The following is a 273,704-nucleotide window of genomic DNA, read 5'->3' as shown; positions in this document are numbered from 1 at the left end:
ATCGAGGCTCTCCATCGGATGAGCGATGTGCGCCAGCAAGAGAAGTGCCAACGCAACTAAAGTTTGCTACGTAAAGTATCTTGATCTGGATATGTAGTGTTACTCTTGCTCACCAAATGCGGGGGAGTGTGTTCTCATAGTGATCAAATTATTCTTAGTAAATCAACTCACAGAACAGAAAGATGGAACCTAGAAGCCCGGGCGTGAAATTGCAATGAGTTCATTCGACACGCGTTTGAGTCGAAAATCCGCCTGAAAGACGACTAAAGTTCTTACTTCGCATTTGTACATAGAGCAAGAAGAAACCCACCAGGTTTCTTTCCAATTCAAAGTTATAGCTTTTGTATTATTTATTTTGAAAATACATGAAGGGACTTTGGGTGCGAGGCCAACGAGGCGGGCGCAGTGCAAATATTTAGGAAGCCACTTCGCCACCATTCCGTTGCCACAAAGACTTGATTCCCGCGATCGACGGCGCCACATGGAACTGCTCGTTAGCGGCTCCTGTTTGGCTCCGGGTGCACCATTGTGAGTGCGCAGCCGGGCTCGGCAAACAAAGCGCGGCCGGAATAGGGAGCGCAGATGCCCCACCGCCGCCCAGGGGCAACTAAAAGTGCAGCGGAGTAACAGCATCTGACAGATGTCAGCTGCCATGTTGGCTTTGCAGCTTGTGGCCGCTATTTCGCCAGCATTTGGGCCACCTTGCAACTCGACGCTTCTGCCTCTGCTGGTTTCCGAATCCGGATTCCATCCCAGTGATGGTGGTTTCCAGGGTTGGTGCTCCTTGTTATTCATTCAAATTTGAGTTTGAAATTAAGGCGAATCTTGAGTTTGCCAGTAAGATGCATTGTTCGTAGGAAGTAGGGCACTTAGTGGGATTCAGGCATAAAATTACTGATCAAAAGTAAAGTATTATATTAGTTAGTTGCGGCTACCTGCAGCTCTTTAGCATATATTTTTATTTTTCTTGAAGTTTCACCTTGCCGTAAGGATCCTAAGGATCCCTCGCCATCACTGCCTGTCGCATCTCGCATCCGAATTCAATTGTTTGCGGAGCCTTCATCTTGCATTCTGATTGCGTGGCTTAATTGCATAGCAGCCGCGAACTGGGCCAGATTTGGTTTTGGTTTTGGTTTTGTGTTTGGCCGAAAGGTGAAAGCGAAAGCTGAGTGCGCTTCTATGGAGCCACAGCCAGGACGAAATGAAATTACCGCCAGGCCACAAGGAAAACAGAGTCGAGCTGCGTGTGGCTTCCTTTTCGTCCTGCCAAAACAAAGCAGCGCGCCAAAACGGGGTGGGGAGGGGAAAATGGGAACAGAAAGAGCACGAGAACGGGAAAAGGACTCGGAACAAAGCGGGAAAACAATTTCCAAACAAATAAAACTCACACCTGCGACTTGGGAGCCCGCAAGTGTTCTGGTCATCTGGTTGGCTCTCACAGCGGTTGCCCCGGGCGAAAATGAATTGTTGTAAATCAATTTGTAGCCGACCAGCGGGGCAACAACACTGCGCAATTTCATGGGCATTTTTCAATCTGGGTGGGGGGAAGTGGGCCCTGCCCACTCCTGCCAATTTGTTTGCCCGGCCTACGATTTGCTTTCAGGCATTTCCCGTTAAAAGCGCGGTACAAGCACGTTGCATACTTTTCGGGGCTCTCGACCATGCCCCATTATTACCATCGCTCTATTGACTTGCAATGAAGTGCAAGAACTTCGATAAAAACTAGTTTTCAATGCAAATCATGTCGAGCAACACTGTTTACATAGAGGGAGGGGTTGTTCGTATGGCAGTAAATATCATCAGCAAAGTGCACGTACATACCCAATCGGCTATGATCAAGTATGGAACAAATAAAAATGATTATAATATATAAAAGAACCAATATACCCTGCCTCCCCAAATGCAGGGCATTCGGGCGACTGCATATCCACGCAGAAGTGCCACGAGATGAAAGCGAAAGTGCTGCAAAGGAAACGCCAGGGAATATGTACATGTACGAGTATACCAGTTAGATCCGCACTTCATCCCCCGGCAGGATACATCCCCGCACCCGCTGCAAACAAATCAAAGGGAAATTGTAAACGACAAGTTAATCTCGCTTGAAGTATAACCGGAAGCCATTTTATGACCCAATGGACAAGTGGTGGTCCCTGGAAAGCCTCCTGGGAGATGCACCATTTGCACCGACCTCCACACATTAAACACGACAATTTATTCTGCACATTTGGCTGGAAGTGCTGCAAATTGAATTAAAGTTCAATGAAAGGACGGGGCAAAAGGAGCAGTTTCCTTTGGCCTCGACTGCGGCTTGGAGGCATCTTTCTCAGCCGTTGGCCTTTGTTTCTTGGGAAAAGTCCTATTTCTTTCTGGGCTTTCCTCCTTTTTGTTGTTGCGGCAGCGTTTTTCATGATGTTTGCACATTCGCTCCTTGTACCGCCTCGATTTTGAGTTACAAAGCCAAAATCTCAGCAATCTGGGCCAGGCAACGAAAAAGCTGAAATACCTTTTGCATGCTTCATTGGCGTTGCCTTTCTGCTGAGTGAACATCAAATGGGATTTGTCTGCCGGTCTCCCAACCGCCGGACATATGTGTCTGTATTGGTGCCTGTGTATCTCTGTATCTGTGTATCTCTATCTCTATCTGTGTCTGTGTGCGACTTCCTGTTGCGTAACAGTTCAATGGTGTGTTAAGCACACACCCACATCCCCACATCGCCGCAATCCAATTGATAGATGGCTGTTTATGTGCCAACAGGCAGCACATCTACTTCATCCGAATCCATGACCCACAGTCCGCAAAAATACCCCAGAGAGCCATAGTAGGTGTCGATTCTACTTCGGCCTTCAGTGCAAATGCTGTTGCGGTGCAGCTGCCGCCTGCACTTAGGCAAATTAATCCCCTCAACGATATGATTGTTAACCGCAATCGTAAACGCAGCTCCAACAGCGGCCATTTGACTTCTGCCCCCGACAAAGAATCCTTTCAGCTCGACACACACGAACATCGGGCGATGTCGACGACACCCACAGGAATAATCAGCCTTGAATTGGGTCGAGACACCAACTCACCTGACAAACTAACTCGAACTAGCTCGAACTTCCAATAAAACTGTAGCAGCTGCGACCCAACTAACAAGCGTGATTTTAGCCACCTATCCTAATTTTAATTTCTAAACTGCATCCCAGAATGTCTAATTATAGACACTTTTCAGCTTCAATGTACCAATGTACCCAGTGTGGAGCAATTTGTAAAACTTTCACTTAGAATGCGCCTTAAATCAGCGCAGATCTGCGAGTTTCTAAATCTTCGACTTGGAGTTCGGCAATAAAACGCCTTATTTGCGAGATTGCGTGGGGAATCTGCATGTATATGAGGCATTTTAATCGCATCTCAGCAGCAGTTTCTCGCCGCTCCAGTGCCAATGTATCTCTGTATGCCCACATCTCGCTGTGCCCTGCCATTTATTCGTTTTTTATGTTTTCTGAGCGTCTGCCAGGCGCATAACTCAAAGTGCTCCTGCCTGAGCCCTCGCTGCCGTGCAGATAATGATGCTAAAAGTGTCGCATTCGACGGGGGAAGCAAAAGGCTGGGGCGGACCAGCTCAGGCTCAGGTTCAGGTTCAGGTTCAGGTAAACCCGAAACGCCACACGTGAAGCGGCAGGAATAACATATCGAAAAATAAATTTCATTGAGTGGTGGGAAGCTAAAAAAAAGAAAAGAAAAGAAAAGAGAAAAGAGCCTGGGGGCTGGGGGCTTGGGGCTGGGGAAAGTGAGCAAAGTCAGCGAAATCTGTTCCAATAGCTTTTGTCGAGGCTTCGGGACTTCAGAGCCCGTGGAATGGGTGGAAATGCCTGCCTAAGTCATAAAATCGCGAGAGCAGCTACAAAACATTAACAAGAAGGCAGAGGAGCCATAATGATGTAAAATATATCGCAAGATTTAGGCGACTTTCGGGGAGTCAAGGTCTGTGCGTGTGCTGATAAAAGCGAGATGGCGGGCGAAAATAAAGCCAGCTGGAACAGAATCGAATTGCGAAATGGGTAAAAGTGTTGAGCGCACTTCAAAGTCACAAACAAGTGCATAAAATATCAGCTCGATATTATTCAATTTGCTCTAATAGCCGCGCTTAACTCACCACCCAGCACACATGGCGTATGCGCAACGTTTGGCTGGAGGGGCTCAGGAAAAGATTTGGCCGCACTTAATGGCCAACAAAGAAGTGTATTGATGATGTCGAGCATTTCAACTTCAATGATGCGCGATTTTATGCTCAAGTCTTTTACATAAATTTCGCTCCCTCCCAAAAGCGTTTATGTGTGCACGAAAGGATTTGCCATCCTGCAGGGATATTTTGTCTTCGCGGTGCTTTTAAGTCACTTCTTGTTTTTTTTGGTTTTTTTTTTTTTATATAAAGGCATGGAAGTGCGTACAAACGTTAATACGCCTTTGATATGCGAATCGTATTTTGCCTTTGCCAGCTTTCCTGATTCACATTTATGACACTTACCCATACAATTTCGCTGAAATCCAGGCCTCGGGAATAAACTTTGCATTTATGCAGATCAAGGCGAATTTATTGAAATTTCGGAGTACTTGCCCAATTGATGTGTCATAAATTTGCTCAGATTTTGGCTGTAAATCAGGATTATTGTGAGATTCCAGGAAAATAAACTTGATTTTCGCCCAATAGCACTAAAAAGGTTTAAGACAAGAGCGAACACTTAATCTTAACTTTGGAGTTTCCTTTTAGCTCCCAAGATTATATGGACATACAAACATACGGACAGAAAGACATGGACAGATAAACTCAAACTAACGTGGTTACAAACAATGGCAAAATGTATTGAGACCAAACTCGAACCCTTGCATAAAATTTCAATTATCAAACTCATAACTTGAGCCTGGGTAACCCACAGGGCTGAGACATTTTCGGCAGGCCATAGTTCAGTCCACCCCAATTTGTACAGCTTCGATTTCAGCATTTCCAATTACCATTCGTGGGAAAACAGATAGAACACGTTAAGGCGGTTAACAGGGCCAAGGGTAATTTATTAAGTGATAAATTTTGGGGCATTGCGAAAAATGTCAGGGAAGGTCAATCGGAAAGGGAAAGCGTTCGGGATTTGGCAGGGGAAAGGTTGAAGATCCACGTCACACCCAAAAAACACACTCAATCAGAAGTCCGTCCGTTGTCAACGGAGCGAGAAAGGATGCCGCCTCCAAAAGTTGGCCAAAACGAATCGAAATGAAAATGGCGCACAAAACAAAAGCCGCTCAGAACAAATTACCAGAGTCGTCTTTTCAATGGCTTCGCCTTTCTTGCCTTGCCCAGGACCATTTGGCCATTTGGTCTGGTGTCGTCCATTCCCTTTGCAACTTTTCAGTCTGAACTGTTTGCCAATTGCACTTTTCAACTGGCCCCATTTCGAATGGGATTCCTTTTGGTGTGCTGAAGATGGCCAACGTCCAGTTTTAATGCCACCGTTAGTACTACATGTTGGGTTGCTCCCTGGAGGCGAATGTGTGTACAGCTGCGCCTCACATTCACTCAAGTGAAGGGACCCAATTGGGTTTCTTTGGGGGCGAAATGGCCAAGTAGGCAGTTTTTCAGGGGCCAAGCAGCCCGGCCCATTCGAGCATTTAAACATTCATGTAATGGGCTTGAAATTTCCATTTGGCAGCCGCAAAAACTGCACAGCTGTATGGCCACAATGGATCGTTAGAAGCCAGCCGGACACCTTGGAAGCTTGGCCCGCAATTGGAGTTGATTCCATCCCATATCCCATATTCTGTCCCAATCTGCAGCTGAAACAGCACACACGAATTAAAAATTTAGAGCAGTTTCAGCACAGCTTCCCTTCGCACAACCGCAATGAGTCTTAAGCAGGTAATCCGGACGACTGTGACCCACTACTCCTGGTTATTACTCAGTTAGAGATGAGCAGGCGGATCGGAGTGTCCTGCAGGACAAAGAAATCCCGCTGAGCTTGAGAGACTAAGGATTTAGGGCCAAGAGCCCCGAAATTGGGTCAAAAGAAAATGAGAATGAACAATAAGCAGGAAATGATGCCATTAGGTATTCAGGTACAATTTAAGCAATTATTTTTAGCTCCGCTGGTTTAAGTTGGAATATTCAGTACAAAGGTAGAAGATTCAATTTAATTATGGTGTTTAATATATAATTGCTTACTTAAGATTGAGATTTCTTTATAAGCCCATATTTATTTTTAGAAAATAGTTTGTTCGTTTATTCCCCTGATTAATGCTAAAAGAGGAGAAACTGAATTCGCACTCCTACACCGCCATAGAACTGCCTCATTGAAATTCTGAAAACTATAATATTAAATTGATTTCGTTATAACCTCAGCCGTCATTGGGCGGAGCTGCCATGAATATATTTTGAAAGGATTATGCCACGACCATTGGATTTCATGCTGCATCTCTGGCACCGAGCTCGCATTTCATTTAATTTCAGTATGCCAGTGGCACACACTTTCGGGCTTGCATTAATTTGAAATGCGACCTGGTCGCCACTGGAGAGTCCTTCTCCGACGGCCAGAACAAAAGTGCAAGATCTGACCAAGCTGGCCAGCTAACCAGCTGGCACGTAAGCTCGTTACGAATTTTAAATTGAAATACTTTGCTGCGGCGACAGAGTACTTGTGTTTTTAAAAACCCGAAATTAGGTTTGCATTCTGAAATGCGTCCAATGTTCCCCAAAAACGGGCGCAACTTTCATTATTAAAGCGCCTTTCGGGTTGGTTTGGGGCAAGGCCGAGCACAGCTGCAAGATGGGATGCTCTGGGGCATTGGGGCAGGAGTTGGCACTCGAGTTGGAGTTGCAGGCAACTCCCACGTCCGTTTTTTGCCTCTTACTTTTGTTCATTTTTAATATGACTTCTTTGCCTTCGGGCCATCGCCCCCTTCTCTTTCCCACTCTCTCTATCTTTCTTTCTCTCTTTTGGCCCAGTTGAGTCCGATGTCCTGCGATCTGAGTTCTGAGTCCTGTGAGTCTGTGAGTCTGCGTGCTTCAGCCAGAAAGTTGCGGTTTGCTTGCACTTAAATTATTGCATCGGAGAAAAGTCCTTGAGCCGCAAAGGCATTCGAAAAAGGCTTTTCAGAGGGCATGGCCAGATGGCAATTAAATAATTTGCGGTCTATGTGCTGGCGAGGCGTAAACTTTTCAAAATGCTTCAAGAAATAAATTAGCCAAGGGCCTGCCAACAGAAACACAAAGTGCAAGTGGCCTGGCGATTGAAAAACGCCAATTAGCCCGGCCCAAAAGAGGTCAGGCTTATCTGCAGATAGCACTTCCCAGCAAAAAAGGATGCCTACTCCGTTGGCTCACACAAAATGGCAGGCAATAAATCAATGGTCCTAGCCTAACCTCCCACCCTCCCACACAATCGGGGCCAACTATTTCAGGCCAGGCCAACAACTTGGCCAGAAGCGTTTGGTTCGCCTCGGCTTCACATGTTTATGCTGCACCAGCATTTTGAATTAGGAATAGGCAGCATTTCAGGCATCCTGGGGCTTCGATTCGAATGCTGTGGCTTTGAATGCTAGTAAAATGTGCAGAACAACATACTAATAATGGTATCTAATATATAGTTCAATCCCTTATGCAGCACCATGACCATTGTATATGTAAAATTTAAGAAATTCAAAAGAACGTAATGGTTTGAATTTAAAATTTAAATAACCGTTATCGCTCTAGGCACAGGGTGACTGTGGCAATTGATTTAAAATACTTCCCAACACAGTGGTGAATATACATATTGTAAGGCACACCAAGTTCTGTCCATAGCCCATAGATGGCGCACAACTATGTCCTTTAATCGTATTTAAGATACATCTACGTAGAATATGAGCTGGTGGCAGAATAGGGAACTAAAAAGTGCCCAAAAGTATGCAACGATATATTTGATTTGATAATTTGAATAAAGAATAAGGAAACAGATTAAAGGGCCAAATTTCGAACATACCATTTTATTTGTAAAGCAAGATTACTAAATTAAATAATAACTCTAGAGGCTTCCAGCGGCGCTTATTGAAAAAATCGAACTCCTGCTTTATTTTTATTGTTCACCCACGTTATAATTTCTTTATTCAAATTAGAAAAATTCTCCATAATGACTATGGCAATTGATTTAAAATACTTCATCACACAGTGGTGAATATACATCTTGCAAGGAACACCAAGTTCTGTCCATAGCCCATAGATGGCGAACAACTATGTCCTTTAATCGTATGTAAAATACATCTACGTAGAATATGAGCTGGTTGCAGAATAGGGAACTAAAAAGTGCCCAAAAGTATGCAACGATATATTTGAAATTCAACGAATGTTATTTAAAAAAAACTTGTATAATCCAATTCTAAAGTTGACTTTAAAACGCTATATCTGAAGAACATAAAAGCATATCAATGGATAATTTGAAATAAAGAATAAGGAAAATGATTAAGGGGCTAATTTTTGAAAATAACATTTTATTTGTAAAGCAAGATTACTAAATTAAATAATAACTCTAGAGGCTTCCAGCGGCGCTTATTGAAAAAATTGAAATCCTGCTCTATTTTTATTGTTCACCCACGTAATAATTTGTTTATTCAAATTAGAAAAATTCTCGATAATAATCCATTTTACATTTACAATTATTTACTTGACTTATGAAGATCATATTCGTTATCTGCATAGTGGAGCGGACCCAGCACTATTTACACATTATTGCATAATTATATACATGGATATATATATACGTAGATCCTATATATGCATGATTATGGGGCCAAGTGTATGCGCTTTACGATATAGTTAAGTATAAGTATGTGCAATTCATTTAAGTTAGTTTGTATGAACAGTTTACAATTAGGCCTTACAGCTATTTACTATAGAATTTGTATTTGCTTTTGCATTTGTTAACAAGGATCATTCCGTATTTCTTTCTTTGACTCTTCATCTGCTTGCATTTTGTATCTTCCATTCTTTCTAACTTTACACTGCACAAGTAACGCGAACGCATTCGGGGATGCCTAGGGTATTCAATAAATAAAAGGGCATTGAGGAGGTCTAGAAATTCAGATGGTGTGTGGCTCAGCCACATATTACATTTGGGAACTGAGAACTCAGAGCTGTGTATAACATTGCAACGGATTGGGGGCAGTCGACGTTTTATAAACAACAGTACAGTAGCAGTCAAGGCTCGTCCAACTATTGGTATTTACATTTAGGATCACCAGGTGGCATATTGGTATTGCAGGTGCTGCTGCTCCATCAGATGCTGCTGCTGCTGCTGATGCTGATGCTGCTGCGAACTGTTGTCCGAGAAGTAGCTCAGCTCGAAATTGTGACTCAGATCGCTGTAGGTCGTCTGCGAGGGCGAAGTCTCATTCACAATGGACGCATTTCCGGTGGACAACTGCCTTTCGCTCTCCGAACTGCTCGAGCAGCTATTCGAGTTGGCCGAGAATGGACGTATCATCGAGGTGGCCACATCCACCGTGGCATCGTAGTCGTAGTAGTAGTGATTGTTGTTATTGTAGTACAGGTTGCCGGTGGTCGTATCCGGATATTGCATCTCCGTCGAGTAAACGCCGGAGGACGAGGCCGACGCACTGGATCCGCCGCCCGCACTTGAGGCGGTGCCACCACCCACACTGCTGCTCGAGCTCACCACCAGGTCGTTCAAGGGCGGATAGAGCTGCGTATAGCTCAGGCTATCGTGGTCCATGCTCCCCGACTGCTGTTGCTGCTGCTGCTGCTGTTGCACGTGATGGTGGTGCCACACGCCGTTGTTGTTGTTGCTACTACTACTGTTGTTATTCGTTGGGGGCACGGGCGTAACGGCCGGCTGCAGCGGCAGCTCCGGCTCGAAATAGGGATCCAGCTTGGGACTGGAGCTGAGTGCCAGGCTAACTGGCGTTCCGGGACCCACCGGCAGACCCGTTGCTCCAGCGCACTGTGGCTGCACCACCACCGACTGCTGGGGCACCACCACCACCTGGGCCTGCACCGCTTGTGCCGCCTGTGCCGCTTGTGCCGCCTGTGCCGCTTGTGCCGCCTGGGCCGCTTGAGCCGCCTGAGCCGCCTGTGCCGCCTGTGCCGCTTGAGCCGCCGGTGATATGGGCTCCCGCTTCACAACGCCTGTCTGAATCTCGTTCAGCACCAAGTCTTTCACCTCTCGTTCGCTCAGCACGTAGTTCACGCTCACGATAAACACTTCTCGCGAGGATCGCGAGTTGTGCACCAGGGTCGCGTACGACTGCACCCACACCCAGCCGCCGCCTTTGGTGAGGAAGCGGTAGTACTTGGTGGTCACTTGTCCTTTGTACAGCACTGTTGAAAAACAAATTTGAATAAATGTTTATTACTTTCAGGGAAAACATTGCCGTTTGCACTCAGTGCACAAGGAGTTTACTTACGGATTTGATGGGAGCAGCGCATGGCCATGATGTCCGCGGCGTGGATGTACTGATACAGGGTCTTCTCGATGAGGTCCTGCGGCTCGTATCCGGTTAGCTGCGATACGCTGTGGACAAATAAACAGGCGAAAGGATGAGATTGAGGATGAGGATGAGGATAAGTTTCGAGGTCGAGGGCAGCAGTTTCGCTGGCTTATTTAAACAGTGAATGGTCATTGGTGTTGCCTTTGCTGCTGGCGTGTTTTATTCGGCCGGTTTACTTTCGCCGACTTCCATTCAATTATGCAGGAAAAACAAAAAGAGGCGGCGAAAAAGGGGCTGATTTCCGCTCACCACTTTGGGGTTGTTCGCTGGCAAAGTGCGAGGGCGCCAGAATAGGATGGCAATATGCTGTGGCATCATGAGGGTAATTGAGTGACAATAATGTCAGACAAAGTGGGCTGGTTTTTTGGCCCGCCAGGCACTTACACAGAGTCCTTTCCCCCTCGACACTCACACACACACACACACGCTTGCAGTGACAAAGGAAAATCAAGCTCAAGAGGGAAATGATTTGTTTTTCCTTTTGTCATGTCGCCACCGCCTTGCTTACATTTCCCTTTTCCTACTCAATTCTTTTTTGTTTTCTGCCACTTGGAAAACATTATCTTTTCGGGGGCGTCTGCTGGTACTTTTTATCGTGGTGTAAAAAACGAATTCTGCGGCCCGTTTAAATATTTGCCTAGTGTCGAATATACGGCAAACAGACAAAGGATACTTTCGAGGATTCTTCGAATGCAGTGAGAAAAATTATGTTGTGAAAGCTGCAGCCTACACACACAAAAAGTTGCTTTGATCGGGGGTTTGAAAGTTCGCATTTACTTAAATTTACTTAATTTATAAAAAGGATTGCCATGCCAAGTGATAAAACATATGTAACCCAAGAACCATCCATCTATTTGTGCTTAAGTCAATCGGAAATATTGACTTCGCTTACCGTGCATCGAAGAAGATGAGCTTCATGTCCAGCTTGGCCCGGAACATGAACATGTTCTGGTGCAGCTTGATTTCCGTGATGGCGGATGAAGGCAGCGAGTGACCGACGGCCACCAGGCCGAGATTCTGGATGAGGCTGCCCTGTCCATCGCCGCGATCGGGATAGATGCGAGCCTTCAGATAGCCCGAGCAGTGTATAACCTACAACCAAGTAATCAAATAGTACAAGGATAAGCAATCCGCTTGAAGGAATGGAATGAGTATAGAGTCCTTTACCTTAAATCCGGAGGTGGTGAGGCCCGCGTTCCTTTTGGCCAGGACGCACTTCATGCGCAGGAAGAAGGTCTTCTCGATCTCGATGGTGTGCGATCCGCGATCGTGGTCGTAGGCGGATGGGTGCTGGACGCCATTGGGACTGCCGATGGGCGTGTGCGTCTGGGCGAGCTGTAGGGAGTTGAGAAAGGCGGCCTGTGGCGTGAGTACAAGTCAGAGTAGGATGGATGCATGGCAACGAGAGATGGAGAGAGCGATGGAGAGAGAGAGAGAGAGAAAGAGAGAGCGCAAACATTCACAAATGTTTCAAAGGACCCTGTGGAGAATTCGGGATCTACTCACTGGATGCTGGTTGATGTGCGGATGCAGTGACAAGATGGCGTTCATCTCGTCCTGATCGTAGTTGTGTATGTACTCGAATATTGAGTTGCCCGTAAGCTCAACCTGGTGAAAAACAGAGCATTGGGTTTTTAAATATTAATATGATTTAAACAAAGCATTATGATAAATTATTATGATAAAAGCAAAGCATTCAAATGGTAAAAATTGTACATATTAGCATTATATTTTCATATTTGTTGCGCTTCAACTTTATTTTATCATATACCGAAACATTATACCGCAAATATTAAGTTTGCCAAGTTGATAATATAACTGGAGCTATGTAAGTCTTCTCCAGCAGCACTGAGTGCCAATTAGTTGGCAAATGCAAATGAATCGGCTTTTCCGAAGCCACCACACTTGGGTTTCCTGCACCCAAGCCCATTGACTTGCAAATGCAAGTGGTGGCCAGGATGCGAAAAGGCAAATTCAGGTGGCCCGGCAAATTATGCGCATAAATCAGGACAAGAGATCCAACGACACTCACCTGACTGAGGCCCAAGTGCACGGAGGCCGTTTCCGAGATGTACATGATTTTGCCATCCGGAGCCACCACGAAGATGAATCCGTCCAGCGTCTGCAGCAGATGGGAGCCCAGCTCCTTGATGGTGGCGCCGCGTTGCATGGCGGGCGAGGAGCCCCAGGCTTCGCCAAGACCTGGAAAACATGATTCAGATTTGTGACAGATGCTTGGCAGAAACGTACAAATAATATTTAATGCCTTCATTGAATCTATTAAAACATCGGATATGTTTTCACTAAACTGTTGTGTATAAAATATAGAGTATGAAACATTACAAATTGAGCAGCGCTTTAAATAGCTAATGTAATAAGATCTTGCTACTCAATAAATCTAATTATATATCGCTCCCGATTATGATTTAGTTTCATGTCAAGCTCCCGTTTCTATTGTCTTTTGTCCTGAATTAATTGCTTGTCATCCACTGGAAGTATCTTAATTCGCAGAATTCCCACCAGCGGTGGTTGTGGCATCAGCACACGCCCTACTTGCCACTGCTGACGTCTAAATATTATTCCCAATTAAAGTCATCGAGCGCCGTAGGTGGCCCATTCACAGCCCACCATTCCACCCACTGGCCCACCCCCGATTTTCCCTCAGTTCGCACCATACACACTCGTATATATACTACATACATTGTGAGGTATATAATAGCATTGGCACTTCCTTGGCCCGTCCGGATCTCGTTGTTTGTTGCCTATTATTAAAATAATTATTTCAATAAAGGCAGAAAAGAAAAGCACAAAACGGTGCGGCAACAATGGGAGCTACAACCAACCAACCGCCCACCCACCCACTTCTCGAGCAACCCTCTTTGTCAGCAGAAAATCTCAGTGGCGCACACTCACATGGGCGGTGGGGAAAAGTTGGGAAATTTTCTGGGGGTGGATGGGGGTCAGTTCGGTTTTCCAGTGCGGCTCTCGCTGCTCGTTCCTCGCTGCTCTTTGAGTGAAACAACAGCCGCCATTGTGTTTCGGCCAACCCCAACCAGTCGCCCACTTCATCCTGCCTGCTGTTTATTGTCTGCCCATTGTTGAGTGCTATTTCCCTGTTTCCCGTTTCCCTGTTTCCTTGTTTCCCTGGCCGATTGTCGCCAACATATGCTTTAAACAAACATAGCCGTTTAAACTTGAAAACTTCGCAGCGCGAAGTGGATTGAAATAAAATCATTGCAAGTACATTGGAGTTAAAGGGAAAACAAAGGAGCATGTCCTGCTGTGAGGATATGTCGAGCCTGGATTATAATGAGCGTGTCGGTCGCGTGGCTGTCAAACATTCCGCATCATTTACCATAGCCACAAGGCGCATTTCACACGAGATGAAAAGCCAACAGCGGCGACAAATTGAGCGCCAATCAAGTGAGTTTTCCTCAGCAGCACGGCGACGAATATAGGCGATTTTCCGTATCAACTTACCATCGGGAAAGACTTGGCGCATTTTCAAATACGATGTGGTCAGCCGGATGACGGAGGCCTTGTCCAGTTGCGAAGTAATCGCCGCTGGCAGCGGCAGTAATTTGGCCAATTCGCAGAATTCCGTGTTTTCCTTTTCACGTCGCGTGCGTGCCGCATTTTTGCTTTTCTCCTTCATGGCACACGTTTTGGCTATATCTGCAAAAGTCGAAATAACCAAAAAGCATATTCAGTAAAATAAGGCAAAGTTGGTAAAAAAAAAACTAAAGTCGTATATTCCGTTGCCAAAAACCACAACCGACCGTGTAATCTGCTCTCATAGCAATCCTTGCGCACTCGCCGATGGTTTGTCATGTTGAAAATAAAAATATCCTTCTCTATATATAAATATCCTGTTTTGAAACTGTTGCGAGCACTTCCTTAGCACTTGCTCATGTCCCTGCAATCACCTGTTTGCAACTGAGCCGCCTTCCACCAGGACGAGCAGTTTTAACAGTTTCCCAACCGATCCCGAAAAGGATCTGCTACCTGATCCTGGGAAAACAACCTGCCATTGGCTGCACTGCATTTTACCTGTTTATCCGGGGCAATTGACTTTTTGCAATGTTACTAATTTGCCCAGATCCTTTTTGCTGAATGGCGAAACGCAAATAGCTGCCATCTCACTCGAAGTGACTCCTGCATTCAACAGGTTGGCCTTTGCCGACCGCAGGAGTTTCACTTATATCTATATACACATATACATATATTCCGGTGTCTGTGTGAGCACATAGATAATACTCAAATGATGTCCCACGCACACTGCCACACAAACCGAGAGTTTAGGAGGTGGCGACATCTATGTGCACCATACACTCACACTCACATCCACTTCCACTTCCAGGATGTGGATGACCCACAGCCAGAATCCGACCATTGATAGTTTTCGAACGTGATTTTGGCGCAGTTTTGGCCAAATCTAAGCCATTGGGACTCCTGCTGCTTTATTTTCCATTGAGTTACTTTTCCTGACACTTTTAAAGAACTTGGCCATTTACCCAAATGTACCGAATGGCTGGAATTCGCACGTAGATACAAGTTTATTGACATAGGTCACGTATCTTAATGTTTTTAGGTTTGCCGCCAATTTGCCCTCAATTGCACTGCAAAAATGTTAGCTATGCAAGTCAATCCGACGCCTTTTAAGCTCATGTTGAAAAGTTGAAGGAGTCAATGCCACATAATAGTCAAAAGAGTGTAACATTAGTTTACAAATGAAATCAAAAACTGCAACAAAAGCTCTCCTTTGTATTGCTGGTGCTTGGCATCCATTCACCATCAAGAAATGAAACATTTGTCAAAAGTCAGAGATTGAGGGAATTGTCGACATCCGTTACGCATTCGCAGGAGCAACAGATTTGCCCAACGATCGTAATCCTAAAGAGTATTCCGCGCTAATCCGCAACGCAAATGTGCCAACATGCACGGCTGAAGTGAGGTTGCTTCCTTTCCTCTGCGGAAAAGTGGAAATGCCAGGGGAAATAGGGGAAAACAGACCCGTTCCCATTTAGGCCGCGATTGCCATAAATGACTCGACTCGCGGACAAAATGCGGACAGGAGTCGGCCAGAGGGTTGAGTATCATATGCCGGCAAATCCGTTTAATAGGATAGTTTACGAGCCGTAAGTGGGTCAAAATTATTCAGGATATAAGCTATAATTCCCCGCGAGCATTACAGCATTTCATATAGCCATAAATACAGGAATATGCCAATGATATATCATCGTTTGTTTCCATAATTTCAGTCCTGGATATGGGAATCAAAGAAAAACGATGCTGCTAAGTATGAAATGTAGACATCTTTAATTCTTTTGATCTTATGATCTGATGCTCCTAGTATTATAGATATTAAATGAAGTAAATATATTAATACCGAACTTTCTTTTAATAAATTAATTTGAAACAAGCCTAAAATAAATTCCCTTTCGAAAGTTTTTGTACAACTATACAAATAAATCCTCAGGCGAGGAAAGTTCCTCTTTCAAGCCACACAAATTCAATTTGCCAGCACTTTAACGATCTTTTCCCGGAAAGCGGATAAAAGTGCGACTCATGCCCCGAATGGCAACTCAATGAACCGGATCTCAAGCCGAGTCCCAGCCCGTTCAACCAACTTGACCTTAATCTGGTTACAGGCAAACAGCAGACTGACAACAAATGGCTAAAAGTTTAAAAATAAAGTCAACACAAATATTCACACTGAACTTGAACTAGAAAGTGCCGCATGGTGATGGCAGTGGGTGATGGATGGTGTGGCATGGGAACAGGTAGGATGTGGAAGATTCCCACGCAGCGGAAACTAGAGAGTCCATAAAGCAATTAACAGGACACTGGACGCTGGTCCGATGCTAATGTGGGTGTTGCGGGCGAGGCGCAACAGCGCCTGCATCCTATATCCTATGTCCTGCAACCGATGACCGATCCTGCTGCTCGCTTCCCATCAGGCCGATCCACAGGTATGGATATGCTAAAGACCCGATGCTCGCAGCCACGTTCTCACGCTAGCGCATCGCCAGGCGGGAATTTCCAATCGGCCAATTGATAACCAGTCGGGGAAAAACGGCCAAAAGAGCAGCACATGTCCTGGAAGTGTGAGAAACTTGCGAGCCGGCCAGTCTTACCTGCCACTCCTGCCGGCACCTCACCGAGATGGCCACACATTCCCGAGCTGTCCTATCAGGTGGGAAGCTGTGGCCGTGGCCGTGGCAAGCGGAAAATCGCCATACGCTGTAAATGTGCGTCACATATGCCGGGGCCACGACGATAAGAGCTCTGCTCCTGTTCACGCCAAAATGTTGCAGCACTCGAAAAATTATTCTAGTTGAATGTAAGGTAGGTTCAACCATAACCTTCTAGGACTTTGATTTGGTGAACACTTCATAGCAATTGGTTCAATGAACATCATGAACATCGCCATTAAGCAGAATATTCTTGATAGAATCTAAGAATCATGCTGTTTCATTTGGGAAATACAAAGTTTAATCAAATCATGACAAGTTTTCAATAGCTGAGAGAAGCTGAGCCACTGCATTCGGTATTTCCCAGACAAAATATTCCTCATGCTAAGACAATAAAATCAACTGAAATGGCACCGCATAAGGCACATTATATATGGAAATGGAATATTTTCAAATTACTTAAGTCCCATAACCTTTTTCTCAGTGCACCTTTTCCACCCACCACCCACATTTGCGGTCCCTTGCTCTTTTTCCCGAGTGTTTTCCCAACGCACATGAAGTTTTTATCTTGAAACAACAGTCGGCGGCGCGTCGCTGAAGGGGCAACCTCCCTCGGAATGGGTGGCAAATTTTAATGCTCAGCTCGCGCTTAATTTTCGGATTAAAACCCGTAAAGCAAACAGCGGCTAAGGACACCACCAGGCCAGACCAACTGGATGTGGATACGGACTCGCATCCGGACTGGTTGCCTCCGTATCCGTACATTAACCCAATTTCAATATGCTTTTTGATTTGTTTGCGCGGCACTTTAACATTATCAAACAAAAGTTTATGCAATCCGAGGGGTGTGTGTGTGAGTGTGTGTGGGGTGTTCCGAGGGTGTTGGGCGTGTGTTTTTAATTGCCTGCAATAACAAGTAACGACGGTCACAGCAACAACACCAGCCAAAATCTCGGAAACGAGGCAACAAAGCGTTGGCTTTGTTTTTGGTCGCCCAAATCCGCTAATTGCGCACAGTTGTCGCTGCTTTTGCCCCCGTTAAGTTGGCAATTGGCCCTTTTATGGCGCTCTAAATTATGCAAGGAACGGCCTATTGATTAGCATAATGGTTTATGAGCAAGGAATTAAGCAAAGATTGCGAGCGGATCCCCAGACTCGGCGAAATAATCGTCTTTTGTCGCTTGAGCATCAAAAGATATTTACAAGAACTCAAGCTTTAAATTGAGTTTAAGTCATTACTTTCGTGTCTTTCCACCCTTAAAAATGAATTTAATATTATTTTTAAAAATAGCATTTAAATAATATGAGAGAGTGGAGGAAAAATATTTATAATCAAGAGCTTAAATCAAATAAACTATAGAAACAGCTTTCGTTCAGGCAAAATCTGTGAATATTGCAGAACATCGAAAAGAAAAATGGTATAAAATAAATTAATTACAATCGAAATATCTGAAGCTTCCTAAAATGCCTAATTAAATAAATTGTGTATTTGTTCCCTTAAATCACTAGAAAAAACGTGCTATTTGCACAATTTAATTTTCAAATTATATAGGTGTAAATGAGTGCAGATTTTAAAATGGCGTGCAAAAACCAACAAAATAAATATTAGTCGAGCAAATGCTAGTTTAAACAGCAAATGCGAATGTTGTGCTTTTGTTTGTAAATCGAATATGCATTTTATTTAACATTAATCGGGCAAATTGTTTTGCATGAACTTAACCGTAAATCAGAAATAAAACACAACCAAGGCAAACAGTTGGGGAAATTGGGGAGCAGCGAAGTGAAAGCAAATAAAACGCAGCCAAATCGATCCGCCCGACCGAAGCCATAATCGTAATAATAATCAACCAGCACATCATAATCACTGCTTTCATTACACTATATTTTCAAAAATAATTATGCATGTATTTTATTCGTGTTTGTATTTGTATTTGCTCAACAAACATAAACGAGAGCTGCCGCCTCCAGTTTGGAATTATTTGGGGCTTTTTGGGGGGAAAAGTGAAGTGGATGGGGGCGTACAAATAGCCAGGGCAAATACGCAAAGCGATGAGGCGTTCAAAATGCGAAAGTAAACTTTCGAATGGAATACAAAAAAAATATATATACATATGTACAACAACAACAGAGGAGCAACAAATACGGCAGCAACGAAATGTGTACCAGGAGCAGCCAAGCTATAAATACGGAAAATCTCGGAAATATCACGTAAAATCGATCAACAATACAAACTTGCAACCAAATGGCCGATGGGCCCCATAGGCCATAGAACAATACGAAAACCAACAATCCCCCAGCTCTCGGAAAATCAAACAAGTCAAAATGTATTGCACAGCAGCACACTACCAACTTCCAAGGGTCAAATCGATAATCATAATTTGAGGCCCCGACTTTGTACACACCACATACGTGTATGTATGGCACAGTATGAGTATGGTGTGGTATACTCGTATGTACACATGTCTGACCTCACCTACGCGTAAATACCCAAACACCTCCATTATCACTTGCTCTCCAAGGTGCAGCCAGTCCAGTGGAGTCCACTCCATTCCCTCGGAATCGGAATCGGAATCAGAATCGAAGTCGCAGCTGGACTTCCAACCGAACCGCCGTCTGTTGTTGTCATTGTCGGTCGTCGGACGTACGTGATGTTCACCATAAATTTGAATTTGATTTCGAGTTTGCTCCAAAACACCAGCAGCAGTGGAACAACAATGAGTCCGGACGAACCTGGAAACCGGCTACCTTCGCTGATGGTGGACACTGAGCAAATATCGACGGTAGGTGTGTTTCCGGCAAATAGACCAACATGAAAGGAGTGTAAACACGGTACACACATAAGCCCACCAAGTGGAGCGGGGAATTCGGGTGACAAGTTGCGAGCAAATTGGCTTGAGAAATATTCAAGGCGAAAGGGTTAGGATACTACTTAACTACTAAACTGCTACTACCACTACCATCATTATCGCTTTAAACCCCCATTTTGGCCAAAGAATGCATGGCTCTTTTAATATTTAACATTACCTCAAGTGAATCAATCAAAATTCAATGAATTATAAAAATAAATAAGTAATAACATTTACACAAAAAAAGTAGCTTCCGTCACTTATAAACTTCTGGGAATTGTCGTTCCGCCATTGCGCTATTAATGACAGTAATAAAATCACATCGAAATGGTTCGGAAGCCAATCTACTGCGTATTCATTTAGCAGTTGACGATACCAATTTTCCGCTGCCATAAAAAATGCAAAAACAAAAAACGGCGGCAATAAAAAAGAACAACAACAAAAGCAACTACTGCTACAACTACAACAGAAACACTATGGTTCAGTCTTACGCTTTGGTGTAAAATGAAACAAAAGTATGGTTGGAGAAAAATCAATACAAAGTCACGTTTTAGAGAAAATCACGTTTCATTAGATACCTATGGGTATACACAAAAGCGACTGCATATATATAGCAATATATATACCGACAAGGCATTAACATTCCATTGTGGAATCGTTTTATGTAAGCAAAAAATATAGTTTACAATTAATTGAATTACTTCTAAAAACAATTTTTGAATTTCAAATGCGAATGTTAAGTGAAATGGAGCAAATTGAATGTCTCTATTAGGAAAATACATAAGCACCGTTATATACAGATTGCTTATGAGTACATACTTTTTATTTCCCAGCGGCAAGCTCACGTTGAAATTTACGACAGTTTAATATCAAGGCTAATGCCTAAAAATAGTTGAAGTAATGATATTTGAGGGATGATTGGCGGGAGAAACCGAGACTGCTCCCCCAAAATTAAGTCCCCAAAGAATAGTAGGTGCTAAAGACCTTCTAAGACCGGGTCTGCCCAAAAATAGTGTTGAAATGGGGGGATTTTTGTGTTTTCACCTAGGGCTTAAGTGACTTTATGAAGCGTTTCATTTTAGATGATAAACTGATGTTAAAGTAATTGGCCCATAAGTTAATCTTTTTGGTAAAAATATTTTGGTCACGAGATTACAAAGAGCTCAAGAATATTGAGATTTCTTATATCTTTTTATATATGGCATTCATTTAAATGTTTTGATAAAAAATAAATAAACTGTAAAAAAGATTTTTTTGTTCAAAAATTAATCTTTTGATCTTTATCTCTTGAGGAACATGAAATCGGAACAAAACCCTATTTCTCATTGTTAAACAAGTTCGAGTGCACTTTTCCTATATAGTGTTATAGAGTAACTATCTATTCCTAGCTCGTATTAGCATAAAGAGTTGCAGGAATCTTCACATTTGCTTTGCTTAAAAACGGTTACACTATCAAAGTTGACGTGTTCGTTTGTACAGCGCAGCAAAATTACAGCATTAAGCGGATTTCCTCACTAGAAGTCAAGCACGCACACACACACACAGGACGGCACCCACACTAACACCCAAGATAAACACTCACCGATGGCGAGGAGCAAGAAGAGGGAGCAGAACAAACACCCCCAGAGAAAAGACAAACCCACCAACGTGCAACATACACAGAACATTCATCAACAAAAAATGTACGAGACAAAAGAATTTAAAAAGCATAAAATCCTAGACGAGACCAGAAATACGACAAACGAGCACAGGAAACAATCCAAGGCACACGGCACTCACACTGGCAAACAAACACACTCATACACACATACACAAACGGGGGAAACAGCAATACAGCATTAAGAGCGCAAGAAAATGGTGTCTCAGTCCCATTCCCAATTCCATATCGACTCCCATTCCCCAGGTAGCATTTTAAAGGCATTAGAAGCGAAGCACAGTGGTGCAAGCGCTCTCGAACATGGCATCAAAATAGATGAGCCCAAAGGTCGCTGACACTTGAGCGGGTGGGGATTGTCTTCTGGTAGAGCATTATTTTCATGGGGATACAGTTCTCATAGATAAATAAATAAATAAAGCGCCCACTTATCAATTAATTTTTATCTTGATCATGTGGCTGCATTTTGGGAGTGTCATAATATGCCCAGAATAATTGTGGTCTTGAAAAGATAGGAAATGTTCTCTAAAGGGATTTATTCTAGTCTCTAAAAGAATTCAGAAAAAGGTATTTCACTTTAGTAGTGTTAGGGGTATTATATTGGGTCACCTCAGTTGAAAAGTATGCTACACAGAATATCTTCTAAAAAACACTAAGGATACATTACTGGATCTTCCTAATTACTTACTACTCTTAAATCAAGGTCAAAATGTAGTTGTATAAATTTATATAATATTAATAAGGAAATAACTTCAAAACGAACTGACAATATTTTTTTTCAACTAGTCGTGTACGCAAGATGGATATTCAGCACTAATTATGCATATAGCCTTTGTGCTCTTTGAACAGAAAACTTTCAGTTAAAGATTAACAATAACTGTGATAACTCGGACAATGATGGTGTTTTAGTGCAGTGTTGGAGATGTTTTACTATCTGTGTTGAAATACACAATACGCAGATCATTTCAAGCAAAAAAAACTCAGCAGATGGTTGAACGTCTGCGAACCAAGCCTTTATAGCCATCGAATTAAACAACTTTAAATATGTATATATTAGACAAATTAAATGACACTGTGCGTGGTTCATTCACCGACCACTGCAATACGGCTGCGCTGCTTTTGTGGCTGTTTCAAATGCTGTTGTTCAGTGTAACAGACCTTTAGGACCGAAAGAGGGGGAGCGGAAAACGGGTTCCACAACTTACACACACACACACTCGCGCACTGGAAACAACCACCCTCTGAGGCAAACAACAACAGTGCGCGCAAGCGAGAGCGGAAGAAGAAGAAGAGCGGCGAGCATTACACAAATACACGCAAACACACACAGAAACGCACGGGCAAACAAGCAGGCAACAACATTTTCTCATTGGCTGACTTGGCCTGGAAACTGGAACTGGCATTGGTGTGAGTGCGTGCGTAATACGTACGTTTACGCTGGTGTTTGTATTTCAGTTTGAGTTCGTATCGCGCCACCGCTCCGCCCACACACACAGTGGCACATAATTGTTGTGTTTGTGTTGTGTTTGTATTGTGTGTGCCTGTCTGGCAACGCCTTAATAATTGTTATTTGAGTTTCATTTTGTTTTCGATGCTTGTGTGGGTGTTTCCATCTGCGAGTGCGAGTGTGTGTGTGAGTGCGCGCTGTCTGTGTGTGGGCTGTTACACTCCATTAGCGAACATTTCTGGCATTCGAGTTTTAAGCTTTCTCCTTTTCATATTTCTTTCTTTTTTAAGCATTTTTGTTAGACCTTCCCTGTGCGCATCTACATGCGCATATTGGGCACTTCCGCTTGTCAAAATTCAATGTCAGTATTGTCACTTCCGGTTCTATTGGCGTTAGCTTCTCTGTGTGTGGGTAAGAGAGACAGAGAAGGAGAGAGAGAGATGCCCTTTACATGGACGCCATTTTTGTTCGCTTCTTTCCTAAACAACTCGTAAACATTTGAATTTACCCTTTGAAATGCTCAACATTTTTATGCTGCCATAAAAACGTAAAAGGAAATTAATTCTTTTATCTAAATCGGGATCCATAAATATGTACTTAACGAAACTAATTAAATGTGACAAACATATAAAATTGTAATGGCAACATAATTTGAAGTCTTAAATCACGCAGTGATTTCATTGTAGCCAAAAAAGATTTCATTTATTTTAACAAAGTTTTCTGTTTTTTTTTTTGTTGAAGGGTGCTCTTTTAAATTTAAGAAATGCATTTCCAATTATCTGTTTCAAAAATTTCAAAAAGATCTCTAGTTGCCTGTAGCCTCGCTGAAATTTAATATGTTGCAGTTGCGATTCCAAATGAACGTTGCCACAAAACGAGGCAGTTGCCCCAACAACAACGTCGCAACAACCTCCGCTGCCCCCTCATCACTCCTGTCGCCTGGGCAGACAAAACAAATCATTTTCGGTGGCTACCGTATGCAAACAAAAAAAAAACAAAAAATGGAAAAACAACAAAGTCAAAAAACAAGAATTCCGAGACGCAGTAAAAACAAACACAGTGCAGCTGCAGCGCACAATAAAAAATACTTTTCAAATGTTGAACCAACAAATTAGGTAAAATGGAATTTTTTAAAAGTCTTAAAGTTTTGTTCTTAGGAAGTTTTTGTTTAGTTAGTTTCTATGTTTCTTTTAAATCAAAATTGTGAAAATGATGGGAAAAGGTTTAAGTTGTAAAATATCCTTTAGCTAACTACTATTTCGTTTTAATTTGAACATCAAACTAACACTTCTTATGTAAATATTTAATTACTGAGAAACTAATTTAGTTATTTATTTAATAAGCACACAATAATAATATTTTTAGGCACTACTTAGTCCTTTGGCAAGATATATAAAAAATAGGTCGAGTAAAATTTCTTCGAGTGCAGCACGGTTTAATTCCTTTGGATAATGATTACTTTTTGGATCCATCTCATAAGCGGTCTGCCGGGAGTGCAGGCTGCATCGCTTGAGGGATTCGCTGGCCAAGATGAAGTTGCAAGGGTCCGCGAAATCGTAAATTATGCCACATAAACCGTCGCGCGCGACAATGGGCGGTCAAAAAAAAACAAGACGACACAACAACGACGACGACGACTTGGTCACTGGGTGCAGTGCGACTTGATCCAACACTAAGCTGACCGCAACTAAAACGCTCCAACCGTCGACGGTGACGCCGCTGCCCAGCGACCGCTCCGCTCAGCTTTTTGCAGCGGGCTTACTGGGTTGTGGGTTCTGGGTTCTAGCCGCTCCGCCGTAGATGGCTTTCGATCGGAGAGCTTGAGCCGGAGCTCTGGAGCGGAGCAGAGCGGAGCGGATCGGAGGTTCCAATGTCGCCTTCGCCGGGGACAATGTCACATGCTGGGTGAAAATAAACAAACAATAGCCAACAAGCGACCATGACTTGTGCGGCGTTAGCAAAAAGTGTTGCATTTCACCCGAATCGCTGTGACTTTACTTTCTTCGCGACTTTTGCTGAGCTCAGTTGAATCGGAGGGCGACGCCAGTTATGATAAATGTTATCCAAGCCCACATTTGACCCCTGAATCAGATATTACTGTGCATAAGCAGGGTCTGATCAGCACGACATTAACCCACTGCGAGCCAGATTCAGTCACTCGAATTTACTATTTACTATTTGTTATTAATATATTAAATCTTCTTTAACAACATATAGCTCTACATTTATAAGATAAAATGCTCCGAAATAAATTTAATAAGTAAGTTATAAAATTGTAAAGAATGTTCTAAACAATCCTAAAAGTTATAATCCTAGTGCCTCGTTCAGAGATTTGTTATTGTAAAAACAATCAAAAAATGTCCAAACAAATACTTTTTATAAAAGCGCAATATAATATTATTTAGATATACGATTAAGTCCAATCAGATCCGATATTAAAGGCAAGTTTGTCATAATTTGCTGTCATCGTATCGCATTTTGGACTTTACGCGATTCATTCATTGATCGATCACGAATAGTATGAGTATCTTTTGGCCACTTGTCAGCCGGCTACATGGCACGTGTTTCCGATTTGTTGTCGCTGCCGATAATGTTTTTTTGTCAGCTGCCACTGGCTTCATGTCTTACAATATTTCGACTCTTTTCGGACTTAGTTTTTTATTTGTTTGGCTGGCGTCGATGAGCTAATCGCAAATGACGTTTACAATTTCTTGCACGCGCAGCACAATTTTCGCCCTCAGCTGCATCAGTGTTGTTGCTGCGCTGTTGTTGCTGCGGTGCTGCTGCTGCGGTGCTGCTGCTTTAACTGCAACGTCTTCCACTATCTCGGCTCAACGTGCAAAAATTTTAAATATTCTTTTCATTTGTAGTCCCTCTCACCGCAGATAATTGAAAATAGTGAATCACTAGTTAGCGCCGCATATAATTCATTGAATTCGACATATTAATATGAAGAGAAAAATGCATCCCAGCATGATAATCAAGGCAAACACTGTGAGACGCAGTATTTCTATGCTCTAAGCCTAGGGGCTTCCGCCGATCAACCCTCAACTTGTCCATGCCAACATGCCCACAGATCTAGATGCATATCTCAAGACGTTCGATGATGGCATAATACTCGTATGCACACATGCCTGTGCACATTGGACACAGAGATTCCCATATTTTCGGCACAAAAATAAGAGTCCCGAACCCTTTCTAGCGGGAAGAGAACAAACTTACAAGTTTGAAGCGCCAAGGATTCGGATACATGAGGACAAAATGCGGGCTCTGTTATCCGATAGCGGGATGGCAAGGACTAAGATGAGCACAATGGATCCAGGATCTCAGCTATTCCACGACGCTGTTCACTTGGAAACAAAGTTGCCTCCGAGATCGAACCGATTCGATATCGGCGCGGGAACGTGATCCAAACAATGGACACAGGACATGTGGCCAGGACTATGCCGAAAACGCGGACAAAAGTATGTGCCACAGTGCAAAGGGTTCGTGTCCTCGCATAAATTATGCCATTAACCAATAGTTGTACAAATTAGAAAAATATTTCACCAGAGCCCTGTATAAATATAAATATGCATCAATTTTGGGTGTGAAAATTGCTTAACTGTTGCTCCAGCTGCAATTCACGCTTGGCCGCCACCCCTTCGATTTTGTTTTTACGGAAGCTGGGCGACCGGAAAACTCCGCACCGATCCCGGATTCATGGCAGAGCTGGGGCAACCAATTGGATTTGTGGCAGACATAGTGGCGGCAGTTGGACGACAACCTGGGATTGTTAAACACTTAAAGGAATCGGAACGGGGACGGCTGTGCGGCTCAATTACATTGGCGATTGAGCGTGAAATTGTGATGCATGATTTGATTTCACGTGACAAGGGGACATGGCATTGAAGACACCAGCGCATATGCATGGCCTAGGTGTACACTCAGCGAAAATAGTTGCCACTTCGTAGCAAGGATGAAATTTGAGTCCCTAAACAGACGCTTTGTGTGGTTTCCAATATCGTTTATACACATAAAAGTTAACAGAACATGAAGCTAATTGAAGTCTTCATTGATTGAAATAGTACTGAGATTGGGAAATTGTCCATCTATACTTATTAATTGTATTTAAATTTGTTAAAAATGCTTTAGAACTTGATAGACTGACTTAAGCAGCAGGAAAGCGGTAATTGAACTTCCTACCTAATATTGCCATCATCATCTTGCTCCCAAGATAATTATTATTATACTTTGTAAAATTGTCTTAGTAGCATTTGGTAGACTATATTATTACTGAAAGTTTCTTTTTGACATAATTTTCCATGTGTATTTTGCCAGGTGCTTAAGTAAGCATGTGAGTCTTAGGAGGACCAACATCCTCCTGAGTCCCAAGGCTCGTTGTCGAATTGGACACACCCGCTAATTTGCTTGGCGCGCGACACCTTTTTCAGTGGAGTTTAGTGGAGGAGTGGAGCGGAGTGGAGTGGAGTGGACCTGAGGAGTCGAGGAGCTGGAGCTGGCGACCCGTCATGGTCATTTCTGTTGGCCAGCGACTACAACCAATGCCCAATGTCCGAGCCGAATGCTGTTTTGTTTGCTCGCCGTGCTTTGCGCCCTGCGGTCGGCACTCTCTACATATTTTTTGCCTTCCTGGAAGTATTATAGTAAATTTCTCGCATATCTCTCGTGTGCCATTGTCGCCAGGTGCCCGTATCCGTATCCACTTCCATCTCCATTTCCATCTCCATATGTACAACTGCGCCTCGGCTTCCCCCCTCGGCCTCTGGGCCAGATTATTAGTTATTATTTTTGTCATAAATGCAAATTAGCCATGCGCAATTTGCATATTCTACATTAAACTTGAAACGCATACAACTCTCGTTGGTCATTTTGAAGACGCGTCTGAAGTCTGGTCAGTGGATATGTGGATACTTTTGTGGACCCCTGGGTTTGCTTTTGCCATTTCGATTGACAGAGCTGTCCTTTGGCTAGACATGTTTTGAAAGGAAGTTTGTATGCCCGACTTTCCTTTTCCACGTTTTCTCCACAAGGAAACCCTTCCATAGTGAAATCAGGCTATGTTCGAAAAGAAAGGTATTCTTCTAGCACCTAGAGACTTATAAAGCCCTATCGAACCTAAATGTTTCGAGTTTTATACAACAATCTTTATAAAAATATAATCCAACTTTTAGATAATAGTAACAAGGATATATTTATGCAGAAAAGTACGCCTACAGATCATAAAAGGAGTATATAGTGACGGAAAAAACTACCTAATAAACTATGATACACACTAATCAGAAATTTTGAACTGTGGAATATTCTCATTAAGGAATATCTCGACTTAAAAAGAAGTTACATTCCTGGTTATACCAAGAAACCTGCGTACTTCCCCTACTGAGTGTTCAATACACCTAAATAACTAAAAAAAGGGCTTTTGAAAAAACTCATATATAGTTTTACTTAGGATACCAATCAGCTTAATGAAAGCTCTATAATGCCCCCGATTCCTGGAGACGACCATTAAGAAAACAAAAGCAAACGCTTTGGTTTTATGGGTACTGCGGGGATTCTGTGGAAAACGTGGGGCTGATGACCACAGCGTCTGGGATTGGAATCCGGGATGGACTTGGAGTCTGAGAGGGGACATTTTTAAGTGCAATTCGATTTGCTGCTTTTCCCTTTTCATAATTATAGAGAGTCCCGAGTCTTGAGTCTTTCAGTTGTTTTCGTTTTGGGCCCTGCAAATTTGCATTTGGCAGTGGGGCGTTTCGGTTTATGGGTTTCCCATTTTTTCGGCACTATATTATTTCGTTTTATTGTTATTGTGGCTAAACAATTATTACTGATTCTTGGTCCCCGAATCCCGGGAGAACGGAGCTCGAAGTAACCTCCGCCGACGGCATCGTCGCCGTTGTGGGCGTCATATTGCAGACGACTGGGTGACATGCCCTCGATGGCGATGACGACTTTGACGACGACGACGATTCCAAGTTCTTTGTTTGCCCTGCATACACGTATGTGTTTTCTATTTCAAATGTCGCCTACAACAATTCGCATTGGATTTCACTTGTTCACAGTCCTCCTCGCGTCTTATTGTTATTAATGTTCAATGGTGTCAGAAGGGTTCCTTCGAAGGGCAATGAGTCATCTCACCTCTGGCAGCTATCCGTTTTGCCGCTGGTATTGTTGCAGTTTGGCCACCGTCGATAAATCCCAATTGGAAAGCTCCGTTTGGCGAGAGAAGCTAACTGAATGGGCGCCTTAACTGCTAGCACATTTTTCTTCAACTAAATGGTTTTCAAATAAATACACTCAAATGTGTTGCGGCCGAACGATTTTTGTGTTGTGTGCCGGAAAGGTTTTCCAAATGAGCCCGTTAACGGGTATTATGGGATTGCGTTTATGGCACTTGGGCAATTTGCTTGCTAGAATTCTTTACTTATTTTTAATGCACACAGATATATGTATATATGTATATATATTATTTAACACTTGTAGGCACAGCGAGAAAATTATCCAAACTGGGATATATAGGTTTATTTATATAAGGACAGACGGCGTGGACGCGCAGCTGAACCAGCGAGCGGGCGGCGAGCGAATGAGTGACTACTCAAATGGACCGAGCTCAGCCTGCAGTAACTGGGGGCAGCAGCAGAAGCAGCAGCAGAAGCAGTGGAAGCAGTGGAAGCAGTGGAAGCAGCAGCAGCAGCAACATCACATCCCAGCGGCAACACCAACACACAGGCAAGTGATGTGGAGGCGCGACGAGTGCGCACGCATACGCACACAGAGGCAGCACACACGGACACCAGTTCAATCCCTCGACTGGAAGTCGCTGGTGCTGCTCGTGGTGGTGGTGGCTGAACGTGCAACTTTCCAGCCTCCTTCCCGTTCGCTCGCCAGTGTGCGTGTATTAATGAATGAAACGCCAATGCCACCGCGCCACCCCCTCTCCGAGCACCCCACCCACTTGTGTTTCCCACACCCCATTTGCCCATGCATATGTGCTCACGTTTCTGCCGGATCCGAATGATGTGGACCATGTACGTGCCCGGCGACCGGTGCCGCAGGAACACGCTGCGCATGCGTGCGACGCGCCAAAAGGTATTAGCCAGGTGGATCGGCATTTGGCCAGGTTTTCATTACAATACCACTCAGTTCTGCGAATGAGAGTCCTTTTTAAAAATATATATATGATCATTTTTATTATTTTCATTTTCTGGACAGATCCTAAACAGATAATTCTTATATAATAAGAATTATATTATATTACTTGATTTACATACGAATATGTTTTTTGAAAAATAATTGAAAACACCAGAATTGTTTTACATATGTATAAGCAGTAAAAATATAATTACTTCCGTGCATTTACCTGCATTTTTCGAACTCATTTAAGTTAACAAAATCCTAAAACAGCTTATTGAATTCTAAGTGTGCACATGTCAAGAAAAGAAACCACTTTAAATTGTAAAACTCTGGAAATTAAGGCAAATACAATAAAGTTTAGATATTATAAAAACCAAACACTTGAACTGGTAAAAAACAATCAAATATATATTTATCCCAAAAGTATGCTAACAAATGTTGTGACAAGAAAACTAGCAAATCCAATTAGAACAGGAAAACCCTAAAAAAACCTTTTTTTTTTCCTTTTAATTTTTTATTAAATTAATGCGTGACTGGCGCAGCTTTGAAAGAGCGCATGAGGCGCACTTAAAACAGTTTTTTGTTTGCTACATTGTCAATTTTTGTTACGAGCAAACACACAAACGAGGAACTCGAGAAACATCTTGTTATCCGACAGTGTTAGCAGCATCTACCGCGGATGGGTTCGAGTGGATATTTACGAGGATAAGCGGGATACATGGTATCAAAGTTTCATGTACAATAAAATAGTCCACGGTGAGACAGTTCCTTCTCCAATACTTATATACAAATAACCGGAAGGCCTCAATGCATGCGTGTTAGGTCCTCGACAATCTTTATGACATCTTCCACATCCGCACTCTTTCGTTCGCCATTCAGTGTCAACTGGAAAGCAAATGTAAGACCATTATAACAAGCTCTTAGAAGCCTAATGCAATTACGCTCACCTCCAATCCCTGAACGGCATCGCGCATCTTCTCGCGACCCAAGTCCAAAAAGCTCTCAATTAGATCTCCATCGATGAATCCCTCGCTGGGCTCCACTTTGGTGTTGATTTGGAAATTGCGGTAGTACGTATGCTCAATCTTGCCCACCGACTTGATAATTTTCTTCAGCCGCTCCTCCAGGCCATGCAGGAAGTCGTAGAAGTCCTGCGGTATCTGGGTTACAATGCCGATGGCTCCGTTGCATGTTCCGTATAGAACACATCCATTGATCGGCGTAGTTCGCTCCCCGACGTTCTGCATCACCAGAGATCCGTGACGGAAAACGTTCACAGTGTCGCCCAAATGGAAACGCGCAAGCTCTGGTAGCAGCTGACGCTCCTCATCGGTTGTAGCAGCACTTAAAATATTTAAAATGAATTTGTGCCGTGACTTCCAAAAGTTTATTTTACTTACCTGTCCTTCTGGCATACGAACAGATTTCCATTTGTCTCGGAGCCTAGGAACGTATCATCGTCGAGGATCTCCACTGCTCGCATCCACTTGGGTTCGCAGTCGCGGGCGATCTCCACAAAGATTCCCTCCATCTGCTTGTGCTGCAGCAGCGTGATGGAACGCATTAGATCTCCGACCAATATAAAGTCGCCCTTTGCCTTCAGATACAAAGCAGCAATCATATTTTGAATGTTGCACTCCATGCGCAACTCCTTCTCATTGGTCCACTCGTATAGACGGACAAAACTACCGATTCCTGCCAGGACTTTGCCATTGAACTCAACCAGGGCATAGCAAGTTCCATCCACCTTGGTCTCGGCCACTTGGGTGAGCTTGTTTTCGTGGTAGTGGAAGATGATAATCCTTCCCACCTTCGGTTCCGGTTCTTCTGGAATTACCAATGATGTGGCTACCACATAGTACGTGTTGGGATCATCGCCCAGTTTGGCGGACATTAGCGAAGATATAGTTTCGGGGGACACGAATTGGTGGGCGTGCAGCACCTCGAACGTGTTTTGATCGATGACCAGTAGATTGTGTACATCAATCTCTTGGCCAACTTCTGCATTTGCAGCCGTGGAATTACCACCACCCGGTTTGGGTAAGAAATTCGAACTACACGTTATGTTTTGAGCCTGTGTAGAGGCACTGTTGCGCAGTGGCTTAGCTCCACCTCTACCATGGACATCAATACGTAGAGTGGACACAGCAAAAGTCTGCGACGCCTCTTGGTAAGCAATCCTTCGCGGTCCCTCACCCAGAGGTACTGTTCGAATATGCAGCTTCTGAATCTCATCAATAGTGCCCAAAATAACTGCGTTCTTGTTGGCCAGCGCCAAACTATCGGGATAGGCCTGAGCATTTAAGGAGCACATGTGGTTGACCTCCTTCAGATTTACATTGGAGAACACCAACTTGTGGTTCGACGAGTAAATCACCGTAGGACGATCAGAGCAGGCAAACACATTAGTGGTAGACAAGGATCGGAAGGTACGCAGGGTGGTTGGTTGTGTACCGAGAGTAACTTTTTTCTTATCCGTCAGTTGCCCAGTGGTTTGGTCCATAATAAAGTAATACATGGAACCGTCACCCAAAGCGCAAAGCAGATAATGTATTCCCTCGAAGGTGGTCATCAGAATGGAGCGGGGAATGATTTCTGCAAATATATATATATAGATTGATTTGAAGTTATATCTGCTGAACCAAGAGGTTCTGCTTAATCGCTCACCTCCGCTTAGTTTTTCGGTGTAAATGGTCTCAAGATCCGGCAGCGACATGATCACAGCAGATATATCTGTCCATAAGCCAACGGCCACCATATCCGACTTCTTTTGAGTCTCATCCAAAGGAGTGATGTCCAAGCAGGCTACCTCATATTCCAACGTCCTGCGAGACTGTTCGCGAAGGGTTCCATCTTCAATAACTATGTAGAATAAGTCGCATGCAGAGGCAACCACAATCTGGGTAGTGTTGCAGGACACAACACCGATGGAACGATCACCAGTAGGACGCCATTCGGCCACGAGAGCTTTAGTGGCACTACTAACCAAGCGAACGCTGTCCGAAGTAACTTGAATCAACTGAAGTATTAAGTAAAGAATTAATTCAAATGATTCTAGATAATAGAATTTGTCAGTCAACCCACCTGGTCATAATCCACATTTGAACATAAGAACGTCTGCAGATCGCTGGCAAATCCGGGAATCTCGGTCTCTTCCACCTCTTCGCCGGAGAGGGTGAGGATCCTTGTGTGTCCCACGAAGGCCAGTACCAAAGTGTTCTCATACGGACTCTCATCGACTCCCACCTTTAGAGACCACATGCCCTTAATGCCGGGGAGATCGATGCAGGCATGCTCCTGAATGCCAATGCCTATGCGAATTATGCGTAGAGATCCATCCTTAAAGCTTCCCGAGCATGTGATGATTTGGCCCTGTCCCTGGCGATCCAGATCCACCACAGCAATGTCCAGAATCGGAGCTAGATTGGTGAAATTCTCTACGGGCACGACATAGGACCCGTCGATGGCCTCCGAGTTCAAGCGCACCAACTGCGAGTCTCCATGACGAGCTCCAATATAGAGGAAACCATTGTCCAGGTATGTAATGCACTCTGGTATAGAAATTTCGCCTAATTGCTCCACTTTGATGTCTTTAACAGTCACTCCCTTGCTCGTTTCAGCGGTGCCAAGGAACAGCATATACAGTTGACCATCCATGTTGCCCAGCAGATAGCGCAATCCATTGCTACTCACACGGGCATAACAGTTAATGGTGCTTTGGCGGAAAGTAAGCGGCGCGACAGCGTGATAGTTGCTCCCGTCGTGATACACAATCGATTCCCGGCCGATGACGATCACACCACCGATGGGCGATGGCACTGGGATCAGCATGGTGGCCTCTGTTTCCACGTTGTCCTGCTTCCACGCGATTTTCATGAACTCCTTCTCCCGCAGATTAATCTCGTGCGACTTTACGTGTCTGCCATCATTGTCTTTGTGGATCACGATAACTGTGGGATTCATGCAGCCGTGCAAAAACTCCACATCGTACACGTTCAGCTCATCCATTCTAAAGGAAGAAGGAATACGTTAGCTACTTACGGCGATCAACTAAATTATAAATTTATAAACTATAAATTACTAGTTTCGACAGATTGTTTCTTTCACGGGTTTCCAGTTTTTTTTACATATACATTGTCTTCATTCTCAATCATATTGAGGTCCAAAACATTTCAAATCTTATATATTATTATATCTTATTTATTCACACTAAACTACTCTAAAACTACTATTGAAATATCCGAAATTACCTCAAATTTGTGGCTTTCAGCTCGCTAGCATCCTTATCCAACGGAATGATGGTGAACAGCCCCTGGTAAAGGCACATTCCGATGACCCTCGCCTTAGGATCGATGGCAGCAATAACTCCTCCTTCCGAGGGAACGCCCACCGAGTCGGAAACATTGCCGTTGGCCTTGGTCACCACTGTGATGGCGTCGTTTACCATGCGGGCCTCGAGAATCATAACGTTGTAGCGACGCGTCAGTATGAAGAGCAAGTCCTTGTTGCTGTCGGGCGGTCGGAAGTGGCGCATCACGGCAATGGTGCCATTGATGTTGATCTCTTTCAGGGGACGCAGTCCCTCCGGCGTGACCAGATCGATTTCCACCTGGTTGTTCCGGGCAATGATCAGATTGAGATCCGTGGGCGAGGTGAAGTTACCTGAGGAGCATAAAAGACAAGCCGGTGTTAGGCAAACATACTAATTGCACTGGCTTGTGTAATCCGGCGACCGGCAAACATGCTTGCTTTCTGTTTTCGCCGGGGAGACCGCATAGGGTGCCCCTCTATTCCTCACTCTTGTTCTTACCTGTTAAACAGGCAACAACCGCCGTCGGCTTCTGCGCCGTCACCACGTAGTGATGCGACATGTCTGTCCAGGATCAGGTTATCCTTGATTCGATATAGCTCTTCAACGGTGGACTAGTCAGCCGCCACGAGGATAACAATTGCTTTTTCGGTGACTTTTTAACGCGCTAAAATGTTTCCTGGCAATCAGTGTGACCGCGCAACAATCAAGAACTAATACCATCTGGCTCAGAAAAAAAACTTTTCATACCATTCATTCCATTTGTACATAAACCAGAAAAAATACTGAATACCGATATGTGTTGGGTTTTCGCATCTCTCTCGCTTGCCAAGAAAAATCGATATCGTTTTATTTTGCAGCCCTGGGACGCTTCAAATTGCGGTTAAGCTGAAAAAATTTGAAAATAGCTTTTGTAATCAGTGCCTTTATCACCACAATTACTTACTCATTACTATTAAATGACAGCTATATTTGTTTGCTAAGATATTTACCTATATCTTACTGTATTTTATTTATTTTATTAGAGAACTGAAATTGCTCACTTTTTTTGTATTTTTCTATACTAATTAAAATTAAAAATAATTAATCAAAGGAAAATTAATGTGGGAAATGAAAGAGAGCTTAATTTTAATTTTTAATTTTTAAGAAATTTTGAATCATTATCTCTGGGGGCGTTGTTTTTCGGTGTTTGACCTTACTTGTATTAGTTATAAGAAAGCCGGCCGAACCGGTTCTCTTTAGTAAACGCTTTAAGAGCTTATAAGAGAAAAGGTGTCTCTCAGAGAGCCGCAATATATAAAGATGCCCCTCGACATCGTTTGATATTCAGTTTGCCGCTGTTCCTCGACCGACAACAACCGCAAAGTAATGTCCGATAAAAGTAAGAAAAAAAAAAACTCGTATACGCATACTTTGTACTGCAAACACATGCCTTGAATCTTTGATAAAGACAATCCCGAGCCATTTTTGTAATTAATTTGTTTTTCTTAAGCCTGTTGCCGAGGACCGGGTTACGCAACCCCACTGGACGCCATGAGGAGTGGTACCCGCGAGAAGCTCCTCTACACGGTCGCCGTCCAGCCCAACTTGGATGAGCCCCACGGCGATTATCTGGCCACAGTCGACGTGGATCCCGAGAGCCCCACCTACTGTCAGGTAAATAAAGCAATTCTTGATCAAGTATCAACACTGCTTGATGAATAAATTCCATTATGTACATTATAATTAGCTCAATTGGATTTTAATCAGTAACTTTTCTATTCGCAATCATTTTGGAATAAGTGTGGATATATTTTGAATAATACTTAAGAATCGACCTGATAATTGGTAACATAGTTCTAATACGTACATACATCATTGTGTTACAGATTGTAACCTTTTTTACAACATTATTAATATAATTTTTAGATAGTGCACCGTACATTCACGAATCGTAAGGGTGATGAACTGCATCATTCTGGCTGGAACGCTTGCTCCAGTTGTTATTACGTCGATGAGAGCTCCAAGACGGTGCCAAAAAGAGATAGACTGGTATTGCCGTCCCTGAATTCCGACTTTATATATATACTCGATGTGGTTACGGATCCCCGAAAGCCAGAGATTATCAAGACCATTGACGGCGATGTGTTGAAGAGTCACAATGTGACGGCTCCACATACCACACACTGTTTGGCCAATGGGAACATCATGATATCCGTGATGGGCGATGCAGAGGGATATGCCAAGGGAGACTTTATTCTCTTCGATAAGGAGTTCAATTGCATCGGTACTTGGACCAAGGGCGACAAGAAGGCATTGTGCGGATACGATTTCTGGTATCAGCCGTATTTCGATGTGATGGTTTCATCGGAATGGGGAGCCCCCAATAAATGGCGACGGTTGGTAAAAATATAAGCACTAAATACTTACAATATAGAAATCATTTTTATGCCATTTATAGAGGCTGGAAGAATGGTGACCTGGAGGATATGTCTCAGTACGGCTGTCGTCTCAACTTCTACAAGTGGTCCACGCAGACTCTCTACCAAACCATCGACCTGGGATCGGACGGCATAACTCCCCTCGAGATTCGATTCCTGCACAATCCCAAAAAGGCCGAAGGATTCGTGGGGTGTGCCCTCAATGCCAAGGTGTTCTACTTCGCGAAGAAGTCAGACTCCGATGAGTTCGAGGCAAAGAAGGTAATAGACATACCCGGAAAACTAGTCGATACCGGCAGTGGAGTAGCTGAACATATGGGTGGCATGATTTCGGACATCATCATCTCCCTGGACGACCGATTTCTGTATGTCAACTGCTGGCGACATGGCGATCTGCGGCAATATGACATAACCGATCCCGAGAATCCTAAGCTGACTGGCCAGCTTTTCCTTGGCGGTGCCATATGCAGTGATTTGCCAAATGTGATTGTTAAGGAAGATAAGGAACTGAAGGTACACACTTGCGGTATGGCTATAATACTCGTACTTCTACCAGGCAATTACTTCATTTTCAGGAGAGACCTCCGGCTCGCTACGTGAACGGACGACGCTTGGAAGGAGGTCCCCAAATGATGCAGCTATCCCTGGATGGCAAGCGCTTGTACGTCTCGTCATCTCTGTATTCCCCATGGGATAAGCAGGTGAGTCCTTAACACGGAATATTCTTAGCATATAGGTATGGTTCTTAGCATATGTAGTGTATATATCATTTTAGTTCTATCCAAAAATGGTTTCACAAGGCGGTCATATTGTCCTGATTAATGTGGACACTGTGAATGGAGGAATGTCCCTCGATGAAGGCTTCTTGGTGGACTTCGCCAATGAACCCTATGGTCCCAGTTTGCCCCACGAAATGCGTTATCCTGGCGGTGATTGCACCTCCGACATTTGGCTGGCTACTGATGCGTAATCTACATATGACTATTGTAAAGATTTAATAAACTCATTCTTTCAAAAGTATATATTATTATTTTGTAGACATCGCCATTCCCAAATAGGAGAAATCTCTATCGTCTGTAGTCATTAGCTGATATGCTTGCCACAATCAAAACACGTTTATGATATGCTAACAATAATTTATGCGCGTCGTTTAAAGCGCCTTATGTAAGGCAAATGATTTGATGATAACATATTCTGAAAATGTTTACGATTTTTATATATTTATATCAATATATTTTGCTAGCAAGTTAAAACCAAAAGGATGTTTTAGGTGTTCTATCCACTGCTTTAAGTATCGCGTTTACATTGGGAAGACCGATGAGATCCAACAATCGTTGACCACTGCAAATAAATTTATAGAAGAGAATATATTTTCGTTATTTTTAAGGTATTTATAAGGTATACTAACTTCTTATCACATGTGCAGTCTATGAAACTCCGAGCTACCTCATTTAGCAGCCTTTGGTGGTAAAAGAAAATGTGCACCAGGTACGGCAAACTACAGGGTATCAGCAGTCTTGCCCAGGGAATCTTTCGCATGGCAGAAAGCGGAAAAAGCGGAGCCTTCTCATCTTTAGTATCGCACACTTGGCTCCAAATGACCTGGATGGCCGTTACAAAAGCGAAACACATGAAAGACAGGCGATTTGGTACGAGGGCAAACGAAGCCCCACTTATAAAGGAAGCCAGTGCGTTGGCTTGATTTGCATTCAATCTTTTCAACGAAAGTATTTGGACCACCTACAAAGTAAGGTGGAACGTTAGCTAGGAAGAATATATGTAGATTTGTACTTTGCAACGACTCACCTTGAACAAGCCTATATAGCCCGCCAGGAAACTTGTCATCTTTGGGCGCAAGAGCTTTATGTTTCGCCTCATCAAGGGATTGAGTAGATCCATTGCCAGTCCAATGCCCAGGTATGACCTCAACTCCCTGAGACCCTGCTGCACTTGCCCCAAGATCGTCCAGTCCTTGTTATCGTCGGGCAAAGAAGCTGGTCGGATGAACCAGAAGCCAGAATACTTCCGAGTCTGCTGATAGTGCAAGACTATCACTGAGCATATCATAAATATAAGAGTTTGAGCCATGGGTGAATGTACTAGTCCGAAGTGGAAATATCTCATTAGGCTTTCTAATGCCTGAAAAAGCGTTCGATTGTATAATATTCGTTGAGGAAAATGGGAATACTTACTGCTGGTGTTGTGCCAGTCACGAAGAAGTGAAGAACCTGAGGAGGCATCAACCAACTCAGCTGCGAGGCAATCCAGCAAGGCAGATATGGTATGAATATGAATACGAATCGACCATTAAGACGCCTTCCCACGCATATCAAGTAAAAGGTAATGGCATTTATCCAGGCCGCAAAACTGACGGATTGAACATAGTTCTTGACCACAGAAAGCAGCATGTTTTTAGACATCTTTCGCCAATTCATTAGCAATGGCAACTGTAAGAAAATGCATTAAAAATATATATGTTTTATATAGTTTAAATGACCCATATTTAAAGGTTCATATATTTCACTGCGAGCTTATTATCTAATAACAATTTACTACCAGACCAGCAACAAGGGTGAATAGTACTTGGCACTGGACACATGGTTGCGGTAGAGATTCCACAACAGGGCCTTCGTGCAACTCTGGCCCGGCAGGCTGTGCAGGATGGCGCAGTGCATCCGATTCAGAGGCGGCTCCAGGAGTTTGCTCGGCGCGACCATTACGCGGCGATATTCGGTTGATACTGATCGGAACCCATCCAGAGAACCCCACCGGCTGTTCAAAGCTAGCCCATGGGATCAAAGGGTTAATATGCAAATTGGAAACGTGTATTCAAATGGCACGCAAAACATTTAATCAATTCATTGCAGTCGAGCGTTTCGTTTGCTGTTTTCTTTGCGCTTTTTTGTCTAAAAAAGCATAACTTTTATTACCCGGAAAATCAGTTGCCCAAATGAAGCAGCAGGAAAGGACGCTAGTACCTCTAGTTAGACAGGATTTGCTCAATACAATGGATGAGAAATTGCAATTGGAACACGAAAAGGAAAGTATACTTTATTTTGGAAAATTACTGACTATCCACCTCCTCCACAGTGGGATGGGTACCCTTGCCCATCGATGGCTTGCCCTTGTTGCCGGCATGGAGTTTCGACATTATGGGACTGCAGATGCGCTGGCATTCGTTCAGATGACTCTCGAACTCCTCCTTCTCGGCCAGCGAGTTCTTGTCCAGCCAGGATGCCTCGGAGGAGCACTTGTCACGCACCTTGGAGCATTCGGACGCGGAAAGGACGCCGGATGGAGCATCGTCGACTGCCTGGCGACATGCGTAGATGTATCCCTCGAGGTTGTTCTTGGACAGAACCCGCTCACGCTGACGATCATCTTCCACCTTGTACTTCTCCGCCTCCGAGAGCATGCGATCGATCTCCGCTTTGGAAAGTCTGCCCTTGTCGTTGGTAATGGTGATCTTTTCGCTCCTCCCGGTGCTGCTGTCCTTTGCATTCACATTCAGGATGCCATCTGCATTCAGATCGAAGGCCACCTCGATCTGGGGAACTCCGCGAGGCGCCGGCGGAATGCCGGTGAGGTTAAAGGTGCCCAGCAGATTGTTGTCCTTGGTCATGGCCCGCTCGCCCTCGTACACCTGAATGGTCACCGCATTCTGATTGTCACTGTAGGTGGTGAAGATCTGCTGCTGCTTGCAGGGAATGCGTGCGTTGCGCTCCACCAACTTGGTCATCACGCCGCCAGCGGTCTCGATGCCCAGCGAAAGGGGAGCCACGTCCACGAGGAGAAGATCCTGGATCTGTGAGCTGCCCACGCCGGTGAGGATGGCAGCCTGTACGGCGGCACCATATGCCACCGCCTCGTCGGGATTGATGGAGAGATTCAACTGCTTGCCACCGAACAGATCTTGCAGGAGCTTCTGAATCTTGGGAATGCGCGTGGAGCCGCCCACCAGAACCACATCGTGAATGGCCTTCTTGTCCATCTTGGCATCGCTCAGTGCCCGGTCCACCGGTTGCATGGTGGATCGGAAGAGGTCCATGTTCAGCTCCTCGAACCGGGCCCGCGAAATCTTCGAGTAAAAGTCAATGCCCTCGTGCAGGGCATCAATCTCCAAGGATGCCTCCGTGCTGGAGGACAACGTCCGCTTGGCCCGTTCACAAGCCGTTCTCAGGCGTCGCAAGGCCCTGGCATTTCCCTTGATGTCCGACTTGTGCTTCCGCTTGAATTCCTCCGCAAAATGATTGACCAGCCGGTTGTCGAAGTCCTCGCCGCCCAAATGGGTGTCGCCGGCCGTGGCCTTCACCTCGAACAGGGAACCCTCATCGATGGTCAGGATGGAGACATCGAAAGTGCCGCCACCGAGGTCAAAAATCAGAACATTGCGCTCCCCCTTGAGGTTCTTATCCAGGCCGTAGGCCAGAGCTGCCGCAGTGGGCTCATTGATGATCCTCAGCACATTCAGTCCAGCAATGGAGCCCGCATCCTTGGTCGCCTGCCGCTGGCTATCATTGAAATAGGCCGGCACTGTGACCACCGCGTCCTTCACCTTGCCACCCAAATAGACCTCGGCGATCTCGCGCATCTTGGTCAGCACCATCGAACTGATCTCCTCGGGCGCAAATCGCTTCCGTTCACCCTTGAACTCCACCTCGATCTTGGGCTTGCCCTTCTCGTTGATGACCTTGAAGGGCCAGAGCTTTAGGTCCTCCTGGATTTTCTTGTCGTCGAATTTGCGCCCAATTAATCGCTTGGCATCGAATACCGTGTTCTTGGCGTTCATGGCCACCTGGGAAATGATGGCAATGTTATATATAATACATCAAAATCTTTAACAAATTGTAAAGGCTTCGAATTCATTTTTTAAAGAATTTTATTAATATCAATCTACTTTCACGGAAAGAAATGCATGATTTTCTCTTTAATAACGTTTTTGGATAAACTGACGTTTATTTAACTGTGGTTCTCATGCTTGAAAGTCCTAAAAAATTGAGATACCTTTTCAATTGAATGCATCACAAAGATTATTTATTTATCCATATAAGTTTGTATCCCACCCAAATTCCTCGGTTCTTACACTGAAATCCGCGTATTTGGACAATCGTGATGGAGACCCAGACTCACCTGGTTCTTGGCCGGATCGCCAATCAGGCGCTCCGTGTCGTTGAATGCCACATAGGAGGGCGTGGTGCGGTTTCCCTGGTCATTGGCAATGATCTCCACCTTGCTGTTCTGCCAAACTCCCACGCAGGAGTAGGTGGTGCCCAAGTCGATACCGATGGCCGGAGTTTTCACCATTTTTCCAGGGTACGAATCTCCGTGTACTGATTATCCACAATTTCCGATGCTGCGACTACTAATGCTGAATTTGAACTGAAAAAAGCCCGATTGTTGCAGCTATTTATATGGTGCCGATTTGGCGAGTTCTACGAAATAAATACAATTTTGGATTCCTATATTTTTCACACGCCGAAATCGAAAAGTGTGTTTGCTCTAGAAGCGTTAGCCACTGACATTTTACTTTGGGCAGGCTGCGTTTTTGGAATTGTTTGGTTTTGATCGATGATGTCTCGTTTTGGATTCATAAAAATAAATATGAGCACGTTGCTCTCGTTTTTCCAGGCCAAGGGGAAGTACGCCTTCGATTTCATTAGTTATTACTTTAAACTTAATTGGAGGAATATTTCTAAAAATAATTCAAATTATATTTCGCACTCTAGCGCTTTCCCTTCTTTTTCTTCTTTTGGCCATCTGGCCAAGCAAATCCCCTTGACTTAAGTACGTCCTAAAATAAAATATATTTTCTTGATTATTTTTTAATAACTCATACTAAATATTAACTTACCTGAACATTGTGGCACACATAGTAGGCGTTTTCCATGGCGGCGTCATTGAAAATGTCGCAACCAATGGACTTTCCCACGCCCCCTTTCTTCTTGCCGCCCTCTTTCTTCTTCTTCTCCTCGCCTTCACCACTTCCTGCGTTGCTGGATGTAGAATCCTTGCTATTGCGCTTCTTTTTGCTCTTCACGACCATTATTAATTTATTTGCATCTCAAGTCAAAATTATTGATTAAATAAACATTTACCGTACATTGCGGTGCCTAGTAACAATTGCATTTCATCCAACAACACGAAAAATTTCTAAACAAAGTACTTTTTTGCTGTGCTTTATTTTAAATTTGAGTATACATTTTTATACTCGTTACTCGTAGAGATTCGATTAAAAGTATGTAACAGGCAGAAGGAAGCGTTTCCGACCAAATAAGGTATATATGTGTATATTCTTGATCAGGATCAATAGCTGAGTCGAACTGGCCATGTCCGTCTGTCAGTATGAACGCCTCGATCTCAGGAACTACAAAAGCTAGAATTTTGAGATTAAGCATGCAGCTTTCGGAGACATGCACTATGTCTTTATAGTTTTTGCCACGCAAATGTTGCCCCGCCCACTCTAACGCTCACAAATCGCACAAAACTCTTACGCCCAAACTTTTAAAAAAATTTAAAGTTTTTTTTAAATTTTATTCCTTTATTCCCAATTTTTACCGATATTCCAGAAAATGTTAAAATTTCTCGTTTGCACTTCCACTAGCTGAGTAACGGGTATCTGATAGTCGGGGAACTCGACTATAGAATTGTATCTTGTTTTAACTTTCAATTGTAACATTTTACAGACAGTTTTCTATTGATTAGTAAATTCGCTATAATAATTAGGCCACACTATAGATGCTATCCAATCGATATAGGATGAAACGCGCGTATAAACACCTATGAGATAAGTGAATTTGTAAAAGTATTTTCCATTTTACATTTCAAAGGTGAGTTACCTGGGAGTTCACTGCGACAATAGGCTCCATAGGAAGTGATGCCCACAAGGTAGTAGCGGTAATGTTTTCGACTTCTGTGCCTTCGACGCCGCCGCTCCAGGTTCAGTTGAAGCGGTCCTCCAGAATCGCCCTATAAAATTATAATATACTCGTGTACTTAAACTTTTTAAGCATCAAACTTGTGCTTCTCACCTGGCAAGTATCGCGATTTCTCTCATAGTCATGGGCACAAATCTGACTTGTGAGCAAACCCTGGGGAGCACCTTCATCGGCGGGCAAACTGGAGTTGCACTGCTCGATGGGCACCACCGAAAGATCCAGTTCCGTGAGGATGTTCGTCTGCGGCTGGGCGAATCCCGTTGATCCATAGCCCATGGTGTGCAGCTTGCCGTAGGGGATGTCGTTTTTGGGCCACAGGCGAACGGGCTTCACAAACCAGGTGTATTCCACCGGCCGATTCAGCTGGATGAGCCCGATGTCATGGTAGTTGAGACTCTCATTGTAAAGTGGATGCAGATAAATCTGGGAAACACGTCGTATTTGGGGTGCCACGTTGTCCTCCCACTCCTTGAGTTTAATGTCTCCGATTTTCACGACGTCGGGAGAGGTTCTATAGAGAATTACTTGTTATATTATCAATTCTAATTAATTATTATTTTGATGAAATATTTTTGCTTGTTAAAATAAAAGTAATCCTTATTATGAAGGTTTGAAGGTATGAAGGTTATTTGGTATTTTTCTAAGTGTATCATAAGATCTCTTAAAGGTTGAGCAGCTATTATCTCTCTTAAATTCGGAATTCACTCAATTACGAAGAACAAACTCAATAAGTTCTTATCCATAAAAAGCTCACCCATGAGTAGTTAAGCAATGGGCAGCAGTGAGCACGAAGTTTTCGCTGATGAGGCTTCCCCCACATTTGTAGTCGATCTCGTGGTTCTCGTTCCGGAATCCCAGAGCGGCCTAAGATCGGGAAAGAGCGGATTAGTCGGACTCAATAACTGTTAACATATGTATATGATATGGGGGCTTCGATTTGGTTTTGGGTTCGGCTATTTAGTCGTGTTTGTGTTGTGAACGGCGGTACTTAGGCGTTTCCCCATTCCGGTTTCGTGTGGTTTTATTTATTTATTGCTTGGCTTTCGTCGATCTACGATTTTTGTCTGGGCTGCACCTTTAATTGCACATTTAATTAGTACTCACCATGTGCGGGTACTGTCCAGGTGCCACAATGGATCGTCCATTGAAGTCGTCGTGCAAATCCTCCATCTCCGCGGTTTTGTTGTAGTTCTCCTCATCCACTTTGCTTTCGATGCTTAGGAAGATGTTGTGGAAGTTGCGATGATGATTTGGTGGCGGACTACGTGGATGCCAATGCCTGGGGGCATTAGCCCAATGGCGATGTGGCGGCGGAGGTGGAGGAGGACCTCCTGGACCTCCTGGACCTCCTGGACCTCCTGGACCTCCGTGGCAACCGTGTGGAGGACCATGAGGAGGCGGCCCCGGGCGCGGCGGTCCAGGCGGTGGTCTTCCACATGGCGGCGGACGTGGTGGAGGTGGCGGTCTATAATAGCCGTAGTTATTAAAGTAGTCCGGCGCCCACTGACCGTTGTAACCGTAGCTATTATAGTCGTTGAAGCCCCACCTGCTTGGCTCCGGCACTGGATTCGGTTCCGGATACCGGACGGGAAACTCCCACTGCCCGCTCACCCGGAGTCCGCACAGCAGCACACAGAGTGCGATGCAACCCAAAGGTCTCTTCCAATCCGGCATCTGAATAGGTCTTGCTCGATTGACCAATTTAATCCGACTGGGATCTTCCAATCCACACTAAGCGAATCGAAAAGCAGCGGCGCTGGCAATAGGTTTTATTGAAATTCAGCCGAATTTATAATTGAGCGCCCGCCCGCATTAATTAATAAAAATACATTAAACAAAAAATTCACCAAGACAACCAAGGGTTTGTTTTGGATACAGTGGTGGCTCGTATATTGAAGCTAATTAGTTTTCTCTGGGCCCTGTCTTCTAATAAAAGTATTCTTGCCTACTTAAAAGTTTCTTACCCTTCATAAAAGTAAGCCACATTAATAGGGGTCCGTTTCTTACAAAATATTTATTATTAATTCGGAAAAGATATACAAAGCATTAAAGTATTATGACTTCACCGTTCTTATTAAAAGTACCGATTTTCTATATTATGACAGCTTTTCTTTGGAATGTGTGCGAGAAAATAAATAATGAAACCCCAGAACTTATAAATAGAATGATAGTGCTTTGGTCTCTAATCGTGCATCTTCAATTGACATGCTTGCTTTTAATCCTGCAGTCTCCAAATCTTGAGGGTAAGTGGTATCCTACATATGTATATATTACTGGTGCTCATATTTATTAATCCCACAGCTCTCGATGCCCTTGGAATAATCAACTACCAGACCACCAAGTACACAATTCCCGAAGTTTGGAAAGAGCATCAGGTGACCACCAATGGTGAGGAGGAAGACATCCAGGACGCCGAGGATGAGGAAAGCTATTTAAAGTTCGGCGACGATGTCGAGGCCAGGACGCCGATTTCGGATGGACTGCACGAGGGTGCCTTCTGCCGGCGGAGCTTCGATGGCCGGAGTGGGTACTGCATCCTGGCCTATCAGTGCCTTCACGTCATCCGCGAGTATCGGGTGCATGGCACCCGCATCGACATCTGCACCCATCGCAACAATGTCCCAGTCATCTGTTGTCCATTGGCGGACAAGCATGTGCTGGCCCAGCGAATAAGTGCCACCAGTAAGTACACTGCACAATCTTTATAATTTTTTATCCTAAAGATGCTCTTCATAATCCTTTTCAGAGTGCCAGGAGTACAATTCCGCCGCCAGAAGGCTCCACTTGGCGGACACCGGACGCATATTCTCCGGGAAGCAGTGCGTGCCCAGCGTTCCCCTAATAGTTGGTGGCACCCCCACTCGGCACGGACTCTTCCCGCACATGGCTGCCTTGGGATGGACGCAGGGCAGTGGCTCCAAGGACCTGGACATAAAGTGGGGCTGTGGAGGTGCCCTGGTTAGCGAGCTGTATGTCCTGACCGCTGCCCACTGTGCCACCTCGGGTAGGTAAGTTACAGGATCCTCGAAGACACAACTATATCCGTATTCTCTGCTCCATCAGCAAACCGCCGGACATGGTTCGCTTGGGTGCCCGCCAGTTGAACGAGACCAGCTCGGCCCAGCAGGATATTAAGATCCTCATCATTGTGCTGCATCCGAAGTACAGATCCTCGGCATATTACCACGATATTGCCTTGCTTAAGTTGACCAGAAGGGCCAGGTTGTCGGAGCAAGTGCGTCCCGCATGCCTGTGGCAACTGCCTGAGCTCCAAATACCCACTGTGGTGGCCGCCGGTTGGGGACGCACCGAGTTCCTGGGCGCAAAGTCGAATGTCCTGCGCCAGGTGGACCTGGACATAGTCCCTCAGATGACCTGCAAACAGATCTATCGCAAGGAGCGACGTCTGCCAAGGGGCATCATCGAGGGGCAGTTCTGTGCGGGATACTTGCCAGGCGGCAGGGACACCTGCCAGGGTGACTCCGGCGGTCCCATTCATGCCCTGCTGCCGGAATACAACTGCGTGGCCTTCGTGGTGGGCATCACCTCGTTCGGAAAATTCTGTGCGGCTCCCAATGCGCCAGGAGTTTACACCAGGCTATATAGCTACCTGGATTGGATTGAGAAGATTGCCTTCAAGCAGCACTAGCTTCATTTTATTTTATTTACTATATATGCTTTATAAAATATTCAATTTTTTTCACTTTTTCAACATGTGCTTTCAATGTAATAATTTATGAATGAGTATTTAAAATGTTGGAATTCCATGGAACCCATATACTTTCTTAGAAGAATCAAGGCCATACTTGTTGCTCTATCCACGGTATGTAGTGGGATATTCGAACATAGACTCCAGGTTGTCCGGATGCACAGGCTCCTCCAAAGGACGTTATTCCCACCGCATAGGGAATCGGATGGTGGTGGTGGCGCATCTGTTGGTGGAGCAGCAGGGGTCCTCCAGAATCGCCCTGATCAAAGGAGATCACAGGTAACCAGTTCATTAAAACTTATATTTCTAAAACTAATTTTCAAAGAAAGAAACTAGAATAACCTAATGGTTTGCTCACCTGGCAGGTGTCCATATTGCCGGAGTAGTCTCCCGCGCACATTTGTCCCGATCCCAGTCCATTGGCCAGTTTGTCATAGCTTTGCAAGTACCGCTGGCATTGTTGAAAATTCAGGTGGTAAAGCATTATCTGCAGCAGATACTTGGAGTGCGGGCCAGCTTGTATAATATATAATAAATGAATAAAATATACGATGAATCCAAAAAGAAGATGCAAGTGGCACTAACCGAACTTGGTTTGCCCATAGCCGAGGGCAGTGAGCGGTCTCTCGGGCAAGGATTCCTGGTTCCATAGGCAGGCCACTGGCATGTGGGATCTCCTGGCCAGCTTGACCACCGCCAGGTCATTGCTTAGGGTCTCCTCATCGAAGTGCGGATGCGTGGTGATCCGCTTGATTTCTATCAATTGCCCGCGCCCGCTGTTCAGCTCAACGCCACCAATCAACGCCACTGACGGGGGTTCCCTGTACGAATTGGTGATGTTTTTAACCCATTAGCATTTTGAGTGTGCGCTCTATCGTATTTTTCTTTTCATTTTTTGCTTACCCACCGACGCTGGCACAGTGGGCTGCCGTTATGGCGAACCGAGGCGCAATCATAACGCAGCCACAGTTGAACATGTATCTGCGCTTGCTGGAGCCGTGCTCATGAATCCATCTGTTCGTGCGGGACGGCCAACCGAGGGCGCACTGTAATCAAATCGAATATGTTAGACTACCAAAAGCTTTGTACAAATGGCTTACAATACTCGATTGCGAATTTGTTTTCCAAAAAATAAATAAGTTCAATAGGGTACTTGTATAACTTGATTGATAACTTGATATAAAGTAAATAGTATCATATTTTTCTTTCTTTCGCTTTGAGTGGCTAACTATTGAGCTATTTTCTCATTATTTTCCACTCACCATGTAGGGATGCTCGTTCTCCTGAGTGAGTCTGCCACCCACCAGCAAGTTCTGGCTCTGATTGCGCTTTTGTATAATTGGCTCAACTAGTTCCACTTGATCCAGGGTTTCAGGGTTTGTATTCCGACGGCGTCGACGGCGCTTATGAGGAACTCTTGGATACGCATTGGCACAGGCTGGCAAAAGATATAGACTCTGGATACCCAAACAATAGCAAGCCATACTCGCCATACGCACCTTGTTCGCTCTTCGAGATGCTGGGCGGCGGCATCAAGTATCCACCGTGTGGACAGCAAACCAGCTGATTCGGCCACGATGACGGACAGAGCAGTGGTGTCACCCGGGGAACTGCCTGCATGGCACTGATGCAGTCCACGTACCTCACACATTTTCCAATCAGTGGCCGATCGTGGGCTTGGCAGTTTCCGTAGACGTCAATCGATAGATACGATGGAGCCACTCCGTTCCAAGGAGCATTCTGTGCATATCTATGGTCAGAATGGTTGTAGTGAAAGCTACAATTGTTTGAAAGATACGAACGATGACGCCGAAATGAACAAGAGCTCTAGAAGCAAACTATATCCCGCATACAGCGTTCCCATCTCGGATGTCCGAGCTCTTCGACGTCAGATTGCCGAATGAGATGCTCGCGAAGATCTCGTCTCGCATAACCTGAGTCCCATATATAAAGCTTCTTTTGATTGAGCTTATATTTTCGGGTAGCAGACGCGTTGAAATAGCAATTCATATTTCAATTGATCGGAAAACTTTATTAATGTGCTTAAAATAACTAGTGACTAAGACTTTTCAATTGAAAATCAGAAACCATTAGCACTATATTAATTGAAGGTACAAAAAAATTAGTTTAAATTATTATTCTGTCCCCTCTGCATTTATTTATTTCTGTTTAAAAAAACCCATTATGTTTAAACAGCTGTCCAGTTTTGTTAATATACAAAAACAAAGCACTCCAATATTTTCAAAACATTTAATTCCCTATACATGTATGTATATAAACAAATTTACAAATAAAACCTTTATTTCAAATGCATAATCCATCAGCTACAAACAATAAAAACCATTTTAAGGCACAATGTTCCATGGCGTAAATGAACCCGGTTCGGGTATATCAAGCTATAAATATACAAATGTTAAATGCTTTAGTTTCATATTTACTTATGCTATGGATCGCTTACCAGTTCGGTGAATTTATCCTGACAAGCAATTCGAATGCGGGCCGAGGTGGAAGGCGCCTCCAGTGGGAAGTCGCCGCTCAAGCCCTGATCCTCTCGAGCAGCTGCAATGGCCTCCTTGATGGCGAAGAATGCAGAGGATCCTATGAAGAGAGGAGGCTCTCCTACCGCCTTGGAGGAGTAGACTGCCCGTGGATTGGGGGCACCGGTCAGTAGGCTGACATTGAACTCGCCGGGAATGTCGGCGAATCCTGGTAGCTTGTACATGCCCGGACCCCTGGAGTAGAGCATGCCTTGCGGGGAATACATTAGCTCTTCCAGAGTAAACAGTCCATAGCCCTGCATGAATGCACCCTCGATCTGACCAATGTCAATAGCCGGATTCAGGCTTGAGCCGATGTCCATGACGATGTCTGTGCTGAGCACCTGATGGTCGCCAGTCAAGCAATCGATCTCTACTACACTGACTCCCACGCCATTCGTGTAGTAGTTGTAGGTGCGGGCATTGGGATTCGTTTCCGGGTGATATCCGATACCGGGCATGGCGTAGAAACCGGTGGCCGAGAGACTGACCCGATCGAAGTACGCCTTATTAATCCACTCCTTCCAGGTGCCTCCAGGCATTGCCTCCTTGATGGGCGCAAGTCTTTTGTTCAACTTCTCACAAGCATCCAGCACGGCCATTCCGTTCAGATCGGATCCCACACTCGCCGCCGTGGGAGAAGTGTTGGGTACTTTATCCGTGGCCGTCTCCGAAATGTGAATCAGTTCGGGTGGAATACCCAGAGCCCTGGCGGCGCACTGAATCATCTTGGTATTCAGACCTTGTCCGATCTCAACTCCGCCGTGGGAAAGCAACACGGATCCATCACCATAGATGTTGATCAGCGAACCCGCTTGGTTCAAGTGCATCACACCAAATGCGATTCCATACTTGGTGGGCACCACCGCCATGCCACGCTTCCTCCAGCGATTCTCCCGATTAAATCGCGCGATCTCCAATCGCTTCTCGTTGTATCTCGCCTGCTTCAAGCAATCCTCCAGGCACCGCTCGATGGGGAAGTGCTCCAGCTGCTGGTGATAGTGTGTGTAGTCTCCGGTTTTGTAGAAGTTCAGCCGCATCACCTCCACCACATCACGGCCCACTATCCGGGCCACATCCCGAATGATGTGCTCTCCGGCGTACATGCCCTGTGGACCGCCAAAGCCACGGAAGGCCGTATTCGAGGGCAGGTTCGTCTTGCAGACCCATCCACCCACTCGCACGTTCGGTATCCTGTAGCAGTTCTCAAAGTGGTACATAGCGCGCTCCAGAACCTGAAAATTATATTTACATACAAGATCATTTTCAAGATCATTATGTATGGTCAAGCTAATCCTTGTACATGTTTTATTTTTTTGACTTATATATTCTTGGAAATTTAGAAGTGCTTACACTCATGATAAAACCTATCGGGGTTTTAGCAATTCCCACACAAAACATATGTTCCATGGTAAAAACACACATGGGTTTTAAAGCAAACATTGTATGCGTAAATAATCTTAGATGTGGTTTCTACCTAAAGGCTATTTACTTACCGAAAATGAGAGATCCATGGACCAGCCGGCATTGTTGTAGCACTCGATGTCACAGGCAGTAATTAGACCCTCCGTGGTGAAGCCCACTTTGTATTTGAAGAGGAAGGGATGCCGTGTGCCCGTGATGAGCATGTCCTCGTCGCGATCCAACATGCAGCGCACAGGACGACCCATTCGATAGGCGGCCAGGGCAACGGGAAGGGCCACGGAGATGCCTCTGGACTCCTTGCCACCGAAACCGCCACCTAATCGCTTGGCACGGCAGACCACACGGTGGGCAGGAAGTGCGGTGACATGGGCCACTAGTTTCTGCACCTCCGAGGGATGCTGCGTGGAGCAAAAGAGCTCCAGCTCATCGCTGTCGCGGGGAACTGCCAATGCGGCATGGGTCTCCAGGTAGAAGTGTTCCTGCCCGCCCATTCGACAGGTGCCCTCAAAAGTGTGATCCGCCTGGGACAAAGCCTCCTCCACATTGCCCTTGGTCACGAATCGTGGGTAGTCCGGGAAATAGGACCTGTGCTCGATGGCCTGCTCTATGGTCACGATGACCGGGCCCAGCTCCTCGTACTCCACTTTCACCAGACGTGCGGCTCTTTGCGCCAACGCCTTAGTATCGGCCGCTATGGCGCCCACAATCTGACCATAGCAATGAACCTCACCAGCGGCAAAGACGTGCTCATCGTGAAACACGGGACCCACTTCGTTCTCATGCTCAGTCAAGTCCTTGTGGCAAAAGAACTGATGCACTCCCTCCACGGCTAATGCTGCACTGGCATCCAGCTTAGTGATCTTGGCACGTGGCTTGGTACTGAGGACAAAGGCGAGATACACTTCCCCATCCATGCGGGGAATGTCATCGGTGTAGATAGCTTCTCCGGTGGCCTGTTTCAAAGCAGCTGCATGGACTTTGGGTCTTCCAATGGGATCACAGATGGGCTGATCGCTGCAGACGCGTTCGAAGAGCTGAGCACTTTTGAGGACGGATGTGTGGAATATCTCGGCACCACTTCGCTCCTCCGGAGGCAAGGCATCGGAGGACATGATCCCGGACTTGCTCAACTTCAGGGAGATGGCCAGATAGGCCTTGAAGAACAAGCTCACCACCAGAGCTCGACGATAGGCGATCATGCCACCGGGCGCAGAGGCAGCCAAAGGCAGCTCCGTGCACAAGCTCTCCGCCACGCGCTCCACTAGCTGGTGGCTCCACTCCTGACCAGCCATCAGCTGGGAAGTTCGAGGAGCTAGCACTGTGGTGGGTGCCATGCCACCGAAGGCCATCGAAATCTCCGCCACAATGTTGGATTTTTCTTCAAAGCGAACGTTTATGGCGGCATTTACGATGGCTATGTCATCATCTCTCCTCCTAGCCTGCTTGAAGGCAACGATATACTGATCCGGAGTGGTCTTCCGGAAATGGATGCCCAGCAGCACCTCGTGGGCTTCGATAACATTCCTGCGATAGCCAGTGAAGAAGCCAGTTCCCATGTGAACTGATCTCTTTCGGATCTTCCCATCCACGAAGCTGGCCACCTCCAATTGAGCTCCTGCTGCCGAGAGCACAGGATTCATATCGGAAATGGGACTACCAGTCATGATGTTGCCACCCAAGCAGGCGACATTGCGGATCTGCTTTCCGGCAAAGTAGTGAAGCATATCCACGGCGCACTGGAACAGCCTGGTCTCCGATTCCGGTAGCTGCTCGATTCTCTGCCGGAGAAGGGCATCGATCTCCATCAAACTGACAGCCGCACCAAAGTAAATGTCATCATGGCTCTCTTTGATCTCCAGCAGCTCCTTCACCTGGGTGGGATTAATGAGGTGCGGGTAGAGGAAGTGCTTGAACTTAACCTCAACGCCCACTTCCGTGTTGCCCACGACCAGCTTAGCAGCCGGATGCTTGGCCTTCAGCTGGAGGAGCTCCTCCAGATTGGTGGGCCGATACCAGGTCACCCTGTCCGAGCTGAATGTCAAGCTCTGCGCATCGAAGGCGTCACTCAGCTGAAGTTCCGGTGGAAAGATGGGTTCCTGGCTGGGATCCAAGGGCTGGAACTCGCTGCGCTCGAAGAGCTTGTCATCGGTCTCCGAATCGGTTCCGCACCCCTTTCCACTAACCTTGCAGCACTTCTCGCCCATTCCGCAGGCGAACTCCTTGGTGAAGGTTTTGTAGCCCTCGAGGATGGGTCGATAGCCAGTGCAGCGGCAAAGGTTACCCTGGAATGCCACCTCCAAGTCCCGCATAGACGGTTGCTCCGCGTTCCGGAGCAGTGCGTACATGGACATCACGATGCCCGGTGTGCAGAAGCCGCACTGCGATCCGTGTGCCTTGGCCAGTCGCTCCTGCACCGGATGCAGGCGGGTCTTGGTGCTCCCGATGCCCTCCACCGTGGTCACCGCACAGCCGTGCATGGCGCACACTGGCGTGAGGCAGGCGTTGACCGCCAGGTGACGAATCTTGTTGGCCCAGCGGTCCAGGCGGGACACCATCACGGTGCAGGCGCCGCAGCCACCCTCCGCACAGCCCAACTTCGTTCCGCACAGCCGCAGCTTTTCGCGCAGGAATGTGAGGAGCGTGCATTCCGGATCTGGAGCCACTTCGGTCACCTGGAATCAAGAATATTGATATATTTAGATGAAAATATGAAAGGAGTTCATAAATTTTACAAATTAATTCCCCAAAATTAGATATTGCCATTAATCTGTCATTTAATTGAAAGTTTTTAGGTTGTGTTTTATTTAAAAATGGTATTTAGGCACCTTACTGATTGAATATGTACTTCATAAAAACTATTTCAAATATTGAGCTCAGGAATCGCTTGTATCTTCTAGATCTGCGTTTGTGAAGCCCGGTGATCTATAATCGTAATTTTAATAGGCTTACAGCAATTGTTTGTGAAACCTGAGTGACTTTGTTTAAACTTAAAACAGCGAAAGTATTCTCTGCTCCACCAGCCCTGAGCAATCAAGCTCTGTTATCTATCACTATCAAATGCCGCGCGAGAAACAAGTTGTTTATTTATTATTCAGCACAAACTGTTACGAACTCTAATTACACTTCACCCACAGCAGATGCTAAATAGGGGTAGCTTTATCTGAATAATCCAGCCGAGCTTAATGGATTGTGCGCCACAGTGTAAACACTGCAAAGCCAGTCGGAATTTGCGGATTAGAGGGCCTGGCTATCTGGCAGAAGCACATGTCCACGACGATACCACCTCACCCAACCCGAGTAGCACTGTTCCCATGCGATTGGCAATGCATCATCTTGATCGGGTGATAAGGGGCCACCAGCAAACAACGAGGCTCCACATGGGGGTCAATTGTTATCAGCAAATACTATATATACACGGCACATTCAATTGATCAAGAAGGCGAATTCCATGGAATGCCAGTTAAACACAATTAGAGCAATAAAATAATAAAATGAAATCGATATGGGAGTGGGCTAACTTTAAATGTCACCCAAATGAAGACACGCACGGCATAAGACAACCGAGTATCTTTAAGTACCTTCTTTCCATTCACGAAAAACACCAAAATCGAGTTCGACATCGTGAAGTGCTGTATCTGTATCTCACAGTATCTCAGTACCAATGCCTATATAAGTAATAGCCTGCAATTACGATTCGTTTACATATATGGGGAGGTTGTTCTTTGAATGTAAAGCGAAAACAAGTTTTTTATTTCAAAATTAGAGAACCGACAACCTCATGCAGCCGCTGATTACAAAACACAACCGCCTCGCGCCGTTAACGAAAACGTAATGAATGTGCCAACAGCCGAGCAATCCATCCCAGCACCGACTTTTATTTTGTGAGATAAGACGAGTGCCCGACGAATCAGGATCGCCTACATGTGCGTGGAAGTAGCCATGTCTAAGCAGCAATTGCCCGATCTCTTATCTCGGATCAGAGCAGATACTCTTCCAAGATCGGTGTAGTCAGGTAGGAGAGATATCTGGCAGATACAACCTTACTGATCACTATTCAATATACATAAGAGCTGCAGCTTTCCTATTTTGAGAACTGTTATTACTTCTTTTGGCATTACAATTACTCTCATTTACCGCCTACGTTTCTTGAATGTCGATTAAAAATATAAAACAAAAATATTTATATTAGAGTATATACATATACCTATATCAATTTAAGGTTGCTTTAAGATACTTTGAACCACGAACCATTTACGAACAGCAGTCACATAAAGCTTAAAAGTACCTAACTTTTTTACCCTGACATTTTGATTTGTGAAACGACTCTCACTCAAGTAAAAAGTATACTAACTATATTTATAAATACTTATCGATGTTCTGTAAAACTGTGCATTAATAACACTTTTAAGCACCAAAACGTATTAAATATACAAATTTTAAACTGTCAATGATTGCCTTTATATAAATGTAAAAAACTATTGAAAATATAAAAGTCCATTAAAGATAAACTGAAGTTTAATCTAGGTTCAATGTTTTACAAAAGTAAACGACTAACACTGTTAGCTTAAATCAAATCGGAAGCACAGTAAAACCAAAATTATTTTAGGAACCATTATAAGCTTCCACTGCTCATTAAAATTATGGATAGATAGCCCAAACCAAAGATGCTGGCATAAATAATTCCTTACGAGTGTCCAATAATTTGGGGCATGAATTACTCCAAGGCAAGATTTCACTTACAATATATATATAATATATTGGCTACTATAAAGCTGTTTGGTAACAAAAGGTAGTTTACAACACAAGGGATTTAACAAAGCCAAAATTACTTGTTATCCCAGTAGGAAAAGAAACATCGAAGTGGTAATAAAGGATCCGACTAATGCTACGCCGACTTAAGATCTAAGTCCCTCTCGACTTGGGTGCCCTCATAAAGGGCCTGTCGTCTCATCGCCTCCCGAAGTTGCTGCTGCTCGAATCTCCTGGCGGACCACTGATACCTGCGGATTGAACATTGATAGCAGTTATAAAGGAGCCGCACGGATTAAACCGCGCCCCTTACCTGCAGGCCACCCAGTAGGCGATAGTGCCGCAGAAGAAGGAGCCGAATCCCACGTGGGTGGACAGGTGGGTTCGCGAGGTGCCCAGAAAAGTCAGCACGCCGATGCCGATTCCTCCGCTGATTCCGTAGAGAAAACTGTTACGAAAGCACGGGATCTGCGCCACATCGCGCCCGAAGATAACGAAGCTCTGTGGGGGATATCCATAGTTAGCGCCTTATCAAGTACTTGCTGTTCAATCGATTTATGTAATCCATACCTTGGCGGGTTCCTCGGGTTCTTCGGCCATGCTGCAATTGCAATTTTAAAAGCCGAGTTGCACAGCAAAACAAAACAAAAGTGTGACCCTAACTGGCCGGACAAAAATACCACGGGCATATTAGGGGCACTCCTAAAACTTATTTAAAATTAGTTATCACCTCTTATACTCAAAATAAAAAAAATGTACACTTCATGTACACATGTATGGTAAGACCCATATCTATTTTAACAATAAACTATGTTGAACAAAAAAAAAAATAAATAAGCATGTCTGCGTGTTGTATGCGTTTGACAATTTTACAAATAGTTAAGTCTTCAATAATTGGCGCCTTATCGCGATAGCCGTTAATCGAGCCCGAAATCGATTACTCTTATATCGTACAAGAGTCGCTCTTATAATTCCGTTTCAAGCATTAGGCAACACTGGTCGACGCTAGCAAGAAGAATTTAATCACAATTTAATTTCTTTAGTTTTTTGGGTTTTTATTTAAATTAACAGTACGCACCAAATCAGAAACGCAATCAGCGCCAACCGAATTGAGTTTTCAATCAGCAGATAGTCGTCAATTAAGGGTTTAACCAATGCGCCCCAAACATCCAGCAGTGCAACAACACCCACACTAAAAACAAATTTTCAGGTGAGTAAATTGGAAATCACGGAATACCCAGGTGATTTACAGAAATTCTGACACAAATATATGGAGCACAAATGTGTGTACGTAAGTGGCGCAGACTGAAAAGTCAGTCGAGAAAAACCGACTGAACAAAATCATCTGGCAATGTACGACACGTAGGCAGAAAAGTGATACAAATTTGCAGTTTGCAGAGAGTAAGGCAACGTATTATCTATATATATGCCTCTGATAATCGCTCTTCAACTCTTGGTACTTCGCAGTTCTTCGCCAGATGTTCAAACGTCGCCTCGCCAGCAACCGAGACCGAATTTCCACTCGCAACCGATTCTACCGGGCTTCCAACTGAACACGACCCCCGACCATGGACGTATCCGCCTCGACGTCGTTCGAATCCTCGCCGGACAAGAGAAACAGCACCTACGTGGGCGACAACACTTTGTACGACAGTGCCCTAGATCACCAGCTGTCCACCACGGCTTACAAATCGTGCAATGGTAAGCAGCCAATCCTATACAAAGCCCTCAAGATCCTGATTAACAAAGATCTGCAAACGGAGAGCCCGTTATCCTCGAAAGCAGAGAAGTTTCAGCAAGTAGACCTCGCTACATACGAGCAGGAAACGGATATGGACTACAAGTTAACCCAAATGGGTCACCACAACAGCGGTCCCTTCGCAGATCCCGAGAATATAGGAGATTCAAGCGAAGGGACCTTATCTTCGGGAGCTATTTACCTGCAAAGGGACCTCATAGATAAGCACGACCAACTGGATCGCAAGGTTGAGGCGCTCAAACTGAAGCTCGTTGCCCTACAAATCCAAACAAGCCATCAGAAGCAAACTATCGCGAAACTTAAGCTGCAGAGCACCCACAAGCTGAGCTTCAGTCGTAGTATAAAGAAAACACTTATGATCGCAGCCCGACAAAGTCTGCAATCCCAAGCGCCCGAGACGTTTCCACAAAATTTAATTTCGCAAATATTTGAGCCATTTGCGGAGGATGGGAAACTTAGAGATCATTTTAAAACGATGGACTATGAACTGAAGCAAATAGTGCAGAAAATGTGCATGCATGCCTACGAAAATCAGAAGCCTTACCTTAAAGACACTCTCAATGAGAAGGTTAAGAAGCTTAAGCAGAGGCTAATTCAAAAGTATGAGGACCAGTTGCTAAGACAAGAAGAAAGCCAACAGAGAAACGCTTTAGCCATGAAGCAAAAGTGCTTCGATCTGTTGAAGCAGTTCCTCTTAACCGACTGCCTAGATCAAAGTTGCGGCAAAGATTATCTCAAGAAGCTGGAAATTCTATATGAACAGAAAACTTTAAAAGAATAATTTATATTTTCGTGGTTATGTTTAGAACAAAACACCATCAATAATTTTAAGATACAACCTCTCGAATCATAATGATTATCTGAAGATTTCGACAATCGTTCAAGGACAAAATCGTTATACAATTTATATTTCTTATATATTTTATGTTGCATATTAAGTAAATTTGGTGTTTTACCCTGGACCAACTAATTTTTTTTTTTTATTTAAAAAACAATCCACAGAGAGCCTTATCAGCGAACTGAGCCAGAATCCACTGGGCCCCTCGAATTTGGTCAACAAGACAGCCAGTGCAGAATTTGGAAATGAATCGGCTGCATTCAAAGGCCTCGGATCCCCGGCAGCCTTTAACAATGCCACGCCAGCTCTCAATGCCAGCATGCTGCTGATTCAGTCGGAGAGCACGGACACAAATACCTCGCAGGAGGAGGTGGACCCCAAGTCACAACTGGCCAACAAGACAATATTTAAGACGGATAATCCCAACCTGTCAATTATAGAAATTAACGACAACTCGATTAAGGAGGAGGACCTCGAGAAGGTGTTGTTGGTGGAGGGCGACAGTGTGAAGAATCTTTTAAAGAAGTCGCCCAGCAAGGAGACATCGACAAACGCTGACAAGAGACGCCGCAAGGAATCGCTGCTGCACACGAGCAAACAAAAATTGGACATTTCCATCGCTGAAGCTTCGGCAGCCGCCGATGGCGATGGCGGGAAGCGGGATCTGGTGCCGGTCATCGATCAGCCGCAGACCAAGCGCGAAATCACAATCTACGATACCATTGAGGAGTTCGAACAGAATCTGCCGTCGACGGTGACGTTGTTGAACACGCCCTTCGGCAGCAAGGTATATCTTGTGGGCACAGCCCACTTCAGCGAGGAGTCGCAGGATGACGTATCTTATGTGAGTTGCTTACTTAATACTTAAGAACTGGGTTTAATGTTGTATGACTTCCTCAGGTCATTCGCAATGTCCGTCCAGATGTGGTAATGGTAGAGCTGTGCCCATCGCGCATACACATCCTGAAGCTCGATGAGAAGACGCTGTTGGAAGAAGCCAAAAGCATAAATATTCCCAAGGTAAGAATTAATATACTACAAATTGAACTGAGTAACTGAATATTTTTATAATCCCCATAGATTCGCGGAATCCTGCACACGCATGGCTACATCAATGGTATCTTTTTCATCCTACTGCTACAGATGAGCGCCCAGATCGCCAAGGACCTGGGAATGGCGCCCGGTGGAGAGTTTCGCCGTGCCTTTGAGGAGATTCACAAGCTTCCCGGCTGCATCTTACATTTGGGCGATCGTCCAATCCGCATCACACTTTACCGCGCACTGCGCGCTTTGTCCCTGTGGCAGACCATGAAGCTAGTGTGGCGTCTTACCTTCACGGACAGCATTAGCATTGAGGAGGTCGAGGAGTGCAAGCAAAGCGATCTGCTGGAGAAGCTGATGCAGGAGATGGCCGGCGAGTTTCCTGCCTTTTCGGATGTGTTTGTACGCGAGCGGGACCTTTTCCTGTGCCACTCTCTGCAACTGGCTGCGCTGCCGCAGGCGGCGCCAGGTGCCCAACAGATCCGTCCGGTACGTGTGGTCGGAGTGGTGGGCATCGGACACGCCAACGGCATTGCCAAGATGTGGGGCAACGTGGACCCGATGAAGATTCCGGCCATCCTCGAAATTCCGCCGGCCAGCCTGGGGCAACGTGTCTGCAAGTACACGCTGAAGTACGGCCTGATTGGCCTCGGATGCTACGGTGCCTTCCGTTTCTTCCGGCCCCGCCTGACTCGCTTCTTTTAGATGGATGGTGGACCAAGTATGAGGCGACTGTATACCCTGTGTCTGCTATGTTAATGATTTTGTTATTAGTGACTAACGAATCCCTGCGCTGATTTACCAATTTATTGTGCGCTGTTGAAACGAATTAATTTTATTTTACAATGATGTTTTGATAGACTCGTTTATATACGAAATACATGTATCCAAGGATGTATATATCTACAAACAGAGGTACTACCAAACAGAAAAGACCACAACACATAATCTTAGTTTTAAAGCACCCAACACCACTATCCAAGAAACCAACCGGATTTGAAGAATGTTCTTTTCGCTGATGGTTTTTATCAGTTTCGAAGAAATGTTCCCATTTATCAGTTCTGTGTTACTGAACAAAATTCAATTATTGATTCCAACTTAAAAACAAATAAGTAGTAGTCGTAGAAAACCTATTCATGGGTTTGATCACATTGTTATTGTCCACAGTTGACTCAAAAGAACCACATGTATATGAAAGCAAACTATGGATAGTTAAGGCATCGTATTCCATGTTGTGTGTACAAGGTTTCCTAGCAGGCCTGGCTTGTGTTAAGCTCGAGAATGCAATGTAAATTCCAAGAACTACTACATATAGAACCCGCCTCAGCAATCGCATTACTTTATCTTCCAGTTCTACTCATAGATGTTGTTCATTCCGTAGCGAAATCCAAATATTAGTATTTTTCGGAGCTGGGGCAGTACGTGTGTTATAAGTGCATAACTAATGCGAAATGATAATGCTAGAAAAGAGGAATTTTACAAAGCGAAAACCGAAACATACCAACCCTATAAGTACTTTATTACCTATACTATATATCTGAGCGTTGTAAACGTAAACATGTTTTAAAAGTGCGAAAAGCAAGCAAGCGAACTAAAATCAGTCTGTAAATGTATCTTGACGCATGATTAGTAGCTGCGTAGGCTTGCTAATCCGTACATGGTGTTATGTAGCATTTAGAATAGAACTTACCACCCGAAGCAAACGATCCTTTGTTTGCAACTGACTCAAATAAATGTACTATATGTATTCAAGTCGACAAAGTGTGTGTTAACTCCATTTAAATGCAGGTGTGTTCGCTTTTCTTTTGTTTTTCTTTTATTATGTACTTTAAACGTATCTTAGCACTAAACGTCTCTCTTGTGTTGCTTTTGTTTTGTTTCTAGTGTTTTTTGTTTGTATGCCATAATTGTGTTCGTTTTTCGTAATTAAAATTTTCCAACATTTGCATTTGTTTTTGCGCTTATATGTAGTAACATATTTTCACTTACAATTTGCTGCAATACAAATAAAAATCTTAAGTTGTAACTGTAAAATTCTAAATAGTTACAAATTAAACTCTAAATATGTAGTAAATTTTGAGGTGTGTGTGGGGATCATCATAATCATACTCTTCTCTTTTCTGCGTTCTTATAATGTTTTGTTTTATTTTGTTGTTTGTTTGTTGGTTTGTTTCGGGAGTTGGTAATGCAAATATGTATTGTATTTTAAATTAAAACATAGAAACTTGGAAAAATTCAAATCAAGCGCTGGCACAAGCGCGCAAGTAATCCGTTTTTCAAACCGGAACAAAAGAACAAACGGCACGGATAATAGGGGACTCCACACATTCGACTGATGACTACTGCTGCTGGGTTTTGTTTCTCGTTAAGTTTTATCCTTGGGGACCGAATTCCACGGGGTCTACTCCTCCTACTACTCCTTCCTCCGACTGCTCCGCTTCTCCTACTACGCCGCCTCCATTTTCTTTTGGCCAGTTGTTGTGCTGGACTCCATTGCGCCACTGCCCCGTTGTCATCGTCAAATCCAGCTCTCCAGCTCGGGCCAGTTGGACAGCAGATGCCTACGGCGCCTCCGTTGACTCGGCCTTCACCTCCGTTTTTATGCTCGATGACAGATGATTATTAGGGTCGGGCGCACTCAGGGGCTAAAAGCAAGAGGTGGTCAAGGATTAGCAACTCGGTACAGCGCGCTCGATGAGCAAAAGCCCTAGCCTATCCAACACTCAACTACGACTAACTAGCAACAAACATGGACTATAGAGCTGGGAGAACCACGCACACGACAACCACAACAACAGAGTGTATCTGATGAATCTCGCAACATGGCTAGCTAAATGGCATATGGTAGGTAGGTAAATGGCAAAAACTTTGGCAAACAACACACACAAACACAAGACAACAGAGGTACTTTTTGTTGGGAATTTGGATTTTTTTGGACTACCTACCGATTGGCTACTCACAATTCCAAGCGGCAATCCACCGACCTGAGGCGACAAGTGCGGCGGAACTGGCGATGGCAGGAGAGCGGCCACGGCTGCAGCGGCTGCAGCAGCAGCTTGAGCGACTGCCGTCGGACCGCCTGCTACGGTGCTGCCCAGGTTGGTTGTACTGTGGGGGCCATCGTGCGGTGTGGTGCTGTGTGCCCGGTGATGCAGTGCGCCTGTATAATAGCCGCCATTTAATCCTGGATTGTATTTCGATTTTGTTGGTATTGGTATTTGGTATTGGTAGTTGAAAGTTAGGTAAAGATTATGAAATGTTGCTGTTTGGTTGGTTGGTTGGTTGGTTGGTTGGTATTATGTGTTTATCGGTTCTGAGTTCTGAGTTGCCGAGTCTGTGTATTCAGGGGGGGCTAAACATGAGCGAAGTCTGGGGGATTGGTTTAAGTGATGCAATGATTCAGGAGAGGAACTGGCGCATTGCCCCTGCTGTATACGGTATACGAATAATACGGATGGATCAATCCGATCAATCAATATCGGGGCGGTGCGTTCTCCTTAGGGCTAGATACAAATTGGCTAAGGCTACAAGAATAATACGGCTACCGGCATTTCCATTCATTGCTGACTTTCGCCAGGCCTTAGTTTAAACTTAATGTGTGCTCTCTGCTCTGCTGCTTGCACTCAATAATGCCATCACATCATCCCAGGATTTTAAACAAATTGGCGGGGCAATATAACATTTCAAACAAACACTGCTACACAAAATAGGAAACGAGGACAACAATTTAACAGCTTCCAATTGGCAAGTTAAAACAATAATAGGTTCATTAAAGATTTTGTTTTATTTGTTTTAATCTTTTGTTTTTTTTTCGTGTTTTTTTCGGGAAAGGTTTTCTTGGTTTTTCATCAAATCAACTTTTCCGTCTCAACTTTTGTTTTGTTTCGGTTTTTGTTACTTCATATCGTCAATTGTTACGCTTTTAATTTTATTTAGCTTTCACAGTTATTAAAAATATCCTTTTATACATTACAAAATAACAGTATTTTATTCTTTTGTCTCATTACTTTTACGTTTAATCTTTTACTTTTACTTTTACGCTTATGCTTATTTATGCATTACTTTGCTCATTTGTTGTTGCAGCTTGCTATATAGGATCGCGAGTGTGTGCGTGGGTGTGTTTGATGTGTGAGTATACTGCTCTGTATGTGCATCTGTAACTGCATCTGCATCTGTAACTGTGTCTATGTTTTGTGTGTATGCGTGTATGCTTTGTGCTGGTAAATGGTTGAAATATTACAAAAATGTTTGTCCTTAAAAACCGATATAAAAGAAAGATATATATGAAGATATCAAAAGATATATATAAAACCAGAAGAAAAAAAACAGGAACATGTAAAAAGGAAAAATCTGATCGAATGGGGTATGTATCTTTTGAGCGTTATCAGATAGACTTTAAGATAAATAGGGCGAAGGAGAAGGAGTCCATCCAAACTGCTTGAAGCTTCTCGGTTTTAAACTTAAATTGCAAAATTGTACAAAATGATAGTCTTACAATTGTTGCGCACTTTCGTTTACATGTAAATATATATTCTCGTTAAATAAAATTACAATTTACACGCTAACAATGTTTAATGTGCCGCTCGCTGACGATTATATCCTTGTTATCATCGTGGTTCAGCTGCCTTTTATCGTTAAGGTAAATCTAGGTTCATTAATATTACATGTATTATCTTTTTTTGTTTTCTTTCTTTTAGCATTTTTGTAGTTCTTTCTGTTTCGCTTTAATATAATTTCTGTTATATTTTAAATGTACATAGACTATGCGTTAATTAAATTGTAGTTCTCTTCTTTCTATTTATAGATGTGGTTGAATTTAACGAGCCGAGTTGTCATCTATTTGATTTTATATATATATTTATATATATATGCTTTAGTTATTAACTTCCTTGCTGTTTGCCTGTTTGTTGTAGCCAATCGAAAATACAAGAATGTACGTAAGGCGAAAATAAACTTGAATGATGAGATCATTTTGTAAAATAGAGCAGAGCTTGAGCAAACAGAATAATAGTTTCATTTAAACACTGTGTCCTCTGGGATGTGTTCTTTCGTCTTATTCGAACCATTTAACAATTGAAAGTCAGCAATGAATGGAGCAAAATAAGGTAACCAATTTTATTCTTAAGCTTACAAAATGTGTTGACGTGGGGAGTAAGTGGTATTGGAATCGTTTGCTTGGTTTTTCGGTAATAATATTAGTTTGTAGATACATTGAATACATGGCTAAATACACAGAACATAATTTAATTACTTTACATACTTTTCACTGATTGTTTCTAGTTTCGGTTAGAGTAAAGCCAGATACTTTTGAGGGATTTTTGGGAGGGATGAAGGGAAGTCGCGAAACATCAACAACAATAATCCATCATATTGTTTACTTTCACCTTGTTTTCATGTGTAAATTATCTTGAAACTTATTTGTTTATCTGTATATTCACTATGTCACTATATATGCACGTAATTGTTGTAGACTAAGGAGAAGATAATTGGCCACATGTAAACGCTGAACTACAGTTGAAGAATTACTTAAAAGTTCGATTGCGACAAAGTTTGAAAACTCGATGAAAGCGCTCTAAACGTATCTCAGAGATGCCTTTGAATGCTTTCTCTGTTTTAGAAGGGCCAAAACAATGCATATACATACACAGATACATATTGAATAAACGTAACTTTTGGCCAACATCGGCTGCGTTCTAATCCTCTTCATCGACGTCAAACATTCTGATCTTGGTGCAGCGCTTAGCCACTATATATATATATATATAAATATATATATGTATATATATAGATCTATATATTTGTATAGCTTAAACTGTGTAACTTATATATCAACTCTTATAGCGTGTGTTCTTGAATCGTGCTTCAAATGTTATCTACTCTCTCTGGCGCGCTCCACTCCCGTCGTCTATATATATACTTTCGAATGAGTCAGAGAAAGAATAGAAGTATGTTTGGATGCTTGCTACATCTGTGTGCGTGTGCTTGTGTGGGTGTGGTATGGTATGGTGTGTATGTGTAAAGTATGTGTGTGTGTTTTTTTAACGATTTCTGGTATTGTATTTTTGCTTGGATTTTGTTGGTTGATTTCTTATGTTCTTTTCATATTTGTTGTTTTGTTTTGTTTCGATTTGTTTTTTATTTTACTTGTAATAACGTTCCCTTGCTCGCCTGTCTCTGTCTCTCTACTTTTCTTGATTTGATATCATTTGTAGTTTACCTTCGGGATAAACAGCCGCCGCCACGCCCCCGGCGGCAGCGGCAGGCGGCGTGCGCATGAAGTACTCCTTGTTGACGCAATTCCTCAGCACGTCTGGAATATTGCCGACGATCGCCCGCCGGATCTCAGTGGCTGCCATTTCGCGCAGCTCCGTTGCGGACGCGTCGCTGAAGAAGGCGGCGTGCGGTGTGCAAATCAGATTGGGGGCATCCTTCAGTGCTCCCTGTAAGCCAAAAGAACGATGGTTAGTTGCGATCACATTCGACGTGGGTGCGGCGCCAACTCAGATTGCGTAAAATGTCTCGTTTTACAACAATCTCTTACTTGAAATACATTGTAAGGTTCGTTTTCGTGAACGTCCAGGGCGGCAGCTCTTATCCTTCCCTGCTTCAGCGCCAACGCCAGGGTCTCGTCATCGACCAGACCGCCGCGTGCGGTGTTCACCAGAAATGCACCAGGTCGCATCTACAGCAAAATAATATTATCAGTCAATGGCAATGGATACATTTGTGAAAAGCACGACATTGTTATCAGAATCCAGCTCACCTGTTTAATTGTGAATTCATTGATTAAATGATGGTTGTGCTCATTGAGCGTGCAATGCAGTGAGACGCAGTCGGACTGGAAAAGCAGGTCCTGCAGCGTGTAGACGCGAGTTAGGCCCAGCGACTTGTCGATGCCGTCGGGCAGGTAGGGATCGTAGAAGATGACGTTGAAGCCGAACGCCTTAGCCCGCAGGGCCACGGCGCTTCCAATGCGACCCAGTCCCACCAGACCCAAGGTGTCGCCGCGGATGCGTGCACAGCCCTGCGTCGAGAAAACAAACAGATGGTGTTCCAGTTAGATGCATTCGAAGGTGTACTTGATATCGATTAAATATTAATGCTGCTTATATTCACGTTGCAGCTAGCTGAATAGGCTTGCTTATATGCAAATCCCGGGTTTCAACACGCAAATTGCATTTGGATTGGATGAAGTAATTTGAATACGCTTTTCTATTTTCTATATACAAATGTCATGGTGACTTGTTTTTATCAATACAGTCTGCAATCGCTCAATTCAAATCTTTTCTCTTTTATCAACATATCAACGTGACTAGCTTGTTTCTAAAATTTTCCTCCTATCTTCGCGAGAAGCCTAACAATTACTGAGATATGAAAACCCATTGCTAACAATACAATAGCTTTGTACACTATTGATTCTACATATCGTTTTTGAGTAAGGACTTACATGCGCTGCCTCCCGCACTTGCTCGGGTCCGGTGAACTTCTTGCCCTCGCGCACCATGTTCGCTAGCCAGTATGTCCGCCGGTAGAGGTTGAGGATGAGGCACATCGTCGTGTCCGCCACCTCCTCGACTCCGTAGCCGGGAACGTTGCACACGGCGATGCCCAGTTCGCCCGCCGCCTTCACGTCGATGTTGTCTGTGCCGCTGCCGATGCGCACGATAATGCGTAAAGCTTTGAACTTCTCAAGATCCTCCTTTGTCAAGATGATGGTGTGCCACATCAGAGCTCCCACTGCCTCGTTGAGGACCTTTATCCGATTAGATGAAATAGCAATTATTAGTGTTATGTCAGACAAGGGTAAAGTAGTAATCCTCATTCACTCACCTTCTCGTGTATTTCGGAGGTGCTCTGTGCATCGCAAAAGGCCACCGTGGCCACATCCTTCAGGATGGGCATCTCGATGGAGCAGTCGCGTCCATCGAGCAGGGCCACCAGTGGGCGTGCTTGCAGTGGTCCGTTGGCAAAGCTGCCCTTGACATCGATGCGCGAACGCTTCGGCATCATCAGATTTTTGTCCATTTCGCTGTATTTCAATCTCTCTGCTATCCTCTGCTCTTCGTCGTCGTCGTCGTCGTAATGAAACTTTTCCCTTTTCCGGCTGCGGTTCCTTTTGATTTTCTGTCAGTGACTACCGCGTTTAGGGGGCGCTGGGCGCAGGCTGGTGTGGAATCCCTTTTATCCCTGGTCGCTCCTCGTTTTTTCTGGCTGGCCAACCGCTTTCAGTGGCTCTAATTAAATCAATGAAAAAAACCTTTTCAAGACTACGATGCAAACGCTGCAATCATTTTTGGCGCTTCATATTGAAATCGAGAATCCTGCAATGGAAGCAACAAAAACACATAACACATAAATTAAATGGAAAACATGAAACATGATGTAGACTTAAAAAAAAAAAAAAACAGAAAAACAGAAAAAAAAAACAGAAGCAAACAGCTCATGTCAGCAAAATTTCGCTGATGACAAGTTTCGTTTTGATTTCGCCAATATCAGCGATAAAGCTACGTTATTGTCGCACTCACATCGCTGTCCCTTCTGTTCCCTTCCCACCCGATGGAGTGGCTTAAGCGTAAAGAGGTGGGGATTGGGAGTGGGATTTGGGGGAGGTGTCATTGCAGAAACATAGAAATTTAACGCTGTTCACATGCGACAAAATCGTCTGGAGCGGAATGGCCTGTGCCCCCTTCCCGACTTTCCGTTTATATGAGAGTATGAAAGGGCGTTTCTTGTTGACCAGCTGGCTGAAATACATACACCTTGTCAGCGGCTTTAAAAGCGTCCCCCTTGTGCCGCAAAATCCAACTGAACTTATCGGACGGTCGATTAGACACGGCAATGGAACGGGTCTCAGGAACCCAGAAGAGCAAGGTACTGTACCCACACATCTGGTTTGTCACCGAATGGATACGGATTACGTGTAGTAGCCCGCGGCTTTATCTTATCACCACGACACTTCTTGGTTATCTGACGTGGAAGGGCTTGGGGGCAACGGATGGTGGGCTTCCAGCTCGGCGTGATGGCAATGTGACCGATATATATGATGGGCTCTCGGTAAGTGTGAACATCCAGAAGGTTGTTGAATGCACCAGAGCGTTTTGTTTGCTTGGACGTTTGCAATATGAAGTGGGGTTTGAAGACCTTTCATAGATATTTCAAACCATAGTCCAAATATCGGTGCACATATAGAGCTCAAGTGAAATTGTTGGCATGGCTGGATTCCTAATCATTGTACTTTAACCACTAATGACAGTATTTCCAGATAAGCCGTAGCATTACCGAAATTTGCGCAACTTTTCTTATCGCCACTTCTAATTTGAATGACTATCGTATTTGTAGGAGGACAAACAACTGAGTGGCAATGGCAATCAATAAAATGATAATAACTTCGATCACATGAAATTACTTAAAGCTAAATTTATAGTCCGAGCCCAAATACGAAACCTAAGTATATCGCGTGAATAGTTTTCGCTATATAGCAGCGGAGATTCACTACGCAGCGCTGATAAGAACCGCAAATCGGAACAATAACAAAAATATTGACAGCACAGATATATTTCTATATAGCACCGGACAGTCAGTCATATATGCATGTATATTTTGTGCGTGATAAGCCGTCAATGACTGCCACTGCCGCTGCCTCCACAGGCTATAGGCTATGTTTAGACACACATTCTGCCCCGAACCGCCCCGACTCCCAGCTGCCTGCCCCATCGGTCACTTCCCATCAGCCATGTGTCACGTATTGTGCAAAAGTATGAAATACGTTTAAATGCGGCAACCGACGAGACTACAATAATAATAGCAAAAAAATAAATACAAAAAGAGATGAAAAATTATTTAAAAAAAAAAAACAAAAAAAAAAAAAAAAAACACTTGCACAGATACTGCGGGGAATAACGCTCGAGCGATCGTTCGCCAAATCGCAAGCCAAAATACAGAAATAAGCAACGCAATTATGACATCGGGCAATGGAAAAAAATATCCCAGCACAATCACATCACCCCACCCCCTCCACACCCCACTCCTCTAACCAACACCCTATGGGAGGCGTACTATAAACGTATATATATATATATATATATACATTTATCAAGTGAATAGCCAAAGTCAAGTGGGCGCAACGCTTTGTTAATTTCCAAGCAATTTCTCTATGCCCAGAATGTGTGGCTGTGGATTTTTGACTCTCATTTGTTTACTCGGGAATATGTATATTTGTTGCAGACGTTGTGTGCGTGGATAACCGGCTCGAGTTCTACGCATATGATTCACTGCACTTGGAAATTCACTTGAACATAGTATGTTTGACTTCGATGTATGTTTATAAATGTGGTCCGATGTGTTACCGATAACAGTGCGCGAAGAATTTAAGTTTCAATTTCCACACTTCAACGAAGTTACACTTTTGGCACAACTTGGCGGAAGAAAGGCACAAGTCTTTCGAAACACACTCGAAATGGAAAATGTCAGTCGAGAGTTTATAAAGCGCGCCAAAAACCAGTTTTACTGGAGCTTGCTTTATTCGCCTTCTACTCTTATATCCATCTTTATCTGTTGTTCGAATGCCTGAAGTTGCCACAGGATGTGGCAGTCGCCGAGTGCGAGCGCCCACGCCTATGGCAGAGGCCCTTTTCACCCGAATCCACCGAGTCGAGCGAAAAAACCTGTTGACGCCCGCGGCCAATGAACAGGAATATATTTCAAATCAAGGCATACAATTCAGCGAGCTGAGAATCGCATCCAGCAAGGCATTATAATAAATCACATCTAGCGCCGGAGTGTGTACAGTAAGTCGTGGCCGCATATCTAACAGATACATTCTGATGCCGAGTGTGACGTTGTGCGCTGCTACCTGAGTCCGATGATTCCGATTCCCATTCTCGTTCCCATTCGGATTTCGATTCTGATTCCGTACAAGCCGACTAGCCGCCGGCTATCTAACAAACAAGCCGGCCACATTTCGCCAGCGGAGCAGCCAGTTCGGCTGGATTATGGCTGGTTCTTAAAAGTATTTGTGGGTGGAAGATTTGTAGACAGCCTTAATATACCAATTGTATATCTTGTTTTTGATTGGGATATAGATTAGATAAGATAATACTGGTTTTAAGCAACAAAACTGCTTTTGTGGTCGCAGTGTCTGACCGATTGATATGAAACTTGGTATGAGGCTGGACTTTATGAAAACAAACAAATCGTCTTTGGCCACCAACGCCCCATCCCATCACCTGTGGCAGGTGTTATAAAATTTCGATTGTAAATTTCGGGGAAAAAGGCAAAGCAGCTGGCTTTAAAAGCCGGTCAGCACTGTCCGACTGAAGGAGCAGTAACTCCAGAGCGGCGATGACGATGGCCGCGCTCATATCTTTTTATGGACAGGGATAGAGCAGAAGCAGCAGCAGGCGGCACAGCAACAAACCAAACCAAACCAAGCCAAAGCAAAAAACCGGTTTATCAACATGAAAGGGGCAGGCGATAACAGAGTGGCGGCAAAAGAGGAAAGTCAGCGCGCTAAAGAGCCGATTGCAAACTCAGTGGCTGGTTCTTTTTCCACTCGATTTTATTTTCATTTCTTTTACTTGTTTTTGCCACAATTTCAGGCAGGAAAAGCCATGTTCGCTTAAATTGCTTGCTGTGTGCGAGTGTGCGTGCGTGTGTGTGTGAGCCAACCAGCCTTAAAACACGTTTAAATAAGTCATGCGCATTTGTGGGCAACAACTTTTAAAGCACAGATGAGATGCTGCTGGGAGGGGAAAACGGAGGAAATGGTGAAAATGGTGCTCGGTGGTTGGGAAATCGACCACTGCAACTGGAAAATTCAAAGTGCAACTGCTCATGCGTCGTTATTGCGACGACGATTTTTCAACTTTAAGTCAGTCGTCGGTGCTCGTAACTTGTTTCTCCTCCCCTTTTTTTTCGTGTTGCCTGAATTAACGGCTGCTGCCGTTTTGTCGTGACGTTGCGTTCCCGCGCTTTTCCTTCCCGGCGCCCCCGCCGCTCCCCGCTGGCTGCCACTTCAGCTTTCTGTTTCATGCATATGCATTTAAAGCCGGCTTTCAAGATGACGCGACGCCAAAAGCCTCGTGGCTCGCAGAAAATAAAGTGATGGCCACTCCATTGAGCGGCGATATTAATGCCACAATATTTCGGCTCTCGCAAGTGCGATTTCAAGCCGGCGAAAGTTGTGGGTATGGGATTCGCGCTCTTACATCATAAATCACTTACAAGCAATGCAGTTGCATTAAGTGAATTCATTTAAATACATTGTTCTTAAATACAATTGTTGTTGTAATGAAGATAAATCGGTGAGAATAGAAGAAAAATCTTCGATTGGTATAAACAAGGAATCGCTGAACACAGACACATTTGCTTAATACATTTTTCGCCAAGAATCTATAAAAAGCAATACCATTTTTCGATGGGAAGTCAAAGCATTCAGTTTTCAATATTGCTTCCATAAATTACCGTGCAGCATTTGCGATAACAGAAGTTTCCAAAATGCGCACAAGCAAATCAATCTAAAATTGAGATTGCTTTAACCAGATTGTTCCACCTACAAGTGGATAAACACACTCTATTAACCGAGTAAATTTCCGGGTTGACCATTTTCGCTGATTTCCAACGCACTAGCGTTGGAAAAGTGCAGATGAAGAGATTGCGAGTACGTTCGGACCTTCAGCAATAATTTAGACCATGGTATTTACTGTACTACCAAATGAAAGCACTTAAACTGTTTGCCTGACATTGGCCAATGTTTTTATTTTCGTGTATGTGGTAGTATTGCCATTCTGCGTTGCTTTCCCATTGTTTTCCCTCGCGTTTTCTCGTATTTCCCACTTGTTTTTTGGTTTTTGTTGTCTCTTATATTATTTCTTTTTTTTTGTGTAATATTGATTGGTGGTGCGCGCGGTCGGTCTGCGAATGACGCAAATTGAAAAACTGCAAGCCAGCATGGCGAGTGGCAAGTGACCAGAAGTGGGAAAAAATCAAATGAAATACAACTTATATGTACATATACACATACATATATAATCATATATATTGTTGCCCTCGCACGCTTACGAATTGCTGATGCTGCGTTTGCGGCTGCTTGGCTATTATTATTGTTGCCATATCGCTGTATCTGTTGTTTTAGACGGATTTGGCTGAGCCATCTGAAAGGGTGTTGCCAGTTTTCATTGGAAATGTGCTTGCCCAGAAGTCTCCCTAATATGGAGAAATGTTTGCCACCAAACATGCATCGATTAGCTTGGTCAACTACACATTTTCCTCGCTTGTATGTATTTCATAGCTAGCATTCATTTTGAATTTATCATAATTTTGAAAATTCAGATTTAAGGGTATTGGCGCCTCTACCAACGGAATTGCGCTTCCATCCTCGTTATTTTGCTTTTCAGATCGATAGAGATAGAGCGCAGAAGAAAGTAGAAGAATATAAGGCACACATGGCTGCCATTGTGTTTTTGGTCGAATTTAGTTTCTCGGACTTGTGTTTAAATTTAAACGTTTGGCTGCTATTTTGGTGGCTGCTTTCGCTTTGTTTCGCGCCCCGTGCACCGTGAAGTGTGAAATTCTTTGGGCAGGTGTGCATTTTTTCACGCGCGCAATCGGCAGCAAACACACAACAACAAACATTGCGCAAACACCCAGAGCATCAAACTGATAGGGGGGCGTGCGAGGCTGAGGGGGTGTGGCAGTGGGTGGCGGTGGGCGGTATGGCCTGGCATTGACAATAAATAACCGTTAGCGAGTGGGAGCGGGCAGCCATACACAATCAAATTTATTATTTGCCAAAAAAGGGCAATGACAAGAAGCGGAAAACGTTGTTGCGCCAAAAAACGAGTAACAACAAATTCAGCAACGTGTACAGTTATCGATGGACTATATATATACGTATAGAAAATTCCATGGCAATGCAAATATTCAAGTGGCAACGGGAAAAGCGGCGCTATCTGCCACATTTTTCATATTTCTATTCGGCTATATAGCTATTTGCTGCGCTGGGCAAATGTAGCAAAAAAAAAATATATTGGGAATCGGAAAAAATTATTGAATTGGATACTTTATCGCTATTTCAGTGTTTTTATAACATGGCCACTATTTCTAAAGCAAATTCGTCAGCATTCCATTTATACACACATTTTAGAACCCTTTTCCGCCCAATGCAACGAATAATTAGCCAACGATTTTCCACCCGCAATTAACTTCAACTTTAAGGCAATCAATAATTTCAATTGGGGCTGCTTTTAAGGGTTTGTAATCAGTTGAGATAACCCAAAAGTGTGGAAAAAGTTTCGGCGAATACAACTAAACAAATAGCAGTTGCTATAATTTGAACTCTTTATGTGGCAGAAGTTTGTCTGTATTTCCGTTTTTGGGCAAAAACAAAAACACCATTTGTAATCCTCTCCGGAGTTTTGAGCACTGCGACCAACACCAACAACATTCCCGTTGCAAGTGCGGCAGTGGGTGGCAGGCTTGGTGGGGGCAAGGGGTGGTAGTGAGGTTTGGAGAGGGGGGAGCCCAGAGTTGCTTGTCTGTCTGCCTCTTTATGTGTGCGCGTATGTGTATGACGTATATGTTTGTATGTGTGTGTGATGGGTACAGGCACGTCGAACAGTGAAAGGGCGAACGAACAAGAGAGAAAGAGAGCGATAGAGAGAGAAGAAGCAACGACAAAAACACGACAAGCGCAAAAATTGTAATAAAACTAGAAACAAGCATCAATTTGAATGGACATTTGCAACTTGATCAAACTTTTTCACTTGGTTGTGTATTTAAGTCGACATAAACACACTCACACACACACAACAAAAATTGAAACGGTAATTGATCAAGTGTGTGCGCTTGTAATTTCCAATCAATATGCGGGCGCAAGAAATAAATGCTATTTATACTTTAAAAGCTTTGATTCGCGGAGAAGAAACGATAAGCAGCACTTTCACCCTTTAAAGGCTTTTAATCCGAGCGAAAGAACGAAAACTCCCGGTTGAAATGTGTCAACATGAGGCTTTAGTTGGTTTTCAAACTCGTTGCTTTCAGCCTCTCCCTCCCTTCCTTTCTTACACTCTCGCGCTCGCTCACTCTCTCTCGCTCTCTCTGTCGCACTAAATGTGGCGGCGGCAAAATAACAACGATGAGACAGCATGTTGCAGTGGCGTGGGCAAGGGGGGTGCTGTAGAAAAGGGGAACGTTGCGCAGTGAACCTTGCGTGTGTATTGTCACTAGGCGGGCGGAAAAAAAATAAATTACAAAGAGAATGTATGTATCTGTAGCTGTGTGCGTGTGCGGGAAAATCATTGCACAATTTTATTTATGTTTTGCATAGAATATGGCAGGCGTTGCTCACTCGCTCTCTCACTCACACACACACACACACACACACACACACACACGCACGCACTCGACTTTTGCATTAAACCGCAACAATACTTGGCTAAGTGTGTGTGCGCACCCACACGCGCGCATAGGCATCACCTATACAAGCAGATGTAGTTCCGCTTTAAAATTCATCAGAATTCTGCACGTTTAAATTTTTCTTGTACACGTTTATCGCACACTCACACACGCACGCACACAGGCCCAGGCGCACACTCGTTGCAAACAGAAAGACAAATGGGAAATATATAGTGTAGTAAGCCGTGGAAAAATCGCCGCTGCTGCGGATTTTCGATTGTAGTATTATTAAATTGCTGAAACGCAATCAGCGGCGCACAATTTGATTTTCTGCTCTCGTTTTTGCCTTTTTTCTCTCGCTTATTCGCCTATTCCTTTGTGGCGGCGGCGACGGCGGCGTCGGTTTTTTTCTCTTTTCTTTTTCTTTTTTTGCGAGTTCACAATTGGACAAGAAATTCACGTGCCAAAAACGCGGCCACACACAATTTTCGGGGACAAACACTTGGCGGCGGGTCTCATGCACCGTTGCCGACCACTTTTCACAAATTTTGTGCACTTTTCGGACAGTTTTCCCACAATTAATTTACCAGCAACGCGTCCAAATTCCACTCGCAGCTTTCAAAATGGCGGAATACGAACACGGCGGATTTTTAGGTTTTAGTACAGCAATGACGCTATGCGAACAGTGTGACCGCACACAGATCGTTTGGAAATACCACGGTGTACGCTGTAAGAATACACCATGGAAAACTGTAAGAATACATGGGATATTTTAAAAAAAATTACAGAATACCGACTTTTGATACTGGTAAAATTGTTAAGTGATTTAATTTAAAGGGAAGTCAATGAAAGACAAGATAGAATGCTATAGTCCAGTTCCCCGACTATCAGATACTCGTTACTCAGCTAGTGGAAGTGCTAAAGAGAAATTTCAAAATTTTCTGGAATATCGGTAGAGTATTCAAATTAAATAAATTGAAAAATTTTTTAAAAGTGTGGGCGTGACAGTTTTATGCGTTTTGTGGGCGTTGGAGTGGGCGTGGCAAAAAGTTTTTCGGCAAATCTAATAAAAAAGTAAAAAAAAAATATCCAACCATTTTTTTCAAAACGTGGGCGTGACAGTTTAGTGCGGTTTGTGGTCGTTAGAGTGGGCGTGGCAACATCGAGGTGTTCATACGGACAGACGGACGGACATGGCCAGATCGACTCGACATGGCTATTGATCGGTATCAAGAATATATACATATGTATATATACTATATGTGGTAGGAAACGCTTCCTTCTTTATATACTTTTCAACGAATCTAGTATACCCTTTTACTCTACAAGTAACGGGTATAATAATTTCTACTTTAACCCTTGTACTTTATTTTACGTTTTTTTGATAGAATATTTAAAAATTAATGACATTGAATATGTATCGGCATTATTCATTACTTCCTCATTAAAACACTTATGGAGCCCTGAAAAAGCGTGACCAAAGTGCAGTGAATCCAGTGAACCTGCACGTTTTGAAAACAAGACGGCGGTCACACTGCTGCACCAATAACAAAGAACTCGGTTTTCTACAAGTAACGGCAGCTAATAGACACTTACTAACTAACAGACCGATTAGGGATCTCGCACAACATGTCGGCCAGAAGAGCAACCCATGCAGGCAGCTGGTACACGGACTCGGGTGAGTAACATCCCATCCGCGATCAGAAGATAACACAATCAATTATTGCATCGCTTGTGGGTGTGGGATAAACGTATATGTATTGCACCTGTGCGTGTGTGTTTGCGGGTAATGAACCTTAGGGTGAACCAAAAAAATTAACTACATGTCATCTATAACTGAGTAAGTCAGAAGTTCTTTTCCGGATCCGAGCCCAACGAGTTCCGAATCTCGTCCATGCGATCGTATGCGATTTCGGTGGCCCAGCATAAACGCTTCTCCAGCTCGCTGTTGCGCCGTCGCTGCTGACGCAGTGCATCTAGTCCACGTTCTAGCTGAGTGCATGCCTGGAAGAAGGTGCTCAGCTCGGGTATGTCGCCGAATTCACCGGGATGCCGACGGAAACCCTGCGTGGCGTCTGTGGTGAGCTTGTCTAGACGATTCTGCAGAAAACGCTGGTCAAACATCTTCTGCAGCTCCTGAGTCGTCGCCTTGCCCAACTCGCTATTGGAGTCGTTTAGGTGCAGGTCCCGGATGCGGTCCTTCAGTCCCGTGAAGCTAACTGACTCCAATTTCTCGCCAATGCCCTGGAAGAGCTCGTAGCTCTGCTTGAGCTCCAACTGCATCTTCTGGACATCGTCGTCGATACTTTTGGCCGCGTGCGATTCCATGAACTCGGCACGGGCACTGGCCTCCATGGGAGGAGCGTCGTATCCTGATCTCAGCGAAAAGCTCGAAGTTGTTGAGGCCGGATCCGATGTCTTATCTTGGGCTTCTCCTCCCGTTGCACGACCTTCAGATGATCTGCTTCCGGCTGAAGAACTCTTTTTACTGCCTGCGGACCAAGCCTTAGCATCCTTCTTCTTTGAACTCCTCGATTTCGATGTCCTTGTTTTCCGGATGGGCCCGAAAATGGGCAGTGGATTGGGACTCAAAAGGAGTTCTTGTGAATCGGAATCGTTTGCAGCCCTGTTGCACGGGTTGAAATGGATTGATTTACATTGATTATTATGAGTGAAAAAATTAGCACTGCAATATATTTATATTTCATTTCATTTGAGCCTTGATGACTTACTCTTGAGATATTATTGCGGAAAGCTCATTCCGAATGCGATTCATGAGCTCATCGCTGTGTTTTTCCTTATCAGTTTCCATTGCGGGATGTTCAACTAAAATTTGAATCAATATTTAATAGCTTTATATCGCTGCAGTGATAAGTAGACTCGGAAAAAGTCTTATGAACCTGGAAATATTTGTTTGTTTGCTGCTAGGCAACGAAAGGCCAACTAATTCAGTTTATTTCAAAGCTGAAATCCTTCTAGGTGTTTATTTTACTTATAGAAACCAACATTGTTCCATTAACAATTATACCATTATTTATTCGTTAACCATTTTATTCAACTTGCTTTTTAGGCACCGAACTCTCCAGGCAATTAGATCGTTGGCTGGGTGCCGCGGATTTGTCCCATGGACCGGCGCGTGCCATTATTGCTCCGTAAGATTAAATCGAATTCTCGTGCCAAAAGCCCTCTTGAATTTAGTGGTATTTTCTAGACATGCTGGATATACATATTGTGGAGCCTGCGGTGCCTTCGCCTATCGCCAAGTTAGCCCTGTTGTCGTGTAAGAAGTTCTCACATTCAAGATTTGCGTGAAGACAATCCGGTTTTATTGAACCTTTGCTTGCAGCAAGCGAATCTTCATTCTGGGTCCCTCGCATCATGTGCGTCTACGTGGCTGCGCTTTATCCGTGGCGAAGAAATACAGGACACCCCTCTACGATCTCAAAATCGATTCACAGAGTATAATGCTTACTGATCCACGCGCGGTTCATGTTTTATTTATTCGAATTGCTATTTATTTTAGTCAACGCTGAGCTCGAGAAGACTGGACAGTTTTCTTGGATGGACATGAAGACTGACGAGGATGAACACTCCATCGAAATGCATTTACCTTACATTGCCAAAGTGATGGAGGAGTAAGTGACATTGTTGATTTTGTTTGCAAGAGGAATTGTACTAAGCGAAAATACTGCTGCAGTTATAAGGACCAGTTCACAATCGTGCCTATTCTGGTGGGTTCGCTCAATCCCGAACAGGAGGCACAGTACGGCAGCCTTCTGTCCCCCTATTTGATGGACCCCACCAACCTGTTTGTGATATCTTCTGATTTTTGCCACTGGGGCCAGCGCTTTAGCTACACCTATTATGACCGCTCTTGCGGAGCGATTCACAAGTCCATCGAGAAGCTGGACAAGCAGGGCATGGATATCATCGAGACGCTCAGTCCGCACTCCTTCACCGAGTACTTGCGCAAGTACAACAACACGATATGCGGACGCCATCCTATCGGAGTGATGCTGGGCGCCGTGAAGGCGCTGCAGGATCAGGGCTACGACAAGATGAGTTTCAAGTTCCTCAAGTACGCCCAGAGTAGCCAGTGCCAGGACATGGAGGACTCCAGCGTCAGCTACGCCTCGGGATCCCTCGTGTTCGAGATGTGAATGCATTCAAGTATTTTAGCCACTCGACGGCATCTAATTGCTACTTAAGCGTAACGTTTTTATATTTACTAGCATCAAATTGAAAATTTAACATTAAATCCAAATTCACCAACACGTTTCAATTTAGTCGGCATTGTTTTATAAAATATAAGAAATGCAATTATCAATTAAAACCATAACGAGAAATAAAGACCACTTTAGTAAGCGCGCGTTGCTTTCAACAAATAATTGGTAATTGTAACACACCAGTCTATAGTTAATTAAGGTTCAAAGAAATAAAAACACCCATTCGCATGTGAACTTCCATTTAAGTTGATTTTTCTTTATTTTTCTCTTTTTTGTTGAAACATTGAAATTGACTCCTAAGTCATTTTGAATGATTTCTTGGATGCGTTTTCGGTTTTTTCATTTTTATGTTTCGTTTTTTTTTTTTTGCTTTTCATCGATGAAATGTCTGCGTATGTGAGAGTGGTATGAATGTGAGGAGTTCAACTCAATCGCCTGGCCAGCAGCACCTCTTGTCGTGTGGTTCACCACCAAGCAGCGGCCGCATTGGCGGCTCCTCCGGCGGTGGCATCCGCCGAGGCCACATCGTTGGGCCCACCTCCGGCTACCGTGCCGTTAAGCCGCGAGCACTCGGCATCGGTGGCGATCTGCAGAGCGCTCATGTTCTGTACGAAGGTTTCCAAGGCGGCAGCATTCTCGTCCTGGCTGTACGGCGAAGTTCGCTGGCTGAGCGGGCTGCGGCGCAGGAACTCGTTCAGATCGCTGGCCACGCTGGCCGCCTTCGAGCCTCCACCCGGTACCACCGAGTGGTCGAAGTCGTAGCCAAAGGGGTCCGGAGGAACCGCCGGCTGTGGCATTCGCGTCAGCAGATTGTTCTGCACAAAGAGGTGGGAGTCTGCAACTAAAAGTGTGTCAATTGGATTAAAGACTAAGCCAAATCGTGTGTACTAACCACTGCCGTAGTCGGCGGCCACGTTGTCACAGTAGTTGGCACCCGGACCGACGCTACCCGGCGGCTGCTGTTGCGGATCATAGGCGTTGGAGGAGCGTGCCCGGTTGCCAAATACACTGGTGATCTCCACGTGATGCGGCGACGGCGACGCGTTGTTGCGCGTGAAGTTGGACTCCGAAATATTGTGTATGGAGACCTGAAAATGCAAATGCAAAATGCAAGGGGAGTATGTAAACTATTAGAAAAACTATAAATAAAGATTTGTCAATTTTATTTCAGCCTGCCTTATAAAAAATGCAAAGTATACACTTTCTTGCGAAATAACCTTCGGATATAATCAAATCAAAAATGTGCAGATACATTTGGATGTAATTAGGATGAGAAAAAGGAGGCGAATGGATAGTAATTTTGAGAGGGCATCGGCCAATTTTGATAGTTTGAATAGAAACCCTGGTCCAAGAACCAGTTATCAGATCCGTAACGCACCTCGTTGTTGAGATGCTGGCCCGGTATCAAGTTCTTGAGGAAGGCGGCGTCGTCGTAGCGAATCACTCCGGTGTTCGGAATGCCCTCCAGGTAGGAATTGAAACCGGTGATGGTGGGCGGCGGAGAGTCGTCGCCACAGCTGTGATGCATGTGGCAATCGCTTGATCCACCGCCGCTTCCAGAACCCTGTGAAGCTGTGGCGGCTGCAGCTGAGAAGACCTCGAAGCCGTTGTAGTAGCTCGACTGCTGGTACTTCTCCTGCAGTGGAACTCCGCCTCCAGATCCGCTAGTATTACTGTAATCCTGCTGCTGACCAAAGCTCGGCCACTTGCTGTCCTTGGCCTTTTGCTTCAGCTCGCTGCCAATGGCCGATAGACATTTCTGTGACTGCTTGGGACGGGCAATCACAGCTGCCTCGCCGACTAATCTGCCAGGACTGTTGGCTCCGCTTTCGGCGCTGCTTGGGGGAACGTTGGTACAGCTAATACTGATATTGTTGTGCGTCCCGTTGCCGCCGTTGCTGCTTCCGCTGCTGTTGCCGCTGGCCGATCCACTGGAGAAGTAGGAGAAATTCGAGGTGCTGCTGGTGGCCGCACTAGCCTGCTGTTGCTGCTGCTGCTGCTTTTGCTGTGTGGCTCGTGCCGCCTCCGCCACAGCTTCTTGGGGCGTGTAGTAGTTGACATTGCTGCCGAACTGGCGATAGCCTCCCATGGCCAGGCCATTGGTCACCGCCTGGTGCAGCGCTGGATTCCGTATGGTAAACATGCCGTTCTCGTTCTTGATGATTGCGGCAGGTTGATCCATGCCCATGGCTGGAGCAACCGGAAGCCCGGCGGCAAAGTTTCGTACTGCAAGGAATGGGTCATATGTAGTTATATCACAAATTATAGCATGTAGAAGAACTACTCACCTGGCGGCATTGGGTTGGGATTGGGCGGCATCATGCCTCCGCCGGCCACTGGCCCATTGCCCTGATGAAACATGGGATTGCGCAGCGTGATAATATTACCACTGGCGTTGGCTTCAATGGTGGCCGCAGTGGCTGGCGAGGGACCCAATATATGGACATCGCCCGCACCTGCTCCGGATCCGCCGCCTCCTCCTCCCGTTCGCTGCTTGTTGACCGGCCCAGAACTGCCTGGGTTTCCGCCGCTCCCACCACCAGACTTTCCACGATTGCGACGGCGTCGCCTGGATGATTTTCCGTTGGCGCTCGCTGCAGACGCCGCTGCAGCCACATTTGGTGGTACAACTGGAGCTTGGCTGCGATTAGGTCGTGGGTTGGCCTCCACCATGATAACACCGTTGGGATCCATGCCAGCGGCACCGGCTGCTCCATAGTAGCCGGCCAGGAGGTGAGACGGCTGCTGGAAGTGATGCTGCTGCTGTTGCTGCTGCTGTTGCTCGACCAGAGGCTTGGACAGCAGCCGGATGGACTCACTCTTCTGGCGCAACTGCTCGCTTTTAGCCGGATCCACCTTGGTAAGGGTGATACCAGGCGGTAGAGAAAGGTGTTCCACCTGTACACCGCGGTTCAGCTGATCCATAATGCTGCAGTTCGGGGACTGCGATGCCTGTTTCGAGCTGGAACTACATCCCGACTGGCTGATGCGTAAGTTCTGCATCTGCTGAGCCAGGGTGCTGGCATAGCTTCCCGTCTGCGGCGGAGGTATGGCAACTTCGTTGGGATTGAAATAGCCCATGTTGTGTGGAATGCCGGATAGATCCTCTGCAAGGAGAGATATAGGAAATTATAGTATCGATCTGGGTTGTTGTACAAACAGTTTTCTGTAACTTACCCTGCTTCTGGCGATGTCCGCGCTTTCCGCGCTGCGATCTCTTTGGAGGAGCACTGGACTCTGCCGCATGAGGGTTGGAGTGCTGCTGAACGGGCTGCTGTTGGCCAACAGTCGAGGACTTTGTTCGACCATTGCCACGTCCACCTCGCGACGGCTGTTGCGTCTGCGAGTGCTCACAGCGTTGGTTCTGAGCGCTGCGATTGGATTCGAGATTTCCAGGAGCCTGCTTCTGCTTCCTCGATGATTCCGCTGGACGCTGCGGCTGGCTCTTGGTAAGCGGTACCTTTTCCGGCTGATACTGTTGCTGCTGCTGTGGCGGATTGGACTTGCCCCCTGAAGCAGACGTCGATTTGCTTTTAGGCTGGGCCTGAGCCTTGGCGGGCTGCGACGCTGGCTGCTTTTGGGAAACTTCCTGTAGCTTCACCTTTTTGGCAGGTGCAGCAACTGGGGCTGGAGCCGGCTTTACCTTTGTGACCACTAAAGGTGCAACGGGTTTGGGCGCCGGAGTAGCTGGCAGTTTGGGCTTCTGCCTTATTGGCGGCGGCGCTGGTGCTGGGACTTCCTCCTCCGACTCACTGCCAGTTTCCCACTCTCCCTCTGAAGAATCTTGCATGTGCAGCGACTTAAAGGGATTGTTGTCCAACTGGCCAGGATCCAGTCTCGACTTCAGCCGTTTCTGCCTCTTGGGTGGCTCCGGTTCCGGCTCGGGAACAGGCGGTGGTGTCACTTCTACAACCTTGGGTGGCTTGGAAGTCGACTTCTTGGGTGCAGTCTTCGGCTTAACACTGCACACCGAGCTTTCGCGCGTACTCTGCGGCGTCTGCGACTTTGAGGAGTTGCTGCTCGCTGTGGAACTGGAGGCGGCGGCCACAGCGACGGCTGTTTTCTTCGTCAGCTTCTTGTTCTTGAGCTTGACTTCCTTCTCCGCCGCAGCTTCTGCTTCAGCCGCTGCTGCTGCTGCTGCCTCAGCCGCCGCTGCTGCTGCTGCCTCTGCCGCCGCTGCTGCTGCCGCCACGGCAGCTCGCTTAGCCTCTTTCTTCTTCGCCTTGGCACTCTTTTCAGGAACACTGGGCGCTTGAGCCGGAATGGTGACTTGTGGAGGAGACGTTTCCTCCGGCTGAGTCGGACCCGATGCCACCATGTGCCCGTTGACAAAAGTGTAGAGCAGTTTGTCCTCGTGCGGAGCACTGCCTTTGGCCACTACAGTCACCTGCTGCTCGGCGCCCGGATGAGGCAGCTGCACCCGGCGTATTGTCACAATGCGCTTGGAGGGATCGGCAGTGATGGAGTTGGCCGCCATGGCGGCAATCACATCCCGAGACAGTTGAGGTGGATGTTGGGACTGCTGAGGAGGAGCAAAACATACGGGTGTGTTCTGCTGCCCAAGTCCCGGTGGAGAGTAGAAAGAGGCGCTACTACTAAACTCGGGATACTGCGGCGCAGACTGCTGTGGAGGCGCCTGTCTAACAGGATCGGCAGTGGCAGTGTTCGAGCCCCCGTTCAGGATCTCTTCCAGCTGGGCCATCTTGGCCAGCTGCTGTTGCTTGGTTGGCAAGTAGGAGAACTTGAACTCGTTGTTCGTCTGCTTGACGGTGGCAATAAGTTCGAGGATCACCGTCTCCACTTTAGCCTTTGCTCGCTGAAGGTTTTTAATGTTCGTCTCTAGCTCACCGATGCGCTTCTTCTCTTTTTTCCGGCCGCCTGCAGCCGTCAAGGCCTTCATCTCGTACTTATCGATGAACTCCTTAAAATAGATGTCCAGAAACTGGCCGCGCAGGTCCTCAAGCTCCTTGATACGCTTCTCCTCCTCCTTGCGCATCTTTTGCTTGGCCTTCTTGGCCGCTTTCTTGGGATTCGCGGTCTGCGGCTGCTGGGACTTGCCCTCGATAAAGTTAAGCGTCTCGTTTATCCAACGCTGTTGGTCCTGTTCACGGGTATAGGTATAGGTACCCAGGAACTCAGCAAAGTCCTGCATCATGTCCTCTTTGCTGTAATCCGCTGGAAAGCCGCCACCGCGCTTGAAGGCGGCCACAGCAGCGGCCGCTTCGGCCGCCGTTGCCGCAGTCGAGGCATCTGTGGCATCCGTGTGCATCTGCAGCCGCTTGCAGAGGCTGTCCAGACGCAAAAGACTGTTATCACCCTCCTGCTCCTCCTTGTCGCCAATTTCATTGAGAGCTGCCGCTGCAGCAGCCGCTGCTGCTGGAATCTTTCGCGGATTGCCTGGTGATTGCAGCTGCGCCGTGGCAAACACTTTCAGGCTGGGTGGTTGGTTTGGCGAAAGGGATTCGGCCTTTGGCGGCCGTTTCGGTGGGATGGCTGCCGGTGCTGGCACAGCAACTGGCTCCGGCATGCTGCATTTGGTCTTTGATGGCGTGGCCTCCTCCGTGGACTTGGTCTTCCGGTCGTTGACAATCTGGGAGAGCTTCTTACGCAGCCGATCTCGCGTCTCGTTGAAGCGCGCATGGTTGCACTCCTTTTTGACGCGTTTCTTCGAATGATTCTCCTTGCAGGGCTCCCCAATGTCTGCGTAGTCAGCACAGCCTAGAGAATTTGCAAATACACACAATGTGCAATATCCGATCAGAAATCTGCATCGTGACTACTTACATTTCCGCATCTTCTCCTTGCTCTTCTTGTTGCCTCCAGCATCGCCATTTCTGCCTCCAGACTGAGACAAGTTCGATTCTCCGGACTTGGATTTCGCACCCGATAAGCCAGTAGTGCTATCTGGTTTAGTGCGTTTTCTGAAATACAATATGAACCCATAAGTTGATGAGCTAAAGTGCTAAAAAGTAGAGCTTACATTATCTGAGAGTCGTGCAACATCATTAGCTGATCCACTCCAAATTGCATCTTCTCGATGTTGGCATCGCCCAAAGTAAAACTGCAATGGGAATTATGGTCGATTTCCGAATCAGAATAGTACAACTCGAGTTCTTCCTGATTGAGCCCCATTTTTAAAATCTCTGTCTCTGACATGCAAAACAAAGGCCTGCTACATAATGAATCGTCGCGACTATCTTGCAACAATTTCTGCCAATATGTATTGGTTTATATTAAATTTGAATAAATTTTTTACTTGACAGTTCTTGTGCAGAAGATTACGATATGCGAAGCTAAGGAATCAATCAATTAGGAATCGATAGACGATACTGTCAAGATATTAATACAAATGTTCACGTGGAAAACTTAATCAAAATTTTGTCAATTACCTAAAAAGTTCTAAAATATGACATTTTGACATGCATAATGTGTACAATTAAGAACCGGCAACTAATAATGACATATGTATAATCGAATTTTATAAGATTGTCTGTTATTTTGTTGGAACTTTTTTTTTTTTTAACTACTTCATTATCTTGCAATGGCAACCCTAAAATCAGATGTCCGTTTACAAATGTCAAGATGACATACGGAAATAGGAAAAAATGGCGTTGCACTGTGCAGAGTACTCTTCAAGTTTATTTCGAATATTTGACTTTAATACTTACTCATCAGTGATTTTGAAGGGTGAGTAACTGAGAATTTGAAAAGAAACCCGTTTTAGGAACATCCAGGATGGGAACAAATTAGACATGGACTTACCCAATAACTTGGGCCAGAAACTGCTCAAACCGATTGTCTTCTTTGTCACCAACCACACTGTTCAGCCGCAGTCGCAGGTCGCCCTTGAGCAGCTCCAGGTGACCGAAATCCGTGCAGCTCGAGTTAAATTTGACAAAGAAGTTGGCGTAGATGGAGAGGACGAAGGTCCAGTATGTTTTGTACACATAGTGCTGGTTTCTAAGCTCCTGCAGCTCTGCGGGGCTGGGCGCCAGCTTTCGATTGAAGAACATCAGCGAGGGAATCGTTGAGCGCAGCTCCTCACGCGTGAACGACAGCGGCTGGAAGCAGCGCAGCAGATATTTGGTCAGCAGCGGCGACAGCTGGTTGGAGAGGATCTTTCTTGCCAACTGGCAAGCAGAGACCCGGCAGTTCTCACCGCAGATGAACTGCGATTCGATCGTTTCGTGGCGATAGCGCTTTCTGGTGGCCAGATGCTGGAATACCGCCCATGCGATGTGATATGTGGTGCGCAGGGTATCGGACGTCTCTGCCTGTCGACGGAACACCGATCCACTGCTGCCGCTACTGGTTGGTGACTCGTCCTCCGGCAGATCGCTAGTGCGTCGCTGCTGTTGGACGGTGTTGGAGCTCGTGGCAGCCGCTATAGCCGCATTGTGCTTGGCCTCATCACTGGTGCAGGTGCTGAGGATCTTGGACTTCATCAGCTTCGGATCCTTCTCGACAATGCCGAGCGTTGTGCACTTGGCACAATGGCCCGCTTGTCGCGGTCGCAAAGGAGTGCCGGCGATGGAGCAAGTAATGCATTTGCAGTTCCTGATGATAGATAGCAGTGTTTATTATTATTATTTTAAATCATTTCAGGTCGCGAGGCTCGTGAAACCTACTCGTTATGGTGCTCGAGAAGAGAATTGCATTTCTTGCAGAGATCCTCGTGCACCAGCTTATTGGGTGGATCGTAGAACCCATCGGGCCACTTCAGCTTCGTGAAGGCCATGATATTCTTCCAGGCCAGCTGGCGATCCACGATGCGCTGGAAGTCTATAAACTCATCGTCGCTGATATCCGGCAGCGAAAACGAGGTGGCGTCCAGGACGACCTTGTCGAATATGTTGTACACATCGAGCAGGCCCATCCGGCGCTCGTGCTCCGTTGGCGACAAGTTAAACTTATTTAGCTCGATCCAGATGTCCGTCCAGCGCCGCTCAATGGAGTGCATGTGTTCGTCGAACAGCATGTACCGCTTAATCAACGCCGTCGTCTGGGCCGATGGAGCCACCTCCTTCAACGACAGGATGCAGGCCAGCATGGTATCCCCCAGGGGAGTGAATACATGTTGTTGGAAAAGCCGCTGACATAGGAGAACCCACGACAGCTTAAACTTTCGTAGGAAATCGTTCTCAAACGCAAACAGGCTGAGCGAGATCTTTTGCGATATGCAATTTAGATCAGAGTAGCCGTCCAGAATGTCTACATGGAGTTAAATACGAAGAGAAATGCATGGTGTTAACAAGTAAGTACTGTTTTCCTATAAAATCAATTCTTGTTAAGAGATAGGGGCAACTATCACTCAATTTATTAAGAATTAAGTGTATGCTTTTCTTAATAGAAAAAAGTGCCCCTCAAAATTTAGTTCGCTATCATTTGTTTGAAACCATTACAATAAATAGGAAAGCTCTCTTACATGTCAGCATCCTTTCTGCCGAAATTTTCTCGTTCTCCTGAATATTCTGGGCAATTTCGATCATGCCCTCGGAAAATGCCTTTACAATGCATTCGACATTATAGGCGAGTATTTGTAGCAGCAGCATCGGATTGTTGGCCATTAAGCTGTGAGATAGATGTTTAATTATTGGTTTAAAGTAAACAAACGCAGGCCTGAGGTCTCCGCTTACATGGCGCTGAATAGCACTAATATCATATTATCGGAGATCGCTGTGTCATCAATAAAATCGAGATATTCGGCATTTTTATCGTAGAGGTAGCCGCTCGTAATCCAATAGATCTCCTTGTTGCACTCAAGCAGCTTCTCAAACTTATTGTAGGCAGCATCGTTTCTGAAAGAGAGGAGATGTTTGGTTGATTAGCAACTGACTTTTGAACATTTTCTTAGAGTATTGCAGACTATGCTTACTTCAACATGGGGCTGTAGGCCTTGATCAGTACGTCTAGCAACATGACCACCATGTGCGCAGCCTTAAATTGATCCATCATGATCGCCATGATGGTTTCGCGGTATTCGAGACATTCCTTGCAGGAACAAAATGTGAAGAACTCCTCCTTCCGGTGTTTCACAAATATGAAGGCAAGATTCTGGAAATATAGCTACAATGGATTAGGAGTACGTTTCATTATGCTTCTCGAACATTTCAAGCAATCGCACCGTAATTGCACGCAGCTGTCCGTCGGCGTCACGCAGCGGATTCTTTGGATCCTCAGAGAACAGGCGCATGTTCTCAATGGCCATCTAAAAGAGTGTCAGAGCTTGTGAGTATTTATTCAGAAAGCTTGATTAAAGAGCTAAACTCATTAGAAAGTGTATTTCAATATTCTAGGGCAGATTTCTAAACAGATTTCTTAGGACTCAACCAAATAAGAAAAAACATTGACATCTCAGCAATGAGGAACTTTTGGGTATATTGAAATATATAAGATTGATCTAATAAGATAATTTCTACCTTTCTAAAGTCCAGAACTACCTCATTTGATTTCACAACTCATAAAATATAACCCTAAATCCCACAAACAATTTTAATGATACATTTAAATGAAGAAAATACAGAATGAAATCGATCTGTACAACTTCCCGAACATCCTGGGAACCCACCATATACGACCGCGTCTCATCGTTGGGATTGCCCTTGTGCTCGCACTCGTGGAGCAGCTTATCGCTCAGCTCCAGTTCGATGGCGTTGTCTTCCCGCTGACTCCACTGCATCAGCGACACGACCTCCTTGTAGACCGTCTCCGCCTTGGGGGCGGAGGCATAGGGATCGAATGGAGGCAGGGCGAGGATCGTGTGCAGCGTGTTAATGATATTGCCCTCGGGAAAGTTGAGCCGCTCCAGGAGATGGCATGGCGGTGAGCTGCTCCGCGCCGGCTTCGCCTGTTGGACACCAGCAGGCGGTGGCGACGGATTCAGCTGGGAAGCGGTGGCACCGCAGGAGGAGGACGTTGTGGCATCCACATCGCCCTCATCCGCATCCACATCAGCATCAACGTCATCAACATCAACATCCATGGAGGACAGTGACATCACATGGCAGCAGGAAGGCGGAGCCTCCTCCATTGGCAGTTCGCCATTGACCAGCGGCTCATCCGCATCCGTTTCTTTGGTGTGCGCCACCTGATCGGCCATTTCTGGCGGGGAATTTTACGCGGTGGGTGGGTCGATGAGCCCAACCAACTCAGTCCCCGGCTCCGGATCACTTGTTAGTCTTTGGTGCTTCTGCTGGCCAAATCCGCGTATGCGCGACGCATTATTATCTACGAAATCACAGATGTAGATGCACTTTCACTCGCTCACTGTATGCGCGCGCGTGTCTGTGTGTGTGTGTGCGCTGGTGTGTCGGTGTGTAAGTGTGGGTATTGGATTGGTTTGGTTTTTGGAATCAAAATCGGTTTTGGAAAAGAACGCAGAGCAGCGCAAAGCGCTTTTCCCCTCGAATCGCGCCAAGTGCGCCTTCTGCTTTCATCAGCGTTTCACCGAAGGGCCATCCGTTTGGATTTTCCGGGACCCGACTTTCTGTTGCCTCGCAGTTTCCGTTCCGTTTGCACCCACGATTGTTGTGATTTTCCGCTTTTTGTGATTTTTCGCCTGCTCGTTGCAATTCGCTCGTTTCTCGTTGATTGCATTCGCAGAGGTGTGGCCGGTGCGGCTTTCAGTCGAATTACCGCAACGCCACGCAAACAAGGTACGAAGATTTGGTCACACCCCCGACAATTTTTTCTACATTTTTTTATATTCCGAAGAAACAGCTAGAGTTTATGTATATAAACACCATTTTTATGTGACACTTTCTCAGAAACCTATCGTAATGCGCTCTTAAAAATATGATTTGTGAAAAGCTAAAAGCATTTTAAGCCAGACAAAAATTTAGGAAACCGTACAGAAAATATCGGTATCGCAACGATAACAATGTATGTTGACAACCCTGACAGAATTTCGTAATTTCGAAACGAACGATTTCAGCCGGCGAAGTGGTGAAGAAAATGTCCGCATCGACGGATCAGGATCCCGTGGAACTGATGCTGAAGAAGACCGGCTGTATAGAGCTTCACTACAAGGTGCAGGAGTGCATTGCTGAGACGGGAGACTGGAGGGCTTGCCAGGACAAAGTTAAGGAGTTCCGGGCGTGCATGCAGAAGTACGTGGAGCAGCAAGGCCAGAAGTATGCCCACGTCAAGTAGCATCCTGCAAAAGTTCCTCAGCAACGGTTTGGCCTTCGGCAAGTCCACCAAACTGGCGCTAGTGGTACGATCCGACCTGAAGATGTCCAAGGGCAAGACAGCGGCCCAGTGCGCCCATGCGGCGGTCATGTGCTACCAGAGCTCTGTCCAGGGAACCAAGCTCCAGAACGCCATTCTGCAGCGATGGTGTCGCCTGGGACAGCCCAAAATAGTGCTGCGAGTGGACAATTTCGAGCAGCTGAGCTCCCTGGAACGACAGGCTCAAGAGGCGAATGTTGTGGCCGCCATGGTTAGGGACGCCGGGCGCACTCAGCTGGAATCTGGGACTGCTACGGTCCTCGGATTGGGCCCAGCCCCTGCCGAAGATGTAGACAAACTGGTGGCGCATTTGAAGCTTTTGTGAACTCTTAGGTTTATGCAACGTTACAAATAAAGTACAAGTAATCAACAAGTTCTCAGGAGGCAGTCTTCTTGCCCTTGGAAATTGTGGATATGGTAAGGGAAACTGCTTGGCCGAACATCTCCACCAGGTCCGATGTAACCCTCTCCGTGATCTGCCGCAGCTTCCCATTGCCCTCTCCGCAGATTAGGCGCTCGATTCGCGTGGTGGGGCACTGGACCTGCACGGAGGTGTAAAGAACATCTGCAAAGGAAATCGGGTTTAGTGAGGATTCCTTTATGAATGCACGGGAATGCCATATCCTGCTCACTTTTTTCCACACTGTAGTACTCGATCTCGCACTTTAGGCTGTAGGGTATTTCCTGCGGCAAGTAGTCCAGCAGACGAGCCCGCACACTTTCCACAATCTGTGCTTCTGGGGTGGAGTCGGTATGAATGTCGGCTGGGTATTTCCAATCCCTGAGCTTGGCCTGGCCCACCAGATAGTTCTGCATCTCTTGCAGCCCATTGCCTGTCAAGGCTGATACAAGAAACACGTCGCTGAAGTGGCTCCAGCTGGACTCCCGCTTGTTGATCCGTATTTCCTTGGCGGGAGTACTTATTGCCTGGACTTCCCGCTTGCCCACTGTCAAAGTGTCGTTGGTGAGTGTCTTGATCAGATCCAGCAGCAAGCGCTTCGACTTTAGCGCGTCTATCTTGTTGAGAACCAGAAAACTGGGCAGGTTGCTATAGGCCTTCAGCGTGTCCAGAACTGTGGGATGCAGTTCCTTCCTCGTCCAGCCATTTGAGGCATCATGTACCACGGCGATGATGTCCGCATGCTGTATGGCATGGCGGTAGGCACTCTTAAAGTTCTGGTCCAGGTGGTGTCGACGAATCTCATGCTGGGTGACCAAGCCCGGTGTATCGTAAAAGACCAACTGCGTCTGGCCGGTGGTAAAAATGGCCGTGTTCGACTGTCGAGTGGTGTGCACCTTGGCCGAGGTGGGACACACTCGGTGGTTCACCGTGTTGTTAATGAACGTGCTTTTTCCCACATTGGGCACTCCAATTACGGCTATGTGCAGCGATCGCTGCCCCTCTTCGGGATTCCTCGATTCTGCGGGCGGTGGGCGCGTGGTCGGAGCGACTGCATCATTGGTTTGGGCCGCGCCGGTCAAGCTGCGCACATTCAGCACCAACAAATTGTGGTTTTTCGTGCTATTTAGCAATTTTAACGCACTGGCTATTAAATTATAGCGCATCTTGCAAAGCAATGTTTACACTGATTGCAATGCGATTTACACAACAGCTTTTTTATATCGATATCGCTTATCGATTTTGGTAGTGATTTGATTATTTTTATTTATCGTCTTTTGGCGCCAAATAGGTTTTCTAAGGCTTACAATTTATGTATATAATTTTGTATTTTTGTGGCATATTCAAACATAGACACAGATTCATTCCTTTTTTATTGCAATACAAAATATTAGAATACGTTACGTTTTTTACAACTACTTTTATGGTCCTGTTTTTGTGATTGAATTATTAAGAAAATATATTTACAAGAAACTATGAACTGAAAGCCATTTAAATAATTTCATTTGTACTAACGATTAGTATTGCCATTATTATCAGGCTAACAAGTCTCAAAACCGGTTTGAGAACTTGTGAGAGAGCGTTTTCTTATCAATTTTAATAATTTTCCATCTAACCGCTGGGAGAATAGATTTCTATTGGGAACAAATTGGCTTTAGTCGGTATTGAGGCCTCAACTCGGCAAGGCGAACTTAGATTAGTTCCCCAAAAACACAATGTTATCGCCACAACTTCTGATTCTAAGTTTAATCTCAGGGTTACATTTGCTTTCCTTGGCAGATGGTGATCCCATGACAGAGGTATTCAGATGGAAGCAGATGGACTTTTACAATCGCGGAGATGGCCTTTCGAGCTTGGGCGGAAGAAAAGACAGGCCCAGCTTTTCAGGTATGCTAAAAAGTATTACTAGTTTTGCATTCAGGTATTTTCTACATTGTCTAGCGATCACACGTATGTAAATGTAATTTGCCATTTTTTAATTGGATAACTAGCTCCGGTTGTCTTTCCTGGCAAGCACTCTCGTCGGAAGCGTCAGAGTATGACCTCCCGCGATACACCTGTGGCTATCAACTCTCGCGCCGACAGTGACGACTCCAACGCCCCCTACATTCCGTACAACAACGTGCCCATGGGAGCGACTCACTTTCGCGGAAGACTTTTTGTCACGATGCCTCGTCGGCGGATGGGCATCCCGTCCACCTTGAATTACATCGATCTGGCCGAGGACGGATTAGATAGAAGCCCCAAGCTACGGGCCTATCCCAACTTTGAGCTTAATCAGTTCAACGCGAGTGCGGAGAATTTGGTGTCCGTCTATAGAACCTCCGTGGATGCCTGCCAGCGTCTCTGGTTCATCGACACGGGAATGCTGGAGTACCCAAGTGAGTTTCATTTGATTGTGATAGAAAATATCAGGGTTTTTCAAGTACAATCAATAGTACAATCAAGTCAAGTCTTCTTTTTCTGGTGACCTAGAATATAAAGTAAACTGGATCACAATTCTCATTGTTAGATAACCGCCAACAGATCCGACGTCCCAGCATTTGGGTAGTCGACTTGGCCACGGATCAAGTGCTGAAGCGCTTCGATATCCCGGAGAGTATTGCTGAAACCGGTCGCGGATTGGCCAGCATCACCGTTGATGTAACGGCGGGTCAATGTGGCGATGCTTACGCTTATATTCCGGATCTGGTGTACCGACGCTTGTACGTCTATCACCTGCGAAACGATAGAATCTGGTCCTTCGAGCACAACTACTTTAGCTTCGACCCACTTTCCGGGGATCTGAACATTGGCGGCCAGACCTTCCGCTGGGATGATGGCATCTTCTCAATTACTTTGGGAGCCCAGAAGCTAGATGGAAGCCGAGATGCCTACTTTCATCCCATGGCTAGTACGAATGAGTTTGTGGTTTCAAACCGGGTTCTGCAGCAAGAGTCCAACGCCGCGCGCTCCGATCATGGAAACGATTTCCGGGTACTCGGAAGCCGTGGTCCTTCCACACAGTCGACGATGCACGCATACGATCCTGGGACCGGGGTCATCTTCTTTGATGAAATCCAGCGAAACGGCGTGGGCTGCTGGAAGACCAGTAAGCCATTCTCGGCGGAAAACTATGGCTCTGTGGACTCCAATGCCATGGAAATGATTTATCCCAGCGATTTGTCGGTAAGCAAATGATTAAGGATAAGTGAAGAGAACTAGAGAACTAAGAGATTAATCTTACTGCTGTAGATTGACGAGGAGGGCACCATTTGGGTCATGTCCAACTCCATGCCCATATTCATTTACTCCATACTGGACACGAATATATACAATTTCCGGATCTGGAAGCAAAAGGCATCGCTGGCCAAGAAGGGCACAGTTTGTGAATGATTCGTGTAGAAATCCCAATTCAAATCCCAAAACAAATTTGTTATTTAAATAAAAATACATAGCTAATAATAAGGAAATTTCCCTATGGGACATAATTATTGAATGAATGGGAAGTCACACAAATCTACTCTTTAATATGTGCAGATATTCAGAACATCTCGAAAATAATAAAGAGATATATTTAAGCAAAAGAAGAGCTTGCTCTTATCATCTTATATGATGAGTTTTCGAGTCGCAGAGCACGTATAACTCAGTTGAACTCAAGCTGGGAATCAGTCGCAAGTGGGTCTTCAGCCAGGAAAGGCGAACGACCGGACCTAAATTCAGTTTCATATACATAAATGTTATCGCTGAAGTTTCTGCTCATCTGCGCAATTGCAGGTTTCCAACTGCTAATCTCGGCAGACGGAGATCCTATGATAGAGGTTTTCAAGTGGAAGCAGCTGGACTTTTACAACCGCGGAGATGACTATATGGATTTGTGGAGCAGGCTCTGCATCCCAGGTAACTATAACCAATTAACATGCTTCTCTTTTACTTTTCGTATACAAATGCTGGTGAGTCACTAGGTTTCTTCCACAATATTTGTAATATGAATATTATTTTAGTCACCCTTTAAAATACATTAAAATACTAAAAACATAATACATGATTTAGTTGCAAATAGTTGCAACGTTGTTGATGAGTCACTAGTTTTTTTACACAAAATATTTCAAATTATTTGTAATATGAATATTATTTTAGTCACCCTTTGAAATTCATAAAAAAACATATAACATTATTTAACTGCAAATAAATTATTAATGTAAACTATAAAGGATCGGGCTAGTTGGACACATGAAAACATTAACAATAGTTTATCCTAATTACCAAGATCCGCATGTCTACAACTCCCGCAAGTGCTTGGGCTCCTCCAATTCCGGAGCCAATGGATCCTTCATTCAATACAACAACGTGCCCCAGGGAGTGACCCACTTCCGAGGACGCCTCTTTGTCACTGTGCCCCGGCGCCAGGAGGGCATCCCGTCCACCTTGAACTACATCGATCTGGCCAAGGATGGTTGGAATCAGAGTCCCCACCTCCGGGCCTATCCCAACTTGGCGTTGAATCAGTATAATGCCAGCGAGCAGAATCTGGTGTCCGTTTACAGGACCTCAGTGGATGCCTGTGAACGACTCTGGTTCGTGGACACAGGAATGCTAGAGTTTCCCAGTGAGTATTCTTAAATACCTTAAATGTAATGTGATCCATTTGGAACTAAGATATAACTCTACATATCAGATAATCGCCAACAAATCCGGCGTCCAAGTATTTGGGTGATCGATTTGGTTACCGACCGCTTACTGAAACGATTTGAGATCCCACAAAGCATAGTAGAGATCGGACGTGGACTGGCCAGCATCACCGTCGATGTGACCGCACGAAAGTGCGATGATGCCTATGCCTACATTCCGGATTTGGTCAATCGCAGACTGCACGTTTACCACCTGCGAAGCGATAGAATTTGGTCCTTCGAGCACAGCTCCTTCAACTTTGATCCCCTTTCTGATGATCTCAACATTGGCGGGCAAACCTTCCGCTGGGACGACGGGATTTTCTCGGCGACCGTGGGAGCATATAAGCCAGATGGCAGCAGGGATGTCTACTTCCATCCCATGGCCAGCACGAATGAGTTTGTTGTGTCCAACAGGGTCTTGCAGCAGGAGTCCAATGCAGCACGTTCTGATCATGGAGACGACTTCCAGCTTCTGGGAACTCGTGGTCCGTCCACCCAGTCCACGATACATAAGTACGATCCGCTGACCGGAGTGATTTTCTTTGCCGAGGTCCAGAAGAGTGGAGTGGGCTGCTGGAAAACCAGCAAGCCTTTCTCAACTGAAAACCATGGCTCCGTTTTTTCCAATTCATCAGAGATGATTTATCCCAGCGACTTGACGGTAAGCTATTTACTTATATTTTTACAAGTAAACGAAAAGGAACGTTACCTGCGTTCTTAATGTAGATCGACGAGGAGGGATACATTTGGGTGATGTCCAACTCCATGCCCATCTTTGTGTACTCGAAGCTGGATGTGGAGAAGTACAATTTCCGAATCTGGAGACAAGCGACATCGCTGGCGAAGAGGGGAACAGTTTGTGAGTGATTTGTGTGGAATTGCTTTAATGAATGTTTCCCAAGGTCGTTACATACATAGGTAATATGTTTATCGAAATAACACACTGAAACTTATTAATAAAATAAATCAAAAAGCATTTACAAATGTACCGTTTAAAATTGCCTAAATTTGAGTACTCATTTTTATCACATCTTATATGTTACGACAGATGCGTATGTCTTTTCGCACGAAACAAATGAAAACATGAAAGAAAACAACATCAATGAACAAAATCAGAGGCACTCCAATATTGCATAAGGATACTAAGTTGCACAGGTGTGTGTGATACGCTTATATATGTTAACCTAAAATACTTGAATTTCATGTTGTAAATTTCTCATAACTTTTCCGCATCTAAACAAATTCGAGGTGTAAATTTGGTAGCCCTTCAAAGTGTCAGCTATACATATGGTGTATATAGATCTATATATATATATATATATATATCTATTCAATTTGTATATATATGTATGAGTTTATATAAAGTTTTGCAAAAAATATATAGGTTGTTTTTGTATATGTTCCTCAACGCTACACCTAAGTCCTTTAAGTAGTTTCGATCATAGTTAATATATGTAGTGTGTAGTACGTAATATAGCGAAATGATTCTACCAGTTCTAGTTGACTATATAGTAGCTGCGTTCATTGACCTTTTCGCGTATGTGGAATGATTACTGGCCCAGAGCTATTCGAAAGTGATTCGCGTATAGCAGCTTATTACAGTTACGAGTTATTTGTGGTTATATGGAATCGATCGTTATTGCTAGTGACTACTGCACTAAGTAATCCTTGTAGCCGCGCAGCGACTTCAGCTGCTTTTTCAGCTTGGTTATCAAATCTGACGGTTGCACCAAAATGGATATATCGCGGCCCACAGAGTTCAGGCGATCGCGTATCTCGAAATCCTTGAAGAACAGATTCAGTGAACGACCATTGATTTCGGTGAGCATCCAAAAGGTAAGTGAATTGCCGTCGCACGATTGCGTCTAAGACGAGTTTTTTTGTTAGTGTTTATTAAGCCTATGTCAAGTTTTGCCCGGGATCACTTACCTTGGGCGGAAGACCGTGACGTGCGGCCAAGCTGTTTGGCACCACATCCACGATTGTCGAAGTGTTTCCATCCCTAATCAGACCCAGACACTGACCCTCTCGGTCACGTCGGATGGCGTAGGCCCGACCAAATGGAATTCGTCGCAGCAAGACCTCAACCTGTGTGACAAAAGAAAAGATATATACAAGTAGGCTCTTATGGATCTTTATGAACTTACAAATAGCGTATTGGTGTTCCTTATTATCTTGTTCGCCTCCGCTGCACTGCTGATGCTCACGCCGGCTATGGACAGTAGCTGATCCCCGATGTGTAGGGCATTGTAAAGCACGGGGTGTTCCTTTTGCTTCCAGCCGGCGATCCTGTAAACTCAACTAGTTAGCAAACCATAACACATGTTTTTACAATTCCTAAGTATAATATGGCTACATACAATCACTTTGGAGCTGATACGAAGTGTTCCCAAACTTACCAAACACCACCGAAGGCTTCTACCCAAGCGATAGAGCCGACACAGTCCTTGCGCCTGAGATTGAGTCGCACTCCACCAGGATGCATTATCTCCCGACGCAGCTGCATCACCTGTTGCTCCCGCAGCGTCAATCGCTTGTTGGGCGACTGCTGTGCGGGATTGGTGCTACACGGAGGTGTTCCCTGTGGCGGTGGCTGCATCCGAATGGCTCCGTTTCGGGATGGCGTAAACTCGTTATTATTAGCATTACGCTGCGTTCCAGGCTGAGGGACCCGCTGAAGTGGCGCCTGGGCATCAGATGTGGACGAGCTGCGGCGCCGCTGTTCCTGGCTATCACCAGTTAAAATTGAGGTGTTACTCCTTTGCGCTGCCGTAGCTTGGGTACTGTTGGAGCTGGAAGGCGTGGACTGTTCGATGTTGTTATTCGCTGCGCTGGATGATTTGTGGGATGCCTTCGTTTTTAGTGGCGTGTTTAACAGTTTTAGGTAGTGGAAATCCCTTCTGCTTGGCCGCGAACTAATCACCAGTTCGGTTAGTCCTCGGGTCAACTGCGGTGCGGCCCTTCCGACTGCACTGGGGGTCACTGGTTGCGCTGTTGCCGGCGAAGCCAACCGGCGACGTGGCAAAGCTGGACTGCCATTAGTCACTGGCTGGGTGGTATTCGTGCTTGCCACTCTTGTGGGACTGCTTCTACTGATGATAGGAATGCTGGAGGAAAGGAAGACCTTCTCGTAGTGGACATTACCACTGATTATGGAGTCACTGCCCTGTTCTGTATTCACGCTTATATTCGTTATGCCCGAGGTGTTGGCAGTGAGTATAATTTTTTTACTTAATCTCGGCGTCTGCGGCTTGGCAGGATTAACAGAGGAAGAGGATGCGGAAGCGCTGCTGGCACTTCCTCCGGCCGCTGGATAGCAGGTGCCGTAGACAGCCACCGTGGTGGTGGCCTCTCCGTCACCCAGCACCTTTACTTTGGTGGTGCCCGACACCTGTGGACTGGAGCCATTGGAGGAGATTTGTTTGATGGGCGCTGTATACGGATTACTGCTACTGGACTGTTTGCCCAGGACTTGAATGGTACTGGTACTGCTACTGGCATTGGACGGAATGATTTGTACGTTGCTTTTATACTCGTGATGGGTCTGTGATGGCTGCTGCTTGTTATTTGTCTGTGGCTTGGTCTTAACCTCAGGGAAACGAAACACATCGGCGATGGTGGTGCTCTTGGGCGGCAGTTCGGGTGGCTGTTCCTGGCCATTGTTGCCGGTGTTCGACACTTGGATAATTGTAATGTTATCCTGAGTGTCCGCACTGTTCGCAGGAGCGGCGCTCGAAGATTGGGATTGGAGCGGCTTGCGTGGCGGTCGCTTTGATTTGTCAGCAGCTCCAGCGGACATGGATCGCGATGTTTGCGGTCTAAAAGAAAATAGGGATACATTTAGTTCATTAATAAAATACACTTGAATTAAATAATGCTGGATGTCTTAGTAGGCTGATTACTAAAACGGAAGTCGGATTTATGTAAACAAATCTTGGAGACATGGCCAAATCGTTTTCTTTGACCGAGGAGAAGTTAGACGACCTTTTTGTGGAGGAGGTCGTCAGTGTGGTGAAACTGGTGGGCCTGCTGCCTGATAAAGATCACATCGTGCCCACATGCACCCGATGGCTCAACATCTTCCAGCAGTCGACGCCGAAGGAACGCTTTTCCAGAAACTATATGCTCCTGCTCCTTCATAAGCAACTCAATGATCAAAAAACTTTGGGTTATCCATTTACGTGGCCAGGAAGCTTCCAGTTGGATTTGCGAACTCTTCACCAAATGAGCCTAGAATTGGGTGATAAAACGAATAATCCAGGCGGCGAGGATGTTGTGGACTGCAAATCTGATGAAAGTTTGAATGAGGAAGAACTGTCTTCCTTTAACTCATGCGAGAATATAGAGGAGGCCAATCGTAGGCTGGTCGAGGAAAACGCTGCACTTTCAAAGGAGTCGCAGAAGCTTCAATGTCTGATCGAAAAGTTGGAGTTGAAGCGCGCAGAGACCGAACATGCCATCAAAAGGCAAAATGAGCAGATTTACATGCTGGACAAGGAGAAACAATATCTGAAGCGAATTTTTGCCTGCTCCTCAATCAACGCCCTAAAACAACTCTGCAATGGACAAGATCCGGCGATGTTTTTTGACACCTTGTTCAGTGTTCTCTGCGAAGACGTATCTGATCATCAGCAGGTGAAGCACTTTAACGAACACTTCAAAACCGTGCTACATGCCCACATGGATCACTACCGGCGGCATCAGCGTGCTCTTCTGCTGGATGAGGCAAGCCAAAGTTTCGACAATCTGAAAGCCAAGGTGAGCAAGAGATACAAAAATGTGCTGGGTATGAAATTGGATGCCGAGAGCCAGGAGCTCGCCCTCAGTGCCATGAGATATCTTAGCGTCCTGCGGAATTTGTTCATCGACACCTTTAAGGGCAAACCGACCACCAAGAAAGCAGTAGTCAAGTTCCTACAGAACAACTACGACCTTATGAATGAGATGTTGTAGGGCAGATTTCACTCACCTGGGAATCAGCCGTTCACATTGCAGGATGTGCTCCAAATTAAGGATTTGATCTGCAATTTTAGAGTTATATTTTTTAATGTTATAGTAAAGAATATTGATCAGTCTACCGGCAGAAACGCGCTGTGCAGTGGCCGCCACGACGTCAACGCGAACTCCATTCTCGGTTAGCACACATGCCTTGCGCAGCAGGGGCGACAGGTATTCGTCGTCCGAGAGATTCAAATCGGCATCTCTAGTGCACGGTTGTTCCACTGAGGCTCCCTCAGCCGCAGCGACGTCTTCCTGACCAGAGGTTGTCTCCACTGACTCACTGATCTGCTCGCTGTAGGTGCTTATGGGATCGGAGAGCATGTTAAGGAGGTGCTGCGTCAAAGTGTTCGACATGGCAGCGGGAGCAGGGGCTGGAGGTTGTGGTGTGTTGGGCACTGGACTGGAGGATGGCTCTGGAGGTGGCGCTGGCTGAGCCTGATGACTGGGTGCCACCACACGCTCGACGCCCGGAACCAGAGCCGCCGGAACAGGAGGAGGTGGTGGCAGTGGTGATGTGGGATCCCGCGTGGGCAGCAACGGTGCGCGCACTTCAGGTAGCTTCGTGTAGAGGTTTTCGCGCGGCGACAGAATCTTCATTTCGCGCAGCTTGGAGCGCAGCGTTTCCACCCACTCTTGCATAATCTCCCTGCAAAAAAAAAGCGAAAGTGAGCTGTAAGTGGTGCAATCTTAATTGGCGTTGCGTGCGGGGAGCTTTTAGTTTTACCAAGAGACGGCGTGAAAGCGCAGCACCTCGTGGCTGAGCGTGACCACAAACTCGAACTCATGGGAATTGGGGATGAGGGCATGGGAGATGTGGAGGGTTTCCCTCAAAGAAACGGCCCACTCCGGCAGATGTCCACCTGCCTGACGAGGTTCCGCATACCCCTCCAGCAGAGCCTCCGTGTCATCGTGAACGCAGAAAACCACCCAGGAGCACTCGGATTTCTGAAAGACATGTGATGCAGTAACCATACACTTGGCGGAGTTTTTCGGTACCACCCACCTTGGGGCCCACGGTCAGCCGTTTCCCATCGGCTGTCAGCCGTTTGAGCCATGTGTTCTTGTGAATTTCCCGGAACTGGGCACCTGCTCCTCCCCCACCAGCACCTGGTACGCCCCCTCCTCCGCCAGGGGCAGGCGCGGGCAGTGGAGCAGGTGAACTAGCATTCCCGCTGGATGTCGCAGGTGCTGCCGTCGCCGCCGCTGCCATGACCGCTTCCCAAATCTACGGTGTGGATTCCTGTCTGGGATGGGCTTCTTTTGCATGCCTTTGGCTCGCTGCTCTCCGCTAATTAATCCCACATTTCACTCGCTGCGTTTTTGGACCACGAAATGTGCTGCATTTTCTGGGAAAATCAACTGGGAAATCACGACGCCATTTTTGGTATCGGTATTTGGATATGGATATGATATATCGTTATTGTTCCATAAAAAAGTTATCGAAAGTGCAGTGCATTAGGGGTATTCTTGAAGTTGTAAACATTTGATCAGCATTAAAATTAAAATTAGTTTTATATCCGCTTTTCTAGCGTTTTCCTCATATACTATTTTTAATACCAAACACTTTCGTCGATCTCAAAAGGTTAGAATAATCATGCAGATTGTAAGGAAGTAATCCCAGCAAAAGATTGTTAAAGTAGGTTTTTAATTTTGTTTAATAGATAATATTTTAATTAAATTAAAACACCAGTGTTTATGCCATAATAATACTTCTTTTTATTGAGATTTTAAAAATCGTTTTTGATATTTTTTTGCTTGGTTTTTTGTATCTTTATATCACACGTAACGTAAGTAATGTAGTAGATCTTTTAATGCTGTCTTAAGTCACTAAATCTAAGCTGATTGAAAAAATAGAAATTCATCTTTGTCTACATGCAGAAAAGAATTTTAACGTTATTAACAAATCGATGAGGGTTTTGTGCATTTGCATCAATCCAATTTTTTACTTAAAATTACAAAACTACTTGTTATTGCAGCGTTGTTGTTGTCTGTTATCTCCTCCATTAACACTAGATATACATATTTTTTGCATGCTTTTCGTATAAAGAGGCGTTAAACATTAGTATCTCAATTCGTTTTAGTTCACTAGATTACATTGGTAAATTACAAATATTGCGAGAGTCAGAAGGGAAGTTAACAAGCGCTCCTTGTAACTTGGGCGTAGAACGTACAACGAGTTAACAATGGTGAAAAATTATTTAAAAAGAATAGTGAACACGTATATTTCACAAAATGATCAACTTAAAACGAGTGTAGATTGTGGGCGGGACGTTAAATTAATTACAATTTAAACTACTATTAAAGTCTTTGAATAGAATTTCATTTAACGACATGACGACGGCTACAAATTCTGTTCGTTTCTTGGTTTGCTTCTAACACAATCGAGTCTTGTTTGTTGCTTACAGTTGCTTTAGCTGGAAATTGGCATAGTTTAGTTTGGGTTTTAGATTTAGTTTTAGTTGCTTGTAAAAAGTCATTTGTTTTCGTTTTGTACGTTAATACCAAAGTTTTCACTAGCTTCAGCAAAGCGCCTGCGTTTCTCGATAACATTTTGGGTTCGGAATTTCTGGGACTCCGAATTTCACGGCAAACAATTCGGTTTTAACTCTAATTACAATGTACTCTGATGTACGTGGCATAGTTGTTAATTGTTATTTGTCTGTTCTTAGTTTTAGTTGTGTTTTTGTTGCTTTGTTGGTTTTTCTTTTAAACATATTTTTTGTATTTTTGCCGTGGTTATGTTTTTTTTTTATAACGTTTTTTAAAAATATGATTCGTTTGCATTTCGGTCGCCTGCATTTGGAGTTTGTTGGTATCTTCAGTTTTTTTCCAGCATTTTGTTATCTAGAAATTAGATATTCATGAGCTACTCCTCCAAATGCTTCATCAACTCAACTTGGTCAGAATATCAATCTCAATCTCATTAGCGGAATCTGTTAGTCGAGTCTTAGCAAAGGATCTTCAGTTTATCTAAGGTTTTTCGCGTATGAGGTCCACGTGTTATGGGATCGGGGTGGTTTGTGATTTTCTGGCGGGCAGGAGATATGAGCTGGCTTTATGAGGCTGGAAAATCTATAACATGACAACGCGGAACAAACTCATCAGCCATCGGATTCAGAACAGACTTTTCCACATCACACTGGCTCTTGGGCAGTGCGGAAAGCGCCGTGTTCTGTTCGTCCGTCCTAATATAAACGATGATAGATTAGATTTGATTCAACTATGGTAACCGGATAGCCGCTACTCACTTGGCCTTCTCCCATTCGTTGATCTGCTCCTCCAGCTCGTCCTCTATCATTGCTTCAAAGCATTCCTGCATAATCTCCTCCTCCTCCAACCGTTGCAGTTCCTATCAGCAGATAGCAATGTATTAGTAAATTCGTTACTTATACATAGAGGACTTCATCTTACGTTCTTGTCGAACTCCTCCTCGTTCTCCATCCACATGTATTCGGAGAAATCTGGCTCATCGTCGATGTCTGACAGCGACTCGTCATCGTCCACTACGTAAATTATTTGATCCGTCCAGTCTACAGATGGCACTTTTAACAACATGATATTTGCTGCAAGTAGATTAGATTCGGATTACTAATATTTCCTATAAATACTTAATCGACTAAATTTTAATTGTCAGCAAAATGTATATATTATGAAAATGATTTAACCAATCTCAATCTAAGATGCCACGGAAGTATCTACATTAAAGGCATTCGATTGATTTATAAGTAAATTAAAATGCTTAATTACAACATAATCTCAGGAGTTTCAGAGTTTTTCTGAGGTTATCAAACATAATTTTCGGAGCCTACTCCACTGATTATTTAAAATATAAATACATTTCTGTGCTACTAAGTTTAAATGTTTTTCTTTGCTTAGGCTGACTTAGGGGAGGCTCATCTGTATTTAAACACGTCGTATTTAACCGGCAAGATGCCGGAGAAGTTGTTTTCGTTCTTAAAAACCGGTTTTCCGTCATTGCCATGAGATTATCAAAACAAAAATCGCACCCATACAGATGAAGTGGTAACACTAATACCTATTTGTTTATATAAATAAGCGAACATTTTCTCTTTTCTTTTTGCGCAACGTTTTTTGTTTAGTGATGTCTATCTTTTGCGTTGTGGCCGCGGCACACAAAAATTTAAAAACAAAATGACTCAGCTTTTAGTGCAAGAGCAAGAAGAGGGCCAAATAAGTGGCCACACTTGTATGCTATGTATATATAATGTACTCTATAATTTAGTACTACATCCGATTAGAAGTGTATAGATTTACTACTCGTATCACTTCTAGCCCCGTTAAACAGTTTACGAAGTATAGAAATACCGCTATCAGCTATAAACAAACAAGCAAACGTGTGAAACGACACGAAAGTCAATAGCGGGATTTATGCAAAACGCAATAAGCCGAAGGCGACGATTGTCATCGGGGAAAACTAGGAGTTCGTGGACGTGATATCAAGTTGGACGTGCCTATATAGTTAATTTTTTTAATATTTTCATAATACATTTAAGACAATTTATATTTTAATCACGTTATTTCATTCTTTTTTACTCTACGAAAAATATATTAAAAATTGCAAGTCTTTTTTATTGTAAAACTAATATTTTAATTTATTTATCATCATTGGCGGTCTAATTAATTACCCTCGACTGTGCAAGCATTTGTTTACTGTTTTCTATATATAAGTTTGTGTGGACGTTTGTTTCACACAAGATTTGATTACACTCTATTCTACCTTTTTATTGCTTTGGCGGCCTAAGCACCATATCTACATACATACATATACATATAGCGATTCTTTGCGTCTTCCAACTTGTTTGCTTAATTATTTATAGAAATCAGCTGCTTTTATCAGCAAAGCAAAGCTCTTGGAAAAAAGAGAACGATGGCAACTCTGGACCTTTATCGGTGTACGTGCCGCCACACACACACAAGTAAGGCCCATCGAGATGCAAGTAGAAGTAAAGTTAAACGTCCATATTTTAATTGGAATTGCGAAAATTAAAATGTATTTGCACGGCGGACTTGAAGAAATTCGTGCATACATTTAGTATGCAAAGTAAATATGCAGAAAACACAAAGGAGGCAACAGCCACACACACACACATGCAAATGGGCGCTCAAGTGCAATGGTGTTGGTGTGCCCGATTGAATGAACCTCCCTCAACCCAAAAAAAGTAGCAACAACAAAAACAGCAGCGGCAATGATAATAAATACAGCGCACTGTTTCATTCAAGGTAACAAGTGTTTAAAGTTTAAACATTAATATTCTTTGGGTTCGTGTACTTGAAGTCTAGAAGGTCCACGCACACGTACACAGGAAGAAACAAAATGATCTAGCTATATATGTTTCCATTCGATGTACCTTCAAGGCAATAAATCACTTCAGTTTTAGGCCAACAAAAATTTAAATTTCTACTCTTGTGTTTGAAAGATGTATATACATATATTATATATTTTTGAATTAATAAATGACTTTTAATTTTAATTATAATGGAAAGTTATTTCCATTATAATATATTTTTAAATTTCGAAAGCAATTGACTCTTGTGCCCTGATATTGAAATGATGTACATGATTATTATAATTCAATTGATAAAGTTATCAACATTATTCTTTTTCTTGTGACTTCGATGTGCCATAAACAGCATTGATATATTTTATTATCATATTACGCAGAATTTTTTCTAGTGTAACTGCGGGCGCACCAAGTAAATGTCCCATCAGACACTTAACCTTTATTGATTTGTCCAGAAGCGGCTTTAAGTGAGCGATTAAGTGTTTTGGCGGAAGTGCCAAAAGGTAAATGAAAAACCAGGAAGCCAAGTTCTCTGACTTCCGCCTTTCCCCGCGCACAAATATATGTACACGCATATGTTTGGGATTATTTAATTTAGCATCATTGGATGCCAAGTCAATCGTTCTACTCACTCTCAATCCTGCCGAGAAGTTCGTTCGCAGTTGCACTGGATAGTTTGGAGCCACTTCCCCCGGGAGACTTGTTGTTTTTATCGATGATGGTCAGTTGATTGCGTTGTTAAAAAGGCTTTCGTTTTTGTGTTGCACTGAGAATTTTGCGTCGTTAGGAAATCTAGGGGAAAACACTGGCAATTTAGTGTTGCATCCAATCCAGTCCACACGGAGAATTTTGATACATCTATTGCGAAACGTATTCGAGTATGTGCTGTGTGCGGGATCACGTCCGTGAACGTCAAGCAAACGAATTGAAAAAAATTGAAATGATTAATAAAGCAAGGTGAAAAAACATCGATGGCACTATCGATGCATCGATACTTCGCTTGACTATCGATGTTTTCGAGCATAGCTATAGCATTGATCAAAATGTTATAGCATTCATTTTCTAGAAATATGCCTACATTTCCTAATATATACAATATCGTACCTTTAAAGTGGATAAAATAGCTGTTTCTGCATTTGATAGTTTTTAGCCTCGACCCAAACCAAATCTATGCAGCGAATCAAACAGCTATCGATAGACTTTCAAGGAATAAGCACATTTAATCCATGGACTACCAATAGGTGTTTGCTTTAACGCATATTTTTGCCACATTGAATAGTACTGCATTTGAATTTTGTGTTTGAATTGTAGAAAACAGTATGTTTTAAAACATATGTCAGCCTGCTTTATGCAACGGTAAAACTATCGATAAGACAGAGCTCACGATGTGTGCGATATGTGTTGCGCGGTTTTTCAAATAAAATTTTTGAAGATGAGGTTGAAGAAATTTTAAGGATCATTATTGAATTTGTTGATTTTGGTATTGTTTAGTTTTATTTTAACACAATCAAATCTACATTTCTAATAAACAGATATTTGGCTCTTAAAGTACAAAAATGTAAAAACAAATAAAACAGATATACACATAAGGCTAACTATTCGATTCCTGAGCACGTGAAGACCCAGTTTTCTCTTTTCTGCTACGAGGATCCCAAGGTTGTAGGTTCGTATTGCTGCAAAATGCAAATACCAACATGGCCAGCGTATTGCAGGCAATCAGCGTCATCAGCACCACGTTCCATTCATCCTTGCTGCCCTGCGAGGTAAATAAATCAGTTTAATCATAAACAAGATTGAATGTTATAGTCGAGTTCCCCGCCTTTCAGATACCCGTTACTCAGCTAGTGGGAGTGCGAAAGAGAAAAATTTCATTTTTTTCTGGAATATCGGTAAAAATTAAGAAATGAAAAAAAATGTGGCCGTGGTAGTTTTGTGAGGTTTGTGGGCGTTAGTGTGGGCGTGGCAACATATGGACATAAACTTGCGCTGCGTCTATGTCTCTGGAAGCTGCATGCTTAATCTCAGTATTCTAGCTTTTATAGTTCCTGAGATCGAGGCGTTTATACGGACAGACGGACGGACATGGCCAGTTCGACTCGGCTATTGATTCTGATCAAGATTATATAATATATACTTTATATGGTCGGAAACGCTTCCTTCTGCCTGTTACACACTTTACATACTCTACGAGTAACGGGTATAACTTCTTGTATTTCATCTTACAGTGTGAACCAGAGCGGCAACAAGGTGCGGAGCTAGGAATCCAGAAAGGTGGGCCAGTCCATTGGCCAATCCCGAGAGCAATCCTGCGAAGGAGGGCGCAAAGTAGAGCAGCGTGGGCCAGTAGCCACTGAAACCCATATCCGTAGTGGCCATCATGAAGGCGAACATCATAAGTACCAGTTTTTTATCACCACAATCAGCCAGGATGATGACCCCAATCAAAGAAGTGGTCAGGATGCTGCCTGGTAAAATGAAATAGGGTGAGAAAGAGAGATTGGTGAATAAATGAGGTGCTACGGAAATCGATCTAGAAATCCATTCAAGAGAGATAATTTTAAGCGCTTATAGATGTATATGACACTCCGATAATCAGTAAACCTTACAGATCGAGTACAGCATTCTCCGCATACAGTTCTGGTCAGGACCCACACGACGTTCCACGTAGCTGCCACCCAGGATGCACATCACCTTTGAGCAGATCCCGCCCAGATACGGCGCCGCCGAGAGGAAGCCCACCTCGCGCAGATCGAACTCCATGGCCTCGCGCATAAATCGCGGCATCAGTTGTACAATCACCAGAAAGGAGTAGGTGTGGAACATGTGGGTCAGGATGAAGGCATAGGCGGGCGGAGCGGTGAGCAGGCTCTTCCAGGGAATCCTTAGCACCTGAAAAGAAGGTTTAGAAAAGTATTTGCTTGCATAACATTTTGATTTTAAAGTGAACAGTACAAAGAACTACTCACTGGCTGCTGCTGAAGGCCCAATTGGTTTTTTCCCTGCATCAGGTAATCCACCTCCTCATCCGATATTCTGGGATGCTGCTCTACAGTGTCATAAACGAGAAAGTAGCAGGCAATGCCGAAGGAAAGGCCAACCCCACCGACTACGTAGAAGGACAGCTCCCAGCCAAAGTTGCTCAGGTAAATGGCAACCGGGTAAACCAACATGGAGCCCATCAGAAGACCACTGTAGGCGAAGGACAGGAGCGCTGTTCTCTCTGTGGGATGAGCCCAAGTCACAAACAACTTGTACATCGCAGGATTGCCACAGCCCTGTTGGAAGTAGGAAATATAAATTAAGGGGCATTATATACGTGTATATTTTAGTATCTGATAATTCCTTTTCCTTACCGCCAGCAAGCCACAAATGACCAGATCAACAACTCCGGCCTCGAAACTAAAATGCGCCATCGCTGGAAGCAGGATGTAGGCCACCGCCTCGAAGATCAGGGACACGATGAACAGCACCTTGCTGCTGCACCGATCTGCCAGATAGCCGGATAACGAGATGGAAACCACGTAGCCATAGTAGTAAACACCTGGGAACGTCAGCTCCTGGTTTCGGGTCCATGGTAAGTCGCCCGACTGCAAGAAGGAAATTTAACTGAAATATTAAAAGGGGATTTAATAGGTTCAATTGATATCAAACGAAGTTTTAGTGGATAAATTTAGTTTAATAATTACAAACTCTGGATAATCAACTTCATAATTGAATAGTTAAAATATGTGTTCGTTTGATTTATTTTTCTCCGGCAAACATATTAACTAATTTACTAATTTCCGATCCGGGTAATTTGAGCTCTAAAGTAGCTATAAATCATTATTATTAATATATCACTATTGTTTACCTAAAATGTACAGCTTATTGTGGCTTTCAGTTTTACTCTCTAAAGCAAATACATTTAAAAGTTTAAATTTTTGAGCAAGATTTGGCATTCCCTTCCAATGAAAAATCTACTTGCCTGAGTCCCTTGGATCTGCGGATTGAAAATGACCCGAGGGGATCCACATCGGCTCATGGAGGTGGTATTGCCCTCCGTTAGGCGACCCAACTCCGCTGGAGCGAGCAGTGCATCCTCCGGCCGAGGCATGACCATCTTGAGGATGATCATGCCGAGCATGTTCCTCATGGCGGCGTGCAGGCAAGTGGACAGGAAGGCGCATATGGCGTAGGTCAGGCGGACAGATCCCAGCAGTCTGTGGGCGGAGGAGGCTCTGGACTGCGAGAGGCGTGGCAGCGTCCACGACTTGCTGCTCATGGTGAAGCGAGTTGGAGGCACATACACACGAAACACTAATTGGGAATGTGGCGCAAACCAAGCGTAACCTGAGCTATGGAGCGACTGATTCGCATTCCGGCGGCGATGCAACTGCAAACGCCTGGCGATCGGTAAGAGATGTTATAGCGTCAAATAATTTGCCATTTGTCACGATTTGGCGACTAGCAGCTTATCGTCGCCCTCTCGCCGAAATATGGTGAATTTATCTTGCAACTGTAAACGAGCCATCAACACATATGAAGCCGAGTGGGCAGTGCCGATAAGAATTCGCCCCAAAAGCCCAGCTCAAAAAGCTCTGTCACTCTTGCACCTTTCTTATGCCAAATTGAAGGCGCCCAAAAGCGTGGAACCCAATATATTCGAAGAGCTCTCAACCTTTCAAACTGAACTAGAAGATCTGTAAGGTTTTGGAACTACAGTTTTTTTTTCACCAAAAAGAAATATTTCAAAATTAAAGTATTTACGCATAATAAAATAGTTTTCGCCACTAAGTTAAACAGACAATTACATTGAAAGTTTACTTTAGTAAGTTTAAAGTTGACGCGATTCGTCACCAAGTGGAAAACAGTCAACAGTCAGTCAGTCCATTTTAATTACTGCTGCCATACATTAATCAGTTTACTGAAGCTTTTATATTTAATTTATAGTATCTATTAAATATAATATACAAAGAAAGTGTTTAACTATCCCAAGGTAAGAATGGACACATTTTAAATTTATGTAGAGTTTTTTAGGAACCCAACAATTGTTATCTTTGTATCTCGTTTAATTTTTAGATCGTCTAAGGAATCCGTCAACAAATTGCTTAACTTGGTCAAAACACACTCAAGTAAGAAAATCGGACGAAGCGTGCAAAGAAAGCGGAGAGAAAGTAATCCGAGAAGGAAATTGTAAATAAAGTGTAATTGTATTGTGTGCGGCACATCGGAAAACCCTTTTCACGTTCCGATTTGTGCAGTCAGCGGTACTGCACTTTGCAGGGACAAGGGGTCAAAGTGCACGCTGTGACCAGTCCTCCACTGACAGCCAATTGGCTTTTGTATGGCCTGTGTCAGCGACGTCCTCCCCCACAAACTTGGACTCGCGGCACACGTGGGGCACACAGATAGGTACACTGAAAAAAATGAGTGAGGCAGTTCTGCAACCAATACTTAAGAGGTTTTGCAATTAATGTTGCACTAAGTAACTACTTTAGTAAGCTGAGCTCCTTATATATTCTAAACTGATATGTTAAGCTGAACAAGAAAGAATAAAGAATAATTGTCCTCATGCAAGGAAACCCGCAATTTTTTAGATATATGTATATATTCTTAAAATTATCTGATAAATAAATGGGTTCGGTTTCCATAGAACCAAATGTGCCAATGCTTTAACTAACACCTAATTTAGCTAACATTTTCTAAAATGATTTTCCCAGTGTTGCGTATGAATATATTCCTTCCGTGATCCCCATTTCATCAGAACAAATTCATTGATTCATTTATTAATGCTCTGCACTATTAGTTACTCCTGTCTGTAAGTCTGTAAGTGCATTCGCATGCACTTTGCTTATCTTTTCAAACGCATCGCTTGGCTTCATAGCGCCGCGTTCTATTTTTCGCTCCGCCTGCACTATGTTTCGATTAAAATTTTGAATTTTTTATGAGCCGCACATGTTGGTTGTCGTAGTCCTTGTTCCTGCTCCTACTCCTGCTCCTGCTCCTACTCGTGCTCCTGATCCTGCTCCTACTTCTGTTTCCGTACGTATCCGTATCCGTTTTTGTTTCTGTGATGTTCCACTGTTAGCTCATTTGGCATGCATATGGGAAATTTGGGGGAGTGGGTGGACGGGGTAGTGGGTTCTGGGACATTTTACATATTTACAGACTTTTTGATTGATTTTTTATTTATACGCCGCATATGTCGCCCCATTCGAGTGACTAAACGTGCCCCTTCTCCGCTCCCTGGGATTCCTTATTCAGCAGTACGAGCAGTACGAGCAGACTACTGCTGTAGTCCACTTCGTATTTGCTGGGAGCGCATATGTCGCCACCGAATCTCGAGGGCAATGCATTGTTTGCATTTGCATAGCCAACATGTTACCATACTCGAATTTGGCATTACCTTGTCCTGTTCGCGTGTCCTGGCCAGCCAAGCACCTTGCTTTCGATCTAAAAATAAACCTTTTGGCCGCCAGGGAGTCCAGTTTTTGCCGAGCCAACTGCGAGCGGGAAAATCCAACCAATTTCCACACTCCACACTCGCCCAAATTCCATTCTGGTCGTAAAAACAAATGTTGTGTACGCTGAAGGACATTCACGCTTTTTCTACGACTAAATATGACAAAATTTAGCAGCAGTTAAATGATAAAGCTTGGTATATTAACCGAAAAAGGTACTTTGAGATAATCTGAGAATTAAATATTTAGATCCACGGTTGTAGATGTTTAAAAATATGAAAAGTACCATTGGCCAATGTTCATAGGCATAAGATATTTTATTAAGAAAATACATAAAATATATACATAAATATGATAAAATGATTTATAATTGCAGTGCTTTAAGTCATATGACGTCATCTCACATTTAAATATATTTACGAAACGTAAGTAAGGCAGATGTTAAATGGGAGTCAATAAAGAGGGCATAACGTCTACAGAATGGCATATAAATCCCGCCTAATTGCTGTTTTGAGACCAAAGTTTAACTATATTTATATTTATTATTGTTTAGATTTAATAGCTGATATCATACCATTCAGACTTTATTTCAATAAAGACAACTTTGTGGAAATGCATATTTCCCAATTCTATATTTAACTGCGATACAACAACTTAGAATAACAAGAGCGTGACGAAACCATTGGTAATCTCATATAATCTCTTAAAATTGTGCTATATATAACGCAGGAAGTCACACTCATACACCCACTCGACTTTTGCTGACCAGCAGCATTATCCTGTCGGTAGGATTGGCTTCTAGTGGGTGTGGGTTAATACCAGCCCCATATTTTGTATACGCTCCCGCTCTTTTTTTTCTTTTTAGTATTTGGTTAGTGTTTTCATTTTGTGGTTAAGCATTTCCGACGAGTCCTTTGTATTCCCACCTGTCCTGGCCAAAAGGAAATCCGAGAGGGATGGAGAGCAAACAAGTGTTGTCCGAATTACGTAGAGGGTTCAATTCCAATGCGGCCACTTGACCCAAATTGGATGCCTCCTCACTTTCAGGGCAGGGATTTATTGCGGCTTATATAAAATTGTGTTGCCCGCTTTCCTGGGAGGAAATCATTTTGTAGTAAAAACTTGGCTAAGTGCTTAAGAGTAATTTTCTATAATTTATTTTCGCTGTTCCATTTCGCTATCTTCGGAGTAGTGTGTGGGTTTTTTGCTGCGAGAACTTTATGAGCCCTCTAATAGTGCATAGTTAGACCGCGACAGTTGAAGGGCGGAAAATTGTTGCTCTGCCAGCGGGTCGAAATAAAGATACCAGTAAGCTGTTACCAGTTGGTGTTACCTTTACAATTGCGGCCCGAAGATGTGACTGAGCCACGAGTCGCGTTTCAAGTATCTCTCGCGCTCTAAGACACTCGAAAAAATGGTGTACATGTCTAGGTATAACTCAAGTACTACTCAATCATTAACAAATTAATAACTTATGAATACTGAAAATCAGGTAACGAAAATATATATATTATTTATAATATATTTTACATTATTGTTTTTGAGGTTTCTTAAATTATTCCTTACTAATTTCCCCTAATAGAGAATATACATTTTTTACATCACATCTATCAAATGTAATATCGATGGCAAATGTCTGCCGACATTTCTCCGAGTGTACTCACCGCATTACTCGTCCTGCTCTTACGTTCTCACTTTCTCTCCTGCTCTCACTCACACTTTTGCACGCCGCTCTCCATTCGCTGGACTTCGCGGAGTGTCGTAAACATACGAAGCCAGAGGAAAAGCCATTAGTAGCGGCTTGAAGCTCGCTACGGAAGGATCAATGTGCGTTCGTCCTTTTCGAGTCGCGAAGAGAGCTTAAAAACGGAGTGCGCGTAACGAAATGCAGTGATATTTAAACTAGTGCCTAATTCACAAGCCAACCGCCAAGAGTGAAACATTTTTTGCAAGTAAATCCAATCAACTCATATTCGAAAACAAAATAAAACAGATGCAAACAGTGTGTCGTGGATATATCTAAAAAGTAACATCCTACATTACATAATTGTGCACACTGTGGCGTAATTAATTTTAAACATTCTAATGAGTATCGATTCTGGGTGCGAGATGTGAAAACTCATTTCATTTTCCATGAATGGGTCATGGAGGTCATCACAGTCGGCGCGCCAACGCTTAACGTATTTCGATCCATTGTATGCATAACCACACCGAAATGACCAACACACTGACCAGCCAACCAATACACAGCCATTAATAGGGCGTCATTTATTACATATCGAATGTGGAACTCATTCCCAATTCGATTCCCATAACCGTAACCATCCCCATATCCATTCCCAGCTAACTAGCCAGCCCCGTGGCATGTGTTCTTGAAATCCACTAATTTAGTTTGTTATTAGTATTATTTGTTGACTCCACCGCTGCCGCCTGCATTAGTTGATTAAAGATGGACTCGAGATGTTAGCCCAAAACAGGCAGCATTTCTAATCAATGGTACTTTTCAATTATGCACTGATCCTTTGATGCCCTAAAAATACCACTTAACAGAGATAAGTGCAAAACAAAGGCGAGTGTAGTGTGTGTGTGTGTATGCCATATAGAAGCCAAGGCCCGCGAGGATTAAGCCATCAGCCGCGAAAGGAGAGGTCCTTTAAGCCAAATGTGAGTAGCAGAAAATCCCAGTCTGAACTTAAATGGGGCACTACATCGATAATTCCAAAGTGCGTCCTTGCACTTGTACCGAATAACTTTGGGCCATATATACAAATCCATATCCGAGTGTACATATATAGAAAAAAAATGTATATATTGTGTGTAGTTTGGGGTGGAAGGGATATAATTTCTCTTGCACCTGTCGCTGCTCTTTTCACTTCATCGCGTGCGTGGCAAAGCATTTTTATAGCCACAAAATGTCCTTTTACGTTATGTCTCTACAAAAAACACACCACACAGAAGGGAAAAGCGACAAACAATAACAATAGCAGCCAGCGGGAAAATTGAAACGCGGTCAGGAGAAAGCAACAAACAAATAGAGACTTACGCACTATCACAGCTCTTGAAGCCCCTTTGAATTATGGTGGGTTTCTGAATGAGTTACTATTTCGGATGATTCAGAGCTAACATATTACAGTTTGCACTGATTAATGGGCACGATTAACCAAAAGGCCACGTTAATTTAGCCCCAAAATTAACCCCTTCACATCGATTGCTTTCTATTTCATTTGTGGACACTTTCAAGGTCGCCTCTTGCGCCACTCGTCGCCCACGGCTCTCTGCTATTTTTAAACATAATTCATATTGAATTATAAATACCCTACAATTAGTACTTTACAAAGCCGTCATCCGGGGTAAACCCGAAAACGCCGAAGCGCAGGCTCAGAAGATAGGAACCGAAATTGGGCACACTAATAGTTACCTATCAAGAAATACATCTTGGCAGATGGGAATGGAATAGTCGAAACTCATTAGGCAGTTTAGAAAATATTCTGTCTTTATGCTGAGTACATTAGTTGGAATATCCATTTGAACAATAAATTATTCTATATCTATATAAAAATTATATATATTAGGTACTTATATAGCGATTTAACCTTATAGATAAATATATAAATATAACTACTTTATATACTTTTAACAATCCAAGAAAGTTGCCCAAAGCTGTATTAACTTGCTAATTAAATTAACAATTACAATGGCTTGATAGTTATCAGTGACATCAACTAGATTTTCATCTGACAGCTTTGATTACCAATTTAGTCTCACCAAAAGTAAATATAATAGGCTCTCTGAAGAGTGATTCATTGATTAACTATTTTACTTAGTTGTAGGCCAGAACAATGTAAGCCAGCCATCGATATAAATCTGCAGTCTCAGCGTTATCAGCTCTTGGACTCTTGGAAAGAGACCAGATGGGATAACATTTTACTACAACCATTAGACCGAAGAACAGGTGTGCAAAGCAGGTGGTGGTCGCTGATAAGCGCCCTCTTGATACCACCGATACCACTCTAAGTGGCCAGAGAGCCGCCAAATAAATGGGTAATCACTGTGGTGACATTTCGCCCACAGAAACTGCAGATTGCGATAATTCAAATTAGGATTATCAGGGAAAACCGCCGATTGCCACCGGTTAATCATCGATGTATGAGTGTTTTTATGGCCGTCACAGAGATAAGATTAACTGGAATCGGGCACTCGATATAGCCCAATCCCCATGCGAAATGGTCAGTTGCCTTTTGGCCATATTAGCCAGCAGTTCGGGAAAATGTCAAACTTCCGATGGTTTCTAACGCTCGGCGTCCTTTGTTGTGCGGTTCTCCGTCCTCAAGGTAACAAAACAGAAAAAAAAGAAAATAAATAAATAGCGAGAGCGAAATGAAAACAAAAGTCGGGGAAATCATGTGGCCCAATGTGGCGAGCGATTTCCGGTAATTGAATTAAAGCCACGATTAATCGGGTGTGAGGCCATCGAAAGGGCGCTGACCAAATTGGTGGACAAATAAATGTAGGCGTACGACAGTCATAACATTAAAGAACCACAAGTAATTAATGCAAACGCAATCAAGGTCAAGTACTTTGCCCTATTGACCCCACCACTCACCCAGCGCCACCCCCCCTGGAAAGGACTCGCACGAATGTCCACGTCCCAAGGTCCTTTGCGGTTTGAGAAATTGTTTTGCCGGCCACGGAAAATGGAAATTAAAGTGGCAAAGCGTCCAGCGAATTTCAGCTCTCCTTTGTTCTTTTCTGTGCTATTGCTATTGTTATTGTTATTACCATTTTTCGCGTTCCCGTTCGCGTTCGTTTTATATGGAAATTTTTTCGATGCCGCAACCTCATCCGGAAGTCGTTGGCGTATACGTAATAAATTGCGGCCCCGACACGTTGCGTGCCTAAAGAAGCTTTGCCCGTCGCGACGCTGAGAATTTTGCTTATGGAAGCATGGAGTGGCCTGGTATTGGGCTAATAATCAGCTGGACAGGTAGATAAGTGGGCGTGGCACTGCCCAGATTGACTAGGATGTTCAGCCAATTACAAATTTATCGGATCAAGGAGCGATTTAAATCCAATCCAATTTAAATGTATACACCACTTATAATAGTATCTTAACAGAGCAGAAATTATATGAGATTTAAGTTTCTATGTACTATTTGTTGATTTTTACTTGCATGATTTCAAAAATGAGTTTTTTTTTTCCTCCAGTTTTTAGTAGGAACTTTTTAACTAACGATTAGGATATTATAGGGATGTTGCTGAGCATTGACTTCAAAATATTTTTTGTGCCTAACCCACCGAAAGTTAATCAAATGTGTGAACTGGAGCCCGTTTTGAATAATTAAGTGGCCCGAAAGTGAGGCACCCGAAACTAGGTCGCCCCGACACATCCGATTGTGTGGTCACAGGCACCGTGGAGAGGTTAATTTTTAACCAAGCTGGCTGCTGTCCTAACCCATTTCTTAACCAATTGCAGGCGACGGCGGCGTGTTGGCCGTATTTTGGCCATGTGAAAGCGGAGCGGACTGCACAGCTGACGGTACTAGCTGCGTTTTGGCCAGCGGCCAGTGCGAGTGCTCCACTTTCGATACGGTGCTCGCGGAGAACTTCACCCAATGCCTGGCCACGTCCCTCATTGGTGAAAAGTGCGACGACAGCGTCCAGTGCAATCTTATGCCAACGGGGGCCAGTTGTAAAGCCGGGGTCTGCGATTGCGCCGATGGCAAGAACTATCTGCGTGGCAAGTGTCGCCCACTGAACGGACTCGGCGAGTCCTGCGAAACGGTGAGTCAAGTCCTCCAATCCACATCCTTCATTTATAAGTTCGCTTTGGTTCCTGGCTTTGCAGGACTTGGACTGCTATTTTGGCTACGATCGTGCGTCTGTGAGTTGTCAGCAAAACGTGTGCGGCTGTGCAAATGGCTTTTATAACAGATATGGAAACATCTGCCGTCGCAAATCAATGGGTATGTGTTAGTAGAGCAGTTCTTAACCAAATCCCATTCTATAAATGAATAAACTTAAGGTTACTAGGCTATAATTGTGCTTACAATTGGCTCTATAAATAAGCAAGTTATATTTGTGATTCCAGAAGAAAACGATGCCTGCGTCGTCAACGAGGACTGTGATGCACTGGGCTCCGGTGCCGAGTGCATTGGCCTAGTATGCACCTATGTGGACGAGATCACAACGACTCCGGGTGGCGGGGCCGAGGATACGGAGACGACCAATCCGGGCTCGCCAGAGGATGATTCTACTACAGCGGAGGCGATCACCGAGAACGCCGAGCTTGAACAGGAACGGGAGACGCCCTTCAGGAGCCGAAGGCAGCTAACCAAGGCCTTTGTACACGCACCCCCGCCCTCTCACAGCGATGCCGCCGCCCAGGTGTCCTTCGCCCAGCTCACAAATGGCGACGCCGAGCCCCTCATTTCGCCCCGATCCCACGAGATTGCTGTCCAGACGAGCATCGAGAAGTACGAGCTGAGGGAGGTGGGACGCAGTGTGCGCAATGCGGCCACCACCACCACAGCCACCGCCTCCACGAGCACCAGTAGCAGGCGCAACTCCAGCCGCAACCAGAGCCACGCCCACGGCCACCGCCGCCGCTTGCCCGCCCTCTTCCGCTTCGATGACGAGGACATCAAGACCTACTCCACGCTGGGCTCCAGCCGCGATGACGACGATGCCGATGAGAAGAAGTGTGAGTATCAATCGCTGCCCCTAAATCTGTAGAAGCATAAAAACGCGAATTCTGGAGTGCTCACAGTTGAGCCTCCCTAATGCTTGAGCATTCTTAAATATTTTTCAACTATTTGCTGCCCATTTAGATGGCAGCAGCTGCACGGATAATGGAAAGGCATGCTCGGGTCTGCCGCACTCGATTTGCTCCAAAAATATTTGCCTATGTCGCCAGGGTTACTATGCCCGCAATGGCAAATGTTTTGCCGGTGAGTAAAACGGATGTGTTGCTATTAAAGTCTCGTATTAAGGAAATGAAAATTCTGCAGAGTTGGGGGAAATTGCGGAGAGCACGGATGAGTGCGAGTACGAGTTCGATGACGTGACCAAAACTTGCAATTGCCAAAAGAATTATTTCTACGAGCGGGATCTGCGCAACTGCAGAAAACGTAGGTGGATCCTTCGATGGCCTCCGAATTCGTTTAATAAACCCTTCTCCACCCACAACAGCCATTCAATACCACTTGTCCTGCACCTCGAACAGCCAGTGCAGCCCATTCGGAGCCTCCTATTGCCATCCGGAGATCCCGAGGAGGTGCACCTGCGAGGAGTACGCCCTGTACGATGCCATCAAGCAGCTGTGCGAGTACAAACACGGCCTGGGTGCCGAGTGCGATTCCAACGATGCCTGCCCAGTGGATAACTCCGTCTGCTCCAACCGGGTGTGCGTTTGTGCGGATGGCTACTTCGAGAAGGATGAACTGTGCCTGCGGGGCATCGGTGCCGACTGCTCGGTGGAGGATGACTGCATAGTTGAGAACACCGTATGCCGGGATAAGGACGAGGAGGATCAGTCGCGCACCTGCCAGTGCCGCAAGGGATATGTGCACTTCAAGGATCAGTGTCTAAAAGAAGGTTTGTAATCGAAAGCTATAAGCCTTTTGGCTTTCATCATGCTCTCATTACGCTTATTACAGCCGAGGAGCTGGAGGACGAGTGCGTCGAGGATGAGCAGTGCAAGCCCCTCCTGGCAAGCTGCAATGCGGAGGGCAAGTGTGGATGCAACGATGAGCAGCACGAGAAGTATGGAGTCTGTGAGACGAAGCGAGGTAATTGAATCCCTTCGATTTTTATAATTATTTATATTTTAATACACATATGATTTTGGAATCCTGCAGAGCTGGGAGAGTCGTGCACCAAGGCCACAGACTGCTATATAGAGAAGGATCCAGAGAACGTGGAGTGCCGCAACTCCGTGTGTCAGTGCAAACTTGGCTACTCGGCGAACGCCAATCAGAATCAGTGCATTCGTGTGATGCCCAATAAGAAAAGTAAGTGTGGTCATTAGGCCGAACCAATTCCTTTGGGTGGATATATAAGTTAAATATATATTAATTTCCACAGATTCTTCCGGTAGACCCAGTGCTCTCAAAATCATCACCTTCATGCTGATTGGCTCCGCTTTCCTCATCACCAGTGCGGCCATAAAGCAGGCCTACTACTAAAACCGAAGCCATTTACATTTACATCGAGGATAATCGGCTGGTCAAGGTCCTAGGGGGGGTAATTGGGGATCGGAGGAAGTGGCGGTGGAAGGGGCCAGTATTAGCCAAGTTAATGGCATGGATGCAGGTCCATGCCCAACGTGAATATAAATCAATTAGTCCGTAAGCTGATATTTAGGAGTGGAAGCAATATTTGGAGAAGGGTCCTAGGAACGACTCTCGCCTATCTAATACGGCTAAATGTAATGACAAATTATCTCTAAGTTTGAAGTTGAACCGCTTGTTGATAGGCTAAGCGAACAGTTTTTAACCAAATTGTAATATACATCATAATAAACTAAGGCCAACGAAGAGTTGTGTATCAAATCCAAAAACTGAATGCTCTTTCGAATGAAAACAGAGTAGCTTTGAGTTTACACTTATATTACTTAGCAACAGCAACCCATGAAAATTCTACCTTTCACTTTGTCAAGGCCAAATGTATTGTACAACTTTTTAGCTTCGCACCTCAAATTTTAGTACGGTAGTAAATAAGTGTAAACTGTTATGGAACCATATCCAAACGGGTTTTTAAGTTTCACGATTGAAAATCATCTTGCATCCCAGGACGTCCCAATGGAGGACGGACTGCGCCAGGGCGCGGAGTGCTGGAATGCATTAAGTTCGCGAGAAAAGCGCCATTGTCGATCGAAAGTAAGTTCTTAGGGATAATACATTTCCCCGTGATCTGCGAACTTAATCCTGTGCACTCCCATCAACACCCTGCAGTACCAGAACCGATACCTCACCAAAAGCTCCACTACGCGTCATCGACGTCATACGGAGGAACTCAAATGTGCAGGGAGGTGCCGTAGGACCATAGTTCCGAAATGTTCCCGGAAGCCGCCGTCCTGCAAAGCAAGAAGACCCATGAGGTGTCCCCGGAAATGCAGCTCCATGCGATCGGCGCGCAAATGCATGCTGATAAAGTCACCAGAAGGCGTAAGTCAATCTTATAGTATAATATTTACACACCATGGATTTTAGTACTATTATGCCTTAAGTACAACATGAATATATATGTATATATAAATGTATTTTACGGACATATACAATAATTTACATATTATGGCTATTAGTATAAATTATGAATTTATATATCAACTTCGGCGTGGAGAAACAAACTTGCTTTCTTATCATTTATTCACTTATTTGATAGTGAATGTAAATCACCGTTTTACAACGAACAACTTGTCGTTTTATCAGCTATTCACTCTCCTTTTTTTGTGGACACACATTTATTTTAATATTGATAACAACATTCTGGTCAAAGTGTTTTCACCCTATCTTGCAGTTTGCTATTTTATTTGTGTTATCAGCGCGGCTAATAAAACAATCCGCAGTAATTCGACTTACGTTGTGAATCGCGCGATTTCCCTGTCAAATAAGAGTACTTTAATTTGGCTATTAAGATCTATACGAAATAGAATGCATAGGCTGAATTTGAAATTACTATCTAGTGGCCTGGAAATAGCTGTCAGTTTTAGATTTTCAGTAGTACAGAAGTTCATTTGCACTCAAATCCAAGAGAACAGGAAAACAGTGTCAAATATTTCTGCGGGAAATTTTCGAGAGACAATTGCTGAACTGAACTGCCTATAAATTTCAAGTCTCAAAATGTCCCACGATTGCCCGGTTCATAATAAGGAAGCCCATGCCTTAACCATGTAAGTTTCGGCAAAGAAATTGAATTCGATATCCGTCTTTGTTCATTTCCTATGTGATCAAATACGTGAATATATATATCGGATATAGAAAATTCCTGTATTCCATGTGTAACAATGTGGTTTGCACATAGTACCAGGTCCCCACACTCGGACGCCGCCAAGATCGCCATGTGCGCCTGCTTGGAATTGGCTACATGTCAGGCTGAAAACTGCCAGCTGAAGCAGAAACTGGTCGAATACCAGGCCAAGATCTGCAGTCTCGAGCAGCAGGTGGCCACCATTGCGGAGGAGCAGAACCAGATCCTCAAAGAAGTGGTGGAGTTGCGCAAAGAGACTCACGCTGCACCGATGGAAACCGATGGAAACATAGTGGATCCTTTGGACAACTCATCCGTGGTGCATCAAGACGATCTCGAGGATGAGAATGGATACAACCCGGATTCTGACTCCGAGCAAGACGGTATCCAGACTTCCATTTTATCAACACATTCTTCGATTGCTTCGCTGGTTTCTTTGAGTTTTTCATCCACCAGCTCCTTGGAACAGAACATATCTAATGATAGCTCTGATTCTGAATACGTTGGATTTATATATAGTGAAAATGAGGAGAATTTGGAAACCGATCTCATTCCAACCGCGTCATTTCCAGAAGTTCCGCTGCTACAGAATTACATTTCCGATTCCGATGGCGAACAATAATACGCCCACTCGCAAATGTACATATACGCAAATGCTCAAATAAATAGTCGGTTGTGCTTCATATAGTAATATTGGCAGTTATCCTCAAAAGCCATCTATGCAAACTAGCCACGTGGAAAGATTCGTTTTAACCAATATCTAAATTAGTAAAATTACTTTGTCTTAAAATCACTAAGCTCTATCTTGGATACTTTCACTGTCGATCCTGCAATTGCACCCAGAAATCGGGTGGCGAAATAATCAGTCCATTGAGGTTCTGGGAGAGATCTGGCAACCGATCATTGGGGCCCAGGACGAAGTTAAAGTGCTGGCACATGGTCGCCGTCACCAGGAAGAGCATGTTGCGCGCAAATGTCTCGCCGGCACAGAGCCGTTTTCCCGCTCCAAAGGGCAGCGAGACATCCAGCTTCAGGCTGAGCTTTCCCTCCGCGTCCAGGAACCTCTCCGGCCGGAACTGCTCCGGATCCGTCCAAACACGGGAGTCCGAGTGGAAGGCATACAGGCTGGGCATGACAATGGTGTCCTAGAGGTAGATAGTAGAAAATAGTGAGGTTTTCGGATAAGTAGTAGTAGTAGTAACCTTGGGTATCCGGTAGCCCAGCAATTCGGTGTCCTCCAGTGCCTTGTGCGGCACATCCGAGGGAACCAGCGTTTCGATGCGCAGACCCTCGCGAACAGTGGCCTCCGTGAAATGCAGATTCTTGCGATCCTCCAGGGTGGGCAGACGTCCGTATCCCACCACCTCGTCGATCTCGCTCTGAATTCGACGGAGTACTGCCGGATAGAGCATGAGGTATTGGATGAGGAGCGATAGCTGCACTCCGATGGCAGTGAAGGCCGGAAAGGAAAAGTCCACCAGGCCCATGATCATCTGATCCCGGTTGAAACCATAGCCCGGACCACGACACATTTCAGCGATGTAGACATCCATGAAGTTGCGCTCGACACCATCTTCGTAGCTGTCCAGATATTTATCCACAAAGTCGGCGAAGAATTGGCGCACAAATAGGTTGGACTCATTCAGCTTGTTGTAGCCACTCCACTCGGGCCAAATGTGGCGGATCCAGGGCATGATGCTCAACATTCTGCCGTAGTCGTCCGCATGCCTCTGGAACTGCATGCCCATCTGGCAGAGTTTCACCAATCTGCCCATTTCCTCGCGACTCAGGCACTCATTGTACACAATGTGAAAGTTAGAGTTGGCCGAGAATGGATTGAAGAGCAGCGGCAGGAGCACGCGGTATCCTCCGGGTTTCACCATCTCGTGCTCATGCGGATACTTCGGGCCGTTGCGAATGAGATCCAGCATGTCGTTCAACTGCTCCTGGATTACCAGCTCCAGTTGGTCGAAGCGTCGTCCGAAGCCAAAGTCCCTCAAATAACGCAGGATGAAGCGACGCTGCTCCTTCCAAAGGGCGCCATCCTGGAAAAAGATGCCTGCAAAGCGCGACCAAAATTAATTAGTAATATTAAAAAGCCATCAATCATTAGTCTCATCAGTCAAGGGGCCAACCAAAGTCAACTACTTTAAGTTTAAGCATACAGTTGCGTTAATCAAAAGATAATATAATATAATATAATAATAACTAGTTAATAGTTCTAAGCTGGAAAACTAAGCAAACAAGATTTTATTTCTTTGGCAGAAGTGCGCCAAGTGTTAATCGTTTCCGAGCGATAAGAGTGTTTTGTTCGCCAGCCGCAACAATTAATTCGCGATTGACCCCCTTATTATTTCAACAACACCATAATAAGTCCACAATCGCTGGGCGATATGATTGGACTCACCTCGCACATCTTGGCCAGGATCACGCATGGCGGCCGCGAAAAGCTTAGGCCGTCCATCGAACACCTGGTTGTTGAGAATCTCGCGCACTCCATCCGCGCTGTGGACAACGGCCACCGGGTAGGGACCCACATGCAGTCCGATGATATCCGACTTATACCACCGACTGAGGGTCAGAGCCGCCTTGTGCAGGTACTTAAAGTTGATGATCAGCATGAAGAGGTAGCTGCCGAACATCGGAATCCTCGGAGGACCTGCGAATAATCCGATTAGCGACGCTCCCAGGACGCAAGGCCATCCAAAACGAACCAGGTGGAAAGCCGGAGGGTCGACCGACTGCATATCGATACGAAAGGCAGAGGAACACCGCGGTGCAGATTGCCAGGAGAATTTCCGTGATCATCGTGGATTCCGTACACCAACTGAGCCCGTGGCTGCGGTGCGGCTGAGTTTTTGTAGCCACGATAAGTCGCTCAAACTTTCGCCGGACAATAGCAATTGAGCAACGCCAATCTATATGGATCGCTGTTTATTCATAGATCGGTTAGACGGTGGCACTCTGAGGCGTTTATGACTTTTGAGATTTCTCGATTAACACCGGCCGCCATGTCAAAAGTTCTCTTAAGAGGTGCTCGATAAAATAGGTTTCTTTTTAATATATTTATGCTACAAATTAAATAATATATTTGAAAAGAACCCAAGGAACTTATAGGAATAGACCAAATAGTTTTTCTTTTGAGTATTTTAAAAACCGATCAATCAAATAGACAGACTTACAATTAGTTTAGTTTTTAGTTACTTGTGCGTCGCAAATGTAATTAAATATGATTACAAGACTTGTTACACTTGTGATTTGAAACTATCCCATTCAATAACTGGTTTTGAATATGATTAATTCCAATCAACCAACATTGTAGTCATTCGTGGCATCTCCTAATCTTGTGTCGCCTATTGGCGATGTCTCCTAAAATATGTAAAGATATTGATACAATATCAGAAATAGGGAAAAATATAATTTTTATGGCCCAAAAAGAGTTGATTTGTCGTAAGAAGTATATGTATAATTAAAAGGGCATTTAAAAGATTACAAGGTGTACTTAACGCGTTAACTGCAATCCAAATAAGACGCCTAATTTGTTAAGATTAGTTCCCAATTAGAGCTATCATTAGTCGCCAACTATTTATTATGCCAAATTAAAGTGCTCCATTGGCAGAGGGGCTTCCCCAGGCCAAGCAAATCATTTAATCGGAAGTCAGCTCTAACTTGTCGGCGAGGTGAGATCAATCTCAATTATGGACTTGCAATTGGCTGCTTCCTTAGGCGGAGTAGTAGGAGCACGTGCTTCCATAGTCACATCCATAACCAGCGAGACAAGCTGCTGCCACTGCGACACGTCGACATTTAGGCTCTCGAGATGCTGACAAAGCGAGTTCAGTCCTTCGGCATCGGTTGCATTCAGATCAAAGGGTATCAACTGGTCGCGCTTATCGCCACGGAGTACAGTGACACCCTTCACACGTGCTGGCAGCGCTTCTTGATTTACATATGTTCCTGTTGTCTTCGACAGCGTGTGAATCCTATACAATAAAACAAACGAACAGATATTGATCCCATTATTATAAATGACCGCGTTACAAGTCGCGGAATCATACCTTTAAAAAATAATAAAATAAATGGTAGTTTTGGATAGAGTGACTTTCGGATAGATACACTATGGATGGATACACTAGTATAATAGGGCAATTCAATATACTATTATCCTGCATTTTCTAGACAAGATTTACAAAATCGCACCCTCTGCAGACGAGGAAAGATTAGCTTCTCATTCTTACTAAGTGAATCTTAATATGGTAATCTTTGAATGCTGACCTTTCCATTATTTCGTTATTACGCTCTCTGGCTAGCATTTTCTGCTGTTTAATCCGATCTTTCATGGCCAAATTTCGAAGTTTGGTGGCCTCCACTTCTTGAGCAAGTTGCCCCATGAAGGAAACTCTCTTTTCCAACTCCTCCCGACGCTCGATGACGACTTTTTGCATCTTTTCCACTTTTCGCTGATGGCGCGCAGCTGCTTCTTTGACATCCACTAAAATGATAAGTAAAATAGAGCAATTAAAGTGGTTAAATAGAGATAAATTCCATCAACTCACACAAAATACTGTTGAATTTGAAGACCTTTTTGATGAATTTTCCCTCGAGGGTTTCCATGCGAATTTGTTTTTCGTACAAAGCCTTTACGCGCCTTTCATAACTCGATTCAGCCATAATTATTGCCATTTTAAAACTCAATTTGCTGTAATTAATTAAGATCTTCAAAAATTCAGCGCCGTTTTTCCTTCCAGACGCTTGTTTTGCTTTCCAGTTAGAGGTGGTACTCTCTGTTAGGGCCGACACTTCCACGAAACTGGCAGTGCTGCCAGACTGAAAGAAAATGTTGTGCGGCACTTATCGATAGTTAATCGATATCGACTTATCGCTGTGCAAGTCACATCTCTAGGAGCCGGCAAGCAAAAAAATTGCAAGTCAAATTGGCAACGAAATAGTTAAATATTATATCGCCATTTTGTTCAAACTATTTTGCAATTTTTAAAGTAGGCACTTAATGCGTTTGCTGCTCGGCGTCCAGGCAATACGCAACAGTCTCGCTCGCACCTACAGCACCGGCCGCTTTAAAAAGGTGAGCAACAAAAAGGCAACAAATGTGCAAAAAACATTTTGCAACTGAGAAAATCGCGAACAAAGAGTCTAAAAATAGATAATATAGAATTAGCACAACGCTTTTCCATATTTCTATATATCGGCTGTCTAGTCAAAACCAATTGAAAATAAGTGTATAGATGTTTACCCACTTTTCGGTTTCGAAAGCCGCGAATCGGTCAACGACCCACTTGTTGTTCTTGTTGTCAAGGTCACGCTGGCATTTACGGTATACAAATTTAAATCCAATTTTCACAATAATGTCTGGCTTATAAAACCCATTGGAGTTTATGGAGAATCGTAAAGATATGTGCTGAACGATATCTTTTGTTGTAGTTTATGTTTTTATTGCCTTGACACGGTAAAACTGCAAAATTGATAGCTAAATGTTCAAATGTAAAGTATAAAATATTGTTAGTGTACGAAAACATATAAAATATTGTTATTGTACCAAAACATTAAAAAACATGAATTTGAAAAAAAAACGTCAGAATTTAGAAGATATTTTCTTGCATTTGGCAAAACTATGAATAATGTATGAAAATAATTATTATACATATTTCTATGTAAATCAATATTCATCTGATCAATTTAAATGCAATAGATAATTAATTTTATTTTTGATCCTACTCTTAATAATATAGTTAGGTGGCTTCCACAACTCCAAACTTGCGCTACGTTAATTCACACATGCATCCGATAATCATAGTTCAAATATAATATATGTTGACCTATGTACATATGTTATATTTGAACAGTACTGTGTATCTTTTTATAATTCCCCTGCTACATTGCATTCGCCTGCAACCGATGAGTAACCCCCTGCTTGTCCAGATGGCCCTACCCAAAACCCGAGCGCCACTGCTTATCTCGCCGGTCTTAGCTCTCGTGATTTATGGGTGGCTGCATCCACTGACCGCCCCTGTGGTGCAAAGTCGTCGAGCGATAAGCAAGTGGGGCACTTGGAGCAGTAAACGGCAGATTAGCACCGATAAGATAATACAAGCGGCTTTTCACTGGGATTTGACTAGCATTACCGGGTCTTGAAACACCAATCTTTACTCATTCGTATACATATTCTCTTACAGATGGCCACGGACGTGAAGTTTAACAGCTCGCTAGGCTGCAGTGATCCGCAGACACACCCGGTCCTGATCATCGGCCAGCTGCGCCATCTGAATCTGCTGAAGTTCAGCCATCTAGAGAACAAACTCAGTCCACGCGTCACCGAGGAGACCTTCCTGAATGCTGTTGCCTGTCTGCATCCGGCGCCCACCGATAAGGTGTCCCTTTACCTCGATGTGGCCACCGTGGCTGCTCTGCCATTGAAGGCCTCCCGGCACAATACCGCATCCCGGGCTCATGCCATCACTCGCCTGGTGAAGAACCATGTGCTGAACGTTTCTGAGGAGAGCGTGGTGCTGGTCTGCGAACGGGAGAATCTATTCGCCAGCGCCTGTGCGGTGGTCCGGGCTTTTCCCCTCTATTCCCGCAAAACGGGCAATTTGCTGGCTTCAAACCAGTCCAAGCAAAGGCTTGGCTGCGGAGGTCAAGGCGATGGAAGCACTGATTCAGTACGCAACGTAGTCAATGTTGAGTTTGTTTTAATCAACAAGGATGGTGGCATAGAGTGCGAACCTTTGACAGATGACGAGCTTAATTGCCTGAATGAGACCGCCAAGGCAATTCGACTGACTGCTCGCATTGTAGACATGCCCTGCAACGAGATGAACGTGGACCACTTCATCCAGGCAATCGAGGAAGTGGGCAGAGAGCTGTGCATCACGCCAACAGTAATCCGTGGCGAGGAGCTGAGTGAGCGTGGATTTGGCGGCATTTACGGCGTGGGCAAAGCTGCGGATGTGCCGCCTGCCCTCGTAGTGCTCTCCCACGAGCCAAAGTGCGCCCAGGAGACCATCGCTCTGGTCGGCAAGGGCATCGTCTACGACACCGGTGGCCTCAGCATCAAGGCCAAGACCGGCATGCCTGGAATGAAACGCGATTGCGGCGGAGCTGCGGCGATTCTCGGAGCTTTTTACGCGGCTGTCCAGTGCGGATTTAGGGATAACTTGCATGCCGTCTTCTGCCTGGCCGAAAACTCCGTGGGTCCAAATGCCACTCGGTGAGTTCTACAATCAGTTTAGCCTTCAGTGGATCAGCCAAGTACTAATGTGCTCACTTTTGCATGCAGCCCCGATGATATTCACACTCTTTACTCGGGCCGCACAGTGGAAATCAACAACACGGATGCCGAGGGCCGCTTGGTGCTCGCCGATGGCGTTTGCTTTGCCAACAAGGATCTGAAGGCCAACATCATTCTCGACATGGCCACATTGACTGGAGCTCAGGTGAGGCATTCTATAAAATGTTGATAGGAATGTGCCACGTGATTAACACGTGATTATTTGTTATACCATTTTCCAGTTTAATCAATTAAATTTATTCTAGTCTGGGAATGTGCACATAGAAATTAGGAAAAGCGTTTAAAGAATTAGTATTTTGTGAAAAAAAGGCAAACGAAATATTTATTCGTTATACCCGTTACTCGTAGAGTAATAGGGTATACTAGATTCGGTGAAAATTATGTAACAGGCAGATGGAAGCGTTCCAGACCATATAAAGTATATTTCTCTAAATTTCTCGCAATTCTCTAAAAATCTGCATTCAAATTTAGAAATTTATTCTTTTTAAATTTTTTTTGTAATTTTTCTGATGTATGATGTGTAGAAATTCAAAAAAATTAAATGTCCCAAGGCTTAAGTTCTATACTCCATGACTCAACTTATCTTAATCGGATTTTAAAGTGGCATACTTCTAAAGGAGGTAGGTAGAAGGAAACGTTTCCGCCCACACTTTTGAAAAATGTGATATTTTACATTTTTGAATGTATAATGTAAATTTCTATAAATTAGCCAACATCTTTTTGTCACGCCGACTCTAACGCCCACAAACCGCCCTAAACTGTCACGCCAACACTTTTGAAAAATGTGGTATTTTTCCATTTTTTTATATATCTTGTAACTTTCTATAGATTAGCAAAAAAAATTTTGGCTTCGTCCTCACTTTAAAAAAATTCTTAAGTTTTTTTTTCATTTTATTATTTTTTCTACCAATATCCAGAAAATGTTTTAATTTTTCGTTTGCACTTCCACTAGCTGAGTAACGGGTATCTGATAGTCGGGGAACTCGACTATAGCATTCTATCTTGTTTTGATTGTCATCTATTGTCAAACAAAACAACAAAAAACGCATTAAATTACCATATGTACAGAACAATGTAAGCATTGATAAATACGAATAGTTTTCATTGAATAATTTAGAATAATTTACGGAATCAACCTTATGGACTGACCGATTTTTACCCGCGAGGCTGCAATTAGTTGCCAACTTTCTTTCTGCCCCCCTTAATCGCATTAAAGGCAACAATTCACCGGATTGAATTCACATTCCTGCCACTAATGCAGCCAGCAAATGATGTTGCCGGTGTCCAAGGTAATTTCGGTTTCGAGAGATCTTTGTGCCACGTAACTGGGAACTGGGAAATGGCTGGCTGGGTGGGTGGCCTTGGATGTACTGGCTGCGCTGCCTTGTTATTCGAGAATTTATGCCACGCTTTATAAAAGTCACGAGGTTAATTGGAAAAATAAATTGCAAATTTGGTTTTCGCCTGCAACTTGGAGGAATAGCAGCGCCAGCATTGGCAGACCAGCAACAGCAAAGGATCCGCCGATTGTGGTCGCTTTCGGGTTGCAACGTTGCGGTGAGGGGCGGGGGGCGTGACAGTGGGCGGTGGGTGTTTTGCTTCCATTGCAGCGTAAAAGGGAAGGGGGAGCAACTGAGTAGCTGCTGCGATGGCGCACAATTACCATAAATCTTGACTGCAATTTGCTTAAAATATGATGCCAATTTACGTTATTTGTGGTTCGATGGGAAATAAATCGAAACTGGTCAGAGGGGCGTGGCATCTGGGCTTTTTTTTATTCAACCCCCCCACGCCAAAATCTGCATTGTTCGCAGCGAAATTCCTTCGCTTTGGTTTGGTTACCCAGCCTAAAAATGGCACAAACCATCGATCTTCTAAACATTTCCACGCTTTGCCATTTTGTTCAGAATTTCGTTCGTTTTTGGCTCGCTTGTTGTGCTTAATTTCATTACACCCAGACACACACCTAGACGGGATGCAATAATATTAATTGCCAGCATTGGGGCAACTGCCACTGCCACTGCCACTTCCACAGCCGCTGCAGGAACAAAAAGCAGGCAACCAACACTTTTTCGCTTTTACATTTTATGTTCCTGCTGCCTTGTTACACCTTTTGCAGTTGTTTTCTGCTCTGTGACGGCTACTGGATGCACTGGGAGAAATGATGACAGTCCCTCTCATTTCCTAAATAGATTTCTTTAAAAGGGTTGTTAGTGAATGACATTGGTTCGTTATTTATGTGTTGGCAGTTATCTTACTATTGTTTAGTTGATACAGCAAAACAGAACATAAGTACAATAAGTACAATAATGTAGATTTAGGATAAAGAAACACGATATTGATATTCCCTAAACAAGAAACTATTGTCAAATATTAAAAATTTTCTTAAATATGGGCCGCTATTGTATGTTTTTCGCAGTGTAGTGCTGCTGCTCTTGCTCCTGGCAGAGCTGGCAGTGCTTTGTTGCAGCTCCTGGCGCTGCCTTTATTTGTCCAGCAGCAGTGGAACACGCGCCACGGAGTGCTTGCCTGTTGTTTGGGTGTTGCTCGTGCTAAATAACCTTGCACCTTTTTATTGCCAGCCGCGTCGGAAGCTCGCAATTTTCGTGCCTCGTGCCCCTTGCCCCTCTACCCCCGCTTCCCCCTTTGTCTTCATCCTAACATTGTTAGTTGGTGTACAGTTTTATTGCTGGCATTTTGTTGATTGTTGCTTGTTTTCTATCAAACGCTCCCCACTGGGTGCGAAACCCATTCTTAACTATATATACCCATCCAGCAGGTCCTTGAATATTTCATTTACGAATTTTCGCATGCACTATATCCCACATTTGCCACTTTATTCTCATTCCAGGGCGTTGCAACAGGCAAATATCATGGTGCCGTATTGACAAACTCGGAGACATGGGAGGCAAAGTCGTTGCAGGCTGGACGCAAATCCGGCGATTTATTGGCGTCCATAATTTATTGCCCCGAATTGCATTTCTCGGAATTTGCTTCGGCCATTGCTGATATGAAAAACTCGGTGGCGGTAAGTACTCTTCTTTCACCAATAAAAAACTAGTTTTCAAATCGAAAGCTGATAGGAAAAATTCGATGGATGTTCTTGCACCATTTAAAAATTAAATCTTTAAGCTACCGTTATTAGATAAAAAATAGAAATAGTAAATTATTTGTAATTGTAACCTTTTTTTTATCTAAAAGTTATTTCGTTATTTCTTTACCTAAAAGTTTAAGTGCTTTTTTGTCTATCCTATCTGAACTATCTGCGTTTGCCATTTCATTGTGGTATCTCCAGTTGCACCTTGCTGCCTTTTTCTGTGGCAGATAGACTCTTAGATTAACAGAGGTCTGCACCGAACTCAATGCCCAAAAGTAACTTAATTTATGCATTATCGAAGACAACCGTGCTGTGAACTTTGCGGGCCACCCGTATTATTCGATCGAAAGCGAGTGACTTTGAGAAAGTTGTAACCAAGTTTCGATGTAACTTTATTCATTTGTTCTCCATTCATTTTCATTTTGCGTTTTCCCACATCGCCACACATCCAAATCCACTGTATTTTGCGCTCTCCGGAGATATTTTACACACATTTTTAATTAACTTTATCGCTTGCACTCAATGTTGTTCTTTTGTCTTACACTCGACCGCACCGTTGTGGAAAAATGATGAACGTCATGTTTGGTTTAAAGATTGATTAGTATTACTCTGATTTATGCCGCACACACACCCAAGCAGGCCAGGCACACACCGCACCCTCCGACACTCGCATGTATCAAAAACTTTGGCGTTCAATCTACGCCACCAGCCACTTTCGCAGCCATTAGAAAGGCCAGCCAGAGCCAGAGCCAGAGAATCCTGGACAGGAATGCTGCGGAGCGGCGAGGGTGGACTGCAATGGCACTAGGTGAGCCATAAACCCATCTCTGGGTACTGGCCACCGGAGCAAGGTGCGTCGTAGCCCCGGGACTCTCCCGCTCCATTCGGTTTGGTTCTGTTTGGTTCGGTTCCAGTTCCTGCCACAACAACCAACCAAATCGAGTTACCTTATTGTACGTCGCAAGCGCCTCGGATCAATGGTCATTCATCATTGTCACGCCGTGGGCGGCTTGGGCGGTGGATGAACTGGGGGGATTGGGTGGATTGGGTGGCCTGGAGTTTTGGATTGCGGAGGTGAGGTGCCAGGAGCTGACAGGACTGACTGGCTGGTTGGCTGGTTGCCTGGATGGTGCGTAGATGCCGAGCAGGTCAAGTGGCGTGGCAATTTTGGCTACCTGCCAATCGTCCACGCTGCCACCTTTCGATAAGTACACCGCGGGAAAAATAAGTCACAACAGCCTTAATATAGTACTAGTACTATGAATCTATGAAGCTTTTTCATATCACTTGTGATGTTACATCTTAGGAAATTACATTCAGGAATGTGTCAACTTTTAGCTATAATAGGAACACTTTAGATATGGTTTTGTTTACCACAATATTTATCGCTAAATAGCCCCATCAAGAATGTAGTTTAGAATCACTTAATATTCTAACCTAAATATCAGCTAAATTTAAAGTACTACAACTTTACTGAAATTCAATTTGTTGCACGTAAAGTTCTTCATTTTCGCCCAATAATTGTTTATTTTTGCTAGGATTATTTCCACTGTGTGGTTTTGGCACGTTGGCTGTTTGATTTTTCGTCAGGCTGCTCTATCTCGCAGTTTGAAAAAAATGGGAATCAAGTCAAAATATCACACCATTGCAGAATGGCCATGCCACACTCACACATACACACACCCACACTGCGCACAACACGCCGCACCTCTTAACCCTTTGATGCCCCCGTGCTGCAGTTGATGTGACAGCGCCGCGCACTTTGTCAATGGTGTCTGTGATAAAGTGTTTTAAATTCCAAATGCATTCAACGTTAAATGCGAAAAAGGTGAAATACCAGCCCACCCATCACTACCATTACTACCCATCACCGTCGTCGCATTTTTTCTGGCTTTTGAGGCAAATTCCCACGCGCAGCGTTTAAATTACATGAGCTAGCTTTTTGCGCTCCACACCCACCACCTATACCAGCCGTATTTTCTGTTTTTTTTGTTTTTTTTGGTCTTTCGGGTGTCTTTTCCCCTAGTTTGCCACTAAATGGAGGGATTATGAGTGTTGTTAGCGGTCGCCAGGGCGCTTTGTTGGCCGCTGGCTTTGGTTTTCAGCTCATTTTGGCAAGACCCAGCACGAGCAGGTGGTGGTCAGATGGTCATCTGGGCAGGTGATGATCCCCCCCATCCTTAAATAACGTATTCCCATTTGTTTTACGCCCTTTTCGAGTTGTGATCCCCATGGTGCGTGGTGATATCTGCGGCTGCTGGCTGTCAGGAGGGATATGTGTCCTCGTTTCAAACATGCTGCGTATTCGCGAATTAAGCGAAGCCATTTAAGCCGGTAATTAGGAGGTTCTCGTTTTTTGGGTCAAACTGCAGGAATCGATGGTGGTGGATATTCGGTCTGTTCAGCGACCACTTTTAAATTGCCATTTTCGCCGTAGTCTGTCTGTGGTTTTGCTCTGTCAATGTGCTGCCAGCTGCAGCTTTTTAATACTGGCAATAAACATAATCGCACTTTTATAGAATAAAGAATTGCAAAAGGATATAACAAATATATCTTTACTTTCTAAAGGATTTGAGCTTATTCTATACCCGTTTTAGATCATTAATGATGATATCGAAATCGAATTTTACACATGGAATGGAACTATAGGTGAACCTGTAGTTCTATGCTTCACCCCAATTTTACTTAATTTATTAATTTTTAGAACAACCAAATTAATTTTGTATGAACCCAAATGTGCGCAGTAACAACTGGGTAACTGCTCATTAATTTTCAATAGTCAGCAAATAACTTCTCAGTTGCCTTTAAGCTTTAGGCCGTTTGCTTTTTAAAACCAAATAGCTTCCAGTCCACTGAGCAGAAGCAAACAGAAAGTGGGAAAAATAAAAACAATATTATCCCGAGTTTCGACAACTTTATGACCCTGAGACGACTGGCCGACCTAGAAGCCATCCATCCATCTACTCATCCATTCAACTGGCCTGGCTTCTGTCGAGTAAATCAGACTCTTTCTTTTCTGCTTTTCTGGGAGGATTTTCGTGGTGGAAGAACTCCACGGTGCGGTGTCATAAGTAAAACATAAGCAACACGGCGGCGGGACAATAAAATTTGCTTAAACATTTCCAATTGTTTCTCAATTTCCCGACGTCGTCGCACAGGAACCTAAGTCGAAAGTTACTCGACGTTTTATGACTGAGAAATTTTCCCATTGTTGGTAATTGATTTTTATGTTAAATCGTAAAAAGCTGCTCCCCGTCTCTTCCTTGGCGCGGAGGGGGCATGAATTTTAGATAAACCCATTCCGTGGCAGCAACGTGTTGCAGTCTTTTGCCGCACACGCGGTGTATGCGTAATTGTTTTTGTTTTCGGCCCCCACTTCAGTTGATTTTTATTGGGCGTCGACATTTTAAATTCAATTGTACGGCGACTTTTTACGCGGTTTAATGAATTAAATTGAACTTTTTATGTGGCAAAAGTTTTTTACGGCACGACCTCCAGGCGCCGAGTATTTCATCGTTGTTGCGGTTATGCTTAGCCGGGGTTAAGTTTTTTGATTAAAGCCAGCCGCAGCAGTTTATAAATTAAGCCCAAGCTCAGTGGTCCAAATGCCGAGTTTGCCATGGAGATTTTTCGCCTGCTCTTGAAAAAAAGGGGACCGTGGAAGTCACGTAATTTGCGAAATGATCCCCATTTCCGTTGCCTACTTGAAGGGGCGGCGACTTTGTTAACACAAATCTTTCCGCTTGTTATTCGTCGGTTTCCGTTCAACTTTCTCCGGCACCAGAGATGCCATAAGCTTACTTTAAAATTGGCATATCTAAAAAAAAGGGGGCATTTAAAAGTATATAAACTATTCGTTTCGGGCTCTAACATTAATAGTATAACAGCAAATACGAATAAATGAAATCTTTATAGCTGTTGGAAGTCGAAAGGGCATCACCAGAGTTTTCTAATATTTTCCTTTTTCACTACAGAATTCTCTTTTGCCAAGAATATATATGCATATATATTTATACATTTTTTGTGCGCTCTTTCCTGCGGCGGGAAAGTTTTTAAAGCGCTAGCTGCGACATCGTGAAAATTGAATAAAAACTGTAGCCGCCTTCAGCGAAACCAGTCGATGGCATCGATGCCAAATCCTTTTCAGTGTTCGCCCCCATTATTGAATGAATGCGTAATTGATACTCCAAACTGCTTGATGCCACGGGGCGTGAATCGGTCATGGATGTAATCTCGCGATACTCCTGGCATTCATACATATTGGCAGTTATCACAGATCGAATATCACTAACCGCTCCTTCGAATGTGAGACAATGTCGCCGGCTGGCTAATTTCAATTCAAGTTAATCGCAAGTGCGGATGCGAATGCGAATGCGAATACGGATGGTGTTGGCCTGAACTGTCGTATATATCGGCGGGGTAAACGCCACAGGGCGGTTCTCGAATGGTCACGTTCTAAACCGCAATTAGTCGGCGACCCATTGTCAAACTCTGGTGGAGATTTGGGTCGGGTACGTGGGTGGTCGGGTTGGATGCTGCTTCGTTATTTACAAAAGGCCTAGTCAGATACAAACTCACATCATCGGGCTCACACACGCACACGCACACGCACACACACAATCAGGACGGGTCTAATGCAATCAATGTTAATGACATTATGTTGACAAATGTTTGCCATTATTGATGAAAGGCGGACTCGAATCGACTGGATTCGATTCGGACTGAATGCCACATGTGCGTGAGTGCTCTGATCAGGTTTGGTAAAGGTTAAACATTTAATTAGCGCCACAGTTACATCGCGACCTTGTTGACCTTTCCTATTTGGGCGAAATAACATCTTGACTTTCCCAAGTTTAAAGAACATGTCGGGGTGCTTAATTTCGCTTGACATCTTTTAAAATACATTTAAGAATTAAGAGAGAGCTACAATCTGATCATTAAACGTATTCGAAAGTTAAAACTCCAACAGCAACTCTGCGGCTTACCACTTCCGCTTGCCATTCATTAAATTGGTCCATTGGGAAACATTGCGTTTGAAAAGTTTTGGTAGCACACACTCCAGGCAAATCAAACCGAAGTGAAGCGGCCACGACAAGCCGGCTATATGTGCACCATTGGCCAGAAGAGCTTCAGCCGCAAGTTTCATAACAAAAGCTGGTTATTAGCTGCAAAAACGCCAAAAGCAGTACCTCTACTGTTCGGAGAAGAAATGCAGTTTCGTCAGCAGCGGCAGGAACAACTGAAACTGGAACAATAGATGCACTGAAAGAAATTCAGAGATTCCCTTATATCTATAAAGGTTTTAAATGCATAATTAACTCTAAAATCTTCGCGATTTGTGTTGTTTTCAGATAAGAATCTGGTATTTATGCTTAAATTTTAGCTATTTGGTTCAATTCTGAAAATATTTTTCATGTGTGGAGGGGCAGTGCTGAAAATCAGAGTTCATTCTTCAAGTCTGGCTGTGGGTTTTTGGGCTCTGGGTTCAGGGCTCTATTGCTTCAATGGACTTTTGACTTCCGCTTTTCGACGTACGATGTTTGCACGCTCCCTGCGAGTGTGTGTGTGAGTGTGTATGTGATTTTCATCTTGAGGAGGAACTGAGCGCGTTGTCATGTAATTTTCGCAGCACTGCATCCCCGAGTTGTCCGATCGTCCTGTCGTCGTGCTGTCCGCTCAATTCCGTGGCTCCTGCTGCTGAAGTCTGCCAGTTAACTCCTTTTTTTGGCCAACTGTCAGCAGAGTGCTCGCATGTGTGCGTTGGTTCTGGTTCTTCCTTTATTTGGCCGGTCCCAACTGTCTGTGTGGGTAAGTGTGCAAGTGTGTAAGTGTGTGTGTGCATGCTCAAAGTGTACTTTATGTTTGGCATTTAAGCGCTGCAATTTCCGCTCAAGTTAGTAGAGCGACTGCTTCCGCTACGCAGCTGCCAGTGCATGGCATATAATTTAGGCATTAGCACACCCAGGCTTGCAGCTGGCGAGGGGCGTTTCAAAGGTGAGGTAATGCCAGAAAATTGAAAGAAATACTATGCGTTTCTACTTATTATCATGCTGTTTGAACTGATTTCGGGATTTTGCTAAGTACACATTTAATTGAATGTATCTAAGAAAGTAAGCAACAACACTTTGTTTTCAAGCCACCCTCGTTTGTTCATCCATCTCTATAAATATATTTTCTTGTTGCGCTGCACCACAGGACGCTTTTTTAATAAAGCGACGCCAAGTTTTGCTTGTTGCATGCAGCACACCACATCCACATCCACATCCACATCCTCATCCATATCCACACCAACAAAATGACCTCCAAAGGAAAGGAACACACACATCCAAGCGTATATGTCACCATGTCTAACTGAGATTTCCCTTCCGCTTTGCAGGATCGACAGAACGCCCAATCCTCCTGCGCCGGCCTCTTCATTGCCGCCCATCTTGGCTTCGATTATCCCGGCATCTGGATGCACGTCGATATGGCCACGCCCGTTCATTGTGTAAGTGATTAGATCCGGCTGCCATCCGCTTCATAATTATTTCCCTGCGTATTTAATATGATTTCTATTCTGCTTCAGGGGGAGCGTGCCACTGGCTACGGCGTTGCCCTGTTGCTGACCCTCTTTGGTGGGCACACTGACTCCAAGCTGCTCCAATCCATCGCCCCCGCCGACGAGGAGCCACCATTGAAGCGCCTGTGCCGCGATTAACTCAGCCTGCCTTTTCCTGTGCCACGTGCCTGACTGGATTAACATGCATTTCAATCATTTTCTATGTCCAATTGAGCTCCGGCATCAGATGTCAAATTGTGTAGGCGACAGGCATTAAAAAATCAATAGTATTTAGAAATACAAGAAGTACGAAATTTAAATGCCTGTGTTTGGAATGTGCTGCGTGTAATCTAACTTTAGCTCTATCAGGTTATATCAAATGAATTAAATAATTTCCAGGTTTAATCAAATCCATTTCAAGTTGGTGGTGTTTTTTAAGCCAATTTAATTTGCAGTTTGTGTAGTTAACATGCTAAAGAACCCAGTTTCATGTCCACGTGTAGTTTGTTCCAGCTTTGTCTTTGCCTGTCACTTTGTCCTTTGTCTGTTCAATTAAGCGACACTCTGGCTGCTGCTTTGGTGTTGCACGTTGGTGTTGCTGCCGCTGTCGTTGCCAAGCGCCCGTCATCTAAGTGGATTCATCAGACGCGGCATGGCCATTGCCATTCTCATCATCGTCAGCGTGATCATCACCAGAGCTGGCATTTTCTTTGCCGTCAGTGCAATTGTGTCGGTGGCAACCATTCCATTTCATTCCTATTCCCATTCCCATTCCCATCTCCACCTCCACCTCCATCACTGGCACCATACCATACAAATACAAATTAAATTGCAACATCATTGTGCCACGTCGTCACCATCGTTGCAATCGCATCACATCGCATCGCTGCCGTCTTTGTTGCCTACTTTTGTGCGCTCTGGCGTTTCACGCTCGCGAGTTTGTCAGCTGTCAGAGGAGCGGCAGGTGGGGGATGGGTGGTTGGGCGTAATACCACGCCCACCCCTCAGGCAACGCCCACCGACTAATGCCAATGCCGTGCACTTTTATTTGCTGAATTACCCGAACATCCGCCCGCCTCCATTTTTATTTGCTTTGTTATTCCATTTGCTTTTCGGGGGCGATGGCGCCCCCTTGCGCTTTTATTGTTTAATTAGCTTGAAATGCGTTTATTTTCATTCGTAAGTGCTGTAAACAACGCGTCAGGTGAGGCTATATATAGGGATATATATATAAATATATACATATACATGTGTTTCAGGTGATTTGTTAAACCCTAGTAATTCTGCTCCTTGTGCTCCCCTTGAGTATCATTCTTCCTCCATTACGCTTAAGCCAGCAGCAGCAGTTGCTCCAGCAACTGGATGCTATAAGTGCAGTTAACATTCCACAGTGGATTTCAAGTGTATTTACCCCTTTTTCATGGGGTAGTTCGAGTTTTATCCTGTTGGCGGATCGGTTGAAGTCTCTTTCAGCAAGGTAACAATATTGAGAGCATTCAATTGTGTTTTAGACGGTGATGTCGCGGTAAGATAAGCATTCCATGGCCTTTAGCCTTTCTAATTAAAAAAAAAAAGTATTTATAGAATGTATTCCGTATTTGAACGGGATTGTTCAATTGTGTTGCTTAGAACAATAAAGACATGTTGCATTATGGACATGAAAAAGGCCACAAATATTTTGTAATCATTAAATGCTTTGCATAATTCAATTACTAAACATAAACTGTTGCCAGCTTAGCAGGTGGTATTATTTAAGCTTCGCGCTAAGCCAAATTATAACAGCCTTTTATTAAATGATGTTTGGCAGAGGTTGCATTTTGTTGGTGTAAGCTTATAAATTGTTAAATAATTAGTGGCAATTGTTAGTAGCAAAATGCCCTCGCAGTGTGCACACATTTGTGTAAATAACTTAAAACTTATTTTGCATCGCCTAAATGAATTGGAAAACATAACCACGAGATAGCTGCTGCCTCATATGCAAGTGCATTTCAAACAGCCATGAAATCGAATTGTTGACTGCATACACATCACTCATACGACGCGTTGGCTTCAAACGATCGACCTGGACCCCGTTGAGATTGAACCCTAAACGGCTTACCAGCGGGGCTCGAGGCAAGTGGTCGATGGACGACGCAGCAGACACCATCTGCACTCCCTGGAAATCGGCCATAAATATCTTCACACTGCCACTTGGACAACAGTCCTTTAAGTGCACTTAAACAAATCCTATCCAGAATTTACCTCTAAAAGTGTTGGAAGAATGAACAAAAAAATGTGACAATAATCTGAAAAATAGACTGTGCTGGTATTGTCCCTTTTTATATTGTGATTTTAAAAGAACGTTTTTTATATGCAAGATTTGTTTATTTATGTTTTTAACATACTTTTTTTAAGTAATGAAAAAATTGCTTTTTTGGCAGTGCAACATCGTTCATTGTCCAGTGTCCTTCGCAGGATGCCTTTGCAGCAGCAGTTGACTTTTGCCGCACTGGCGCTTGCTCCCCAGAGCATTTGGTCGGGTTTTTTATGCTTACAACTCAATTTGAAGCCAACTGGGCGAAGTGCGTGCCCGGGAAAACAAGAGGAGCCACAAGGATCATGGCAGGCAGAAGGAACAAAAGCAATATTAGAATTTGTTGCCGGGCCGTGCGGCTTTTGTGGCACTTCTCATTGTTTTTCCCACAGCATCCTTGTTGCTCCTTCTCGTGTCCTGGACGACAGCACGACAGCAAGACAGCTTAACCCCAGCACAGCGTTTAAGCTGCACAAGTTTCGAAACAAATCCCGCCCAGATCCATAATTCTTTTCCGCACCTAAAGTGACAGAGATCTCGGCTTAGTGTGCCGTGGCTGCCGTGGTCGTCTTAATGTTTAATTTTTATGCCATCTTCTGAATTATGCAAGGCGCCAGAGAGCCACTGAGGTTTGCCCAATTCCCACAGCTCTGTATGAAGAATGGATAATAATTTAAGCCGGACGTGAGGCGGGGGGTAAAGTAGCAGATAAATAATAGAAAACGATGAGAGAGACTCATAACAAATTGTCAATTTATAAAGTGAAAGTTTTCCGGTTGGCTAATGCCATGCCACAAGTTTAAGTAATAATAAATTAACCGAATACTTTTGGGCCCAGGCCCGAAAAACAGAGCGAATTGAAGTGAAGAAAAATGTGCGAATGATTCTCCGCGGAGCAATAGCTGTCATATAAAAGATTGCGGCCCGCAATACGCAAAATATGTAAAGAAAACCGCAGCAGCAGGTGGTGGTGATTTTCCTCCGGCGGCCAGGGGGCAATAGCTTAAAATTAGCCATAAGCAAAATTACTGTAAAATATTTTAAATGAGTGTAAAGGCAGCGGAATATAATAAGCCCAAAAGAAGAGCGCAACAAAGGGGCCAGCACCAAGAGGGTCGCGAAACAAAGGTCGCGCTGGGTGGGCGCCACATAGTCACTCACATCCCGTGGGGCATGCTGTTAAATGAAGAATAAAGCAGCGAACACAAACTCAAAGTGTGCCTTGCAGCCCACTTGGATACAGTCTTGACAAAGCCATAAAATCGTGTAATTTTTCTAAGGAATATCCCTTTATGGCCTTCATTCCAATCGTAGAATGCACCAAGAAGATAACAACTTTAAAAGATGGATAACCATTTTAATAGCAAGGGTAAATACTTTTGATTAGGATGCTACATCCTTTCATATGCAGCATAGCATCTTTAATTTTATAAGCTTTCATTTGAATGCATTACTTACTTTATGCATATTCGAAATACTGTTTTTATTACCTAATTTCTTAAATGTACTCATATTTTTGATCTTGTTGCCAATATTTTTGCCACCACTGTGCTGTGAGTCTGATGGCAAACATATTTTATGAGTTTTATTGTTGCCGCCGCTTTTTTTTGTCTCCTGGCGAGGCTGATAATAAAACTTGGCCGCTGGCAGGGAGCACAGCCCGCTGGGAGCATAATCGAGCGTTTTTCCGTAGGTCCTGCGGCCGGTGCATGTATCTGTATGGGTGCCAGTCAAAGTGTGTGTGTGTGTGTGAGCACAAAATCAAGCTGCGTACTAAAAAAAGGAATAGGAGGAATACACGAAAACCCGCATGTTTCTACGAATTTTACACACATTTTCAGGTCTAATAAATTATTAAAACATGTATTAACTTTAAAGGTAGCGCTGAAAAGTAACAAATGAAAACAAATTACATTTCTCGCATACCTTTCACTACTTTAGAACCTGTGCGCATTTCAACAGGATTGAGAAGATGAGAGTGCAATCGCAGCGGCAGCTCGGAGAAAAAGCAGCCCCAAGGGCTCTCCTTAAATACCCAGAAGCGGCTTTGCAAAGATTCATTAAGGATACATCGACAGTGTGCAGCAATAGGGATTGTAATAAACTAATTCTGTTGACAATGTTTCGCCTTTGTGTGCTGAAGTACAGATAATATCATGCTGCTTATGCTGCTTAATGCCCTTTTTGTCTCATATATACTTTTTGCGATCACTTGAGGAGGCTAAAACGCTTCAAGGCGTAGAAAAAAGGACCTGCAACAGAATTGACAACAGCATGAGCATATTCAAATTGCTTTCGGGCAGCTAATAAAAAGCTTGTAATCAAGTGGGACGCCGGTGAAGGCTGGGTGGCAGAAAACTTTTAGCTTCAGCCAACTCACAAACTTGGACATGTCAGGCAACAGCAACAACAACAAAAAGTAAAAAAAACGAGTAAAAATAAAATAAAAAGGGGAAATATGCCACTAGGATATGCATGAGCAGCAGCTTATGCACAGCATAGCTCATGAGTTTTGCATGGAGTTGTGCAGTTGATAGTTTGTTGCAGGACGAGATGGAAAAGTATTTGGAAAAGGAGCCGGCAGGCGGCTGCTCCTTGCACTTATCCAAGTGCACAAAGCAGCTAAGCAAAACACTCGTTGCAGCCAACTTAAGGCTAATTTAAGTGACTGAATCTGTATCTAGCCGGCTGTAAGTGTGTGCTGGGTGTGTGCGGGTGTGCGGATGTGTGTGTGTGCAGAGTGCGTGTCCTTTACTCGCTCTCGCCGCCAGGCTACGGGACTCCAGGGCCTTCCAAGGAGTCGCTCCGACTTTTACCTGGTCCTAAGTGTCCCGGGTTAAGCTGCTCGCCTGCCTTTTCCGTTCAGCTTGCCATCATCAATGAAAATGCTCGTAAATTATGCAAGCCTAGGAAAATAAGCTGCACTCAAGTGCGTTTCCTTCCTCACCTTCCCTGCAGTTCTTCCTTGTAAGTTCTCTTCTGTTCACTGCCAGGACTTTGGGCCAGCGGAACAGGGCGTATGCGTGATTTTCAATTAAATTACATAAAGGCCACGCAACGTTGCCGTCTGCGCATTTCATTCACTTCACTTTTAATCCTCTTTGAGATTGATTACTCAAAAACTGCAACCACTGAATATTGACAAGACTAGCAATATTCACTTAAGAAAAACTGATTCTAAGAAGTGTATTATTTCTCGGGGCTTAGGGATGAGTGTATCCTTTAAAAAAGATGTTGAATTTCAATGTGTTTTTGTTACGAAAGAGAAACAATAAAGCACGCATGAACATATTACTAAGAAATTGTCATCCAGAAGGGGAAAAATGTTTCATATCGATAGCATTTGTTTGTTTTGTAAATGTTTAGCTGTGCTTAGATCCAATTCTTGAGTTTCATTAAATTACAAAGGGACCTTTTTAATCGTATTTAAGTTTTATTGTTTTAATGTTGTGTTGTGTCAAGAAAAACACATATGGGACACCGCACTTATTTTCCTTAGCAAAGATACCCCAAAAACCGCAAGACAAAAACCTAAATGGAACAAAAAAAAACTGTTTTACAATTAATCAAGTTTTGCTGATAAGAAATATATTTTCCCTATTTAATATTATTATAAATAACTAGCGGCTTCATTGTGCAAAAAATTCCGTAATAAAGCATAGTTCTTGTGTAACATTCAAAAGTGCAATCTACAACAGTTCTGCCGCTAATTGACGAAAAACCTTTTAAGAAACCGAAAAATATGTTTCCTAGAAGAGAGGACTTTTTGAGATTGTCGCTGCTATATTACTACAGCGTTGGCCTGATTCCATTTAAACTTACCAGTGAAGAAAAGAAATTTGAAATTCTGTATCATATATAGTGAGCATTCAGTTTATGCAACATGGCGCTTGTACTTTCCACACAGATACTTTTTGTGGACGTGTCGTTCCAGAACAAGGAGTAATTTTTAGAGTCCTGTATGAAAATGATTTACATGGGCTTCTTATTGTCGGGATTTTAGAAGTATATCTCTATAAAACTATGTATTTACTATAAGCTATATAAATGCATTTCAGACTAACCGACGTTATGAATGAGGTATTATAATGAGTAAATTCATTTAGAGTTAAGAAATCGAATGTTCTTTGTCACACATTGTTATTACAATTTTTTTAATAATATTAAACGTATCTGAAAACCATTTCGGAGGGGAAAAACGTAATAAGTGTTTTGCCTGCCTGTTAAACACCAAATGACTGTAAACTTTTTAATTAGGCTGACGTGGTTTATGCGACTTTAATAAGATTTTAATGATTATCGCGGAAAAGTGTGAAATATCCAGCAGTAAGCCAGAGATAAAGGAGCCGATCTTAAGCAGACTAAGGCGACCTTAAGCGACGTCACTGCGACGTAAAGGAAATGCCGTACAATGCTCGAGTTCAAAGCGGAAAAAAGGAGGTAAAAGGACAGGTAAAAGGAAAAGTTGCGCAAGGTGAAATCCTGAAGAACCCTCGCACACACATGCATCCATACACGCACACCATCTAGAAAAAGTGGGCGTGACACGGTCGAAAAACTTCAGCCACGTTGAACTTTGGCCTTACGTCTCCTGGTCGCGTTTACCTTGGCCGTAAACTTGCCGGCGACTCGGTGGCAATTAGTGCATCTTTCATAGAACAGTGGGCCAGTGAAGAAAAAGTAATTATTATTATAAGTTAACTATTTTAAAAATCTTTATGAAATATGTTGATTTATGAATGAACAATGTATTATTGTTCCTTAAATATTATTAAGGTAAATAACTTTCTTTATTTTTAGAATATATACTGTTAAACTGGTCTGAATGCAATGATGTGAATTTTTTTTTGGTTTAAATAATTCCAGGAATTTTAAGAAGCTTCTTTTCATTAAGAGGTTTTCTCAACTTAGCCAAAAGAGTTTTAAACTCTTTCTTAAATTAAAAATGATAGTAACCAAATACCAAGTAATAGTAACCAAAATTGTCGAGAGTTCCCCCATATCCATCTACGAAATGCATATTTTTGCTTACCTTGATGAATAAGTCTCCTTCCATGCTGGTGTGTGTGTGAGTATCTGTGTGGAGGCGTGGCATTTAATTCATTTTCAGGAGCACCATAAATAGGAAGCAGCGAACACTGTCGCTTTTGCACACAATTTCTCATTCAGTTCAGAAGTTTTGCTCGCTCACAAGTTTGTAATTCTTGGCCTGTTAACAAAGTTCATAAATACTTGAGAAACTTCGCTGGGTTTGGCCGGCCCAAGGCCAGAGAGCCAAAGGATAAGCGCAAGGACCTGATTTCGCATCCTCGTAATTGGTATTGTACTTGATTCATGTTCACAGGTGAGAACAGGTGGAACTGCAGTTCATTATCACTTGATTGGCGGGTTGAGTGAGCGCCGGAATTTTCAAGGCAATCGGGCAATTCCTCGGATACTCGCACTTCCCTTTTATGGCCAACTAACTACCTGTTTTAATAGCTGGCAACTATTTGGTAAGTGCCTTGGCTATAAAATTGAATCGAGCATATTGAATACTTAGTTATATATTGCCTGGCGTCCGGAGAACAATTTAAACTTCCCCCAACCCCCAAACGAACGATTTCCCCTCAATGGCAGTCAGAAGCACAGCAATTGCAATTGAAAAGCGCGAAGGAAGTCGGGGGAAAACCAATCCACCGTTCGCCAATATCAATGAGATCTCCGGAACCCGGACTCAATTCGCTTTGTTGCTCACTCGCCGCTTAGTGCCCTCTCTTTCAGCCCCGGCTCATCCACCTCTTTCTCTCCTTCCCTCCAGCGAGCATTTGAAATTTTAATTATAAAATATTGCTGGCAAAAGTTCTCAGGTCGGCAACGCTAGACCGTGCTGATGTGTTGGATGTGTGCTATCAAAGGCGGAGGCGGAAGGTACAGTGGACACTGGACGCAGTGGAATTAAATCAAAAACAAATCAATGTTTATGAAAATAACACAATACAATATGATGTATTTTAGTAAGCTGAATGCCACACCTTATCATTTATAAGTTTATGATTTTAAAGTAACTCGCTGAAGTTAGAGAGGGTAAAATATTATAACATATTTTGACCATTTATTTAAAAGCCATCTCGGCATATATTGGCAATTATATTAATATATAAATGGAATATTTGGAATGGAAGTGAATCAGAGATGCTGCTCAGCAGTCGGAGCTTTTGAGGAACCCTCTGTAAGTCGCTAACCAGGATCTGCAACGCATCCCAGTCGATGTCCCCGTCTTCGTCACTAGTGACTTCCCAACCCACTTGTAATCACGTTACACACACTGTGTCCATGCGTCCTGTCAGAAGCTCGAGCTGCAGGCATTCGTCGATGGTTCGTTATCTGGCATTTGGCATGGCGCTGGATCAATGTGGCGCAGGCGAGAGGCACAGGTGATGCAGTGGGTCTTTGGCGCAGGATTGGCGAAGTATGGAGACGGTGGGGCATTCGCACTACTTCAAAAAGTAATTGTTTGCGATTTGGAGAGTGTGGTGCAGTGTGCTGTGTGTGTGTGTGTGTGTGTGTGAGTGGGGGATTGGGATGCAGTCAGGCAGCAAGGCAGCCACGGCGGCGAGGCTCTTGAGACATTTGAGTGGCCAAATGGGCTAGAGGAGCTGGGGATGTTGCTGGAATCGGGGCATAACGATGACAGCAAACGAGCTGCAGTTAAAGCTGCCTTGGGCTCTCCATTGCCGGTATATATGTATATATCTCCTGTTCCCATCTCTATCCATTCCTCTCTGGCATTGTCTCCGTCTCTGGCAGTGACTTTCGCTTTAGGAACGAGTTTATTTGCAGTCGAAATATGTCCCCAGACGGCAACAATAGCAATTAGTTCATTGTCAATAGTTTGCTCGTTGAAAATTTCAGGACTAGAAAAGGCAAGGACATCGTCAACGGGGGAGGCAGCAAATTTAACTAAATTGTAATCGGAATATGCGCATGCAAATGGCATTAGCCCGAAATGCAAATTACTTTACGGCATGCCAGTTGGATATTCAGGCGAAGGATGCCAAGGACAACTGGCATCATCATGATGCTGATGACGATGATGATGATGTGAATGGAGGATTTCTGGGCAAAATAGGATGCACTCAAATTGCCAGCGCTTAAGTGAAGTAAGCTAATTAATTTTGCATTGTGTTCTGACCCTTATGCAACCATTACATTACAGCCATTGCCCATCCTTTTGATTTTGGGTGCCTTCGGATTGCGAATCCTTTGTGCCCAGGATGTTTACTTTTCATTAATTGAGTTGTGCAAAAGTCTTCCATAATTTCCATGCGCCTGTCGCGCCTGCTGGCCATTCGGCCCAGCAATATGGCAATTCCAGACCAGTTTTCCCCATCCATTTTCCTCACAAATTTTCCCTCATGGCGCCAGCCTGTTAATGACGTCGTTGAGTGTCTTGGCGGCAATTGTGCAAACTTTATATTATCATCGCTGACATGGCCCAGAGAGCATTTACCCAAGGAAAATCCTTTTATTTCCGCCGTAATTTTATGTATTCCCACTGGGCGAATGGGTTCCAGGGCAAAGAGATCGACTTACTTTCCCGGACATCGATACGTGATGATTCCGAACGGCTTTGCCCTTTGGGACTTCGATAGCTTAATGCACACTTATCCACTGAAAACTTGTTAATTTCGCATATTGTCTCTTTAGGTAAGGAAGATCTACTGTTTTGGTTGGTATGTTCGTACTGCAATAATTGTAAAGAGTCCGTTATTGTTTATGGCCTGCATGGATTTGTGCAATTTCAATTTGAAGTTCGTGTTTGCTTAATTACAACTTGTAATTGACTAATTAAGCTGCTTCGATGGCCTTTGCAGTCTAGTATATTATCTTTTTGTGTTTGTGTTAATCACATGTTGCTCTCGATTATTATTGGTAGAGATGATAAGAAAACAAGAGAAACTGATTTAGTCGAGTTCCCCGACTATCAGATACCCACTACTCAGCTAGTGGAGTACGAACAAAAAATGTAAACATTTTTTGACATATCAACTTGGATTTTGACCTGATTAAGAATATATATTCCTTTTAGCCTACGAGTAACTGGTATTACTCTGAATTACTTACTCGAATAATTGAGTTGATCAAATTAAAAGTTATTGTGAAAAAACAGTAAAGTTCAGCATTCCAAGTAAATAATTTAAATTGAACAAATTTTTATCACTTTTAAATTTGTTGTATTAATATAGTACCACATTTTGTTGTGGCAATACATTTTGAATATTTTACTTCTAATCAGTACTGTGTGCAAGCATTTCGATTGCTTAAAATAATTTCTTTTTATAAATTTAGCCGCAGGATTTGATTTGAGTTCTGATGTCACTTGGCCCACAATTACCTGGAGGGTCAGAGTTGAGATTTAATTTCTTTACCCCGCATACACCATTCAGCGAATTTCCGCTTCATTACGTTCACAAACAAGTTTAGTGTGAGTGCAAGGCGGATGTATGCCTTACTTGTAAGGATCGGAGCAAAGTTTGGGATGCTTTTCTTTCTAGGATTTTGTTTCTTGCCATTAGATTGGCAAACTAGCAAACACAAAAAAAGTAGAAGATTGCGGGTTGGCTGCAAATAGAAAAAAGCAAAAACAGTAAGTAGGGGAAAAGAAATGAGCGAAATGGTTTCTACGGCATTTGTGTAACCAAGCATAAAGATGCTCGCCAACAAAAGCACAAGCAAGTGGGCGGCACACATGCATAGGAGCCAGTGGGCGTGGCATTGGGGGTGGGTAATTTTGCATTGGGGGTGGTGTGTTGACGAGGTCGCGCCCAAGACGACAAATTGAGCGAATGGATGACAATTTCGATTTGTGTTGTAAAAACTGCAGTAAACTGCAAAAAACATCAAGCAATAGAACGGAATGTCAGCGAAGGCAATGGAAAATGGTATGAACATAAAGGGTGGAAAATGGCAAAAAACACACAAATACACGCAAAATAAAAGCGAGCTAGATTGGAATAGAAATAGGAATAGGTGCCGGATAGTGGGAAAGGCCACTCTTCGCATGTGCATAAACATTCGCTTGTTATATGCTTAACTTTTTCGTCGGGCAGAAAAAACATTTTTATGGAGTTTTGTTTTCATTTTATTTGCTATGTTTGTTTATTTTTATTTGCCGCTCGTTGTCGTTGGTCGATGCTTGTTTACCCCCGATTTTCCCCGCCCATTTTCCAGCTGCTGTTGCTGCTGCCGCTGCTGGTGTTTCACTATCTCTCCAGCTATTTTTCTTATATTTTGTAAATTTTTTATTTGCCCTCCCTTTTTCGCCTGCACATTATGCTGTCTTGCGTTGTCCTGGCCATATCCTTCGATATCCTTTTTGTTGTGCGGCGCAACGAGCAAATGAAAAATAAGCTTTGAAAACATTTTGTGCCATTTAAAGAACAACATTTTGTTATTGTCGTCCCCTTGTTTGTCTTATATTACAAGTTCTGGTCACCCGAAATGCTGGACATTCCTGTTTTTTGTTGCCCTGTGTCCAATTTGATTTTTATTTCGTTTTATTTTTGGTGTTGTGTGGTGGTTCCTTCTCGTTCGTGTTGTGTTGTCTCATAGATGAAATGAGTTTTCTCGGCATTTTCCAGTTGATGTGCTTAATGGTGTTTGCTTTTACAACTTTCTATTTGCCAGTTGTTCTTTGGCCTCATCTTTATGCTAATCTCAATGTCATACAAACATGCACAGATGCGGTCAAGATAGTAATTGTGAGGTTTAGTAAAGAATTTACAAAATCTATAAGTATTCTCGAAAGCTTAAAAACAGAATTTCATAATTTAAATACCTTTTGCGAGTTATATTAAAATAATAATAACCATTTATCAATGTGCTTTAGAATATTATTTAATAAGAAAAATAGGCGTAATGGGTTTAAGAAACATATTAAATATAATTATTTTATTTTCAAGATGTACTACCATTGTATTGAGTACAACTTTATATATACTTGTACTTACCTGCGTGGGCATCAGATGGAAACCGCTTTGTAATGATCAGGAGAGCTTTGAAATTATCTGAAAAGGAGGAAAACCAAAGAAGCAGTCATTTACACGGCTGCTGCTCAGTTGCTTTTAGAGTAATTAAAAATGCAGTCAACAAATCTCTCACCACTTTCACCGCCTTCCATTTTCCATTTTCCGTTTTCCATTCGCTGCATACTTTCTTATGCATTTTCCTTTTGGCCCCACTGCGGTTTGCTGTTTTTGTTGTTAGGCGGAACCTTTTGGCCGCCATCTTTTCCATTCAGCCAGGTTTCCTCGAAGGCTTTAAGATGACGCCCTGGAAATGATTTAATTCACCGCAGTTCGCAATTAAACGAAAGTCGTGGATAGCGCGAGTGCAACACTAATTGCATTTTTTTTCACGCCATTTTCCGTTGATAAAGGGATTTGGTTCTCCTTGGCGCCTGCAACTGATTTCGAGGGGGTGTGGCACAAACTTAATTAAGCCCCATTGCCAACTGCCTACGGGTGGGGATTGTGGATATCCAATGGTGTGTGGCCCTGGCCCAGCATCTTTAATAAAACGTGGCCGAGAAGCCAACTTGGCCGCAGGTAATGGAAATCCCGATGACAATTTTTAGTTGCCACCATGAAAACATTTCAATTGCGGTTGCCAGGCGACGGCGGAAGTCGTCGCGCCTGATTGCCAGGAATGGCCAGGATCTGGTAGGACAACAGCTAAAAGCAAAGCGGATAAAGTCAATTCAAGTAAATGTTCCACTACTATGGTTTCACTTCACTTCGCAATACTTTGTCACTGAAAGAAATCTAAATAGCAGGCAGATTTGAAATCTATACCGATGGGATTCAAAAAGTGAATCAAAATAATTAGATATTTCGATTAGCAAATTTGTCAGTAAACTAACTAGAGAGTTAAGAAACAATTGAAAATACTCTTATTTAAGTCTGATCTTTGGAATGCGTTTTCCAGTGATGTTTATCTCATTGAACACGTAATTACAATACCCAATATCATTATTTTTTCACAGCTAAAACACTTAGTTTCTTTACAGCCCTTTTAGTTTTTTCCTTTAGAGAATCCTTGGTGGAATGTGGCTGCTGCACTTAATCACCCTGGTTGTCTTGGGAAGCGGGAATATTTGGATGGATTTGGCACATCCTGCCGCAAGGACACACACGGTTTCATTAGCTGCACTCGCTGAGGAAATTTGCTGGCAAGGCAGATTGCATGCAATCTCAGCATCTCAGTATATCAGTATCTCGGCATCTCATCCTGCAGGGCCCAATTTCTCTCTTTTTCCCCTCAGGAAGTTGCTGCGTGTGTGTGTGTGTGTGTGTGAATGTGAGTGAGTGTGAGGGAGGCTTAAATAAATAATGGTCGTATATATTGCACTTTGATGCAGGGCAGATCGACTCTCGATGGATGTTATTTTCTCGTTTTCTTTAAGGGCGCTTAATTTTCATTTTGGTTGGGGTATGTTCTGCGGGCTTTCCCCGGCTTCTATCCTGCTGCTCCTCCAGTTAGCATAAATGCATTAAAAACAATAAATGCGCAAAGTGGAGCGGTGCTGAGGCGCTCGTAAAGTGGTGCACGCTAGGCAAGAAGGCAGGATGCGCCAGTATGCTTCGCTGGTTACCCCTTTTTCCATTTCCCTGCCTCCGGGCCGTCGGTTTTGCCAGTCTCCAGTCTCCAGTCTCCAGCCGCCAGCCCCAGCCCCCTCCACCTTCCACCGTCACGGTCATTGCAAATTAATGGCCTTCAAAGTGGTTAAGCAGCAGGAGATTCAGTTGGCTGGACGCTGGCCGTTTGTTGGCCACCAGCTCATTGAGTCCACAAAGGAGCGCCGGAAAATTTTATGAGTTTCAACGGTGAAATACGAATTTTTGCACAAAATAATATTACCCAAAAAAAAGAGGAAGAAAATACAGCTCCTTTGGCTGCCTTTTTCCGTGTTGCCATTAAGTGCAAAAGGATTTTCATTCTTATGCGCATCCTGTGCATAATACAGCAGCATCTGCACACGCAAAACTCATTGTGTGTGAGAGTGTATCTTCCTCGATCTCTCTCTCTCTCTCTGTGTGTGTTTGTGTGTGTGGGTTGGCAAGGATATGCCAATTTATTGCACACACGAGTGCATTAGAGTGGCAGAGTCCTTGCCATTCCCTCGCTTTCCCTCCATTTCGCACACTCTGTCCGTCTCTTTCTTTGGGCTAAAGTTTTTGTGTTCATTTGGCGATTGTGGCTGCTGCATGTCTGGCAGAAATTACTTAATCCTTGTGGTTTTCTGGAGCAGCAAGTGCATTCTGTGACCATTTCCCTCAATCCTGCCCCTTCCCCCTTCGCCGTGGCCCTTTTCATTTGCCCATTAAAGCAATTGTAATTGGCATTTGTTGTTGTTTAAGCAAGCTGGCAAAATCATTTATTTGCTCTCCTTTAAAGACCGAATGTCCACTTTGTCTGAGAGGTTCAACTGCATCCAGGAGTTGGCGTCCTCCATTTCCACAGATCCCTGGAACCTATAGCATTTCCCTGGATTTTCTTTCCCCTCTTCCGATCCCAATTGCCACTGCCGACTGCCCCGTCTTAGCGCCTTTAAATATTTGCCTGGGCCACTGCCAGGACTCTGCTCCTGCTGCTTCTACTGCTGTTTTATTGCCCCCTCAGAGGAACCTGATTCCTTCCTCTTTCCTTTGCTTTCATACACGGAAAAATATAGTTGATCATTTCCTAATGAATGTGAATTACAAATTAAAGAGAGTTAGAAATCGCCACCGAAGAATACACCTTTAAATTAAAAGTTTGGTTTCAAAAATAAATAAGGAGTTAATCGCTATTAGGTTGTTACTATTATGCATTGATTTATGTACACCCATTATTTTCTGTGTACGCGTGCAGTTGCCAGGTTTCAGGACTCGGATGCAGAACGCTGAAGGAGCCTGTCTGTCCACGTCGCAGATTACAAATAAATTATCGCTTAATAGTCTTTTTACGCTCCTCGTTGCTTCTGCCATTTCTGGCCGGCAACTTTGATCCCTCATTTTACATTAGTGGTACTCCTGTCCACGGGGATGATTCAATATGGAAATACCTCTTGATGCCATTGCATAGACTTTAGTTTTATTTTTCTAGCTAATATAACGAATAATCATTTCAATATGAACAAAACGTCTGTTTTTACGAAAATGAAAAAACTTCAATTAAGCTTAAGGCATTGATTTCAATAAAAACAACTTACTCATTAATAATGCCATTTTTATGGGCAGATCACAGGGCTTTGAAGTGGGATAATTCCTCTCAGTGTAATCTGCATGCTGATTCTTTGGTCGAATCTCATCCTGAGAAAGGGCGACCCCAGCTGCTTTAAAAACTCTTTAAAAATGTATTTAAATTAAAAAAAAGTGATAAAGAATCGCAGCCCACTTATCATTTGATATGAAAAGCGGGTTTACTGTCTGTGTTTGCCAGCAAGAAAGTAAATATGACTGCCCCAAAAAAAAAGGAAATTATGCTCCGAATTTTACCTTTCGAATACTTACATCACCAGGAAAATGGTTAATTTGTGTTAATGTTCATTGCTCACTTAAAAAAAGGTATTGTAAGGAACATTTTAAAGACTATCGAGGAACCCCCTTAGAAAATCCGGGAACTACATTTTAAAAGAAAGTAACTTACGTTTCGAATGAAAAAAATAAATATATAAGTTATAATTAAGGGTAATTAATTAATTATCCTTAATAAAATAAGGGTATTACGATAATTATTGCCCTGTTGTATTTTAGAAAAAATAACGATTAATTTCAAATTCTGTAATATCTTCTCATTGGTTAGGATTTTAAAGCGGACATTGAACAGCGGTCTCCTCTAAAAATCGAAACGGTCTTAACTTTGTTGTGCAGTGTCGGCCAATGGAGGAGTATGGGGCTGATGTAATGTTGTGTGGAGGTCCAGCCTCCAGTGCCACAAACTTGCGTATGCAAAGGGGGATTGCAATCGAATTCATTGAATTCGATTTAAAAGCGAAATGAAAACGAGACTGACGACTCAATGGAGGGGCGGGGGCGTTGAATGCCTCTGTGGGCGTGGCGCACATAGCTGATATGCCCAAAGGCATGCGAGCAATGCCTCAAAAGGCAGCAATAAATACAAAAAAGAAGTGAAACAATAAAGCGCAATGTGAACCAGCAAAAGGGCTCCCAACAACATATTTAACGACACTTTTGCGGTTATCTGTGGGCGGCAAAGAGTTGGGGGGCGTGCCTGAAAATGAACGAAAAATAAGAAGGGGAAAATAATTCATTTGTTTGCTTGCATATTTATTGACGATGATTTTATTGTTCTTATAATTCGATTGCACACTTAAAGGCTATTTACAGGATTCGCTTGCCTATGCTTAAGTTAATTTCCCCCACGAAACTCTGCGAGACTTTTATTACAATTATACATAAATATTACATTGATTTTGTTTGTAAATTCTCACGTGCATTTCAGTTGCTTAGAGCTACAAAAATGTGAAACAAATCGAACAGAACAAAAAAGAAAACGGAATCAAAACCGGAAACGAGGAAAACTACATCGCGTCGCCGCCATTTTATAGCGCGCTGACTTCCGTGCGCCATATTGAAATGTCAGCGGTGTGAAGAGTCGCACTGCGGTCATCGTCATCGAAATTGCCACCAGCAGCAGATGCTGCACTTGTGAATTTGGAGTGGCACCTGCAACAGGAAGAGGCAGAGATACAGAGGGCGATAGAGTGAGAGCGAGGGAGTGCTAATGGTCGGCGGGTCAGTGGGGTCGGCGGGGACAGCGGGGTCAGAGATCAGACTTTTATTAATTTGCGTTAAAATTTGTCCAAATAGCAAGACCGCGACCGGACTGTCAGTCTGTGTGGAAACGTATTTATTTTTAATTAGCGACCGCTGACATTGCGGTCAAGTGCATTAAAAGCAAAGCTGCCAAACGACACTTTAAGCACTAAATGTACTCTCTACATTTTTGAGTCGTCCAATTTTATTACCTAATCAAAAAATAAATATAAAAAAATAGTATTTATAATTTTAAGGTATGACTTGTTAAAGTCCGTTAATTAAAAGTATCTTTTAACAAACAATTTAATACAAATCGCTATACTTTCCGGTAAATTTGTAATTGTTTATGTTGTAAAGTTACATTTAGGGGTTGCTGATATCTTGTACAATAATTTTTAAAGACATTTTTATTAATAGAGTACCTATGTTGACTCACCTGATCTCGAGTTGATCAGTTTCTGATTTTTCTGATCGATTTCGTCCCTGAAAAGCGGAGCAAACATGGTACCTTCTCTTTGCAGATGGGAATAACGATCGATCTCCGCAACACAACGCAGCTCGAGTCCAAGTCGAGCTGGTGAGATTGTCCGCTTTTGCTGGATTAGTTTTTGCAATTGCAATTGATGGAAGCGTGGTTCATTGGCGTAAAAATTCAGCTGGGAAACAATGCGTCGCATGCTGTATCCATGGGCTACTATGGTGGTCTCAAAAGTGGGAAGTAAATCCACCGGAGAAACCTGCAAATAAAACGAAGGCTTAGAACTTGAGGCAAGATTTGGATGGATTACACATACCTTTATCCCATTGACATACCAGGTAATTCGTGTGAAAAGGCTGGAAAAATCTGTACTACAGTTGACCTCTACGAAGTCATTGAAGCGATACGTAGGGTGAAAGCTGCTGATGAGTGGATTGTTTTGGGGAAGTGCTGAAATATTTTTAATATATTTAAGAATTTTAAAAATTTCTATTAAGGATAACTATATCTATTAAGGATAAGTAAACCTATATCTACATTGTGTATATCTGAAAGAAGCTTGGAATAATTTTTATTTTTTTTTTTGAGTTCTCGTCCTGCTTTGGAGTTTCATATATAAGCAGCTATCAAACACAGACATGTCTAACTAGCCAAAGCAATGTCGAGTTGAGTCAAGAGGAAAAGCACCTGCAGTATCCTTGCTGTGAAAGGACCCCGCTCACTTATGCGTGAGTGTGAGACAGATGACTTTTTCCGCGGCTGAGTGCATCTCAGTTCTCAGTTACGTCCTTAGCTAATTTTAAACGCACATTACACATGCAAATGGCGCACCTTTTTTGCTATGGTTCTTTATTTTGCTGCTGCTCTCCTGCTACGCTTCTGTTTGTTTTGCCCAACTTCTCTATTTGCTTTTGATAAATTTTTAAAAATATTTTAGCAACAGCAGCGCCGGGGAAAAGTAGCAGACCCCGAGGCATGACTGCCCCGCATCTACAAGATATTTATTTTATATCAGCGGAAAAATAGATGATCATAAAACACATGCAGAGAAACATCCTGTGGGGCAAAAGTAAAAGCGAAATAAGGAAGGCGAAACGCACACGCTGCGAGGAAGGAGTGGGGTAAAATAGAAGGAAACAGAAGCAAGTCGGCAGTGGCAGTGCTGGAGCTTTTCATTTTAGCGATATCCTTTTTAAGCATAAAGTGCTGCCGTAAATCACAGAGTCGCACATGTACACATACACACACACACACACAACAGAGAACTATGAGGAGGAGCAGGAAGGGTGCCCCCTGTGTGCTTGTGTGTGTACGGATGCGAATCACATGCATCTCTTGGTTACATTTTATGAACGCGCGCTGTTCCTCTCGCGAGCACATCCTGAATGGCTGGCTGCCTCGCATTCGCTTTCCTCACAGCTTATCCTGTGCGTGTGCAACACCACCCGGCCACCCACTGCACGGCAGCACCAACCGAGCCAACCAATCCACCCACTGGCCCACTGCGCTGGCAGCCACTTTGCCAGCTCTTCATATATGCAAACGGCCCTGCATGTTTCTTGCAGTTTTCTTCCACCGTTGTTTACTATTAAAATATCACGGAAATTACACATTTTACTCTGTTTATGCTGTGCAGCAGCAAAAGGAAGCACGGCGGGAATACGCCAACGAGAAATGCACCTACACACTGTAAAAAAAATATTATACTTGCAGCCGTGGAGATTTTAAGTGAATGGTAGAATTTATTACTAAAAAGAAACAAATACTTGAGTTAACTATTACTATTTAAATAGGCAAATACAATGATGTTGTAAGGAAATGTATTAATAAAGCGGTCTCTTTTTCTCATCATTTGTTTTGCAGCACCAGCAATGCTTGAATTTTTCAGTATTTATCTCAGTGAACCCAATGTTGTTCTGCATTTGCATCACGCCCACAAAGATAGTTTTTTAGCACGTGCCTGTTGGTGGTGGAGGCGTGGAGTTTGGCTTACCCACTGGCCCACTCTCGTTAATTTAAGACTAACAATTGGAATTGCATTTCACTACTCAAGCAGCCCGTCGCTGCTCACTTGCCACACCTGCCCCACCTGCCCCACCTGCAACGCCTGCAACACCTGCACTGTTGGACTCACCTTCGACGGTCATGTTGGCATCGCGGGCAGTTAGCTGAAAGTGGGGGGCATCGCCGGACACTTCGCACCTGTAGACGCCCGACGACTTGACGCCCAATAAATTGAGCTCCACGCGACAGGAGGATTCGTTGCACTCGTTGCCGTCATCGATCAGCTGCACGCCCTCCACTGCGAACGGAATGTAGGTGGGCGGGGTGAGGGGCGAGTATCTGCAAGATTGGGTGATTAATTGAAATACTTTAGTATACAGCTCCAGTGTTGCTACACTAGTTGCTAAGCAAGTATACAGTATACAGCTTAGGATAGGATAGTTTACAAGAATTATTAAAAAGAAATGCTGACTCCAAACTAATTAACTATAATTTCTTAACATATTTAAAACTCAATACATGTTGTTATGTGATCTAGTGAAAAGTGGGAAACATAGAGAACTTTACTTTGCCACCAGCTATCTACACATTTATTGGTTTTCCTTTTAAAATTACCATTGCTTTACTTAAAAATAGCCAAGCTGACAGCACTATGTAGTGGGTGTGGAGATGAGCTGGCAAAGTGGCCGCAAATTGCAAAAGAACCTCCACCCTTATCCCTGCGAAAGCCAGCTGATAATCTGCAGATGTGTGTCGTAGGCTTGGGTTAAAAGCTTTCAAAGCCATCAACGCAAACCGGCCAGGAAATGGAGGAATCGTTTCTCTTTTTCGCCACTAGCAGACAAGTGGCTTACATGCACTCAACCTTAACTGATTGCCAATGTGGATTCGACGTTTGGAAAACCGGGACGAGTGGTCGAATCAATGGAAAAAGAGGCACGGCTGAGAGCCGAGGGCAGCCCTTTAATTTGTTTTGTATTGTGGATTGATGCTCATTAATCCCACAAATGCCTCAAAACATGTAAAAAGCGAAATCCACAACAAAAAGTGTTCAAGTGGAAAACTTGTCCAGCCCACACAAGCACACACACGCACACTCGCAAACAGATGCCAAGTGGCACCCCTGCTACAAAAACCACATAAATAAAATCCAGGCTGAGGCAAACAAAAAATCGTTGCCTACTTTTGTGCGCTGCTGTAGTGTTGATAAGTCGCCTTCGAGCGCCACTTGTTAATAGCCATGGTAGAAAAAGTGGGGTGGCTGTGGGCCCGTGGCCCGATTTCGCATTATTTGCGGCTTAGGCGGTAACTGCGGCAGCAAATCAACAAATTTGATAAGCAATATAAACGGCAACCGCCTCCGACCGATGCTCGTTACAAGGGGATTTGTTTGGGACAGAGGCTGAATAATGCTCGAGTTTCCCTCTTTTGGTTTTTTCTCGAGTCCACACACAGAAAAGGCAAGCTAAAGTACACGTTAAATTAATTTCACTAAAAAAAGGAGAATACCATTGTGTTCTAATCCAGAAGGATACAATAAATGGTAAACTATCCGGCAGCTTTGATATGAACCTTTTGAATTTGCTATATGATATTTTACCTCAACAAAATCCAGGGCCAGCTACAGCCATTAAAAAAAGTTCTGTGATATGTGGAAGTGGAGTTGAGCTTATTTATTATTTCATATAAAAGTTTTACTTAATAATAATTTGAAGCCTTCAACAAAAATCTGTGAGCCATTGGCAATTAGTTGCCTAAAAACTCAAGGAAAAGAAAAATGTTGCAAGTTATTTGTGAACTTCTGGCGCTCTTTTTGTTGCACTAGTGTTTGCCTTAATTTGCATTCGGCTGGCAAGTGCAAGTGGAATTGCAATTTGCCTTCAGTTGACTTTTACGTGCTGCTGTCTAATTAAAACTTTCGCTCGCCCCATGGGACTCGCTAACTGTCTCGTTCCCTTTTATTTTTTCTTCATTTTTGCAAGCTTTTCTCGCAGATTTTCTGTGTGCGGGAGTTCATGTATGCTATGTACTCTGCTCTACTCGTTTTTAATTAAGCAAAATGCTCGCCAGACAACGTAGATTTTTAATTTTCACATCACAGTAGAAAGAGCCGACTATGATGAAGTGTTATCATGCCACTTACTGTGGCTAACTTGGGGGTCAAATGGCCTTTTAATCATCACATTTGTGTTGGCCAGCAGTCGAAATATGTGCTCTTTTGGGCAATTAATTTGTTGTTTGCTTTTTGGGCCGCTGCAAACGATGTGTGCATAAATAATAAATGCCGCTTAACGGCCAACTTGTGTGAGAGAACGACATAGGGCTCGAAGCTCTCTGTTTGGCCAAACATTTAAATTAATTTGCCAACACAAATTAATTTATTTAATAATTAATTGAGCAAGAAACTCGGTCGACAATGAACATATTTGCGGGCGCGTGTATTGTGCTTGCACAGCAAACCACTCGGAGGTCAGAGGTCACGGGAACCATGTCCCAGATTTCCGTGCATCTGACAGCTGCGTGTTGAAATAACTATCATAAATTATAGCTGCGGAAAGTCGACGTCAAAACTATCAGGATCAGCAATTAGTATATTTCTTTTTGTGATTACCCACTCAATAAGATGATATTTGCAGTTGCCAAAATGGTAATCGAATAACTAACTGGATAAGAAAAAATAAATAAAACATACTGAATAGGTTCTGAGGCATTAATTAAAATCAATGAAATATATTATTCTCTATTATAAATAACTTTAATATATATGTGACGCACTGCACATATTATATATTTACACATGGAAAACCTACGAAAATGCATATAATGTGCCATTTCTGTACTTACCTAAAAAACTCCTTTCCGTTTTTGTACCACTTAACCGAATTTAACGTGTGACCACTTATGTCATAGCTGCAGGATAATGTCACGTTATCACGAAAATCAACAATTTGTGGCACATTGATGTCAGTCACACGTAGACACTGAATTCGCCGCACAACTGGCAGGGTGGAAATGTTGGGATTTTCCCGGGGAGAGAAGAGCGAAACAGAGGGTAGAATGTTAGTCCCATGCAGCGAGATGAAAAACGTCAGATAAAATGATGAGAAATGCCATAAAAATGGTGAATATAAAAAGAATAAATACGAAAAACTGGAAACGAAATGGAAATGTTTTGCATTCGTCTGCTTTAAATTGAGGCATTAAACCAGTACCACAGAATCTCGAATCTCGAATCCCTGTCAGAGATTGTGCGGTAATAAAAAATTATCATTTGGTTCTTTTTCGAATGACAAGAGAAAGAAGCGTACTCTCTTATAGACAAACGAGTGCAAAATAAAGACAAATTCTTTTTGGGTTCATCGATTTTGTCATTCGAATGGGTAAAATAAAAATGATTACTTTTTGTAATTTTTTTTTCAGAACTAAAAAAAACGGTGTTGTACATTCTTTAAATTCAATGGTTTAAATCTTAATTTAAGAGGTGGAACATTTTTTTAGGTATATTTATAATAGGATGGTTCCAAATAAAATATGAAAAGTATTTTAAATCTTGATTGTTTTATTACAGTTCATTTGGGTTACAATGGCTGCCACAAATATTTTGCCCCTTTGTACGGCTTAGTATTATTGTTGCAAATTGAGGAACCCTCCTAATCGCTTCTCTGTATTTTAAGCTTATCAAAAGTAAAATGGAAATGGCCCAAACTAAAGCATTGCAATAGGAGAAATGAGAACAAAAGCAACCGACGCACAACTCCTAATTGAATGAACTTGTAGAAATGCAGAGCACTAAAGCTCAGACTTTTCCAGCAACAAAAACGCACTAAACGCTGCCACCAAAAACAATAGCAACAACATCAACAAACCGCGTGCTGGTTTTTACAATTTGCAGAACGCTTTTAAGTGCAAACAGACAGAGACCTGAGAGAAACGGGTGCACAAAAAAGGAGGAAAATGACGGAAAAAATGGTTAATATCATTAGCTGCAATGGGTTTTTGTTGCTGTTGCCGCGGTGTTTTTCCTTCTCCTTATATTACGCTAAATGCCGAACTTGCTGCCAGTACAGAATTTCCATAATCCTGGTCCTGCCAGTTGCTGCAGTTGAAGTTGCAATTGCAACTGGAGCACACTGCCGCATGATAAGCAAGAAATCCGCGAGACGTCGCCAAGTGGAAGCCAACAACTTGTGCATAATTTTCGCAAATCGCATTAGGTAACAGCAGCAACAACAGCGCCAACAAAACAACAACAACAACCACAGCACCTGCAGCAACAGTTGCAACTGCAACACTCGTGAATTTAATTTGTCGCAGTTTACAGTTGAAATAACTTGCAAGGATGTCAAAAGTTGCCATTGCCGAAGGCACCACGAGCAGAGTATTTATTTTTCGGCTTGCTCGAGTTCGTCCTTCGAGCGAAAACTCTTTGAGTTGGTGCAACATCTGGAAAATGGGAAAACGGGCGAGACAAACTTGTTTAAACTTTCAATAGACAAATAGACAAAAGTGCCCGCCTGGTTCTGGCTCTGATTTTGATTTCAATTCCGATTCGGTTTCCAATCCCTGACATGAGTCCTTTGAAGCATGTCAAAGCAGCCGACGAACAACGAGCATAGGAGCAGCAGCAGCACCAACAAGGACGACAATGGCAAACACATTTGCAAATGGCAGCGGCAACCGCAGCTTAATGACAGCCGTAGAGGAAAAGTAAATGGAAAACTTCACCTGCGCGACTAAAAAGGCAGGACACAACTGTTGTTTGCGGCTGTGTGCGTGGGCAAGTGTGTGTGTGTATGTGGGCGTACCGATGCCGGCTGCTTGTGTATGTAAATAATAAAAATAAGTACATCAGATACAGACAAACGAAACTTTTTTGCACGGCAATCAACGCACTTGAGTGAACTTTGCTGCCTAACAACGAAAACCAGCGGCTCAGACTGAGGATGAATCCGAGTCGGAGAAAAAACCAAGACCAGGACAATATAGCAAGTCAATTTCTTGATGCTCCTGCACCAGAAAAAAATGAGCCAATACATTGCTAGCTGCATATAAAAATATATTAGATGTATTTCATCATATGGACTCTATCAAATGTCTTGGGGTGATACTAATCTTAATTTCTTCACAAATAGAATACAATGTTTAACAGGCTAGAACATCTTCTTTTTTTTAATGAATTAGTAAAAATAAAAATCGGTAAGTAAAAAACTTTTTCCAAACCCCAATTTTGACAAATACAAAATGAGCATTTAATTTGTATACCTGTGCAAGTTGAATTGTTAATTTTCTGCTAATAATAATAGATAATCAATCGCTTAAGATAGTTTTTTCAATAACATTTATTTGATTTATAAATATTTGGAGCCCACATTTGAGTTTTAGTTTATGAAAATATTAATTTTACTCTGTAAATATGATTTATCACGTTTATGACCAATATTTTTACGGGCTTGGATACAATTAGAGGGAAGATGACCTAAACCAAGGGAAAAGTAAGCAGCCTAAGGAGCCGGAAAAGCGGGAAAATCGAGGGGCCAAGCGTCTATAATTTGCATACAAATGCGGGGCCAAGAACGACAAGTGGGACATTGGATTCTGGGCGCACTTTGGGTCGAGGTGGGAGTTTGTTTTAGTTTGGCTCTGGGCTGTGCTGCGGCGAACAAACACAAATAAAGATGCTAATCTCAGCAAAGCGCAGTGCCTTAAAAAAAAAAAACAAAAAATAAAACAAAAAACGAGAAAAAAAATAGAGAAAAATCGAGCAGTTAAACGGGCAACACGAGCAGGCCAAGTTAGCTAGAAAAAGCTTGGCCAAAAAGCATCGTCGAGATTTCTCAGCTGATGCGTGGCTGTGTTGTTTTTGCCTTCCATTTTCCCAGTGTTTTTGCCCCAAATCCCATTTGGTATGCAGCTGGAAACGCGTGAAAGTTTAAACTTGAGAATTGAACTCCAGCCTTCAGTTTTGCTTCAACTGCAACTGCAACTTCAGAATTGGCAAGCGGCTTTGTCAGACTCTTGGCCGAATGACATGTGGATGCTACACCCAATTTTCGAGGGCGAAAATGTGTAATTTTTGTGTGCAAACATGGCACAGACATCGTAGCGTTTGCTCTGAATTCGGGGAGAATGGGGAAACGCACACTTACTAAAATTGAAGACACTTATAAAATCGGCAATTTGTTTAAATAAACTTTATGGCACTTGGGGCCGGCGACGACTCCTCGTTGTTGTAGCCAAATATTTATTTTCGTAGCAGACAGCCACTGTTTGCAGTGAATTTTAAGAGCGTCTATAAATTTTAGAAAAGTGCAAATAAAATATAGCGACCGGCAGAGAGACGCTTTTTACACAGTGTGGTAAATCCTTTAAGGCGTATTCCGGGTTGAAATTGTCGCATTTATGTTTGGTTTATGCAAATGTGCTACCATCGCAGCCGAGTGTGCCGGCATTTGTCAATGTCTGCGTCTATGTCCTTGTCCTTGCCATTTGAGGTTCCTCAAACAATGCATGAGCTCGTTAAAGGGGAAACCCAGCCAACTGTGCACATCATTTGACATTTTGTTGGACACTCATTTTTTTTGGTAATAAATACGCTTTGCATATTGCAAATTTGAATAACCAAATACTGTTCAATAAATTGACAGAATAGTAAAAGAGGTCAATTGAAATTTCATTTAAACGCGTACAAAACGAATGCGCTGAAAATAAACCTTGCCAAAATGATTTAGCTGTCAATATGTGTTCGTTTTGAATTCTGATAGAAGCGTTTAATCATATTAAATGCTTCACGGAGAGTTTCCTGAAACTTTTTTAATATTTTTTCGACATTAACTGCACGGTTATGAGTTTTTGCTTTGCATAAAAAGACGAACTTTATATATTCCACAACTGTAATGTGGTCAAATTATGAGTATCAAATAAATGCTTCTACGTGTAGAAGTCGGAAAATTTTCCGTAATAATTGTTTATAAATAAAATCTTCTATTTTTAGCAGGTGCTTTTTTTGCTACCAACTTCGGTTGGTCAGATTTGTTGCCAGAGCAACAAAAGTGGAAAAAATTAAGCTTAACTGTGGCAGACACATTAAAGCTAATTGAAATTATTATTTTTATTTGCATTCCAAGTTCTGTACGTTACGGTTCATTGTGTCTTTCATTGGGCAATAATTAAAAGTGTGTTTAAAAAACAATTTCGGCGGCATAAAATTAACATAAATTGATGCGGTCGAGGTCGGGTCAGAAGAGAAAATCGGCAGCGACCGGGTCAAAAGGCGGCGACACCCAAACAAACACATTTATTGCTATGCTAATTTCGTGTTCGGGTCACACAGAAGCCAAATGCACACAAGCGGGGAGCGGAAACGGAAATGCCTAAATGACTATTGTCATAGTGTTAGTCTGTGTGGCTGTATGTGTAAGCGGGAGCCACAAAGTTGCCGACATCGTGGACTTTGCCGTAAAAAAGGTTTGCGGCGGTTTGCCAAAGGATTAAAAGCAAAAGGCAATAAAATGAAAACTTTCAAATATTTTCATTATTACGGCGCAGGACCGGGCTCTCCATAGGATGTATCCTGTGGCCAGGACTTTAACGTTAACTTACCCAGCAGCATGTGCACGCCCAGCTGCAGCAGCCAGCGGCCTAGGTCCATTGTGGGCAGTCGCCTTTAAAGTCCCCAGCTGATTTCGATCCAACTCCCTGGCCACATGGACAATATCGAGGCAGGACGATGCCGATGGGAAGGCGGGAAACTTTGCTTTTTTTGGCCAAACTCAATGGCCGGCCATATTTTCTATTAGTCCAAACTTTCGGGGGCAAAACTTTTTCTGCTCTACGAGCCGCCTCTCATGATTACCTCGTCCTTTATCTACATAGATATAGTTTCGATATCGATAAATGCCATTGACAGGTCAGCAGGCCAATGAGCTAGAAAAATAAGTTAGGAGTCCTTGTTAGCTAAAAAATATCTTTCACATTGCCTTTTTTTTCTAAGGTTATTCAATTTTAAAACTTTTTTGGTGTCAAAGCTCAAAATACATTCCTTGTCTAATAACTGTGCACAGAGAGAAAAGGAGCCCACAGAAGCCGTACTGAAATACCCATTAAATTGTATCATAAAATCCATTTAAAAGTTAAAACGATTATTTTGTATATGTAAAAAATTTGTTTAAAAAGATTATGTGGTGGAAATTATAAATATTGCAATTTGTTTGCTGTATTGATTCTGAAGTATTCCAAGTACGTTTTACAACTTATTTTTTCAGTGCATTCATAGACTTCTCCCTCACCCGCTCATGTCTGACTTTTGTAAAATTTCGCGTCCGTTATTTATTAAACTTTTCTCGGCTATTTTTTTCGCTCTCATTCTGTTTGGCCACTGCATTTGTTTATTGTCATTGTCAGCGTTATTTAAACGTTGACAGTTTCAAAAATACACCGAGCTCAAACAGCAGCATAGGCAAAACAAAAAAAATGGGAAAATATAGCAGACAACTTTGTCTGCATCAGAAGCCAAAAATTCCCGGAGCTGGCCAAAGTCCAGCCAAAATCTCAAAGTCTGGGGAACAGACATCCTGACCTCGGCAGGACGCTTCAGGCTTTGTGGCACAAAGTCCTTTAATGCTCTAATCAAATTGTGGCTTCTTTTTTGTGGGCTTCCCCTCGCTAAAACTGTTGTTATTGTTGCTGACGCTGTCCTCATTGTTTTGGTTTCATTGACGCGTTTATTAAAATTACCGTGGAAAAGTTTTTGATGCGGAACGGCACTTTATTTTTAAAACAGACAGACATCCCCTGTAGGATGGGATGGCCGTTGGTAACTAAAAATATTCGCTTAATTTACAGGTGGTCAAGTAATCTAAATAAACAAATTACAATTGTTATTGGACCGTACTGAAAACGGCCAGGAAAAGAAGAAACTGGGCAAAGTGTACCAGTAAATATTTTATTATTATTATTATTATAGCTATATTTAAATCAATGCACACATAAGTGAGACAAGAATTCATACTTTTAAAAGAAATGTATTCAAAGGACAATAATTGACAAATATTTCGCATCCGAAAATAAACATAACATATTTTTGTCATGATTTTAAAAATGTTTGTACAAGACTTTATGTTTGTTTCATTAAATCGTTATCTACCAATTTATATAAGTAAGCAACCCAGATCATTGTCCTATCGAAAAGCGAATTCGGCATTGTTCTTTTCTAAGACCAGTTTGAACACTTGTTAATTGAATTATTTCTATGCAATTTATATTGCTGATTGACAAGATCTGGTCGAGTAGTAGATGCCAGACAATAAAAATATTTTGACAAAAATATGATTTGCAATTCCCCAAGCCAAGAATGCCACTCAAAGATGTACATGTCAGATAACGAAATCAAATAGAGGACTAGGCAAATGCACAAAAGTACTTTTCATACTGGACACTGGACAACAATCGAAATGGTTCGAATTGATTGTTGCAAAAGCAGACTACGCTTATGCAATTAGACAAATGCTTTGTGAGCGTGACTTGCTGATGAATCACCAGGACTTTTCCCCAAGGCGTTCAAAATTTCTAAAAGCGTCTGTCTTCCAATTATAATATAAATATCAAATTAATGGCAATATCAGGTCGTACTTGACGTTTCCATTTCCATTTCGATTTCAAGTGGTAGGTGCAGTTGTTTGGCATATCAATTTGCTCTCAATTTGTTTTGCATTAACACGGCGTATACGCAACATGTTTCCCATCGATGTAGACAATGTCAAGCACTCACACATACACGCATATCCGCATGACCCTAAATGTAACTCTCGCACACATGCACACCCAGCGAGAGAGAGTGGGAAAACGATAGTGACTTAAACAGCTCTGCTTGAAGCTGAGTTAATTACTTAATGGCAATGTAATGTATACACATACATAATTAACAAACATTTCATTGACTGGCTTAAATGACACACATGCACACCAACACACACGCCTGCAGTCCTCTCTTTCCCGCATACATACCCCTCTCTTTCGCTCCGGATGTCTAAAATCTACACATGACTTTTGAAATATTTATGCACTTTCAGTCTGTCACTGCTGTTGCATTGCCATTTTGCGTTCTATTGCAATATTTGCATAAATCCATAATTTCACAGCACGTGTGCGATAATTGTGATATATTAGAATTTCAACTTGAATTTAAATTTTACAATTTGGGCTTCAATACCCTTGTGTGATTTTCTATTGTCTGTTGACGCCGATTTAGAAACAACTGGTAGACCGTACCGTTTCGCTCGGCAGCGCTTTCCCTTCGTACCGCTCCGCACCAAAGTTGCCGTAAAACTGACTACGGCCAGCGGACTCCGGATTCGGGATTCCGGCATGGATTCTAGGGAACTCTTTGATGTCGTGTTTTTACTTCAGCAGGACCTCAGCCGACACAGCTTCGATTTTCGTCGGGAATTTCACAGAGATTTCTGTCATTTGGAGTACGGTATTTAAAGAGAAGTCCAATGACCGTATCTTTGGGCGCGGTATGGCTCGTGGATTTTCTCTTGTTCAGATATTACTAAATACTCTTGTGATGCTGCTGCTGTTAGCTTGTGGCTTTGTAGCGCATGTTAATACTATTTAATGTTAGGCTAACATAGTGGAGACTTTTAAATCAACAGCTGTTAGGCGGGGACATTGCATGTTTGAACTAACATAATTGTTAATCTTAACAGAAAATGTAAAAAAGAATAACCGAATTGGATTTCTATATATGTAACTATAGCTATATAACTGTATAAAATTATACAATTATTATTATACAATTTTTCTATAATTATTTTAAAAACGTCTACGAAACTTTCATAAATGATTTCTTAAGTGATAAATAATAAGGAATTAAAATGTGTGTATGTTAAGACTCAACTACACCCTTTTGCCTCAAAAAAGAATTCAACAAATCCCTCCGATAAAATCCAATACAAAGTTGCTTAGCAGGAGAATTAACCCGCGACGGCCTTGTGCAACGAAGTAGACAATTGAAAACAACATTTTCTACCCAATGTCAACCCACTCGTGGCGATGTGGCGGCCAAATCCTATTAGCCACATGCCACTCCTTGTCGCTGTTGGCCGCATTTTGGCCGGCAGACACGGCGGAATGCATCCTGCAGCTTAAGCCGCAGCTGCAGTATCAGCTTGGCTCGAAAAGAAATGGAATTTCGACGGCAAGCCGCTTAGTTTCTTATCGATTTCATTTGTTGTGCTTGAAAAGGGCGGAAATGTTTTCCGGCGAAGGGCCGGAAATGGGAGGCGGCGTGGCGGGGTATTTGGCGAAACAAATGGCAAATGGCTGCAGTTATCAGTCACTCACAGAGTTGCAGCTGCTGCTCTTGGCAAGGCCAAAACGGGGTTATCTCATTGTGTTCCCGATCCTGCAGCTGAAGTCTCTGCAGCTGTCAGCCGGGCTGATGTTAATGTTGTGCTGTGGTTTGTTCAACTCCTGTCATTCCGATGAAACACAATGCCATTGTTGCAGGCACTAAAAAAAATGGCAACCAGAAAAATAATGCATAAGTAATTTTACAAACGAGGTGCGGTCAAATATAAAACTATATTCTATTATAATCAGAGAGTATATAAGAGATCAAGCGAGAAAAAGAAATATCTTTGTGTTTCCCCATCTATAATTCCAATAGTTGTCATGAACACCTTTTAATTTAATAACGAAACACAAACTTTTAAGATAATTATTTTCTTTCGCTCATTAAGCTGCTAAATAAAATATCACCCCGATAATGCAAATGAGTTTAACTTTAATGGGTTGCAAGTTGATGGTTAAATTAAATTGTGTTAAAAATGAAATCAACTCAAATCAATTGAAATGAATTTTCCACTCAGCTCGACTGGCAATAATTAATTTTTGTACATTTTCGTCACAGCCACTGGTAGCTTGTTGAAAATCAATAAAGCTTATGGGCTTAATGAGCTCGCTATGTGATGTGACACGCCCTCGACGTTCGTTCGCATTAAGCTGATTTAATATTCAAGTATTTATTGAATATATTTCACACATTTTGCCACCAACTTACATCGCCATAAACTGGAAATAATCGAGCATATTTATTTAATTTCAGGCATTATTGTCGCCTTTCCTCTCTATGGATTTGGACTAGGTCACGAGGCGAGCTCTTAAACTATGCGGAATTTGGCACAACCCGTTTACTGGTTCTACTGCAGGTATACAATTTTTGAAGGAATCTTCCTTAAATGAATCAACTTGTTTCACAAATTTTAGAGCTATTAAAAGAAGACTTGTTAGAGGAATAGACTTTTTCAGGATTGGTAAAAACACTTAGCTTGACATAGTGACAAGCTTCTAATTCCTAGTTTCTAATGCAGGAATGTTGTGTTTGAATGTTACTCTCAGATATTTAAGAGGGTTCTTTAAGTATGATTTTAGCAATTTAAATGACCGTGACAGTTGTTTGCTGCGGTAACCCTCGAATGAAGTGCACTTAAATGCTTGAAAAATTGATTAAAACGTGGGCCAAAAGTATGCCGATGCAATGGCAAATATATGACCACAGCGATTTCCCCCCGGTCAAAGGCCATTCTCGTATTTTGCCGTTGTTGTCGCCGGTAAAGTTCTTGCGGTAAAGTTTTTATTTTGGCCTTTTTCCGGGCAATAGCTGCATATCCGTAGATGGCACGTGAGTTTCCCGTACCCGGCGCATGACCAAGGGACTAATGGCACTCGCACACACTCACACACTCGCACACTTGTCACGTGTTTAGACTACAACAAATATGCTAAAAATGTTATGCCAAAAGCCATGCAGGCGATGCCACGATGGCTAAAGGGAGCGGGGCATTTGGATTTTGCATTTTACAGCACCCGAAGGCAGCGCAGCTGCTAAACTTGGCGCCGTTTGTTGCCATTTGCGAAAATGCGCGCGAGTATTTTAAAAATGCATTCCCCCACCTCACAGAATCCAGAACAGGACTCGTTCTAGCCCATCCCATTCCACCCATCACGTTCTGGCCAAGTTAGGGCAGCCAGGACAGGAGCTTAGCTCATGGTCATATGATACTGTACGAAATCGGGCACTAAACGTTATGAACTATGTTATTTAAAGAACAAGAATCTAATGAGGCATATTTAGTACAAGGAATTTACCTTAGGGTATATATAGGAATATGATAGTATTATGTTTTAAATTAACTATATCCATTACATTATAGTCCTCTTTTTAAGTTTTAAACCTTCTCTGTTTTTTATATTTATTCGCATATCTGCATCGTGTCATTGAGGCAACTGGGTTTCGCTAAGGACCAACCATACGTGAATGTGTCGTGTCATCTTGGTTCCTTGGGGGTTAATGGAGTTGCAGCAGACGTGTCGTGTGGGTGGTCCCAACATGGCCAAGAACTGCCCTTTCCGCTGGCTTGATAAACTTCAAACATGATCGGGCGAAATTTACATTGAGTCAAAGTTTGGTGGCTAAAAAGTTCTTGGCTCTTGATTTTTCATGAACTGCCGTTGCCGTCTTCGTCTGGCGCTCTTGGCGGCTCATTATACAGATGAGAGGGAGGTTGGGGATGGGTTTTGGCCACTTGGCAAGATGCTCGCCACATTCCTAGGCAAATACTCGTAAATAAGCAGCCGCTGTGGCAACAATAATGCGACTATTGTCGCTGCTGCGCCCAAAAGTATGCAGTGAAATGCGAAAAGCGAAAAGGAGCCGCGGCAAGTTTATTAAAAATCTGAGTTTTCTCCGCCTTTCACCCACGGACCCTTGTGTATTATTATTGTTTTCCTTTTTGGCCTTTCTTGCGCCTGTTTTATTTCATTCCTGCCGCTTTTTGTTTTTTTTTTTTTTTGTGATGTTTTTCGACGTTGGTTTGTTTTTATACCCTGATGGTGGGCATTTAATATTTCTGAGAAATTTGTTAAACAACTACATTTATTTCTGCAACTGAATGTTGGTATCAAAATATACGTTTTTCAATGCCTTGAATGTTTATTTTGATCATCGATATATCAAACAACGTTAAAAATATGTGTTTTTCATATTGTATAGGTTATCCTGTTTTCTCGGACCTTCAAAAATGAAAATTCTTGTATCTCTAATTAATTTGGTTATTTTAGTTTTGTATTAACATTCTACTGCTTCTATAAGAATTGATTAAAAGGGTATTTTACCCGTCGAATGTATAATATTTTTTTTATTGCACCACTTGGCCCGGCTAGCGCTACATGCACTTGAGTTTCATTTGCTTGTTCTCCAGAATGGCCTCCGTTCACCAACACCACCAGCACCTCACCCCAGTTCGTCCTTCGTCCTTGCCGCCCCCGCCCCCTCACAATGTCAGAGAGTGCATTAAAAATTGTAGTGGCCCGAAAAGTTTTATGTACATTGCCAGAAAAAGGGGGATGGAGAGAGGGAGCCAGCGAGCGCCAAAAGAAAACCACAACAAAATGAAGTCGAAATGTTGCTGCCCGCTGTTGTTTCGCCTGTTGTTCTTGTTGTTGCCTTGTTCTGGGCCATTATTATTGCCCATGATGTCGTTGTTGCTCGTGATGTTGCTGTTGCTTGTGTTGCTTTTGTTGGTGTTGCAACTACTGCGGTGCAGTTCACTTTGTTAAATTATGTGCAGCATTTGTGGGCGCACTTTTTAGTCCCGGCGACTGACCTTCGATCGCCACCCAACCCAACACAAAATACCTGCTCACTCTCCTTTTTCGCGGAGCATTTTACTGAAGATTCCGCGGGCGGAGAATAAAATTAATTATTATTCGCATAAAAAACTCTGCCACAAGGATGAGTTATGTATAGAATTTATAATGATTACCATTTATGAATATTCAGTAATGGGAAATACTTGAAAAAGTTATTTCTTACCTAAACATTTTTAAGCTTTTATAGCTATAATTCGTATCTAGAACTTAATGAACTTAAGATTAGATAAGGTTGATGTACATTAAGAGAAATTCTGTTAAAATATTTTAAATTCAGCAGTATTAGTTAGCTTTCTCTACAATCTGAATCCAAACCTCAACCCTTGGGATCCACATCAAATTTTGACAGACAACCGATGTTGTGATAAATCAGATTCGAGCAAAAACTGGATACAATTGATGCGATGAGTAAGGAATCCATCTCCAAGCGGCAGAACCGCAAAAATAGGACTTATGGAGGAGAAGCTCTTGGAAATTCCACAAGCCCTGAGCCCCCAAAAATTACAACAAAGCCTTCCGTCAGTCGCACAAAAAAGTCGTCCATCAAGAGTCCCAGCCAGAACTCCATAAAACCATCGAAGAAGCCAGTATCCAAGAGCTCCAGGACCTCCACAAAGGACATCGAATCCGCCGGAGGGGATTCGCCACAAAATACATGTCAAAGTGAAGGTCAAGGTCAAGGACAAGGTCAAGGACAAGAGGTCAAGTTGGAGACTAGGATTTTTACAGGGAACTCAGACCGCATTGAACCGCACCGACATTACGGCGTCTATTTATTACGCAACCGCTTCGATGCCATACAATTGCTCACCCGGAATACGAGCTCCAGTACAGATGATTACGGCGAGCAGCGGATCACTTCGGAATTCCGGGGAAAACGCTGTGAATTCCGGGTTTGGTCTCCCTTTCAATCCAAACTGGCAGCCGGAATAATGGGTGGTGTCAGTGATTTGCATCTGCAAATTGGCTCCAAAGTTCTTTACTTGGGAGCCGGATTTGGGCGATCGGTATCCCACATCTCGGATATAGTGGGTGATTCTGGAATGGTGTACGCCGTGGAGCAGGGTCCTTGGGCGGGACGTCAGCTGACAACACTGGCCAATTGTCGTTCGAATATCGTGCCCGTAGTCGAAGACGCTACCATGCCATATAAGTACCGCTTCGAGGTTCCCGCCTGCATTGACATCATCTTCGCTGATCTTCCGCATGCGGATCAGGTGCGATCTCTGATGCTGAACGCCAGACACTTCCTGAACCCTGGTGGTCACTTTGTGGCCTATTTGCATTCGGCCAATAACAACGGTGTGGTCTTTAATAAGGATACCTTTGCCGCCGAGAGGAAACTGTTGAAGGAGCAGCAGTTGGAGCCAATCGAAATGGTTCTATTGGAGCCCTTTAAGCCCGGCTACGCCCTTGTTGTGGGCGTGTACACACGTAAGGATGCTGCCTTGTAGTTATCTTATATATATATATATGACCGCCTAGGGTAGGAGGACCCAAATATAGTGCTAGGAATTATAAAACCTCTTAAAAGCAGTATATTTCATATTCAGTGTTTTATACTATTATCCTATATTCTACATGTAAAATAAGGATAATTATTTACAAACCCAGTTGAATAATGGTTAACTGTGCGCTGAATTTAATTAATATGAAATTATTTATGCCTTAGTGCCGGGCGAGAATATATCAGCATTTTAATGAATATGGCTTGCATATAATTAATGAATTAAGTGAAATACCTCACCCATACAATACCATTTGCACATATGTGAGAAGCAGTCGAACGACTAAATCACTCGAATTGGGGTTAATCAAACATTTTTTTCCCAATGAATATATAATTGTTTTTTCGCTCGAATGCTTTTCCAGATTATTTCTGCTATCAATTAGTAGCAGACTTCGAAAAGGTTTATTTTCCAAACCGTGTAAATGGCTTGAAAAGGTTTGTATGACTGCATGTATGACAAAATATTTAATTTGCATTGGTAACTCTAAGCCCACTGCAATTGAACTATAAGCTATTGTTTGCAAATAGTTCAATAGCAACGCGGAAACAAAAGTTAAATCGAGTTAACGGTGCCCTAAACCTTGCGCAAAACTTTACGAATATTTCCCGAATGATTAATGGATGAGATCACGCTAATAATTTAATTCAACATTTATCATATATCACGCAGTCAGCCCGCATTTAATTAAAGGGAACAGTTTTAATTTAATTAGGGATTACAACTAATAAAACTTTTTCATTTCGCTGACTCGGCTGGATTGGAGCACAAACACCATTTGTTCAAACAAATGCATGGCAAAATCTTAATTAACCTCAGGGTGCAGAGCATAAACCAGCGCACTCCCATTCCACAAAATGTGCGATTATACATACGAACATGGTATATACTTACATACATACATACACACATTCACAAATACATACATATATGGCATCTATGTGCGATGTCTATTACGCGAGGGTCTCGAATGAAAGGAGCCAAGCTGAGCAAATAAAACTACGGTTGTGTGTGCGCACATATTCATTTTGTATGTTGCGCACTTTATTCCATCTATCCCAAAGACAAAACCAGTCAGTTAACCAGCACACCCAGACCCAGACACCCCCTAGTCTATATCCTTACATATATCTATATCTCCGTACAGCCCCCCACCCCATTTCATTCGCCATGTGAAGCGAAAATTTCGCTTCTCGGGAATTACATTAAGCGTTGGGCATAATAAATTATTCCGTATGATATGATTCTGGTACATGATAAGCGTTTGTAATTTTAACTGTCAGTTAAATGAGTAAATGGCACTGAGTGCCGAGTGGGGAATATGATGTTGGGGATTTTTAGGGGGGGCTACGAGCTCGGCATGGCAACGATTTAGAATACTTCATATTTATCTTTTGTTGGAAACTTGAACATTTGTGTGCGTAAATAAAAGTTCAGCGTCAATATTTGCCAACCTACACACTCTCGCGCTCCCATTCGTTGTACGTACACAGATACCAACCTACCAACACATGCACACATGTGTAATTACAACTCAGCGGTGGGCGGTGGGCTGTGGACTGTGGGCGGGGTGACAAGTACGTGACTATAATCATCGCGATTTGGCCATTGCCACCGCCTCATAATCCGCACAAGTGCCACGCCCACCCATGCAGCTGACCCAAAACTCCCGCCCACCTCGGGTTTTCCCCTCCTCAAAAACTCCCCTCCGCTATTTGCTTTGAAATTAAAAAAGTTTCGCACTGAGCTCTGTTAGATTTTTCGCTTCTGCTTCTGCCTCTGCCTTGATTTACATGTTAAATAATTTCGTGATGCTCTGGCTGCTCCCCTCGCCTTGCCCACTTTCAAAATACTGAAAAATATAATTTTAACTTATATTAAAAATTATATTAGTTTCAATTTCTTGAATGGAAAATGTTCTTTCAATTTCTGTTAAATCTTTCTTCAATATCAAAAAGATTCAATATCCAAGGGGTTTTTTTCTTTTCTGAAATCCATCCAGATAACACTGAACATACGATAAAAGGGAAAACTATCTATGATATGATAATGGTTCTGTTTTTTGAAATATTTCTTTCGAAATTCCCTCTCGAAATTCCCTTTCGAAATTCCCTTTCCTTTTTTTAAGTGCACGCACTTCGCCATCCTGTCACATTGAAAAACTGTTTGAAACGCACAGCACAAAAGTCAAATATGAGCGGGACGGCAGACAGATGGGTGAAAGAGAGAGAAAGCTTGTCAATATGTACGTTGCCATCCCGGATCGTGCATTTGCCGAATCAACAGTTCATTAAATCACGTAGCTTATAGGGAAAAGCAGCCGGACATGTCCATGAACACCAGAAAAATTACTCCTGTAGTGGTTGAGGTCTAACTATTTATGAAATCCTTCTTCTTTATCTCAAGTAGGTCAGGATATCTTAACACCAGTTAAGAATCACGTTCTTCCACACAATAGATTGACCCAAAAATAATTAAATTATTTCCATTTTCCCTTTGTGTCAAAAATGAAAAATTACCACTTTTTAAAATAGGTGAAAGTTACCAAATTTGTTCGCAAAACTTTAGAATGAATTTCGATGTTTATGCCTGCATGCTAATTGAAAGGATATAATTGTAAGCTATTTATTTAATATAGTGTTATGGACGCTGAAAGCTTTAAACCGATTTGCTGTGCCCTCGAGACGTCCAAGTTCATTAAAATAAAATATGTTTTGAAATCAATTAAGCCTCAATACACGATTTTGCAATTAGAGTAGCAGTTTTTGTATTATTGGAATATTCGCAATTTAATTAGATTCACTTATGTGGTTGGCTCCTGGGCACAGCAAATGGCAGCCGAATAAAACGTGCAACCTAAAATCTGCAACAGAATTTTAGGGAAAGGACCCTCAGCCAAAAGTGAAAATCTGCATTTGAGCTGTGCTAAACCGAAAAAAGATGTAACAAATAATAATAAAGTTCAAACTACAAAATGGCAACTATGGCAAGTGGAAATGCGAATAGCGCGTGGAAATATTATGCCCCAAAGTCACTGAAATGCGATGCACAAAGCGCTGTCGAGGATTTTGTGCCGCTGAAAGCAAATCGCAGAAATCGCCTGGCGTTTTCCGGGGGCGTGGGGCATGGTGGGCGTGACAATGCAAAACAACTTAAAATGTCATATGAAATTTGTAGCGTTGCTGATTGCGCGTGTTAAACAGTCAAAGCGGGGAATTGGAAATGGATGTGGCATCCAACGAAAACCGACTTTTTTCTCTTCACGCCGAGCAGCGCGTAAATCCAGTCACGCCCCAAACACACACACACACCCGCACACTCACTTCAACTCACGCCCAACCACACCCACACCGAAAAAAAGGGGCGGAACTAAAAACAAAAAGATATGCGGCAGCCGCAAGCGAAATGTGCAAAAATAAAAAGCGAATGCGAGAAATCACAAATTCCAGCGAAATCTTTAAATCCCACGGATTTATGCATTTTTACGTTGCATTTTCTTTTCCACGGCCATTGCATGTGGGCTGTCTCTGATCTCCTTGCTGCCCCCTTTTTCCACACTTATGTTTTTTTTTCGACTCTGAAAATGCGGGCTAGGACCTGGACTTTCCCGGATGAAGGCAGAGCTGGCAGTCGGGGGTGTGGCGTTTATGTGATTTCTATAGTTTGCCAACAGCGCCTCAAGGTGTCACTGCACTGTGCTGCACTCCTATCTCCATCTGTCCCTGCCCCAAACTGGGATGATGTGCTCTAGGGTGGTTTCCCATTCATCAGTTGCTATATCATAGTTTCAAGTAAATTATGCATCTACTGATTCAAGGACTGTAAGTATTGAAAATATTTTACATTTTACCAAACATTTGAAATGCCTGGCTACTGCCTAAATTTATATGATTACTTGAAATAACGATATCTGTTTAAGAGTTCTGTAAATTAGTGTTTTAATAAATATTTTATAGTAACTTACATTGTAAATTACATTGTATATTTTCATTGTATTCCTCAAATACTGCTTAGACTCTGCAAGCTAGATAAACTACTAATCAATTGTTGTTTATCAGACATTAAAGATGTAACATCAATATAAAAACATTAGGCCCACTCTAATGTGCTTTCCCCAACAAACAGGACAGCCATCGATGACGTTACTGCGTTTCGTCCTGTTCCCCGCGGCTCGCTGAAATTGCTGGTGCAGTCTGTCTGTGCTCGCTATCAGGACAACGACAGCAGCAGCAGCAGAAGCAGCAGCAGCAGAATTTTCCCCTGCATTTCCCACGTGTTCCCCCGATTTTCCCGAGCGCCAACACTTAACGCCACCGAAAAAATGCACACAATCGATTGTCGCTGCCTCCAATGGCGCCCACAATCACCGAAAGCGGCAAAAGCAAAAGCAATAGCTGGAGTAGACGCAGAATCGGAATCGGAATCAGAACCAGAATCAGAAGCTATATAGCAGTGAGGCAGTCGGAGCTGCAAACTATCTGGCTCTTTTGTTTTACGATTCCTTTTGCGTCTGATGATCGTCGTCTCTGTCTCCGCTCATGGCCATGGGCATAATCGTGTTACTGTTTGCTGCATTCGATGTTTGTTTGTCTTCGGTGCTTTCCCTGTTCCTCCTGGCACTCCCACTCCACCCACTCCACCCACAACACCCACTGGCACCTCAACTATCCTTTGACCTGCCACCACCCTCTCTAGCGACGCCACCGCTGCAGCAGCAATCTCTGTGTAATATTTTATTTTCAATTCGCATTTAGTGCACCCGTGGCAGCATCTAGGGGAGCGGGAATAAATTGTATCTGACAATTGGCAATTGGCCTATCCGACCGTTTGATAGTGGCTAAGCCCCCAATTCTTTCGGAATCTCTGTCCTAGTCCTAGTTTCAATCACACCTATAAAAAAATAGGTAAACTAGGGATCCCGATTACGATAGTTGGCATTTTAACACTTATGTTGGGAAATATGATTACAAATATTTTAAAGCGCACAGGATTAAGTGGACTTATTCACTTATTTTGACTTATTCTAAAAATTGATAATACTCGTGTATTCTTAATAACTGTAGCCTTTTTTTTAATGGTAAATTTTATAAATCTGCATCAATTCAATAGGTTCGTTATTTCTTAAACTCAATTAACTCAATATGAATAAATAATTTCAAGAAATGTAATATTTGTTAAGTCGTGGCCTTATAAATAAAACATGTTATATATATTATTTTTGACACTGCATGCGCTACTTTTTGGGCTTGCCAATAAATCCTTCGGGGCGTAGTGGGCGTGCCGCCCGCCAGTTTATGCTGAATCACGAATTACATTAGACAAGACCGGGCTTTGCCACAGCGGCACACACCCGCAATCGCAGGGCCATTGCCACGGCGCCTGCCAATTGGATTATCACACTGGCCGAGAGTCTGCGATGGCCTCCAATTGCAACCGATTGGACGCAACCCCCGATTCCGGGGGATTTCCACGCACACATACAGACACTAGCTGTGGCGCTATTGCTGACAGTTTTTATTTAAAAATTTCGCACGGCCGTAAAAGTGCGTTTGGCATGCCTTAAACTGCTCCATCAATGACAAATCCCGACGCTGGATGGCCAGTTGAAAATCGAAAGTCGCCAGTGCAGTGATAAATGTCAAATCAGCTCTGCCGAGGGTCCTGGCCCCATTCGTATCATACTGTGCTCCTAGTCCTCCTCAACTTAATCCACAACCTCATCCTCAAATGCTTTTTAAGCACTCACATGGCTGCCGTCGCGCTCACGGGCGTTGTGAATGGATCTGGAAAATACGTAAGTACGTAGATACATCCATAGCGTACATAGGGAACCAGATGTCCGGAGCGACGCTGGGGCACATTACGGCCAAACAAAAATTTGCCCTGTCAACTAAATGTCAGAAAAATGGTTCGGCACGAGATCCGCCTTGGAACATCCCGCTGCATTCTTACACTGAGAGAACCGCCCTTAACAATCAGTACATCTAAGTACATTTAAGTACATATAAATGCATTTTTATAACTTATAATAATTATACATCTGGGCAGTTGCACATACAAAGTAATGTAATGATAAAGGGTTGCTTTTAATTCATGCTTCTCAGTTTTTAATTGCACTCTACATCTAATGATTTTTTGTAGTTAAAAAGTCACTTTTCGCTCAGTGTATTAGCCAGCTTGACACTGTCCCTGGCACGCACTCACTTGATCAATCATGCGACGCCATCGAAGTTGCTATCCTGCAGGACGAGGATGTGGATTTTGCGGAGGATGCGGTTAAGGATGTGGATGTGAATGAGGATGGTGCTGACAAGTGCGCTGCGTGGTATTTGCATTGATGACAACTACACGTCCGCAAACGATTATGGAGCACCTTTTCCAATCCCCGATTCCGGTTTGAAATGTGGGCAACACTTCGTTTTCCATCGCTTTTGGCCCATCTAGCCCATCGAAATCCCATCACCTTTTGGTCTGGGCATATTAATAAACCGCTCCGCCAGACATCGATAATAAATCGATGGCCATTCATCTTGGCAGCGAAATCGGGCGACATTAACCGTCAGTCGTGTGGCGGTTCCCAAAATAATAGCTAAAAATTATGTGTATCAGGCAAATATTGGAAAGCGACAGGCAAATCCAAACAAATGTTAGAGCTTTTAACCGGGATTATCGGCGTGTTATTTATGCATCATCATTTGTCTTCAGCCCAATCCGCGGCATGGAAGACGCCTGACCGCAGCATCTGGTTGCCTCCTTGAATCCCCGGGAAATGGCTAACTCAAACCAAACTTTGAAACCTTGCTCTGTAAGAGTTAAATCGAGTTCTCTAGGTTTTAAATTGCCGCTTATAAGTATTCAAAAATACAATGTTTTTTAAAAGAGATTTAGATTGTCCGATATGTAGTTTCAGATATTCTTGTTGCCTCGACGAAATGTCCGTACTTTCTATAGAACAGGTGACTAAATTCTAATTCAACGTCCAGCCACAGTGGTAGTTTTAAATTCAAATGTATTCACTTGGCCGAATCCTCTTATTTGTGTGAGTGTTGCCTCTGCACTTAATTGAAAGTGGATTAGCAGCGTTTTATGCTCGGGCACGTTGCGTTGCCCTGCTCGGCAGTCTGTTTTGCTGGCACAGTGCTTTGCTGTTTTTTTTGCGGGTCGAGGGGCTAATCCCACTCGCAAATACATTGAAAATTAATTAAGCCACACGATGAAACCATGTTAACAAGACGCTTAAAACAAAATGTTCCTCCAAGAAAAACAAATGAAAAGCCGCGCCCACATTGGCGTTTATTTTTTCCCCGTTTTGCGGTTACCTAAGATTACGCATACGCAACGTGGCGCGTGTGAAAAATACTTTGCGAGAAACTTTTACCAGAGCGAAGAAAAAGAAATGGCTAAGCCGGCCGAGTCTCTACCGCGTCCTTGCCATTACTTTAATGGGTTCACAAAAGCCCTTTTTTCATTAAGGTGAATGCCACCTAGGATCTTGGGAGGCAACTCTTGGGCTTTCTTTTCGGGCCAACTTTATCAGACACCCAATTAAAAGGGCTTTATAACAATTAGAGCTAATAACACGCTTCAATTGTGCCAGCAAGGCCAGGAGGCAGAAGCACCCACAATCCGCATCCGCATCCACAACTTCCCACTTTTTTGTAGGAGCTGGCTTTGGATTTTTATTGGAATTTCTGTTAGGCGGTATTTTTATTTTTGCGGACTGCCCAATTGCGGTGGCAATTAAAAGGCAAGACCACAGCAATTAGCAAATTGACAACCGGATTTGTTTATGCATTTAGCAGGCTTAGTTCGGCCGCTACTGCTGCTGTCACTTAAATAATTGAAATTATTATGGCCATTGTTTCGGGCTCTGTAATCTGTAAGCCAAGTCGAAAGAGAGTGGGCCAACTCAAACAGTGAGCACGAACGGATCTCTGAGATTTGATAAATTAGTTGTGGAACTAAAAAAGTTTTCCCTATTTTCGTTGAGCATTGCATTGGCTTGCATTTCTGTGAGCGGCTTATCCCCAGTCTACTGATGGGCGGAAACTTTTTCCTCGGCATCCCGGGCATCGGGCTAAATGCAAAATCCAATTTTTCGAATGAAAAGTCAAACAGGAATTTAACTTTTGATCCGTTTTTGGCTAGAGCCGGCAATCACTGGAAGAGGAAACTGGGCGCAGCTCTTTTCCAATTTTTCGTTCAACAGCTAATAATTTTACGACCCCCAAATCTATTTGTATGTCCTATGTCGTATCGACGACCTGAAATCAGCAATGAATCGATAGCAATTTCAATTTGACGCCCATTCTCGGCAACTAATTTGCAATCATGAAAGTTTTTGTTAATTTTAATTTGATTATAGCATATTACGCATTCGCCACCTAGTCGCGTTGCCATTTCCATTACCGCAGCCATTTCGAAATTCAGGGCTGTCAGTTTTGATGGCTTGGCAAAATCATTATCATTGGAAGCACATAAAAATAATATTTGTCGATTTGTGTTTGCATTTTATGCAAGCGCACTGTCGTCGCACACACCCATTGTTTTCGCATTTTATTTGCTCTGGTCCTGGGAAAATATTCCAAATTCAAATCTAATTAACATTTGGCGCAAAAATGTTTATAATGGCAGCGGACGGACATCGAGGGGTGGATGATTTGAATTTTAATGAGCTGCGATTGGCATTAATTGTCGACGGCCTAATGACAGACGGACGCAAATTATTTACACTGCGTGTAATTTAATAAAAAGAATCGAAATCATTCAGAATCACATTGGAATATCTTTGGACACGCCTCGCCTGCCAATGCGAGCAGCTCGATTTAAATCGAGTTCGATTATTGACAAAGCCGTTGTAGATCTCGTATCGCTTTCAGCCCATAAGTGACAATGCAACAAGCGGAGCAGCAAGAGCGCAACAATGCCCAGCATGCACACAATATATCACGCATACGCACCCGTGCCGTCGCTCAGTCACATCCACACTAGCTCACAATCACACTCACACTCGCACTCACACTTACACTCACACACACACTCACAGAGTTGGAGATGGAAACTTAGGAGCATATGGATGTGCCGTTGCAAACACATGCTCAATTGAATTGAAATTGAATTTGCAATTCTATGCGCTGCAGCTAACGCCATTTTCTTTGCCGAGCGGGAAGCCCCATCACGGTTGCCATCTCACTCACACACACACACCCACCCACATCGCACTACTCCCTCACGCTCCTTGTAGTGTTTTTATTTTATTTACCCTGGGGAGGAGAGTCGCCTGATATGGTTATGAACTTGGTCGGCAGAAAGTTATTTGATAGCTAACGCCACACAAAGCAGCTTAGTTCAGCCTAGAAAGCTATGGCGCAGATTATTACATCCATATTAGTTTGGTTTATTCCAAAGTTGCGTTGTAAAACCACAAAGGTACATGAAAAATTTTACTTTAATCTGATTAGCAGCTAATTTCAATATTTTACCACATCATATATATTAGGTATGCAAACAAAACCCATGAGTTTTTAACTATTGTAAGCAGTTGTTCGATTCGGAAGTAATTTTGTTAGTACTCGGCCCTAATTTCCCGTTTTCCTTGGGTCTATTTAATTCCTTCAATTCGGGTTAGAGCATCTGCATATTCCTAGTTATCTGCATTTTTTTTGCAGATTTCCTTGCCCGGCACTTGGCAGCTTTCCGTTCGCCTCTGCGCCATTCGATTTGCTTTGGTCCTGCCGTTCTGCCACTTTTCCACTCTCTGGCTCTTCTAGTCGGTTCTCCTCATGCGTATTTGTGTGTTTGCTTTCGCTTTTTGCCGTATTTGCATTTCGTTATTGAGACTGAGACAAAGCTTCGAAAAAAAGTGGCGAGGATCCTGCTCCTGCCCTGCTGCCCTGCTGCCCTGCTGCCATCCTGCCATCCTGCCCTCCTGCTGCATGCAATCATCAATGAGATTTTGCATTTTACACTTTTCACTCTGGTTACTCTTTTGCTGCTGATGATTCCCTTTGCATTCGGTGCAGCCCTTTGTTTGATTTTGCCAACTGAACCTCCAGCTCCTTTGGAATCCTTCAGTCGGGCTGAGTGCCCCTTGAGCCGCTCTGTGCCGCTCCGCATAATTGTTGCCCTCACTTGGGAGCCTGGGATTTCCTTATCCTTGTAAGATTTTGATTGATAAGACCCGGCATGTGATTTATTGATTAGATGTCAAAGCGATAGCCATGCAATAAAAACCTTTGCCGACGGTCAAAGTAATTAAAATGTAAATGTGACAAATATCTTTCTGCATTTCCTTGGAACATATAAGAATTATGTATACCACTGGGAAAACCACTTTCATTGCAGTTTTGTTGAAAACTTATAAAACTTATTTACCGCTTAAAATCACTTGAGTATTATCGAAATTGTATTTCTCCCTAAAAAGGGAATACTATAATTTTCATTAATAATTAGGAAAATGTTTTTGTAATTTATATCTAAAGTGCCTTTTTAGGAAGTTTTTGTGGAACCTAAAACCTAGACCTTTTGACCCCAGTACTTTAACAGTTGGCTGGCTTTTGAAAGGTATTGTTTATGATTTCGAGGACGAAAAACCCGAGTTTCAAATGGGCTTTTTTACAGTGCTCCCGGTGGCTTTCATTCCAGTTGCATTATAGCTCCCCACTCGACATTCGGTACTCGGCAAAATGATTTGTATGTCAGCCGGAGAAGGAGGACCGAAATGGGGGGCACATGTTTGGCATGCCAAGCGCCACAAAGTATGCCGCACTTTTGCTTTGTTTTGTTTGACTATTGAGGTAAGTGTGTTGTTGCTTTTTTCTCGCCGTTATGGCTGTGCTTTTGGCAAATGCAAATGGTTTTTTGCAAGGACAAGTAGACCAGCAACCCAAAAAAAAAAAGAAACAAGTTAAATCATCTGGGAACTGAGAAGGGAGCGCTTAGAACAGGGAACAAGAGCAAATTGCATGTAGCGAAACTTTTCCTCATTACGCAGGCGAAAGGAAAACAACGTGCCCATGACGCTCTCATTTTCCCTTCGGACAAGTGGCGTATTAAAAATTTAAGATGCCACTGGAGTTTTTGGTAGCATGGAGCACTAGGACGGATTACTACCCGTTTCCGGACAGGTGGCGTCGCCAATAGATTCCCAAAGATCGTGAAAAACCATCAAAGAGCGCACCCATTTCCGTATGCAAATTATCTAGCTGAGTGGCATCAACTTTTTGCGGACCAAGGCCGCTCGTGGTTCTCCCATCCCGATTTCACTCCATTCTCCTACCCATTTTTGTGCCCCCCGCAAATTTTTCCGCAGATTCGCAAAGGCTTCTGCCCAAAGTTTTTTACGTGCGCCGTCATAGTTTGTCAGCTACTTTCGTTGGCGGTTTATGCAGCTGCATAAATGTTACTTCTACTTACGTAAATTACAAAATAAAGTTATTACGAAAAGTAATTTAAGTTAAAAATTTTCGTGTGCCTTCGCTAATGTGCAGCCAACTGGCAACTGGTAACTGCAGGCACCAAAGGTGGGCTGAAAAATCAGTTAACAACTTGCGCGCTTTTTCTCCCAGCGGGCTTAATTGTAACTTAAAGCCGTTTGGAAAATTCGCTTGAGTAAAAGTTGGCATTGGTGAAACACAAGACAAAAAAAATGCAAACAGGACTGGGTAAATCAATTTACATTAAACATTCAAAGGCAACAGCGAAAAAATGCAGAGCGTGCAACAAAAAGGAGGCAGAAACACTCATAAAGAATGCAAGCTGAGGTTAAAACCGTAGCACAAACTTTTAGTTTGGCTTTGATTGAGTGAACGTGGTCAAAAGAGCGGGCGGAAAATCCCAACCAGCTGGCCACGCTTAATCAATGGCCCAATGGTCAAATGGGTCCACAAAAACAGGAACAACACGATCGCCTACTACCTGCAATCGCAATCATGGACACATTGAGTTGCTCGACAACAGGACAACAAAACCGTAAGCAATTGCCAGTCGCATAATGTCCTGGACATCATTTTTGTTGTCGTTGTTGTTGTTGATGGTGATGTTGTTGCTGGTGCTGTTGCTGTTGTAGTTGGCTCGGAAAATCAAGTTGAAAGTTCCTGGCAACTTGAGGTGCAAGTGTCGTGTTTTTGTCAACGGGCCAACAGCAGCAATTTCCGTTTCCTGTTCGCCGCTGATGGAAAAACGAGGCAACGAGTCAACGAGTATAAAAGTTTAGATTACAAATTCACATACGTAACTGCAGCCGTACACTGGTCAGCAGTTGATTTACCGCTCTGTTACTGTTGTTGCCCTACACTGAGCGAACGGTGTGTATATTGTGAAATTAAACTAAATGAAATAAAATTTAATAGGAAAAGTAGCAAGTCAAGAAACCACATTCAAGTTGTGAAGCAAACACAATTTCATTGCAAGAGTGGATAAATGTATTAAGCTATATGGCTATCATTCTTTAATTTAGGACATTACAAGTCCCAACTTAGATATGCAATTCTGAGATCAGTGATCCTACCGTTTGCCTTTTTGATTTACTGCGGAATTCGTTCGCATTATGCAATACGTACAGTGTAGCTTTCCTTTATCCATGCTTCGTCTACCGTGTTTTCTTTTTTTGGCCTGACTTGTGTTGGCTCGGTTTGGCTGGGTTTTCGTAGCCGGGCGCATGTTTTGTGGTCAACTCGGGGCAATGGCAATGCAATTGGGGCTGCCGAGCTGCCGGGCTTCAGATGCTACTGATGCTCCTCCAGCTGCTCCTGCCGCTGTACTTTTTGCATTGCCACTCATGCGTGCCACGTGCTATGCTTTGATGTGGTGTTCCATGCCTCAGCCGCCTTCATGCCATCATTTCTCCCCAGATTCCGGCTCCTAAATAAACTTGGAATAATAAGAGGCAAAAAAAAAAAGGGAGAGCAACGAATTGCCACACAAGCTTGCCTCAAATGTTACTTCTGCATTTGGGCAAATTGGACTCGGCGAAAGCCACACGGAGACACGAAACTTTGTAAATATTTTATGCATAAACACATACCACCTGGAAATGGCTTTCGACACAGCATCAAATAATATTTACTTGGCCAACACACACAAACACACATTCGCTCAGAGGGCTGCTCGGTTCATTAGGCCCCAAGAGCAAGTTGGGCCACAAAACCTGCAGATCAAGTCCGGATTGCGGCAGCTCAATGAATTTACCGACGATTGGACATCCCACAAAAAATACGGAAAATACAGACGAATTTGGCCAACTCTGAGATTGGAGTCCAAAAAGGATGTGGATCTGGATCAGCTGTCGCGGCGGAAAGCGGTACATAAATAAAGCAGCCTAATCAACACAGCCATTGGCAGCATTATTGTCACGTATTATTTTACATTTGTCTTCGTTTGGCTTCCTTGCTCTCTGGTGCATTTTTTTATTTTTTGACTTTTTTCCATTCTTCTGCCATTGTCCCTTCCTGGCAAGTGCATCCATAAATTGTGAGCTCTGTTTGGGCATCCTTTTTATTTATTTACTCCGTGTAAGTGGAGTTCACTTTGCAATGCAATGCGCTGAGTGCAAGCTTCTCGCTGTCCCTTTCCCTTGAATTCCCCTGCTCCGACTCAGTCTACGATGCTTTTTGGCATCATCTCCTCCATCAGGACTGCATTTCCCGGCTATTTTTTCCTTTGATCGATATATTCTTGCACCTGAGTGTCGCGAATTCTTGTTTAAATTCGTTTGAACGGCTTAGATGTTACGAGCCTTTGCGCCAAATTAAATAAGCAAGTGCTATTAAAGAGATATTACGCTGTGTTTATGGGAAATATTTTACATTTTATTAAGAATTTAAAGTAAAATGACCGTATGATCGCTGTGATCTTGCGAACTATAAGAGCTGGAAAGTTGAAATTAAGCATGGAGATTCGCGTGACAGCAAATTTTAAAATGTCTACCTCGGCTTTCCGCTAGCTCGGTAAAGTCGAGGAAATCGACTATAGCGTTCTCTCATCTTTTAGACATGGGTAGGTGAAGAACAGTTCATGTTTTTCTTGAAGAAATGTTTTGGCAGGCCTATTACCTTCAAGGGACGTATAAGGGTCGTATTTCACATTTCCTGCCTTTTGTGCTGTCTTATGCTAATTTTGGACTTTACTTCGTATCTCGCTGCCAGCTTAATCATGCATGTTTACACGCAAGTTCGAGTGGCAAACTCAAACACCCAGGGTTAACAACAACAAAGTAAATGGATTGCAAGGATGAAGGAAGGTGGTCCCGCCCCCAATGTTATTTGCATACCCGGGGGCGTGGCAGGGCATTCGGTACCCATTTCATGCTGTTAATCAACATGCGCCAGCCTGAAGTTAAACATTTAACTAAATTAAGTTTGTTGGGTAAGAATTTTTGCATAAATAATTACAAATCCAAGAGGCTTAGATGAATAAGATCACAAAAGGGTAATAGGCAATGACAATTTATTCTATTCCAAAGAGAGATCATTTAACTATACGGATTTTGGTTATTCTGATCCTTCAGGAAAATATTTTGTTCTTAGATCAGGATATAAATGCATACACAAAATGAGATTTTTTTTAAATTAAGATTTACAATTCCATTAAATGTATTTATTTTTAGTATATTTTCAAACATTTGTGATTTCTACCTAAATGTAACTTTTATCAAGGGTATTCTATCAAACTCTTGCTTGTTTACTTTTCTGTTTTATGTTTCACTGACTCGTTACTTGTTTTGAATTTCTTTCCGTTTGTTATGCAAATGTGCCCACTTTACCAACCATTAGGCTAGCCTCCGAGGGATTCAAAAGTCATTCATGACTGACAAACCCAGCCTATTTTTTCAGAGTTTTTAATTAATCCAAAATCAAGTATGTTTTGGATGACTTTTAACTTTAGCAAAATATACATTTGCTTTTAATATTAAAGTCCTGAAGAATAACTGATACAAACTATTGTGAGGAAATATGATATCACAATTGAATAAATACTAGATACTAAATACACAGTCCTAATTTATTTCAACTATATTGCCTACTGAAATTTTCTATTTGGGGGTGCAGAATACGCAAAAATTTGATATAATTTTATTGATTGAATTTCATTTGTGTGGTTCGAAGTCTTGGTATGCAGTGTTTTAAGTTTTAAGTTAGTTTTAATTCGCTCGTGAATATAAACTTACATTCGTTTGTTACTATGTAATTAAAATGTATCTGGCTGAAATATTACCATTGCCCATATCAAAAATATTTGATCTGCTCCATCTAATTTTGTTTTGGTTAATTAAACTCAACAATTATATTTCTATCCCACTTTAAAAGCAATTTTAAATTTAATGAGTCTATAAAAATTTATACTACAATGTTGATACAATGCTGATACTAAAATTGTATTCACTTCGAATCCGAGTTATTAGGCAGTTGCAATGTGTCTGACGCCAATTGGGATCTGTTCTTTTTTTCTGATCTTTTTGATGATACAAAATGTAGGTATTTTTAGTCGTGATTTATATAACGTTGCTCGACCTAATTTATTGTTTAATTTTAAGGCTTACTCCGGTTTTGAGTCCACAAATGTTAAATGTACTTCCCATGACGAGTCATATGCTACATTCGAGTACTGCTTTCTGAAGGCCATTAATCGAACCTATAAATACGTGTCCATAAAAGTAAAATTACATCAGGTGCCAGTTAGAAAAGTTAAAGTATGGGGTGAATTTTACTGTTCGCCTTGTTCAACTTACTTACGATCAAATTTGCAGGTTAATTTCGCACTATATGAACGGCTTAACGGATACAAGCCATTCCTTTACAATGTTACGGTCGATGCATGCAATTACTTGTTAAAGCCGAAAGGAAATCCAGTGGTCACATTCATTTTTGGCCTTTTTGCTCCCTATTCCAACATGAATCATTCGTGTCCCTTTAACGTAAGTATCTATCGAGAATTTCTACCCGTTTTAAGCATATTTTTTAGCATGACGTGACTGTGGAAAAAGTTCCTTTTTCTTATATAACCAGCCAATTGACGGACATATTGCCATTTCCAAAATCTTCGTACGCATTTTTTAGTGAATGGTACGGCGATGGAAAAAGGCGAGCAACAGTTGAAGTTTATGGTACATTAACATAATAAATTATTGAAAAAATAAATATGATTTTTGATTGTATATTATAAAATATATGAAACTATGTAAAATGAAAAAAATAAATATGATTTTTGATTGTTTACTATAAAATATATGAAACTATGTATGTTCAGTAGTTTCGAGACAAAAACGAACTACTATCAACTCTATACCTATAGTATTTTGTAATACTTATGGTAATTGCGAAATATTAAAATGCATACTTTCGGTTATACGAAAATGACAAATAAACCTTTACGTGCGATAAAATATTTGAACCCTTAAGTTAAATCGAACGGTATTTAAAAGTATTCATACATTTAATAATGGACCTGAGGCAACTGTTGCTTTAAGGTACTCTGAATTTTAATTTTAATAGTGCTCCCAATTTCCTATGGCCCTAATTAGAGCAACCGGCCAAGGGGAAAACTTCAAGGGCTGCAGTGACTGCAGTTAGAAGCCTGGATTGGAGAATGTCCCGACAATGTAGAACACTATCCATCAAATGTCAATTGTATGCCAACTGCCAACAAATCAAGCTGTCATGAGGCAGTGGCAAAGGCAGTCGTCGAGCCAGTGGAGCATTCAACCAGAGCAAAGTATTTCTGGAGCTGCGCTCCGTATTTAAAATTATGCCACTAAAGCGGGCTACACAAGCAAAAAATTCGACACAATATCGCCAAAACATAAAATTCTTTTGTCATTTAATAGAAGTAATTTTGATCTGTGAAATATTATACTGTTCAATTGGATTTTAGTTCATATCTGTATGTATCGTATTTTAGAAAATTCGTATGGAAATATTTATTATGGAACAATTTTTTAATTTTCGGCTGTTCAACTGAATTAGGCATTTAAACAGAAATATAAAAATGAATTGTATGCTGTGAGCGGAAAGCATTCCCCAATGATTGCAATTATATTTAAATGATATTTTTGTCTAGTTTTCTATCGCCATTTTTCATATTTTTCCCCCGTGTAGTCGAGAGACAGCTGGTGTCCCCTATATACGCTCCATCCATATATCCATCTATCCAGCGTCTCGTTGCAGCTGTCAGCGCTCTATTCTGCAGTTCATCATCATTGTCATTGACATTTTCGAGTGGCTACAATGGCTGAACAGAGAAAAACGCGGTGGAGGGGCGCACTGATTTGCATTGCTTTCGATTTATTTGTGCCTGAAAGATTTATATGACTGGCGGAGTTCTGGCAAACTGCCACATACCCTGCTCCCATACCTATAACGTGCTCATTTCGGGTATGTGAGAGTATATGGCCGTGCAGTACGCCACCACCAGACGCGTCTCGTCCGAGGGAAAGATGGGCCCCAGAAACTCCAGCAGACTTGGCTGATGCAACACGATCGATCTGTACTCCTCAAATGAGATGTAGCCATCCTGGTCTTCATCAAATTTGAGGAGTAGAAAATCGACCATGTCCTAAATGAACAACAAAGTTTAATGTGCACTTGAAGTTGGTCAGTTTCAGCTCACCAGTCGCATCTCGAGTACCTCGTCGTCGTCCCCGACGAAAAACCGCTCAACCGAAGATGAAATGATCTCTCTATTGATGCCCATTCCATTTTTATCGTAAACCTATAAATATAATAATTTAGAAAACAATTAAAATACTTTTATAAAATAAATTATTGAGATGTCTAGATAAAAGTATAAAATTTTTCGTATACAATTTGTCGTATACATTACCATGTATGCAAACTCCATTTTGCGCTCCATGTCGCCGGACATTAGGATGGTCATGTAGTTGACGAACTCCATGGGAGTCACGTGTTTCCTGCCTCCCGAGATCAGGGTAACGATGCGATCCACCACGTCCATGTCGTAAAGCTGCTGGAAGCCGATCACGATGTTAACGAACTGGCTGGAAGTTATTCGGCGAGCAGAGGGTCCATTCTGGAGGCTGTACTTGTAGTAGATCAGCAGGATGCAGGTCACCTCCGAGTCGTTGAAGGGCACCAATCGAGCGATTTGGGGAACCAGTCCGCCATATACGGACTGAAACCGCTGGTTGAAACGGTCGTTCATGGTGAGGTCCAACTTCATCTTTGCTGGGATTTATAAAAAAACACGTGGAAGTAACGCAGGAAATCAACATTAAACAACATCAATAAATAGAAACAATAATCTAAACTGGTATTAAGTGAAGTGAAAAGCATTAAAGATGCGATTTAATAGTTTCTCTACTTAAAAATCTATTTGAAATCTTGAAACATTGTGTTTCAATTTCAGGCCTGAGGGGAATTGATGCCATTGCGCACCGGCATCTTGCTGCAGTCACCGGAAGTAAAATGGCTTGGGGCGCCGATTTATTTAAAGAAAAAATCAAAGAGCAGAAAAGTGAGAGTGGTCGTGTAGGAGGACAGTTTTCCAGGCAGACGCATACATCAAACTGCCAGACAGACAGACGACGGTGGCCCGCAACATGCATATCAGTCAATTTATCTCCAATTGTGTGTGCGTGTAAAAAAAATTACGCAATTTTTACGGGGGTCCATGTGGTGTATAGTGCGTATGTGTGTCCTGCGGACCCATTGAACTTTCCGAGGAAAATCTACATATTGATAAATGACCCCAGCAACCAGCGAGGCAGAAAAATCGATGGACGAGCCCCACTTGACATTTAAAGCGCCGTGGCGAATTTATGCGAATTTATATTGCCTTTGGCTGCGCCTGGCTTTGATTTCATTTAATCAGATGTCGATAATTACACGTACCAATCCGAAAACTGGGTCACATTACTGGTGGGCATGGATTTAACAAACTTAAAGTAAACTTCATTACGCACCAGCGACAGATGGAATGACCGACTGCGCGTACAACTGACTGAGTCGGGGAAAAACTTCATCAAAATGCTGAATCTGCGTCGCGGGCAAGTGGAAAATGGTGGAAAATCGTCGAACGACAGCGGTAGGAAAGTGTAAAATAATTACTCGGCTTTTTCTGCATTACTTGCCCGCTTTTTGACGCACTGTTTCGAGTAATTAATTGAATAAGCGCCTTGGCCCGCAATTGTATTAAATTGCCCGCTGCATTCCCACTGATTGACTTTCTGTCTCTGCGTCAATAATTATTCAAAGTGGCATCGCACGCAGATCCTGCTGGGAAAGCCTTGCAACGCAGTTCAAGGTCCTGGTCCGATTGATAATTTAACTTAAATTTGTCACTGTGTTCACTGAAAAAAATATTACAAATTTAATATAATTAAATACATTTTGTATTGATAAATTTTATATTAGCTTGCTGACCAATTTTAAAACGACCATATGTTAGAAACACTATATAATTGAGAAATAGTTCTTTATTTTTAAATAATGATGTTTGAGACCAGGAAAAAAGCTACATCGTAATACTGTAAAATCTATCCAATTTCTCGCAGTTTTTTTTTTGTCAGAAATCATATTAAAAATGGCAATATCAATATCGTACCATATTAAAAAAAGAAACTTTTTCGCATGCTTAAAATGGTAATAACATCGAAGCCCTCAAATGCCTCGCTTTCTCTGAGATGCTCAGTTACATCCAGGGAGCATTTAAAATATGTTTCACCGCCTTGACTTCTAGGCGAAAATGTTTTGAAAGGATTGGAATATTTGTGTTTTTAAGTATTTGACTGGCATAACCTTCGCCCTTCCATGAAACATTGGCCAAAACTTGCAAAGTAGTTACCAACTTTGATTGCCTGGCCAGTGCTTGTCGGCTTGTCGTCCTTTGGCGGCGAGGGGGATTGAGTGATCATTTCGCATACTTTTTTTTATGACCATCAAAAATACATGGCTTGTAGTAAGTCTCGGCAAACATGGCCTTTGCATTGCATAATTGCACAGCTTACGAGCAACATCTAGGCGAATGCATACATGCATATATAAGAGAACAGGGTCCGGAAAATGGGGGAAAAATCAGAGGTGGTAAGAGGCGCGTGAATAATTGTCTGTTGCCACATAGCTGGGAAATAATTTGCAGCCAAACGGAAAAAGCCGCACGGCAGCACACACGAAATTATAACATTTAATTTTTAATTATGAGTGTTATTAACATGCCTGAAACTTTTCGCCGCAGACACACGGCAACCGAGGCAACTGCGAAATAAATGGGAGAATAAAAAACCGCCGAGAGATTGTGAAAACTGTGAAGCTCGAAAAGGGGCAGCGATACGAATGCATACGGGAATGTAATTATTTTGCATTTACAAAAAAAAAAGATTGCAACTCATACACGCTGGAGTCCTTGAATGGGTTCGCCGCCTAATTATCTTGACTAATTGTAAGGCAACAAAGGCTTAATAATACACCACTTTCGACCACCCAATAATGGTCACCTCGAATGCCATTCGGTCTTATCATAAATTTATAACGCCAGGAACGCGGTGAGATTGTACTATATGGAAAGATTGTAGGGTTTTTAATGGCTTTATAAAATCTCGCAGTTTTTATAGAAATAATAATATAGCTTTTAACTTTTTTACTTAGTCTTAAAAAAATACTGATTTCTTGATTTTCTATGCTTATAACCCTTCGGAGACTTGAGCTATTTTAAAAAGATTTGACATTTAACTTAGGCCACCATTAAATTGTTTTTCCACCTGATGGTGAAATAAATCAAGGAATTATTCTGCACTTACACGCAACAAAGGCGATAAAAACGATCATGAGCCGTTTGTTTGTGTTTTTGCGGATTGAAAAAGAACTATGCAGTTGTCCACTGATTTATGGCCGGAGTTGAACCCGGACCGTGTCACTTACAAGTCGAACAGCAGCTGTTGGTGCTGCTGCAGTTGCTGCTGTGGGGATGCCATTTCTGCTGCAGTTGCATCTGTATCTGCGGTCGCATTGGCTTTGTTTCCGGGCCACGTTCATTATTCATCAATAGTTTTTTGGCCAGACCGTTTTAATGTAAAGTGCAGCGGCTTTTTGTGCATGTTTATTTAAGCGCTTGTACTGCAGGTGTTGATGCAATATTAATGGCATTTTAAATGCCGCAAATGCCGGCTTGCGTAGAAAGTCTTTTTGATATTTTTCACCAATTAATTTGCCATTTAATTTTTAATTATATTATTGCCGACAGCGAGTGGCTTTTGTAACACGAACATTGCACATTTCATATGCAAGTTTTGCGCCAAATTTATTGTAATTTACTTAAGAGCCAATCCCCGAACAGAGCGCATTCGAACAGCCCGCGAGTGTATGGTAAAAATGCAATTTACTTGTTATGTGCATTTTTAATGGCACGTAAATAAATTGCCGCCGCGCCATATTAAGCTTGATGCAGTCAACCCAATTAACATTGGCTCAAATAGCTTGTCGATGGCAATGAGCTTGGCCCAACTTTAAGCGAACCACTCATGCTGGCAAATTTACTGCGAACTATTCACCGATTCTCTGGTGCCTCATTAGCTGTTTCTGTTAGTTATGGGGCGTATGCGTAATGTGGCCAAGTACGTACAACAGCCGCTTCTCAATCATCATTGCGGGCCTAATATCGCCCTGGTGTCACGTTTGTCTAGCAATCATCATTACACACATTAAAATGCCCGGAGGCCCAATTTCTTTGCAGTTAATTCTATGCGAAATGCTCAATATTCAAATTGCCTGACAAACACTTATGGTTTGCTCAGTAAAAAACGCAGTAAGCTTTAATTCTCAATTTTACTCGTAGTGTAAAAGGGTATACTAGATTCGTTAAAAAGTATGTAACAGGAGAAAGGAAGCGTAAATATACATTCAAACTTAGAAACATTTTTTTTATTTCATTTTTTTGTTGTATAATGTTGTACAAATTCAAAAAAATAAAAAAATGCCAAGGCTGTAGTTCTAAGCTCCCTAACTCAACTTATCTTAATCAGATTTTAAAGTGGAATGCCTCTAAATGTTTCTGGCGCAATTCTCTAAACAACTGCATTCAAATTTGGAAATTAATTTTTTTTTTAATTTTTTTGTCATTTTTTTTTTTGTTAGGATTTTGTAGAAATTCACAAAACGTAAGAAACGTCCCAAGGCTGAAGTTCTAAGCTCTATAACTCAAGTTATCTTAATCGGATTTTGAAGTGGCATACCTCTAAATGGCAGAAGGATACGTTTCCGACCATATAAAGTATATATAGTCTTAATCAGGATCAATAGCCGAGTCGGTCTGGCCATTTCCGTTCGTCTGTCCGTATAATAGCCTCGATCTCAGGAACTACAAATGCTAGAATGTTGACATTAAGCATGAAGCTTTCAGAGACATATACGCAGCTGAGTAACGGGTATCTGATAGTCGGGAGCTCGACTATAGCCTTTTATCTTGTTTTAAAATCAAAGCAAGGACTTTATTGTTTGTGTCTAAGCGTAAGGCTATCTGAAAATCCTGAAGGATCCTTTAGCTAAAAGTTAACATGACGCTCATCTTTACTTGCTGTTGCTGAAGAAGATTTTCCAAGAATTAATTCCGAGGAGGAGTGCTTCAACTGCAGTCATCCCATTCAGTGGCTTATTCAATTTACGGGCCCTGCAATCTGCAGCAATTGCTGGGAATAAAGTTTTCGAGCTCAACTCCCTGGGCATTCCGGGTTTGTCTTGTAATTTACTTGGGCTAATTAGATGCAGCGACCGTCGCCGCCGACGGAGGACACACCCATCTCATTCCATTCCAAAGTTGCAGGCAGGCTTCATTTGCATAAATTTGGCATGCAACTTGTGAAGGCCGTCACATTGTGTCGGACATGTTGGGTTTCCAGAAATTTCAAATTTGTCCCGCTCATGACAAATACAGTGTCAACGTTTCTGGTGGGGCTGGCCAACACTTGGGGCATAAATTAATTTAAATGTTAATTCGTTTATCGCGTTTTGTCAAGCCAACGTTGTCTTTGGCATAATTGCCAATCAGCAGGACGGACCACGCCCTTTTCTCTCTTCTTTTTTTTTTCTCTCGTGTCCCACCCTTTAATGGTCAGTAAGTCAATTAGTCTTTATTAAGCTGCAGGTCGCCGACTCGCCCGCGGACCAGTAATGCAAATGCTGTGTTTTTCGGCCCCACAATGCAGCGCACAGATACGCGAGATTCAGATGCTGAAATCCAGATACAGACACAGATACAGATACAGAAACCGACGCACATGATACGGCACGGCGCTGATAACAAGCAACGTTCACAAACAACAAAAGGCAATATTAATGAAATAACCATGTGCGTGGGGGCAGGATCTCGCATCCTGGCCGAGTTCACTAACAGCGTGCGTGCACAAGATGGAATCATTAAAGGAAATGAGTTTTTTCCCCATCGGGTTATGACAAAAAATGCGTTAAAATAAATTATTTTAATGTAGTTCTCATGTCAGTTGTGTGTTTGAGAGCCGCGCCATTCCACCTTTTCCACCTTTGTGCGAGTGCGCGCTTTTAAAATATTCATGTAATCACAAAAGTACACATGTAATAAAAAAAAGAGGCAAAAGAAGTGTATGAGCACACTCGAAATGGGACCGAGTTGTGTGCAAATGTTTGCCCAGCCTACGGACGCTGAAGGTAAGAGCTTACACTGCGCAAAAAATTGTTGATAAGCGCTTTCTGATTTTTACACGTTTTTACGAAGGCAACCGGAGTGTGTCTAAATGTAGCCAATAAAACAAGGAGTATTATCTCTGCCACTTTAAACTAATGGAAGTAATGAAGTATGCATACTTCTGCATTACTTACTCCCCTTTTCGTGCAGTGTGCAGTTAGGCTTACTGGTAATAAGCCCAGCGACTCGGAAATATGGGCCAGGGCTAGCGCCTTTGACAGCAGCAGCCACAAAGCCTGACCAGAACTCAGATCAATTTGTCTCACCTACTGCCTACCGTTGCGAGTATTGGATTTATCGGGGTCGAGGGTGAGGCCTGTTGTCGCCTGCAATTTGTGCAGCTGCTTGGCCCCGAAACTAATTGATTTCGACTCTGGCACGGCCTACGCAGGATGCAGGATGCAGGATGCAAGTTGCAGATTGGAGGATGCAGGATGCAGGATGGATGCCCACCTGCCGAGGGAATTGCAGTCGCCACCGCAAACATAAAACAATGTCAACGTGCTCACTAAATTGAAATCAACGATTTGGGCCTTAAGTTATTTTAGATGCATTCTAAATAGCCAAATCTGCGAATCTCGATTTGTCAATGCGTCGCTTAAATTGCACCGGCATTTGGGAATGATAATTTTTAAGTGTTAATGCATTTACAAATTTTAACCTTTTTAAATTACTTAAAATTGTTGATGTGAGAATCGCTCAACCATTCATGATGGCCACATGGGATTTCTTGAATGAAAATCGGCCTGAACTGAGCTTTTGCCGGGGTCACCTGAAGCGACGGAGGCTGGCTCTTTGAAGGGCAACGTGGCGTATGATTCATAAATAGAGTTGCGCCCACATGTCCACCCAGAAACCCATAAACGAATTAGGAAAATTGTTTTTTGTGCGAATGCTGCCATGCATTTGACACAAGTGGCGCGGCATCAAAATTCAGCTGAAAAATTAGCCTCACATTCGGGATCAGCGACTCGTGTCCGGCGGGGTCAAAAACAACTGACCCCGCACAGGCGTAGCCGCAATTATTGAAAGCATTTTGTGGCCAACTGCAGATGTTGACCATGTGTGCCGCCCCTGCCACGCCCATGCTGCCGTTGCCACAGGGAACTCGGTTAGATAGCCATTATGTGTTTAACATGTTTTAATGAACAGAAACTAACACGAGAACGGCACAAAAAGATGCATGTTCGAATGGAAAATTGCTGATTAACTATTGCTAATTGGATGAGTAAGCAAAAAAGGGATGTTGGCTAAAAAATTACTATAATTCAATAAGGAAGTATGCGTGTATGCACCTAATTTGTTATCGGATTTTAAATCTAAAATTTTTAAAGCTATATAGCTATTGTTTACCTAAATTCCCAAATAACATGTTTAGAGCGTGAAGCCTCAATTGTTTCGGTAGCATTGGCTTTCATTTAACATTTAAACATTCCTTTAAAGCACCTCCCATATTATGCTAAGTGTTAAATATTAAAGTATAAGATAATACTTTGTTCCTTAACATATGCATACCCAGCCTGATTATTTGCGCAAGAGACAATCAATTCCAAATTGTAAGTCCACTTATTCCAAAATTTATACAAATTGTATTTATTCAGTATTGGCATTCAAGCAATTGAGCACTGAATTGACATTTTAATTTCCACATTAAGTAGTTGTCAATACGATATGCAAATCTTACGTACTGCATTGCAGATTAGGCAAGTGCAATCAATAATCAAATAGAATTGTATTAAATACAAACTTGATTACCGACGAATTCACATTTGACTTTTGACAAATTGAATTCTATTGTGCAAAAATCTAACAGGCGTTTGGCAAGTAGATAAATTGAAGTCCACATTGGCGGATGTCCCCAACAAATGAATGAATGTGCATCCATCAAATGGCTGCCAAGTCTTTTTAACCTTTATATGTGGGAAGTCTGTCAATTGGTGATTGAAAAGTTTTGTTGTCGCTTGCGTTGTTTGGTTTGATTTAAAATTCAATTAAATGCAATTTAATTTATGGATCAGAGGAAAAATAGAAAAAGCTCCAATTAATAATCTGTTTACAAATTATTTCCGAATTAATTCTCTCTCGCACGCATTACGCATGTAATATAATTAAAAGCCATGGCCTGACAAATCAAAGTGAATTGTGCGCGCAATTCCAGTGGTAATTTGAGCGTATATTCCTCCACAAAAAACTACACCAAATGATAAGTGTGTGTAGTCCAGGTAAGGGCATTCAAGCTTACCTGACTACATCCTGCATTGTATGGATGTAATACACCTGCTCTGTGCGAAAATCCTTTAAGAACAGGCCAAGCAGTTATTCAAGAGGTAAGCCCCTTACACACTCCATCCACTGAAATGTCTACCGTGCTTGTTTATTTTACACAGGAGTATTTTTAGTCCTTTCTCTACTGCTGCTCCCGGACTCGTAAATATATTTACTTTCGCTTTTTGCTGCTACAGAAACTTGGCCGCCTTCAGTTGCAGCCACAAATCTTGGCCCAAACTGAAACAATGGCCAGAAACAAAGGCCAGCGGAATGACATCGACAACAACTTAAATGACAGTTTATAGCTCCCACGTTGAACACGTTTTAGGTTCTCTTCCACTGGCTACTGGCGGACAATGGTTATTAAGCGGCAGCGGGAACAACATTATGCACTGCAACAAATTTTCACAGGTACTGAATTACAAGCTTCAGTGTCTACATATAAATATGTCATGCAACGAATGATGTTACTATTATTGTAGTGCAACATTATGGTCGATACACAACCAGAGATTTCTTTTATGTTTTTTAAAACCTATTTATTGTTTCCTTCATCATTTACTAAGTAAGCTAATAGCTATTACTAGATACTAAGTAGCTAATAATTAGTTCGAAGCCTTTTTGTTTCATATTTTTCCAGTGTAGGACGGGCGTAGAGCAAGCCCAAAACGGCAATGAGCGGATTTGTTGGCACAAGCAGCCGAGGCAATTTATTTTCCAAGCCAAAACCGTAAACTGAACAGTCGAATCGCGACGGAGTAGGGGGCATCAAATCAGCGCCGTCGAAATGCTTTCTCTTTTCGTTGTTTTTCCAGTGCGGTATGTGTGTGATTGTGTTGGTTTTGGCATTCACAGTGTCAATTTGATGTATCGATGCGTGTGGTCACCTCACCTCCCACTGAAAACCACCCAGCTCATTCGGTGGCAATTGTCCATTTCATTTGCAGTTGATTAGGCATTGCTCATGATATTCATCATACGCCGCGTGGCCGCCAAAACAGTGCACTCGAAAAATAATTAAGCAGAATGTCATATTTCTTTTGTATATCTCTAGGAAACGAAAAAGCTTAAAAGTTACATTCAAGTGCTAATCATTTGTTTTTGGTAGCTAGATCCGTTGTTTTCCTTTCTTTTGTTTTCAGTGTGGGGTTCGGCATTAGTCTCTGAATAGCTACGCAACCAAATTATTGTCACCCGTCGGAATAATGCGAGAATTCAGAGTGCCAAAGATGAGCAAACAAACACATGTCGAGAATAGCGGATCCCAAGGGGATCAATGGTGTTAAATAACTTGAAAATTGAGTCTTGCCCCAAGACGGGAATAGCCGCAGAATAATAGCAAGTGGAAATATTTGGCCAGAGAGAGAGACAGAACAGATTAGTTTGCGACGGGTCACGGACATCAATTATAATCCAAATGAGACGCACACAGCCAGAAATTGCCAGGTCCCAAGTAATCCGCCTTGGCAATAAAATCAAGCAAACTTCTCCCCACTCGAGGACTTGGCTCTGGCTTAGCTCCTCAATCGCTTAATCGTTTTGTTATTTATACATCTAATTTGATCTGTAATCGATGGCGAGCCGCCCACAACTGCGAATGGGAGTTCCCGGCCAATATATATATATACTTGTAGACGATATGTGGCACTTTAGTTCCTTTCCTCCGCCCTCTTCAGTCTGATACATGACACTTGTAAGCGAGCGTTTTGTAATCGAATCCTTGTTAGGCCCAGTATCAAAATGTCGACGCAAAGCCGGCTACATAAAATGACAAAAATTATTGAACAGCGATTACAAATGCCACAACAATTGTGGGGGCTTATTCTCTAGCAACATGGATTTAATTGTTTGCCAATTTTGGGTTTATTGTTTGCTGTATTTTATCAATTTATTGACATTATTTGGGGATGAGAAAAAACGTTCGCTAAGATGGAGAGCGAAATTCCAGATTTTGGCTTTCCCCAATGAAAAAGTGTACATCTTTTCGCGATATCATTGCATTTAGCTCTAAAGTTTTAAGGATTTGTGTAAACAATTGAATAAGGCAAATTTGGCAATCCCCATTATAGCTTTATCTCTCGAATTTGTAATTCAGTGAGTATAGAACTTAAAGTTGAAAAGCCCAACTTGTAATTTAACAGCGACCGTCATCCAGCTATGCACTAATCAAATCTTGGCCTTCACATGTGGTCACCATTAAGATCCGCGTAAACCTGACCGAAATCGAATTCTAAGCCCGCGGCGCAGAATGCCAAATGGTGGTTATTCCCCTCTATTCCGAGTTGAATCGCATAATTCAATAATAATACCACATCAGAGACGCTGGGCGGTAAATGAAGTTGCCAGTTTGCCAGTTGCCAGCCGAAAGCTGAATTCCCAAATCCAAGGACACCTACTGATGCCGTCGAATTCCCCGAGCAATTCTCCCCCTTTTTCCCCGATTTTGCACAGCACAGCACGCATTTAGCACAACTTCATTTATCTTTTGCATTTTCCTTTAGCATTTAATTAAAAAGACAAGTTCCCATTGTCAGTGGCGGCAGTCAGCCTGCCTTTTATCCTCGCCTGCTCCAGACATCCTGTTGGCTGCTAATGTGTGTCCTCCTCTATGTGTTTATGTGGAATACACACATGTGTACATATGTATAATATGTGTAGGTAGTCCTTTGTGGCACAACAACACATCTACAAGGACATATTTGCGGTTTCTGCGCCAACATTGTCGCCCCTGCGACTGTCACTGTCACATATCCGTTCCCTTTGTCTGCACATGGTCTCCCTGCCACGCCCCCAATCTGCCTTATCTGCGGTCCTTCCGCCCACTCACCTGCCTATTAAAAGCATAATCATGTCGTCATGATAAATGCCTAAATGCCCGGCCATAGCTCTAGCTGGCTCAGATCAATTAAAGCCGCTGAAAAACCAGCAAGCAGACAGAAAAAAGAATTGAGTAGCTCAGATGGAACTGTTAAATGCTAAAATTGCGAGGTTTTCAAAAATATTAAATTAGAATATAACAAAAACATTCAACAAAATAATATTTGCATTTGTGAGTGTAGTGTATGTGTAGTGTATGTACCGGTGTATGTATGTATGTATGACGTATGTATGTATGACGAATGTATGTATGTATGTATGTATGTAGTGTAATGTCTTAATTAAAGCCTGAAGAATGTTTAACGTACTGTCGGAACACGTAGTTATTGCCGCTTTTAATATTTGCTTAGGAGAAATATTTTCTTGTAGCCCTATAATTCCCAACTAGTTCTGGTGAAGACTGTAAGGCATGTCTTCTAATTTAGAGTCGCAAAATAGTTCAAGTAATCTCTCTTACCGATCGTGCAGTGAGTGCAGTGTATATGTAGTGTATGTACCGGTGTATGTATGTATGTATGTATGTATGTATGTATGTATGTATGTATGTATGTATGTATGTATGTATGTATGTATGTATGTATGTATGTATGTATGTATGTATGTATGTATGTATGTATGTATGTATGTATGTATGTATGTATGTATGTATGTATGTATGTATGTATGTATGTATGTATGTATGTATGTATGTATGTATGTATGTTTTTTTTTTTTTTTGCACAAAGTAGTAAAAATTGTCTTAATTAAAGCCTGAAGAATGTTTAACTTACTGTCGGAACACATAGTTATTGCCGCTTCTAATATTTGCTTAGGAAAAATATTTTCTTGAAATTTTTTTGAAATGTCAGCCAGCCCGAAAAAATCGTGTGCAAAAAAATCGTATGGAGTTACGCATCTTATTATTCTAGTGTCTTTGGTAACACCCTAGAATTTAATTAAAATGTATTTGGAGATTTGCCTAGAGAAGTCAACTATTTGTTCTATTTTAAGTCAAAAAGTTCATTGCTATTAAATTTTTGAAAAACACTCTGCTCAAGTGTCAAGTTTATACTAAAATATTTCCCAAAACTTTCTTTTCAAATACATATTAATATTGCAGTTACTTTGCAGTTACAACTAGTAATTGATTACTCACTTATTGATATTTAATACACTACAACTGTACTGGTTATTTAGCAAAAGTTCTGCTTAAAACAGGCGTGCTCTGGTAAACCTCACTAATTATACCCTTTTGAGAAATGTGCGCAAGGACAAAGGGCTATGTAAAATTCATAATGCGACGTTGATGGCGAAAAACAGCAATTAAAACACTCACCCATCCTCACTCCATGTGAAAGTATGAAAGGGACAGGAAACGAGAGAGGGATTGAAGTGCCCTCAACACGCACACATTCACAAAAGGAGAAAGCTTATTAACATTTCCACAAATCTGCGTTTGCATGTGTGTGAGAGTGCGAAATTAAATGACAACATATTTGACACTGATTCTTGTCACACGACAGTGTGCAGCGTGTCATGAAAATTTATCATCAGGGCCTAAATGCCCCCCACTGCGGCCCCCCCTCTTGGCTTTTACTTCAGCAGCTTCCGCCGCCCCTGGCAATTCGCGCATGTAATTTTTTTAGGAACAAAAAAAGTACACTTCACTTCATTTCAATAAAATTACAACGAGTGTCGCTTTTGTCCCGCCCACTTTTCCTGTTTCTTTGCCACCTGACAAATGCTGAAAAATTGTCTTACATTCGCGTTCCGCAGCTTTGGGATTACCAGGCAAATGCCTTTATCATTTTTATGTGGCATGTCTTTAATTATAATTATAATTCCAAGGAAACTCACTTTCAGGCTGATTTAATTATGCTCCGCATTAAATAAGATTAATGCTTGCGAGGAATTCCACACTGCTTAAATTCGCTTTAATCAGGATTCATTTCACTGCCAGTCAATTTGAAAAATGAATAACTTTAGGTAAAATCTTTCATTAGGATAAATATAATTTAAAGCCAATTTCCACACTCATAATAGCTGGCTCTAAAAATACGCCCTCATGAGTAGATATATCGCTTAGTGGAAATATAAACAGATGTGTATCCTACACTAAAAACTAAATGAATGGTTACTGAAGGAAGAATATTAAAATATATTACCGGTGTTTTAGGACTTTTTATAGTTTTTTAGCTTTAAAGTGACTATTGTTTTAAATTTATTAGTACATTAGTATTAGTATTATTAGTACTTTTACTTAGTACATAATTGAGCTATGAAATGCTATTCAAGTTTGTGCTCAAAAATATTATTGTTTTTTGAGAATAAATTCTTATTGGCGACTTGTAGAATATTCTCTATACTAAGTGGCTAACTCTTTAAGTGTATGAAAGGGAATATAAGGACCCATTCGTGTAAAATTTAAGGATAACAATGTGTGCCAGTATGTGCGGAAAGGCGACACCTTAAAACATTTTCGTGTGATTTTGAAAAGATGTCAACAGAATTTATGCAAATGATATGTTAACGCTACTTATATGGAAATTAGTTTAAGGAGTCAGAATGCGCCAAAGGCATCCAAGAAAGTCGGAGTCGGAAAACGCCGGAGACACAGGCGGCGAAAGTGGGATGTGGGGGAGGTTTTTAGACTGGGACGGAAAAAGGGGCGGCTAAGTGTCGAGTAGCAAGGACTGTGATGTGGCACCAACACTTTCTGCACTTTTAGTCAAAGTTTTGATTTCGTGTTACATGTGTCAGAATTTTAATGATGCTGATAAAAGTTGCCCCCTCCGAAATTGCTTATTATGTGCCTCAGTGTGTGTGCAAGTGGGTGCCCAAGAAAGTAAGTTTGCCTCGGTGTATGTTTGTGTGTGTGTGTGGGTGTGTGTGCCAAGGTGTTGTTATCCCTTGAGATCCTTGGTTGCCTTTACTCCGGGGTAAACTATTTAATTATAAGCCCACTAAGCCGAAACTAAAATTGTAAGCTTCTTTGAGTTTCGGGCCTAAAGAGAAACCAATTTGGGGTAATGACGTAGTGGAAGGGTTTTGGCCAACTCCCTCTAAAGAGTAATCCTCTTATCCACCAGATAAGGCAATCAGCAAGACAAGAGCTATTTTTTCTTCGCCTGGCTTTGCATGTAAATTGCCAACTTCATGACGCAAATAAAACGCGAATTTTAAGAGTTAATAAACAAGGGATAATTATCATGATAATAACACTCGAGCCAAGACGATTTTCAAGCAGTCAACTGCCATAATTTAGCATTTCGTTTCAGCGAGGCGAAGCGAGCACTATTCGGAACACTGAAAAAAATGTAGGTACATGCCTTATAGCTTCTTAAATGAATGCTTGCTTCCATTATTTACATTGCCCATCATATTCTATATTCCATATACACCCTTGACTGCAGCATTTAGCTGAAAACCGCGTCGAATATTCGATAAATTTCTACGTTGATTCGGGTATTTTTCAGTAGTGCAAGGGCGAGAACAAGGATCGGCCAAAGGACCTTTTCAGCTGGTGGCGACATCAGCGGCTCCAGCAGCTGAAACACTCGCCAAAGGGCCAACTGAACAAAGCCACTTGAGGGGCGCTCGAGCACTTTAACGGCTTCATGTCAGCACACACCTGCCCACAGCCACCCCGCAAAACTCAGGTGTTTCGGTGGGGTGGTGTGTGTGGGCGTTTAGGGCTGTTTTAACACCTAGCCACGCTAAAGGGAGGGCAACGAAAGGGGGAACGGGGAATGGGGAATGGGAATGGAAATGGAAACGAGCCGCCGCTTAGCGTTGCTGTTTAAAATGTTAATGAGCTTTTGGGTTGGTTCAGGTGAATCGAGTGGGTGGTGGCATACTCCCCTTTGGCCGGATGTGGTGCTGCCAACTTCCGGTTAGCTGAGTCTTAAGCGCCGGCTACGTGAGTGGTGTGCAAATAGTTTCAATTGCGGCTTTTGCGCCCGTTTGTTTTATTTATTTTTATTAAAACATAAAGAGCTCGGCGAAAAGAATGACATTGACTTTGCCCACCTGGCGGTAAATTGCTCGGCGGGCATTCATTAAAAACAAGATGTTTAAGCAAAAAGCACTCTGCGCGTACTTTCTCGACTTCCACTGGCACTTTTTATCATCAGTTATTTTTCTCTAACCGAGACAATGGCAATGTCGGTGACAATGGCCGGGGAAAACACAATACACAAAAGGCAATGCTCAATAGTTGAAAACTTGAAGTGTATGCGCGATAAGGTAACAACTCCACCGCCCCCAAGAATGTTGCAACAAACAGTGAAAACGGGGGAAAACTAATCAGGACGACAAGCGCAGAACAAAGGCGGTGGGACAATGCTGCGAGTTCTTAAAGAGTTAAAGAGCGGATTACGCATACGCCCAGTGTACCCGGTGAATCCATGTTGGCAAATACCATAAATAAATTTCAATGCTCCGCAAATGATAATAAATGTAAAATAAACGCAAAATTCTACGACCATCAGTAGCTCTTGGTACAGTGAAGTTGTGCAAGGCAGATGCATACCGAAATTAAGCACAAAGTTTTGCACAAGAAGTCAAAACAATAACAAGGACAAACATTTTGTGTGTCCAGGCCAGGCGAGGGGTGTTTAAATATTCGTAAAGTCTGAGAGTTCCAGCAATACATATTAGACATTGACTATGTTAAAAAATATTTATAAGCATGTGCATTGAATTAAGAGGAGAACATTATATTTCATAGGCTACTATATTTTAGGCCTTGTTCAAATTTTTTATGATTTACAAATTATTATTTAATGTGGCTACTTTTAAAAACTCAACAGTAATTAATGGTAGAAGATAAAGTTGTCATTGAACAGCAATTTACTATTTCAATGCAACAACTAAAACACAGCAGCAGAGAAGTCAAACAATCGAGCGGCAAATAGAAAGAGTGCGGGTTGTAAAGAAAACTTTTCGAATCAACCCACTTTGAGGAGCCGTGCTATACGCTTTGTGCTTTTTGCACATGATTTTTACCATTGCCAGTTGTGATAATGTTTATTTTATCGGCCACGACACATTCTGCTGCACTTTTGGCAGCACTTAGCACAGAGACCAGACCGAGGTCAGAACAACAGGGAGCGGAGAGCACAGTTTTTCGTACAGTTTGTCCATTAAAAGTTAATATCACTTTGCGAAAGTTCCCTGCCCGTCTTTCGGTTCAACTTTAACTGGAACCGAGGCCGAGAATGCAACTGTGACTTTCAGTTTCAGTTTCGGTTTGGATTCCAAACTTTGTGCCAGCGACAATCAACGATTTTCATAGTCAGTTGCACATGTAAAACAAACAGTCCTTTGCCGAGGGCCCATTCTCATCAAATTTATCGCCTGGTACAGTTCCCACCCGCTAAGACTCACTCTGCAGCTTGTGGAAATCCTGGGGACATCCATTTTGCCATTTATGACCACTGGCGATGACATTTATGGCGCCTTTCCACCGCTTTCTTATAATTCTTATAATATTAATGCCTTAGCTAAAAAGCAAACTGGTACACGCAAAAAAAAAGGATATCACACTTGCAATTCCTGGGGCTGCGCTAGAAAATATGTACTTTTTAAAAAAGGGTGCATGAAAGTAATATTTAAAAAATTTTGTTAATTATAGAGATGTTTAATAATGGTGTAGAAAATCTGTATGATGGATCTAAAATTAAATTGTCTTAAGCATTTTAAGCAGTAATCGCTCTGTTGTTACATTAACATTTCCAACTCGTTGCTAATTGTTTTATTTTTCCCTGTCTATGGACAGAAACCTCCGATGCTGTCCAGTGAAATCCGTCCGGAGCTCACCGTTCGCCAAATGAATGATGATAAAGCGCTTTAATGCCTCTTGCGAATGATTGTGCCGTAGGAAATCCGTTATAATCCACAGCAAGTGACAGTAAACGAGTTGGCTTAAGCCGGTGGACGGGGCGAGGGGGCGGGTCAATTGCTGAATGGGAAACTATTTCGTTGTCTTAAGCCCCAGAATGCTCCCAAATATCCTGGTCCAAACAAAAGCTTCCCGGAGGCCTTAAAGTCGGTGGGCCTGGCCCTTCTGCCAAACTTAGCGATTCCAAACTGTGCATTATATTCCCTACATCAGCAGAATTGGAAAGTGAAGACCCTTTTACAGATTGCTACTGAAAGTTTAATTACTTTATTTTAAACTGCTTTAAGACGGAATCTGTCTCCGTCTGCTTGTCTGTCACTTTGGGGCACGTTTCTCCATTTGGCTCAGCACGTTTTAGCCAACGGGCCCACTAGGCCAACTCCCTTCGTTTTTCGTTTCGTCGACAGGTCGTCCATGACTTTATTAGTTCACGCATAATGACAAAAATGGGTCGGCACGTAATGCGTGTGCGTTGCTTATTTTGCTTTTGCTGCAAGGATTTCTGTGCCCCATGGTCATAAAACGGGTGACACGCTCAAAGGAATCCTTAGACAGAAAATCAACACTGTGCGCCGAAGGATTTTAAATGGCTTGTAGTGCTGTCGAAGTTGTTTAAAACTAATGTGAGGAAAATTTGCAAAATATTTAATTTATTAAACAAATATTCCGGAAACTAAGAATCAGAGATCCAATATTTTTATTTCGTTCACTAGTTTCTTTATAATAGTATTCCCCTTTAAGAGTTAAACCTTTTAACTTTTTTTCGTCCATGTATGGTCCATCGATTGACACTCCCTTCGAGTAGCGGAAATGCAGTGGAGGGGGTCAGATCCTGTCACTCGGTAGCACGGTTCCATTTTTTATGCTTTATAATGTGATGTCATGATTTATTGCACATTAAAGTTGCAGCCACTCCCACAGAGTGCTTTTCCCGCCCACTCTTCGCCCGCCCCGTTTTCCTGCCTTTTCCACCATTCGATGAGCACGGACAATGCAATGGATATGATATTGCCACTGCCATCCTCCTTTTGTTGGAAATCAATGTGATGCGATGCGTGGCATACATCAAAGTGATGATCGGAGCGGTAAGGGGGCATGAAAATGGGGGGATGTGGGCGGAAAATGTAGAACTCCCTGCTACTCGCACTGAAATGTTGTTTACGTATGCGTGACGCATCATGCGGCCGCTAAGCTGCAAATCTCTTTAAGATGATACTTTGCAACATTTACAAATGTTTTAGTGCCCCCCAATGTGCGTGTGTATTTGTGAGATGTGTCCTTCGTGTGTGTGTGTGTCTGTGTTTTGCCGTGTCTGTGTGTCTGCGTCTGTGATTAGCATTCCAGGCATATCTTACATTTATGTTGGATGTTTCCGTTGCAGCAAATATACACGCATGTGTGTGGGGATCTAGGGAAAGTATAGAGCACTGGGAAAGGGGGTGCCAAAGAGTCAGAAAAGGGGGGAAAATATGGTCGTAAGGGGGCGGGGCTGAAAGTGTACAGGGAGTCGTGTAATGTTACGGTTACGGCTCGTTATGCCCTTTTGCCAACATTAAGCTGTTATTGCGCTGGCGTTGGATTCACTTAAAGAAGTTACAAAATATAAACTTAAAATGTTTATAATGAAATATGTTTTTAGAGAATTTTTTATCATCACTTATCTGGGTTATTAGTTATATATAAAAATTATATATGTATATTAGATAATTTGGTTATTTAATAATTTATTTGCTAAAAGTGTTATTGCTTTACAGCGTGCTTTTCCGATGTTTCTCTCAGTGCTGCGACTGCGAGTCTGTTGCTTTTGAAGCTGATGTATTCCTCAGACACAGATACATATGAATACATATAGCCAGTGTCAGTCCATTTATATTTGATTTTGATGGCTATGCTGGCTGATGGCTCAATGCAGTCACTCCGCCTCCCTTCCAAGTCATGTAAATAATTTCAAAATGTTTGCACTCCTTGTGTGGCTAACCCATTATGTGCGGTCGAATCCTGATTTGCAGTCATTCCTCGGGTCCGACGGAATGTGTGCGGAGATGTGTAGTGTGGATGCTCGTCACTTGAGTGAATCAAATTTAGTGCATCAGGATCACAAAGGATAACTGTCTTAGTCACTCGGCACATCCCCCTTTGGCTTGGCTACTGACAATCATTTGTTGGTATCTCGTTCGCTGGCTTTTGCGTCGTATATTACTGCTGTGGCTCCGGCTCCTGCTCCAATTTCTTAGACATTATATATGACACTTGCCACGCCCCCTTCCCATGACTCCACACCACCCATCACCCATCCCCCCCCCCCCCCCCCACATTTGAGGGCCAATGCGGCTTTTAACTTTTGCGCTTTTCTTGTTGCGTCCAAGAGCTGTGAAAATGAGATAATGTGTATGTGTGTCACATTTTTCGCCAGCATCCCCCTGCTTTTTGCACAGCTTGCCATTGTTTTTTGCCAGGGGCTTGAAATATGTTACCTTCACGTTGAGCTCATAAACTAACACCAACACCTTGACACGTGCAGTTTTTGTAGCCAAACGCACACACACACATGGCCGGGAACACACATGGATACGTATAGATGTCATTAAAATTGCAGTAAGAGGATGGCTCGACTTGGCTTTGGCTTCAGTTTGGCTTTAGCCTTAGCTTTAGCCACGACTTGGCAAGGACGAATCTCTTCCTGCTGGATATTCTCAGTGCTGGCACACACACGACCTCATCCTTAGGGATTTGCTAGCTTTTCCCTTTCTCAGTGCAGTGATAGCTTTGGGAAAGCTTTGTTCACAAAAATTATAAACTTGTTTTCATAGTTATATTTTATTACGCGAGCAGATGTTATAATTAAGCATGCAAATGATGGATATATAAATGAAAGTATATATTAAGCACCACCTATTTAAATTAAATATTTTTATTGAGACAACTTGAAATATTTGGGATATTTTGCCTAACACCGTGAGAGTCTGTCAAAAGTGAATAAATAATATATATAAAAGTGGTAGTTCGCAGGCACTCCAAGCGAACCAATTTACCTATTTATTGGTTTTAAACTAGCTAATAAAATAGTTGTGGCTTAAAACCATATCCATATTAGAGTACTTTGGCTTCGTGGTTTATGGTATGACTTTGTTTATACTTCTAGTTGGGCTGTTCAAGCCCACTTTTTATATTTCGCACTTGCACTCGCAGCCATATAGACGTTTATTTCGCAGACGTCGCTGGGTGGAATATACGAGCGTTTATTTGTGTGGGTGATTGTGTGACTGCCTTTGTTTGTTTGGTTGGATTCAGGATGCCAGGAGAGGAGATGGCTGTGGGTTTCATAAGCGCGCTTGCCACTCGCCACTTGATTTATTTGTCAGCTAAAAACGTGCTTAATCATATTAGAGTGCATTTGTGAGATTAAGTGTGAAGCCGAGAATGGGAAGTATAAATGTGGAAGCCGGGAGCATTTATACGCTCATATGGAGCAGCTTAGACCTCCTTTGATCGCATAATGTGCTCTGAATGCTTGTCTAGATCATTATCATTATTTTCGGTGCGCAATACAAATGCATAATCCTATACTTTACCTATAACGGAGTAACTGAGGGACTTTCGACCTCCGAATCCCATTGGTTGGTTGCGTCCAAACCCGTTGCGTCCAAAGTCATTATGTCCCCATATGTCATGCATCCTTGCAGCAGTTCAAAGAGAGTCCTTTACGAGTTGGACTTGAAGTTGAGCGAGTACCTTTCTAAATTGGAGCCGGAGTTGCAGTTGCTGGACGGGTCGGAGTTCAGTTCATTTCACTACTGTCGTCGCTGTGTCTGCGCTTGTCGGTCATCAGCGTCATGGTCTATAACTATGTGACCCACTGGTGTGTGCAAATCCACTGGAAAATAATCAATTTCACCTTGTCATTCTTAATTAAATGAAAAAAAAAAAATAAAAATCCTTTGTCCATTCGCATCGTATCGGTTTTGCCTTAGCAGCCGATCACATTTTGTTGTGATACCAGGCCACGTGGTGTATAATCAACACTCGAACGATAATTAGCCTTGATAATAAATAATTTTGTGGAGAAAATTAATTTTCTCGCAGTGCCTTGATTGTGGAGTGGTTTGCGGGGTCCAGCGTGAATGGTTCCGCCGAGACTAAGCCTGTCAACGTCCAGAACAGAACCTGGTTTGACCACACCCCACCAGATCATACCCACACCTTCGAGTCCGGGACAACCCACCCACCGATGTGACAGGAACGTAATGCACAAAGTGGCAGTAGACAAGCTGCTGCAGCGGATGAAAGTGGGTGGTGATTGGGTGGTGAGTGGGTGGTGAGTGGGTGGTGAGTGGGCGGTGAGTGGGTGGCGGCTCCTTTGCCTCCTGTTCTTCTTGTACGCTTGTGGCATGTGTGAATTTTTCATTAAAATTCAAGTGACATCAAAAGGGTTGACTGCGGCCACACTCACACACCTAAGGACTCGAACACACGCTCTGGATGTCGGTGTGTGGGTGTCGATAGTGACACAACTGTGACGACATACTTGCCGCTTGTTCGCTGTCAACCACACACACACTTTATCCACAGTTCCCGTTTCCGTTTCCGATTCCAAATTGCAAATTTACAGAACTTTGCCATGAACTATTTTCTTCCACGTTCTATACTTTACCTTTAAAAATATATAAATATATTACCACATAATTTTAAGTATGGTCTAATAAAATGTTATTTAAATTCCTCAACAAGAAAATGATTAATTTTTTTTTACTTTTCAGTTTCATTTAGTTTTGCTTGTAGCTCAATTACTTAAAATTTAGAGTGTGTTTTTTATTAATTTACAAATTTGAAAGTTGTCTGAATTTTGTCTAATTCAGTTGGAAACGAAAACGAGAATTTCGGGCCTCAATTAAATCCAGACTTGCATAAGTAGTTGTCTGTCATCACTTAGTCGGCTGTCAGCTTCGTCACTAAGCCCAGTTGATAGGCAATAATTGTCAGGCGCTTTAAAATTGAAATTAATGCAGGAAAGTGGGTCGGCGGGTTCTCAAAAGAGGAGATGACATATAGCCTTCAGCCCGAGGCTCATTAAACACGGAGATCCCGGATTCGAGATCCCGGATGTCGCTCGGCGCTCATCTATTAATAAGCGTAATTTATGACCGGCCATTTATAAGACACAAATGGCCGGGTGGGTGGCGAAAATAATTAAATTTAAATATTAAACAGCTCACGTGTATTTGTCAAAAAATACTGTGGAAGCCCGCACGCACGAGGAAGCAATAATTCACCTAAGAACCGCTCACCGCAAAACTGCGAGAAGGGCGGCAAAAGGATGTAGTTAAGGACTCTATATCCTCACACCACACATATATGCCTGGTGCTTTGCCGGTGCTGGGAGCTTTGTTATGTTTTTCTTTGCCACTCGGAGATGTGCTCACCGACATATTTAGCATTCAAGTTTTTGATGAAGTGCCGGCGAAACAAAAACACAACTCCCCAAGAAAACTAAAACGTGAATAAATGGGCTGACTTCAAAGGTTGACATCGAAGTGTTTGCAAGCTTTTCTTCCTTGGTTGTGCGATGAAGTTTTGCTTAAGCCAGTGACTTGAGCACTGGGAAAAATTACAAATATAAAGTCAATAATATTTCCTTAAACTTTTTAGCAAACTGAATAAGATTCAATATTGTATCGCAAACATATTTGAATTGGCATAGAACATTTATTTTTGTCTGAGTGCGCTTAACCAAATAACTCCTTTCCGTTGGCTTATGAATATGCAGAGCAAAAGTCAGAGGGTGTTTCGTGTTTTCCCCTAGCACGTATTCCTTATCTATTGGTGCAAAAAAAGGGCTTGCCCTCTGTAGAGCCACAATCCAACCAGACACTCAAGGCCAACGGCAACTGATGAGCAGTGGGAAACTAAAGGGGAAGGTTTTCGGGTGGGCGATGGAGTGGGAAATAGACTTTTGGTTTTTCGTCTTTGGGCCAAATTGTTTATGCAAATTTTGAATAAATAAACAAGATTGTTAATTTAGTTAAATATTTCATTTTTGTGCCGTTTTCATCAGCACGTTCAAAGGACCTGCCTCCAGGAGAGAGCGCTCCATCATCTGGATCTCAATCTGTATCTGTGTTTGTATCTGTGTTTGTATCTGCAACTGTGCGGGTAGCGAGTACGTGTGTAGGTGCTGCCATGAATTTTGATGTCGACTCTCATTAGGCGAAGAGGATGTTTTCGGGGCTCGAATTGCAAGGATTGCCAGGATCCGTCCGGTTGTCGATGCCTGCTCACTTTTTGCTCCCCGGCCGGCACTCGGATCTGTTGTTGTTTTTGGGCTCCGACTGTTGTCCCCATGTCAGAGGAGCAATAAAATATTGTTGTATTTGCTGTTTGCATACCAGGCCAGGCCCTCACTTTTCGGCCCTTTCGGATACGTTCCGTTCCGTTCTGGGCTGTGTTTGTGTTTCTGCACTTGTACAAACACATGTTAATTGGCCGTAATTGTAAGTTTTGCTAACGCAACAACAGAAATGCACAATGTAAGCAAGTTTTTAAAGCAAAAACAACAAGACGGTCGGTCGGCCAGAAATTATCATAAAACTTTTCCAAATGTTTGCCGTAGTAATAAAAATTTAAATACTTGTATGCCTGGTCCAGGGAGTCTCACGCTGGTCCTTGGTCCGAATGAACTACAACTACCCTATCCATTCGCATTCCCTTCCCAGGCTGAGGGTCACAATATTTATGGCGACGCGCGCCACATGACGTTGAACTATGCGTATGACTAACCGAGGAGGTCCTGCCCAGAGTCCTGTTCAAAGTGCCTGGTGCCCACTGCCACCAGACCATCCATATCCACCTCCTTCAGCCGTCATTTTAATAAACTTCATATGTCGCATGTCGCCATTTTTTCTTCTTTTTTTGCACGTTGCTCACTCTGGGGTTCCCTTCTTTGGTTGAACTCACAAAGGGGTACTCGCATTTCAATGCAGCTTTTGTAGCTCACTTCAGATATATTGTATATAAAATATATGGAGTAGTATTTCGCAAGATTATTAGTTTAGTGTCCTAAGTTCAGAAGCCCAGAAATATGGAGGACAAATGTTTGAATACATATTAAGTAATTCGGTTTCCCTGAAGAGTATACAAACATCAGAAGGACAGTCCTGCATTCCTCTCGCTTTTTCTTGTTCATGCTACATTCAGTCTTGCGGCTTTATTAGTCTGTGATTTATGTAGTCAAAGATAGCGGAGAGCCGGTCCGGGATCCGGGATCCGGGATCCGAGGTACTGCTGGTCCAGGCTGGTGCTCCTTGGGAACCATGTGGATGTCGTGGCTGGGAAATTTATACATGCGCCGCAAGAAGTCGGGCGTGGACAAATGAATGACATGGCACCGCTTGGCTGCTAGCTCGATGCCGCTTTTTAGGCAGTTAAACTCGAACTAATCGCCGCGCCGGCATCTTGCCGATGGGCAATCTGCTATGCAGCTTTATGGCTGCCATTCCACGGAAACGGAAACCGAATTATGAACTGGCCCTCGATATTGACTGCACACAGTATACCGCACAGAATACTATACTGTACAGTACAGGATATCGTAGGGAGTAGGGTATGATATTTCGATCCTTTTGGCATTGGAGTCACGTATTTGACGCAACGTTTGCGCCTTTAATTCGCTGCGCTAAGTCGCGATACGGACACGTCCATGTAATTATTTACGGGTAGCGGCGAAATGTGTATAAAATATTGTATAATAACACATCACTGGCATTGCATATATGTTATTTATGGCCATTACGATGGCAACATATTTATATTTTTTCCATATACATCTTTATGGCCTGCCAGGGCAGATGTATGAATATGTTATTAGTGACAGAGTTGGCGAGTAAAAATTCATGGGAGTGGTGTTGGACATACTTTATCTGAGTATGTGGTACCGCGGGATATAATTCATATCTAATGCATTTTTCTTGTTTTAATTTCACTAAAACCGTTCGAATTTTAATCGAAAATGTATATATATGGGTATTTTAACCGAGAATGCCTTTGCTACGCATTTCCCACACCAGATGTTAATGACTTCAAAGAAAATAGTAATCGAATAAATCAAACTCCATTCGACATTAAAACGATTTCATGGCTTCACCTTAGACAAACACGCCGACCAATTGTTGTAAATTTTTGGACATTTCATTGAAATTGAAATGCAACCAGAGTTATGACTCGCCGGCGGTTAACCAATATTTACTCTCAATTAATAGACTCGGCCACAAAACTCATATGGATAGCTCTGCGTTTGGTTGGCAACTACCGATCAAAATATTGCCCATGGAAATGCATACAAATGCCTTGTTGCCGCAGTAAAAATCATTGCCGACTGCATTCTGCAGAAAACCATCAGCCAGGGTTGTGAAAACAGGGCGTTGTGGAATGCGGGGAGCTGGAAAAGCGGGGTGCGGTGACTAGTGTAAGCAAGGCAAGCCGAGGGAAAATATTTTCAATTTCCATTACAAAAGTATGAGCAGATGTGGCGAAGGGGGAGTTGGGGCCAGGGAATTGCTGTGTTCTTCCCCAGTATTATGAAAATTAAATTTTTCATTTCAGTGCATCTGTTGCTGGCTGCCAATGAATGGATTTGAAAAGACTGCAACCCTGACGGATGGGCTGCATTGAGAACACTAGTTTGCACATAATTATCCCTTGAAAAAGGCACATTTTATTTTTATTTGGGATTCAGAAACTCCGGTTTCAGTTATCATCCATTTTTAAGAATGTAACTTTCATTCCATATATCCCTAATAATATTCGGTATTTATGTCCATGTACCAAAGCTAGGTCTTATGTTTTGTAAGCCAGTGCCACCGATGCCAGTGCTTAGTTCAGAATCAGGACCTCCAATTGGTAGATATTCAATAACCATATCCATGGCCAGGAGATGAAAGCGTTAGTTCGCCGAGAAGATTATGTTGTATCTGTTGCTCTGTCAGAATGTATCCTTGTGGCCTGGTAATGAAAATTCAATTTAACATTTGAATAAGTTTACATAGCGCCGAAACTTGGGCCAAAATATACCATTCGGTGTATTGAATTCGTTTATGAACAACTTGCTTGCAATGTTTTGAGTGGTAGTATCAGGTAGTAAACTTTTGAATGTTCAGCAATGTAGTTATGGATTTCTTAAAGGCGAATAAAGGTCTAACAGAATAGCTTCGCTAAAACAAATATCTTATTAGCATACAAATATAAATATAATGTGGCTTTACTTTTATATCTGGATCTAGAAACCATATGGGCTTAGAACACCTTTTGAAAACCGATAACCGGTTTCTCTTCACAATGGTTGTACTTGTCGTGTTTGCTCACGGGTCAGGTCCAATTGAATGCCTCTTCTCATTGTAAATTGCATTTACGTTTGTGGGAAGTGAACTGAGTTGCCTCCGGAATCGAATTATACCCATAATGAGGCGCACTCCGGTGTAACCATTGAGCTTTTGCTAATTGCTCGAAGGCTTTTCATGTCGCTTTCCATTCGACTTACGCATACAAATGACTGTGTGAGTGGCACTTTAAGAAATTGGATTTTCATCGGGTGTAGTTATGGCCACGCCCCTTAGGCCTCGCCGCCCCTATTCCGTTTTCCTGCGGGCGGTGGAACTTTTACGGTCCACCATAAGCTGCGCAGTCTATCCGCTCGCAATGTTTACTAATGAAACTGTTTGTGATTTGCATTTTAATTTATGCAGAAGTACAAAAATATATTTAATATGTGCCGGAGCTCGATGCTCCAATTGAAATTCAAAGGAAGCCAACAATTTTTAATGTTCGCCGCTTTTGGTATTTTACGACTACGACGATGGCGGCGATGTCTGCTAAACTGAATTGATAATTAACAGGGCAAATGCGCGTGTAATTAGCATTCAGCGGGGCAATGTTCGACAAGGACATTTGCCAGGGAAGGCAACTTGATTGGGGATTGGTAGAAATTTAAAGGATACCCCCCTGCGGTGGGAAAGTATTAGTTGCTCTCAATTTATTTTGAATATTTACAGCCTTAAAAAGACTGAAATGATAATTTGTAAATTATGCATAGCTACCAATGTCCACCCAATGGCCACAATGAGCAAACGTTGAATCAAAGACCTTTGGGGGGTTAAAAAAAACAAAATCAAATAATCATAAGCTGTCTGCTTGGCATACCCGTCTGTCTCAGGGATTTTTTCTTCCTTTTTTCTTCGAGGATACCTCAGTAAAAATGCGAAATCCCCCGAAATCTGTAACCGCCTCTGACATTCGCAAATCCAGGCAAGCAGGCAAGCAGGCAAGCAGCCAGCGACGGCTAACAATGCTTATGTATTTATTTGCATTTATGCCCCCGTCTAGGGGCTGCAATGCCCCTCAAGCCCCCAAATCCAATCCCCTGAACCGCTCAAAAGCTCCGCCAATTGGAGTGGTGGAAGGGGGGGTGGGGGTTGGGGGCTGGCATTGTCTAATCCGTAATCCCCAACGAGTCGGGCTGTCAGTCAGCTACAAAGTCACTCACTGGATGCGCCTGAGCGTAAACTTAATATGCTCCAATGCACCGCATTTGCCAACAGAGGGCTAAAATAGAGTTTTGCAATCCTGCAACTCGCTCTGCAGCTGCAGTAAAAGCGTGGCTTATTGCCATTTCTATTGTTATTGTTAATAATTTGCCGCCTTTGTTTGCAGAAATTACCATGCTGTCAAGCTGGCTGAGGGTTGGTTGGTGAAGGAGTTTCTCCATGTTTCCAATTTGCCGCTGACTTGGTTTGAAGTTAATTAAGTTTCCGGGAACCTTTGCTATTTCACCGATTCTAAAAACAATTGGCACAGCCTTGAAAATTGTGCAGATTATCTATTGTTTGTCGACCTACTTCACTTCGATTTACGCGTCTCAATCAAATTACCCTTGACTGCACTCAATAAGCATTCAATTAGATTTTCCGTGCTTTTTAAAAATGTTTGTCTATGCAAATTCGATTCGCACCTAGCGTCCAAATAGTCCATTAATTAAACTTTATTTAAAGGCCAGACACCTGTTTTATTCATTATTGTTATCCGGCCGATGATTGTTATATCGGATTAATTGGTTTAACTTTGCTATTTCAGCTATTTAATTGGAATAATATTTTAGGACAACATCGTTTGTATATTACCTACTGCTTCGCTTCTCTGCTCGTTTTCAACTGGAGCCTTTTACCCTTGACTGCACTTAAAAATAAGCACTGAATTCATAACATCACAATTACAAATAATGTTTTAATTCCGCTGAATATAGGAAGAATATGCTTTTGATGCGTTGTATTTTAACACAACAATTTGAAGTTTAATTAAATAATTAGCTCTCAGACCTTAAAAAGGAACTTTGCCCCGGAATTTTCAGTGTGCATCAATTATGCTACAGAGCATTGCCAACTTGTCCAGCTGGAAATGCAGGAGCAACTGAAGTTGCATTTGAAACTTTTTGGCCATCCAACTAATTGTCAAGTGGAGAGTCAATTCCATCGGCCTGCCACATAAGTCACCGAGAAACCCACTAAAAAAATGGAAAGGCACCACACGAAATTCGGCCCAGAAGAGGAAATGCAGTTGGATGCCGTGTGGTTGCATTTGTTGACTGATTTCCAAAATGCCAGAAAACGCACCAGAGTGCGCAAGATCGATGCCAAAGGGTGGTGGGTGGATTTGGAAAGTTTTGGGTACATTAGGGTGGCTGGAGCACTGGTGGTTTGGTGGCTACGCAGCTGCACGCAGCCGACAATAGAAATTGGCAAGGGACATCCACTGACTGAGTGAGCGAGCGAGGCATTTCGCAATAGCAATAGCATTTGGCCAAAGTGCCTGAGTCGGTGTCCTATTCCTATATATATGTATACAAATTACAGATAAAAAAATAATGGAAATATTACACTTAGTCTTCGCAGCATTAGGAAGCAGATTAAGCAGCATTAAGCAGATGCAAAAACGGATATCCACTGAGATATATTATTATATATTAAATGGTTAATATTAAATAAATTAATAATACAAAACAAAGAAAAAAATAATATTTTATATTTGAAAACGGATTTTCCAGCATGCAGATAATACAACACCCACTACTTAGTTAATTTGAATAAACTCTTCTCTCTGTGTACCCCATATACCCTATATCCCGTCTCCTGAGCCTGCTGCAGTGCGTTTTCCCTTTGACAATATGCTCAACATGATGCTCCAAAAACTGTAAACTATGCGCCAATACACAGACGCACACACACGCACACACACGCACACGCTCGTATTATGCACGCGGGAATTGTTGCTCAGTGTGTGAGAGTCTGCGAGCGAGTTGCAAAAATAACGTTGACAACTTTTTCGTCGTGGCTCGTGGGGTCGGGGAGCTCGGGGGAAGTGGTCGACATGGAGGGACAGGGGGTGGCTCTGTAGCACTGGGGGTGCGATGAATGCGGCTGTGGTTATTTATGGCAATTAAAGGACTAATGATGTCCCAGCGCAGCTAGCCGGTACATGATGCTGCCAAAGCTGTTCCTGTCCCCACTTTCGGATCACCCCTGCTGCAAAAATGTCCTGCCGCAAGTTACAGCAACCGAAAAGTTTTAGTGGCTATCAATACGCAGCACTGTGCATACCCTTTCTACTTGGGATCTATAAAAGAATTTACGCAAAATGTTTTTATTAAAAAATGTATTTTGGACCGGTAAAAGCATTTTTACAAAATATTCTTATTAAGGTATGTCTTTCGTATTCATAATTCACTTACGTTACCTGGGGGGCATCGAACCTTAAATACAAAGACATGGTAATATTATTATCTATTATTATTTGTGCTGTATACATTTCTTTAATTTTATCTGATAACCAACTAGTATTGATATACAATTTAATTTAACCAGTTTTTAATGTATTTATGCAATTTGCGATAACGAATATATAGTGCATTAATTCTCCTAAAAAATAAGTTAAAACAATTTCAGTGTTAATTTGAGTACTTTAATTTCTGCGCACTTTTATTATTTTTATACTTTTGTTTTGTTATACTTTGCGTCGGTTTTACTAGATAAATTTGGCAACAATTTGCGGGCCGAAGCGAAAGTTGCTTAAAATTCAATTAATTTGTGTGTGTTGTGCAATGAAAAATGTGATGTTCAGCAACTTTTTGTGCGTGCCAGACGCGACGTCATTTTGTGGACGCTCCAGAAGTTGGCTCCTGGTCCCTGTCCCATCGGTAGAGGGCTAATGAAGGAGGAGCACTGCCAGCGACTCGAACTGTTTTTGGGCTAATTTGGCCAGCGGCTGGAACTCCAGTAGCTGCATTTGCAGATAACCAAGGCAACCGAAGAAAAGTTGTCCGAATGGAGGAAGGGCAAACGACAGCCAAGCGGAGACAAGAGAAAATTCATTTGTGTGGCCTGTAATTAGATTCCAGTTTCGACAGGAAAGTCTCTAAGCTCACTTAACATGGCTGCAGCCTTTCTTCAATAAAAAGCACCTTCAGCGGCAGGGAGAAACACATGTTTTCCCTGAAATAAGTTAAGATTCGACGTAGCTCCTAAAAATAAATATTACAATTTTATAAATAGTTCTTCCGAGGCAAGGGACTGACACACTTGGCCATAGTTCAGGCCAAAGCTGATAAAATTTTTAATCCGCTCGAAGCAGGCCGAGTGGCAAATCATCTGCCCGGTCATCACAACAGTAAGGATAATTCTGATAAGTACTGATAGAAAACACAGAGGGAAAAACTATATATTATTATAAATAACATTTCGATAAAATCAAGATAATGTGGGCGGTGAAAGTGAGTTATGGAGGGCTAAGTAGCTGGTTATGCTGTCTTAAAATACATACGTGGATTTAATGAATTTGTTAAATAATTTATTTGCCATATTAAATATTTAAGTCTGTATAAGCATTGGCATGCTGCAGACCTGCTCCCACGTTGTTGCCAGTGAAGGATTGCACAGAAAGGGGTATTGGTGTATATAGCGGGGTGCATCTCATGACTGCACGCTCGGATGCTCATTTTAAATTGACTTCAAACGCTGCTGCGTGACGGGCAGCATGGACACGGAGTCCGCAGGATGGCGGGCAGGATGCCAGGCCACCAGGAGAGGACTGGAGGACTGCAGGCACGCACGCATTCTGATGGCATGACGAACGTGGCGAACGTGGCCCAAAACCTGGCCAAGAGATCTGGCCAGCCATATGGTTAACGACGGACGCTTGGGCCTTTAATTGTGCCACATCATTTATGAGCGTGGGGCCCAGACAGATGAAGTGGATTTGGATGGAGTTCAGTGAATTGAATGCACCCTTGAATGGTGAAGCGATTTGTTGTGATTATCTGAGACAATACACTTTAAAAATTAATATACCGCTCATAGTGTTAATCAACAATTTAATACCAAAGATGCAGAACTTTGGTTCTTGCAACTGGCTAGATTGTAGCAAATGAATTTGTTCAGCCAAACCTCTTTTTGGTTAAAATATCATTGATTTTTTTAAGTGCTTAAATTGTATCCCTATATATACGAACTAATTGATTTCGATAAAGTATTGGAAATTATAAGACAACCCTCTGAAGCAGCTGAACGCCCGAAAAAAGGAAATAAAATGAAATTAAATCTTGGAGCAAGAACCTTCAGGCAGGCAACTGAAGGAACAACATAGTGTGAGAAGTGAGGGATGTGGCAGGATGTGAAGAAGTGGGGTGTGGCCTTGGGTGGCATGAGGGGAGGCTGAATGCGATGGGCACTTTGTAAAAGTGTGCAAGAAATGGCAAACTTTTTGATGCTTCAAAAAACTCATTAAAAAGGATTTGACACGTGAAGTGCGAAAACTTTCTATTTTTATATTATTTCCCTTTTACATTTTTATGGCAACGTGTGAGGAATTCGCCATCCCCCACCCCATTCCCCTTTTCATGTTCACATGAGTGTGTGTTTGATGTGTGCTGATTGCCGGTGCCTATCAAACTGTGGGTGCGCGAGTGTGAGTGTCGTCTCCGTCGTCGTCGCTCGTTAGAATTTGCGGATTGAATTTCAATGGCGATTGATGACGGCTGCATGTGTGTGTGCACTGCAAATAAAAATGAGTATTGATTTGAATACCGCAAATATCTCTTAGTCACTCAAATTACTCCGCCTAATACCTAAAATGGTTACTTTACTAACATAAATAGTTTAGATCTAAGTTAATATTAAAAAATATTCAAAATTATACTGCGTACGAATTCAGACGAATTTATTTAATTTTTGATTCACACAAATTGTACAGCTATTGGTTTTTCCAGTGCATGTGATTGTGCGGTTGCTTGTGTGCAGGTATTAGCCGGCACAGCTTGTTGAGGGCACAGAAACAACTTTGGCAGGAACTCAGACAGCGAAACGCGACTCCGATCCGAGTTTCCTGGCTCATTTTATGATAATGTTCAAACCTGGCGTTAATGAGCTCTTAAGCTTAAATAAGAAACGTGATTTAGTTACTAAGTAAACTAGGAAATAAACGCCAGCGAACTGGCAGAAAGAGACAGAGAGGAAAGAGCGTGCGAGAGAAAGTCTTCGCTTAATTTGAAAAGTTTGACAACGCAACCACACACAGCATCCTATCACACAAAAGAAAATCCACCGAAATATATCCTACACAGCACACTAGGTGTAATAAGCACAACTATCAAATCATGGACTGCTCTTGGCATTCGCAACCCAACTTTTTGCATACAAAATCCTACCAATTAATGGACGAACTCGACAGCCAAATGAAAAAAGTTTACCGATTCGTGTGCATCGAATGTCCGTCATCAGGATTGATCATTTTTGGCAGTTTTAATAATTTCCAGTCATTCAAAACCAACTAATCAAAACTCACATGGTGCCGGGAATAGACCCAAAGCTGACTTGGGACCGGACGAGTTGACAGAATGGCAGGGACTAAGTTTAAATCACAACATGTGTAATAATTTGGCCGAATGTTAAATGCCCTGAATATCTGTAATACTTAAAAAAAGTTAGGAGTCACCATTATTAGTATATACCTTAAAATGCGCTTGTTTGAGGTTCCCGTAGAATTAAAGCCATGATTTGATTGAGGCCAATACAAACCATATAACCATTCCTTAAAGCCCCATTAACAATGAGCACAAACAACCCTTTTCATGAATAACTCAATTCAACTTAGTTCCGCTTATGAAATTTATGTAAATCTGTTGGAAATTGAAATATGCAGATGCTCACTTCGAAAATTAGGACAAAGGCCAAGCCCGTTCGACCAACGAAATGTATTAAAATGTATTTCGCATTTTATTAAATTTGCCAACATGATAAATTCTTTGGTGACTCGGCACTGTCATGCTCACAGGCGACCCAACTTAAATGAAGTAATAAGTTTTATACGCCTTGACCTCAAGGGTTCATTCCTCACACACATACACCCCCACTTTTAGCAAAGATACAAAGCTGAATATGTATTGACACACTCCTGGCAGACTTTTGCCTTTTGCGGTCCAAAGGTCTGGAGCGTGTGAAAAGCAGACAAGCAGATTTTCTTATTAAAATTATACAGATCTTACGGTCTGAAGTGGGGAAGGCATTTAGGGTTAATTTCGGCACCAGTCCCAAACCGACACAAGTCACAAAAGTTAATGTGATTAATGTTTACTTAATGAAATGAAGTTATCAAGTTGATTTTATCAATTTACACACAGGCGTCGCCACAGACAAAAACCCAAAATTCTCGAGGGCCTGTCAAAACTGGCGCCGGTGTGATGAAGGTGCTCCTCCATGTTTAGGATTAGGTGAGAGTCGTTCTCGCTTTTGATGAAAAAGTAAAGGGAAGGGAGCTTACTCTATGCACTGAAAATAAGTGTAAGAAAGATCCGATTTTTCTAATAAAAATATGTAAATTAGGTTGATTATCAGGCTTGTCAATCAATACAATCACATCTAATTTAAATATTTACCAAAAAAATCATTTAATTATACCATTTTTTTGTCAAATATTTGATTTTTCCCTGTGGTAGTTTTCGTTGAAGTTCAACTTTGCTGCTCAGAAAGGGATATTAGTGAAATGTGGTTGACAACCGACTGCTCTAGTGTTAGCCAGGCAAATATTTGGAACAGTCTGTGGAAGATCTTAGCTTTCGGATGGGTAAAGTTGGATGTGGCAATCAGTGGACGTGGCAAAGGGAATTCCGTGGCAACAAGTTCAATTAAATCCCAGTCTCTGTCGAATTTGCGTCTTTCGTTAATCAATGCGTTTAACGTTTTCAATCAAGCAACTGGCAAAAAGGCAAACGCAGGCGAATGATTAAAGGGGATCGGCAAGTGGAGGGGAAAGTCAGTCAGTCAGAGAGACAGCTCAAATTCAGTTAAGCATTTCACTTATTTGCATATAAATTGATTAAAAAGAAAATACACGCCAGACACTCGCACACAGTCACAGAGTTTTGAGTGTGTCAACATCGCAAAATGGCAAAAAGGACGAAAGGGTCCTGGTCTTCTTCTCGCCGCTTTCGCCCTGTCGCCGTCTCTTTCGCATATCAGGCCGTCTCCCTCTCTCATCTGGGGCTCTTCCTCTTTGGCAATTTCTGACACTTCAAATGCGTATGATTGTTTTCCTTTTGATCAGCGAATTGTGAAGTGATTCACTGATTGAGTTCAGGCTCAGATGATGCGTTGACAACATCAATGCACACACTCTCTCGTTGAAGCCCCGCCCACTTTCCACTGCCCCTTTCGCACACCCACACGCTCAGACGGACGGTCAGTCAGCTGGGGAAATGTGTGGAAAAGGTGGAAAACCTTTGGGTCATTTCCACTGGCCACTCGCTTGCCTTCTTTCCTGCTGAAAAGCTTTCTTAGGAGCACGGACAGGGAAAAGTTGTTACCTTTAGGAAAAGCTTATCAAAAATAGATTTCTACTTGCGAAAATAAATTTGTTGTGTTAATGAAAAACTTAAACACTTTTCTTATTTTTAAGGCTACACGATAATTTCTTGATTCAATTTCACTGTTTGTATAAGGTATGTTATTTTTCTTGTGGTTTCTTTGACTAAAACGGGACAAGTTCAAAGACTTGATATGAGTCACCTTGTCCCATTCAATTTTGCAGTGTGTTGTGGTACACCCCAAGCTGTTGCCTAGTTCCACATACTTTTGGGGAATTTATTATTTTAGTTACTAAGGTTCGCGGGCTGAATTTAGTTGAGTTCCAATTCGTTAGGCGGCATGTTCATGAGGGAGATTCGCACGAAGGGCTGGAGCCTCAAGGTCATTATAAATAAATCAATTATCAAACAACAACGTTGACTTTACTCTGCTCACCATGCTAAGTGTGCTAAGTGCTGGTTTGAAGGGTTTATTCGAGTGCTTATTACGCATACGCAGTGTTAGCCGCCGGCAGTGATTCATTGGGGCTGATTATTGGGGCGCGCTAGACAAACACGCTGGTCGAAGTGAAAATATTGTGCTGTCATGTTTGCCTGGCTTATTTCCCTGAATGGTTGTATGACATGGCAGTGCCCCTAGGGGGCGAATGCATATTACATGATCCTTGGAACACGTGTACCGACTAAACTAAGTCCAATTGCAACTTAGTTCAAGGCGATTCCTCAAATTACGTGTCTTGCACATCGGAAAATGAGGTGTACTACAGAAAATGTAACAAAAACAAACGTCACCGCAAAAAAATGAAAAAGACCTCGAACTACTAAATTATGGTCCTAAATTATTTATGTGTGGTGCATTAGACTTTAAATATTAACAGCTAACAAAATATTATAAAATGTTATAAAATATAAAGTTAAATAAATTTTAAATTTTGGAAAATCATAGCCCAACGGCAAACTTAATATTTTCCGTTTTAACTTAACTGTTAGAAGGCCAGTAATCGAAACCAATGCTTGTTTAACATTGACCTTTCTGTTTTGGTTGCCCTGCAACTCCAGTTGAATCAAACCAAATAAATGACAACTCGTGGACACTTTGAATTGCATACTTTCAGATGCTTTCGTTTTTTTTTTAGATCAATTGTACAGGCCACATTCGCTGCGTTTGAATATTTGTTTTCTGTCCGCTCGTGTTGGCTGAAAGTAAACATTTGGCCAGGCCAGTCACGAAATTGTTGTGTTGGTACTAGCCACTTTTTAATTGAAATAAAATGTTTAGAAGGCCAGATATATCCACTACCAGTGTTGGCCATTTTTAGCCAAAATAAGAATATACCGATAAACGATGCACTCCAGACGTTGATCATATATAAGCAAATATAATCCAACTAAATTTTTATCAATATTTATAGATAATTTCATTTTATCATAAGTATGCATATAATAGCCATACATGTCAATTTATTGAAATATATTGTATTTGTCAATTTAATTATGTTTTTAATATATTTCTCATTTGTTATTTGGAAATAAAGCTGCCATCACTGGCAAAAGCGAGCGAGTTATTAGGCGGATGAGTCAGGTGAGCTGGCAATGCAGTGGGGTTTCTGTCTGGGGCGAACTGTCTGCTCTACATGAGCGTAAACGCTTTTTAGTAACTAGTTTTCCCCCGCCACAAAAGCCGGCAAAGCTCATATTTCATTTCCACTCGTTCCACTGTGCTCCCCATCTCAGCGCCTCTCGCTCTGGCTCCCCATCTCCGTATCTGGCCATCTCGTTTCTCACGAGCGACTGGCTGTTTATTCACTGCCGTCACTTTATTTTTCGCTTTCAGTTTGCATTTCAAAGCCGCCAAAGTAACAAGTATCTTGCAGTTATCCATTCAGTTGGGCGCCTATAAAAAACAAGCCTCCATCAAATTTAGTATAAAACTAGTGAAAAGGTCTATTCACGAATAAAAAACATGGAGGTATGTTGGGCCTAGCTTGTTTATTCTAGCATTTGTTTTCTATTTGTGGGGCTAAACTTTTGGTCGGCGACCTTCACCTTGGGGTTCAATCTGTGAAAGTGCGCAAGGGCTTTCTGCGAAATTAAAAATCTACCCCACTTTCGTTACCCCTCTTCAGCTGATTATTTACTTCCCTTGCCGAGTGACGAAATTCACTTAATTGAAGGTAAGCCGCTTTAAAAGTGTGACGAAATATTTGCAGAGCGTCTTGAGAAAAGTCAGCTGAAGCGAAGCGAATGATTCACTGCGGTTCAAGGGATCTTTTGTTTTTATATTGTTTTTGTTTGCGCAGTAGCTTTAATTACTTGATGATCCATAAATGGATATTTTTGTTAGTCACTTTTAAAACATTTTCGCTTTAATTACATTACTGGAATAGCCATAAGAGATGTGCAAAAATAATTAGATGGAATGGTTTTGATTTACTCAAATTTATTTGCCTTGGTTGAGATAAAAACACACACTGAAATAATTCAGTGAATTCGCAGCAAGTCAAAGAATCAAAGATAAAGTCAACGGGGGTTTGGACAACTATATTTATTTCTATCGTAAAAATACTGAATATTTTTCACCGAAAAATCACCAAATAAACATTTAAAAAATCTGATATTTTCAATCGGGGTTTTCTCCATAACTGGGCTAAAAAAGGTGGTACAGCTAAAATGAAGCCTGTTTTGTACAGCCTATGAGCATAGCTAACTATCCCTATCACAATTTTTATTATTTTTGAAAAGTCGAATTTGAACAAATTTTCGCATTTTTTATAAGGGGTACCATCATCAAAATTTGCGAAAAATGGCAAAAAATTATAATTTTCTGGTTTAAATACAGGTCGATAGGGAATTTTGTTACGAATTGAACGGGGTATGACATTCTATGTTTGGACAACTATGATTATTTCTATCGTAAAAATAGTGATTATTTTCAAAGATAATATAAATACTAACAGAAAAGCTATCTTTTGCATTTTAGTATAAGATATTCATAATTGGTTTTCCATCCAGTATCGCTGCTTTTTACTTTTATAAAGGTTTTACAAGCCACCTATTAGCCATGGTTAATTTTTCGTAATTATACGCCTACATTAAAAGTAAAAGAAAAGAGTATTCAATGCCACAGGTGTTCAATTTTCCTGGAATCGAAATCAATCGATAAACATTTTGTGAAAGTAGGCATTCTGAAAACTTTCTGAGACCTATAAATTTAAAATTAAGCTAAAAGTGTACGTACATATAAATTCTAAAAATGCCTAAATCAAAGTCCCCTAATGGCGACCTCTACACCCTGGAGGCCAACCTGGCGAGTCAAGCACTCCGTGAACTGACAGATGGCGAGGACAAGGATCCCATGACCAAGCTGCGATTGCTGTGCCTCAGTCGTGGAGCAACAGGCATTCTGGGGCTGGGCAGGTATGATTGGTTTATTGCATTCTAACGATATTTCAATCGGACTCGCGCTGAATTTGCCATAGTAACAGTTTAACTTTCAATTATTCATGACAGGGCCTTCCGGGCGATGGACGACGATGGTAGCAAGGCTCTAAACGAAGCGGAGTTTATCACCGGCATTAGGGACACCGGATTGGATGTATCGGAGGAGGAGATCATGCAGATGTTCGCCAAGTGAGTGATAGCAGTTCGATTAACAATAGGAGATACAGAAGTATTAAATTTTCCCTTTTAGATTCGATGAGGATGGCAGCGGATCGATAAACATGACCGAGTTCCTGCTTAAACTAAGGGTAAGATGCAGAGACATGACTTATATACAAGGGATACAATTCATTCGACATGTATTCATATTGCATTCATAAATTAATTACATAATAAATACACCTTCTCCACATTTTTAGCCCCCAATGCCGCAGAGTCGTTTGAATATTATTGACCAGGCCTTCAACAAAATGGATCGCGATGAAGATGGTGTAATTACCATTCAAGATCTTAAGAATGTGTACTCCGTAAAAGAGCATCCCAAGTATCAGAGCGGAGAAAAGTCTGAGGACGAAATTCTTACCGATTTCTTGCACAACTTTGAGGGAGGTCGAGGTAATTTGGATGGAAAGGTGAGTCATGAGGTTACTTACCGCCTATAAACAATTTAAAACTATCATGTGCCACAGATAACCCACGAGGAGTTTGTCAACTATTACGCCACCATTAGTGCCTCAATCGACAACGATATGTATTTCGATCTGATGATGCGACGAGCCTACGTCATGTAAAAAATGCACAAATCTCACTAAAACTCCAGCACTCGACTGTAATCCCATTTACTTTACTTGCCTAGAATTTAGTCCTGCTCATGCCCTATTTTTACAACATTGAGAAAATAAATAAAACGTCTGGTTGCAATTAAATAAATCTCAATGTAAACTCCATATGGGCAAAGTTCAAATTGCAAAGAAATGAAGTATATCTGCTCATAATTTGAATTTGAAATACTTGACGGAGTTTCGGGATTCAATGGATTTAAGGTTTCCAGAACTTAACATTCGTTAGCTGTGAGCATGTGAAGTGTTTGTCAAATATGCAGAATAACAAGTTACAAGTTTTCTCTAAACATTTGTTCGTAGTTTACTTGGATTTAAAGCCCGACTGGTTGGATACACGGAGAAATATGAATGGAGCATGTTCTTATTACAGAATATACCAGTGTTGAAGATCGATATGAAAATAGAAAGAACTACTATATTGTGCAACAATAGTCTAAATTTAAACCACCTGTTATTGGAACTAAGCTCATTTGGCAATAGGGTCTGTTATGTTAGTTGTATAATTTTTTTTAGTGTCTCGACGCATGCCTATGTGTGGGCGTGGTTTATAATCAAAGCAGAGCGCCGAAGACGGCAATCACAGCCCCGAACAGGGAACCAAGCCCAAAATGCTTGCCAGACTCGGCAAATTGTTTGAAATTGTCAGCAGCAGCGAACCTATGTCTTCTGCATCGGTGTTTGGGTGTATGGGTGATGGTCGGTGATGGTGGGTGTTTGTGCGACTGGGTGTGCGTGTGTGTGTGTGTGTGTGTGTCTGTTGGTGTGCGCTGACTGGTTGGCATTTATCACACAGCCAGGACCGGCAGCCTAAATGTATGCTTTAAATTATGCAGACACCAGCTGAGTTTGTCGCCACATGCAAGTGTGTGCGGGCATCCGTGTGGGTGTTTCTGCGAGTGTATTTGTTTGTGCGTGGCAAGTTTGGGCACTGATTGCAAGCAACTCATACAAAATTTTAATTGCCAATGTTAAAATTACGCACTGGTACAAAGAACGAGAGAGAGTCAGACTTCCGCAGAAGATGTGTGAGAAAACCCAGGGAAAATAGACTTGACTAACAAGCCGTGCACAGAGAAATATAAAGTTTCAGTTTTAAATAGTAGTTTTAAATTTGTGGTAAATTGGTAAACAAATTGGGAAAAAGTTAAGCAAACTATTTTGTTATTAAAGATTTATAGGTGTTTTTAAAAACAGCATTATAGCCCCAATGTAATTTTCACTCGGCAATATTTAATGTTTTTTATAGGAAAATGTGACTAAATATGACTAGTGTTCAATATTGAATAAAAAGTTTTTGATCAATTATTACTCAAAAGCTTAAACGCATTTTCGAGCAGTGCATATGCAATTGTGCAGTACTATCTGGGTTTCTGCTGTGTGTAAATCACACACTCACAACTTTATCGTATCATTTCATTAAATTTTATTTACAGCCTGGCAACTGTCGTTGGGTAGCTCCTCCTATTTGGTAAGTTTTTGGGCAACGACAATTGAGAATTTGTGGCAGTTTTCAGTTGCCAGAAACTTCCTGTTGAAACCCCAAATGGCTCAGCTAATCAAACAATTTTCAATTGCTATTTTCTTTACGCTTGTTGTTGGGTTCACTATCACCAGAATTCATTGCCATTTGAATTTCTTGATAGTCCAAAGACTTGATATGTTCGATTTGTTGGCTTTCGGTGGAAATATATATTCAACTGTTTTCTTTAGAGTAGAATTAAAAGAAATCACAATAGCTTTAAATACTCAAATATACTTTTTCTTTATTTAAAAAAATATTTTAATTCATATTTCGTTGTTATTCATATTATAACGCCAAGAACTTGACCGAAACTGGTAGACTCCCATGGTCATTCCAATGTCGTACTTCACAACAACAGCGACTAATGCATTATTTAAATCTAGTTAGCACTTGGCCATTTGCCGTTGATTGAAAAGGACGAAGGCAAAAGGTGAAAGGACAACACTGACCGGCAAAGAGGGGATCGCACAAATGGAAGAGCAGCACATACAAATAATAATAATAAAAGGCAGCCGCAGGCCAACAGTCCTTGGGACATCATTGACGGAGTATTGAATACATTTCATTGCATTCGGAATACGGGATGGTAAGGAGACAGGAGAATCAAGAACGGAGAAAGGATAATGGAGCAGGAGTGAGCCAGCAGAATGGTAAATGGCGAGAGTGTATCCTTCTGCGGTAGGCATCGAAGTGACGAAACTGCAAAATATTTCAGTCACGTTTTAAATGTAAAAATCTCAATCACGTGCTCGAAATGCGCGCATTCACAATATGCACAAGCAACGAGTACAACCAACAAATAAAAGAAGAAGCCGACTGCCGCACTGAAAAAAAATCTAAACCTTAAATTAAAAGATTTTTTTGATTTGTTTCACATAACAGAAAATAAGTTATATTCCTTTTACCATTTAATAGTTTTGAACATAAGATGTATGCCTACGTTAAGTGATAGGTTTTTCTCTCTATGTCGTCGGGCGAAACATGAAAATCCCGGGCTCTTGGCCAACTGCAAATCGAAAGGAAGCCGTAGCTCGAAATGCGCCAAAAGCCCTTAACAGGTACTTGTTGTATCGATGATTTAATGTCGCCATTGGCGGGATTGCAGGCCAGCTGAGATGGGCTTCGGCGGTTGGATCTAATGATGTTATTGTTGCTGCTGCACCTGCATCATTTGTGGCCGCTCAAATTGCATAATGTATGCAAAAAGCTTAACTAACTGTGCGCATCGCTGATTGAAATATTGAAATCAAGTGGCATTTACAGTTGCCCAAGCACAAGCAGCGAATCCAATACGTAGTACGTATACGTATGTAATATGTGGACACGGATGTGTTTACCTGCGGACAGCACACAATTCGCAGCAATTTCCGTTTCCTTTTCACGCCGCTCGTATGATTTTCACACCGCTCTCGCTTGATTGATTGAAACATTCGCTGATCAACACCAGATGGAAATGCCCTTTCTGGTAAACATAGTTAACATTTCCTTGTTCAGTTTTCATGTAAAATAACATTTTTATTTTAAACCTAAATATACAAGTACATTTAAATGAAATTTAATATGTATATTTATATTTTAAAGGGTATTTATGATTTTTTTATTAGGTGACTTGAATTTTCAAGCTTCTTGACATGTTGTTAAAACTTTTTTTTGCTGCTAGTTGTTGGCTATTTAACCCATAATTTTTTTTAAATACAAAAAAGCGCCCTTGGTAATTTTTTCGAAGGGGGAGAGGGCACTGTGATATAACGCTCGTTTAATTGGAGGCCATTGATACTCCAAAAGAGCTCTTGGGAATATTTAACTTAATTCGCCAATGATTGATTGTTATACGAATGTTTGTGAATCTCATGGTAATAACGATTTATTATTTGCAATTAATAAAAAACTACTTCCTAGTCTTTAAATATATGTAAAAATATACAATATTTAATGTAAAGTGAAGAGAGGTCCATTAAAAGAATGTAGTTTCGATTAGATCTGCATACTTATGAAGCAATAAAAAAATAAAATGAATGGAAATGTCGGTTGCTGTTTGTTGTGTAAACCAAACAATACATTCTGATAATGCAAAGTACATGTGAAATATTTAGATTTTTTGCCACTTATTGCCACGAAACTGAAATGAATTGATACTATCAAAACAAAAATATATTACGTTAAGTGGAACTTTTTTTTGAGAAGGTAGAGCACAAATTTCATTGTGTTTTATGCAATTAAGTGCTAGGCTTCAGGTTCAATCACCTTGTTTATAAACTGACGAATTGAGAGGTTTTCAGTTGCGGTTCTCCACTCAATAAATTTTCATTGGCAGCAACTAATATCCAGGGGTCGTGTCAAAAAGCATTTTGTTGGGGGACATGGCTAACAAGCAAATGGCGAACGCTAATTTTAGCCATGGTCCGGCATCAGCACTTTCGAATTTGGTTTAGCGAAATCCAATTGTTTGCATTTATGGCGGCCCGGCTGAAATGAACATGCAAATGACCGTTTTATTACGGACATTTTATTATTGTCCCAAAAAGTTCCATTAAAAACATCAGTTCGCTTTCGGTATTCGAATGTGCGTAAGTCCCGTTGCGGCTTTGTGCCCAGGCATTTAAAAAGCCAAAATATATATATTTTGCGAACATGACAGCGGCAACAAAAAATCAATTTGTAAATGTTTTTAGAGTGCAGGCTGGACGGAAATGGGGGAAACTTTGACATTCCGCACAACTTTGGCAGCTGCCGTTGTTGCCGTGGCAATTGCTGTTGCATATTTTCCGATATGGCCGGAAAATGAAACGAAACACGATGCAATGCAATGCGTTTCGACGCACGGAAAAGCTGCCAAGTGACCCCATTGGCAGCTGCAATGCCCGTTTTGTAATTAGCGCTCGATTCGACGACTCCGAGGGGAGTTTCCTGACCTCAATTACTTTGTCACCATTTCAATTTGCAATTTCAGCTATTAACTAGTTACACTCGATGCAATTAAACTTGCACTTTTCCAGGTGCCTTGCAGCCAGAAGAAAAGCGAACCCTTTCCCGAACCGCTGACGGCGGTTTCCCCATCCACAAAATGCTGTTTCCTAGTGAAAGTTCCACATACATACATATACAAATACAAATACATATACATATATATGGCGTAAACAGCCAGCGAATCGCACAGATACGAATACAAAACTCTTCACCGTCCAGCTGCATGTGCGTTCCATTGGAATAATTTGAAATTGGAAAAAAGAGATTCTCCTCTTTTTACCATCTTCTCGTCGAGTTAATTGCAAATTGGATGAAATTGTAATTTTACACTTCATTTGATTCAATTCATGGCTGATTGACAATTTAGTTTTTCATTAAGGTAACTGTATAAAAATTCATAACAACACTGTCACATAGAATGTTTGCTTTAGTAATCATGCAATTTTTAAGGCAAACATTTTTACAACTTTTTAAATAAAAAAAAAAAATCTATGAAAAGTAATATTTTATACAATTTTTCAACATATTATTAATATCAAAATATTGATAATATCAGGCCATTCGAGGTAATTTCGCTCACTACACTGTACCGCAGTCAGCGAGAAGCTTTCCTAGGATGAACCAAGAAATTGCGGCCAAAAATGACGGCTCCTTGATTGCAGGCATCTTGCAGCAGTTGAGGAGGAAAGTGTGTCAATGTGATGGAATCCTGGGGAAGAAAAGTGGTCCACAATTTATAGGTCGTTCCGGTGGAGGACAGCTATTTAGGAAAAGGCAATGCTGCAAAAGCTAGGCCTCGACATGCAAATATTTACCAGTTTTTGTTACATTAAATGTTTCCAACACATGTCAAACATTTGGTTACGCCCATAAAAGATTGGCATTGACAAATAAATTCAATTATTAGATCTAATGAGTATTATTTTGTGATCGCAACTGAAATATACAAAAAATTAACTGGTTATATAGAATATATATCGTAGACTTAGAAACTTGTGCTATGACCAATTTAAAGGAGTCGCACAAACAATTTATTCCACAGCTCTAGGGTTGGTATATTCAGCCAACAACCTTTGCATAGGAATATGCAAGTAGTAGATAAAAGTCTGCAGTTTTTGCGAGCTTTTCGGAATAATTCTAGCTTGCTCCCTGCATATTTGAGCATATCTTATTAATTATTGAGGCCCTTTGGGGTGGACAAGTTTTCTAGGCGAGTGTAACGCATACGTAGTGTGGTAACACGTTATAAACAAAAGTCATAAAGCAAACTTAAAGTTATGAATTTTTAAAATTTCTGATTTATTTGCAGGGAAACTTTTTTATCCCACCGCCCTGCAGACGGATCTCCATCCTGACGCGTGTGTGTGTTTGTAAGTGGCGCAGCTTCTGCATTTTTTGGCAAGTTTTTGTGCATACCTTTTTCTATTCGTTTTTTCCTTCGGCTGCTTGGCACAAAGTTTGAGTTGTCACGTGACTTGCGAGCGGAGATGAGCGAAATTCGCATAAAATAAATAGCTGGCAGATGAAGGCAGGTGGCTTGCGAGTAAACCGGATCCGGAAACGCCATTTACAGCAAAAGAAAGTGTCGCATATGCTCAGGCGCACGTTGCTTTTGTTTTAATATTCATATTCAGGCATCAGAAATTATTCGTTAGAATTAAGTTACAGGACGAAAAGAAGGTGGGAAGGTGGGCCAACAAGCTAGGAAGCGAGCTTAAAAGGGACAGCGAGCAAAATGCTTTGAATTTAAAATCTGCAATTTTCTGTTGATTGCCGCACCCAGCAGACTGCAGTTTTATAGTAACATACAGCAGCAACAATAGCAACAACCTCAAAGTGTTGGCGGTTGGCAAAGGGAAAAGAAGCAGCAGCAGTAGCACCAGCAGCAGCAGTAGAAGCAGCAGCAGAAGCAGCAGCAGCAGCAAAAGCAGCAGCACAGCAGCAACATCATCACAACTTTTGCGTAAAATTCCAGTCATGTGTCCCTAACAAATCCCTGCATTATTCATGAAATGATAAGATGACTTTGTGCTGCCGTCGTCGTCATTCGCTCTAGAATACCGCCCACACCACCCACGTACAACCACCCCCTCGCTGGTGGAACTGCCCCCATGCACGTAATATTTTTACATGCAGCTGCAACACGGACTTTGCTTTCGGTCTGCTCCGTTTGTTGTCTGCATTTAACTACCAGGGATATCCGTTAACTATAAAACACGCACTATCAAAAGCAACAAAAAAAAAAAAATTAAGGGATTTTAAAGCAAACTGTTTGAGGTGCCAGCAGTATTAATAGGCCCGTATGAGTATCATAATCAGCGGCTAAAATTCACTGCATAAGGATTTTCGAAATACCAGGGATCAAAAAACGATTACAACTTTTTTAACTGCAACATAATGAATTTTTTCGAGATTGAGTCAATGGTTTTTATCTAGTCTACAATATACAAATATATAGATAATATAATTTTAAAATATCAAGTATTTAAAAACTTATCGTTTCATATAGGAACAGTAAGTCCTTTATATAACATAACTAATAGCTGCTTTGTTAGAGCATGTTAAAAGTAACATTTATGCTGTTGAGGATAACATCCTTCGTGCAGAAAGCCAACAGACACGGCGACAAAGATACAAAATCTCACCGCCTCTCTTAGATTCGCTCTTTGGCTCGACTCTCGCGGCCCCATGGGTCCCATTACAGGCTCAGCTGTCGTGTAACCGAGCATCGGGATGCTGCCGAGGTCCTTTCAGATGCTGAGCGCACCGTTTTACACGACAGCCGGTCACGAAGTCCTTCAGAGGCGGCAACGCCGACTGCGCAGCCGACTGCAGTGGCATCCGTGAAGTTGAACTCACGAATCCGAGTCGCAGCTTCAGTCAGCTCGTAAGCCTGAAGCCGCGCGGAGATACTTTCCACAGGAGCCCTCTATCGCCGACCGTATCGAGTTCAATAAAAAAAACAAAAACCTCACAAACACAGGGAGATTATTAACTCAAATCAAATAAAGAATATCGTAATTCGTTAGTGCGCCACGTAACTTAATAACTGTAAGCCAAAATATAGCCATACTTCAACACTCCTGCCGAAAGGTCAATTAACCCAAGCGTGCAGTAAATATTAACCCAAAAGTCTAAGCGAAACCAAGCTGCCAAGTGAAAAGAAAAGGGCAGAAGTTCCGAAAGTACTCTTGAACCTTGCTTAACAAAAACGAAACAAGTTTAAATTGCACTGGACTGGCAACTTCCGTTTCCGTTGAGTGCTTCAATTTCAGTTTAAAGTTAACTCCGACTAAACCTAAATTGACAAGAACAACCGAGCCAAAAATAAAGTGGACGTAAACCAAGAAACCTAAAGAAAAAAGGTACTGGAGCGAGGCGTCACAGGCGAAAGGGGCGTGGTCGTGGCAGGTGGATGGCTTATTCAAATATTAAACACATGGATTCGTTTGAATTTGGCATTTAAATTATTTAAGTTGACAAACGCACACACACTCGTACACGAGAAGTATAACAAAACAGGATGCCAGGGCGTCTGCCACGCCCACACGTCCTTGTTTTCTGTGTTTTTTCCTGCTTTCCCTTTTAAACCAGTTCGTACACAGAGAACTAAAGTGCTCATGAGATACGTTGATGACAAGATACCAGCTTGACTTACTAAGATATTAAAATAACAAATTTCGATAGCACACACGTTTCCTGACCTTTTGCTATGAGACTAATAAAAAACTTGTTTCTATTTTAGTTTACGTTCTGTATTTTGTTTTTATAAATCCAGAAATCAATATTTGCATTATAAATATAAAATGTGTACTTGTCAAATACTAGTTACAGGACAATTTATATTTTCTCCGTGTATATCCTGTCTCCAGCTCCTTGGACTTCGTTACTTTTTCCGAAATGTTCCAACGTTTGTTATTTATTTATAACGACACTGACAGAGCGTATCCTTTGAACTTTTCTGCATGAGTTTGTCGCTGAGTTTATTTATTTATATTCTCTTGTGCCGTTTCTCCATCTCGATGTGGGTTTCGAGTCCTCCTTTTGACGTCTCCTTTTGACACAGTGTTCAATTAATTGAGCTACTCGTTTGACCTCCACTTGCTTGTTCGATTCTAGTTTTTTGGGGCGTTCTTTCCGACTCCCAACACTCGATACAAAGGGATACTTGGAGATAGGACGGGTATAAGCTGCATAAATCAACGCCACTGCAAAGGCCAATAGCAACAATAACTGGAAGCAATTAATTTTATTCAAACAAGAGCAACAATAAGGACGACGACAAAAAATGGATTACGGCTGGCTGATGTTCCTGTTCATCGCACTTTTAATTGGTAAGTTTTTGTGGCCCTCCGCCGCCAGAAACGGGGAAATTATTATTTTATTTTTTTATGGTTTTCGGGTATTGTGCCGTATGTGTTTGGTTAATGAAGCGCTGGCGGGGACTCAGAGGCAACGGTGCGTATGTGTAATGTGACCTGGAGCTATTGCCCTTGTCGTTTATTGTGAATCAGTTTGTTATTATTTTAATTGTTATTGGTGTTTACCGAGAACACCGACCTCAAATCAATATTGGCAAAGTTTTTGCCTCCGGCTGTTTTAATGACTTTTGCCATAATTTCAACGGTTGCCGCACTTTCAGTGGCTGCTGCACTGCCCCCTTATCACTCCCGACCCTTTTGGCATTCGGTAATTTCTGCTGGCTCAACTTTTGCTGAAGCAGCAGCAGCAGCAGCAGTAGCAGCACATCTTGAGTGCAGTTTAAACTTAAATTGTATTTTTGAAATGCTCGCAATTAGGCAAACTGCCAAAGGCAGCCGCCCGCCGCATTTTCCCGCTTTTCCACGACTTGTTATTCCCTCCTGCACTCGAATTGCCAATGGCAATGGGGCAATTAATTTGGAGCGCATTAAATGAGCTGGCTCACTCTGCTTTTCACTCTGCTCGCCGCGAACTAGAAATTGTATTCCATCATGTGTGCGAGAGCACTGCAAAAGTTCAACTGCGAAGGCAGGTTTTCACTTTTTCTTTTTAACCTACTAAATTGCAATTGGTTAGAGTTCTGGCATGCTTGATAAGAACAAATTAATGTTTAGAATTGGGTAGTATCAGAAAGAAGATTCTAAACCTCTCAAATAAAGGATTATGATATTATGATATGCTCATAAAGATTTTAGGTTCAATATAATCCTATCAACATTTTCCAATTTACTCCTTTTTTAATTTTCAATTTATTACCTTTCAAATCTATTGATATTTTAAATGTAGTATGGGAGCTTCTGACCTACTGGCAGAGTCTGTGGATAGATTAAGTGCATATTCCCTGAGAATTTTTTGCACTGGGTCTGGTCCATTTTCCACACTCACCTCGGAAAACTTTCATGCAGGAAATTCATGCTATCCAGGACACGCACACAAAGGCTTTGACCACAAAGAGAGCTGGAGAAAGGATTTGCTGGAAAAGTTCTGCTGTGGAGTTGTAGCTTTTCAATTTCTGTGGATGCTTCTATATTAAGAGTGTTTGCCGGCAACAACAATTTGGCCAGCCTAATGGAATTAAATATTTTCCATTGTGTGACGTCCAATTTACGATGTCGCCTTGGGTAACCGCAAAGCAACTACAACAAATATCAAATGGCTTAGACCTATTTATTTACTTTGAAAATCTGTTGGACTCTTCAGTCATATGGCACCCAATTAATTTGCGGATATGCAACTAGAAATTATAAAAAAAAACACTTTGGCTGTTTGCTAAACTCTTATAGATTCTTTTTCTCCACTTTGTGGGTTATATTGCGCAAGCATATCAAATGAATATATAATTGTGCTGACCACAAAAGACCATCAACCTATAAAGACATTTGTACACAGTGGAGTTCAAGATTATGATATCATACAGCTCTTCAGTAGATCAGCTTACTGTCAGCTTTTCTGTTATATTCTCACGGTAATCAACAAAAAAATGGAATTAACTAATAATTAATTATTTGTTATAAAAGAAGTAATGCGATTTTCTTGCCTACGTTTACCATACTCTCTTATGTGACGCTGTTGCATATGTATTATTAAAAAGAAAACCTTCTCCACTAAACCACATATAACTATGCTAAAAAAACCTGCCAGCGCAAAAATGTTTGTATAAATGTCTCAACTCGTCTCAAAATGAATTTATCACCAAACTTATGCGGCGATGGTCATGCCCCAAAAATGCATGTGTACATTTGGGAAAATGTGTGTGCGGATTTCAGTGGGTTAGCTTTGGGTTAAACGTATGAGTACGTAAGTGTGTGAGTGCCTTTTCTCGAATGAAATGTGCAGGTTAATTAACATCAAACTTTTCGTGTGCTGAGGTGTAAATATATGTATGTTGGTATCTCTGCCCCAGAAATAAACCCTTTCCTTTCTTTGGATTTTAGTGGAGACACAGCTTAACCCATACAGTGGAAATGGAATTGTTTTGCCTCAGGATGGCTTAAAGTTTTTACTAGTTTCCGTTGATTTAAAAGCGTAATGAATTCTTACAATTGCCGCATTTAATCACACCTATCTCAAATAAATTTAAATAAAGCGAAATTGTTTGTATATTAATTTGCATATGTGCAGAATACCAAAAGCTTTAGTGGTTAGAGCACAAGCTTTATCTATTTAAATCGTAAATAATGCATTAGTAAAATTTAACTACTTAAATGTAAGGGTGACAGGAAAAAATAAAAATTGTGTTAAATGTAAATAGTCCAAGGTTTTTTCACAATTTAAGTTTCATACTTTAGCACCTATTTTCCCTTATAAAACTGATTTTTAATTACAAATCCATAACAAATCTATAATATAAGCTAATGTCTAAATAAGTGATTTACAACTGCTGAATATCTGTCATGTCCTGCTGCCAAATTCCTTTTACTTTGCAGTCCTTTATTTACTTTGCTCGAGGCAAAAGTCGTGTCATTTGACATTTGGTTTGTCCACATTTCTTATCAGTTTCTGGAGCAGACTCCCACTGTTTGTTTATTGGGTTGGTGATCAGCCATGCCAGAATCTACCTACTGGATGGAGCTCAATATGGCAGATACATATACCCCACATCCATTGCTTTTTTTCTTGCCCTCACGTATGTAGGTAGCCCTCTGCCTAACTAACTGTTTTGCATATTCATTTCAAGAAATTTGAAATTTATTCGATGTCTCGTGTGCCAGAACTTGGACACACAGCACCAGCCGTCCCCTCTTTTTCCCTTTTCCATTTATCCAGGTCAGTCACCTGGGCAAATTAAAAATTACGCATACTATACCTACCGCAGAACATGTCCCCGGTTTTTGGTCACAAAAATTCTGCCATTGTCCTGTGGGCTTTGCTATCCGACATTTCGAGGATGGCAGATTCCCATGAACTCATCCCATATATAAAGCATATGTGCCACGCCCTACGGTTCGATTACAGGAAATAGCCATAGGGACCTGTTTTCTAACAATATTTCACTGTTTGTGTGCTGCTGCTGGCATTTTCAGTTTGCTACACGTAAATTGGATATTTTTGATAACGAGTTCGTGGGGGAAAGAAATATCTCTCAATGGTCTAATGTTTTAAAGGGGAATACAAATGTATTTCTATCTAAATGAAATAGAAATGAATAGGATTTAAAAAATTTGTTTTAATGCGTTCTAGACTGCCCAATCACATGTGCTCTGTTTGTGACGGATATCAGTGTGCCAGAGATCGTAGATTTTCGGGACAATGTGACCCTATCTTGCAGCTACAATATGCGAGGTCACACGCTAAACTCGGTCAAATGGTATAAAGATCACGATGAGTTCTTCAGGTAACCACTTCATTTCATACTGAAAGATAAGTTCTCAACGGCTCAATGTCCTGTTTAGATATTCCCCTTTGACGAGTCCGATTTACATGACTTTCGAAGTGCCTGGTCTGCAAGTGCTGGAAGGAAAGTACGTGTGCAACGAATCGAGCTGCCGACTGGATTTGAGTTTACAAGGTGCCAAATCAACCGGACTCTATAAGTGTGAAGTTAGTGGCGATGCGCCCCACTTTAAGCTCGCGGATAAGGCGGACAACATGACTGTTGCAGGTGAGCTTTCCATTATGGTAATATGATCTATTTCAGTAAATAATGTTTTGTTTTTAAATATTTTAGCACTGCCTCAGAACGATCCGCTAATCGAAAGCTTCAACTCGATGTATCGCATGGAGGAATACCTCAAAGCCACTTGCATATCGGATTTTTCCAGCCTGCCCACACGACTCACCTGGTACATAAATGGCGAGCAGGTTTGTTCCATTCGCTAAACTAGAATACAAGTTATATACTTAAAACTACAAGTTTAAAGTTGAGCTTAACCTTTTAACTTTTGTATTTAACTTATTTGTTTATTTGTACTCCTTTTCAGCCTTTGTTAGGTGAACTGTATCCCACAACGGACACAAGCTTAGCAGCCCACGATTATGTACTGAGGCGACAGCGGCTTCAGGTGCAATTCTTTTTGCAGGGGCAGCGCTTTTTCCAGGCCGGGAAAATCCTAGAGCTCAAATGCGTGGCGGAAATTGAAAATTATCCGGAGTTGAGGCGCGAGAAGACTCTCAGTGCGTCCCTATCGCAGTACGACAATTTCAACAATCAAATGCCGCTGCGGCATGCGAATGCAAGTGAGTTGGTCTTGATTATCCTTTAACACTTATAATGTGAGGAATGCAGTGTATATAAATCGCTTTAAATAGATACTCATGAATGAGTGCAGTTTCGACTTAAAATTATATTGAACTTATGCCATAATATTTCTTTTGGTTGGTTTTCCTATGTCTTCTCTTCGTTTCTTTAATTAAAGACTCTGGCTCGGCACAAAGGAGCATCCTGTGTGGCAGGACGTCACTAATTTCCGCATTCCTGGCGGCAATTCTACTAATTCACTGTTTGCGACGCCCTTCATGAACACTCTCATCTATAAGAGAATCAGAATCGGCGGAAGAACTTAAGTCTCCGGACCCCGATTGGAAATCGCCTCGTATGGCAACTTTGTCAACTATATCATCACGTTAGTTAGTCAGTCAGTTAGTCACCTAGTTAGTTAGTTAGGGTAACATACAAAGGTAAGACCGCGAATTAGTAAATAGGAAAAGCTTTTGGGTCGGTAAATGTAAATAAAATTGAGGAAGTGAAACGTTAAAGGTTATGAATGCTCAAGGAAAAATAATTAACATAGAAATGTTTTAAATTAATAAATAAGTAAATTCTTTAAATTATGTCGTATGAACAAAGTTCGAATTAAATATTACACGAAAATGAAAGTAGATACCTACTTGTTTTTAATAAGTATGGTAATACTCAATTTTTATTATGATATTTTGTATTTTATTTTTTATTCATGTTTAATACACAAATCGATGATTTTTTTTAAAGTTTACGGAGATCATTTAAATTTTCCCCTTGTTATTTTGCGTAAGAACATTGTATTCATTTTGTAATTCGTCATGTTAAAAGTGCGTTTTGTGTGGAAAACCATATTTCTTTTCAATGAAAGTCATGTTATCCATGTAAATGAATATAATCGTCGGTTGGGTCATGAGCGACTGAATAAAACAAAACTGAAAATTAACGCAAACAAAAACTGCCAGAAAAAATTGATTTACCTGCCTGACACTGATACTAGCAAAAATAAGTCACTCTCCAGCAAACCAATCGAATTTCCAATATTTGTATATAAGCGTAATTTTTGCCGATTGTTGTTTGGCAATTGATTTCCATACGTAGTGCACATGAAACATTTTTCGAGCAAATATATCCCTGCACACCCCACGGCAAGTGCATTGGGTAAATTATTAAAAAACACATATGAAACACCATAAAAAATAAGTGAACACATAAAAACAAAGATAATGGAATAAAATGCGATTTTATCGGTGAGAAACGAGAATGCAGATGCTGTAAAATTCATTATAATTAAGTCTAGCGTAAATACGTTGTAAATACAATTTTAAACATTAAAAACAGAGGATAAACAACTATAAATCATGTCACTAAGCCACACTCAGCCATATACGTATGTATATAAAGCTTTTCGCTATATATCTCAGCATGTATTTACTAAGGCAGACTCACAAAATGACATACAAAAAGAGCAGAGACACATTGATAATAATTTTAAACAAAAACGCAATACACATTTCATTAAGCTGAGCAACTACAAATAGACACTATTCCTTATCCGCTGGGTCAAAGCCCTCTAAAAATGATCTGGCAACAGACGGCCAACTAAAAAATATATAAGACATATTGTATCATGGTATGGTAAAATGAATTGAAGCATGGAGGTATCTGACATCACATTTTGTTCATAAATATGTCCACTTAAAGTAAAACTCAGAGTGTGTGATGGAAAAACATACTAACTATAAAAAATAAATGTATAAATTAATTTACTTACTCAATCGCACATCTTTCGGTTGTAAAGAGTAAAAATCACACACGATAAAATAAAAATAAACGAGAGCAAATAATGATAATGTATATAAAAGCATTTACTTTAGTTTTTCATTTCGGCGACTGGCCATTAAATTGTGTAAAATATTTCCAAAGGCAAGCTGCAATCCATTTATTTTTTTGTTTCCTTGCTGTTCATGAAAAATTCAAATAAATAAGATAAATAAATAATTCAATTTATGGATTTCAATGCGTTCATTCAGAGTTCGAACCGCTAATCTGTATTATAACAGACAGGTTGGTGCTGGAGTTCACTATGCCAGTTTTAATTAAAAGCTATGGATTGGGGTAAGATATAGGCTTCGCAGATAAACAATAATTTAAAGGCTGAAGTTTTTAGAATAGGTTTAAAGAACATCTGCGATATTAAAACACCATTTGGGCCTTCAAAGCATGTTAAATTGATTTTAAACGGCTTTCTTGGCAATCTAACGTTCTTAAAAGACTTCAAAAGGGTATCAGGGTCACTGGATGATTTCAAAGAAATTATTATAAAATATCCCTGACAATTTCGGGCTGTTGGCCATGACGAAATGTACTCGTTTAATTTGAAATAATAACTTGTTTAACTTCGCAAATTTGCACAATTAATTATGCTAATGAGGCGCAGCCCAAAAAGGCTACGGGTGAGGCTCCTGAGAACCGAAAGTCGAAAGGCGAGCGAGGGCTTAAACAATAAAAAGGGTTAAATAATTAATTTCAATGCTGCTGCAATTAGTTGCCACTAAATGTTGCATGAGTTCTGTCTGAAAGATAGTCCTTGGAACACACACACCCACACACAGCAAACGAAGTGCCAAGACGAAAAGTGCCGAAAAAGAGGAAAATGCGAAACATAAGAGTGAGAGCTGTACAAGAAGCGAAAAGGACAAAGGACAAGGGCCAGGACCTCTTAATGAGTCCGGGCCTGAGCCTGGGAGCTAATCAAATTAGCCGGCCCATGGACTTTTGATCAAAAATGCCAAAACTTTTTACATTTACGCTTCATTTTGCGCGACCAGCGGCCACATGGCGTATGCGTAATTTATGTGTTTTTAATTAGCCCGCCGGGTCCATCTGTCTGCTACGAAAACATGCATGACTTATGACGCATTGCTGTCATATTCACGATCCGGGAAGTATACTTAATTGAAATTAATTTTGAATTATCCTCGCCCTACCATTTTTTTTTTTGATTTGACGACAGTCAGTCGGCGCGGAATTTCAACCATTTTCAATTACAAACGGAACGAGACGCTTGCTTATCAAGTAGAAGGTCTTGAGCTGCGTCTAAGTTACCGAAAATAAAGTGAAGTGAATTTTTCGCGCTTTGGCATTTGCCAAAGTTTTTACTCCAGCCTTGAGTGTCCTTTCTGAGCTTTTTTCCCCCATCGCTCTTTGTTGCAATCGTCGCCTGTTTGCGTTTCATTAAAATCCATTAAAATGCTGCAAATCAAATTAAAAGTTTCAACTTCGGTCTGGCAGTTGGCATCGTTGTCAGACCATCATCATCAGCCGTTTACAGATCTTCCTCTTCATTTGCATGCGCTACATTTTTAACTGACAATTGCAAATCCTTCGTCCTTGTTGCTCTGCAGAAATTACTTTTTAATTTCTTCGCTAATTCGCTGAATTTGTGTCCGACCCAAGGGCGGAAAGGCAGTGAAGTCCGTCGTCCATTGTTTATTAATTACATGTGGCATGCGGCTGGTGTCGTCGATGAAAGCCATCAATAAACAAATATCGAAACGAATCTGTTATGACCCGTTGACCTATTGAGCACTACGTGACCCACAATGGCTCATTTGTATTTTGTATGTGGCCCGAATGGCAACCTCATCGTCCGCCTGCCACGCATACCAAGCAGTTGTTGATGTTGACACAAACGCTGTCAGCTCCGAGTTGCTTATTCCCAAATTGATATGCAAACAGCACAGGCTGGCTGAAAAGCTCAAATGGCTGAAGCGGCTGAAAGGTCGACTGGGCCCAGAACGCGGGGGCAAGGTCGGAAGTTGGCCTCCTAGCCACCTAAATGCTCTTGTCAGTGCAGAGATTTCAATTTTGATTCAGGTCTCGCCCTGTATGGGATAATCAAAATTGGTAAATATTATAAGCAAAATGGCAGACTTAGCGAATGGCTAATATCGGAATCCAACTTACTTACTTTTTTACTTTGTGACTGGAAGTATTTTTGAAAAAAAAAAACTATCTCTAGATCCAGATCCAGATCTAGAATCCATTAAAATAATACTTGTAACTCATTATTAAAATATACGAAATTATTTGTTTTAATAAGAACTCATTTGGGCTCAAGTAATTTTTGTTCAGTCTACGCGCAATGTAGGTATAAAAAACAAATGGGCTAATCAAGCATGCAATCAAGCCAGGCTTTTCATGGAATTCAAGGACATAATGTTCCACCCCCTAAGAGCAGGCAACAGAAAATGGCTTGTAAAACGGCCTGTAAGACAACAATTGAAAAGAATTACCTCCTAAACCGAGTACAAGGCACACACGCACTCCGATTGCAGAAAGCACATACAAATGTATGCAAAATGCTTTTTTGGCAAAGAGGCCAGCACACGACTACTTAAGGCTCTAACCTCGAATTGGGAGAGAGTTTTGAAAGGGAAGTGCTGGAATTTTGGAAAAGGGAACGCCGGCGGCAAAACGTAAACTCTTCAATAATTGAACGTGTAGTCATGAGGAAGCGATAAAATCGAATTGCTTCCTTAATGTGTGAAATTGATACAGGAAACAATTTTCCACATTGTTATGGCTCGCACATGGTGTAAACGAAAAGGCAAAGGCATTGGCATTGGCATTGCCACTTTCACATCGTAGTATCTTCATCGGCGACATAGGCCAGCCATCAGTTGGAGTCGCTTAGTCGATATTACTCTACATCTGCACTTAGAAAGTAATTCCCCTTTGATCTGGGAAAATTGTAGGTAATCTCAATAATTGGAAAAACAGCTGCAAGGTTAGTATATGTTAAAACCACAAAATATTTTGGGCATACTTGACTATTGTGTACATGATGTTCAATTAAAATAATTAAATTTCGGAGAGTATTCATTTGTACATTTTTCTTTTCAATCAATCGACTAAATCATTGTTTAGTAATATTACTTATAATCGTCTTAAATTTCTCGTAATTATACAAATATTTTTAAAGGCTTAGACTGCTTGGTATTTTGTCAAGTGCACCGCGCGAGTTCGATCCAAGTGATTCTGGCCACATAAGAGAAGAGCTCAACTGCCTCAAAGCCGGGCTAAATATTATATTTCAAGGACCTAGTCTATTGTACATCACCCTTCGCTGGTGGTTCCTATCCTCTTCATTCCCCTCCCGTTGCCGTCCACGGTCCATCAGTGCTTGCAAATATGCTTTTGAATTGGTTTACGGCCATTGGAGCGCGCACATTAGAGGAGCAGGAGAGCCAGGACCCAGGGATCTGGGAGCCGGGATTCGTTTCATATACCTCCCCGATTGTATGACCAGCAACGCCGCTCCTTGATGCTCCGCCGTTCTCGGCGAGCTTTTGCTAATGGCGTGGCTAACACGATTTGCGGCTGGAACAGCCACTGAAAATCAGCACGGAAAAATAATCTTTTTTATCAAGAGCCTATGTCAGTTGGAAAATGTCATATAGCACTATCACTTTCTAATGTTCCATGTATATAACTTTTCAAAACTGCTGTCTTTTAATTGATTTGTATATATATGCTTGTGGGAAAGTTTTCTTGACCATGAAACTATTTCCCTAAGTGTAGACAAAGACCGTGATTTTCAATTGCGATGGATGGCGAGTGCGGGGAAGAATCCTCCCAGCTTCTTGTGGTGCGGCGCCAGCCGATGGAAATGATGAGCCAAATGCAATGCCTGATCAAACATTCCGATTGGTTGGATGCCACGCAATGTCCTGGACATCCTAGCCTAAAACCAAAAGGTTCAGCTCAGTTCAGTTCAGGAGCCGCTGTCTCTAATACGCGTCAATTGCGAGCGGCGTGCAAGCCGAGAATATTAACAGCGCGTACAACGACGGCAACAGCGGCAGTAACAACAACCTGGCTAAAAACATTGTTAACTCGCTGAGAGCCGTGTGCCGTTTACATAGCTCGCTGCACTGCGAAGGGTCCTGTGAATTCCCACGGAGAGACGGAGAGTAAGGACGCAGGTCGCAGGACTCAGGATGGGGGGCCAAGGATGGCAAGACGACGCGCCGTTGCGCGACAATTTTCCGCTTGAATTACGCTCCCGGTTCATGCTTCGTTTGTACAACCGGCGAGCGGGTGGGAAATGGGGGGTGCTGGAGAGTGGGCGATGGGTGACAGGTGAAAATCGCGAAAGAGCGGGCGGATGTCAGGGAAAAAATAAATAAGCGGTAGCAAATTTCCATTTTGCCAGGCCAAAGCGAAAGCCACTCCTCAGGGAGGATGTACTGGATCACGCACCATACGCTTAGCTAAAAAACCAGCTGAAACCTTTAGTGTTTTGGCCAAATCAAAAATGAACTTTGGCATTTCATTACAAAATTGACAATGTCTAAGGAACAGTAAACCAAATATACACTTTTCAATATAAGATACCAATGTGTCTCTCAATAAAGTGCCACATTTGTTTATAAATATGTTTGAATGACATGCTAATTTTTCTAAAATTTATATAAATCATACATAAATACTCTCAATAGGGATTTTTCATTCAATGTAGTGAGCAGGTGCGACAGGATTCGCGACAATCGACGGTTGCTTCTTTGAATCCTGCTGCCTGGACCTCCAGGACCTCCTGTCCCTCCTCCTATTACACAGGTCCCTCCGTTTCCCCTGCCGCTCACCTCCTGCTTTACACTAATTCTCCCCAGAGATAAGCCCTATGCAAATAATGAAAAACTATAAAAACTCATGTGCGGCCAAGCGCAGTGAAAGGCGAGAGGCAAAAGGCGTGGTGGGGTGGTCACAGGAATCTGGTTTCAGACAACCGGGACGTTGAGAATAAGCCATGGAAGTAATATCAGGAAAATAAAAATGTGCAAAAGGGCGGAAAATAATTCAACTAAACAATGTACACGTATTTACATAAATGGATGAAGCCGCTATATTCAATTACCCAGCTTAAAGGAGTTGACATGGAGGGGGAAACAATAGCGAGAAAATGTTTTGGCTCAAGGTGAACGCGATAAGTATTACTTTTTCCTGGCCAATTGGATTTCAGAGTATCAATAAAATGCGTTGGAAAATGCGCTGATTTTATAGGGGATAATTGACAATACTTTTTGTTAATTTGTTTAAAAGAATTTAAATATATGTTCTTACTTAATTGTGACTAATGTAACTATGAAGAAAAGAACCATGAAGTAATTCCTTTAAGCTCCTGATATAAGCTGCTGTCATCTATACTTACAAATAATACTAAACGATATTTCCTAGACAATAATTTCCATAAAACTTTAATAAATAAATTCGCACAAGCTGTCTGCATGCTTAAAGTATTGCGTGGCAATTGCGGCCTTGAGAACATTTGCCTTTTGGCTATTAAATTGGCAATTTTATAGGAGGAACCCGTTGGCCAGGAAGATCTTCGGCATCAGCACGCACAGAGACAATACCAATGGCCAATGTAATGCGCGCATATAAAACGACGGCAAACATTTAGAAATGTATTGGGACTATAAAGATTTTACACAAGACCAAGAAACGAAAATCGAAATCTAATAAAAATTTCCATTTTTCTATGCGCATTTAACTTTATGCGACACTTGTTTGTGTGCGTGTGCAAAGTGTTAAGTGCAGACGCACACACTCTCACTCAAAAACACTCACGCATCGGACAACAGGCCAAAGGGCAAACTTTTGTTTCTCAGTTGCAAAACGCCTCGCCTTTTCATTCCCACCCTCTTTCCCTCATTTCCCAGCGATCCCCTTTTCCCAGCGATATCTTTCCCCTTATTTCATAAAATCGCAGTAGGCACGCACCACCGCCAAAATGTGGGGCACAGTGGTTCTGATGGGTAAAGTTGTTCAAGGATAATCGGGATTTAAGTTACGATCCTCAGAAGAAAATAATATTACACTCTTCGTAAGAAAATTGTGGGGGAGAAAAGTATGTATTTAATAATTATATTGGAAACACCTTCAGTTTGTTTTAATGGGTTTTCACTTACGCTTATAAGCCTCCATTAAAGGTTGAGTAAGTCAGGCCTGTTTACAAAATATTTTAAGCCTAAAGGGAAAACCCGTTTCTTGGTTTTTGAAAATGTTCCAAGTCAATATATTTTATTATTTTTGTCTTAAAGTCTTTCCGAATTATACAATCACTGTGCCGTTTTTCACAGTAAAACGCTTACGGCTTACGCACACATATAGCCGGACAATTTAAATATATGTGTATCTGTTGCCATAGATATATATTTCCTTTATCTTGGGTAAACTTTTAAACTTTTTTAAAACGCCCCGCCAAAGCCGAAATGAAAGAATGGCAGACACACTTCACAAGCTTTTGTTTTTAGGACCAGGGGCGGCGGGAAAATGGCTGCGCAAAAGGGTGGCCCGATAAAGGGGCGGGGCAGAAGGCCATTTTCCCCGTTGAAAGCCATTTTGCACGCCGGCGAGCATTATTTGGTAAAGAATATGCCCAGAGCAATGCACATAGATCCAGCTAAAAAGCGGCAGATCCTGGAGGGGGATGTTGTAAGCGAGGGGAAGCGAAGGGAAGGGAAAGGAGGTGGAAGTGCTGCTGTGGCTGTGTGCGAAAAAGTATGTGCAAACTTTCGTAATTTATGTCATACGAAGTGTTAACCGCATGATGGCTGCACGCCGGATTGGATTTACATTGCCAAAGCTCGAGCAGTCGAAACTTCAACGGCTACGGCGACGACAACTCCGACTCCGGCTCCGGCTACGGAATACAGACCATGGTCTGACCTGCTCCGGAAGTAGAACTTTCTTTTCGTACCCTAAGTGGGTATGATAGACTGCAATGGCGGCAGGTATTTATACATGATCATCAGTGAAGTCAAGTAAAGTTAAGTACTTAAGTTATAGTACTTAAGCATATGATATATTTGTTTTTATTATTATTTTAAATTTAAGTCATTTATTAAATAAATTATTACCTATTTTGTGACTAAAGATTATTGAGAAAAAGCAAAAAGTTTAGCTAGGAAAACTATACAAAAATAGATGTACATAAATTAAAATTGAATTAAAAGAGTGATTTTATTGGTATAGAGAGTTTTATATGTATAATTTGTATGTAAATACTTTCACCACTCCAGTAATACCATGTTACATGCTGAAGTTAAACTAGTAGAAATTAAGTATTTTGTTATGCCATTGGTTATAGGGCATATTAAATATTCGGTTCCTTTCCCACTCGCTTTGGTTCATACTGCAAGTTACAACTTTTCATTGGCGATAACTTGAGTTGCAGGGAAGCTCCTGCGGCTTGGTTTTGTGTGGCCGCCTAATTGTTTTCAATTTAATGACCAGGCAGGAGATCAAATTAAATTTGTGTCCCGACAACTGGTCACGTTTTAAAGGGCCTGCCACGCCCCACTTGACCCTCCTCATGATTCGGCGCCTAATGAAAGTCGGTTAAATAAATAAATGTCCATTTAGTTGCGCCCTTTTTGTGTATTTTATTTAACTTTTTGGCGGAATTCCCTTTGTACCGGCCGCAGCATGTTCTTAACCTTTTTTTTTTTTGTTTTCGCGGTCCTCCGGCAAAGGAACTTCTTTATTTTAGACCCAGGGGCGGTCCGTTTACGAATTTGTATCTAATTTTCCATCGAGTGTCTGTGATTAATTGCCCTTCAATTTTCCGAAAATTATTTACAAAAAAAAGACAGATACCACACAACAAAACCGGATGAAAGGCAGAAAAGAAGCCGACCCCAATGCGCCAGTATCTGTATCTGTATCTGTATCCAATAACATTTGAATGGGCAAAGTTTTTTGCACGAGCATGAAGTTGGCAATTTGTAATTTTCCTGCTTCTCCGTTTGGCGGGTGGCTGGCGGTGTAATAAAAAAGGGACTTTATGCCAAATTTAATTAGGCGCAAAGCGAGTAGACCGAAAAGACGGAGTGAAAAACGAGCGGATGACTTCGATTTGAAATGTTGCCAAAAGAGCGCAAATTATTTTCGGGGATCGTCTTTGAAAAGGGTTGACTTTCGACTCGCTGCTCATTCATTTTTATTTTATTTTTGCGCTTCACTTTTTGTTTTTGCTGGCCGGCAATTTAAAAATGTTTAAAGAGCCCATGAATCAAAGTCTTTGAACTAATATCCACCCGTCCAGGCCAGTTCGTTCGGTAGCTTTTTATTATTCGCTCAATATTTCATGACAGCCCCGGCAAATTGCTCATACGTCATGTGGGCGGCATGAATAAGGTAACGCGGTGCCTGCAATTTGCCGTTAATAAGTTGAACAATTCCGAGTGCGATTTCTGGCTTGATTTCTGGTCAGCCAGAGAGTGTGTGCGTGTGTGTGCGGGTGTGTGTGTGTCTGCGAAAGAACAACAGCATTAAATTGCCAGCAATTACGTTTTTATTGTGCTAAAATGCACCTGTGCATATTCCTGATGGCGCAATTTCGAACAAAAATAAACGACATCGGAAAGAACAACATTGCATGGTCGACAGCGGACCAAGGTGGTTCTCTGGGTGGTGGGTGGTGGGCAGTGGGCAGTGGGCAGTAGTGGGTGGATCACCCGATCGGTGGCTGTGGGTGGCTGCAAGAAAACCAACAACTGTGGTAACAGTAGAATAACAGTAGCTGCCCCCGCCACAAAACGAAGGTTTTAGAAACGCGTGCCGGGCATACAACAAAACAGTTGAGATCACAATAATAGCAGTAATAGCAATAGCAATAATAGCACAAATAAGCCTTTATATTACCTATTGATTTACATTGTGACAGCAAAGAAATATTTGCAGTGTCCTTAAAAGCCTATTGACATATATTTAAATATAAGCTATTAATTCACTTCAGTATTGAATCTTCATTTTATATATTATAGGTAAACTCGTGCAGAGTCAAAAAAAATGCCATGACTTGGGAATGATAAACTACTTTTAGTAAGGGAAATCTGAATCAGTATGCTAATCAAGCTGCAAAAGCACCAAGTCAAATTATATCAATGAGGTGTGTTTAGTCTACCTGCACCCATCTATTTACTAGCTTTTTGCCTACTGCTGTATGTCTGCATGTGGCCAATATTAGCACAGGTAAATGTCCAAAATTAACATTGAACTTTGGCAGTGTGGAAGGAGCGGAGTAGCGAACCGAACCGAGCCGAGCAGACGACTGACTCTCGAACAATATTATTGCAATTTTCCGGGCCCTGCATTGGGCTTAGTGTTAAGCTTAATGCCGGGGCCAGACATCCGACTCCCGATAACAGGATGTCCATACAACTACGGCAACGACTGCCACTGCAGCTGCAACTGATTTTGCATCTGCTCCGGCAAATGACGATGTCCGTGTCGCATATTGTGATAGGCCGGTGCCCGCATCAAGTTCAGGAAGTTTATCCAGAGTAAGGGCGTGGGGTAGGCGGCATGGGGCATGGGACATGGGACATGGGGCATGGGGCATGGGGCTGAACCGCCGTCTGCTCCTGGCATGCATCACTGGCTGAGCAAACACTGGCCCCACCGGTGGAATGGTGGGTGCGGTGGTGCGTGCACGTGGAGAATGGCAATTGTTGGGCTTAGGCCAAATCATACGACACAGTGGCATGATTTTCAATAGGAAAGGTGCAAAAATAGGAATATTTTCAAATCGCTGTTATAATATTGAACAATGGTATAATATTAGATATAAATATATATATTCAAACATGATATTTAATAACTTAAAGGTTAATTTCTAAAGTAAATACAATTGTTCCACTGTGCAAATATCTTGTTTGTCTATCATAGATTGACTTGCTGCTGTGTGGCCACGGCAACAGTTGCCGCTCGCAGGGAAAATTCAAAGGAAGACCAACTGACGCATCGGCTGGACGGAAAGGACTCTCGACTAGCGTCAGCGGCAGGACGAAAAGGAGCGAAAGGAGCAAAAGGAACAGGATGAGCGACAATAGCCCAGCGCTGTTTGAACTTCATTAAGCAGCTGTAGTGGTAGCGCCACTGAAACTGGCAGATGGCGATTTAGAGGTACGGGGGAATTCGGTTGAATGGGCGAATGGGTCAGATCATGACTTTGATTTGCGGTGACTACTCAAAAGCAGCCGCAAACGGCGCAATATTATAACATTGTTGTAGGCGGCCGAGACGGCGAGATGCCTGAAAACGACCCCATCTCCGATTTCGAATTGGTACACAACTGTTGCAGGCATAACCGCAGAATTAGCAACATTTGCGGTGCGTGGTGTGTGCGTTAAGTTGGCAAATAATGCTTAAAGTTAACGTCAGAGCCTTTTGCGGTTTGTCACTTGGTCAGGCATCGCAACCGCCCGAAATATCCCAAAACCCACACCAGGACACCTGAGTGCGTGTGCGGTCTGTTGGTCATTTATGCGACCATTCACTCCACTCTAAGCCTCATTTGCGAATCAATGCGTCTCGCTCGGTTTGGGGCTCAATCTTCCGACTTTGGAGTTGTCATCGGTAGTTGCTATAGTGCCTGCTCATAATTTAATATTGATTGGGTTAACAGCTGAGCATTCGTTTGGGAAGGGGACTCCCACACGGAATCCCCACTCTACGGCTACCAAGCCATTTGGTTATGTATGCAACTTATTACGTGGTCGAAAGGATTTTAGCTCCATCTCAGCTGCTTCCTAGTCCACGTGCAGAAAATGTAGTGGCAGCATAATCGGCATAATAAGCTCAGCCAAATGGGACACTTGTTGGCCAGAGAAGTTTGTATGCGAATATTATTTATACCTACGAGTATACCACAGGTCAGACTTAAAGTGTTTGGATTTATTAGGAACATTTCTAGTTTATATCCGTAATGGCAGAGGCTGTCTAGCTCAGTATGTTTGGGCACTGCCAAAAACAAGACTGATAATAGTGATAACAAGGTGATAGTGGTAACAATAGTGACAAGGCTAACCTAATTTAAATTGCATGCGTTTTTATGTTGAAAAGACGTACATATATGGCATGTTTCTATTATATAAAGTGGAAATATAATTCAATTGTTCCTTTCATTCGTATTCATAGTATTTTCACTTCAAAAGCGTCGTGCGCAAAAACATCAATGGCGTTTTTATTTCATAAGCTCGACATCGAAAAAATTGTCGTCCTTTGAGTTGCATATATTTTATTGCGTCATGATCCACACACTGTTTTTGCCATTTGGACATCAGGTGGTGCCATGGTGACATTTACTTTATATGTGACATAAATTAAGAGTGGTCATCCTTTGAAAGGAAGGTCCTGCTGGTAATCAGGCATTGTTCTGCTAACAATGACTCAATTCGGGTACAGGTACCTGGCACCGGTTAACGGCAATAACGTGCAGCTTTAATTAACTCGAAAATAAAACGAAATTAGATAGGGTGAGGGCTCGAGGGGGTTATTATGGGGCGGGGAGGGGCTTTAACCTTACTTTTTATATTTATTAACCCTCTGCTTGCCTTGGCCACCACAATAACTGTAATTTCGCTTTATGACTGCAAATCACAACCGAAACATAAAGGCAGTGGCATCAGGACAACAACGCACTCAGACCAGTGAGTTGTGTGTGTGTGCACTCAGAAAAAATAGAAATCATATTGTTAGCTTCAAATCATAACATACTTATCATACCGTCTCCAACCAATGAAGGCAAGACGAAACTTCATTTTAATTGCTTGTTAACGTATAAATGGCTCTTCTTTGTCGAGAATTAGCATAAGCTTCGTCGGATTGGTAATTTCTTCTCAGTGTGTGCACTCGATGTTAGCAACTGGACAACGCTGCGTATACGCAACCTTTTCTTATGGACAATTGATGTCTGCACTGCTCCAGTTCTCTCCGCTTTTCTGGAAAGCCATGGACCTAACAGACCGTTGTTTGCCCGCTGGTATTCAGTCCTCAGCCGTTGGTCGTCGGTCCTCGTTGGTCGTTTGTAATGTTGTTGTTAAGTCCGGAACATGACATTAGCCATTAACTCGCTGCATGCTTGCCTTCGGTTTACATTCGGAAATAAAACACAGGCACAGGGAAAATACGACGGACTGCCCTCGAAAGACAAGGGCAAACAGAGGGAATCACAGTTGAAATGAAAATGTATAAAAAAGGACATTTGAATTGGACTTATGGGACCACAACAAGCGACGCAGCATCCACAGAGCAACACACAGAAACATTTTATTCTTATTGCCCCAGTGCTGCAGGGAAGGGTGAGAGATTGTGCAGATACATCGGGATCTGGAGGATATGGCAGGGTATCCCACAGTTCAGTAGCTCTGCGGGAAGGGCCTTCCTCCGGCAATGAGTTGTCATAGTCATGAGTTGATCCGTAATGCAATGCACCTAGATAGCAAAAGAATGTTATTGTTCGGATTTATTGTCCTGACGAATATGGAGTATTCCATGTTATACTGATTTATAATGGTAGTGACTGGCAGGTTCTTCAAAACATTATTTATAATTATAGTATTAACTTTTTATTAATAACTAACCAGATTTAAACGGAAAATCGCCAGTCAGCAATCACAATTTAATTCGAAATCACAGTTGATTCACTTACTCAACCCTGGGATTGGTTAGCATGTGACCCAAAAACAAAAGACGTGTTCGTCTAAAAATAATAACGACTTGCCAAATAAAAACAGTGATGGTAGCCCCAAAGTACGTGGGTTGGGTTCGGTTGGGTTGGGTTGAAGTTGAGATTAGAGTTAGGGTTGTGGGACGGAGCTCTCGCTCGGACATTCACTCACATCCTACATATAAAGTTGAGGTAGTTAAGAACAGCAAGACCAAGTCATCGAGTCGTCGACTCCGGAGTTGATTTCTTTTGCGTTTCAGCCTCGCCTCAATCTCCAACTTGCTCAATACACTCGACGAATTGGATTGTTAATTCAAAAAATATTCTGCATTTTGGAATAAAAAAATTGTAACAAGATTATTCAACTATATTTTCTACTTCTAGACCACTTAGACACGTAGTCTAAGTGTGTACCCACCATTCCAACTGTCTTGTAAGTAATTTTCTTTCAGTATAAGCCTGGTCCTGTTTTCTGGTCTAGATTGTGGTCCTTGTTGGAGTCCTGTTCCTTCTCCTGGGCTGCTTGTTTTATAACCTTTTCACTTTATTTCCCTGGGGGCAGATAAAAAATGAAGAAATCCTTATCACAGCGTGTCAAGGATTTGCTTTTGTCCATTCCGCAGGACAAGCGCCTCCATAATACGCTTATTTGTAACGCATTGGGGGCGTGGCCAAATGGGCGGCGTTGACGAATAAGGGGGTGGTGGTTGAGTAACAAGGGAGTGGGGGAAGTGCGCAATAATGCGACTAGCAAACAAACAAAGGAGCAGAGGCAACAAATAAAAAGTTAACGACGAGTTTGTTATGTTTATGTGGCCAACAAACAAATGGACCACATGTAACCACTGGCGAGAATGAGAAAGGTATGTGGTCAGACAAAAGAGACGGCAATACACTGAGTGGAAGAGTGGAGCCGTCGAGTAGATTGAGTGTAAGGCCAAAGTACCAACGACCCTGACCCACCAAACAATCAACGCAAATTTCACGACAAAACGTAAAAATGCGTAAATAAATTTTATGCACCCAAACACCCCAAAAAATGTCTGTTCGTTCCTTCTCCTCTTTTCTCAAACAAAGGCCACCCACCTTCTTTTGAATAAATAATGCAAAGCAACTTAATCACATCAGCTTTATTGCCTAAGCACTTTTGCATATGAAAATTAATGGAGCACATAAAACGACGAAAGGCATTTAAATTCACTTAGCAATTATTCAATTGAGCTTTGGTGCAAAAAGAAGGGAAGAAAGTATAGAATGCATTTGCAACAAACTAAAGATTTTTTCTAGATCTCAAGATACAATTTGTATTTGGCCAAGCGCGTTATAAACAGCCGTTCACTATTTGTAGCTCTGGGCAACGCTCCACCCAACAAGGGCCTAATTAGGTCCATTAGCATGGATTGTAAAAGGAACACAGGTTTGAGCATATTGGTTACCATAATCGGAGCTGGTCACATCGACGTGACTCTGACAACTTAAATGCCTCCGAGTTGGCCAGAATGGAGGGAGTCCGTCCAAAGGGATACTCCTGGTGAAACTGGGCTGTCAAAACTATACCACAGACTATCTATCCCAAGTTATGCATGCATGTGTGACACATGGACTGACAGACAGACACATGGAATACGGGAAGTTGGTCTGTGGCAAAAGGGTATCGAGTGGGTAGGGCATGTGTAGGCGGACAGGGGCAGGGGCAGTGGCAGGGGCAGTGGCAGGGGCACAATGGCGCTGCCAGCTGATAAAGATGTCCTTCCCGTTGTGCCTGCCGCTGTCGCCCTTAACTATGCAGAGCGTGCTGTCCCTGAGGCGACTTTCGCTTAGGCGGCGCAAACTTTCACCACTCACTCACACACTAACACACTCGCATACTCGTGCACGCACTCACATCCTCACATCCTCACACTGTCACACATTCGTTAGGCTCTGGGCGGTACGTCCAGATCACGTAGGCATCATTACGCCATCGGGTCTGCAACGCGCACAGTGTCCGGGATTTGGGCTTAACACATATGCAGTAGCCTAGGCTCTTAGGATTATTTGGACTGTGATATTGAAAATCCTGCCCATTTATTTGGTTCAGAAAAAAGTTCAGTACGAGTGTAATATTTAGCTCAATAATATTATACTTTTTCAACCATTCCGGTAAAGTTGCTGTATTCCTCACTATTTTATAATAAAGATTTATTTTCTACACCATTCTTGTAGTGCCCTTATGAACTGCACTGGACCAGCTTAATCTCAAGTAATTTCAGTGTATTTCTTTCGCACTGGCGCCTAGTGTGTGTGTGTGTGGTGTGAATTTGGCTGGCGAGCCCCAAAAATGTTGCAAATAAAAACACGCCCACACACTCTCCGCTTTGCTGGGCTCCTTTGATGGCGCTGATGACTTCATTAGAGCCGCTCTATCAGTGCAAATGGGCCGGCGTCATCAGCATAGGATATGCGCTGGAGCAGGACGGGATTGTGGGTCCAGGAGCGGAGCAGAACGTGCCCACCCGGCAAAGTAGCGAGTTAGGAGCCCGAAAGCAGACCGCAAAAGTCGTCGACCAGTGGTCAGCAGTTGAGTGCATTACGCCTGCCGGCGAGTTCATTAGCAATGGGCCGTGGGTCATTAGGCCACTGTCACTGCAATGAACTTCGGGCCAGGTCTTTAATGGGAAACACAATGCCCAAAGGGGCGGGAAGCGAAGGGAAGCGCCTTCAGGCAAACTCATTCGGGCCAGCTGCAGTCGGGAAAAATAGATTGGCACGCTTCATTGCAGGCGTATCGAACAGAGGGCTCAGTAGTCAGTGCTCCAGACAAACACATATGCACGTACGGCTAATACGCCAAACATGCTTACGCCAATAAGTCGTCATCCCTGCCAACGCTTATTGCCAACTTGCCCAAATCGTATTGCCTGTCTTCTGTGCAACCAAGACCCGACAAAGCCAGACAAAATTCGTCTGACGATGGAGGCTGCCGAAAGCTGAAAGCCGAGGCACTGAGAAAAAGGCCCTAAATAATACTGTAAGCTGTAAGAAATCAAAATGCATTTGTATAATTTTAAAAAACGAACAAATATTCAAAAAATCGTGTACACATCTTCCCATTTAGTTGTAAAGCTCTTCTAAAAACAGAGATACATCTAATTGTTTTGTGTTTTTTAAGGTGTTCCGGTGTGCGGCTCTCTGCAAGGCTGATACGCCGGATTGGACCAGCACTTTTCGATAACTTCTTTATGCAACTTTTTATCTATTTGCAACTACATAGAGCTCTGCTCTTTCAGGCTCCCCACGACCTGCAGTTTTTTCGCCGAGGAATCAAACGCATTACGTACAAAGCGCCGGCAAGCTGGATTTCAATGATTTTATTTTTGCGCATTTTCCAGTTTCCTTTTTGGGGTAATGAAGGATATTGAAAGAGCTCTCGCCAGACTCGGCAGGGGTCGAGATGTGGATTTGCGATACGGCGAGCGGAGCAGAAAGAAAAACTGTTACCTGTGGTCGAAGCTATTACTACGAAGAGTCCTTTACAGAACTTTGCACATTTGAGTTTGTTTGACTGGCTGGAATGGGTTGAAGCCAGGGGGAGAAAAGTTCTGATGCTGATGGATCCTACAATTATGTTGAGTGGCTACCAACGAGCTCGGAACTCACAACTGAGGACGAGGACAATAATTAGAGCTAGAAACTTTGAGCAGTTGCCTTCGGTGGCTCCATTTTCGATTCTGGTTTTTTTAACGCAAAAATACATTGTCAGAAGTGTAATTTACTGATCAAGTTAAAAAAAATTGTTTTAGAATTCCTAAAACCTATACATTTTAATTAGCAGATAAGCAAAATAGCGAATCTCTTCATACAGTGAATCTGTTTCGCTGTCTTCAAGCCGCTCTTGTGGATGGATGGTTATTCAATTTGCAAATGTTTTCGGGACTACAAAGCTGATGGAATTCTGCAGCGATTATGCTGGTGCGCCGAGCATAAAAAGACGTATGTACTACACATGTACGAGTATGTATAAGTGTATTTGCCGACTTGGACTGGAGAATTCCGGCATTTCCTTTCCTTTTAGTCGACCGCCGGCAAATTGAAGCGCGTAATTAAAAATTAATACCAAAGCAGACGTTCACCACATCTGCGGTCTGTTTTTCTGTTTTTCAGCCACTCTGTCTGCACTTTTTCTCCGCACTTTTATTTGGGGTTTCACTTTGTTTGTGGAATTAGAGTGGGTCTCAATTGGGTGAAGAATGCCCCACAAGCTGCGAGTTCTGGCTTATAATTGAACTTCAAATAATTTGCTAATTGTATGCGCATTCATTTAAGTTATTATGAGCGTAGAAAGGCAACGAGAAGTTTTATTTGACTGTGGCAGTCGTACCAAATTAACGTTAAAAATTTAAAATACATTCAATATCTAAAACAAGCAAAACCCCAAACAAATAATAGCTCACGATTAGCAGGCGAATATGACACCGATTTAATTATTTGAAATGCATTCAAATTCAAATTTGTTGCGTTCTGTTTAATTTGAATTTAAAATGATTTAACCAGTCGCTTTCATTGTCGTTCATTGGCATTCCTGTGCAGTTATGCACGACATACAATTAAAATTAATTATTTGCCATTGTTGCGAGCACCGTTGACTAATTGTTAACAATTTTCTCCCAGCCCAATTTTTGCAATCGCCACCCAAACTCCCACCCCCCAAAAAGTCCAGGTGTGAGATTTCACGTTGCCATGACAGAATGTCGACCGGATCGCGCTATGATACATTTACTACATAAATGCAATGAAAACTGGTCTCTAATTAATTTACAATGCGCACACGCCAAACTCATTACAATCCGTCCCGGGCGGAGATAAAGAGATTGGCGGAAGACATCGCCGGAAGAAGGGGCATAATTTCGGATCCGAGTGGGTTGCTAATTAATTCAATGAACGCCAAACATTATTAATTATTCATAATCAAATATGCAATTGCCTCGCTTGTCGTCACCGCCGGATGACAGGCCCCCCAAAACATCGCGTGAGTCCCATTTGAGACCGAGGTGTGAGTCCAAATCATGGGGGATGCATATCAATGGAGCGTCTGTGAATTTCCACACTCTAGATTTGAAAGGGCCTAATCACCAGCTTACATGATTACCCATAAGGCATTAGGGCCTATTGTACTGTGGATTTAAGATTAAGCATACTAAATGAATGTTGAATGATCGAAAACCGCTGAAATTTCCATTTCAAGTTGTTCGCTTGATTTGTTTTGTGTTTGCATGGTACATGCTTAAAAATATATTCCTTATTAACCAAGGGGTGTTCATGGAAAATATCTTTCTGCTTTCTACTTTAATATTATATAGACTTTAAGCAGTTGCATTCCACCCATTTTAGTGTTCGGTAATACCGGGCTATCCCTTGAAGTTATTCAGTCACTGGGCCGAAACAAAACCTAGGCCCTGGCCAAAAACCCAGATGCCCAACCTCTGACCCACTGGACAGATGTTGGTAATGCCGCAAAATCTGCAACGCGCATCCGCTTTTGGGTGGGCGAAAGGGTCAGCATTCGGAATCCAGAGTGGGTGAGGTCATGTGGGTGGTATCGGTTGCCACCCCCTTGGCGGCGTCGGCGGTGTTTGCAGCTTTCTGCATTTGCAGCGGTGCAATTTATGCAAATTGCTTTCAATTTGCTTAGTCCATTGCTTTGTGCGCCAATTTTCAGCCGACTCGTGCCGATTGCAAGCTAAAAATGCAGCATCAATGGCGTGGAGGGAGTGCTACATGCGGTTGTATCTGCCACATTTCGTTATCGCTTTCGGAGGCGTTAAATTAGGCGTGCCAATCCATATTCCTGTGCCCCAAGTTCCCATCACCGTCGGCGCGTGTTTCTCATTATGGTATTTGGATTGCCAAAGGGGATTTTTTCCACAGTTCCTTTGGCATGCTGTTTTAAAGATGAAAAAATTAATAATCTGAATTATGACCAACGAATTTGACTTTCAAAAGATGATTTTTAGAAAGGGGACCTTGTTTTCTTAAACACCATTTATACAAAGATGTTTTTTCGAAGCCCCTGTATTGTTGGACAGCATCGCAAGAGCGTAAGGAAATTTGATTTCTTCTGGCATTCTGCATTCCATTTTCGGCAGGACATAACCATTTTCCCCTCTTTGCAAATCGGAACAGGAACGTGTCAACTGCATTAGAGAAACGCCTACAATGGATTTGCAGATCCCAAGAAAATTCACATTTGCAACAGCTCAAATTTCCGGCCCAGCAGGCCCGCCCTCCAAAATGTTCCTATTCGTACGAGCTAGCAATTTTAACATACAACATTCGGATGCCTGGGCATCTGCACCTGCCTTAATAAAGCCTTCACCTGCAGACAGGCGGCAGGACAACAAAGGATCCCACAGCAGGAACAGGAACAAGGGTTTCGCACTGGCTTGAAATGTGGCTGTTGTTACTGATGCAGTACCAACTTCACACCAGCACAGTGATTACAATGGCCAAAAAACTTCCAGTAAGTATGCATCAATTTGGCTCTGGTGCTTAATTAAAACCTAATTGAACTTGTTTACGTTTAGGTATCTATAAAAATATGTCAAATTATATGTAAATTCCCCTAAGTAACAACAATATATTTTCTTAATAATAATTTTAAATGTTATTGTAGGCATCTCATCATCAGTTTATGAATAGCCGCTAAATTACAATAATTATTTAAATTGTCATATAACGCCAAGTCATAAAAATCAAAACGAAAATGAGAGGTTACTTATTAGGTGTCCCAAAATATCATAAAGAGTTATTATTCTTAGATACCAAATTACTGCAAGTGTGTAGATGATTCGACTTGCCGAAACTGGCAACTCCTTTCCTGTTAGTACCTATTTTAGATTCCAAAAGAGTCCAACATAATTGAGCTGCAATTAGAAATGCAAGTTTCAGCTACCGTTTTCGCTCTAGATCCTATTGGATCTATTGTCCTCGGGATTTAATAAATTCGCACATCGCCAACAACTGGAAGCTCTTTGTCCCAGCCAGAACTTTGACTACGATTAACAGGAACCACACAGACGGATATGAGTATAAGCAAAAGAGAGCGGTGTAGTCGAGTTCCTCGACTATAAGATACCCGTTACCCAGCAATTCCGAGAGATCTCAGCGTTCAAACGGACAGACATGGCCAGATCGACTCAGCTAGTGATCCTGATCGAGAACATATATACATTAAAGGGCCGGAAACGCTTCTTGTACCTCTTACGTGATATTCAACTAATCTAGTATATCATTTGGCTTCATGAGTATCGGGTATAAAAAGCTATGGAAGACGATGCTACTGAGTGCTGAATTGTGTTCGCATTTTGTCTTCAATGGGGTTGGAGTCGATCCAGTGGACCCTTCACCATTCAATTCCCGCTCTCGTTTGAAATTTATTGTTGCAGATGCCGGACGGGGAACGTGTTCCCATGTGTGGCGCATATGTTTAGCCTTTTTTGCATGCAATATTCTATTGAAATATTTGCAAATTACTGGAGGATTTCACCATCGACCTGGCAACGACGTTGATGCCGGTCCTAGACAATGGACAATTTGCGGAACAGAACCAGGTATTTAAAATGTGCACTCCATGCGGCTCTAGTTGGGCAGATTTAAGCATATATGTACATAATCGTATATGGAGTGGACCACGCCTGGAGGGCACTAGGAGGAGCTGTCTGTGGCCATAATTTATTACAAGGAACAAAGTTATTTTAGGCGTTGCACACGCTCATGTTCATCTACAAAGTGCACTGGGTGAAAATGGGTTCTTATCGATTACAGGTTCAGAGGCTTATTTATTAGTTTACTGATAATAAACATGTGTAAATTATCACAAACAAGTGCACACTCCTGTAAAACTTCATTATAGATCCAAATTTTTAAAGACTATTCTTTCAAACTTTTTTTAAAATATAATATTTTACAGTTAGATAGGGACACTACACAATACAACAATTTGATGAACAGGATTTTTGAAAGCCAAAGATGGGTATATGTATGTCGTACACTATTACTCTCTCAGTGTACTGTGCGAGCACATATCCTTTGTTCTGCTGGCCGGACCGGAGAATTCATTAAATAAAATAAAGTTAGCTTGTAGTAATTGTCAACGACAGTTTGATGTTTTTGTGAAATATTACAAGTAAATTGTTTTGCCGGCAGCTCCTTCGACCCATGCAGATTTCTCGCATCATACGAGGGAATGAGAAAATGTATTCAGAACTAGCCCTTTATTGACAGTGTTGCAATTGGCTAAATTCGATTACATCATGCATATAAAAATGCCTGCCAACCGACGATGATGTATGACCCAACGGTTTTGGCCATGATTAATGATTTGCTCTGTAACTCTGATTGTTACCAAAGCAACGGAATTACGACCGGGACAAACGAAGTCCTTCATAAGTATGAAGCAAGGTCAAAAACCAGAGCAAACTCAATTAATATAAGCGACGGGTCAACAATCAAAAAAACCGCGACATCCACTTCCACTTTTCATGCGACGCATTTCAATGGCCATAAAACGCAGCTTTAAAGCCGGCTTACGTCCTTGGCCACTCCATTGTTTCAGCCACGAGTGGTAGGAAAGGAGGCGTGGCAGTGGGCGTTGGCCGCTGAGGTCGCCATTTCACTAATTAAGTAAATATTTGACAAAAGCTCTTCGCGTGTCCGGTGGCCTTCGTTTCAAGTGGCAAGTTATCTGGAATTTTGCACGCCCGATGCTTGGAGATGAAAACCGGTAGTCGCCTATGCCGTGGCTACCGCAATAATAGACCCAAAGAATAATTCCTTGTCAACACACTCATAAATAATGGACTGAGTTGGGCGGACCGCCTTTCATTCCACTTTTCCACCGGCTACCCACCATCGGCATCGTCATCATCATCAGCACTGTCAGATTCAAGTGGCCAGGTACAGACAAAGGCAAAGTATTTGTCATAAGCAGGGCTAAAAATTCCAAGCTCCAGAAGATGAACTTCTAAATACCTTAGGTCATGATGTTTTTCAATTCTTCTTTGTATTTATTACAACTTTAAAAAAGTCTCCGGTTCATCCTTACAGAAGATTTTTAAAAAAACGTTCGTATAAAAAACGATTTTCAATATCAAAGGAAAGATATAATATCGAGAGCATCTACCATTTTCGACACCATTTTTGCAGGCGACAAATTTATCAGTGGCCTTAAATGAGGTCCACTGACGAAGTTTCCTCCACCCCTGTGATTTCACCTGACGACGATTTGTCATCTTTTAAATACAACAACAGAGCGGAGTGAAGTGAATGGCTTCAGGGCGAAGGACAAAGGACATGGCAATAATGCGTCGCAGCATAAATTTTATTTATTTTATAAGCGCATAAAGCTCTGGCCATGGTCGAGAAAAAGAGGTTGCTTTCTGGCACTAGAAGAAAGAAGAAAAAACTATAAACAAAATGTTGTGAAATTAAATTCATTATATGTGCCAATTATCTTTCTTTCCAATGCCTTAATGGGTCGTTCTTTTTGTATGCGTTAAATGCTTTTTAACTGCTAGATAATACTTTTAGCTATTTTTTTTATATCCTTAACCCGAACGGCTCCACAGCAGTTATAGCACGCAAGGACAACTTTTCTCTCAGTGCCGATCTGAAACCAGCAGTAGCGACAAGTAGTCCTTCCTTCTCCGTTTTTACCCCCGTTGGCTGGCAACTTTGTTTGTCTAATACCTGAGATGCTTGGCCAACACTTTGTTGCCGTGTCGCGGTATTCAAAATAGGTTTTTAGTAGACTGTCCTGGTGGAGGGAAATGCCGGCGGCCGGGCCACGCCCATGGTTATGAATGGGCAGTACGCCCACGAGACCGGCCACGCCCCGCAGGGAAACTCTGTGTGTGACTGTGCGTGATATGAGCGCGTCTCAGGATCTCGGCACCGCAGCCACTTCATGTCAGGCTTTGAGCGTAATTTTTCTTGGGCAAAATAACTTGAGCAGCATCGCTAAACGAGCTTTTTACGCTGCCCTTGTTATAAAATAGGGGAAGGGCAGGGGATGAAAAAAGGTGCGGGGGTGTGGCTGATGTCGTGGCAACGACGCGCTTGTAAAAGTTGAAAGATTTGCATAAGTAATTTGACAAAATGTAGTTGACAGTAAAAAGCAGCGAGCCATGCACACATGCACGCAGAATGCCACTGACAAAATGATATGGCCAAGAAGTGAGGGATTTCCCGGGTGTAAAATGGGGTTTGGGGCCAGCTGATGACAGCCAGTGGTTGGCCAACAAGGAGGCGAAAATCCCCCCACATGATGGGGCAATCTTTCTTACTTATAAACCCACGAGAAGGCAGTCGCATTAGAGCAGCAACCGTTTCATTACCCCAAATGAGAAATGTGACGAGAGCACTGACAATGGAGATAATAACAAGTGGAAAATAGCTTATAAAATTCTAAGTAATTTCTGGAAAAAGTTTAAAAACTGCGTCGAAAATACCTCTTTCTTAGAAATGTCTCACTATTTTCATAGCTTTATTGGCGAGTAAAGCTCATTCTGCTCAAGGACCTGTTGGAAACCACACAGAAAGCTTTGCGCTTACCGCTGGACTATACTTTTAGAAGTAGTATAAACGATAATTAGCTTACAAGTTTCCGATTCAGATGTAAATTTACTTATTTTGATTCCTACTAAGCTACTGCAAAATTATTTGCTCAGTAGCAATATTTATTGACAGTAACATGAAAACGTAACAACATTGACAAGCATAAATCGACTCTTGTCATGAATCCGACAGAGTGAACACTCTTTCCTAATGTTTGGATAATTAGTAAATGTTTTTTGGCAGAAATGCAAATAAGATTTACACTTAATCAAAATGTAACAGCATTTAATTCCACGAAAGTACTGAAAACATCCGAAGAGCAGCCAACGACTGAAAAGTACAACTCATAAAGTGCACATCAATTTGGCATACCGGTGGCATGATATGCGCACATAAATTTTATGCACTTCAGCGACACAAAAAGCGGTAATGATAATGCCGTGTCGAGTCATAAAAATGTGATACCGAATACCCCCATTCCGCCAAGAATAAAGGTGAGCGCCTCAATAACAATCGGAAGGGGGAATCGGAAAAATGTACCTAAACAAAGTGCGACATGCCACAAAAGCTCGCGTAAAAATGTATCTATGCATCCGTTGACGATTGGCAGCAAAACAAGGCTGTTGCTAAGCTTTTTTTACAGTGCACTGAGAATATAACCATAAACTTGTATTATGAAATTATCTGCCGGCGAATTTCTTATTAAAATTTTAAGTACCGACCAAGGCTTGGTATACACAACGAAAGTATGAAAGTACTGTAAAGACAACGTGTTATCATGTGGAGTTTGCCTTAAATTTCATTTAATTAATTATTTCATTGGTTTTATGCACCATTGAGAATCCAATTGTCCGTATTGGAATCATAAATCAACCAGATACCCAATAGTTTGATTAGATCAAAATGAAAAAGCGTCTCCTTTTTTTCTGTGCTTTTTGTCGGTTGGGTAAGGACGCCGCTTATGGCGATGGTATGTGGGTGTGGGCTCGGAAACTATCCACAGTTGCAACGGGTGAGTGGTTGCCCCGGTGGTGGTGCTGGCTTTTCCTCATTCGTTGCGAACGCTCCGCACACGCGACACGTGCGTGGAAAACTCCGTATTGCTGTGACATTGTGTAGTGTGAAAAGTTGAAACTGTTGAAACTGGAATAAAATAATAATAGACACTGTGCGTCAGCAGCTGCCGGGAAAGGTAAAACGTGTGGCAAAGAAATAATCGACATGTCTGTTAATTATGGTGAAAGTTTTCTCATGCACATGTCGCTCCTTTTGCTATGCTGGCTATTCTTTTTCCTCCATACTCGTATATATCTTTTATATTTTTTTGGAGCGACAGCTGGCGTTGTCAGTAGCCGATACTTTGCTTGTTAGCGAAACAGGAGGCATGTCATCGCACTCTATATTCCGGATATACGCAACAGTTTCAGAATCTGGCGTTTCGTGTCATAAAGACACGCACAAATCATTCTTAAACTCAGCCAGGCCCTGGCCCATCCTGATGGCTTTTAACGTTGTCCTTGCTTCCTTTTGCTTAACTCGCAATTTATGGTTAATCGATGTTGTCTTTGAACGTGACCTATTTGCTTTATTTGGCGTAGGTTTTCTGGCGTTGCTCGGGGAGTCTCCTGTATTCCATATCCTGTATCCAGTGTGTGTCGCCATTATCCCGGTCGCACTCAGAGTCCTGCTGACGTGTTAAATCGTCTTTTTGTTTACCCTTACCCTCAATAAAGCCATAATTTATTTTTCATGTTCTATCGCAGTTCGTTAGCATCTCATCCTTTTGGCTTTCCATTTTTTTCTCCTCGTTAGATGGCATTTCACTTTTTGCATACGTGGCGTATGCGCGATATTATATTAGAGAGAGAGAGAGCTCTGGCGAAATCGATACAACGGACGACCTTGACTTCCGGCAAGGATGCTGCAGTTTGCCCTTAAAGGTGCATTGTTGCCCGCAACATATGTTGCCAAGACCCGTGAAGCAATCTTTAAGAAAGCTTTACAGTTTTACAATCATTATAAATCGATCTGCAATACTAAGGCATTATAAATTTCGAACTATCTTTAAGATTATGGTCACTAAGTAATTTGAATATACTATATAGACACTATAATAGATTCGTTGAAAAGTATGTAACAGGCAGAAGGAAGCGTTTCCGACCATATAAAGTATATATATTCTTAATCAGGATCAATAGCCGAGTCAGTCTGGCCATGTCCGTCTGTCTGTCCGTATGAACGCCTCGATCTCAGGAACTACAAAAGCTAGAATGTTTTTCGTGTTTTTTTGCCAGTGCCCTGTGACTGAATGGCGTGTTCCATCTAAGGACACTAAAGTGCCACCTGGGGTTGTTAATTGGGACTCTGCTCATTACTCACGCCGCATTTGTCGTGACTGTCTAACTGACTATCTAACGGGGTCATCGGGAATGGGTCTCTGAGTGGCTGTATAATTATACTACATAAATATAAAAAAGTTTGTATAAAAGCTTTTCATGGTTGTTTACTCAGACTGCATGACATCTATTCAAATCACATCAATCGATGTAATTTCACCGCCTCGTCAGTCTTTTCCCAGTAAGGGTTTCAAGGTTTCGCGGAAATTCCGTAATTTGGTTGCCTTCTGAATCACAAAATCAATGTTATTGATTTGGAAGGCAAATATTTGGCTGTTCAAGGTCTGTTTACTTCTCTTCTTGCAATGACGAAACTGATCAATGAGTCAACATAAAATGGGATTTTACTGCCTCAGGTCAACGATATATTCTCAAATCGCAACTTAAATATATAATAATATTTCTTGCTTCAAGAAACCTTTTCAATTAATAAGCCAATCAAATCTACTTAAATTTCCTTGTATTTACAATTCAATGCCCCTGTCTTCGTCGCGCATACATTCGTTCGATATATGTACATTTGTTGATGGAACTATTATTATTGCGAATTGACGCGTAAAATATTGAGGTGAGTGCACACACTTACCCTCGCCCACCAAATTGAGTGCTAATCAAACTAGTTGGACCTCCAGTCTGCACGGTTCATTGAGCCAAGTGCCACCCGGTGGGAGTCGAGACCCACCCTTTGCTATCCATTCACACTGGAAACAATTTCTTCATATTTCAGAGTTTGCAAGGGGTATTATTTGGTTTTATTCAAACATCTTTAAAATATGGCACCTCATTATTTTTCATTCCATGAAACATATGAAGCCTATTATTATATGAGACCTAAACAACTGTTTTTAGGCAATTTCTCATTTATTCTTTAGTGCATGCTTCTTTGATTGTGGCAACAGTATTTATAGCAGAAATTTGCCTAAAGTAATGCCTTCATTGGCCTGAAAACTGGTATTAATTTTACAAAGTTCTGTTTGACTTAGAGTTATATTTAAGATACGGAATTGCTGGCAAACCTTTCAATGCCATTGAACCGTGCAGGGAGTGCGCCATAAGTGACTGATAAGTTGAACAAATTAATTTAAAATTTAAATCATCTAGATAAATTACTAGCGGCTTTTGGTTTCTTAGAGACAACGTTCGACGACTATACATACTACCTTCTGGTGTAATTAGACGCCTTTGAGCTAAAGTAAATCAATTCCGGGTATAATAGCCCTCGGCTATAGCTGTTGCTGCCTGGCAATCATGGCCTATCTAATTTTCCGGCCAGAAAAATATTTGCCGAGCTGACAATTATTGTAGCGGCGTAAAGACAGAAATTAA

At 42.5% G+C, this 273,704-nt stretch overlaps 38 protein-coding genes across 65 annotated transcripts in view; 17 read left to right on the top strand and 21 right to left on the bottom strand.

Annotated features, from left to right (window-relative positions):
• LOC6553632 overlaps positions 1-138 on the bottom strand; it is a 602-nt gene extending 464 nt beyond the window's left edge. Inside the window, exons 1-2 of the mRNA XM_026983769.1 lie at positions 114-138; positions 1-56 (exon numbers count right to left, since the gene is read on the bottom strand). The exon at positions 1-56 is cut by the window's left edge and continues 464 nt beyond it. Of these exons, the coding sequence (XP_026839570.1) occupies positions 1-56; positions 114-138 (81 nt within the window). The remainder of the gene's footprint in view (positions 57-113) is intronic.
• Positions 139-8,582: 8,444 nt separating this feature from the next.
• Positions 8,583-24,322, bottom strand: LOC6553633 (protein single-minded). 3 transcript variants are annotated; one of them, XM_015154626.2, is made up of 8 exons: positions 24,108-24,322; positions 13,988-14,182; positions 12,540-12,709; positions 12,014-12,115; positions 11,675-11,842; positions 11,400-11,599; positions 10,424-10,530; positions 8,583-10,337 (listed from the first exon to the last, which is right to left on the bottom strand). In XM_015154626.2, the coding sequence occupies exons 1-8, from the start codon at positions 24,118-24,120 to the stop codon at positions 9,235-9,237; spliced, it is 2,058 nt and encodes a 685-aa protein (XP_015010112.1). In that variant the 5' UTR covers positions 24,121-24,322; the 3' UTR covers positions 8,583-9,234. The 3 variants fall into 3 exon arrangements, with proteins under 3 accessions (XP_015010112.1, XP_015010111.1, XP_001980316.1); XM_015154625.2 differs by lacking the exon at positions 24,108-24,322 and adding an exon at positions 14,287-14,451 and having other exon boundaries at positions 8,633-10,337; positions 11,675-11,866; XM_001980280.3 differs by lacking the exon at positions 24,108-24,322 and adding an exon at positions 14,287-14,451 and having other exon boundaries at positions 8,633-10,337.
• A 5,962-nt stretch (positions 24,323-30,284) lies between these two features.
• Positions 30,285-34,816, bottom strand: LOC6553634 (DNA damage-binding protein 1). The gene is made up of 7 exons (XM_001980281.3): positions 34,593-34,816; positions 34,033-34,444; positions 32,867-33,791; positions 32,450-32,801; positions 31,183-32,377; positions 30,730-31,126; positions 30,285-30,667 (listed from the first exon to the last, which is right to left on the bottom strand). The coding sequence occupies exons 1-7, from the start codon at positions 34,651-34,653 to the stop codon at positions 30,587-30,589; spliced, it is 3,423 nt and encodes a 1,140-aa protein (XP_001980317.1). The 5' UTR covers positions 34,654-34,816; the 3' UTR covers positions 30,285-30,586.
• A 602-nt stretch (positions 34,817-35,418) lies between these two features.
• Positions 35,419-37,531, top strand: LOC6553635 (methanethiol oxidase). Of its 2 annotated transcripts, none has more exons than XM_026976282.1 (6): positions 35,419-35,456; positions 35,584-35,747; positions 36,000-36,469; positions 36,532-37,024; positions 37,087-37,212; positions 37,287-37,531. In XM_026976282.1, the coding sequence occupies exons 2-6, from the start codon at positions 35,625-35,627 to the stop codon at positions 37,479-37,481; spliced, it is 1,407 nt and encodes a 468-aa protein (XP_026832083.1). In that variant the 5' UTR covers positions 35,419-35,456; positions 35,584-35,624; the 3' UTR covers positions 37,482-37,531. The 2 variants fall into 2 exon arrangements, with proteins under 2 accessions (XP_026832083.1, XP_001980318.1); XM_001980282.2 differs by having other exon boundaries at positions 35,419-35,472.
• A 102-nt stretch (positions 37,532-37,633) lies between these two features.
• Positions 37,634-39,252, bottom strand: LOC6553733. Its single transcript, XM_026976283.1, has 5 exons — positions 39,073-39,252; positions 38,704-38,958; positions 38,318-38,650; positions 37,920-38,251; positions 37,634-37,852 (listed from the first exon to the last, which is right to left on the bottom strand). The coding sequence occupies exons 1-5, from the start codon at positions 39,226-39,228 to the stop codon at positions 37,759-37,761; spliced, it is 1,170 nt and encodes a 389-aa protein (XP_026832084.1). The 5' UTR covers positions 39,229-39,252; the 3' UTR covers positions 37,634-37,758.
• Positions 39,253-39,536: 284 nt separating this feature from the next.
• Positions 39,537-42,217, bottom strand: LOC6553734 (heat shock 70 kDa protein cognate 2). The gene is made up of 2 exons (XM_001980284.3): positions 41,642-42,217; positions 39,537-41,306 (listed from the first exon to the last, which is right to left on the bottom strand). The coding sequence occupies exons 1-2, from the start codon at positions 41,813-41,815 to the stop codon at positions 39,576-39,578; spliced, it is 1,905 nt and encodes a 634-aa protein (XP_001980320.1). The 5' UTR covers positions 41,816-42,217; the 3' UTR covers positions 39,537-39,575.
• Positions 42,218-42,229: 12 nt separating this feature from the next.
• On the bottom strand, positions 42,230-42,600 carry LOC113563764 (small lysine-rich protein 1). The gene is made up of 2 exons (XM_026976281.1): positions 42,363-42,600; positions 42,230-42,302 (listed from the first exon to the last, which is right to left on the bottom strand). Exons 1-2 carry the CDS (start codon positions 42,552-42,554, stop codon positions 42,234-42,236), a joined length of 261 nt encoding a protein of 86 aa, XP_026832082.1. The 5' UTR covers positions 42,555-42,600; the 3' UTR covers positions 42,230-42,233.
• A 537-nt stretch (positions 42,601-43,137) lies between these two features.
• Positions 43,138-45,272, bottom strand: LOC6553735 (serine protease snake). 2 transcript variants are annotated; one of them, XM_026976278.1, is made up of 6 exons: positions 44,993-45,272; positions 44,551-44,911; positions 44,201-44,310; positions 43,540-43,957; positions 43,348-43,477; positions 43,138-43,288 (listed from the first exon to the last, which is right to left on the bottom strand). In XM_026976278.1, exons 1-6 carry the CDS (start codon positions 45,118-45,120, stop codon positions 43,203-43,205), a joined length of 1,233 nt encoding a protein of 410 aa, XP_026832079.1. In that variant the 5' UTR covers positions 45,121-45,272; the 3' UTR covers positions 43,138-43,202. The 2 variants fall into 2 exon arrangements, with proteins under 2 accessions (XP_026832079.1, XP_001980321.2); XM_001980285.3 differs by having other exon boundaries at positions 44,551-45,272.
• LOC6553736 (serine protease snake) lies at positions 44,403-47,127 on the top strand. Of its 3 annotated transcripts, none has more exons than XM_026976279.1 (5): positions 44,403-44,430; positions 45,552-45,689; positions 45,748-46,128; positions 46,193-46,454; positions 46,510-47,127. In XM_026976279.1, the coding sequence occupies exons 2-5, from the start codon at positions 45,611-45,613 to the stop codon at positions 47,093-47,095; spliced, it is 1,308 nt and encodes a 435-aa protein (XP_026832080.1). In that variant the 5' UTR covers positions 44,403-44,430; positions 45,552-45,610; the 3' UTR covers positions 47,096-47,127. The 3 variants fall into 3 exon arrangements, with proteins under 3 accessions (XP_026832080.1, XP_001980322.1, XP_026832081.1); XM_001980286.3 differs by having other exon boundaries at positions 44,406-44,454; XM_026976280.1 differs by lacking the exon at positions 44,403-44,430 and adding an exon at positions 45,327-45,421.
• LOC6553737 (serine protease snake) lies at positions 47,110-49,071 on the bottom strand. The gene is made up of 7 exons (XM_001980287.3): positions 48,958-49,071; positions 48,655-48,905; positions 48,418-48,593; positions 48,059-48,201; positions 47,741-47,976; positions 47,514-47,671; positions 47,110-47,414 (listed from the first exon to the last, which is right to left on the bottom strand). The coding sequence occupies exons 1-7, from the start codon at positions 49,017-49,019 to the stop codon at positions 47,241-47,243; spliced, it is 1,200 nt and encodes a 399-aa protein (XP_001980323.1). The 5' UTR covers positions 49,020-49,071; the 3' UTR covers positions 47,110-47,240.
• A 327-nt stretch (positions 49,072-49,398) lies between these two features.
• On the bottom strand, positions 49,399-55,014 carry LOC6553738 (xanthine dehydrogenase). Its single transcript, XM_001980288.3, has 4 exons — positions 54,696-55,014; positions 51,189-53,789; positions 49,614-50,927; positions 49,399-49,551 (listed from the first exon to the last, which is right to left on the bottom strand). Exons 1-4 carry the CDS (start codon positions 54,735-54,737, stop codon positions 49,501-49,503), a joined length of 4,008 nt encoding a protein of 1,335 aa, XP_001980324.1. The 5' UTR covers positions 54,738-55,014; the 3' UTR covers positions 49,399-49,500.
• A 600-nt stretch (positions 55,015-55,614) lies between these two features.
• Positions 55,615-56,547, bottom strand: LOC6553739 (cytochrome c oxidase assembly protein COX20, mitochondrial). Its single transcript, XM_001980289.3, has 3 exons — positions 56,437-56,547; positions 56,180-56,367; positions 55,615-56,117 (listed from the first exon to the last, which is right to left on the bottom strand). Exons 1-3 carry the CDS (start codon positions 56,464-56,466, stop codon positions 56,003-56,005), a joined length of 333 nt encoding a protein of 110 aa, XP_001980325.1. The 5' UTR covers positions 56,467-56,547; the 3' UTR covers positions 55,615-56,002.
• A 257-nt stretch (positions 56,548-56,804) lies between these two features.
• On the top strand, positions 56,805-61,261 carry LOC6553740 (traB domain-containing protein). 2 transcript variants are annotated; one of them, XM_015154375.2, is made up of 5 exons: positions 56,805-57,076; positions 57,334-57,567; positions 58,628-59,307; positions 59,364-59,483; positions 59,544-61,261. In XM_015154375.2, the coding sequence occupies exons 2-5, from the start codon at positions 57,435-57,437 to the stop codon at positions 60,207-60,209; spliced, it is 1,599 nt and encodes a 532-aa protein (XP_015009861.1). In that variant the 5' UTR covers positions 56,805-57,076; positions 57,334-57,434; the 3' UTR covers positions 60,210-61,261. The 2 variants fall into 2 exon arrangements, with proteins under 2 accessions (XP_015009861.1, XP_001980326.1); XM_001980290.3 differs by lacking the exon at positions 56,805-57,076 and adding an exon at positions 57,088-57,267.
• A 36-nt stretch (positions 61,262-61,297) lies between these two features.
• Positions 61,298-75,650, bottom strand: LOC6552576 (C-terminal-binding protein). Of its 9 annotated transcripts, none has more exons than XM_026975943.1 (8): positions 75,485-75,650; positions 67,335-67,825; positions 66,952-67,257; positions 66,268-66,528; positions 66,046-66,186; positions 65,722-65,944; positions 62,450-62,688; positions 61,298-62,149 (listed from the first exon to the last, which is right to left on the bottom strand). In XM_026975943.1, the coding sequence occupies exons 2-8, from the start codon at positions 67,527-67,529 to the stop codon at positions 62,066-62,068; spliced, it is 1,449 nt and encodes a 482-aa protein (XP_026831744.1). In that variant the 5' UTR covers positions 67,530-67,825; positions 75,485-75,650; the 3' UTR covers positions 61,298-62,065. The 9 variants fall into 9 exon arrangements, with proteins under 9 accessions (XP_026831744.1, XP_026831746.1, XP_001980327.1 ...); XM_026975945.1 differs by having other exon boundaries at positions 62,465-62,688; XM_001980291.3 differs by having other exon boundaries at positions 62,450-62,664.
• Positions 75,651-76,366: 716 nt separating this feature from the next.
• LOC6552577 (protein MEMO1) lies at positions 76,367-79,357 on the top strand. Its single transcript, XM_026975947.1, has 6 exons — positions 76,367-76,575; positions 77,968-78,049; positions 78,109-78,177; positions 78,244-78,356; positions 78,421-78,532; positions 78,595-79,357. Exons 1-6 carry the CDS (start codon positions 76,527-76,529, stop codon positions 79,055-79,057), a joined length of 888 nt encoding a protein of 295 aa, XP_026831748.1. The 5' UTR covers positions 76,367-76,526; the 3' UTR covers positions 79,058-79,357.
• On the bottom strand, positions 76,630-77,958 carry LOC6552578. The gene is made up of 2 exons (XM_001980293.3): positions 77,630-77,958; positions 76,630-77,523 (listed from the first exon to the last, which is right to left on the bottom strand). The coding sequence occupies exons 1-2, from the start codon at positions 77,707-77,709 to the stop codon at positions 76,743-76,745; spliced, it is 861 nt and encodes a 286-aa protein (XP_001980329.1). The 5' UTR covers positions 77,710-77,958; the 3' UTR covers positions 76,630-76,742.
• On the bottom strand, positions 79,354-89,794 carry LOC6552579. Of its 4 annotated transcripts, none has more exons than XM_026975939.1 (15): positions 88,692-89,794; positions 88,248-88,331; positions 87,999-88,189; positions 87,760-87,921; positions 87,549-87,694; positions 86,752-87,334; positions 85,886-86,680; positions 85,792-85,818; positions 85,104-85,184; positions 84,908-85,044; positions 82,301-84,841; positions 81,412-82,230; positions 80,502-81,349; positions 80,016-80,211; positions 79,354-79,964 (listed from the first exon to the last, which is right to left on the bottom strand). In XM_026975939.1, exons 1-15 carry the CDS (start codon positions 89,220-89,222, stop codon positions 79,588-79,590), a joined length of 7,518 nt encoding a protein of 2,505 aa, XP_026831740.1. In that variant the 5' UTR covers positions 89,223-89,794; the 3' UTR covers positions 79,354-79,587. The 4 variants fall into 4 exon arrangements, with proteins under 4 accessions (XP_026831740.1, XP_026831742.1, XP_026831741.1 ...); XM_026975941.1 differs by having other exon boundaries at positions 87,999-88,177; XM_026975940.1 differs by having other exon boundaries at positions 79,588-79,958; positions 88,692-89,222.
• Positions 89,795-89,975: 181 nt separating this feature from the next.
• On the top strand, positions 89,976-90,725 carry LOC26526506 (probable peptidyl-tRNA hydrolase 2). Its single transcript, XM_015155007.2, has one exon. The coding sequence runs from the start codon at positions 90,258-90,260 to the stop codon at positions 90,675-90,677; it is 420 nt and encodes a 139-aa protein (XP_015010493.1). The 5' UTR covers positions 89,976-90,257; the 3' UTR covers positions 90,678-90,725.
• LOC6552580 (cytochrome c oxidase assembly factor 4 homolog, mitochondrial) lies at positions 89,976-90,725 on the top strand. The gene has a single exon (XM_026975948.1). The coding sequence runs from the start codon at positions 90,077-90,079 to the stop codon at positions 90,272-90,274; it is 198 nt and encodes a 65-aa protein (XP_026831749.1). The 5' UTR covers positions 89,976-90,076; the 3' UTR covers positions 90,275-90,725.
• On the bottom strand, positions 90,668-91,983 carry LOC6552581 (GTPase Era, mitochondrial). Its single transcript, XM_001980296.3, has 2 exons — positions 90,985-91,983; positions 90,668-90,917 (listed from the first exon to the last, which is right to left on the bottom strand). The coding sequence occupies exons 1-2, from the start codon at positions 91,916-91,918 to the stop codon at positions 90,730-90,732; spliced, it is 1,122 nt and encodes a 373-aa protein (XP_001980332.1). The 5' UTR covers positions 91,919-91,983; the 3' UTR covers positions 90,668-90,729.
• A 297-nt stretch (positions 91,984-92,280) lies between these two features.
• On the top strand, positions 92,281-94,166 carry LOC6552582 (L-dopachrome tautomerase yellow-f2). Its single transcript, XM_001980297.3, has 4 exons — positions 92,281-92,639; positions 92,744-93,133; positions 93,265-93,920; positions 93,987-94,166. The coding sequence occupies exons 1-4, from the start codon at positions 92,468-92,470 to the stop codon at positions 94,125-94,127; spliced, it is 1,359 nt and encodes a 452-aa protein (XP_001980333.1). The 5' UTR covers positions 92,281-92,467; the 3' UTR covers positions 94,128-94,166.
• A 233-nt stretch (positions 94,167-94,399) lies between these two features.
• Positions 94,400-96,378, top strand: LOC6553564 (L-dopachrome tautomerase yellow-f). The gene is made up of 4 exons (XM_001980298.2): positions 94,400-94,631; positions 95,002-95,340; positions 95,410-96,065; positions 96,131-96,378. The coding sequence occupies exons 1-4, from the start codon at positions 94,469-94,471 to the stop codon at positions 96,269-96,271; spliced, it is 1,299 nt and encodes a 432-aa protein (XP_001980334.1). The 5' UTR covers positions 94,400-94,468; the 3' UTR covers positions 96,272-96,378.
• Positions 96,269-101,828, bottom strand: LOC6553565 (flocculation protein FLO11). Its single transcript, XM_001980299.3, has 8 exons — positions 101,409-101,828; positions 101,130-101,350; positions 100,483-101,051; positions 100,374-100,425; positions 97,804-99,222; positions 97,552-97,693; positions 97,334-97,492; positions 96,269-97,269 (listed from the first exon to the last, which is right to left on the bottom strand). The coding sequence occupies exons 1-8, from the start codon at positions 101,613-101,615 to the stop codon at positions 97,054-97,056; spliced, it is 2,985 nt and encodes a 994-aa protein (XP_001980335.2). The 5' UTR covers positions 101,616-101,828; the 3' UTR covers positions 96,269-97,053.
• LOC6553566 lies at positions 99,318-100,479 on the top strand. The gene has a single exon (XM_001980300.3). It carries the CDS (start codon positions 99,347-99,349, stop codon positions 100,355-100,357), a length of 1,011 nt encoding a protein of 336 aa, XP_001980336.1. The 5' UTR covers positions 99,318-99,346; the 3' UTR covers positions 100,358-100,479.
• Positions 101,829-103,034: 1,206 nt separating the features above from the next.
• On the bottom strand, positions 103,035-106,707 carry LOC6553567 (polyadenylate-binding protein-interacting protein 2). Its single transcript, XM_015154612.2, has 4 exons — positions 106,341-106,707; positions 103,817-103,968; positions 103,654-103,754; positions 103,035-103,590 (listed from the first exon to the last, which is right to left on the bottom strand). Exons 2-4 carry the CDS (start codon positions 103,958-103,960, stop codon positions 103,461-103,463), a joined length of 375 nt encoding a protein of 124 aa, XP_015010098.1. The 5' UTR covers positions 103,961-103,968; positions 106,341-106,707; the 3' UTR covers positions 103,035-103,460.
• Positions 106,708-107,199: 492 nt separating this feature from the next.
• Positions 107,200-110,233, bottom strand: LOC6553568 (sialin). Its single transcript, XM_001980302.3, has 6 exons — positions 109,673-110,233; positions 109,062-109,295; positions 108,675-108,983; positions 108,315-108,597; positions 107,932-108,173; positions 107,200-107,464 (listed from the first exon to the last, which is right to left on the bottom strand). Exons 1-6 carry the CDS (start codon positions 109,967-109,969, stop codon positions 107,300-107,302), a joined length of 1,530 nt encoding a protein of 509 aa, XP_001980338.1. The 5' UTR covers positions 109,970-110,233; the 3' UTR covers positions 107,200-107,299.
• A 3,357-nt stretch (positions 110,234-113,590) lies between these two features.
• Positions 113,591-120,699, top strand: LOC6553569 (prion-like-(Q/N-rich) domain-bearing protein 25). Of its 6 annotated transcripts, none has more exons than XM_026975682.1 (11): positions 113,591-113,640; positions 114,551-114,812; positions 117,622-117,929; positions 117,994-118,111; positions 118,237-118,848; positions 118,976-119,095; positions 119,156-119,275; positions 119,337-119,741; positions 119,804-119,935; positions 120,005-120,157; positions 120,231-120,699. In XM_026975682.1, the coding sequence occupies exons 3-11, from the start codon at positions 117,819-117,821 to the stop codon at positions 120,329-120,331; spliced, it is 1,872 nt and encodes a 623-aa protein (XP_026831483.1). In that variant the 5' UTR covers positions 113,591-113,640; positions 114,551-114,812; positions 117,622-117,818; the 3' UTR covers positions 120,332-120,699. The 6 variants fall into 6 exon arrangements, with proteins under 6 accessions (XP_026831483.1, XP_026831482.1, XP_026831481.1 ...); XM_026975681.1 differs by lacking the exon at positions 113,591-113,640 and adding an exon at positions 113,947-114,100; XM_026975680.1 differs by lacking the exon at positions 113,591-113,640 and adding an exon at positions 113,947-114,174.
• A 67-nt stretch (positions 120,700-120,766) lies between these two features.
• On the top strand, positions 120,767-121,384 carry LOC113563742. Its single transcript, XM_026975993.1, has 3 exons — positions 120,767-121,024; positions 121,100-121,312; positions 121,358-121,384. Exons 1-3 carry the CDS (start codon positions 120,878-120,880, stop codon positions 121,382-121,384), a joined length of 387 nt encoding a protein of 128 aa, XP_026831794.1. The 5' UTR covers positions 120,767-120,877.
• A 578-nt stretch (positions 121,385-121,962) lies between these two features.
• On the top strand, positions 121,963-122,805 carry LOC26526419. Its single transcript, XM_015154995.2, has 2 exons — positions 121,963-122,037; positions 122,169-122,805. Exons 1-2 carry the CDS (start codon positions 121,988-121,990, stop codon positions 122,734-122,736), a joined length of 618 nt encoding a protein of 205 aa, XP_015010481.1. The 5' UTR covers positions 121,963-121,987; the 3' UTR covers positions 122,737-122,805.
• On the bottom strand, positions 122,788-125,323 carry LOC6553571 (probable cytochrome P450 304a1). The gene is made up of 4 exons (XM_001980305.3): positions 124,829-125,323; positions 124,522-124,773; positions 123,317-124,173; positions 122,788-123,259 (listed from the first exon to the last, which is right to left on the bottom strand). The coding sequence occupies exons 1-4, from the start codon at positions 124,920-124,922 to the stop codon at positions 122,930-122,932; spliced, it is 1,533 nt and encodes a 510-aa protein (XP_001980341.1). The 5' UTR covers positions 124,923-125,323; the 3' UTR covers positions 122,788-122,929.
• Positions 125,324-125,558: 235 nt separating this feature from the next.
• LOC6553662 (kinetochore protein Spc25) lies at positions 125,559-126,925 on the bottom strand. The gene is made up of 3 exons (XM_001980306.3): positions 126,671-126,925; positions 126,390-126,606; positions 125,559-126,097 (listed from the first exon to the last, which is right to left on the bottom strand). The coding sequence occupies exons 1-3, from the start codon at positions 126,795-126,797 to the stop codon at positions 125,779-125,781; spliced, it is 663 nt and encodes a 220-aa protein (XP_001980342.1). The 5' UTR covers positions 126,798-126,925; the 3' UTR covers positions 125,559-125,778.
• A 51-nt stretch (positions 126,926-126,976) lies between these two features.
• LOC6553570 (probable aminopeptidase NPEPL1) lies at positions 126,977-139,358 on the top strand. Its single transcript, XM_015154378.2, has 6 exons — positions 126,977-127,197; positions 128,306-129,339; positions 129,409-129,565; positions 132,272-132,448; positions 138,894-139,004; positions 139,083-139,358. The coding sequence occupies exons 1-6, from the start codon at positions 127,123-127,125 to the stop codon at positions 139,212-139,214; spliced, it is 1,686 nt and encodes a 561-aa protein (XP_015009864.1). The 5' UTR covers positions 126,977-127,122; the 3' UTR covers positions 139,215-139,358.
• Positions 139,359-155,642: 16,284 nt separating this feature from the next.
• On the bottom strand, positions 155,643-168,988 carry LOC6553663. 2 transcript variants are annotated; one of them, XM_015154611.2, is made up of 7 exons: positions 168,901-168,988; positions 166,234-166,557; positions 161,479-161,632; positions 158,765-158,973; positions 156,947-157,080; positions 156,589-156,889; positions 155,643-156,059 (listed from the first exon to the last, which is right to left on the bottom strand). In XM_015154611.2, the coding sequence occupies exons 2-7, from the start codon at positions 166,280-166,282 to the stop codon at positions 155,893-155,895; spliced, it is 1,014 nt and encodes a 337-aa protein (XP_015010097.1). In that variant the 5' UTR covers positions 166,283-166,557; positions 168,901-168,988; the 3' UTR covers positions 155,643-155,892. The 2 variants fall into 2 exon arrangements, with proteins under 2 accessions (XP_015010097.1, XP_001980343.1); XM_001980307.3 differs by having other exon boundaries at positions 168,637-168,978.
• A 4,762-nt stretch (positions 168,989-173,750) lies between these two features.
• LOC6553664 (rRNA/tRNA 2'-O-methyltransferase fibrillarin-like protein 1) lies at positions 173,751-174,800 on the top strand. The gene has a single exon (XM_001980308.3). It carries the CDS (start codon positions 173,751-173,753, stop codon positions 174,798-174,800), a length of 1,050 nt encoding a protein of 349 aa, XP_001980344.1.
• Positions 174,801-192,112: 17,312 nt separating this feature from the next.
• On the bottom strand, positions 192,113-193,130 carry LOC6553667 (EF-hand calcium-binding domain-containing protein 1). Its single transcript, XM_026983710.1, has 3 exons — positions 192,672-193,130; positions 192,459-192,560; positions 192,113-192,404 (listed from the first exon to the last, which is right to left on the bottom strand). Exons 1-3 carry the CDS (start codon positions 193,026-193,028, stop codon positions 192,204-192,206), a joined length of 660 nt encoding a protein of 219 aa, XP_026839511.1. The 5' UTR covers positions 193,029-193,130; the 3' UTR covers positions 192,113-192,203.
• A 34,615-nt stretch (positions 193,131-227,745) lies between these two features.
• Positions 227,746-231,819, top strand: LOC6553668 (calcyphosin-like protein). Of its 3 annotated transcripts, none has more exons than XM_026975748.1 (6): positions 227,746-227,819; positions 230,706-230,854; positions 230,948-231,067; positions 231,129-231,186; positions 231,298-231,510; positions 231,568-231,819. In XM_026975748.1, exons 1-6 carry the CDS (start codon positions 227,778-227,780, stop codon positions 231,667-231,669), a joined length of 684 nt encoding a protein of 227 aa, XP_026831549.1. In that variant the 5' UTR covers positions 227,746-227,777; the 3' UTR covers positions 231,670-231,819. The 3 variants fall into 3 exon arrangements, with proteins under 3 accessions (XP_026831549.1, XP_026831550.1, XP_001980348.2); XM_026975749.1 differs by lacking the exon at positions 227,746-227,819 and adding an exon at positions 229,254-229,406 and having other exon boundaries at positions 231,568-231,818; XM_001980312.3 differs by lacking the exon at positions 227,746-227,819 and having other exon boundaries at positions 230,334-230,854.
• A 7,232-nt stretch (positions 231,820-239,051) lies between these two features.
• On the top strand, positions 239,052-246,803 carry LOC6553669. The gene is made up of 7 exons (XM_001980313.3): positions 239,052-239,574; positions 240,329-240,543; positions 243,872-244,025; positions 244,084-244,292; positions 244,359-244,492; positions 244,612-244,867; positions 245,047-246,803. Exons 2-7 carry the CDS (start codon positions 240,498-240,500, stop codon positions 245,148-245,150), a joined length of 903 nt encoding a protein of 300 aa, XP_001980349.1. The 5' UTR covers positions 239,052-239,574; positions 240,329-240,497; the 3' UTR covers positions 245,151-246,803.
• A 24,185-nt stretch (positions 246,804-270,988) lies between these two features.
• The window catches only part of LOC6553706 (calcyphosin-like protein), a 6,064-nt gene continuing 3,348 nt past the window's right edge, over positions 270,989-273,704 (top strand). Inside the window, exon 1 of one of the 2 annotated variants that reach the window (XM_001980314.3) lies at positions 270,989-271,174. The gene's annotated coding sequence lies outside the window, so the exon portion shown is untranslated. Of the gene's footprint in view, positions 271,175-272,929; positions 272,947-273,704 lie in introns of those variants that run through there. The other variant, XM_026975836.1, reaches the window with a different exon arrangement.

This window comes from Drosophila erecta, unplaced genomic scaffold, assembly GCF_003286155.1.
Source record: "Drosophila erecta strain 14021-0224.00,06,07 unplaced genomic scaffold, DereRS2 tig00000000-arrow-pilon, whole genome shotgun sequence".
In the NCBI taxonomy this organism is placed as follows: Eukaryota; Metazoa; Arthropoda; class Insecta; order Diptera; family Drosophilidae; genus Drosophila; species Drosophila erecta.
This window is presented reverse-complemented; position numbering and strand designations above follow the sequence as displayed.

What these genes read in the sequence shown, in the direction of transcription:
- LOC6553737 (XM_001980287.3), bottom strand. Translation starts at nt 49,019, where the DNA reads ATGGGAACGCTGTATGCGGGATATAGTTTGCTTCTAGAGCTCTTGTTC. An exon ending in TTGTTCATTTCGGCGTCATC is followed by an intron (nt 48,906 to 48,957) that starts GTTCGTATCTTT and finishes TTCTGACCATAG; the next exon opens with ATATGCACAGAATGCTCCTT. An exon ending in AGAACGAGCATCCCTACATG is followed by an intron (nt 48,202 to 48,417) that starts GTGAGTGGAAAA and finishes ATTTGATTACAG; the next exon opens with TGCGCCCTCGGTTGGCCGTC.
- LOC6553663 (XM_015154611.2), bottom strand. Translation starts at nt 166,282, where the DNA reads ATGGACCTAGGCCGCTGGCTGCTGCAGCTGGGCGTGCACATGCTGCTG. An exon ending in GGGCGTGCACATGCTGCTGG is followed by an intron (nt 161,633 to 166,233) that starts GTAAGTTAACGT and finishes CCACCCTGCCAG; the next exon opens with TTGTGCGGCGAATTCAGTGT. An exon ending in GGTATGTCAATGGGATAAAG is followed by an intron (nt 156,890 to 156,946) that starts GTATGTGTAATC and finishes TTTTATTTGCAG; the next exon opens with GTTTCTCCGGTGGATTTACT.
- LOC6553738 (XM_001980288.3), bottom strand. Translation starts at nt 54,737, where the DNA reads ATGTCGAACTCGATTTTGGTGTTTTTCGTGAATGGAAAGAAG. An exon ending in CCATGGATCTCTCATTTTCG is followed by an intron (nt 50,928 to 51,188) that starts GTAAGTAAATAG and finishes TATAATTTTCAG; the next exon opens with GTTCTGGAGCGCGCTATGTA. An exon ending in AGGATAAATTCACCGAACTG is followed by an intron (nt 49,552 to 49,613) that starts GTAAGCGATCCA and finishes GTATATTTATAG; the next exon opens with CTTGATATACCCGAACCGGG.
- LOC113563742 (XM_026975993.1), top strand. Translation starts at nt 120,878, where the DNA reads ATGGAACCATATCCAAACGGGTTTTTAAGTTTCACGATTGAAAATCAT. An exon ending in AGCGCCATTGTCGATCGAAA is followed by an intron (nt 121,025 to 121,099) that starts GTAAGTTCTTAG and finishes AACACCCTGCAG; the next exon opens with TACCAGAACCGATACCTCAC. An exon ending in TGATAAAGTCACCAGAAGGC is followed by an intron (nt 121,313 to 121,357) that starts GTAAGTCAATCT and finishes CATGGATTTTAG; the next exon opens with TACTATTATGCCTTAAGTAC.
- LOC6552577 (XM_026975947.1), top strand. Translation starts at nt 76,527, where the DNA reads ATGTCGGCCAGAAGAGCAACCCATGCAGGCAGCTGGTACACGGACTCG. An exon ending in GCGCGTGCCATTATTGCTCC is followed by an intron (nt 78,050 to 78,108) that starts GTAAGATTAAAT and finishes GGTATTTTCTAG; the next exon opens with ACATGCTGGATATACATATT. An exon ending in ATTGCCAAAGTGATGGAGGA is followed by an intron (nt 78,533 to 78,594) that starts GTAAGTGACATT and finishes ATACTGCTGCAG; the next exon opens with TTATAAGGACCAGTTCACAA.
- LOC6553564 (XM_001980298.2), top strand. Translation starts at nt 94,469, where the DNA reads ATGTTATCGCTGAAGTTTCTGCTCATCTGCGCAATTGCAGGTTTCCAA. An exon ending in GAGCAGGCTCTGCATCCCAG is followed by an intron (nt 94,632 to 95,001) that starts GTAACTATAACC and finishes CTAATTACCAAG; the next exon opens with ATCCGCATGTCTACAACTCC. An exon ending in AGGAATGCTAGAGTTTCCCA is followed by an intron (nt 95,341 to 95,409) that starts GTGAGTATTCTT and finishes TCTACATATCAG; the next exon opens with ATAATCGCCAACAAATCCGG.
- LOC6553634 (XM_001980281.3), bottom strand. Translation starts at nt 34,653, where the DNA reads ATGTCGCATCACTACGTGGTGACGGCGCAGAAGCCGACGGCGGTTGTT. An exon ending in GGTTGTTGCCTGTTTAACAG is followed by an intron (nt 34,445 to 34,592) that starts GTAAGAACAAGA and finishes TATGCTCCTCAG; the next exon opens with GTAACTTCACCTCGCCCACG. An exon ending in CACCGAAAAACTAAGCGGAG is followed by an intron (nt 32,378 to 32,449) that starts GTGAGCGATTAA and finishes ATATATTTGCAG; the next exon opens with AAATCATTCCCCGCTCCATT.
- LOC6553565 (XM_001980299.3), bottom strand. Translation starts at nt 101,615, where the DNA reads ATGGCAGCGGCGGCGACGGCAGCACCTGCGACATCCAGCGGGAATGCT. An exon ending in TGCACAGCGCGTTTCTGCCG is followed by an intron (nt 100,426 to 100,482) that starts GTAGACTGATCA and finishes CTAAAATTGCAG; the next exon opens with ATCAAATCCTTAATTTGGAG. An exon ending in TGTGAACGGCTGATTCCCAG is followed by an intron (nt 99,223 to 100,373) that starts GTGAGTGAAATC and finishes ATTTTCTTTTAG; the next exon opens with ACCGCAAACATCGCGATCCA.
- LOC6553571 (XM_001980305.3), bottom strand. Translation starts at nt 124,922, where the DNA reads ATGATCACGGAAATTCTCCTGGCAATCTGCACCGCGGTGTTCCTCTGC. An exon ending in ACCCTCCGGCTTTCCACCTG is followed by an intron (nt 124,774 to 124,828) that starts GTTCGTTTTGGA and finishes GATTATTCGCAG; the next exon opens with GTCCTCCGAGGATTCCGATG. An exon ending in TGGGCTACCGGATACCCAAG is followed by an intron (nt 123,260 to 123,316) that starts GTTACTACTACT and finishes ATCTACCTCTAG; the next exon opens with GACACCATTGTCATGCCCAG.
- LOC6552578 (XM_001980293.3), bottom strand. Translation starts at nt 77,709, where the DNA reads ATGGAAACTGATAAGGAAAAACACAGCGATGAGCTCATGAATCGCATT. An exon ending in TCCGCAATAATATCTCAAGA is followed by an intron (nt 77,524 to 77,629) that starts GTAAGTCATCAA and finishes CCCGTGCAACAG; the next exon opens with GGCTGCAAACGATTCCGATT.
- LOC6552576 (XM_026975943.1), bottom strand. Translation starts at nt 67,529, where the DNA reads ATGGACAAAAATCTGATGATGCCGAAGCGTTCGCGCATCGATGTCAAG. An exon ending in AACCTTACAATGTATTTCAA is followed by an intron (nt 65,945 to 66,045) that starts GTAAGAGATTGT and finishes TTTGGCTTACAG; the next exon opens with GGAGCACTGAAGGATGCCCC. An exon ending in GAATTGTGAGTAGCCAATCG is followed by an intron (nt 62,150 to 62,449) that starts GTAGGTAGTCCA and finishes TCTTGCTTTTAG; the next exon opens with CCCCTGAGTGCGCCCGACCC.
- LOC26526506 (XM_015155007.2), top strand. Translation starts at nt 90,258, where the DNA reads ATGCCCACGTCAAGTAGCATCCTGCAAAAGTTCCTCAGCAACGGTTTG.
- LOC6553739 (XM_001980289.3), bottom strand. Translation starts at nt 56,466, where the DNA reads ATGGCCGAAGAACCCGAGGAACCCGCCAAG. An exon ending in AACCCGAGGAACCCGCCAAG is followed by an intron (nt 56,368 to 56,436) that starts GTATGGATTACA and finishes TATCCCCCACAG; the next exon opens with AGCTTCGTTATCTTCGGGCG. An exon ending in GCCTACTGGGTGGCCTGCAG is followed by an intron (nt 56,118 to 56,179) that starts GTAAGGGGCGCG and finishes TTCAATCCGCAG; the next exon opens with GTATCAGTGGTCCGCCAGGA.
- LOC6553569 (XM_001980303.3), top strand. Translation starts at nt 116,416, where the DNA reads ATGTCAAACTTCCGATGGTTTCTAACGCTCGGCGTCCTTTGTTGTGCG. An exon ending in CTGCCGTCGCAAATCAATGG is followed by an intron (nt 118,112 to 118,236) that starts GTATGTGTTAGT and finishes TTGTGATTCCAG; the next exon opens with AAGAAAACGATGCCTGCGTC. An exon ending in CGATGCCGATGAGAAGAAGT is followed by an intron (nt 118,849 to 118,975) that starts GTGAGTATCAAT and finishes CTGCCCATTTAG; the next exon opens with ATGGCAGCAGCTGCACGGAT.
- LOC6553734 (XM_001980284.3), bottom strand. Translation starts at nt 41,815, where the DNA reads ATGGTGAAAACTCCGGCCATCGGTATCGACTTGGGCACCACCTACTCC. An exon ending in GCGATCCGGCCAAGAACCAG is followed by an intron (nt 41,307 to 41,641) that starts GTGAGTCTGGGT and finishes ATCATTTCCCAG; the next exon opens with GTGGCCATGAACGCCAAGAA.
- LOC6553669 (XM_001980313.3), top strand. Translation starts at nt 240,498, where the DNA reads ATGGATTACGGCTGGCTGATGTTCCTGTTCATCGCACTTTTAATTG. An exon ending in GGACAACATGACTGTTGCAG is followed by an intron (nt 244,293 to 244,358) that starts GTGAGCTTTCCA and finishes TAAATATTTTAG; the next exon opens with CACTGCCTCAGAACGATCCG. An exon ending in GGTACATAAATGGCGAGCAG is followed by an intron (nt 244,493 to 244,611) that starts GTTTGTTCCATT and finishes ACTCCTTTTCAG; the next exon opens with CCTTTGTTAGGTGAACTGTA.
- LOC6553735 (XM_001980285.3), bottom strand. Translation starts at nt 45,120, where the DNA reads ATGCCGGATTGGAAGAGACCTTTGGGTTGCATCGCACTCTGTGTGCTG. An exon ending in CATTGCTTAACTACTCATGG is followed by an intron (nt 43,958 to 44,200) that starts GTGAGCTTTTTA and finishes AATTCTCTATAG; the next exon opens with AACCTCTCCCGACGTCGTGA. An exon ending in GAAATCGCGATACTTGCCAG is followed by an intron (nt 43,478 to 43,539) that starts GTGAGAAGCACA and finishes ATAATTTTATAG; the next exon opens with GGCGATTCTGGAGGACCGCT.
- LOC6552582 (XM_001980297.3), top strand. Translation starts at nt 92,468, where the DNA reads ATGTTATCGCCACAACTTCTGATTCTAAGTTTAATCTCAGGGTTACAT. An exon ending in AGACAGGCCCAGCTTTTCAG is followed by an intron (nt 92,640 to 92,743) that starts GTATGCTAAAAA and finishes TTGGATAACTAG; the next exon opens with CTCCGGTTGTCTTTCCTGGC. An exon ending in GGGAATGCTGGAGTACCCAA is followed by an intron (nt 93,134 to 93,264) that starts GTGAGTTTCATT and finishes TCTCATTGTTAG; the next exon opens with ATAACCGCCAACAGATCCGA.
- LOC6553740 (XM_015154375.2), top strand. Translation starts at nt 57,435, where the DNA reads ATGGACGTATCCGCCTCGACGTCGTTCGAATCCTCGCCGGACAAGAGA. An exon ending in GGCTTACAAATCGTGCAATG is followed by an intron (nt 57,568 to 58,627) that starts GTAAGCAGCCAA and finishes AACAATCCACAG; the next exon opens with AGAGCCTTATCAGCGAACTG. An exon ending in CGCAGGATGACGTATCTTAT is followed by an intron (nt 59,308 to 59,363) that starts GTGAGTTGCTTA and finishes TGACTTCCTCAG; the next exon opens with GTCATTCGCAATGTCCGTCC.
- LOC6553668 (XM_026975748.1), top strand. Translation starts at nt 227,778, where the DNA reads ATGTTCATGAGGGAGATTCGCACGAAGGGCTGGAGCCTCAAG. An exon ending in GGCATTCTGGGGCTGGGCAG is followed by an intron (nt 230,855 to 230,947) that starts GTATGATTGGTT and finishes TATTCATGACAG; the next exon opens with GGCCTTCCGGGCGATGGACG. An exon ending in AGTTCCTGCTTAAACTAAGG is followed by an intron (nt 231,187 to 231,297) that starts GTAAGATGCAGA and finishes CCACATTTTTAG; the next exon opens with CCCCCAATGCCGCAGAGTCG.
- LOC6552579 (XM_026975939.1), bottom strand. Translation starts at nt 89,222, where the DNA reads ATGGCCGATCAGGTGGCGCACACCAAAGAAACGGATGCGGATGAGCCG. An exon ending in CCCTTCAAAATCACTGATGA is followed by an intron (nt 85,185 to 85,791) that starts GTAAGTATTAAA and finishes TTCCCATTGCAG; the next exon opens with TTTTACTTTGGGCGATGCCA. An exon ending in CAAGGAGAAGATGCGGAAAT is followed by an intron (nt 84,842 to 84,907) that starts GTAAGTAGTCAC and finishes CAAATTCTCTAG; the next exon opens with GCTGTGCTGACTACGCAGAC.
- LOC6553635 (XM_001980282.2), top strand. An exon ending in AGAGCCCCACCTACTGTCAG is followed by an intron (nt 35,748 to 35,999) that starts GTAAATAAAGCA and finishes TATAATTTTTAG; the next exon opens with ATAGTGCACCGTACATTCAC. An exon ending in GCCCCCAATAAATGGCGACG is followed by an intron (nt 36,470 to 36,531) that starts GTTGGTAAAAAT and finishes TGCCATTTATAG; the next exon opens with AGGCTGGAAGAATGGTGACC.
- LOC6553566 (XM_001980300.3), top strand. Translation starts at nt 99,347, where the DNA reads ATGGCCAAATCGTTTTCTTTGACCGAGGAGAAGTTAGACGACCTTTTT.
- LOC6553736 (XM_026976279.1), top strand. Translation starts at nt 45,611, where the DNA reads ATGATAGTGCTTTGGTCTCTAATCGTGCATCTTCAATTGACATGCTTG. An exon ending in GCAGTCTCCAAATCTTGAGG is followed by an intron (nt 45,690 to 45,747) that starts GTAAGTGGTATC and finishes TTAATCCCACAG; the next exon opens with CTCTCGATGCCCTTGGAATA. An exon ending in CACTGTGCCACCTCGGGTAG is followed by an intron (nt 46,455 to 46,509) that starts GTAAGTTACAGG and finishes CTGCTCCATCAG; the next exon opens with CAAACCGCCGGACATGGTTC.
- LOC6553567 (XM_015154612.2), bottom strand. Translation starts at nt 103,960, where the DNA reads ATGTTGTTAAAAGTGCCATCTGTAGACTGGACGGATCAAATAATTTAC. An exon ending in AGGAGGAGTTCGACAAGAAC is followed by an intron (nt 103,755 to 103,816) that starts GTAAGATGAAGT and finishes ATCTGCTGATAG; the next exon opens with GAACTGCAACGGTTGGAGGA. An exon ending in AACGAATGGGAGAAGGCCAA is followed by an intron (nt 103,591 to 103,653) that starts GTGAGTAGCGGC and finishes CGTTTATATTAG; the next exon opens with GACGGACGAACAGAACACGG.
- LOC26526419 (XM_015154995.2), top strand. Translation starts at nt 121,988, where the DNA reads ATGTCCCACGATTGCCCGGTTCATAATAAGGAAGCCCATGCCTTAACC. An exon ending in GAAGCCCATGCCTTAACCAT is followed by an intron (nt 122,038 to 122,168) that starts GTAAGTTTCGGC and finishes GTTTGCACATAG; the next exon opens with TACCAGGTCCCCACACTCGG.
- LOC6552580 (XM_026975948.1), top strand. Translation starts at nt 90,077, where the DNA reads ATGTCCGCATCGACGGATCAGGATCCCGTGGAACTGATGCTGAAGAAG.
- LOC6553664 (XM_001980308.3), top strand. Translation starts at nt 173,751, where the DNA reads ATGAGTAAGGAATCCATCTCCAAGCGGCAGAACCGCAAAAATAGGACT.
- LOC6553633 (XM_015154625.2), bottom strand. Translation starts at nt 14,338, where the DNA reads ATGACAAACCATCGGCGAGTGCGCAAGGATTGCTATGAGAGCAGATTA. An exon ending in TGCACTTGGGCCTCAGTCAG is followed by an intron (nt 12,116 to 12,539) that starts GTGAGTGTCGTT and finishes GTTTTTCACCAG; the next exon opens with GTTGAGCTTACGGGCAACTC. An exon ending in CTCATCTTCTTCGATGCACG is followed by an intron (nt 10,531 to 11,399) that starts GTAAGCGAAGTC and finishes ATTTGTCCACAG; the next exon opens with CGTATCGCAGCTAACCGGAT.
- LOC6553733 (XM_026976283.1), bottom strand. Translation starts at nt 39,228, where the DNA reads ATGGTCGCGCCGAGCAAACTCCTGGAGCCGCCTCTGAATCGGATGCAC. An exon ending in ACTATTCACCCTTGTTGCTG is followed by an intron (nt 38,959 to 39,072) that starts GTCTGGTAGTAA and finishes ATTTTCTTACAG; the next exon opens with TTGCCATTGCTAATGAATTG. An exon ending in GCTATATAGGCTTGTTCAAG is followed by an intron (nt 38,252 to 38,317) that starts GTGAGTCGTTGC and finishes CTTACTTTGTAG; the next exon opens with GTGGTCCAAATACTTTCGTT.
- LOC113563764 (XM_026976281.1), bottom strand. Translation starts at nt 42,554, where the DNA reads ATGGTCGTGAAGAGCAAAAAGAAGCGCAATAGCAAGGATTCTACATCC. An exon ending in ATGTGTGCCACAATGTTCAG is followed by an intron (nt 42,303 to 42,362) that starts GTAAGTTAATAT and finishes ATTTTATTTTAG; the next exon opens with GACGTACTTAAGTCAAGGGG.
- LOC6553568 (XM_001980302.3), bottom strand. Translation starts at nt 109,969, where the DNA reads ATGAGCAGCAAGTCGTGGACGCTGCCACGCCTCTCGCAGTCCAGAGCC. An exon ending in CGCAGATCCAAGGGACTCAG is followed by an intron (nt 109,296 to 109,672) that starts GCAAGTAGATTT and finishes TCCTTCTTGCAG; the next exon opens with TCGGGCGACTTACCATGGAC. An exon ending in GAGAATGCTGTACTCGATCT is followed by an intron (nt 108,174 to 108,314) that starts GTAAGGTTTACT and finishes TCATTTTACCAG; the next exon opens with GCAGCATCCTGACCACTTCT.
- LOC6553662 (XM_001980306.3), bottom strand. Translation starts at nt 126,797, where the DNA reads ATGGCAATAATTATGGCTGAATCGAGTTATGAAAGGCGCGTAAAGGCT. An exon ending in CAAATTCAACAGTATTTTGT is followed by an intron (nt 126,607 to 126,670) that starts GTGAGTTGATGG and finishes TTATCATTTTAG; the next exon opens with TGGATGTCAAAGAAGCAGCT. An exon ending in AATAACGAAATAATGGAAAG is followed by an intron (nt 126,098 to 126,389) that starts GTCAGCATTCAA and finishes TTTATTGTATAG; the next exon opens with GATTCACACGCTGTCGAAGA.
- LOC6552581 (XM_001980296.3), bottom strand. Translation starts at nt 91,918, where the DNA reads ATGCGCTATAATTTAATAGCCAGTGCGTTAAAATTGCTAAATAGCACG. An exon ending in GTACTACAGTGTGGAAAAAA is followed by an intron (nt 90,918 to 90,984) that starts GTGAGCAGGATA and finishes TTTCCTTTGCAG; the next exon opens with ATGTTCTTTACACCTCCGTG.
- LOC6553667 (XM_026983710.1), bottom strand. Translation starts at nt 193,028, where the DNA reads ATGAAGTTGGACCTCACCATGAACGACCGTTTCAACCAGCGGTTTCAG. An exon ending in AAATGGAGTTTGCATACATG is followed by an intron (nt 192,561 to 192,671) that starts GTAATGTATACG and finishes TTATATTTATAG; the next exon opens with GTTTACGATAAAAATGGAAT. An exon ending in AGGTACTCGAGATGCGACTG is followed by an intron (nt 192,405 to 192,458) that starts GTGAGCTGAAAC and finishes TTGTTCATTTAG; the next exon opens with GACATGGTCGATTTTCTACT.
- LOC6553570 (XM_015154378.2), top strand. Translation starts at nt 127,123, where the DNA reads ATGCGTTTGCTGCTCGGCGTCCAGGCAATACGCAACAGTCTCGCTCGC. An exon ending in GCACCGGCCGCTTTAAAAAG is followed by an intron (nt 127,198 to 128,305) that starts GTGAGCAACAAA and finishes ATTCTCTTACAG; the next exon opens with ATGGCCACGGACGTGAAGTT. An exon ending in CCACATTGACTGGAGCTCAG is followed by an intron (nt 129,566 to 132,271) that starts GTGAGGCATTCT and finishes TTCTCATTCCAG; the next exon opens with GGCGTTGCAACAGGCAAATA.